The following is a 288,358-nucleotide window of genomic DNA, read 5'->3' on the forward strand; positions in this document are numbered from 1 at the left end:
GGCCAAGGTAAGAAAGGCTGAAAGACGACCACCACTGAACAAGACACACAAGCTGAAACGTCAAGACTGGGCCAAGAAATATCTCAAGACTGATTTTTCTAAGGTTTTATGGACTGATGAAATGAGAGTGAGTCTTGATGGGCCAGATGGATGGGCCCGTGGCTGCATTGGTAAAGGGCAGAGAGCTCCAGTCCGACTCAGACGCCAGCAAGGTGGAGGTGGAGTACTGGTTTGGGCTGGTATCATCAAAGATGAGCTTGTGGGGCCTTTTCGGGTTGAGGATGGAGTCAAGCTCAACTCCCAGTCCTACTGCCAGTTTCTGGAAGACACCTTCTTCAAGCAGTGGTACAGGAAGAAGTCTGCATCCTTCAAGAAAAACATGATTTTCATGCAGGACAATGCTCCATCACACGCGTCCAAGTACTCCACAGCGTGGCTGGCAAGAAAGGGTATAAAAGAAGAAAATCTAATGACATGGCCTCCTTGTTCACCTGATCTGAACCCCATTGAGAACCTGTGGTCCATCATCAAATGTGAGATTTACAAGGAGGGAAAACAGTACACCTCTCTGAACAGTGTCTGGGAGGCTGTGGTTTCTGCTGCACGCAATGTTGATGGTGAACAGATCAAAACACTGACAGAATCCATGGATGGCAGGCTTTTGAGTGTCCTTGCAAAGAAAGGTGGCTATATTGGTCACTGATTTGTTTTTGTTTTGTTTTTGAATGTCAGAAATGTATATTTGTGAATGTTGAGATGTTATATTGGTTTCACTGGTAAAAATAAATAATTGAAATGGGTATATATTTGTTTTTGTTAAGTTGCCTAATAATTATGCACAGTAAAAGTCACCTGCACACACAGATATCCCCCTAAAATAGCTAAAACTAAAAACAAACTAAGAACTACTTCCAAAAATATTCAGCTTTGATATTAATGAGTTTTTTGGGTTCATTGAGAACATGGTTGTTGTTCAATAATATAATTAATCCTCAAAAATACAACTTGCCTAATAATTCTGCACTCCCTGTATAGCTCCAGCATATTAACAACGCTGTCATGACAATCTAACAAAGTTAAAACCAGCGCTGTACCTCACATGGATCCAGAGCTCCTGCCATTCATTGCCCCAATTGCTCTCCTAGGTTTATTTAATGCTGGCAGCTCAGTGGGAAAGTCCTTTTTCAGAGGGTGTGTCCTTTCTATTTTAACATTTTCCCTGCAAGGGCTCATGCACACGACCTCAGTGCCCATGCTGCAGACCGCAAATAGTGGTCTGCAATGCATGGGCACCAGCCATGTGCACTCCGTATTGCGCTGCAGACCCATTCACTTGACATTGACTGCAAGATACAGCTAAAGATAGAACATGTTCTATCTTTTTGCGGTGTGGAGGCACGGACCCGAAAGCCCATGGAAGCTCTTTATAGTGCTTCCATGGGCTTCCGATCTGTGCCTGTTTCACAACATATAGATGAAGTCCTATCTTCGGTCGTATCTTTTGGATCGTGGACCCATTGAAGTCAATGGGTCCACATCCGCAGCACGGAGTGCAAACGGCCAAACTGTCACAGCTTCTAACAGTAGATACAGCTGGCGACAGTTGAAGGATGGAACTGAGCACGTACGACCACCTGAGTGAAGTGGACAGAAAAATAAGGAAAGGAATATTCAAATACATTTTATTGAATAACTCAGTGTCCATAGTAAATTTTTAATAACATGCAATTACTAAAGTATTCACATCCAGGTGCTGGTTTGAAAAATGTAGAATATTTTTTGTAGAATACTCTATTTAAGAGAATTCACATTACCAGCTCCCTGACTCTTTTATAATAAATATACCATTGGATGAATTATGTAATCCTTACAGTAAGCTTTTAATGCTCTTGTGTACATCACGGCCTGGTGCCTGATGGGCTGGTGATGTATCAAGGTAGTGTGTGTGCAGATGGACAACTTACTCCGTACTGCCTTTACTAGAAGTCTTCTCATCACAGAGTGGTATAGTAATAACATGGGCACATGCCCAACTGCAACTTCTCAAGTAGGAAGGATACCCAGTTTCATAATTTTGCCACTGTCCTACATGAGCGACTCAACATCCAAATGCCTATGTACTCTCATGGTACAGAGGGACCACTGCCATGTAATTCCCCACCAATCATGGCATTTGGAGACCTTTTATCCCATGGTTTTGGCAATATTTAAGAGTAATGATGGACAAACATCGGCTGGGACGCTTCGCGAACGCACGTTCGCGATCAAATGTTCGCGAACCGCGGATTCGCGGCAGGCCCCATTCACTTTAACGGCAGGCAAACCTGAAAAACCTTCAGGTCATTTTTGCAGCCACCAAATACTTACTAGAAGTGCACAAATAGTCCCACAACTTGGACAGTGACATGCCAGAGGGGGGTCAATGGCAAAAATTCCTCAAAACAATATGTATTTTAATCAGGGGCCTTTTTTATGCGTCTTAAATGGAAACTCTCAAAAATGTGCCCTGCTGGAGCCTAGAAAAGTTTTATTTTAGGCCACAGGAGTACAGGCCCCAAAAATGAGGCATTCACCTCACAGAAAAGAACAAGTGATTATGTGGCTGGAGGTATATTAGACGGTCAGTGGATAACAATTTTACTGTCGGCCAGTACAGGCCCCAAAAACTAGGCATTAACCTGACAGAAAAGAACAAGCGATTATGTGGCTGGAGGTACATTAGGCGGTCACTGAATAACAATTTTACTGTAGGCCAGTGGAGTACAGGCCCCAAAAATTAAGCATTCACCTGACAGAAAAGAACAAGTGATTATGTGGCTGAAGGTATATTAGACGGTCAGTGGATAACAATTTTACTGTAGGCCAGTGGAGTACAGGCCCCCAAAATTAGGCATTCACCTGACAGAAAAGGCATTTTATGCCGCTGTATATACATAAGACAAGGACCATTCTTTGTTTTGTGTGGTGGCGGATATGTGTGGGCTGGCATAAGGAAATTCAATTACACGTGGTCGTCACAGGTGTTGAATTCCTCCGAGATCCATGCCTCATTAATTTTTTGAAATGTGAAGTAATCCACACTGTCGTGAGCTAGGCGAGTGCACTTATAGGTTACGATCCCCCCCGCTGCGCTGAACGTCCTTTCGGACAGGACACTCAACGAGGGGCAAGCTAAGAGTTCCATGCACGCACGTGTGTCATTTTGCCTTGTTTCAGTACGCTCAGCAGATTGGCACTGTTGTCGCACACCACTTTACCAACTGTCAAATTGAGCGGGGTTAGCCACTGATTGGCTTGTGACCGCAGAGCTGAAAGCAGTGCAGGACCAGTGTGGCTCTTGGCTTCCAGGCACAACAGCCGCAGCACAGCATGACAATGTCTCACCTCGGACGTCGAATAGGTTCTGGGGAGCTTGGGGGTGCAGCGGAAGAGGCGGTAGCAGTGGAAAAGGAGGAATCAGCTGAGGAGGAGAGGAAGGATGGAGTAACACCAAATCCACATGGGTGCCACGGGTTACATACTTGACGGCCGTCAGAAGAATCACCCAGTGGGCAGTAAAAGTTATATACCTTCCCTGCCTGTGTTTGCTAGACCACGTGTCTGTGGTGAGATGTGTCTTGGCACCAACACTGTGTTCCAGAGATATATTCACTTGATGCTGAACGTGGCCATATAGGTCTGGGATGCCCTCCTGGGAGAAATATTTCCTTCCAGGGACTTTCCATTGCGGTGTGCAAATGGCCACAAATTTTCTAAAGGCCTCCGAGTCCACCAGTTTATATGGCAGTAGTTGGCAGGCTGGTAGTTCCGACAAGCCAGCGGTCAGCCGTTGGGCAAGAGGGTTTTCCGGCGCCATCAACTTTTGATGCTCGAACATTTGGGCCACGGAAGCCTGCCTTCTGCCAGATGAACGTGACGACAGCACAGTGGAAGGTGGAGTGGAGGACAAATGGGAGAAGAGAGGAGAAGGAGAAGAGGCAGGACGTGGAGCGCCGGGAGTGTGGCTTTGTGGGTTCTAACAGCGTTGCTCCCACTGGGCTCAGTGATGGGAGGCCAGGTGCTTTCTTAAGCTGGTCGTCCCTAGGTGAGTGTTGGGCTTACCGCGACTTATGCGTTGACAGCACAGGCTGCAGATGGCAACACTATTGTCAGCAGCTGACACGTTAAAAAAAGCCCACACTGCGGAGCCATGTGGAAGCGTCCTGGGAGCGCAAGATATTACCGTGGATGGCTCGCTCCAGATACATTTGCAGTCTGCTTTTTGCCTCCTGTGCACTGCGAGTTTTACCTGCTTCTCCTCCTTCTCCTCCCTATCTGCTGCTCCGTCTCTCCCTCTGAACTCCCCTCCTCTTCCTCTCTTGTGGGAACCCACGTGACGTCCATCGACACGTCATCATCGTCACCTTCACCACCACTGACATTAGAGTAGGCAGCAACAGTGGGGACCACCCTCCTTGGGCTGATCTGGGTACTGTCGTCAGACCGATGGGTGGCGGCCGTTGCTACCTCTTCTTCCTCATCCGATGCCAAGAATGGCTGCGCATCGGTAAGGTCTGGGAATGTTTAGAGAAAGTATAGGGATGGCACTCTAGTCATAGGTAATGCATGTAAAAGGGTATTTTATTGGTAATAACTGGCTGGTTTGTGCCGGCTATTGGCAAAAGGATAAAGTAATAAATAATAAATAATAATAAAAGTTGTCTAGATATATGGTGTAAAGCCTAGGTAAAAAATAGCGATCTCCTGGAAGTAAAAAATATAGACAATATAATATCAATGCACAATTTGTGGACTATATGACAACAATGCATAAAAAATGAAAAATAGATTGCTGGCATAGATCAATACGTGGCTAGTCTCTGTCGACCAATATGTGTATAATTGGTGACAGATCCCAGGCACACAATGACGTTCTCCTTGGAAGTAAAAGAATGTAGAACAATAAAATAACAATGTATATTATATGGTATCAATGCATACAATCAGGTGATGGTGGTAAAAAAAGGAATCAAATGATAATATAAAAGTCAGATGGTGATAAAATGTCAAGTAAACCTATCTGAGGTAGGTATAGGTATCAAGTTCGATGCTGTCATATAGGGAACAGATATATGTGAGATGGGGGCCCTCCTTTTTGAGGGAATTGGTATCCAATCTGAATTTGCCTCCTTTGTTTCAGATGGATGGGGTATTTCACCTCCGATTGATGGTTATATGTTGCAACAGTTATCCAACAGTAAAGTACTGCTGTTTGGTACGTTACCCTCCTGTAGATGGGACGTAGGTTGGTGAGCGGCTCCTGGCGGGCGGGTGGCGTCCACGTGTATTCTTCCCGCTCAGAATCTTTGTTCTTGCTTACGGAGCTGTATGCTCAGTCCGTCTGTTGATGTGGCTGTTCGTCACTTCCGGTGACGTAACCTGTGCTCGCTGGCTCTCCCGCTCAATTCACATCGGCGTTGCACGTGGTATCCGATGGCGGGAATATGAAGCTGCTGCTTTATTTCAAAGTTTAAGGGTGCTCCGGAGCTGTTAAGGATTAGGACCCTTTCAGTTTTTGCTAGCTTGGTATGGGTATGGCTACCTCAAATTACCCCATACGCGTTTCGGAGCTTCCTGCTCCTTCATCAGTGGGAATGATGAAGGAGCAGGAAGCTCCGAAACGCGTATGGGGTAATTTGAGGTAGCCATACCCATACCAAGCTAGCAAAAACTGAAAGGGTCCTAATCCTTAACAGCTCCGGAGCACCCTTAAACTTTGAAATAAAGCAGCAGCTTCATATTCCCGCCATCGGATACCACGTGCAACGCCGATGTGAATTGAGCGGGAGAGCCAGCGAGCACAGGTTACGTCACCGGAAGTGACGAACAGCCACATCAACAGACGGACTGAGCATACAGCTCCGTAAGCAAGAACAAACATTCTGAGCGGGAAGAATACACGTGGACGCCACCCGCCCGCCAGGAGCCGCTCACCAACCTACGTCCCATCTACAGGAGGGTAACGTACCAAACAGCAGTACTTTACTGTTGGATAACTGTTGCAACATATAACCATCAATCGGAGGTGAAATACCCCATCCATCTGAAACAAAGGAGGCAAATTCAGATTGGATACCAATTCCCTCAAAAAGGAGGGCCCCCATCTCACATATATCTGTTCCCTATATGACAGCATCGAACTTGATACCTATACCTACCTCAGATAGGTTTACTTGACATTTTATCACCATCTGACTTTTATATTATCATTTGATTCCTTTTTTTACCACCATCACCTGATTGTATGCATTGATACCATATAATATACATTGTTATTTTATTGTTCTACATTCTTTTACTTCCAAGGAGAACGTCATTGTGTGCCTGGGATCTGTCACCAATTATACACATATTGGTCGACAGAGACTAGCCACGTATTGATCTATGCCAGCAATCTATTTTTCATTTTTTATGCATTGTTGTCATATAGTCCACAAATTGTGCATTGATATTATATTGTCTATATTTTTTACTTCCAGGAGATCGCTATTTTTTACCTAGGCTTTACACCATATATCTAGACAACTTTTATTATTATTTATTATTTATTACTTTATCCTTTTGCCAATAGCCGGCACAAACCAGCCAGTTATTACCAATAAAATACCCTTTTACATGCATTACCTATGACTAGAGTGCCATCCCTATACTTTCTCTAAATACTCCTTTCACACAAGCGTTGGGTACGCTCTGTTTGGATAGAGCACCTTATTCCATTCCTTGGGTTTTAGTGAGCCGCCCTATATATTTATAAGGTCTGGGAATGGATGGGAAAATAATTCCTCTGACTCGAGTGGAGAAGCTATGGTGGTGGTGGTGGTGGTGTCTTTGGGGGTGCACACAGCAGAGAGTGAGGAGGGTGCAGATACAGAGGATAAGGAGGGTGCAGAAGTGGAAGGTTGAGTGAGCCACTCAGCCAACTCTGATGTGTCCTTTGACGTTATCACACGCACCTTCTCCAACTTCCCACAGGCTCCGGCCTGGTGCACCTACCCGACCCCTACCATCCCTGCGGAACGGCCTGCCTCTTCCTCTGCCGGTCATTTTCAAAATGACCCTGTGCCAAAGTCCCTAGAGAAGAGCAGTATTTGTGAAAGCAGGTATATAGCAGGTCAGTATTTGGTGGAAGCTGGTATATCAAACCCCTTAATCAGTATTTTGTGGAAGTAGGTATATCACACCCTTCAATCAGTATTTTGTGGAAACAGGTATATAGAACCCCTTAATCAGTATTTTGTGGAAGCAGATATATAGAACCCCTTAATCAATATTTGGTGGAAGCAGGTATATTGCACTGCTCAATCAGTATTTTGTGGAAGCGGGTATATCAAACCCCTTAATCAGTATTTTGTGGAAGCAGATATATAGAACCCCTTAATCAATATTTGGTGGAAGCAGGTATATCACACCCTTCAATCAGTATATTGTGGAAACAGGTATATAGAACCCCTTAATCAGTATTTTGTGGAAGCAGATATATAGAACCCCTTAATCAATATTTGGTGGAAGCAGGTATATTGCACCGCTCAATCAGTATTTTGTGGAAGCAGGTATATCAAACCCCTTAATCAGTATTTTGTGGAAGCAGATATATAGAACCCCTTAATCAATATTTGGTGGAAGCAGGTATATCGCACCCCTCAGTCTGTATTTTGTGGAAGCAGGTATATGAAACCTCTTAATCAGTATTTTGTGGAAGCAGGTATATCACACCCTTCAATCAGTATTTTGTGGAAACAGGTATATAGGACCCCTTAATCAATATTTTGTGCAAACAGGTATATCGCACCCCTCAATCAGTATTTTATGGAAGCAGGTATATAAAACCCCATAATCAGTATTTTGTGGAAGCAGTCATATCGCAGGCCTCAATCAATATTTGGTGGAAGCAGGTATATCTCACCCCTCAATCAGTATTTTGTGGAAGCAGGTATATAAAACCCCATAATCAGTATTTTGTGGAAGCAGTCATATCGCAGGCCTCAATCAATATTTGGTGGAAGCAGGTATATCTCACCCCTCAATCAGTATTTGGGAAGCCGGTATATTGCACCCCTCAATCAGTATTTTGTGGAAGGAGGTATATCGCAGGCCTCAATCAATATTTGGTGGAAGCAGGTATATCGCACCCCTCAATCAGTATTTGGGAAGCAGGTATATTGCACCCCTCAATCATTTTTTGGGGGGGCAACAGGTATATCTCACTCGTTGCAACTGCTGCACAATACAAATGCACTATATACTTTCAATGTTAGAAAGTATATTATAGGTATATCACACCCCTCAATCAGTTTTTTGGGGGGCAACAGGTATATCACACCAGTTACAATTAGTTATTCCAATAGCGTTTGTCCCTCTATATAGCAGCGGTATCGCAGCAGAACAGCACACAACTGCTGCACAATACAAATGCACTATAATATACTTTCTATGTTAGAAAGTATATTATAAGTATATCACATCCCTCAATATATCACACCTAACCATAGCATGTATATACCAGTCCTTAAAAGGACTTTTGTGGCCCTATTAGCTATGGTTTTTGTGTCCCTAACAGCCTGTCCCTGCTCCACACAGCAACCTCTCCCTACACTGGCATATCACAGAATGTAAAATGGCTGCCCGATCGGGTTCTGTTATAGGGTGGGGGTGTGTCCATTAGAGATATCCAGTTCTTGAACGAATCGTTCTTTTGAATCGATTCCTTTCACTGAACTGGAGGAGTCGATTCATCTGACTGAGCTGATCCGTTTGAAGCAGCTCAGCGTGAGGTAGCAGAGACTGAGTCTAGCAGGTAACATGATCCTAGAGTGAAGGATGGGCCCTCCCAACCCAGCCACCTGGTCTGCAACCATTTTAATTATATTAATTACCCCTCCCCTCCAGTCCTGAGTTTACCCCACCCCTGGAATGCTTCTTTTTTTTTTAACCCCTGAGCTTCGGTTCACTTGCTTGTCAGCCGACTCAGCAAGAGAATTGAAGATTTGATTAATGAATTGGTTCTTTGGAATGAACTGATTCAAATGAACCGATTCATTTAAAATATTCAACTTCCCATCACTAGTGTCCATGTGCTGAAACGTCTCAATTGGCTGTCCTGTCCCACCTGATGGATGTGTCATGGGTCAAAGTTCAGCGCAATGCAAAAGAATATGGTGTATGCGAACATTGCATGTTCTGCGAATCGCGAACGTGCAAAGTTCGCCGCGAAACGACCGCCGGACGAACCGCAAGGCCATCTCTATTTAAAGGGACACTGACAGGCCCGATAAACATATTTAGTTATTCCTATGCAGTCATAGGTCTATTAAAGTGTATTACAATCACATAAGTGTACCCCCTGTCCGCATTTTAAACGATGTAAAAACAACTGTATAATCATCTGTCAATCATCTTCCTTTATGCCCAAGGGGCGGTTTTTCCACATCTCTTTATGCCCAAGGGGCGTTTTTACGCCTACCTTCGTGCCCAGCCGCGCCTCAACTGTCGCTTCCTAGCGCCGCCCAGCTCATTATTATTCACTGGCTGAACGGCTTTTACAGTCCCCGATCCTCCCGAGCCGACGCAGGCATTGAATAAAGGACGCAGGTGCACTGCGAGTGAGGGTGCCGGGCAAGTTATCCGGCGCACGCGCAGAAGGTACAAGTGACTTCAATGCCAGGGTCTCCTGCTGCATTGAACTCACTTGTACCTTCTGCACATGCGCCGGATAACTTGCCCGGCACCCTCACTCACAGTGCGCCTGCATCCCTTATTCAATGCCTGCGTCTCCTGCTGCGCCTGCGTCGGCTCGGGAGGATCGGGGACTGTAAAAGCCGCCCAGCCGGTGAATAATACTGAGCTGGGCGGCGCTAGGAAGCGACAGTTGAGGCGCGGCTGGGCACAAAGGTAGGAGTAAAAACGCCCCTTGGGCATAAAGAGATGTGGAAAAACCGCCCCTTGGGCATAAAGGAAGGTGATTGACAGATGATTATAAAGTTGTTTTTACATTGTTTAAAATGCAGACAGGGGGTACACTTATATGATTATAATACACTTTAATAGACCTATGACTGCATAGGAATAACTAAATATGTTTATCGGGCCTGTCAGTGTCCCTTTAAGAGTCTGTGTGGACTTTAGGTCAACAAAGGATGCTAGGAGATTTTAGCCTTGAGGTCTGTATATCACGAATCAGCGGGTGTGAACCTACTGTGCCACGTGCCCTACCTCCTCTAAGTGCATTGTCTAAGTGAACCCCTCGATTCTTCACAATACCCCTGATAGTGGGGATAGACTTTCCCGAGGGATATACCAGGCCACTACCTCTTGAGGAGGATAGGTACACGAGGCAGCTGGTCCAGGCGGACCAGAAGGTACCTGAGAAATGTACCAAAAGTACAAGCGTAGTCAGGCAGGCAAAGTCATTACCAGGATGAGGCAGAGGCGTAGTCAGACAGGAAAAAGTTCAGAGCCGGTGGCACAGGTACAGGTCAGGCAATCCGGGTCGGCAACAGGAGAATTAAGGCAAGCAGGCAGGGATCAGACGGTTAGCAGAATCCAGAAATGAAGTACAAGTCAGGAACACACGTGAGTATCAGGATCTTTAGAAAACACAAGGACCTTGCCACTGAGGCATCTGGGAAGGGGACTAAGCCACTTATATATGCGCATGGGGGCTGGGATTGGTCAACAAGGTCACATGACCTAACCCATAAAACCCAGGAAGTGACGCGTGCCGGCCCTTAAGGAAGTGCTGCAAAAAACCAGCAGCATGCATGCTGTGGCCAGGGATGAGATGAAACTGTGGACCGGATCCTCAGAACCACAGCACCTACACAAACAGAGCCCAGAGCTGCAGCGGTGAATGGGAAGCTCTGGCCACAGATCACCACTGAGCACAGTGCCCGGGACCACGGTGGTAAGCAGGGGAACAGCGGCGCACAGCAGCCGCTGTTAGACTGTAGAATTGTGAATGCAGCTCTATAGTACAGACTATAACATAGGATCAATACAAGATAAGTATGTACAAAGTGACAACATTTTTGGGGGATTCTACATTGTGTCCAAAATTGGTCATACTGTTTAGCCGTCCACAGGTGGCGTCTTTTTATGCGTACTGTTATTAGATGCTTTGGATGAGTATTACACAGTACAGCTGGTATACTGACGGCCATCACTTTTATTATTGGAAAAAGAATGAGCATCGTTATTACTACTGGAATATCATTACATAATATTACTACTTGGACAGAGGCGTAACTTGAAGTATCTGTAACAGGGCGTCCACCTATCATATGCCGTTTATAACACTGTTGTCTACATGTCGCAGAGGAGCCTCTGAGCCCCTCAGATTTTGGGGCTTAGGTGTGACTGCTACCTTTGCACCCCCTTATAGATACTCCCTGTGTTTGGAATCTGTGACTCTGCATTTCAACTAAAGATGATAATATGAAATGTATCATATGAAAATATCATATGAAATAAAAATGCCCTCCACCACCTCAACCCAGTAGGGGGCAGTATTCTAGTACTTCATGCTGCTCTAATCTCATACAATCACGTTCATGTTTAGTAATGTAGTAAGGGGTTAATAGGAGACTAGGTGCATTGCGTAAGTGTTCACAGTCATACCAGACAGGATGCAGCATAATTTAAAACACATGTTCTAGACCCATGCTTGTACAGGAGAGCATGCCTCTATGGGTGCAGATGAACATTCGGGATTCCTTCATAGGAGTTACTCAAATCTATTAAATATACACTAAGATACATTTTTCACAGGTTTTCTTTGGATATACCTCAGTGTAGGAAAACCATGTTTTTAAACCCAGGGAACACTATTTTTGTATACACAGCAGCTGGTTCTGTTTTTGTGCTTTGTTTCTTGTGTTAGCCAGTAGGTATGTCTTTATTATCTGTTCATAGGTCATGGGTATGTCTAGTTTCAGAAACTGTTTTTTTTTTTTTTTTAAAAGACATTATGCATCGAGCCTTTGAACAGCCAGAGAGGAGTATGGGAGTGCTGGTGGCTCTGACTATAGCATGTGTCGTGGTTCCCCTTAGGCCTTTGCTCTCTAGGGTCAGTGCAGTAAAAATAGGGTGCACCCTTTCTTACCTTAGGGCACTCCTTGTTGTTGGGGCTCCTGTCTGATTTTAGTCTGGGGGGGGGGGGGGCTTGATGTTGGTGTTTTATGGGGGCCTGTAGTAGCGCAGTGGCCAGCGTATGGTGTGTAAGGATTCAGAAGACCAGAAGTAAAAGAGTAGATGTCTTTTTTTTTCTAAGTGCAAAATAGGAGTTGTAGTACATCCAACAATTATCTATATACAGTGCGAATCCTTTTTTTAGAGGTTGGCAAAGTAGAAAGTAATGGCGCTCTTGGTGTGCTATCTTGCTAAAATCTCTCTAGAATGTCTGGCTAGCAACTGTAATCTGGCAACTGTGGTTTTAGTGCCCACTGCAGGATACAGGTTTTAGAGGAACATCTGGCCAGGATGTTGTTAAGTGTGACGGGTGTCTTAACTGTAGTCCCTCACAAGTAGCAAAGTCTGGATAGCTATAGTAGAAGGTTACCTTACTGACTCCTATGATTAGCCAATGCAAATTCCAAGTTATTGTCTTTCTTTCCCTCTCTTGATGTTTCTTTAGAAGATGCAGTAACTCACAGAGATCTGTTTGTCTTTGGATCTTGAGGCCTGTGACGAATACCACACCTCGTGCCCGCTTGACGTCACCTACGTCGAGCTCACGAGACACTGTATGGTCACAGGTTACCAAAAACGTGATGTTACGCCCTCCAGAGGAGCAGGTACAGTTTACACATACACCTCCTGTCCACGCGGGCACAGAGAGGCAACAAGCTAAGAGAGCCTTTTCACTGGCACAGTGAAAACAGCGCTGTCTTAGCCTGGGTATCTGCCACCAGCTCTCGTTTGATATAAGCCCGGTCCGCTAACAGGGATATACAGGGTGAGAAAACAACCCGCGGTAGCTTATAACTAGGCCAAAACACGGACGTGGGGATTCGTGATCTAGATACAAGACAGCACAAGATTAAATTATATATTTAATCGCCGTAAGGGCACACTAGATATAACACAATATACACAGAGAATATACAGGGAGTGCAGAATTATTAGGCATTATGCATGCTGTCTTACTCCAAGCTGTATAGGCTCGAAAGCCTACTACCAATTAGGCATATTAGGTGATGTGCATCTCTGTAATGAGAAGGGGTGTGGTCTAATGACATCAACACCCTATATTAGGTGTGCATAATTATTAGGCAACTTCCTTTCCTTTGGCAAAATGGGTCAAAAGAAGGACTTGACAGGCTCAGAAAAGTCAAAAATAGTGAGATATCTTGCAGAGGGATGCAGCACTCTTAAAATTGCAAAGCTTCTGAAGCGTGATCATCGAACAATCAAGCGTTTCATTCAAAATAGTCAACAGGGTCGCAAGTAGCGTGTGGAAAAACCAAGGCGCAAAATAACTGCCCATGAACTGAGAAAAGTCAAGCGTGCAGCTGCCAAGATGCCACTTGCCACCAGTTTGGCCATATTTCAGAGCTGCAACATCACTGGAGTGCCCAAAAGCACAAGGTGTGCAATACTCAGAGACATGGCCAAGGTAAGAACGGCTGAAAGACGACCACCACTGAACAAGACACACAAGCTGAAACGTCAAGACTGGGCCAAGAAATATCTCAAGACTGATTTTTCTAAGGTTTTATGGACTGATGAAATAAGAGTGAGTCTTGATGGGCCAGATGGATGGGCCCGTGGCTGGATTGGTAAAGGGCAGAGAGCTCCAGTCCGACTCAGACGCCAGCAAGGTGGAGGGGGAGTACTGGTTTGGGCTGGTATCATCAAAGATGAGCTTGTGGGGCCTTTTCGGGTTGAGGATGGAGTCAAGCTCAACTCCCAGTCCTACTGCCAGTTTCTGGAAGACACCTTCTTCAAGCAGTGGTACAGGAAGAAGTCTGCATCCTTCAAGAAAAACATGATTTTCATGCAGGACAATGCTCCATCACACGCGTCCAAGTACTCCACAGCGTGGCTGGCAAGAAAGGGTATAAAAGAAGAAAATCTAATGACATGACCTCCTTGTTCACCTGATCTGAACCCCATTGAGAACCTGTGGTCCATCATCAAATGTGAGATTTACAAGGAGGGAAAACAGTACACCTCCATGAACAGTGTCTGGAAGGCTGTGGTTTCTGCTGCATGCAATGTTGATGGTGAACAGATGAAAACACTGACAGAATCCATGGATGGCAGGCTTTTGAGTGTCCTTGCAAAGAAAGGTGGCTATATTGGTCACTGATTTGTTTTTGTTTTGTTTTTGAATGTCAGAAATGTATATTTGTGAATGTTGAAATGTTATATTGGTTTCACTGGTAAAAATAAATAATTGAAATGGGTATATATTTGTTTTTTGTTAAGTTGCCTAATAATTATGCACAGTAATAGTCACCTGCACACACAGATATCCCCCTAAAATAGCTAAAACTAAAAACAAACTAAAAACTACTTCCAAAAATATTCAGCTTTGATATTAACCACCTCAGCCCCCAGTGCTTAAACACCCTGAAAGACCAGGCCACTTTTTACACTTCTGACCTACACTACTTTCACCGTTTATTGCTCGGTCATGCAACTTACCACCCAAATGAATTTTACCTCCTTTTCTTCTCACTAATAGAGCTTTCATTTGGTGGTATTTCATTGCTGCTGACATTTTTACTTTTTTTGTTATTAATCGAAATTTAACTATTTTTTTGCAAAAAAATGACATTTTTCACTTTCAGTTGTCAAATTTTGCAGAAAAAACGAGATCCATATATAAATTTTGCTCTAAATTTATTGTTCTACATGTCTTTGATAAAAAAAAAATGTTTGGGTAAAAAAAAAAAATGGTTTGGGTAAAAGTTATAGCGTTTACAAACTATGGTACAAAAATGTGAATTTCCGCTTTTTGAAGCAGCTCTGACTTTCTGAGCACCTGTCATGTTTCCTGAGGTTCTACAATGCCCAGACAGTACAAACACCTTACAAATGACCCCATTTCGGAAAGTACACACCCTAAGGTATTCGCTGATGGGCATAGTGAGTTCATAGAACTTTTTATTTTTTGTCACAAGTTAGCGGAAAATGATGATTTTTTTTTTTTCTTACAAAGTCTCATATTCCACTAACTTGTGACAAAAAATAAAAAGTTCTATGAACTCACTATGCCCATCACGAAATACCTTGGGGTCTCTTCTTTCCAAAATGGGGTCACTTGTGGGGTAGTTATACTGCCCTGGCATTCTAGGGGCCCAAATGTGTGGTAAGGAGTTTGAAATCAAATTCTGTAAAAAATGACGAGTGAAATCCGAAAGGTGCTATTTGGAATATGGGCCCCTTTGCCCACCTAGGCTGCAAAAAAGTGTCACACATCTGGTATCTCTGTATTCAGGAGAAGTTGAGGAATGTGTTTTGGGGTGTCTTTTTACATATACCCATGCTGGGTGAGATAAATATCTTGGTCAAATGCCAACTTTGTATAAAAAAATGGGAAAAGTTGTCTTTTGCCAAGATATTTCTCTCACCCAGCATGGGTATATGTAAAATGACACCCCAAAACACATTCCCCACCTTCTCCTGAGTACGGAGATACCAGATGTGTGACACTTTTTTGCAGCCTAGGTGGGCAAAGGGGCCCATATTCCAAAGAGCACCTTTCGGATTTCACTCGTCATTTTTTACAGAATTTGATTTCAAACTCCTTACCACACATTTGGGCCCCTAGAATGCCAGGGCAGTATAACTACCCCACAAGTGACCCCTCTGTAATGAGAAGGGGTGTGGTCTAATGACATCAACACCCTATATTAGGTGTGCATAATTATTAGGCAACTTCCTTTCCTTTGGCAAAATGGGTCAAAAGAAGGACTTGACAGGCTCAGAAAAGTCAAAAATAGTGAGATATCTTGCAGAGGGATGCAGCACTCTTAAAATTGCAAAGCTTCTGAAGCGTGATCATCGAACAATCAAGCGTTTCATTCAAAATAGTCAACAGGGTCGCAAGTAGCGTGTGGAAAAACCAAGGCGCAAAATAACTGCCCATGAACTGAGAAAAGTCAAGCGTGCAGCTGCCAAGATGCCACTTGCCACCAGTTTGGCCATATTTCAGAGCTGCAACATCACTGGAGTGCCCAAAAGCACAAGGTGTGCAATACTCAGAGACATGGCCAAGGTAAGAACGGCTGAAAGACGACCACCACTGAACAAGACACACAAGCTGAAACGTCAAGACTGGGCCAAGAAATATCTCAAGACTGATTTTTCTAAGGTTTTATGGACTGATGAAATAAGAGTGAGTCTTGATGGGCCAGATGGATGGGCCCGTGGCTGGATTGGTAAAGGGCAGAGAGCTCCAGTCCGACTCAGACGCCAGCAAGGTGGAGGGGGAGTACTGGTTTGGGCTGGTATCATCAAAGATGAGCTTGTGGGGCCTTTTCGGGTTGAGGATGGAGTCAAGCTCAACTCCCAGTCCTACTGCCAGTTTCTGGAAGACACCTTCTTCAAGCAGTGGTACAGGAAGAAGTCTGCATCCTTCAAGAAAAACATGATTTTCATGCAGGACAATGCTCCATCACACGCGTCCAAGTACTCCACAGCGTGGCTGGCAAGAAAGGGTATAAAAGAAGAAAATCTAATGACATGACCTCCTTGTTCACCTGATCTGAACCCCATTGAGAACCTGTGGTCCATCATCAAATGTGAGATTTACAAGGAGGGAAAACAGTACACCTCCATGAACAGTGTCTGGAAGGCTGTGGTTTCTGCTGCATGCAATGTTGATGGTGAACAGATGAAAACACTGACAGAATCCATGGATGGCAGGCTTTTGAGTGTCCTTGCAAAGAAAGGTGGCTATATTGGTCACTGATTTGTTTTTGTTTTGTTTTTGAATGTCAGAAATGTATATTTGTGAATGTTGAAATGTTATATTGGTTTCACTGGTAAAAATAAATAATTGAAATGGGTATATATTTGTTTTTTGTTAAGTTGCCTAATAATTATGCACAGTAATAGTCACCTGCACACACAGATATCCCCCTAAAATAGCTAAAACTAAAAACAAACTAAAAACTACTTCCAAAAATATTCAGCTTTGATATTAACCACCTCAGCCCCCAGTGCTTAAACACCCTGAAAGACCAGGCCACTTTTTACACTTCTGACCTACACTACTTTCACCGTTTATTGCTCGGTCATGCAACTTACCACCCAAATGAATTTTACCTCCTTTTCTTCTCACTAATAGAGCTTTCATTTGGTGGTATTTCATTGCTGCTGACATTTTTACTTTTTTTGTTATTAATCGAAATTTAACTATTTTTTTGCAAAAAAATGACATTTTTCACTTTCAGTTGTCAAATTTTGCAGAAAAAACGAGATCCATATATAAATTTTGCTCTAAATTTATTGTTCTACATGTCTTTGATAAAAAAAAAATGTTTGGGTAAAAAAAAAAAATGGTTTGGGTAAAAGTTATAGCGTTTACAAACTATGGTACAAAAATGTGAATTTCCGCTTTTTGAAGCAGCTCTGACTTTCTGAGCACCTGTCATGTTTCCTGAGGTTCTACAATGCCCAGACAGTACAAACACCTTACAAATGACCCCATTTCGGAAAGTACACACCCTAAGGTATTCGCTGATGGGCATAGTGAGTTCATAGAACTTTTTATTTTTTGTCACAAGTTAGCGGAAAATGATGATTTTTTTTTTTTCTTACAAAGTCTCATATTCCACTAACTTGTGACAAAAAATAAAAAGTTCTATGAACTCACTATGCCCATCACGAAATACCTTGGGGTCTCTTCTTTCCAAAATGGGGTCACTTGTGGGGTAGTTATACTGCCCTGGCATTCTAGGGGCCCAAATGTGTGGTAAGGAGTTTGAAATCAAATTCTGTAAAAAATGACGAGTGAAATCCGAAAGGTGCTATTTGGAATATGGGCCCCTTTGCCCACCTAGGCTGCAAAAAAGTGTCACACATCTGGTATCTCTGTATTCAGGAGAAGTTGAGGAATGTGTTTTGGGGTGTCTTTTTACATATACCCATGCTGGGTGAGATAAATATCTTGGTCAAATGCCAACTTTGTATAAAAAAATGGGAAAAGTTGTCTTTTGCCAAGATATTTCTCTCACCCAGCATGGGTATATGTAAAATGACACCCCAAAACACATTCCCCACCTTCTCCTGAGTACGGAGATACCAGATGTGTGACACTTTTTTGCAGCCTAGGTGGGCAAAGGGGCCCATATTCCAAAGAGCACCTTTCGGATTTCACTCGTCATTTTTTACAGAATTTGATTTCAAACTCCTTACCACACATTTGGGCCCCTAGAATGCCAGGGCAGTATAACTACCCCACAAGTGACCCCATTTTGGAAAGAAGACACCCCAAGGTATTCCGTGAGGGGCATGGCGAGTTCCTAGAATTTTTTATTTTTTGTCACAAGTTAGTGGAAAATGATGATTTTTTTTTTTTTTTTTTTTCATACAAAGTCTCATATTCCACTAACTTGTGACAAAAAATAAAAACTTCCATGAACTCACTATGCCCATCAGCGAATACCTTGGGGTCTCTTCTTTCCAAAATGGGGTCACTTGTGGGGTAGTTATACTGCCCTGGCATTCTAGGGGCCCAAATGTGTGGTAAGGAGTTTGAAATCAAATTCTGTAAAAAATGACCTGTGAAATCCGAAAGGTGCTCTTTGGAATATGGGCCCCTTTGCCCACCTAGGCTGCAAAAAAGTGTCACACATCTGGTATCTCTGTATTCAGGAGAAGTTGAGGAATGTGTTTTGGGGTGTCTTTTTACATATACCCATGCTGGGTGAGATAAATATCTTGGTCAAATGCCAACTTTGTATATAAAAAATGGGAAAAGTTGTCTTTTGCCAAGATATTTCTCTCACCCAGCATGGGTATATGTAAAATGACACCCCAAAACACATTCCCCACCTTCTCCTGAGTACGGAGATACCAGATGTGTGACACTTTTTTGCAGCCTAGGTGGGCAAAGGGGCCCATATTCCAAAGAGCACCTTTCGGATTTCACTCGTCATTTTTTACAGAATTTGATTTCAAACTCCTTACCACACATTTGGGCCCCTAGAATGCCAGGGCAGTATAACTACCCCACAAGTGACCCCATTTTGGAAAGAAGACACCCCAAGGTATTCCGTGAGGGGCATGGCGAGTTCCTAGAATTTTTTATTTTTTGTCACAAGTTAGTGGAAAATGATGATTTTTTTTTTTTTTTTTTTTCATACAAAGTCTCATATTCCACTAACTTGTGACAAAAAATAAAAACTTCCATGAACTCACTATGCCCATCAGCGAATACCTTGGGGTCTCTTCTTTCCAAAATGGGGTCACTTGTGGGGTAGTTATACTGCCCTGGCATTCTAGGGGCCCAAATGTGTGGTAAGGAGTTTGAAATCAAATTCAGTAAAAAATGACCTGTGAAATCCGAAAGGTGCTCTTTGGAATATGGGCCCCTTTGCCCACCTAGGCTGCAAAAAAGTGTCACACATCTGGTATCTCTGTATTCAGGAGAAGTTGAGGAATGTGTTTTGGGGTGTCTTTTTACATATACCCATGCTGGGTGAGATAAATATCTTGGTCAAATGCCAACTTTGTATATAAAAAATGGGAAAAGTTGTCTTTTGCCAAGATATTTCTCTCACCCAGCATGGGTATATGTAAAATGACACCCCGAAACACATTCCCCACCTTCTCCTGAGTACGGAGATACCAGATGTGTGACACTTTTTTGCAGCCTAGGTGGGCAAAGGGGCCCATATTCCAAAGAGCACCTTTCGGATTTCACTCGTCATTTTTTACAGAATTTGATTTCAAACTCCTTACCACACATTTGGGCCCCTAGAATGCCAGGGCAGTATAACTACCCCACAAGTGACCCCATTTTGGAAAGAAGACACCCCAAGGTATTCCGTGAGGGGCATGGCGAGTTCCTAGAATTTTTTATTTTTTGTCACAAGTTAGTGGAAAATGATGATTTTTTTTTTTTTTTTCATACAAAGTCTCATATTCCACTAACTTGACAAAAAATAAAAACTTCCATGAACTCACTATGCCCATCAGCGAATACCTTGGGGTCTCTTCTTTCCAAAATGGGGTCACTTGTGGGGTAGTTATACTGCCCTGGCATTCTAGGGGCCCAAATGTGTGGTAAGGAGTTTGAAATCAAATTCTGTAAAAAATGACCTGTGAAATCCGAAAGGTGCTCTTTGGAATATGGGCCCCTTTGCCCACCTAGGCTGCAAAAAAGTGTCACACATCTGGTATCTCTGTATTCAGGAGAAGTTGAGGAATGTGTTTTGGGGTGTCTTTTTACATATACCCATGCTGGGTGAGATAAATATCTTGGTCAAATGCCAACTTTGTATATAAAAAATGGGAAAAGTTGACTTTTGCCAAGATATTTCTCTCACCCAGCATGGGTATATGTAAAATGACACCCCAAAACACATTCCTCACCTTCTCCTGAGTACGGAGATACCAGATGTGTGACACTTTTTTGCAGCCTAGGTGGGCAAAGGGGCCCATATTCCAAAGAGCACCTTTCGGATTTCACAGGTCATTTTTTACAAAATTTGATTTCAAACTCCTTACCACACATTTGGGCCCCTAGAATGCCAGGGCAGTATAACTACCCCACAAGTGACCCCATTTTGGAAAGAAGAGACCCCAAGGTATTCGCTGATGGGCATAGTGAGTTCATGGAAGTTTTTATTTTTTGTCACAAGTTAGTGGAATATGAGACTTTGTATGAAAAAAAAATAAAAAATAAAAAAATCATCATTTTCCACTAACTTGTGACAAAAAATAAAAAATTCTAGGAACTCGCCATGCCCCTCACGGAATACCTTGGGGTATCTTCTTTCCAAAATGGGGTCACTTGTGGGGTAGTTATACTGCCCTGGCATTTTCCCAGGGGCCCTAATGTGTGGTAAGTAGGTTAATGACCTGTGAAATTCGAAACTTGCTCTTTGGAATGTGGGCCCCTTTGCCCACCTAGGCTGCAAAAAAGTGTCCCACGACCTGGGCCATGTCCCTTATTTGACGCTCTCCTCTTATTTTTCAAATTTAGGATCTTGCCCTAAATGGGTGTTTAATTAATAGTAGAATAGAACGACAGTATGTAAAGGGTGTTTCTCACACGGCATTTAAAATTCAGACTAGGCCTCAATTAAAGATTTCTTTGCCCAAAATCGCTGTATTTCAAATGCCTGAATCGAACCCCTGTATATAGAGGGTGTATCTCACAGGGCCTGAACCAGTGTAGGCCTAAATGTTATATTTCTTTGCCCAAAATGGCTGTATTTCAAATGGCTGTATTTCAAATGCCTGAATCAAACCCCTGTATGTAGAGGGTGTATCTCACACGGTCTGAACCAGTGTAGGCCTATATTAAATATTTCTTTACACAAAATGGCTATATTTCAAATGGCTGTATTTCAAATGCCTGAATCAAACCGCTGTATGTAGAGGGTGTATCTCACAGGCCTGAACCAGTGTAGGCCTGAATTAAATATTTCTTTGCACAAAATGGCTGTATTTCAAATGCCTGAATCAAACCCCTGTATGTAGAGGGTGTATCTCACAGGGCCTGAACCAATGTAGGCCTAAATTAAATATTTCTTTGCACAAAATGGCTGTATTTCAAATGGCTGAATTTTAAATGCCTGCACAGCAGCCAATCAACAAGCGTCATACTACTTGCCCTACTAATGGCATGGCTGTGATTGGCCAGAGCAGCATGTGACCCAGGCTCTATATAAGCTTGAGTCACATAGCGCTACACGTCACTCTGCTGTTACAAGTGTAGAGAGAGGATGCTGCTGGACTTGTGATTTCAGAGAGAGAATAGGAGAGAATCTAACTCAGCGATCTACAGACAAATAGTTTTGTGGGTGCAGGGCACTATCGTTGTACCCTGCCCTGAGCTCATTGACCAAAAAAATACTAATTTTTTGAATTCTGTTAGTTAGGTGGGTGGCAGCGGCGTCCATTTTATGCATGCTCAGTGCACCAGCACTGCATCTGAGCTTTTGGGACATTGCAAATCACAATTTTTTTGGGGCAAACTACAACATCTGGATTAGTCAGTGTGCAATTTAAGGTAGAAATACACCCATCATTTTCTGGGGTTTTAAAAGCACACAATTTTTTTTCAAAAAACAGTATTTTCCAGATCTGCAAGTGTTAAATTAAATTTTTATATATACAGCTTTCATATTCTGTTAGAAAAAAAAAGACTTTTTTGGCAATCTACAACATCTGGATTAGTCAGTGTGCAATTTAAGGTAGAAATACACCCATCATTTTCTGGGGTTTGAAAAACACACTTTTTTGACAAAAAACACTATTTTCAGGCCTTGCAGCATGAGCACGTGTGAAATTACAGGCTTATATAATGCTGTTTTTTTTAGATAAAAAAAGTGTGTTTTTAAAACCCTAGAAAATGAAAAAAGTGTTTTTTTGGTAACAGAATATGAAAGCTGTATATATTAATGAATGTAACACTTGCAGATCAGGAAAATACTGTTTTTTGGAAAACAAAATGTGTGTTTTTCAAACCCCAGGAAATGATGGGTGTATTTCTAGCTTAAATTGCACACTGACTAAGGCCTATTGCACACGACCGTATGGCTTTTTCAGTGTTTTGCGATCCGTTTTTCACGGATCCGTTGTTCCGTTTTTTGTTTCCGTTGTGTTTCCGTTTCTGTTCCGTTTTTCCGTTCCGTTTTTCCGTATGGCATATACAGTATACAGTAATTACATAGATAAAATTGGGCTGGGCATAACATTTTCAATAGATGGTTCAGCAAAAAACGGAACGGAAACGGAAGACATACGGATGCATTTCCGTATGTGTTCCGTTTTTTTGCGGACCCATTGACTTGAATGGAGCCACGGACTGTGATTTGCGGGCAATAATAGGACATGTTCTATGTTAAAACGGAACGGAAAAACGGAAATACGGAAACTGAATGCATACGGAGTACATTCCGTTTTTTTTGCGGACCCATTGAAATTAATGGTTCCGTATACGGACCGTATACGGAACGCAAAAAACGTCCAGTAAACGGGAAAAAAAAACGTCCGTGTGCAATAGGCCTAATCAAGATGTTGTAGTTTGCCCAAAAAAATGGTGATTTGCAATGTCCCAAAAGCTCAGATGCAGTGCTGGTGCACTGAGTTTGCATAAAATGGCCGCCGCCGCCACCCACCTAACTAACAGAATTATAAAAGTTTTGTTTTTTTTGGTCAATGAGCTCAGGGCAGGGTAAAACGATAGTGCCCTGCACCCACACAACTATTTCTCTGTAGATCGCTGAGAGAGATTCTCTCCTATTCTCTCCCTGAAATCACAAGTCCAGCAGCATCCTCTCTCTACACTTGTAACAGCAGAGTGACGTGCAGCGCTATGTGACTCAAGCTTATATAGAGACTGGGTCACATGCTGCTCTGGCCAATCACAGCCATGCCATTAGTAGGCATGGCTGTGATGGCTTCTAAGGTCAGACAGTTAACCGCTTGTTGATTGGCTGCTCTGCAGCCTTTCAAAAAGCACCAAGAAAGCGCCGAACACCGAACCCGAACTTTTACTGAAATGTTCGCGTTCGGGTCCGGGGTTCAAAAATCCTAAAGTTCGGGTTCGCTCAATCCTACTCATTATGTCATATTATTCTATCACTTTTTCCAAAGTCATCCCCAACTAGAATACACAATGTGCCTGCTGTTAGTGGGTAAGTCTATATGATTGGGCTAGAAAAGGGTCCCACTGTTAATGTATTATTAACCTAGAGCTGGTCCTGCTTCTCTCAATAGTGTACACCCCTGAGGTGCAGAACGATATCCTTTGTTATATACAAAAATAATTGCACCTAAAGGTACTTTCACACTAGCGTTTTTCTTTTCCGGTTTTGAGTTCCGTCCTAGGGGCTCAATACCGGAAAAAAACTGATCAGTTTTTTCCTAATGCATTCTGAATGGAGATAAATGCGTTCAGTATGCATCAGGATGTCTTCAGTTCAGTCACTGTACGGTTTTTGGATGGAGAAAATACCGCAGCATGCTGCAGTATTTTCTCCGTCCAAAATTCCGTAACACTTGCCGGAATGGGTATTATTTTACATTGAAATGCATTAATGCCGGATGCAGCCCTAAGTGTTCCAGAAAAACGGATCCGGTTTTGCGGTCTGCGCATGCACAGACCTTTAAAAATGTGAAAAAGATAAATACCGGATCCGTTTTTCCAGATGACAACCGGAGAGACGGATCCGGATCTGTCTACAAATGGTATCTGTTTGCATACAGATTGCCGGAATCCAGCGACGCTAGTATGAAAGTACCCTTAAACTGGAAATCACTCTCTTCTAGAACATAGAAACCCGCTATATCTAGCTGGATTCTAAGTATAGATTGACCTCTCCAGCTTCCCTGTTACTTTAGCAAAGTTTATTTTCATTTCTGCCTCGACTGTGAAATGTTGAGGAATTTGGCCATCAGTTTTGCGCAGACTGAATGTCTTTCTAAAGCTCTGTCTCAGCAAATACAGATTCCAAAAAAATGAAAACATTTGCAAAAAAATAAAATTTGCTGTTTTCCTTCCCTATCAATAGAAAGTGAAAGGATTTGGACATTTCGCATAAGATGTGTTTTTAGTGTTAGGCTACATTCACACGTCAGTATTTTTCTATAATCCGATTTTCTGTCCGTTTTTTGCGGATCCGTTGTTCCTGAAAATGTTTCCGTATGTCATCCGTATGTCATCCGTTTTTTGCGGATCCGCAAAAAACGGAAACATGTATAAATTTCAATAAGCAAATAAAGTTGTTTGGATTTCTTTAAAAAAAATAAAAATATTAAAATGTAATTTCCAGGAACGGATTCCGTATAAAACGGATGACATACGGAATGACATCCGTATGTCATCCGTTTTTTGCGGATCCATTGACTTTGTATTGTACCAGGATCCGATTTTTCAGGAAAAGAATAGGACATGTTTTATATTTAAACGGACATGCGGAACGGAACAACGGAAACGGACAGCACACATTGTGCTGTCCGTTTTTTTTCCAGGACCCATTGAAAATGAATGGGTCCAGATCTGGTCCAGATCTGTTCCAGAAAAAACAGATCAGGAAAGAAAAAACGGACGTGTGAATGGACCCTTAGAGTACATTATGTTATCAATGGGGAGATACTCTGCAGATTTTCTATTAGTTTTTTGGGGGTAAAAAATATGCAGACTATTACAGTAGCAACAAAGTAGATAAACAAATCTCATCCATACCCTGCGGAAAAAAATCCACCTAGAAATGATGTGGAAATTTTAAACCTGTTAATTTATGTCACAGATTTTCTCAGCGATTTCCACCCTTTGCAATGTATAGGGAGACATCTGTGGCAAATCTGATCCAAAATCTGCAAGTAAAACAAGCAAATTTTGCCAAAGATTTTTAAGCAAATTCCATGGTGAATCCATATTGGATATTTTTCCTTTACAAATTACATTCCATATGGACATAGCCTGAAAGTGGCCTTCTAAGCTGTAAAAAAAAAAAATATATATATAATGAAAAATTAAAAAGATGGGGAACCCCCATTCAGAACTTTCATCTGTTAGTCAGGAGGCAGGGGTCTCTAGCTCTGGATGACATGACTCTTCTGTGCATTACACAGATAGCCCATAGATTTCAGTGGAAACCTTAGTGCATCTTTAGGCCATGGATATTTAATACTTGCTTCCCCACAGATTACAGCTTGCTGGATTGCTAGAAGTCTGGCAGGACAATCTGTAATTAGTTTGCCATTGGGGAACGTTTCTAGCAAAATGAATTGTCCACAGTGAACAGCTCCTTTAAAGGGAATGTTTCATCAGAAAATAACCTTTTGCTTAAATCAAGTTTTTGTGTTAAAGGAGTTTCCCTATCTCAGACAATGGGGGTATATCGCTAAAATATGCCCCCATTGTCTGATAGGTGCGTCCGTGTCCCACCTCTGGGACCCATACCTACACTGAGAACGGAGCCCTGCAAGTGGTGGAATTAATTTCTATGGGGTCGCTGAAAATAGCTGACCGCTGGCTCAGCTATGATGAGACGAAAGTAAATAGACTGGGCTCTGATGGATGCAAATGGATCTGTAAGAAACAGGGGAAAATGGGGCAAAATGAAAAACGGATTGAGAAATTGAAGGAACTGTCAAGTTTGGCATAGGAAGCCTGATGATATGGGGTTCTGTTAGCGACCTAAGATTAATATCCTCCATAATTCGTACCTCTCACTCCCATCTTCAAGACCTTTTTCGAGCTGCACCTAATCTCTGGAATACTCTGCCCCGGAATATTAGGTTATTTCACTTCTCCACCTTCAAACGTGCCTTAAAAACACATCTTTTCAGGCAGGCTTATCAAGCTAACTAAAATGACTTTTCCCCAACTAAACCTCTCCCCCACCAACTCCTCTGGCCTGAACTCGATCCTCTAACATTCCCAAACTGGAAGCAGATCAGCCGCCTCCACTCCTTTCAAAGTTCAATTATGGCTCAAATCCTACTTATCACAATCAACTACCTTATGTGTCACCCCCAATTTCTCATAGATTGTAAGCTCTTGCGAGCAGGGCCCTGACTCCTAGTGTTTCAGTTGTATATTAGCCAGTTACTTTTGTTTTGTACATGAACCCTATGAATTTGTAAAGCGCTGTAGTGTGTGTGCCTCACCTGGCATTCTAACACTCTTTTGCACCTGGTGACCTCCATCACATGGTCTCATATGGGTGTGGCTCACAGTATGGCTTTGTTCACATTGCACCAGTATTCTTGCTGGGCGGTTGTGTGGAAGCTTGGCTGTGAGCTGGATTACATCACCCTCAGACCTTGTTCACACCATAGTTAGAGCAGTGGTTAGGACCGTCTGCCATGCTGAGTGACCGTGACGTGGTGCATGATGGGCTCCGATATTTTCCTGACTGGAATATATTGGCGAAAGTCTCAGCTTTTAATACCTGCATTTATGACTTCCCAGTATAGTCAGTAGCATATCTGTTTGGTGCATTCTCTCTCTGTGTTTCATATGATTATTTGCTACATTCTGTGTAGTTTGCTCTTGTGGTGCATGTGGACTGCGCCGACATCCTCCATTGTATGCATATTATGCTGGGGATAGTCGATTACTGCGGTCCACATGCGGTGGGGCTGCTCCCCCAATGAAAGACACGCCACAGTGTTAGGGGCTGAGCAGCTCCTCCAGAATTGCCACTATATTTCTGTGTTTCTGTCTTGTTTGATATGTAGTGTGTGTGCCTCACCTGGCATTCTAACACTCTTTTGCACCTGGTAACCTCCATCACATGGTCTCATATGGGTGTGGCTCACAGTATGGCTTTGTTCACATTGCACCAGTATTCTTGCTGGGCGGTTGTGTGGAAGCTTGGCTGTGAGCTGGATTACATCACCCTCAGACCTTGTTCACACCATAGTTAGAGCAGTGGTTAGGACCCTCTGCCATGCTGAGTGACCGTGACGTGGTGCATGATGGGCTCCGATATTTTCCTGACTGGAATATATTGGCGAAAGTCTCAGCTTTTAATACCTGCATTTATGACTTCCCAGTATAGTCAGTAGCATATCTGTTTGGTGCATTCTCTCTCTGTGTTTCATATGATATGGGGTTCTGTTAGCGACCTAAGATTAATATCCTCCATAATTCGTACCTCTCACTCCCATCTTCAAGACCTTTTTCGAGCTGCACCTAATCTCTGGAATACTCTGCCCCGGAATATTAGGTTATTTCACTTCTCCACCTTCAAACGTGCCTTAAAAACACATCTTTTCAGGCAGGCTTATCAAGCTGACTAAAATGACTTTTCCCCAACTAAACCTCTCCCCCACCAACTCCTCTGGCCTGAACTCGATCCTCTAACATTCCCAAACTGGAAGCAGATCAGCCGCCTCCACTCCTTTCAAAGTTCAATTATGGCTCAAATCCTACTTATCACAATCAACTACCTTATGTGTCACCCCCAATTCCTCATAGATTGTAAGCTCTTGCGAGCAGGGCCCGTCTCCTAGTGTTTCAGTTGTATATTAGCCAGTTACTTTTGTTTTGTACATGAACCCTATGAATTTGTAAAGCGCTGCGAAATATGGTGGCGCTATATAAATAAATATTATTATTATTATTATTTCACAGCCATGGACTACAGAACAATAGGCAAGCAGCTTGGTGAGAAGACAACAACTGTTGGAGCAATTATTAGAAAATGGAAGAAACACAAGATGACAATCATCCTTGGTCTAGGGCCTTATGCAAGATCTCGCCTCATGGGGTAAGGATGATTCTGAGAAAGGTCAGGAATCAGCCCAGAACTATACGGGAGGACCTGGTCAATGACAAGACAGCTGGGACAACAGTCTCAAAGATTACCATTAGTAACACACTATGCCATCATGGATTAAAATCCTGCAGGGCACACAAGGTCCCCCTGTTCACGCCAGCACATGTCCAGGCCCATTTGAAGTTCACCAATTACCATCTGCATGATCCAGGGAGGCATGGGAGAAGGTCATGCGATCAGATGAGACCAAAATAGAACTTTTTGGTATCAAATCCACTCGCCGTGTTTAGAAAAAGAGGAAGGATGAGTACAAATTCAAGAACACTGTCCCAACAGTAAAACATGGGGGTGGAAACATCATACTTTGGGAGTGCTTTTCTGCAAAGGGGACAGGACGCAGGGGCGTAACTACCATAGTGGCAGACCATGCAACTGCTATGGGGCCCAGGGCAAGAGGGGGCCCAATCTTAGTTGGGATTATCTCCTCTTCCACTGGAGGTAAAAGCTTGGTCAGGACTCTACCCTTTAAAAGAAGAACTTTTAGCAAAAGAGGCAGTGGAAAAATGGCCCAAGGGTCATTGAAAAGGGTTTAGGCAGAAACCCTACTGTCCTGTGTAGGGGGCCTGGTTTGATCCTTGATATGGGGCCCTTACTTCTCTGTGTACGCCACTGACAGGACGACTGCACAGTATTGAAGGTAGGATGGATGGGGCCATGTATCACAAGATTTTGGCCAAAAACCTCTTTCCCTCAGTAAGAGCAATGAAGATGGGTTGAGTCTTCCAGGATGACAATTACCCAAAACACACAGCTAGGGCAACTAAGGAGTTGTTCCGTAAGAAGAATTTCAAGGTCCTGGAGTGGCCTAGCCAGTCTCCAGACGTAAACTTAATCGAAAATCTTTGGAGGGAGCTCAAACTCAATGTAGCCCTGCGACAGCTCCATAACCTGAAAGATCTGGAGAAGATCTGTATGGAGGACAGAGTTGCCAACCGTCCAGAAATTTGGAAAAAAAAGTAGTTTTTTTTCCGTCCTGCATAACGGAAACCAGACGGATCCGTTATACTTGCCCATAGACTTCTATTCGGACGGAGCAAAACGGAATGCCTCTTAAAAGACTTCCTTTATAAACAGAAAGTATAATGGAATGGCATAACGCTAGTGCGAACTCACCCTAACTAATATTGTGGTCAACTAGGCACCCCAGTCCATGTCAGAATTGGTTGCAGCAGCACTCTTTCTGCTCCCATGCTTGATGTATACACCAATATCATATTAGAAAAGCATATGTTTAGAGATCAACAAAGTTTTGCTGAGTTTGAGATTTCCACTGCAATCAGACTTTTTACAAAATTTTAACATAGTCCATATTCAGATTAGTGGTCCTAGTATTATTTGCAGAGAGAGAAGGACATAAAGATGGTTCAACTCAGATTCCAAGCCAACCATGTGTCATTCCTAGGTCACCACTACACCCTTTCTCTCCCACATAAATAGAAACAGAATTTAGTTTTATACATCAGTAATTTTGGTAAATTCAGTTTGTAGACATTTCTAGACAGGCACAAAAATTTATAGTTTTATTGAAGAGAATAAAGGAAACATAAAAAAAAGGGCAATTTTTTTTTTAGAGCAGATAAAGTTAAAAACACAGCAAAACCAGTTTAACCTTGATGACCACAGTTTTTTACATGTTAATCTCATGACTTATTGAGAGGTTACACAATCAGAGGGGGATGAGCGGTCATCCAGCTGTTTGTATACCCAGAAGAGGAAGAAAATGTTCATGTGTGTTAATAGACCACTAATAGCAAAAAGCTTTTCAAGGCAAATCAGGGAGGTTAGAAATACATTTTCAGTGGTACAACAACTTCACCCACAATTGATTACTGGTTGAACTGGCCAATATGTTTAAAAGGGAGAGGCTTAAAGGAAATGTGTCACCAACATTTTTACCTGCCAGTAAAAATCAGATAGCGACACAACTCCTCCTTTTTCTAATCAGTTTTTATTTTTTATTACAGATTTTTTTCTATCTCTTGAACATCCTGCCTGACCTGATATTAACAGCACAACAGCAAAGCATTAAAAAAAAATGTTTTATGGCAGCCCCATGGGCCATAGACACAATGAATAGGACTGTAGCCTATTAACTTCTATGGGAGAGTTTTTTAGGCATGCTCTGTGCACTTTGATTGTAGTGCCAACTACTGTATAACAGTTCTACATTGTGATATAGATGTTACAAAAATATAATCTCAATTAATCTGGGTCTTCGTTTTTATGTAACATATGCAGCAGCCGACGGGGACTACTTGGGGTCCCTTTAAGATGTTATAAGAGTTTTTGTCGTGACGCCAGTTGCATTTCAGCAACAAGGCTTTTAGTGATATGGTGGTACCCAGGGGTAGAAATGCATGAGTGGTGTAAGGGTGGCCTAATGTCCCTTAAAGGTGTTACACTTGCCACAGTGCTCCTACCTGGATACACTGGAACCTCAAGCGTGGCCATCCGTTGCAGAAAAAGGGGTAGAAGGGGGATGATGAAATAATTTGAGTACAGATCTTGTGATGAACTTGAAAACAGCTTTACTTGAATAAACTTGTATCAGGCAACAATCTTCCAACTTTATCTTGATCACCAGCAAGCTTTGGCATGAATTCTGGCAGACAAACACACTTGGTCTGCTACATCTGTTACTCTCTAGCTCTGCTGTACTGACAGGATTAAATAAGAACTTTTCCTTTGCTGTATGCTGCAATTTAACTTTGTCATCTGGTCTGTCTCTGTCTTGCTTTATCCAGAGGAGCTTCTCCTCCTGGCTGCTGAGGCTCTTTGCTCTTTTCTTTTGTTCCAGCAGAGCTGGTGGTGCTCTGCTGGCCTAGGCAGGGCTCACCCAGCAGGGACGAGCTTCCTACTTCCTTCCCCGTAGAGGGGGTACTCTAGACTGAACACTAACTAAACTTCTCCCTAGAGGGAGAGAAGAGACTGGAAAGAACACCCCCTGTCCCCAAAATCAAAACATTTAAACAATAAAATAAATAATGGGCATCGCCACGTGTAAAAAGGCCCATACTATTAAAATATTAAAAAAAAGTATCCCATATCGTGAATGATGTAAAATGGCGTATTTGCCGTTTTTTCATCACTTTACCTCCAAAAAAATCATAAAGTGATCAAAAAGTCATACACACCCCACACATCTCCGTAGACATAACTTTTTTGTAGTTACGTGGGTCAGAATATGGCGATGAAAATTTATTTTTTCAAATGTTTTTAAATTTTTCAGTATTAAAACATAAGAAAAACTATACATGTGTGGTATTGCTGTAACCATACTGACCTAGAAAATGAAGAGCACAAGTCAGTTGTACTGCATAGTGAATTCCGTAAAAACAAAACCTGCTCAACTGTGACGGAATAGCTTTTTTTTTCAAATTCCACCTGATTTGGATTTTTTTTCCCCGCTTCCCAATACATTAATGCTGTATTACATGGTGGCATTAAAAAGTACAACTTGGCCTGCAAAAAAAAGCCCTCATACAGCTATGTGAACAGAAAAATAAATAAGTTAGGGTAAACCTAACATTTTTGTCTAGAAATGTTACTCCAGTTTTTCTGTCACCCCCACCTACTGGATGACTTTGTAACTTTTTTTTTAGTGAAACTAATTAACATAGCTAACCACAGCCACTTTTTCAAACTAGAGTGTGTGGTGTACAAATGCAAAAAGTCTAAAGATTTTTGTGCAAGTTGGGGCTGTATTTATGTTATGAGCTTGGTTCTGGTGCTGTATTCATGTTATGAGCTTGGTTCTGGTGCTGTATTCATGTTATGAGCGTGGTCCTGGTGCTGTATTCATGTTATGAGCTTGGTCCTGGTGCTGTATTCATGTTATGAGCTTGGTTCTGGTGCTGTATTCATGTTATGAGCTTGGTTCTGGGGCTAGATTTATGTTATGAGCTTGGTTCTGGGGCTGTATTCATGTTATGAGCTTGGTCCTAGTGCTGTGTTCATGTCATGAGCTTGGTCCTAGTGCTGTGTTCATGTCATGAGCTTGGTTCTGGTGCTGTATTCATGTTATGAGCTTGGTTCTGGTGCTGTATTCATGTTATGAGCTTGGTTCTGGTGCTGTATTTATGTTAAGAGCTTGGTTCTGGTGCTGTATTCATGTTATGAGCTTGTTCTGGTGCTGTATTTATGTTAAGAGCTTGGTTCTGGTGCTGTATACATGTTATGAGCGTGGTCCTGGTGCTGTATTCATGTTATGAGCTTGGTCCTGGTGCTGTATTCATGTTATGAGCTTGGTTCTGGTGCTGTATTCATGTTATGAGCTTGGTTCTGGTGCTGTATTCATGTTATGAGCTTGGTTCTGACGCTGTATTCATGTTATGAGCTTGGTTCTGGTGCTGTATTTATGTTAAGAGCTTGGTCCTGGTGCTGTATTCATGTTATGAGCTTGACTCTGGTGCTGTATTCATGTTATGAGCTTGGTCCTGGTGCTGTATTCATGTTATGAGCTTGGTCCTGGTACTGTATTTATGTTATGAGCTTGGTTCTGGTGCTGTATTCATGTTATGAGCTTGGTTCTGGTGCTGTATACATGTTATGAGCTTGGTCCTGGTGCTGTATTCATGTTATGAGCTTGGTTCTGACGCTGTATTCGTGTAATGAGCTTGGTCCTGGTACTGTATTTATGTTATGAACTTGACTCTGGTGCTGTATTCATGTTATGAGCTTGGTCCTGGTGCTGTATTCATGTTATGAGCTTGGTTCTGGTGCTGCATTTATGTTATGAGCTTGGTTCTGGTGCTGTATTCGTGTAATGAGCTTGGTCCTGGTACTGTATTTATGTTATGAACTTGACTCTGGGGCTAGATTTATGTTAAGAGCTTGGTTCTGGTGCTGTATTCATGTTATGAGCTTGGTTCTGGGGCTGTATTTATGTTATGAGCTTGGTTCTGGTGCTGTATTTATGTTAAGAGCTTGGTTCTGGTGCTGTATTCATGTTATGAGCTTGGTTCTGGTGCTGTATTCATGTTATGAGCTTGGTTCTGGTGCTGTATTCATGTTATGAGCTTGGTTCTGGTGCTGTATTTATGTTAAGAGCTTGGTTCTGGTGCTGTATTCATGTTATGAGCTTGGTTCTAGGGCTGTATTTATGTTAAGAGCTTGGTTCTGGTGCTGTATTCATGTTATGAGCTTGGTTCTGGTGCTGTATTCATGTTATGAGCTTGGTTCTGGTGCTGTATTTATGTTAAGAGCTTGGTTCTGGTGCTGTATTCATGTTATGAGCTTGGTTCTAGGGCTGTATTTATGTTAAGAGCTTGGTTCTGGTGCTGTATTCATGTTATGAGCTTGGTTCTAGGGCTGTATTTATGTTAAGAGCTTGGTTCTGGTGCTGTATTCATGTTATGAGCTTGGTTCTAGGGCTGTATTTATGTTAAGAGCTTGGTTCTGGGGCTAGATTTATGTTAAGAGCTTGTTTCTGGTGCTGTATTCATGTTATGAGCTTGGTTCTGGGGCTGTATTTATGTTATGAGCTTGGTTCTGGTGCTGTATTTATGTTAAGAGCTTGGTTCTGGTGCTGTATTCATGTTATGAGCTTGGTTCTGGTGCTGTATTCATGTTATGAGCTTGGTTCTGGTGCTGTATTCATGTTAAGAGCTTGGTTCTGGTGCTGTATTCATGTTATGAGCTTGGTTCTGGGGCTGTATTCATGTTATGAGCTTGGTTCTGGTGCTGTATTCATGTTATGAGCTTGGTCCTCGTGCTGTATTTATGTTATGAGCTTGGTTCTGGTGCTGTATACATGTTATGAGCGTGGTCCTGGTGCTGTATTCATGTTATGAGCTTGGTTCTGGTGCTGTATTTATGTTATGAGCTTGGTCCTGGTGCTGTATTCATGTTATCAGCGTGGTCCTGGTGCTGTATTCATGTTATGAGCTTGGTTCTGGTGCTGTATTCATGTTATGAGCTTGGTCCTGGTGCTGTATTCATGTTATGAGCGTGGTCCTGGTGCTGTATTTATGTTATGAGCTTGGTCCTGGTGCTGTATTCATGTTATGAGCTTGGTTCTGGTGCTGTATTCATGTTATGAGCTTGGTTCTGGTGCTGTATTCATGTTATGAGCTTGGTCCTGGTGCTGTATTCATGTTATAAGCTTGACTCTGGGGCTGGATTTATGTTATGAGCTTGGTCCTGGTGCTGTATTCATGTTATGAGCTTGGTTCTGGTGCTGTATACATGTTAGGAGCGTGGTCCTGGTGCTGTATTCATGTTATGAGCTTGGTCCTGGTGCTGTAATTATGTTATGAGCTTGGTTCTGGTGCTGTATTCATGTTAAGAGCTTGGTTCTGGTGCTGTATTCATGTTATGAGCTTGGTCCTGGTGCTGTATTTATGTTATGAGCTTGGTTCTGGTGCTGTATACATGTTATGAGCTTGGTCCTGGTGCTGTATTTATGTTATGAGCTTGGTTCTGGTGCTGTATACATGTTATGAGCGTGGTCCTGGTGCTGTATTCATGTTATGAGCTTGGTTCTGGTGCTGTATTCATGTTATGAGCTTGGTTCTGGTGCTGTATTCATGTTATGAGCTTGGTTTTGGTGCTGTATTCATGTTATGAGCTTGGTCCTGGTGCTGTATTTATGTTATGAGCTTGGTTCTGGTGCTGTATTCATGTTATGAGCTTGGTTCTGGTGCTGTATACATGTTATGAGCGTGGTCCTGGTGCTGTATTCATGTTATGAGCTTGGTTCTGGTGCTGTATTCATGTTATGAGCTTGGTTCTGGTGCTGTATTCATGTTATGAGCGTGGTCCTGGTGCTGTATTCATGTTATGAGCTTGGTTCTGGTGCTGTATTCATGTTATGAGCTTGGTCCTGGTGCTGTATTCATGTTATGAGCGTGGTCCTGGTGCTGTATTCATGTTATGAGCGTGGTCCTGGTGCTGTATTCATGTTATGAGCTTGGTCCTGGTGCTGTATTCATGTTATGAGCTTGGTTCTGGTGCTGTATTCATGTTATGAGCTTGGTTCTGGTTCTGTATTCATGTTATGAGCTTGGTCCTGGTGCTGTATTCATGTTATAAGCTTGACTCTGGGGCTGGATTTATGTTATGAGCTTGGTTCTTGAGCTGGGTTGATCATGATGACAGAAGCTCCTTAACAGGACACCATGTAGTCAGACATGGTATTGCAAGAATAGACATCAATTGTTTTAAAGAGACAGACACTGACAATTACAATACATTTATAATTTTATTGTGGTTGCAGTTTCATAATACATTGTTGAAAAAATATCCTAAGCAGCTGAAATGTTTTCACTTGCTTTGAAGACAATCATAGCCAATTTTGTGTAGGGATATTTACCCTTGAACATAACTGAGTGCATTTGCATCTTGTAAGTAAACATTTGAATTATTAAAAGCATACAATGTTTAAGCAAAGCAGTGGTTTTAATCTTTAGAACAACGAAACAGTGTGATTTTTATTTTATTTTTAAATCCAATATGATAATACTAATAAATGCCAGATTTAGGCAAGCGTGATGACCTCCATATTACAGGCACAGTGCCTGGGCCCCCCATAATTTTGCTGAACCAAAACCTATATCATCATGGAACCATATAGTAGTTTAAGTCTGGCTTGACACAAGCTGAGAGGGGAGGGGGGTGTTCCAAAAGTGAAAAAAAGGCTCTAAAATATGGTTGCATAAGTGCCTAAAAGCGCCAGAATATGGCCCAAAATTACACTTGGCATATTTAACTCACACTGTCTAAAAATGTCAAGATCTATCTCTTAGGCCTCATGCACATGCAAACAGCGGGTCCATAATATGCGGGCACCGGCCGTGTGCTCCCCGCATCACGGATGCGGACTCATTCACTTGAATGGGTCCGGAATCCAGAGCTGCGGTGTGGAACGGAGGCATGGAACCACTACGGAGTGCTTCCGTGGTGTTTCTGTCCGTGCCTCCTCACCGCCCAAAAAAAAACAGCTCTATTTTTTTGCGGTGCGGACGGATCACGGACCCATCCAAATTGAATGGGTCTCGATCCCCAATGCACGGAACGGCCGTGTGCATGAGGCCTTATACAGATGACACATATAGTAACTATATACATATAAAATGAAACCTGCCTGTCAGAAACTTTGGAACGGATTAATAGGCAAATGGAAAAAAATATATATATATATCTGCATAATATATATATTTAAATGAGTGTGGTGATCCCAGTGGCGGAATTCTCAAATTGTGCCGATTTTCTAATTTCTAAAAATATTTTAAAAAATTCAGTTTTTATAAATTAATTACAATTTTTTCTTTTTTTTCCTCCCAAATCTGAACTAATCTGTACTCTTTATACTCTTTTTTTTCCCCCAAGATGTTGTTGGCTGGCTTATTTTTTTTAATTTTTCTTCTACAGACTACTGAAATGAAGAAAAAAAAATAATCTAAAACTAACGTGAATTAACAAAAACTGTGATATTGGCTAGTATGTAAAAAATTCTAGATATAGTCTAGCACATATAAAAGCGTTCTGCATTTAATAGTGTTGTTAGATTAAAAGCTACCTGTGTATATAATGTGTATTTAAAAAAAAAAAAAAAAAACACAAGTTGAACAATTATAACACTATAAGGTCAACCATAAAAGTACCGCTGCTGGCTAATAGGAGCCAGAAATTTGGCAATACCTGTAACAGAATGAATAGGTTGATTTTTTTCTTTACGTAGTTAGCAACAGAAGAAAAAAAATATAAAAAACAGTATTTTTTTCTTTAATGGATGCTGGTCTTAATATAAAGAAAAAAAAGTAAACCGTGTTATACTGTAAAGTGCAGCGCGATTCTGCTGGTGCATAATCTCATTGAAAACTGCCCTTTTGCTGTCACTAAAATTTACGTAGCTATAATTGTATCAGTAGAAATCGGTTTGTTTCACAGCTGAGACTATCGAAGATCTTGTGCAAAGGCAGTGCTGTACTTCTGGAGAATTCACTGTGTTAAGGTGGGTATTAAATACAGTGCTAATATACATGGGTTTATTCGGCGTAATGAGAAACACATTTTTCTGTAAAGTAAACATAAATATAAAAATGACAATTTTAGCACTTTGTAACGGAGTTGGTCCGGTGGCTTGTAAAGTGCTTTTTATGGCTCCTTTTCGAATCGTAATCCTGCTGAAGAAAAGTAAGGCATTAAAAAAAAGGGCAGACTTGAGAAAAAGGTTGATTTGGCAAATATGATCTAAAATAGCAGTTTAAAGTGAATCCGCATCCCTTAGTATATCTTTATAGTAGCCAGAGATCTGTTTTTCTATGGCTCAGGCAAATTACTGGTTCTCACTGAAGAGATGCAGTTGGTGTATTTTCAGGCAATGCTCCATGGGAAAAATGTATGGAAATGAGCTCATGTCAGCCAAACTAGAAACTCCTCCAAGAGGGAGAGCAACCCAAGTGTTTCAGGGTTTTTGCCTCTCGTCGGTACAGAGTTGACTAAAGAACATACTTTAGATTTGTGATGGTAAACCTCTGGCACTCCAGCTGTGGTAAAACTACGACTCCCAAGATGTATACTTGCTTGGCTGTTCTCTATAGAAATGAATGGAGCATGCTGGGAGTCGTAGTTTTACCACAGCTGGAGTGCCAGAGGTTAGCCATCACTGCTTTAGATGCCCTACAGACTGTTTCTCATTGAATAGACAAGGTTCTAAAGAAACCAAGGTTTTTACAACTCATAGATTGTAAGCTCTTGGGAGCAGGGCCCTCAGTCCTCTTGTTTTAATTGTTGACCTACTATGTTATTTGTGACTCTGTTTGTACTTGAACCCCCTGATTGTGAAGCACTGCGGAATATGTTGGTGCTATATAAATAAAAAAGATTATTATTATTTTACAGCTGTAGTTCCTATGGAGCCCTGCAGGCGCCAGGGCTCCATAAGGACATAGAGAATCTGCAATGAATTGCAATGGTAATTTATTGCAATGTATTGTAAAAGCAATCTAACAATTGCTGGTTATAGCCACCTACAAAATAAAAAAATATATAAAAATTAAAATAACCCCCCTTTACCCATAATTAAATTAAATAAACAAAAAAAAAACATCATAGGCATCGCTGCATTCCAAAACAACCGAACTAGCCGTAATTTTTTTGTCGTGTCACCTCCCAAAAATATCGAATAAAAAATGATGAGTAAAAAGTCATAGCAATGAAAAAAAAAGTTTTTTTTTTCAGTGTTAGAACAAGAAAACCTATATTAATGGGGTGGGGTATCTTTGTATTCATTTCGACCCAGAGAATGAAGGTAACAGGTCAGTTTTTCTGCATAGAGAACGTCTTTAAAACAAAACCCATAAAACAATGGCAGAATACAGCTGTATGAACAGAAGAATAAAAAGTTATGGCTCTGGTATGGTAAGGATTAAAAAAATGGAAACAGCAAAAACGGAAAATCACAGGCTGCTAAAGGGGTAAAGTACTTGTCCAGGGTTAGAAAAACATTCCAGGAAAAGTGCCTATCCATAGGTATTGCAGCTCAGTATTATTGAAGTGAAGGGGACTAAGCTACAAAACCCCATTTAACCCATGGACAGGTGTGGCACTGTTTTAGGTCTACTTCTGTTTTTATCATGCAGGGTTCCAAATTGATAACATTTCTGGCTGTCTGCAGCCACCACTAGAGGGAGCTTTAATATACGGTTTATGTTTACACATATGAAATCAATCAATGCAGAATTACATAGTGCTAAAAACACTTCACATTGTAGACAGACTGCAAAAGAAGAGGAATTGTCTCTTACCATTAGTGTCAGACTTTTTCCCTCCAGTTGTCATCTGTTGATAAATATGGAGAACCAGTAAAAATGTGTTTTTCCCCAAATTCCCTACGTTGGATGATCATGACTTTATTGTATCATGCATTAAGAATAAACAATCTAATTTCCCTATTTCATATGCTAGGGCATTTTAATAGAAATATCAGATTGGCAGGGGTCCAACACCCTGCGAAGCATCTGGATGTGATAATGTGGGTGTGCATCTATCATTTTGTTTTTACAGCCAATGTTTTGTACTGACTTTTTTCATAAATTATGCATCTGTCTACTCCTCTCAGCTCTGTATCACAGACCTCCAATCCCCTGCATAGATGTAGGGGGAGATTTACTAATCAAAATGCACCAAAATTTGGGTGCAATTCTTTCCACCATTTATTAACTGTTTGGACACTCTTAGACACTTTTTGCAACTTGTCCAATGAGGAACATGGTTAGCAAAAAATGGAGGCATGCCTGTGGACAAGAGGCAAGACTGGCTTCAATGTGCCAAAATGTTGGGGCAATTTTGAAGTGAGCTAAGCCAACAAAGAGGTGTAATCTTAGACTAAACAGTCTATTCGTGCACCATATTTTTCATCCAGCATCAGCTACTGTGATAAACCTGGAACAGTTTAAGGCCGTCTGAGTTTACTTTTAGACAGTATTCATAAATGCGGGCGATAGAGATAAGTGCTAAAATTCTGGCTGCCCACAGCCACCACTAGAGGTTTTACTTTTACTGATCAATTTACTTTTACAGAGAAAAATCTGCAGGATTCTACCTCAACCAGGGTTTCCTGGTGCCAGAATAGGCCCAAAGGCCCCTCTGCCGCAGAAGAACACTAGAGCTATAAATGGCACATGATTGTTGGAGGCGTTTGTATTAGGACCAAGAAGCTTAAAGTTACACCCATGATGTCTAATGAATTGCAGTAGGATGTCCACCCCATTGCCAAAGCTATATTATGACAATCTGACTTTTGGTCCCCCCCCCCCCCCATTCCTCTAGACCAGTGGTTGCGAACCTATGGCACGGGTGCCAGAGGCGGCACTCAGAGGCCTCTCTGTGGGCACTTGCACCTTGGAAAAAGTCTATGGTGTACCAATATGCCTTAGACTTTTCCTGCCATTTTAAAGTGCAGGGCGAGCTATGGACAACACAAGTAGTGCACTGAATGTATTAAGGCTATTATAGCTAAATGATAAAGTACATGGAGGATATACTATATTGGACTGTAGTATTCAGGTTAAATTGTCGTGTTGGCACTTTGCGATAAATAAGTGGGTTTTGGGTTGCAATTTGGGCACTCTGCCTCTAAACGGTTTGCCATCACTGCTCTAGACCTATGTAGGATACATCCTGATGATCTCTACAGAGAGGAGTCATCAGAAACATAGTTAGGAAGATCTATGATATCTTCTAGAGTGATGTGATCTAGTGACTGTGAGACTGTGATGTGATCTATGACTGATCTAGTTTTCAGCTTTATACAAGCTTAAGACATCAGGTACCCATTAGATTTGTCTGGGTTCAGCTAAACTTGCAAGGCAGATACAGCGCCACTCCTGTATATCAACTATATTGCTTATCCAGGTACAGATGTACCGTACCTGCAAAGAACATATCCAGCAGTGGTCTACTTCAGCAATGAGGTGGAAGATGCAAAAGTGGGAAAACCCTTTAAATTGTCTTTGCACCTGATCATGCAGGGTACAGGAGTAACCAGCAATATACTTAACTACCACTTAAACTGGAAAATCCCTACTACTAAAATTCTGCTCTCACCTTGGTTGGTGACCCAGGTTTCTCTGTTTGCTGCTTTTCCCATATATTACGTTTGCCGGATACATCTCCAGGTCTCAAATCCTGAACATGAAAAATAAAAAAGTTATAAGGTGAAAACATTGTGTGCAAAGACTATAACCACATAAGCAGAAAGTCTAGAGAAAATGGAGGACCTTTAAAAGAGTTGTCTCATGCCTGTATTTAAATATAAGCTGGCTCAACAGTCAGCTAATCGCCATCTGTCTGGCTTCTCTAACCCGCGGCAGTCAGCTTATCGCCCTATGACATTTGTCTTACGATTTGGTGTAAGTAATAGTAAATCAAGAGGCCATCCCTTTCCACTAAACCCTGTTCACTTTCTGAAACACCCCAACCTTCATTAAAAGTAACACATTTTAGCTCCAACATAACGTATGTTAAAATCTGTGACTTTTTATGCCACAAAATTTGTGCAAATGAATTGATAAATCCCCCCCCCTGTTTTTTTTTTTTTTGTTTTTTTTTTTGGGGGGGGGGGGGGGGGGGGGGGGATCCGTCTACATTTTAATGACTGTAAGGACTGCTGGACCTGTTTCATTGCTTGCAGTTAGCTCATGTGTGGCCTGTCCTTTATTTTATTCCCCATGGATAAAGATGGAACCAGAAAGAACTGATATCTGCTCATGTCCATCAGAATGGGACACATTTATGCTAGCGCGTAGCTAGTGTAGATTTCATTTTATGGAGCATGGACAGCACAAGACGCAACAAATTTATTAAGACCCCTGCATCTCCTAATAAATTTGGTGGATCTTACTCCAACAGACTTTTTTTTTTACAAAGTCTGGTGTATGAAACACCAGTCTTTAGTAAATATGACCCAATGTTCATGTTAATGGAGAAATCTAGGGTTATAAATGTAAATCAAAAGATGGCTCTATGGCTATATTAGGCTGATCATAACTAGTCAATTGGTGCTTCCATCAAGTCCTATTGGTGTCCACCACTGGGACCACTGCAATGATCTAGTTGATTGAAGGTTCTACTGTAGTAACTGGCTACAGTTTGGTCTAAAGCTGGTCACAAACCAAGTGCTTCTACTACACACTTGGGTCAGTTGAATGTGCACATTTATGTCTATGGCAGCAAAAAGAACAAGCTGATGCCAAACCCATCTTGGAGGAAAACATTAGGCACTGGCAAGGTAGAGCGACTGTCTATTGTTCCTTTAAGAATAGATATCTAAAGGGCCTTTATTATGGGTTCATTGCCTCATTTAAAAGGCAACTTTCATTCACTCCAACAATTGTCCAGTGTAACATCTATTAACGAGCGACTGTTGACTTGCTATTGAGGATTGGCACTGTCATGGACAATTATCTGCCCATGCAAAAGGAACCTAAGGATGTCCCGATCCCCACATAAACTGTGCCATTAATGGTGAACAATATATTATCTATGGCCAGTTTAATACCTGGTTCTGTTTATGTGGGAAGAGAAGAGTCAAAATACAAATCAGGTTGATATTAGATTCCTCTACAGAACACTGATGATGACGATGATGCCATGTGACTACAATACCCACTCTTTCATACCAGAGTGAAACATTAATAATAATGAATTACTAATTTCTGCGCATTATTACCTTCTCAGCACAGTGAAAAGATCCAATAAGGAAAGAAGGAGGAAGAAGAATAAGGCATCAGAGAGGAGATCTCTTCAGGTGGGGGCAGATGGATAGACGAGTAAGGAAAGAAAATCAGCTGATCAAGAGCAAGAAAAAGAGGGTGTCAAAAAGGTAAACATAAAATAGCTGTATTATGAAGATCTACAAAGGAGACAGCTGCGCTTATAAAAGGTTGTCCAAATACATTCATTTTAAAAAAAGCTGATTAATTGAGCGGAAGAGAAGAAAAAAAACAAACATGAGTGTCAGTGTGAAACACCCTGGCACTTTTTTTTTGGACTGGCATGTCCCCTGATCCCTGCCATGTTCAAATGATAATGTTGAAATGAATACTGATGGTTCCCTGCCCTTTCATTCACTCTTTTAGACCACTTCAAGCCTGTGGCCTACAATATGCTGAGGCCTTGGTGCAGACAGCCTCATCATACCTGCCTGTGCCATGACTCTGACAGCGCAGGTCAGAGGCTGGGAGAAAAACATATTTCTACCCTGGGGAGCTATTACAATGTGGGAGACAGTGGCAATGTAGGGGTACTTTGCTGCGTTGGGCCTTGCTTATGGGGCACTATTATGGTGTTGGTATACAACAGATACATTTTTACTGTGTTGGGGTTTACTTAGGGTACAGTATTACTATGTGGGGCACTAACAAGGCAATTTTACTATGTAGTGGCTTACTATATAGTAAAATTGGGGGGCACTATTACTACATGTGGGCATGATCACTGTGTTGAGGGCATTAAAGGGAGACATCTACTATGTTGGGGAAACTAAGTGAGCACTTTTAGTATGTGAGAGGTACTGTGCTGTGTGAAAGGCACTATGGGGCACCTTTACTAGGATGGGGGCTTTAAGTGAGCATTTTTGCCAAGTAATACGCACATTTACTAAGTGGAGGCCAATATTAGGAACAGTAAAGGAGTATTATTTCTCTGAAGGGGGCACGTCAGGTACATTAGTGTGGGGTGAACTAGTAGCTCCTGGACCACTATCTGTTTGGTACCAGTTTTGGGTAACTATAGTTATGAAATCATTATTTCTGAAGTACAATATCTGAGAGCCTTTACTACATAGCAGGTACAGTATGATGTGGCACCTGGGACAGCAGAACATACAGGAAGATAGTAGTCTTATAGAAGCAGGAGAATGGGCAATTTTTTCCCCACTGTTGGGGCACTGATTCTTAAATGGGACATATCTGCAGTCAATGGAATGATTTTTTACTACAGAAAACGGTACTAGTTGTTGGGAATCTCGATTATGGGCATTGCAGCAGGCATATCTAACGGTGTAATCAGTGCTGCGATGTAGCCAGGAAATGTACATTTTTACCTGGAATTAAAAACATTTTTTGATGCTGAAATTCATAATAAGAATGCACACAGATTACCCATGCTTTAAAAAAAATTCTGCAGGCAGAAGGGTAAATCAAAATAACCAAATTGAAGAATCCCTGTATTTAAAAAAAAATAGTAACAAATTTCAGGACTTCCACCTGTCAAAGCCATTCTGGACTTTTTACTTTACTATTTCCTTTTGATAGTCCAGAATGTTCAGTAATCTGGAAACAATTTTTGTCCTGTGGTGATGGATTAATGAATCTTGCTTGATATGGATGCTTAATTTTACAAACAACAAATTACAAAGTAAAAAAATAAAGGTATTAATATTCTTTTATATTATTTTTTATGCATATATCAGAATCAATCATTAGGATCTTCATCCAAATTGTTGTTTTTCTTCTGAAAATAGTACTACATCTAGCCACGGGTTGTGTGTGGTATTATTGCAGCTCCATTCATTTCAGTGGACCCGAGCAGCAATACCAGACCAAACTGGTGGAAAGCAGCCATGTTTTGCTTACACATTTCTTCCCCTATTTGCATACCACGTGTCCATACAAGGAAATATCATAGTGCATTTGATGGCTGTAGACTCTAGGTCACACTGAACAGTAGCACTTACTGAAGGCTTTGAGGAAGGTGTTTTGCTGGTCTCTGGAGTTTTTGTAAGCCATTCATTAATACGGCTTGAGACACCCACTTTTATTCCTACTGTTTCCTGAATAAATAGGAGACCAAACAAAATTTTAGTAAAAGAAACTCAAAAGGTATAATTTTTTAAAAAAAACATCAGAAGTCAAACATAAAAAGCATTGCATTCTTTGGTGGTGACAAAAACTTTTGAGACTAAAGTGGATGACAAGGAGAAGGAACAAATGGACTCAATCAAATCATGCAAAACCTTGACCATGATATAAGTTTATGTTTTTCTGGTATGTTATGATACTGCTGGGGAATCAGAGATTATGAGAACATATGAGAACACCCAGGGAGGATACTTGGAAGAGTAAATAAAGGAAGCAGGCAGCCAGCTACTGACTAGCATAAAGACCCAAACAGCACTATCCTGTGACACCAAGAATAAAAATAGTCGTGTAATTGCTCCGACAATTGTATTAAAGTTATTGTCCAAATGGACAGCTGTCAATTGCTTTGTAGACCCCCAACAAGAACCTACTGGTTTTTAAAAATGTGCTCCAGGGCAAGGGAATTTTTATTTTATTTTTCTGCTCTCAACTCTGGCCAATAGTGGTAGGTTGCAAATGGAGTGGTCTGAGTCTATGCAATGGCATATTATGGCAGAGGCAACTCCTATAAATTAGCAACTGATTGAATGTGAAGGTAGGACTATGTCTAGGAATTTTGTGGTTATCATAGAACACCAATATATCTTGTGTCTGTCTGTAAGAGGCTTGAATGGAAATCCAACCACCTTTACAGATAGTACTGTATCCTTTAAGTTTGGCACTGTTACCACAGATTACCATTGTGACCCTGTTGTGGTGGTTACTCTATTCCTGCCTGAACAATTAAGCCAATATTTTATATTATGTTTGATATTCCTGTCTTGCATAAATGTATTGCACTGTAATTGTGTATGTTGAAAATATCACTTAGGTTTTGCTGCCACCTAGTGGCAAGTTGTATTGTTTCCAGGTAAGCCTCTGCAGAAGACACAGGAGTGCCTGAGACTGGGTGAGGAAGTAGCTGCAGATTCCTGTGTGTCGCTAGCTAGCAGTGGAGGTGAGCGACACTAGCCATAAAGGTGCACCATCTCTGGACCTAAACAGTACAAATACATAGATAAGCACCACAGAGGAGCTAAGGAGGGAAGAGAAGCCCCCTAGACTGTGCATGATCCTGAGAGCAGACAAGGCCTGTATAATAGTCAAGCCTGTGACAAATACCAGTCAACCTGCCGCCTGTAAGAAAACGTGTGAGATATTGTGTGCAATACTGTGTGTTTGGCCTGTCCTTGTCAATCAAAGCACTGGGAGGGGGGACAGCAGGTTGGCTGGCCACCAAAAAGAGCAGAGTCTGGGTGCAATGAGTGCAATAGTGATGCCCTTATTTGCATATTAGGATCAACAAACGAAAACAGCACTTTAATCAAGAGAACTACAGTTAAGCGACTGTAAGGCTATGTGTGCTTGGTGCCTGACTCAGGGCCAAAAAGATTTGGGGGGATATTTATCAAAACTAGTGTAAAGTAGAACTGGCTTAGTTTCCCATAGCAACCAATCAGATTCTGCCTTTCATTTCCCAAAGGAGCTGTGAAAAATTTAAGATGGAATCTGATTGGTAGGCCAGTTTTGCTTTACACCAGTTTTGATTAATATTCCCCATTTGTTTGTAAGGTCTGACCCCCACCCCCTTACATGTCTATTGTGTCATACAACAGTATCTGGTATTTGTTGGCTTAAGGCCCCTTTCGAATGCTTGTTAGCGACGATAATCTGCTGGTGTAATGAGCAAAACACTCATTCACTGGGCAATATAATTGTTTGTGCAGGCTCTAAATCATTGTTTCCTGGCAGCAGATCGTGCCGTGTAGACAGCCTCTGCTGAAGGCAAACAATGATTCTGTATGGGGGCGAGAGATGGCATTAGTGATCACTACTCCCCATACTGTGGAGGAGATCGCTGCATGTAAATATGGCGGTCTCCTTCACTGACGAGCAGGCGATTGCCGGGAAGGAACGCTTCCTTCTGGACAATCAGTCTGCTCCATCAAGCAGTGTAGGGGCCTTTGTTTTTTAATAGCATGTTGCCTAAGCTCGTCCCTACAGTCCAGGGATTGTACTCCAGCCTGTCCATGGCATCCTCTGCAGAAGACTTAGAAAGTACATTTTACTTTATCTTTTTGATCAGTGAAACAGGTAGATAACAAATCAGCTGTCATTTAACATTCTCTCTGCTGTTTCTGACACTTATCTGCTGTGATTTGCCTCATGGTGTTAGCATCCTCACAGGGGAGTCTGTACTTTGTAAGTAATGAGTTCAACTGTGGACTGGCCATAGACTCTGCTGGGGTGGTATAATGTGCTGCAATATGGTATTGCTGACCCGCCTACTTGTGCTGGACCCGTTTTCTATCAATTTGGACCAGACTACAAAATGGGGCCACTTTTAGTTCCCAGTCTGCCCCTGGGTCTGTGGGTCATCTTAACTCTTAGGACCCTGTGCAGCAAACCACCGCTGCTCAGCTGTCAGATAGTAGCAAACATAAAATAATAAAAATCGGTACAACGTATTTCATGCTAATAAGACGAGCTAAACTTACCTTGTTAGGCGACACTACTCCACTGGGTGATGAGAAAACATTTCCTTTCTCCCACATGCTCTTTATGTTCCGCACACCCTCAGTTACCAATGGAAGGTCGGCTGGGGCAGGTTTGGCTAGTTTAGTGCCTTTGTTGGTCTGCAAAATATAAAACATGTCCTAAAACACAATTAAATCTAAAGTGCTACATAACTGGTCAGGTCAAAAGAAGAATCAAGTCCACAGTCAACTTACTGTTGACCCAGATGAAGTCAAGGTTTAGTAAGACTGACCCTTCATGTGCCAGTCTTAAGGCGTGCGTGAGTACAGTGTGCCTAATTTATTAAGAAGGCCACTCCTCTTAATCAATTTGGTGCACCTTTGGTTGCTGTTATGCCAGAAATTGAAACCTGCTATACTTTGCGCCAATTTCTGATGTAAGTGATGGTCAATCTGTTGTTCTGTAGGAGGTCCAGACCCTTCCGTTAAATTTAAAGCTGCTCACTTTTTAGCTACTTTTGAAAAAGGGTGATAAGTGTGAATTTTAGTGCAGTTATGTTGAGTGCCATAATATGTGGCATTTCCTTACTATACATGTGGTGTAAAGCATTTTATAAACTACTACCGTATGGTTAAATGTATAATTTTCTAACAAGCTACGTGGAGGCTCAGGTCTTGTTAGGAATAGCAGCCTTGCATTGTGTGTAATGTGTTGGTCACAAAATAATGACAAAAACAAATCTGGGGGCAAAAAGGTCCCAACCACATTATCATCCCAGACTTACCCCAATCGCACTGGTGTATTGCTCAAGTCGGCTGTCAATCTTGGACACCACTGCTGGTTGTGAAGCTTTAACACTGAAAGAAACGAGTTGTTACATGCATTATAAATACAGTACTATGGGACCACTGTTATTTTATGTTCCCCAAAAGGGAAAAAAAAAAAAAGAGGGGAAAAATCCCCTGGTTTTGGCAAGTTGCTAAAAATTACAAGGAAAAAATTTATGAGAAAGCTGAATGACAAACAATATGGTCACCATTATTTTTCTCAAAGGGTTGACACCTACAATAAAGTGATACGGTTGTGAAGGCTGTACTGCTACATACTGTAATTGGCCAAACTAGACTCTGGGAGAACTTTCATGTCAGCCATATTGGTTGTCATCTAATTTGTCAGCCTGACAGATGATGACCACTTAACCCCTTAAAAAATCGGGCCAATATTAATTTTTTATTTTTACTCCCTATATTCCAAGAGCCATAACTTTTTAAATATTTCGTTCACGTAGCCATACGAGGGTTTTTTTTTTTCTACGGAAAAATATGTATTTTTAATGGCAGCATTATTGGAAAATGGGAAAAAAATTCTTTGTGGGGTAAAACTGAAAAAAAAAATAAAAAATAAAAAATAAAAAACAGATTTCGCTTCGTGCATAGCTTTTACAGGCAGCTTACCATGACAGGCCTGGGAACCTTCGGAAGGTCACAGGCTGTCATGGTAACTGATCAGAGCCCCGTTAATTCCCTGGCGGGAGGTTCCGATTGGAAGGCAGAGGGAGCCCCTTCCCTTTGCCTAACCTCACAGCTGCCGCGGCCAATAGCGGTTGCGGCATCTGAGGGGTTAAATGACCGGTTTCAGCGCCATTGCCGATCCCGGTAATTGTGGGCGTGTCCCTGATTTATTATACAGCCAGCAGCCGTCATGTTTGGAGCAGGCTTAGCGCAGTAGCCCGCTCCATACAACCACTTACACATTATCATGTACAGCGTTTTGCGTAAAGGGGTTAAAGAGGACCTTTCACTGGTGTACAAACTAAAAACTAACTACATCAGTGGGCAGAGCGGCCTGGCTATGAGCTGTGCGCTGCGATTGGCCAGCGCTGCAGCAAGGGACACGCCTCATACAAAAAATCAGTCCAGTACAACAGAGGGAGCGCAGACACCGGAGCCTATACCGGGCGAACGGAGCGGCGTCCAGACATACTAGTAAGTGCAGGGGGACCCCTGGGCGCTGCTCTGCCCACTGATATAGTTAGTTTTTAGTTTGTACACTAGTGAAAGGTCCTCTTTAAGAGCTATATTTCAGATATCTGAGACAGAATGGTTGCCATGGATACGCTCCAGCCTTTTTTTTATTATGTTGTCAGGCAGGAGGATCCTAACAACCACTCTGTCTGAGATTAACCCCTTCCCCCAGTATGAATTTTAGGACTTAGTGGCCAAGCAATTTTTCCATTTTTTGATTATCGCCTTCCAAAAGCTATAACTTTTTAAAGCAATTCTATGCTCTTTCTGAGCTTGTTAGCCGTGTGGGTGGTCTTATCAGTGACTGACAGCCTTCCCTGTATAAGCGCTCACGCACACGACCGTATGTATTTTTCAGTCCGCAAAACACTGATCTGAAAAAAATACGAATGACGTCCGTGTGCATTCTACATTTTGCAGAACAGCTGGCCCCTAATAGAACAGTAATATGCTTGTCTGTTATGCGGACAATAATAGGACATGTTCTATTTTTTTACGTTGCAGACGGATCACGGACCCATTTAAGTTGAATGGGTCTCGATCCGTCCCCGCCGCGCACAGATTTTGCCCGTGCATTTGGTCCCCAATGCACGGAACAGCCGCAAAACTGCCGTGTGCACGAGGCCTTACACTGCATTTTCACAGAGAAAAAGTCAAAAAGGCTTTGCCAAAACCTCATTTTCTATCATCTCTTGCTGCCATGTTAGGCTAGGGCTACACGATGACATGTGTCGCGCGACTTATTGGGCACAACTATACTGCAACATATGTCGCACGACAATTTTTATAATGATAGTCTATGGTGTCGCACTGCGACAGTCACAGAAAAATCCATCTTGGTCGCAGTGTGACACCATAGACTATTATAAAAATTGTCGCACGACATTGGTGCGACACATGTCGTCGTGTAGCCCTAGCCTTAATCCTTTAAAACAGCTTCAGCTGTTGTTACCATATATTGCTTATGAAGTTTGAAGTAAACTCCACTGTCAATTAAGACTTGGCCCGTAAACAGCAAATTTAAAATCCATCAATCTTTTTATCTCTCTCTATTATACTTTTCAGGTTTTTTATATTCCCACTTATGTCCAGCTTTAATTTATTGTGCAGAAAAGAAAAATGTGTTGCTACATGGAAACTGTCCACAAGCAGGCTAGCTGCTGTCGACACTTAATATTGTAGCTTTCTTTTATTCTTGCGTGGATACTCGGAAAAACTCAGCTTATTAACAGTCATTCAAATACCCTAATTAAAATATGAATTTCTAAGGGATAATGCACACAGCTGTCATTTTTGTCTGCATCAGATGTGCATTTTTTGCGGATCAGATGCGGACCTATTGATTTTAATGGGGCCACAAAAGATGCATCCGCACGTCCATTCTGCAGTCCCGCAAAAAAGATAGAACATGTCCTATTCTTGTCCGTTTTGCAGACAAGAATAGGAAATTTCTATTGAAGTGAAAAAGAAAATGACAGCATGCACACGGCCGGGATCCATGGAGCGAAGCATTATCAGTGGACGCCCCTCTAAAGGGAATCTGTCACCAGTGACCTCCCTATCAAACTGTTTGCATAGACACATACAGATGCAATCGAGCTCAACTTGACTGTTAACGCGTTAAGTAAAAAATGGCACAAAAAGGTTAATTAACTTTTCAATGTATTTCAAAGACCTTTGTCACAAGAAGGCATGAGATAACACTGTGACATGAGTTATCAGAGTCAATTTTAGTAGTAAATGTAAAATATAAGAAAAAGAACTGGATCGCAGATCCTCAATACTATGCTTTTATCTAACTGCTTCTCAGCGCAATTTACCTTACACCTACCCCTATGCTGCATGCTGTACATGAGGCAACCTTGTCGCGGTGAGTGGGCCTATGCTTTTAGATCAAATTGTATACTAATGCCTCATGTATAGCATGCAGCATAGTGGTAGGTATACGAGAAATTGCGCTGAGAAGCAGTTAGATAAAAGCATAGTATTGAGGATGTGCGATCCAGTTCTTTTTCTCATATTTAATACGTTTTGTATAATCTTTGTTCTTTCCCCCACTGGTATCAGCACTCCGCCCCATTCGGCCCAGGTGATTTTAATTAGCAGGAGTCTGCAAGTATAAATTCCTACCTCTCAGTTGGAGTTCCTGAGAGTATGTGATAAGGTGGGTTCCACACCTGCTCACATGGCGCAGTACTGCACAGCGGCTATTGTTGCTTTGGTGCTGTCCTGGTGGGTTGGTGGAGCCCAGTGCCAGGGTGGCTTTGCCAGACAGCGGGGGCGCTGTTTGGCTATTGGGTCCTGCTGCCTGCTGGGGCGGTGCTGCGGCGTCGGTGGTCGGCGTGCAGCGCTGCGCCAAATTTAGAGTAGGGTCCCATTCAAAGAGGCAACTTTGTCGCGGTGAGTGGGCCTATGCTTTTTTATCAAATTGTATACTAATGCCTCATGTACAGCATGCAGCATAGGGGTAGGTATACAGAAAATTGCGCTGAGAAGCAGTTAGATAAAAGCATAGTATTGAGGATGTGCGATCCAGTTCTGTTTCTTGTATTTTACATTTACTACTAAAATTGACTCTGATAACTCATGTCACAGTGTTTTCTCGTGCCTTCTTGTGACAAGGGTCTTTGAAATACATTGAAAAGTTAATTAACCTTTTTGTGCCATTTTTTACTTAACACGTTAACCGTCAAGTTTAGCTCGATTGCATCTGTATGTGTCTATGCAAACCGTTTGATAGGGAGGTCACTGGTGACAGATTCCCTTTAGGCCCCTTTCACACGGGCGAGTATTCCGCGCGGATGAGATGCGTGAGTTCAACGCATTGCACCAGCACTGAATCCTGACCCATTCATTTTTATTGGGCTGTTCACATGAGCGGTGATTTTCACGCATCACTTGTGCGTTGCGTGAAAATCGCAGCATGCTCTATATTGTGCGTTTTTCACATAACGCATGCCCCATAAAAATTTATGGGGTTGCGTGAAAATCGCAAGCATCCGCAAGCAAGTGCGGATGCGCTGCGATTTTCATGCACGGTTGCTAGGTGACGATCGGGATGGGGACCCGATCATTATTATTTCCCCTTATAACATGGTTATAAGGGAAAATAATAGCATTCTGAATACAGAATGCATAGTACAATAGCGCTGGAGGGGTTCAAATTTTTTTTTTGAACTCACCTTAATCCACTTGTTCGCGCACCCATGGGCATCTCTTCTGTCTTCATCTGTGAGCAATAGGACCTTTGATGACGTCACTACGTTCATCACATGATCCATCACTATGGTGATGGATCATGTGACGGACCATGTGATGAACGCAGTGACGTCATCAAAAGGTCCTATTGCCCACAGATGAAGACAGAAGAGAAGCCGGGCTGCGCGAACAAGTGGATTAAGGTGAGTTAAATTTTTTATTTTATTTTTTTAACCCCTCCAGCCCTATTGTACTATGCATTCTGTATTCAGAATGCTATTATTTTCCCTTATAACCATGTTATAAGGGGAAATAATATGATCTACACTACAACTAACCCAAACCTGAACTTCTGTAAAGAAGTTCGGGTCTGGGTACCACAGTCGGTTTTTTATCACGCGCATGCAAAACACATTGCACCTGAACATCGGAACGTAATTGCAGTTAAAACTGACTGCAATTGCGTTCCTACTCGCGCGGCTTTGCCGCAATGCACCGGGATGCATCCGGAACTAATCCAGACATGCCCGTGTGAAAGAGGCCTTAGAGGGGCGTCCACTGATTTGAAAAGGCATCATGTAATGCTTCGCTCCCGCTGTGGTGGTGCTGCAGATGATTGTGCAACCAAGCTCCTCTACAGGTTGCAACTGATTGCTGAGTGTCCAACCTCTTGCACACGGACATATTTTCTTTCCGTGTCCGCTCCTTTTTTATACTCTGTGTGCATTCCGTTTCCGTATTTCCGTTGTGCAAAAAAAAGTGATGTTAATTATGCTGAAAAGCAGTTAGATAAAAGCATAGTACCGAGGATGTGCGATCCAGTTCTTTTTCTTGTATTTTACATCAGAGTCAATTTTAGCTCGGCTACATCTATAGCTGTGACTCACCTGATTAAAATAATTTCTCTTGTTGCTCCCAAGCTCCCCTCCTTTAAGCAGCCAGCCTCTCCCTCACTGCTTTGATTGACAGGGCCAGGCAGTGACAAAGCAGCAAGGGAGGGGCTGGCCCCAGAGAGGAGCAGAGCTTGGGAGCAACAAGAGCAATGGTGACGCTGCATTGCACCAAAGGCCTAAAAACGGTTAGATAGGGAGGTCACTGGTTTGAGATTATTTAACCCCTTAAGGACCTGCGCCGTACACGTATGGCGCAGATGTCCGTGACTTAAGGACCAGCGGCGTACATGTACGCCGTTGTGATCGGGCGGGTGCAGGAGATGCGCTCGCCCGATCCGCGGCAGGGGTCCGGCAGTCACTGATAGCTGGACCCCTGCTGCATGCACCGGCATCGGTGAAATCATTGATGCCAGGCATTAACCCTTGATGTGCCGCGGTCATACATAAAATAAATTTTATGGCTTGTTTGGTGCTGTTCAGATACCGGTTAGAAAAGGGTTACCTCCCATACGACCTCAACACTATAGAACTCCAGGCGGCACCTGTTTTTATGGTAACAGAAGGTCGCCCTCTGGTGTTGAGTGTATAGAATGACAGGTAGAAAGGGATAAGGATTACTTTTGTGCACTCCAGGATTACTATGACTCTACAGATGTGGAGAGAGATCCTTCGGGATTTCAATAAGTTACAGTTATATTCATATATATGTACATATACAAAAAGGTGTTAATACTGTGCCTTTAAATGGTGTTGACACCAAGACTGCTAGAGAACTACATGGTAGTTGGCTCCGAAGCATGAGAACATGAAGGTAGGAACGTCACAGTTTTCACAAAGAACAACGGTTAGAAGGGTGTATGCTCAAGCAGTGTGAAGGTGCGACCACACAGAGCGGTCACATCGTGGCGGAGTACCATACGGGTGTATGAGCCACAATGGACTCCTATTAGGCTAATTAGGACCTCAATGTTTAGTCAGTCTCTATTGGTAATGGCCAGGACTATTACAGCAAGCCCTGTCCTGTACTCTTTTCCTCCAGGAGAAGGCTGCAAGTGTGATCCTGGACTATAAGAGAAGCAGGACTGACTAGAGGATAGCTGCAGATACCCCATTACAATTCCTGCACCACAAAGAACCACCATTGCCACCCCTAGATCATTTAGGGTTGCCACCTTTTCCAACAAAAAATACCAGCCAAGGTTACATGAATAAAACAGGGTAAGGTTTTGTGGGCATGGCTTAATATTTAGTGTTATTTGACACTAATGGTTTCATCATATTCTGAGTATTTTTTTTTTTTTTTAAACTAATATTTTTTAGATAAAATGCAGCCAGAAATGTGGGGGTTGGGGGGGGATAATTTTGGGTTGAGTACACAACCATGGTGACTTTTTTTTTTGTTCTATTCCATCAGAGGATCAGAAAAACTGATAAACACATCTGTTGAATAATGGATACCAACAAATTACCTCTAATTTCCATCCATCATTCATTGACTTTAATGTTAAAAGTAAAATGGAAAGTTCCTTTCCATCATGTTTCCATTATTTTGTATGTAAAAAAAAAAAAGGAAAAAGATATACACGGAACTGAGTAAATCTGAGTATAACTGATGCTAACATCACACCAATAAAATCAATGGTGATAATAGCGGAAGCATTTTTTCAGTCTTTCTATTCTTTAATGGAACAGAAAAACAGAAATTACTAGCGTGAATATAACCAAATTTTACATGCACAGAAGTCCATGTCAGGCTTGGTTCACATTGGCATTTTTATTATAGGAGTACAACAATGGAAATAATGGAAACAATGTTTCTATCAAATGACGGGAAGAAACACCACTTAACGGATCCCATTGACTATAATGGGATCTGGTTTCCCTTAGAAAACCTGCATTTTACCTCACCAAAAAGCACAGCCTTCTGCGTTATTCTGGCCCGTATATTTGAAGGAATTTGCAACAGAGGCTCCTGAAGAATCCTCTGTTGCAAATGTGAATGATCCCCCTCCCCTGAGATCATGTACAAATACTCAAGAACAGGACGATCTGTGTCTCTCCTCTTGTCCCTGTAGCCCGTCAGCATGTCTGCCCCTCTCCTCCTCCATGCTAGCCAGCTTCAACCTGGAATATCTCAGGCTATATAGAGCCTAGAGATATGAGCCAGATCTGCAGATATTACCTACAGATCTCACTAATGACCTCATTTCTAAGAGGCATATCTCAGGCTGTATGGTAGTTAGTACAGCGATCCTTATCTTAGATTCTTAGCTCTAAAACAAGACCGGGATCATATCTCTAGGTGCTATACTGAGATATATCTTGATCTTATATCTATATCGAGATATATCTTATATCTCGAAAATTGCTGACACTTCTATGTGCTGTTAAAAATAAAATAGCGACCCCAACTTTCTGCTGGTAGTACCGGCTAGGCCACTGGCTTACTGGCCAGATGGCAACCTGAATTACGTTGCATTTAGAGTTATGTTTCAGTTTAAGGTCTGCACCTCTCTACATGAGAAGACTGTTGTTCTTGACCTGGTCGACTTCTAATGTGTAACCTGCCTTACTGTTCAGTGAAGTTGGCTGTTACTTGCGGCACCTGACTTTTTGCACCATTTGCAATTGTGACTTGCCTACACCCACATTGAACTCAGCTTACAATACAACAATCGTCATCCATTTCCTCTGACTAGTTAACTTGAAGATAACATCACAAAGTAAAGATGGCTGCCTGGGCGTCTGGGAACTTTGAGGCCGGCTTTAATCATAGAACAAAGCCTTCATTTACAGCACTTGTCATTAATGAGTCTTCGCCTGAGAACAGAGTCATTTGTGTTAAGACTCAGGAAAAGCGGAAGAGAACTAAACTGCAGAAGACAATAAAGGTGCAGATTTAAGGCAGTCACCTCTGAAATTAGAGTGTGTGTATTGACGTCAGGGGCTGTTCAGCCGTGTCACGTAATGTGAGAGTTCGGGGTAACTCATTATTTGGCTTGTGTTGATAGTTTTCGGGATTTTAAGCGGAACTACTTTAAGTAATGTATAATGGAATTGCATCATGAGAAGTCATCTAACGCATACACGTACCCAGAGTTCAAACTCTCACTAAGACATATAGATGTCATAGCAGGGAGGTCCCACTCTATGAGTTGGAACAGAGAACCACTCTGTAAGAACATTCCCTGCTCCAGCAGACTCAAGCCTACAATGTATTACTGCCATGTAATACTACATTTCCCTTGCAGTATCTGCTGCTGGAGAAATGTCTGACTTGAGAAAGGATTCCTCAGCAAAATGAATGAATGAATGAATGAATGAATGAATGAGATGAATAACGGCTTGAGTATGCAAAGGGTTGTTGCTGGTAACACAGCCCTTTCAATGACCACTGTACAACTTGTGCCATAGTATGGCGCAAGTTGCACCATGTATGCTCATAACTTAATCCTTGAATACAATTTGTGCTGATTAATTTCCTAATATATCTTTACAGTGGTCAGAGCTCCTGGCTTTGAAGCTTACTATATACTGTGTATACGGTACATTCAGTATGCCATACTCTCCCCCTAGTGGTGGCTGGAGGAAGCCAGAATGTTATGTTTTAAATCAATGTCTGTGCAGGGGATTTGGTGCTTTGGGTCAAAAACTATTATTCCGACCATTGTAAAGAAATTAAGCACCACTGAATTTTTGACCTAAAGGTGGAACGATGGGAAATGTTAGTCATTCATTCTAAGCTGACTGTACAATTCTGATGACACGACCACAGTTTTGTTATAACCAGGATAAAGAAACCAGCCAAAAGGGGCCCCTCTGCTGAATAATGAATATTGCTGTGTAAAGTGAGCAGGTAATGTTGTCAGATGGATGGAGCATTTGTTATGGATTTTGGATTTCCACATTATGTATTGCATGATTCTATGAGCTTAAAACTGTTACACCTATATATTTTACAGTACAGCTACATAAGATAGAAAGATAGCTAGGATTTCCTTCATCCGGAGCATAGATTCCGTTCAATGCCTTAGCCTTGTATCTAAATACACTGGTAAAGGCTTGTTGGCACTCCAATGACTGCTAGCTTCTACGGCACTTGCCCCTTATGCCTTCTCCCCAGCATAACTCTCATCCTGTGAAGATACTTCATATGTGTTATGACATTGATACTCACCTTTTCTGGGACGACCTATGCAAAAATTCCGCCCGTTCCTCAATCTATAAAAAAAAAGTAATAGAAATTTAGTCTTAAACTAGTCATGAATGCCATTCTATATTCATATTTCCAATGGTGTATGGCTTGTGGACCTTAGAGGCAGCCCATGCACTGTCTGTGGGCCATGTGTAGAGAAAAGGGCCCAGTCCTGGTTATTCCAACTCCCTCCAACCAGTGCATCAACTAAACAAACAAAGAGGATTTGGCCCTAGCATAATGGAATGGCGGTGGAGGAGAGAAATAAACAACAGGTCCTTATGCCAAAACCTGGCACTATAATGGGTGCACATTTTGATGTCCACTTTGGGGCCTCTCTCCTCTAATAATCAAGGCTAATTTCATGCAATAAATGACAAAATACCCAAAAGTTGGCACAGCCATGCAAAAGAAGATATTACACGTAAAGAAGACTTTAGTGCAGCATTAACTTAGAATAAAATACGACTATCCTAAAGTTTACATAGACACCGAGCGCCCAAATAGGATGTATTAGAAAAATGTCACACATGATGTAGATTTCTAACTGCACCATTTCAACATTTACATCACTCACATTCATTAAATAAACCTCACTTCCTGAAACACTAAAGTCTGCTTCATATGTAATCCCGGGTAATAAAATGACTAGAAAATTAACTGAATGCCACATATTGGTCATTTGATTTGTTTGATCATTAATTCTTAGCATTTTACAAGTACTGTAGGTTTAAATCAAAGTGCAACGAGAAGAAAAAAATGATGCACCAATCATGCTTACTATGTGGCAGCAGGTTACTAAATCCACCATTATATTTCACACACAACACACATTGTTTCTTGAATGACATACACTGTATAAAATCACAACGGGGTGTAAAGAGTCTCCTTATGCTACTTTCACACTAGCGGCAGGACTGATCCGACAGGCTGTTCACCCTGTCGTATACGTCCTGCCGCTATTTCGCCGTGCTGCCACTCCATCCCCATTGACTATAATGGGGACGGGGGACGGGGGACGGAGCAACGGCGCAGCACGGCGAGAGGCCGCTGGACTAAAAGTACTGCATGTCTGACTTTTTAGTCCGGTGGCCTCTCACCGTGCACTGCCGTATTTCTCTTTCTTCCCTGCACTCAGTAACTTAGAAGTGCGGAGAATAGAGCTGCCAGTGCTCAGCGTTGGCACTACGTCATATAGGCAAGGAGACAGGCAGAGGGTACATATAGAGAGGCAGGGGCTGGGTTAGTAAGCTAAGAGGCAGGCTGGAAGCTTCTGCATGTTCCGCATAGTCTTTTCAGCGTTCAGACAGGCTCTTCTTACCTTTCTGTAATAAAGTATATTATAAAAATGTTTAACATCCCTGTCCATACACTATATCAGCAAAAAAAATAAAAATAAAAAATAAACCAAATGGCAGTTCCACTTTAGGGGATCAATCATAGAGGCTCAGCTTCATTAGTTAATTTATTTAGTTTGAGTATGAGTGATCTTCAATCAAAGGCTCTCCAGTTGTTGTGAAATAAACCCTCACACCTTGATGGGAGTTGTAGTTTCACAGCTGGAGTTCCAAAACAGGAGACCTGGGTCTAGTCATTCAGGTCTATCCCTATGGTTCCATAGTACATAGGTATTTTACCCAGAAGCAGCGTTGAAGTGGTTAACGGATGAGCTGGAATTTTCTTGGATTTTGTTATTTGCAGTGATTATGCAGCCAGATGACTCTCTAGTAAATTCTTCTGTTATATAGTAATTGTTAGCTAAATGCTAGGTAGGTAACCAGAAATTCTGGATATACTGGTAGATATCTGACACGTCCTGACTAGATAACCATGAATAAAGCTGGCACTAATTCCCCACTGCTCCTGTACAGACATTGCTTGAGTTCCTGCTGTCGTTTTCTTCCCACCTGCCTCAACAAACAGGAAATGCCTGGAAATGGTCGCACAACTAATCATTGGCCACAGTGATTGGCTGAGCTGGCATTTCCTGTGAGTCAGGACAGAACCAAGAATTAGAGACTAGTAAAAACTTGGTTTATCAGTGAGGTATCAGGTTTTTTCTTTATTTCGTTAACCCATTCTAAACCAGATGCCACCAATTTTTTTCCCCCAAGTGTCATAGGCACTGTTAGTGTTCTGAAATGTATTTCTGTGGACAAAAGGTGAATAAAAGGTTCCAGCATAGCCCGGTGGAGCAAAATATACAATCAGATATTCAAATACCCATAGTGGAGCTCTGCAGTTATACGTAGTCTTCACATATAGGCAGGCCACAGCCCTCACCAAATCGGCATAAATTTTTCTTGATTATAACCGAACGCTTAAAAATGGTTTTCCAAGATTTTTTTTTTACTGATGACCTTTCCTCAGAATAAGTAATCTGACCCCCCTCCCGATCAGCTGTTTGACAAAGCACCGGCACTCCTTTGAGTGCCATGGCCTTCTTGCAGCTTACCAAGCACAGTGCAAAGTATAGCAGCTGTGCTTGATATCACGCTCAGCCCCATTTACTTGAATGGGGCTGAGCTGCTCCTAGGCCATGTGACTGATGAATGCAACGTCACTGCCTATTTAAAACAGAGAGAAGGCCGCGGTGCTCACAGGAGTCATCAGTATAAAAATCTCGGAAGACCCCTTTAAGCAGAGGGATGCAGATAAAACTTCAGCCTAAGGTTGTTTCATGTAAGGTCATGCTTTGTTATGGGGTGGCCGACACTACCTCACCAAGGTTGTATATTCCTGAGCTAAGCTACAAAAACTACAATTTACAAGAAGACTAACAGGTGATTATCTATAAGAAGGGTTTATAATGGTTTGTACCTTAAAAGCTGAACCCTTTGGAGTAAAACATTTGAATGGTTTCTTCTCCTCTGATGACCCATCATCTGGAAGTTTCTGGCGTTTTTCTGCAGCCTCTGCTCGTCTCCTTTCTATTTCTTCCTTAAGTCTCTTCTTTTCTTCCTATGATGAAAGAACAAGAAATTGGAAAGCTGTTCAATGGTTATAAACAATAGAAGCAACCAACTCGTGGACAGAACACCATTTACCACATTTGAAGGACCATAAGTACCAGAATGTTATGCCAGTGGTCTTCAACCTGTGGCTCTCTAGCTACAAAACTACAACTGCCCCAAAAGGCCAACATGGTGCAGTCAACAGCTGCAGATTCCTGGGGGTTGTACAAGATTAGAAAAGCACAGCTGCATTCTCCCAAAAACACAGCCATGCAAGAATATGGCACTGACCCTTTAAATTGTAAAGGGAGGTGTTCTTCATAGTACAGAGAGAGCCCACTTATGGTGATTGATGCTGTCCTCTACAGGGAGTGCAGAATTATTAGGCAAATGAGTATTTTGACCACATCATCCTCTTTATGCATGTTGTCTTACTCCAAGCTGTATAGGCTCGAAAGCCTACTACCAATTAAGCATATTAGGTGATGTGCATCTCTGTAATGAGAAGGGGTGAGGTCTAATGACATGAACACCCTATATTAGGTGTGCATAATTATTAGGCAACTTCCTTTCCTTTGGCAAAATGGGTCAAAAGAAGGACTTGACAGGCTCAGAAAAGTCAAAAATAGTGAGATATCTTGCAGAGGGATGCAGCACTCTTAAAATTGCAAAGCTTCTGAAGCGTGATCATCGAACAATCAAGCGTTTCATTCAAAATAGTCAACAGGGTCGCAAGAAGCGTGTGGAAAAACCAAGGAGCAAAATAACTGCCCATGAACTGAGAAAAGTCAAGCGTGCAGCTGCCAAGATGCCACTTGCCACCAGTTTGGCCATATTTCAGAGCTGCAACATCACTGGAGTGCCCAAAAGCACAAGGTGTGCAATACTCAGAGACATGGCCAGAGTAAGAAAGGCTGAAAGACGACCACCACTGAACAAGACACACAAGCTGAAACGTCAAGACTGGGCCAAGAAATATCTCAAGACTGATTTTTCTAAGGTTTTATGGACTGATGAAATGAGAGTGAGTCTTGATGGGCCAGATGGATGGGCCCGTGGCTGGATTGGTAAAGGGCAGAGAGCTCCAGTCCGACTCAGACGCCAGCAAGGTGGAGGTGGAGTACTGGTTTGGGCTGGTATCATCAAAGATGAGCTTGTGGGGCCTTTTCAGGTTGAGGATGGAGTCAAGCTCAACTCCCAGTCCTACTGCCAGTTTCTGGAAGACACCTTCTTCAAGCAGTGGTACAGGAAGAAGTCTGCATCCTTCAAGAAAAACATGATTTTCATGCAGGACAATGCTCCATCACACGCGTCCAAGTACTCCACAGCGTGGCTGGCAAGAAAGGGTATAAAATAAGAAAATCTAATGACATGGCCTCCTTGTTCACCTGATCTGAACCTCATTGAGAACCTGTGGTCCATCATCAAATGTGAGATTTACAAGGAGGGAAAACAGTACACCTCTCTGAACAGTGTCTGGGAGGCTGTGGTTGCTGCTGCACGCAATGTTGATGGTGAACAGATCAAAACACTGACAGAATCCATGGATGGCAGGCTTTTGAGTATCCTTGCAAAGAAAGGTGGCTATATTGGTCACTGATTTGTTTTTGTTTTGTTTTTGAATGTCAGAAATGTATATTTGTGAATGTTGAGATGTTATATTGGTTTCATTGGTAAAAATAAATAATTGAAATGGGTATATATCTGTTTTTTGTTAAGTTGCCTAATAATTATGCACAGTAATAGTCACCTGCACACACAGATATCCCCCTAAAATAGCTAAAACTAAAAACAAACTAAAAACTACTTCCAAAAATATTCAGCTTTGATATTAATGAGTTTTTTGGGTTCATTGAGAACATGGTTGTTGTTCAATAATAAAATTAATCCTCAAAAATACAACTTGCCTAATAATTCTGCACTCCCTGTATTAAGTGTAAAGGGGACTGTGCGCCCTCAGTGAAAGACTGAAACCATTAAGCTGTTTATCCTCAGAGAGAGACTTTTTAGTTGCCCATAGTAACTGCCAAGTGTATAATACATGTATAACCATCAAGCTTTGTACCTTGTTTTGAATGTAACCACTAGGCTTTGTGCTTTCTATTAGAAAATTTTATAACAAGTGCAGCTAAAGTGTCCTCCTCATTGCTGTGCCATTTTGAATTGCCACCTGTGCCAATTATGTACAACACCTAAATGTCTTCCTCCGCTGACCATGGCAACCAAGAACCCTTCGAAGGGTCACTGAGTTTTCAGAAAACTTTTTATATGTCATATAGACATATCAAAACTTTTGATCAGTGGGCATCTGGGTGCTGAGACCACTCCCCAAATGCTAGAACAAAGAAGGAGAAGCGCTAGCATACTGTGATCTGTCCCCTTGCTGCAGGAGACAGAATTGAGATGTGCCCAAAGACTTTCTTCTGATTCTATTTTGCTTCCTGCAGCGAGGAGTGCGATATGCAAACACTGCTCTATCCTTGTTCTAATAATCGGTGGGAGTCTTAGCACTAAGATCCCTACCAATCAAAACTTTTGATATATGTTTCTAAAACTCAGTGACCCTTTAAGTTGCTACTAGTAATAACTGTATCATACCTCTTCCTTAGCCTTCCTCTCAGCTTCTTCCTGTTTCTTTCTTTGTTCTTCCTCTTCCATAATTTTTCTCCTTTCCTCACGTTTTTTCTTCAGCTCCTCCAGCTCCACGGCAGATTCTTGTTGCTTCTGTTTAAGCTTCTCAAACTCTCCGGTTTCTGACTCTCCCCTACGACGCTTGAGTTCATCTAGCTTCTTCCCAGTGTCCATCTGATCAGAACCTGGCTGTCCTTTCGCACCACTTAAACAGAAAAATAAAACAATCTTATTTTTCCAAAAACATTTTAACATGTTTACTATACCACTGATGTTAGAATAACTCATGCTAAATTGCTCAAATAGGGGGATTTGTGTCTTATGGAGTTTTCGCCCTCTGTTTGGGTCTATCTTGAATTTAAGACAGTAAAAACAAAAAAAATTGGTTGGCAGGGCAATGTAAGTTGAAAAAAATTACTAAATATCCTTTCATGGGAATAGATTGGCCCTTAAAAACTCATTGGATGTTTTCTATGAAGATGTTCATGAAAACCATAGCTGCTTTACAAATTCTGCTTTCCCAGGCCTTTTTTGGGTCAAAGATTAGAAGTTCATTCCAAGCTCTTTCAATTATAAATATGAAGTGTCAACCAGCAGCTGTGGAATCTGAATTAAAAAGGCTGCAAGCATCCAAATATAGGACAAGATCAAACAACTTAGCTTAGCGTGCATCAAATATGTGTGCTACACCAATGCTGGTTTCCTATGAGTTATGTAGTTTTTAGACTCGATGTTGAACTTGATAGACGAGAATCATGAGATCAATTTGGTTGTCATAGAACATACATAATACATAGATTTGAAGTCCCACCTTATGCCCAACACTATGTAATTTTTAGAACATAGTGTGCTGATTAATTTCTTAATACTGGCTGGTGGAAGGTGGTGGCATGGAGGATCAGGAAAGTGAGGTAGATAGCTAGATAACATTTAGAAAGTGGGGTAGAGGGAAGAATGCCAAGGAGGCTAGTCCTGATCTGACACACCCCAACAAGTTTGCATGGTTGGCAGATGAAGGGGATGTTCAGTTCAGGGATAGGACTGCTGCAGCAAAATACTTCCTCTGCTAGAGGAATGTCAGCTCCAGTAAGAAGGGGACCCGGAGAGCAGGGCAGGCCAGACAGATGCTGGTAGTGGAAGACTTGATCATTAGAGGTACAGATAGGGCTATCTGTCAAAAAGAACGGGATCGTCAAAAGATGTGTTGTCTTCTTGGTGCTTGAGTTCAACATATCGCGGATTTCCAAAATACTACCTGTACCACGAGCCACATCAGAGAGGCAGCAGGAGATTAAGCAGTGCCTCAAAAGCTGATAAGGAAGGAGGGATTTGGGTTCCTGGAGAACTGTGCTGACTTCTCTGTCGGCTAGAGGCTCTATCATAGAGATGGGCTGCACCTCAATGAGGAAGGTGCAGTTGTTTTGACGAAGATGGCTAGAGGTTTAGAGGAGTGTTTAAACTAGGGACTTGGGGGGAGGGTAATTACATTATAGGAGGGTAAGATAGTGCAGATATAGACCTGGAGTGAGGTAATGGGACTGGGGGGAATTGAAGAGAGGGACTAGAACAGTTCAGAAGAAAAGGTGTAGTGTAAAAAGCTTGACTAATAAAACTGGGGAACTGGAATTAGTGATGTGTGAGGAGGACATGACTGGATGATAGCTATGACTGGGGGGTTAAAGTACAGGATTGTCAAAACTGGAGAGGGGGAGGGGTTTGCCTTTATGTAAAGCTCACACTCGGTGAAGATGTAAGTGAGGGACATGCACATGTGGAGTCACTGTGGGTAGAGATACATGGAGGCAAAAACAATAATAAAGGTTTGTTACAAGCCACCTATTAGGACTCCCAAACATTACAAGGGACCAGTGTCCCCCATTTGAAAGGAGCAGTGGTCGACAATGTGCTGCCACTAACTTAGACTCTATGGCACTGAAGGAGATGGCTGAGTGCAGCACTTGGCTACCTCTGTCAACCCCATAGATCTGAATAGAGCAGCAGTGCTAAAGCCCAACTGCTGCTTTATTCCATTAGGTATCCCAAGGCCTCTGTTCTCGTGGTTTACAGGGGTCCCAGCTTTTAGACACTTATCACCCATTCTGTGGATAGGTGCCAAGTACTGCTTGTGGGAAAGGCCATCTTCAGTACTGTCCATGTACTGATCTTAATGGAAACACTTTCCCTCTTATCGTTCCTTGAGTCGAACACCAGGATAGTGAGGATACAGTAAACACGTATATGTGTCAATAGTTTATAGACTTTAGACTGACAATGGCAATTATAAGAGATACTTGCTACAGTATCTCTGGCTCCTCAGCTTATGCACTGGTTGTTTAACTGGTCATTGTATTCCAAGACTTGGCAAGTGCTACAAAAAATGCAGAAGAATGCTGTCAATCATAAACCATCTCCAAAAGGTGAAGGTCTCCTATTTCCCAATCTTTGAGCCCTGGAAATGTCAGAGCTCAAAGTCTAGGTTTGGCCAGGTTGCAAGAGCATGAGGAACCAGATGGTTGCACACAATCCGCCTAGATCCTCAGTAGAGACAACCATAAGGGCACCACACACAGAAAAGTTATTGTGACCAATTCTTTTGAGCAAAGGTCTCTAGGAAACAGATGAAAATTGTCCCTCTAGGGCTACTTACTGAGTAAAGTCAATGCTTGACCCTTTAAACAACATTTAAGTAATATGTGTAATACAGCCCTATAAAGAGAGACAGATGACAGGAAGACAGTCTGAACTAGGTCACCTTACACATAGTCTTAGGGGAGGAAGACATTTTAATAAAGCACTTCCATCATTTTGTTTTGCTTTAAACCTAACCATATCTCTACAAGTATGTCAACAGTTCTAGCTGTTGCTTCATCCCTGCTACAAGTCACTGGTTCTCCTGTACTGGTCTGCATCTTTATCTGCCTTTTCTCTCTACTATATTTATTAAAAATGACTGCTGCTGAGTCAAAATCCCATGTTGCTGCAGTTTTGCCTACAAGTCCCAGAATACTGCTGTCCTAAAGAGGAGAGTGTAAATGAGGGTGGACGTTTCCTCCATAATGTTGTTTCCATCCACTGATCCTCCTCCTGGAAGTTTGTATTCTCATCGTCCTGACAGGACCTTATGATGTCACTCGGTCATGTGACCTCTGTTTTCAGACTTCCAAACATCAAAACACTTGATTAATTGATCAAATTAATTTTGTTTAATTTCCTAATATAAAGGGGCCTATAGAAAAGCTAACATAGATCTGTGCATCTGCTGGTTGTTTCATTTTTCTGAGTGACTTGATCTGTTCATGTAACCATGTGATGTCAAAAGGCCTTTGCAGCTTAGTGATTGTAAGCATTCTATGCTGATGTGGAGATGCTTCGGATAAATAAAAGAGCTCCTCTCAATATCCGTCACCTGCCGTATTGCAACGGCCACTTGTTCTCTAGCATAGGCACGTTTAGATAATCTATGGGCAATGTTCTCAGCTTCAATCCTGAAACTCTTCACATCTGTGCAATTCCTTCTTGCACAAATTATCTCACCCCTTTGTATATTGGCTACATGTTTGGGGTGACAGGATGTAGCATGGAGAGTAGTAAAGCCAGCCAATGGCTTTCTATATGTGGACGTATGGATTTTAGTGGTGAGGGGATCCCCCCTCAGGCGCAAATCCAAAAAAAGAGATCTCCTGTGTGTCATGATGAAGACTAAAGGAGATGGTCTCCACACAGGAATCTATATAGCGGCCAAAGGCTTTACAACAAATGAAAACAAGGGATGACATTGTAATTAAGCAATCTGATAAAGGGGGCGGGTTGTTGCAATTGATAGTGGCCTATACAAGACCCAAATTGAGTCAATGCTAGAGAACAAGTGGCAGCTGCAATACGGCAGGTGACGGATATTGAGAGGAGTTCTCTTATTTATCCTAAGCAGGAAAATTTGCCTGATAGTGATGAGTCCCATGGTACAGATATGAATACCAAAAATAAAAACAAAAATAACAGAAATAAATTCAGCAATTTATTTGTCACGCAATACAGCATGGAGTTTATGCAAATTTGTCATATCATTAAAAAACATTTTCCTATCCTAGCCTATGATAAAGAGTGGAACGATATAGTCGCAGATGGGGTTAAATGTGCAGCTAGAAGGGCGCCCACTATTGCCAGTTATGTTAGTCCTAGTTTATACCAGAGAAGAAGAAAAATGCAGCCTGTATGGTTAACAACTAAGGGGAGTTACAGATGCGGACATCATAGATGCATCTGTTGCACTCATATGTCAGTCTTAACTACCTTTGTTTCAACCTCAAATGGCAAACTTTTCCATATGAAATCATATCTAAATTGTAACACTACTTATGCGGTTTGTTTAATTACATGTGGAAAATGCAAATTGCAATATGTGGGATGCACCACCAATGCCATCAAGACCAGGGTACGCAAACACATTTCCAATGTGCCCCATCATGGCAGCCGCAATGTATCTGCTGCTAGTCTGCACTTTGCTGTCTGCCATCGGACCTGGTCGTACAAGGCATTGAAAGGGTTATAATGCCCAAAAGAGGAGGAGACCACAGAAGGAAATTACTAAATTGAGAATCCTTCTGGATCTCTGAATTAAATACACGTCAACCAGAGGGTTTAAATAAACGTTTCGATTTAATTTTACAGCAATAGTTCATATGTGTAGAGTTCCTGCAGCCTCCCATATTTATGAATGATTCCTTTAAATAATTTATTTCAAGCTAATATAACTCAAGGATTTTTTTACTGATTGTATGGTTTTTTCGTTTTCTGTAGTGAAGGGTTGTTTAAGGTGTGGCGTCTTTTGAGGGTGTTTGCAATCATGTGACCACAATTAGTGAAGACAGGTGCAACCTTCCTTATAAATACCGCCTTTTTTATGTCTTACGGTGTCATGAGTAAGGGCTTGAATTGTCTTATGGTAGCCCGAAACGGGTAAACAAGACTTTTTGTAAACTGGATGTGTTTTTACCGCAAGCAAAAATAAAAGAATTCCTTTACTGAAGTGGAGCTGGATCTTTGAGCTTTTGGACTAAAGTTACCGCCTGGAAAGGGACTTATTACTGGCGCCTAAAACGCTCGTCTTAATAAATGACCCCCCAAAATGTAACTTTATTAGTAAAGGAGGTTTAATATCTATTTGAAATGCAAGTCTGAAAAAAAAAAAAACATGGGAGTGGTTCTTTAACAGGAGATGAGACATCTAAAGTATCTGAAACCAGATATGAAGTTGTTTGGTTAATGGAAAACACTTATTACCCAAACTTGTCTATATGCTTAAGCTTCTGTGGTGTTACTTCATGTAAACCTTCTCCATTTTGAGCTTTAGTCTTGCGTTCCCAGCTGGCCTTTAATTCTTCCTTTCCTCCCTTGTCTTTAATTGTTTTCTCATCCTTAACCTGGTCAGAAAAAAGTTTAGGAGACCAAGAAAACAACAAGTAAGTTTGGTGCAGAACATAGCATGAGCCCTGGCCACTAGAATAATGACTGCAAGCACGAGTTTCTTCAGTGACTTCATTCACATGGTTGCATTACTGCTCCAAACAGGTTCTGAGTTATATGAAGCCATAATACAGCACCCATACAAACCCATGGTCATACTGTACCTCTGATTCTAAACAGAGACATATGAAGAAAAATGTGTAAATGAGAGGCTATTATATGGTGCTATATGGAGGACATGGAGTGCAACACCATAAGAGACCAGTGGAGTCGTTAGTAACTGTGAACAGGGGCCCATGGGTCTCTTGGCACCACTGATCACCACTTTCAACCATTTGACAGGTCTACCAGTATCCCTGATAGGCACTCTGTGCTGCTTGCAGTCTTAGTGAACACTGTATAGACTTTACTATGGTTTTAGGAGGTTACTCAGAGTCTACTACATTGGGTTTAAATATTTATCACTTTATTGATTGTTTATTCTTTGCTAAGAGTGATCATTGATCATACATTGGTCAGCTTTAAACTGCTAGTATCATATTCAATGCAATTTCCTAAAAATCACTTATTAAAAGGGGCTGTCTAGTCTAGAACACCCAATGTCAAATACAGTGATCCCTCAATAAACAATGGCCTCAGGATCAACATACAATGGTCTTTCCTAGGCCATCGCAAGTTGAAACTAGACTCAACATACAGTGCCTCAAACTCAGATACAACCAATCAACATGACCATTTCTCAGGTAAAACACCTGTATTGGTTGTCTAGTAGTTCTTATTTACAGTACAGTTTGGTACTACATCTTCTGTACTGCTCTCTATCTGTGCCAAGATGGGCTGCTTCTTTGGATGCCAGCTCAAATTAGTTTTTATTTTTCTGGTACACTGTGTGCTCTACAGAGCCATGAAGAAGCTCCTGTCCTCATCATAGAAAGTGATTTACAGTTTCCAACAGCTTGTCCTTTATATGTCTTAGTTATCTGCTTATTTTTCCTAATTGATAATTTTCTCTCATCTTGGGATTATATTTTGGGGCTTTGGAACCAATTACTAGTTTTTCATAGAGTTAGAGACTCGAGATACAATGGTTTGAACATACAATGATCATCTAGGAACCAATTCATATTGTAACTTGAGGGAGTACTGTATTTTATTAGGGAATTCTGCAGTAACAAAAATCTATGTTCAGTGCCTTTGCCAATTAGCAAAGCAAAGAGAGGCTACAAAATGCACCTCTTGCTCTGGAGGACCCAGCACATCCGTGTGAAAACAGTTCTCACATCAGTTCTTTATTTTTCTTGTAGTGGCGCTGCAGGTTAACTGAACTGGTTATTTCACAGATTACAGATGATCGCTGGTGATCAGACTATTAGATGTAGCTAAAAGCAGAGTCTTATAGTCAGAACAGTATGTACTTACCATGCTATGCAGTATACTTGCACCACTTTGTGTTTGTAATAAAATGTAATGCAGCACAATTGGGCATTTTTATGGATTAACAAATTAGTTGGAGTTTTAAGAAAGATCAGTTGTTATAGTATGTATTCAGACAGCGTATTACTGAAAATGAGCTAGTATACTGTATTACAGAGAATACTGTTAAACATTTAACACAGGGAAAAGGTAAAAGTAGTCTTAAAAGTACAGTTAATACACAGTAACATCTGATAATCAAAGGGTCAGTAAACTAAAAGTACAAATATACACATTACTGTAAACTATTTAAATTGGTAAGGAGAAAGAAAATAATTGTATTTTCGTTACTCTCATATGTAATAAGGCAGCCATTTTTGACAACAGGACGTGCCACCATATTGATTGAGCATGAATAAAATAATAAGAATAGAAAATAAAAAATAAAAGTGGCCATATAGTTACCTCCTCTTTTTTGAAGCCAGGTCGACCTTTGTCATCTTTTTTAGCTTCAAATTTATTTTCTTTGTCTTCTCCCTTGCGTGATATTTCACAGATTTCAGAAAAGTCTATGAGATTACGAGCAGACAAGGTGCACTCTAGCATCTGCAGGCAATCTAGCGCTTGATAAAATGCCGGCGTGTTGAGTGTGGAATTCGGTTGTGTGCATGCCTGGACTTGAACCATACCACTGTTCATATGGGCGCTAATTTTATCTTTGTCCCGTAATAATGCAAAATGCTCATTCCAGGAAAGTATTGCTAGTGCCCATAGACACTAGATTGTTGCCAATTCCTGACCAAAAAAACTGTAGGATCAGTTAACAAAAAGTAATGTATATAGCGGGCCTTGGCAAGCCTAAAAGGTCTAGAAGATCTATAAGTGGACAATTTTACAAAGAAAAAACAATTCCCAGCAAACATTCTGGGGATGTGCAAGCTTGTCTTTACAGTTACTTAAAGGGGTATTCTAATTGTGAGAACTTATCCCCTATCCATCGGGGGATAAATGTTAGATTAGTGGGGGTCCTACTGTTGGGCCCCCCATGATCATGACAATGGGGGACCCACTACTCCTTAGATCAGGGTCACCCTTTCCCATCGGTGTTAGCATCCAACTTCATGCCTTTGGCACCAGGTGGGATCACATGGCCCTGACTGCATGAAGAGCAAGGAGCAAAACCTGGTTTTGACTTGGTGGTCTGGTGACCAAATTTTGTCCAGTTAAAAAGGTCCTTGGCTTTTTTCTGTATATGAAATAAATGTTGGATTTTTTTAAGGTATGGTTTTCACACTGAAACACCATGGAAGAGTTCTTATTGAAGCTTGTGATACACACCAAATGCTTGATGCAAGCGTGCCCAAACACCAAACGTGAGGCAAATCAAACCTGTAGCACTCAAAAAAATTCAGCTGAACGTCTCACAAACATGCTTTATGGTCCCTCAACTAACAGGGTGTAGATAGTGATTAGTTGTGCAGTATTAGCAGTGATAGTTGTAAGCAAGGTGTTTATATGCCAGTACAAGTCTGAGCTATCAGCAAGATGAAAGAAAGTGACAGCAAATGTTAAAGAACTGCAGGGTGTTAACAAGACCCCAAGTTATTGCTGCCATTCCATTTTTCAAAACACAGGTGCAAAATAAGTTTACAGTGGGCATAATGTACCTGCTTCCTGAGGAAGGCTGGCTGCATTTTGTCCTCCAGCTTCTTTCCTTTTACCTGTCTGTCGTCAGCTTTCACATCTTTTTTCTCTTCTCCTTTTAACTTCTCCTCTTTCTTTTTGGCTTCTAACCTACTCTTCTCTTCTGCTGCCCTTTTCTCCTCTGCTTTTTTCCTTTCCCTCTCCTCTGCAGCCTTCTTCTCCTCTGCAGCCTTCTTCTCCTCTGCAGCCTTCTTCTCCTCTGCTTTCCTCTTTTCAACTGCTTTTTTTTTTTCCTCTGCCTCTAGTCTTTTCCTTTCCTCCTCTGCCCTTCTCTGTTCTGCCTTTTGTCTTTCTTCTGCTGCCCTCCTTTCTTCTTCTTCTTGTTTTCTCTGTCGCTCTCTTTCCTCTGCTTCTAACTTCTCCCTTTCAAACTCCGCTTTTCTCTCTGCCTCAAGCCTTTCCCTTTCTGCTGCCTCCCGTCTTGCCTCTTCTTCAAGTCTGTCCCTTTCCTCAAGTTCTTTCCTTTCTGCTTCTATTCTTTCTCTCCATGCTTCCTCCTGTCTTGTTTCTGCCTCCAGCCTCTCTCTTTCTTCAGCAGCCCTTTTTTCTACTTCATCTCTTTCCCTCTCTGCTGTCTCTTGTATTGCTTCTTGCTCAAGTGTTTCCCTTTCCTCAGCTGATTCTCTAATTTCTTCTGCCTCTCTCTGCTCATGCTCCCTCTCACTGTCTCTTGTGATGATGGCTTCTATCCTCACCTCACCATGTTTCTCAACTGTAGACATCTCTACATTCTTAATTTGGAAAGTTACTTCTACCTGATTCTCCTCTATGTGAGGTTCCTCAGGTGCTTCTTCTTGTATATCCTGCTTGACCTCAACCTCTTCTGTTTCTACATGTTCTACTTCTTCCTCTTTTCTGTCATTAGTCTTGAAGGACTTGTCAACAGTTTCAGTCTCTTCAACTTCATGTTGGCCTGTATAAGATTCAGTATTGTGTTCTTTAGGCGAGGTATCATTTTCTTGGACTTCATTTTCTCCATTTCTACTACTTTTTGTGATAGAAATAGTTTCGTTGAGTGTAATAGATATGGTTGGGTCTAACTCTTTCTGCCGTTCCAAAGCTTCTTTTAGACGTTTCTGACGTCTCTCTTCTCTTTTGGCCAGTCTCTCCAGCAATGCACCTTCATCATCCACTGAAAGGTCAGTGTTTGTTATTGAAGAAGACTTGGTCTCGTCTCCTGTGATGCTGTAAAAATAAATTAAAAGTTTAGGTACAATAAATATATCTGACAGACCCCTACCTTACTAGCAGCATCCAGAGGTTGGTTGAACTAACAACTAATCTGGGTTTATAATACCCACACTATTTTAATATTTAGATTATACTATGCTTTCACTGAACCTTGAGCCATATTATATAAAATTAGTATTCCCATCTACAAGATATGCATCTATGCAAGCAAATCTATAGTTCTCCAGCATCCCATTCTGCTCTTGCAGAAAGATCTCTGTTTTTGTTAATGTTTTCTCATGAGTTTTACCATAAGATGGTGAAATATAATGGAGGAAAAACATCCTGCATATTTATGGGTAAACTAAATAATAGAAAAGAGGCTCCCCTCTCTCAAACTGGTCCATGATTATGCTGTTGAGGGCAAGAAGGACTAACGTTTGTTTGAATGACCCATTGGCCAATTCGTCACCCTCTTGTTTGCCAACAATGCAGTTCCCCTGGATGGAGGAGACCAGAACAGGTTGACCACCCAATAGCAAAGGAGATAGAATCTTCAAGGGCACACGGTTCATATAAGGTGATTCTGTGTATTCTCTGGGTGACAATCTACAGTATATGGCTGCAAATACAACCCAGATAGGAGTTTGAATATTGTACGGGAGTTTGTACATTGTTATTAGCTACTAATCTACTATGCTGCAGTACCACAACTGCTGCAGGAAACAGATAGACAAGTAAAACACAGCTAGTGGGTACCACACAACTATCCGCACCTATCGTTCCACTGACACCACCTCAGTAATAGGGTATCCTTGATACAGCTTAGCACAAAGAATCATTCATTACCTAGCTTTCCTTTCTGCTGTCCTCCAGATCCACGGCTTATTCCTCCCTTAATCTGCAGGGGTTTAAATCCAGGGTGCTATGACAGGTACTTATGTACCGACTGGTGGCTCAACTCCTTTTCCTATACCTGAAGCTCAAACTCCAAAGGAGGACTAAGTGACGTTACTATAGAGCTATGGATGCCTGCTAGAGCTGTGGAATGATACCCTATTACTGAGGTGGTGCCAGTGGAACGATACATGTGGATGGTTGCGCGATACCCTTATAGGAGTTTGTCATGCTACGTCGTCCTGAATAGTAATTTGCTATGTTATGCAGCAATAACTAAGAATGTGTCATTGCATAATAAGGTACTGTGGATTTGAGAACGGAATGACAACTCCTACTAACATTTGTTAAATAACCCAACACCAGCTACTAATCTAACTAATCCACCCAGTGAAATTTTTAGATGAGGCTGTTCTCTTCTGGATCTCATGCTTTGGCTGCACTCTGATTGCCCCACAATTTGGGCCTAATTGAGGATCACAAGGTCTTCTGGTCTGCCAGTCCAACCAAGAATGTGCCAATAATAATCTCTACCATGAAGTGCTGGATTTTTCTGTATAACTTTAGGTATGGGTCACAATATCATATTAAACCAGGAATGGATTGTACATTTGCACACTGTGTGATAGTCTATCGCTTGTGGGGAACTCATGGTTCTAAGCCAGTTAAAACACTCCCTAAAGGCGGTATTCCAAATATAGAAAATTCAGGCATATCGCTAAAATGTATCCTAAATAGCTGAAAAGGTGACGGTTCCACTGTTCTGATCTCTATCTTTTGAATAAAGGGTCCTGCATCCCTTGATGTGCTCTTGGGCTATGCATATCCCAGCTGCAAAGGGGTGAATGTGTGTAGGGGGAGGGTAAACACATGTGAAGCATTCTCCATTTTCTGTGGATTATCCATCATACTGCAGCCCAAGTTTATCATGGTTCTAGTCATATGTAAAAGGCCAATGACCTTTAATGTTGGTGTTTCAGACCACTCGGTTTACCTTTGAAAATTGAACTGCAAAATGTGCCCTCTATCATACAGTATATTAATGACATGAGGTGGGCAAAAAAATGCTGGTCAATAAAATAATTCCATTCATCAGCCTCAACAGGATCAACTCTCAAAACTGCACAGACTATTTGGTTTTCTGATTCAACAAGTTTAGTCATTCCCTATGTCTAACGGTACTTTCACACTTGCGGCAGAGGATTCTGGCAGGCATCCTCTGGACGCAAACAGATGCATTTGTGAGACGGATCCGGATGTGGTTCCGTCTCACAAATGCATTGCAATACCGGATCCGACTTTCCGGTTGTCATCTGGAAAAACGGATCCGGTATTTATTTTTTTCACAGATTTAATGGTCTGCGCACTAATCCGTTTTGCTGAAACACTTAGGGCCGGATCCGGCATTAATGCATTTCAATAGGAATTAATGCCAGATCCGGCATTCCGGCATGTGTTCAGGATTTTTGGCCAGAGAGAAAACTACAGCATGCTGTGGTATTTTCTCCGGCCAAAAAACGTAAGAGGGACTGAACTGAAGACATCCTGATGCATCCTGAATGGAATGCTCTCCATTCAGAATGCATTAAGATAAAACTGATCGGTTTTTTTCCGGTATGGAGCTCCTGTGACGGAACTCAACACCAGAAAAGAAAAACGCTAGTGTGAAAGTACCCTAATACAGTAGAGAACATAAGTGTGCTGGATTTACCTATTCTGAGTTCCATCATGCCCTTCTGTGTCATCCTTATTTAGCCGTTGCCGTTCTTGGCGAGCCCTTCGGCGTCTCTCTCTTGCAGCTTCTTCTTCATCATCGTCATTTCTCTCATAGGTTACTCTACAGCATAAACAAAGTGCAGGTTTAGAACATACAGATCATTTCTCAGGTATGCATTTTGCACAGTCAATGCATAATATTCTCTATAGGAACAAAACTATGTCCTGCAGAGCATTATGCTGGGAATACTAGTGGTGTCTGCAGATAAATGTGCAATAGAAATGAGTAAATATACTAAGAGATCGTACAGAGTGCATTTGAATTGAATTCTCACATTTGATGGTCAGCTGGAACATATAGTGACTTGTGCCAGTACAGAACTGTATTATGATCCTAGCTGCTACATGATCTGGACTGATTCAGACGGAATCTTCTGATGATAAATAATGGTCTCAAAAACATTTCATGTTCCCCTAGTAAGTGCACTTTAGTACATACCATTAGCCAATAAAGGTATTTAACCAATACTATAAAGATATTGGGGGCAATTTATCAAAACTGGTGTAAAAAACAAAATTAGCTTAGTTGCCCATAGCAACCAATCAGATTTCACCTTTCATTTTTCTGAGCTCCTTTGGAAAGAAAAGGTGGAATTTAATTGGTTGCTATGGGCAACTAAGCCAGTTTCCCTTCATACCAGTTTTAATAAATCACCCCAATCTCCCAGTGGGAATGTTTCCCTTTTACTGACCCCCAAAAACAGACAATAGAGGACAATTTATGAAAATCAGCACAATTAAAACACGGACTCTGCTCATAGCAACCAACCAGATGAACCTTTGAACTATGGAAAAACCAAGAACCCACTTGGTCATCAAAGGACAAACATTTCATAGGGTCAAAAAGTCAAAAACATCTCCAAACATCTCAGGTTCTTTTATTAGATGCATTTATACCGGTCAAACCAGCCACCAGTATTCTATAACTTAGGGTCAAAAGCTAATGATCATGCTCCCCTGTCATGAAGAATTACGGGAAAATAGGCTTTCACATGAAAAAAAGCAAAGAAAATAACTCATGCTCTGGATTATTTAGATTTTATTTTTTATCAAAAACCAAACCTGTTATCCATCTCTCGTCTCCATCCTCCTCATACCGGCAGTTCTCCAGAGCAAAGGATACAGTTTCCTAACTGAAGCCGTTTCCTTTTCTTTGGGCTGATACCTAATCTGTTGCATTAAAAATGTATGCAAGGCAATGTAAGCCATATAAAATACTGGAGGCCCTCCAGCCAAGTCACTTTCTTAGACAATTAATTGCTTTTTAACAAAAAAAGGAAACATTCTTGTGACCTGGGTCTTCTCTACCTAAGGCCTTTCCCAAGTCACTGAGCCAGAAATGAGCTAAAAAAAAAATCCTAGCAAGTCATGCAGGGTATTAACCTTTGCTTGTAAAACGTGGCGGTGGTGGTGGGGTGGGGTAATATGAAAGCGGTATTTTAGTTGCAGTAGGGGTTGTCTGATTTGGGAGAACCCATCTGCAAGTGTTCAATTTCCCAAGAGCGCCTCCACAGGGAAAAGGTAATAACAGGTCCTCTAGAGATGTTTTATGTAGCTGCTATCCAGTCTGGTTAATAGATGAGGGAGAGCCACTGTATATCAATCATAGACTGGCAGTCAAATAAAGCAATTGCATTGTTTCAATGATTCTCGCAGTCCTTATTCCTACTATCACCTCGTACTCTGGCTGCTGAAGCCACTCATCTGGTCATAGGATGTATAAATTGGTGCATGGCTCAATAAAAAAAGAAAGCTCTAATACGGCTACCATAACAAGATGAGCACATGTGTAGGCCTCACATGAGCAGAACATGTGGGGGTCAGAGTGTTGAGATTCTCACCGATCATTAAAATGAGATTGACACATTCACACAGAGCGCTGAAGACAGGCTCATAGACCTTCTAATGAAACATCTTTTTAAGCAGCAAGGAGAGACAGTGGATTTTGTACTTTATGTTGCTCTGTTATTTTGAACATTCTGTGTTGTATCACTTGATTCAAATTTGCCCCACCCCCAACAATGGACACCTTTATCATACAGGTGGCATGACCTCACCGGAGATAGAAATTGCTTCATGTTATTTTATTAAGGTGACTCACTAAGAGGACAGCGATTTCACACGAGAACTCAATGTTATAATTTACAAGACAAAAGAATGAAAGATCTATAGTATCTACAGCCAAAAATGTAAATGTTCTCATACTCTGGAACCCTTATGGTTAATAATCTGCAACTCTTCTAAAAGTCCTTATTGGAGGACTCCGCTTAGTCCGTATGTGGCAAGGGCGCTCCGCTTAGTCCGTATGTGGCAAGGGCGCTCCGCTTAGTCCGTATGTGGCAAGGGCGCTCCGCTTAGTCCGTATGTGGCAAGGGCGCTCCGCTTAGTCCGTATGTGGCAAGGGCGCTCCGCTTAGTCCATATGTGGCAAGGGCGCTCCGCTTAGCCCGTTTATGACAAGGGCGCTCCGCTTAGCCCGTTTATGACAAGGGAGCACTATCCTTTGTTGTTCCAGGGAGCTGCTGCGCTCACCGGATTTCTGGTGAACGCAGCCGGCTGCCTGCATCTCTCCAAGCACTGCGCCGGACATAGTACAGTGGCAGTGCCTGGTATTGCAGCTCGGTCTTATTCACTTCTATGGGGCTGAGCTGCAACTAGGCTATGTGACCAATGTACGATGACATCACATGACCTAGGAAGAGGCTGCGTAATTAAGAGATAACCCCATTAATCTGTTTATAGAAGCAATGCTGATACTGTTCATGGGGGAGTATTCTGCTCAGTCTTTTTATTGGGGGCACTCTGATGGCAATCTAAATGGAGGTACTTTAGCGGTTTCTATTTAGACAAGTTCTTCCTCATCTTTGCGGTTTAATTGATTCTTAAAGGTAGATCCTTCATATCAACATGATTTTTATGCCATGAATAACATATGGTAATGCAGCTCAGCCATGTTTACTTGAAAGATGCAATACCAGGCACAGCCCATGGACAAAAGGGGAACTGTTGCTAAAAAAAAAAACGAATCCTCCAACCGGTATCAATGATGGTTTAAGAGCAGAACAATCTGTTATGAAGAGAGAACATGACAGCTATGGCTGGGGAAATGTTAATTCAGATAACTTGGTATTGAGTGAAAAAAATAAAATAAAATAAAAGTCTACAACTACTTTACAAGCCCCGTAAAACAGTCATTACTCAATGGTGAGCCAGGCTGAGGCCATACCTCATCCTCATTAATCAACAGTTTAGTTTGCATTAAAGTCTCACACAGTTTTTTAGGGTTTTTTTTGCATCTCCAAAAGAGTTGAAATCTTTTCCCTTATTAGGACAATGTATGTGCAATAAAAAGCAATTCCCCCTAACAACCATTACCACGATGATGAGCATGTGTTTGGAAAGGAGAACTGTAGGTCATGAACAGACGGTTATCAGCCCCTCCACCCACCACCCCAAGTTGATTCACTCAATTGAAACAATATGTTTAGCTTTAGTGAAACATTGATAAAGGTTGGGGCCGCAGCAGTGACTTCTGGGATATTAAATTGTCCCAGCAGCAGTTTTTACACAGTGGTTTCATTCTGGACTATTCCAAGAACTACAGAGAGAGGAATTTTACAAAAAAAAGCCTGATTTGTTCTTTTTGGAGCTCCTGAGTGTAGGATAAGGTTTCGTTGCATGTACCTCAGCCTGAAGGTGCTTAAAGGGAGTGTTTTATTTTTTAAATCAAGGTTTTATGTTTTTTAAGAAATTTTGGTGATGTTTTAAAGTGCATTTGGAAAGTCTTCAAAACCTTTCATTTTGGACTCATGCACACGGCCGTTGTTTTGATCTGCATCCGAGCCGCCGTTTTGGCCGCAACCGTTCCGTGGCCCCGCAAAAAAAAAAAATACCATGTCCTATTCTTGTCCGCTCTTTGCGGACAAGAATAGGCATTTATATTGAAGGCTGTCCGTGCCGTTCCGCAAATTGCGGAACGCGCGCAGACGGCATACGTGTTTTGTGGACCGCAAAACACACCACGGTCATGTGCATGCGGCCTTTTTTTTACATTTTGTAGGTAGAAAAAAAATATATATCACGTTTTCCTGATCGTTCTGCACTCAATACATCATGATGAGGAAGTGATTGTGGTAAATCTTTGCTAATTTATTAAAAAGCAAAAAAAATAAAAAATCTTGCATACAGCCCCAATACTCAGTACTTCGTTGAAGCACCTTTGTCAGCCATTACAGCCTTCAGTCTTCTTGGGTATGATGCCACAAGGTTTGCACGCCTAGATTTGGGAATTTTCTGCCATTCTTCTTTGCAGAGCCTCTCCAGAGATGTTTGATTCAAGTCAGGGCTCTGGCTGGGCCACTCAAGGACATTCAAAGAGTTGTCCCTAAAGGCGTATTACATTTGCAGGTAATCAGTAAGATCATCCCTAACAAGCGTTCGTATAAACGTTCATTAGTGATGATCTGGCAGTGTAATGCTGCCGCGGATTACCCAATGAATGAGCCAACGCTTTTTCATCGGGTAATCGGAGTCGTTCAACATGTTTAAAAATAATCATTTGCCACCAGCAGATTGTGCCATGTAATCATCACTCTGCTGCCGCCAACAATGATTCGGTATGGGGACAAGCGATGGCATAACGATCACTCCTCCTCATGCTGTGTAGGCGATCGCTGCACGCCTCCCTCCGGACAATTGCCTGCTGAATCTGCAGGTGTAATAGGGCCTAAGCCACTGCTATATTGTCATGGCTGTATACTTAAGGAATGTGAACCTTTGGCCTAGGCCAGTGATGTCGAACCTTTTAGAGGCCGAGTGCCCAAACTGCAACCCAAAACCCACTTATTTATCGTAAAGTGCCAACACGGCAATTTAACCTGAATACTATAGTTCAATATAGTATATATTCCATGTACTTTATCATTTAGCTATAATAGCTACATTTAGTGCTCTGCCTGCGCTGTTCATAGTGCGCCCTGCGCTGATGAATGGCAGGAAAAGTCTAAGGCATATTGGTACACCATAGACTTTTTTCACAGTGCGGGTGCCCACAGAGAGGGCTCTGAGTGCCGCCTCTGGCACCCGTGCCATAGGTTCGCTATCACTGGCCTAGGCTGAGGTCCAGAGCACACTGGATCAGGTTTCCATTAAGATCTCTGTACGTTGCTCCATTCAGCTGTCCCTGGACCCTGACCAGTCACCCTGTCCCAGCTGCTGAAAAACACCCCCAAAGCGTAATGTTGGCATCACCATGATTCACTGTAGGGATGATATTGCAGGTGATGAGCAGTGCCTGGTTTCCTCCAAACATGATGCTTAGAACGGAGGCCAACAAGTTCAATCTTGGTTTCATCAAACCAGAGTATCTTGTTTCTCAGAGTCGTTTAAGTTTTTTTTTCCTTCAAACTTTCCTGTGTTCTCTAACTGAGGAGAGGCTTCTTTCTGGCCACTCTGCCATAAAGCAGAGATTGGTTGAATATAGACGTGATGGTTGACCTTCTGGAAGTTTCTCTCATCTACACACATGTTTTTTAGAGCTCAGCCAGACTAACCATTGAGTTCTTGGTCCCCACCCTCACCAAGGTCCTTCTTTCAGTATTACGTAGTTTAGTGAGGCTGCCAGCTCTCTGAAGAGTACTGGTTGTTTCAAACCTTTTCCATTTAAGAATTACGGAGGTCATTGTGCGTTTGGGAACTTTCTCCAGATCTGTGCCTCCACACAATCCTGTCTCTAAGCTGTACAGGCAGTTATTTCCTCCTCGTGGCTTGGTTTCTGCTTTGATATGCATTGTCATCTGTGAGACTTTATATAAACAGGGGTGTGTCTGTCCAAACAATGTGCAATCTACTGAATTTACCACATGTAGACTCCAATCAAGGGGTAGAAACATCTCAAAGATGATAAAGAGAAATGGAAAGCCTTCAGAACCAAATTTTAAGTGTCACAACAAAGGATCTGAATACTTATGACAATGAAAAATGAATTTTTTTTTATTTTTAATAAAACTTTTTTTTTTTTTTTTTTACTTTAAGCACAAGGCCGCAACATAACAAAATGTGAAAAAGTGAAAGTGCATGAAGACTTTCCGAGTTCACTGCATACAAAAAAATCATGACATCTTGTAGGATTTGCTCTGTTCACTAAGCCTTACAATAGATCAACACTTCCGGTTTTGTAGAGATCATTATTCAGTAGTCATTATATCATCACAGGCATTATTACAATGACAGGCAACACCTCTATTACAAAAGGTGGAAGCAGACAACACAGGATCCACCATTCATAATTTGTAATGGTTGCACCTCAACTTCTCGCCACTCCCTGCATTGAGACCTCTGAACAGGTCACAAAACATGGCCACAACACTATCCCATAAAAGAAAAGAAGTTATTCCTAGCACATCTCTGAACGCTGTAAATAAAAGCTCAGGCAAGATGGCTGCCCCATACTCGTGTACAGTAAATAGAATTAGAATATATCTACAATTAGAAAAAAAAAAAAAGCGATTATGAAAAAGAATGTGTATCACTATCCGATTTCAATCAGTAAGTAACATAGATACATTCCCTTTAAATAGGTATTCCCCTTGTAAGAAGTGATGGCACATCTCTAGGATATGCCATCACTGTGGGGGCTGTCCATCGGGACTCCGAGATTCTAAGGACCCTTTTACAAAGACTGATTAATAGGCAATTATCGGGAACAAACAGTTTATTCCCCATAATTGGTTATCATTGAGTGGAGGGGAGAACTGCATTTACATGCAGCAATAATCACTGATAGGACTAACTCCTTAACTTCAAAGCCCAGAATGAGAAAGGATATAAATGAGTAAATTACAAGTTAAACTGAATCTTTTCCCATAAAACTATATATTAATCTGCTCAGCTCCTCCTGCTCTATAACATGCCGCTGCAGCTCAGATACTATTTTCAATATGACAGGTTCCCTTTAACAATTGCTACAGCGATCACTGATCCCCATACAAATTCAGCGTTTGATAGCAGCAGATCCTGGTTTACACAGGGCAATGGTTTGCCCAAAAATTATGGTTTTATGTGCCGCATAAAAGATGCAATCACTTGATGAGCAAGCGTATCAGTCACAGGAGAAACATGCCTCAAGGGAGTGACACATCACTGCACGATCAGACTACATAAAAGAGTTTGTTTGTAGTCTGTAGCCATGGAAACAGTCACATGGAAACTGTATACACAAAATAGTCGTAGTTTAGAATTAAGACTACCTGCATCCATACACGTACATCCATAGGTGTGAATGGTCTTAGTAGCTTATTTTATAATGCCACCGATTTTACGGTTAAAGGGAATATGTCAACCACATTATTTTTTTTGCAGTTTTAAACCAGAAAGCGACGCAAATCTTTTTTTCTAATCCGTTTCCGATTTCAGTTGTTTTTAAATAAGAATTAAATTAAATAATAGGTCATTTTGTGATGACACATTCCCTTTAAATGACTGCAGAAAATAACTTCCCAACAGGAGCTGCAGATTAAAACAACACTCCTTATCCTTTAATGAGAAGATTAGTGAGTGACAGTCATGGAATAGTATGCGTGGTGCACGCTAGGTGGACACCAGCAGAGAGAAATTCCATCACCTATATATTATTATGTGCATTTTGTGATATCATCACTGTCATCGTGCACAGAAAACAGTAATTAAGATTCTTCTGTCATCTTGTAAGATTAAACCCACACCCACGGAGAGCCTCCAAGATGCTATGTCTGGCCAGAATCACTTTTTTTGTCAGGTAAAACTACATAAACGTGTTTGTATCTGTGTCTCCTGTCTGCATCTCATATTTTAAAGAACCCACGCTAAGACAATTTTCTTCGCTTTTAGAGGCGGTAATCCTAAAATCAGTACTTGGAAACGTTCTCTAATATAAGTGATGTACAATGAAGAAAGCGGGGCACATATCAAAAAATGAAACTGTACCCTATTATGATGATGAGTTTTGCTATCCAGGTCAGATGGGCCTGTGGTGTGTACCCCCCTCCATTCTCCTTGCATGACTGTCAGCCCCCCACCGCCATGCTTGTCCAGGATGCAATTCCTCTGTAGAAAGGAGTCCAGATGTTTGTCATACAGGACATGGAACCGATCAGGGCTTGCACCCTTTCTCTAAGTGGCCCATAGCAGCAGCATGGTCTACCTCTATGCTTTGCTCATATGTGGTTTTCAGATCTTAAGGGCAGGACTGACCAGTAATTTCTACAAAACCCACATTTGTCCAAAGAAATAGGCCAGATTTCCACATCAACATGCACGTTCACATGGAGCATGGGGACAAGTGTCTTTCTGACACCTCTCGTTATTGGGCAAAAAGTTATGGTCGAAAACCAGAGTATATTATTGAAATAGGTCAACAATGATGAATCCTCATTTTAGTATTAAAAAGCCTTCTTGGCTTGGCCAAGCATGGATGCTATTTCAATGACGGAGGAAGAGTTAAGGGGCTTGCTGATACCTTTGTCGTCTCTTATTACTTTGGTATACAGAAGGATGAGACAGAATTTTTTTATCCTGATATTGGGGGAGACTCATAGCATGGAATTGGAGATCCATCTAACGTCTATGACCATGAGATTAAATAAATGGGGCTTGTAGTAACTGCAATACAAGACACAGGCCATGGACAAGATTGGCGCTCTTCATATATACATCCCCTTAAAGTCTTGACATATTTTAACCCACCAGTGTATCTCTAAATTTCACATAGTCATGTAAGCAGCCGCAATGCAAGAACATCCAAACAACAGGCCCTTGTTCTGCCCCGGCACATTCTGTTTTAGCCACATGTTTATTTGCTATGACCCGGTGTCATCTCCTGACTTCCAACCATTTCAGATTAAATCGCCTGCAAATTACCCACAAGGTCTGGGAGAAACTGCTGCTTTCACCTGAAAGGGCTCACGTCCCAGCATGCACCATCCCTGAGATCTCCGCTGGGCTCAGAGTTGTGAAAATAAACACTTGCAACAAAAGGGCATTGTTTCCCTGCGCTGTGCGCCTCTCAGGACATTTCTGTTTTTCTTTTTGGCTGGAATATAGCTTTATGCCAGACTTCATTCTCACCTAAGTAACTTTGACAGATTGCTATGAGATCCCTTAAATACATAAAAAAAAATAATCAAAATAGATCCAAAGATTCTCTGTTAATTTATTTCTTAATATACTTTATAGCGGTCGGGGATACGTTTTTGTGATGCCAAATCTCCTGCATAGACACAGAGTTAAATAACCAAGTTCTGCCTGCCTCAAGACACCACTAGGAGGTTGTGGCACCAATAAATGCTATTTTAATATAATTTAGCTTGAAAAACTAGTAGCTTTTGTACGGTAATTTACTTTCTGTTACAAAAATGCTCCAGTTGTGAGATATTCTCATTACTTCGTTACAATGTAATCCCTACTGAGGAGGTTGCACGTGCTTGGTTCCATCCTTCAAAAGCCACATCTACTGTTAGAAGCCATGAGAAAGGACACAGCCTCAGGAGAATCTAGCAGAGAAATTGGAGAAATGAATGGAAAAATCTCTGGATCCATGCACAGGGCTGGCTCTAACTTTGTTAGAAAGAGATTGTCATGTACTATATGTTGTCTGATCTTCATTTTTACATCAATCATGGCATAACCCCCCTTAACTGTCTATATACATTGAATTTATGAAGAGCTGTGCGCCACAATGTCACAAGATGCATGCAAATTTTTGTGCAAGCCTAAGGGGTGCAACTGCCCTCTATCACTGTCACTGTATGGTATCTCTGCAGTATCCTCAGGGCAGGGGCATACATAGTAATCATGGGGCCCCATTAGCAAAACTCAGAATTGGACCACCCAAAGGGTTACAATGGCAGAACTGGAGCTAGTTCACACATGTCAGTTTCAGTAATGTATCAGCTATATAGCTGACACCAAAAGTTGATCACTGTGCTACACATCTACATAGCAGAGCAGGAAACTGTTAAAAAAAAAAAGAAAGTAGAACTGGCTTAGTTGCCCTTGGCAACCAATCAGATTCCTCCTTTCATTTTCCAAAGGAGCTCTCCAAAATAAAAGGTGGAATCTGATCGGTTGCTATGGGCAACTAAGCCAGTTCTACTATACGCGAGTTTGATAAATCGATATATCAATATACACTGCTCAAAAAAATAAAGGGAACACAAAAATAACACATCCTAGATCTGAATTAATTAAATATTCTTCTGAAATACTTTATTCTTTACATAGTTGAATGTGCTGACAACAAAATCACACAAAAAAAAATATGGAAATAAAAAATCTTAACCCATGGAGGTCTGGATTTGGAGTCACCCTCAAAATTAAAGTGGAAAAACACACTACAGGCTGATCCAACTTTGATGTAATGTCCTTAAAACAAGTCCAAATGAGGCTCAGTAGTGTGTGTGGCCTCCATGTGCCTGTATGACCTCCCTACAACGCCTGTGCATGCTCCTGATGAGGTGGCGGACGGTCTCCTGAGGGATCTCCTCCCAGACCTGGACTAAAGCATCTGCCAACTCCTGGACAGTCTGTGGTGAAACGTGACGTTGGTGGATAGAGCGAGACGTGATGTCCCAGATGTGCTCAATTGGATTCAGGTCTGGGGAACGGGCGGGCCAGTCCATAGCATCAATGCCTTCGTCTTGCAGGAACTGCTGACACACTCAAGCCACATGAGGTCTAGCATTGTCTTGCATTAGGAGGAACCCAGGGCCAACCGCACCAGCATATGGTCTCACAAGGGGTCTGAGGATCTCATCTCGGTACCTAATGGCAGTCAGGCTACCTCTGGCGAGCACATGGAGGGTTGTGCGGCCCTCCAAAGAAATGCCACCACACACCATTACTGACCCAATGCCAAACCGGTCATGCTGGAGGATGTTGCAGGCAGAAGAACGTTCTCCACGGCTTTTCCAGACTCTGTCATGTCTGTCACATGTGCTCAGTGTGAACCTGCTTTCATCTGTGAAGAGCACAGGGTGCCAGTGGCGAATTTGCCAATCTTGGTGTTTTCTGGCAAATGCCAAACGTCCTGCACGGTGTTGGGCTGTAAACACAACCCCCACCTGTGGACGTCGGGCCCTCATATCACCCTCATGGAGTCTGTTTCTGACCATTTGAGCAGACACATCCACATTTTGCAGGGCTCTGGCAGTGCTCCTCCTGTTCCTCCTTGCACAAAGGCGGAGGTAGCGGTCCTGCTGCTGGGTTGTTGCCCTCCTACGGCCTCCTCCACGTCTCCTGATGTACTGGCCTGTCTCCTGGTAGCGCCTCCATGCTCTGGACACTACGCTGACAGACACAGCAAACCTTCTTTCCACAGCTCACATTGATGTGCCATCCTGGATAAGCTGCACTACCTGAGCCACTTGTGTGGGTTGTAGACTCCGTCTCATGCTACCACTAGAGTGAAAGCACCGGCAGCATTCAAAAGTGACCAAAACATCAGCCAGGAAGCATAGGAACTGAGAGGTGGTCAGGTCACCACCTGCAGAACCACTCCTTTATTGGGGGTGTCTTGCTAATTGCCTATAATTTCCACCTGTTGTCTATCCCATTTGCACAACAACATGTGAAATTGATTGTCACTCAGTGTTGCTTCCTAAGTGGACAGTTTGATTTCACAGAAGTGTGATTGACTTGGAGTTACATTGTGTTGTTTAAGTGTTCCCTTTATTTTTTTGAGCAGTGTATATTGTAGGGATTTGCTCTGGTAGGCAGGGTAAGCGGAGGCAGTACAGAGGCAAGAACACGGTAGTAAAGCAAAAGTTCAGTGTTTATTCACACAAAAAGCAATAAAGCAAAAATAACAGTGTGCAGAGTCCTGGTGTTAATTCACACCACATAAAGTTCACAGCACAAACGTGTCACCTGGCGGACTGTTTTGTTCATGGCAATCCACAGCCGTCCACCGCAGGCTTTAGGGCGCCTGATTTTCAGCGTGCGGCTCTCCAGCACGCTACCAACTCCACTATGAAAATGCAGGGTAATCCACACACAGCTGTGACTGCTGGCTGGGTTTTTATTCCCAGCCCAAAACCTGGCCTGGAACGTGGGGAACAGCCACCCACCCTGCTCTTTGGCTGCTCCCAATAAGAACAGGCCCGGATCGGCTTTACAGCCACACTAAGTAAAAACACTGTGTCAGCCAGCCTAGCTACTGCTGACACACTAAACTACCGGTTCCTATCTTACCGAGGCCAGGAACCTCGGTGACACGTACCTTCCATCAATTACGGACCCCTGCGCCTTCCTACACTATATACAGTATATCTATAGATCTATATATATCTATTGTGGGGTTTCGCTCTGGTAGAAAGGGTAAACGGATGCAGTACAGAGGCAAAATACAAGTCCTTAACTCAAACTTCAGTGTTTATTCACACTTGCGGCAGTTGCACAAAACTTTGCAGTCTTTGGTGTTAATTCACACACAATGGAAAGTTCATATTGCACAAGTCACCTTGTTGGCAGCTCTACCTCCACTAGTCCACAGCAGGCTTTAGGGGGCCTATTCCCCATGCACATGGGTCTCAGCCCTCCAGTCTGGCACAAAACCTCAGATCCCAACACAGAGACTCAGCTGCTGAGCCCAGCTGCCCATTTAAGGACAGCCAGGTGCTGCCAAAACCCGGAATGGCACTTAAACTCCGGTCCGGTATTTGACCTCACCTGGCTGGAAACCAGCCCAGCCGCACATGCTGGGAGGAAAATACCTTCCCAGACAAAACTCCTCACTGTGTCATACTATGTATCTATAAAAAAAATATATATAGAAGATTCAGTCTCTGTCTCTTATTGCCCTATTAGAAATACGCTATTCGTAATAGGGCAATTAGGAGCAAAGACTGAATTCCCTGAATTTCAATCATGTGTCTGTGAGTGGTAGGAAGCGTATGGAGGCCGCTGTGTAGTCAGTAAGCAGTATATATATATATATATATATATATATATATATATATATTTACACACCTAGCCTCAGCCAGCAGACACAGCAGTCATCTATGATTATTGTAGTGAGATCACTGTCTGCTTGGTCTGTACGGGCTCAGTTTGGTCCCTGGAAGAGTTAATCCCTACCTCTGCAGGTCACTGGTCAGGAGGAGGTTAGAGCAGTGAAGCTCTGTTAAAGTTGCCGGGCCCCCTCTCAGCAATGACATCTGCTGCTGTAATGATGCTGGATACATCAGGCAGTGAAGCAGAAGAGTGAAAACTGGAGAACAGATCAGGTCATGGCCCTGAAAATTCAGCTGGTCAATAAGCAGAGCAGGGAACACAGCATCTCCCTGCTTATTGACCAGCTCGGTATCTTGGGCACATGGCAGCAGCTGCAGGGGCCAGGAGAAAAAGCTGTGCATTTAGGTCAGAAAGGGGGCGGGACCATTCAGCCTGGCCAGGCCCTTCACACTCACAGGCCTAATAGCAACTACCTAGTCTTCCTATATGGCAGGTAAGCCAGTTCCTCAGGGGAATACAATCTCTGAACAGAGGGCCCTTCTGATGTGATGAGAAACCTGAAGCCTTTTGCAGAGAAGTCAATAGCCACAATGTACATGTGTTACCTTTCTCTAAGCAATACTCTGCACTTGCCTTTATGTGGCTGATATATGTTCTGTTGCACCCAAAGGTTCTTTTCCTTAAAGGGGTTGTCCGAGTTATGAAAAAAAATAATATAGCACTGAAAATCTGATATATAACTGAGCTAAGCAAGTTTTATGCAAAAAAATAAAATATATTTCCTCATTTCCCTGGTTCTTTTCTGGCCCTTTGTTTACTTGCAATAAAAACAATCTCTGCCCCTCCCCCTGCTCTGCTAAGGGAGACTCAGCAGCATGTTGTATGTGTAGGACTACAAGTCCCAGCTGTACAATGACACTGCTAAGGGAGTGAATACAAGTGGTGCCCTGAGTGACATGTCTGCCTGCTGGGAGACTCTGCAGCATGTTGTATGTGTAGGACCACAAGTCCAAGCTGTATAATGACACTGCTAAGGGAGTGAATACAAGTGGTGCCCTGAGTGACATGTCTGCCTGCTGGGAGACTCTGCAGCATGTTGTATGTGTAGGACTACAAGTCCCAGCTGTATAATGACACTGCTAAGGGAGTGGATACAAGAGCTGCCCTGAGTGACATGTCTGAGTGCTGGGAGACTCTGCAGCATGTTGTATGTGTAGGACTACAAGTCCCAGCTGTATAATGACACTGCTAAGGGAGTGGATACAAGAGCTGTCCTGAGTGACATGTCTGCCTGCTGGGAGAATCAGCAGCATGTTGTATGTGTAGGACTACAAGTCCAAGCTGTATAATGACACTGCTAAGGGAGTGGATATAAGAGCTGCCCTGAGGGCTGGGAGAATCAACAGCAACTTGTAAGTGTAGAACTACAAGTCCCAGCTGTATAATGACACTGCTAATACACACAGGATCTTCCCCCTACCTTCTTGTGCAATGCTCTCTCTAGTCTGTCAGATCCAGTGCCCAGCATTGTCTCCTCACTGCCTGCAGAGCTGTGCAGCTGAAGGGGTTAAGAATCCTAGCAGAGAGTAGACGGCAGTGAAGGGGGGCGTGGCCAGCACAGTGACGTCTCGTTTACAGGCTTGTAAACTAACATTATCAGAGCAGGGAGAGAAGCTGACATCACTGATGTTTTAGCCATAATATATTTACATATATTATAATATATTATATATTCTAAATATATAATATATGTAAATATATTATGGCTAAAAACGTTAAATTAAATTTAGCCTCTATTTCTGAAAAGTTTCTGGCGGGATTCAAACTCACAACCTTCTACATTACAGCCCAGAATGTTAACCACCACACCATAGAGCTGCATGGCCAGTTACTAACAAGTAAATATTCCTATACAGCAGAAGTCTTTTTTTTTTTTTTTTTTTTAAGTAACTGGCCATGCAGCTCTATAGTGTAGATTTAAATACACTGGGTGTCCCCAAGCACTGACTCCATATATGGACATAGCTATATATGTTGTCAGAGCAGGGACTCCTAAGCCGAACTAGAGTCCCGACACCCTCCCCTCTTCAGAGCAGGGGGCGTCTGGTTCTCCCATTGACTTCCATTGTGCTCGGGTGCTCTGTAGAGCACCCGAGCATCGGGAAGTGTTCTACTCGAGCACTTTGGTGCTCGACCAACACTAATAATCACCCAAATTATAACAAACAAAGGCCTGAAATATCTCGCTTTGCTTAATGAGTCTATCTCATATGTTAGTTTCACCTTTTAAGTTGCATTACTTGTATCTGTATAGCAGAGCACTGTTGTCTGAGTTCATAAATGATAGAATTCTGTTTGAATGCAGCCACCACTAGGGGGAACATATGTACATATCTATTTATACAACTAGTATTGTACTCATTGGGACCTGTATTGATCTGCATGCAGTGAGGATTTTAGGATGCAGATGGAGATACATTTGTGTACATGTTCACCATTTAAAAAAAAAAAAATTATAGAAAAATTGAAAAAAATAAGTTACATAATAAAGTTTAAATTATTTAAAGGGTCGGTGATAATCACAGGTAACAAAGAGATTTGATGGAGAAAAAGATTTTTCCACTTGATCTAAGTGCAGAAAGTGAAAGAGATCCAATGCTTTGAACCTGAGCCCTTGTATTTAATTAATGGATTAGGTGCTCTGTAAAGTTTCCTCTAAATTCCAAAGTCTTATCTGGTGACCTCTAAACGCATACCAGTGTCAGAGGCCTGAAAGGCAACAAAAATAAATGAAAAATCACGGCCCAAAAATACGTCCTGAAAAAATATTAGAACAGGAATGATGAATATATTTCTATTTACTGGATGAGACATTTATTTTATTTTGTTTCTGGGAAAGCTGAGTGTTAAACTTTACCCCTACTTTCTCCCACCAGCAAACAATGATAAAAATGCCCGTCAAGGAAAGACATAAGTGAAAATGGGTATGGAACTCCCACTGTGCAGATGAGCAAAATTCTATGGTCATCACCATTTAACTAGGCATTGGAGGAACACCATTTTGATCCCGCAACAGGGCAACCCTGGGAACTTACAGCATCATAGGAATTGGGATTTGTGGAGGTGCAATAACTGCAGGCATATTACCTTCTGTAAAACCAGGGTTGTTCCAACATTAAAGGGGTTCTCGGGGCCCATACCTAAAATGGCACTTTCAAATAACCTGTGGACAGAGGACACATTGAGCAATGCTTAGCTTTCTTTTGCTCTGTCGATTCCGCAATCTTGGCTGAAATCACATGACCAGTGGTAAGCACTGCCAGATATGCCCTTCCCGCACCCACTGGGCAGTGACTGACAGTTTTGTCCTATGCAGAACACCAAAATAAACTATCAATCATTGTCTGGAGGGTCAGGGTAGTTTGCATATTATCGGATTCATCTCTGGCATTATACTGGTGCCCCCTGGTGTTCACTCTGTTCAGCAATGTTCAATTCCTCCTACTGAGCTGAAGGAGCAGGTCACACGTGCTCAGTTCCATCCAGCCGGACCTTCTTTTAGAAGGGCCGATTGAGGTTCTCTGTTGGGCCGATTGAGGTTCTCTGTTGGGATTTTCTTCTATGGACAGAACATCTTGTGCTGTGTAAGGAGACCCAAACAGTGGATAGAGAAATCACAGAAAGGAGGAGAGTCAGCAGAGAGAGCCCAATCATACAGCTCTGCTTGCATGCAGCTTTAATGCTCTCCTCTCCTGCTCAGCCTCTGTGTGGAAGCCCCAGGCTCGACCTCTTCTTCAGTTATCTAGAACTGGACTTTCCTGAAAAGTCTGGCTATGTGGGGCATTTGTAAAGCTTCTCCTAGTGATACAGTAGGATCTTCCTCTGCAATATGTGACAGGTAAAGAGTTGTTGGAGAAAAGACACACCCCACCTGGGAAAGGACACGCCCCAACTGACCCCCCCCCCCATCCCCCCAAGTTTCCAGCCTGAAGATAATCCAGTAGAGCAATGAATGGGTGGGCTCTGGATGTATGTGTGTTACAGGACTCGTTCTACCTTTGTTAGAAAGAGATTGTATTGTATTATATTTATGTATGTTAGATTTTAAAGGGGTATTCTAGCACATAAAAAAAATGCTTGCCCTGTGCCATTAACAGCGTATACTCACTTTTGTGCGCCACTTCCTGTTGACTTCTAGGAAAAGGCTGGCAATTCCGCTCAGCCAGTTACTAGCAGCAGCGATGACCCATATCAGCCAGTGATTGGCGGAGTGGCATTCCAAGCCATTTCCTGCCATGTCAAGAACAGGAGCTGGAAGTGGCGTGCAGTGGGGATCCAGGTACCATCGGAACACCAGCCGGTCAATGTGAGTATTAGCTGCTTTATTTATTTTATTATCATTTGCAGACCACTAGGCGGCAATTTTACTGTGCTGGAATACTTCTTTCATTTATATGTTAATCATGGGATTACCCATGTAAATATGAATGAACAATCTCATTAATATTTAAATGTATACAATTCAAGTTAAAGTCCTCTTTTGAGATTAAAAATGGGGGGAAAAAAAGTAACAGTAAGGCCCCTTGCAGACGAGCGTGTGCGGATTAGGTCCGGATGCGTTGCGAATGCGTTCAGTGAAAAATGCGCGATTTCGCAAGCAAGTTCATTCAGTTTTGCCTGCGATCGCGTTAAGTTGTTCAGTTTTTATAGCGCGGGTGCAATGCGATTTAATGCGTTTTGCGCGCACGTGATAAAAAACTGAAGGCATACAAACAACATCTCTTAGCAACCATCCGTGAAAAATGCATCGCATCCGCACTTGCTTGCAAATGCGATTTTCACGCAGCTCCATTCACTTCTATGGGGCCAGCGTTGCGTTAAAAATCGCGGAATATAGAACATGCTGCGATTTTCATGCAACGCACAAGTGATGCGTGAAAACCAACGCACATGTACACAACCCCATTTAAATGAATGGATTCCATGTGCGGGCGCAATGCGTTCGCGTCACGGATTGCACCCGAGCGGAATACTCGCTCGTGTGAAAGGGGCCTAAGAAAAACTGTAGGAAAACAAGAAAAAATAATTTTTTTCCCCCCAGAATAAATCTTTCTTAAAAAGGCTGTCCAACCTTTAGTAAGTGATGGCCTATTCTCAGGATAGGCCACAACTAGCTGATCGGCATGTGTTAGACATCCCACAGTCCCAGTGATCAGCTGTTCTGTGTAGCTCTGCTGCAGAAGTCGGAACACCATCAACATTGTAATGGAGGAAGATCATTACTACAGCACTGCTCCCATTGAAGTCAAGCTTCCTCCGCTACAATGTGACAGTGATGAGTAGCTCCTGTGGAGACTTCTGGCAATGGAACTACACAAAACGGCTGATTGGCTGGGGTCCGACAGCCCACACCCCAGCCAATCAGCTAGTTATGGCCTATCCTGAGAATAGACCATCACTTTCTAAAGACTAGACAATCCCTTTAAAGGGGTTATCCATTAATTAAATTAATATTTATCACCTGGTCATCAATATCAGATCGGCGGGAATCGAAAACCCGGGACCCTCGCCGATCAGCTGTTAGAAGAGGCCAGGCACTCCGTGAGCACCACGGCCTCTTCCTAGTCTATGTGATGTCACCATAAGTCAGTCACATGGCCTAAAGGCAGATTAGCCCTGTGGAAGTGAATGAGACTGAGCTGCAATACCAAGCACAGCCACTATACAACGTACAGCGCTGTGTTTGGAGAGATACCAGGAGCCAGCTGCGCTAACTACAGTTACGGGAGCATGGTGGCTCCCTGTAACAGCTGATCGGCGGGGGTGCCAGGACTCATAGCCCCACCAATGTGATAATAATCACCTATCCTGAGGATAGGTCATGATTATCATTTCACAGATAGCTCCTTTTACTCATCCCAAAATGCTAAAAATATCCTCATAACAACCAGCACAATAAAAGTATAGTATCACTAAATATAAATTGAGGCATTTTTCCCAAAATCAAAATGAATAAAAATATGAAAAAATAAAAATAAAAAAATATTGTGATTCCTAATAAAAAAATTTTTTAAAAAAATCATACAAAATGAAACATTAGTGCATTCTACATGTGCCATAGAGGGGCCTCAGACAGGTATAAAACCTACACTGTGTGCAGAATTATTAGGCAAATGAGTATTTTGACCACATCATCCTCTTTATGCATGTTGTCTTACTCCAAGCTGTATAGGCTCGAAAGCCTACTACCAATTAAGCATATTAGGTGATGTGCATCTCTGTAATGAGAAGGGGTGTGGTCTAATGACATCAACACCCTATATCAGGTGTGCATAATTATTAGGCAACTTCCTTTCCTTTGGCAAAATGGGTCAAAAGAAGGACTTGACAGGCTCAGAAAAGTCAAAAATAGTGAGATATCTTGCAGAGGGATGCAGCACTCTTAAAATTGCAAAGCTTCTGAAGCATGATCATCGAACAATCAAGCGTTTCATTCAAAATAGTCAACAGGGTCGCAAGAAGCGTGTGGAAAAACCAAGGCGCAAAATAACTGCCCATGAACTGAGAAAAGTCAAGCGTGCAGCTGCCAAGATGCCACTTGCCACCAGTTTGGCCATATTTCAGAGCTGCAACATCACTGGAGTGCCCAAAAGCACAAGGTGTGCAATACTCAGAGACATGGCCAAGGTAAGAAAGGCTGAAAGACGACCACCACTGAACAAGACACACAAGCTGAAACGTCAAGACTGGACCAAGAAATATCTCAAGACTGATTTTTCTAAGGTTTTATGGACTGATGAAATGAGAGTGAGTCTTGATGTGCCAGATGGATGGGCCCGTGGCTGGATTGGTAAAGGGCAGAGAGCTCCAGTCCGACTCAGACGCCAGCAAGGTGGAGGTGGAGTACTGGTTTGGGCTGGTATCATCAAAGATGAGCTTGTGGGGCCTTTTCGGGTTGAGGATGGAGTCAAGCTCAACTCCCAGTCCTACTGCCAGTTTCTGGAAGACACCTTCTTCAAGCAGTGGTACAGGAAGAAGTCTGCATCCTTCAAGAAAAACATGATTTTCATGCAGGACAATGCTCCATCGCATGCGTCCAAGTACTCCACAGCGTGGCTGGCAAGAAAGGGTATAAAAGAAGAAAATCTAATGACATGGCCTCCTTGTTCACCTGATCTGAACCCCATTGAGAACCTGTGGTCCATCATCAAATGTGAGATTTACAAGGAGGGAAAACAGTACACCTCTCTGAACAGTGTCTGGGAGGCTGTGGTTGCTGCTGCACGCAATGTTGATGGTGAACAGATCAAAACACTGACAGAATCCATGGATGGCAGGCTTTTGAGTGTCCTTGCAAAGAAAGGTGGCTATATTGGTCACTGATTTGTTTTTGTTTTGTTTTTGAATGTCAGAAATGTATATTTGTGAATGTTGAGATGTTATATTGGTTTCACTGGTAAAAATAAATAATTGAAATGGGTATATATTTGTTTTTTGTTAAGTTGCCTAATAATTATGCACAGTAATAGTCACCTGCACACACAGATATCCCCCTAAAATAGCTAAAACTAAAAACAAACTAAAAACTACTTCCAAAAATATTCAGCTTTGATATTAATGAGTTTTTTGGGTTCATTGAGAACATGGTTGTTGTTCAATAATAAAATTAATCCTCAAAAATACAACTTGCCTAATAATTCTGCACTCCCTGTATAAAAACATAATGTATAGAATGCAGGAGGGCCAAACTAGAAAACAATTCAGGTCCCCTATACCCCAATTGTCGGGGTCCTGAAAGGCTTCAAATTCCCACAGGGTTTATCGGTTACTTCATAGCGACAATGAAGCGGTTAACCTGTCATAAAAGATGCTGATCTGGGGTCATTCTACCGGGCAGCGCCCTATTATCCTATTATAATTAGATTACCAAAGTACACAGAACATTCAAGCTACATAAAATCTAAAGCCGAAAAAGCCAGGCATGAAAATCATTCTAACATATAATGGATGCATTCATTAACAAAAACTATTATAGAGTACAAGAAATGGGCATGTACGGTATGTACCGTGCGTGCAGTGTCTAGAGGTCTTGTTTCCTCAATGACAGCGCAAGAAATGAGTACATACACACCTGTATATACACAAAATCCATACCGGGTGTTTTTTTCAGGCATTTTTCCACCCCCTTCAATATAGGGGAAAAAAACGGCTTGAATAAAGCACCATTGAAACATGTTAACCCAAAAACAGCACCATGGTATGGCCAAAAACGCATGAGGTTGTTATGGCGCTTTTTAGCAGGACAAAACAGCAAAGCAAATTTCTGTGTGAAGCCTAAAGGTGGATTTTGGCGCTATTTCTGCCGCGGTTCTTTACTTTGAATGCCATGGACCCACTTGTGGCTTAGCTCTACTGCATGGAGCTAAACTACGAGTGGACAACTTTTCTCTTGGCGCGGTTTTCGCTTTAAACTGCTGGCTTGTGACCTGCAACTCTGCCTCTCATTGAAAACAATGGGAGGCAGACACCACGCGGCTGCTGCCAGAATTTTGGTGCAGAATTCTGACTGCAAATTCCGCCAAGTGAACGGGCCCCTAAGAAAGCATTTCCATTTAAGGTACAACTACACAGCGCGATCATGCCACAGTCACGTCATGACTGAGTACCACACAGTCGTACGCTGGGGCCATAGATGAACATTCTTTACCAATAATCGGCACGTTTAAAGGCGCTGATGATTACCCGATGAACGAGGCAGATCGTTCCATGTTATCAGCATCTTCTGCCGGCAAACAGTGTTTCCTGTATGGGGATGAGCAATGGCATTTGCGGTCACTCCTCGCCATACTGTGGAGGAAATCGCTGCATGTAAATGCAGCAGTCTCTTCCACTGACGAGCAGATCAGTGTGAAGAGGTCTTTAGTTGCTATGCCAACTGGTCCAATCAGACATCCACCATGTTCACAGACTGAGGGCTCATGCACATGACCGTATGTATTTTGCGGTCCTCAAAAAATACTAATGACGTCTGTGTGCATTCCGTATTTTGCTGAACGGAACAGCTGGCCCCTAATAGAACAGTACTATCCTTGTCCGTAATGCGGACAATAATAGGACATGTTCTATTTTTTTGCAAAACAGAAATCCGGACATACGGAAACGGAATGCACACGGAGTAACATCCGGGAAAAAAAAAAAACGGAACGGACACGTAAAGATAATATGTTCGTGTGCATGAGCCCTGATTATAATGTTTCATAGCAACTGTCCCAGCCCCCGCCCCTCAACTGGCACCATTTATAGCACTATAGTGTGTATATATATATATATATATCTCACACACACACACACACAATATATATCTTTTGTGTCAGTCTCACTCCCTGAGATCCCGTCCAGAGAGCTGAGATAGGAGAAGCTGATTGATGGAACTGATTTAGCAAGTCCCTGTGACAGGAAGATGCTATTTGGTCCCCTTGACCCTGCCAGGGCCTGAGTGAAGGAATAAAGATTCCATTAAATATATGAGAGAATCGCATAAATAACAGTTCCCTGACATGGTTGAGGAAGCCCATGTACCAGCATTCTATAAACAGAATACAGACTGCTATAACTGGTGTCTGTACTCTGCAACGTCTCTGGTTGATTGTGAAGGGAGAATGGGGGAAATTTATCAAAACTGGCTTAGTTGCCCACAGCAACCAATCAGATTCCACCTTTCATTTTCCAGAGCTCCTTTGGAAAATGAAAGGTGGAATCTGACTGGTTGCTATGGGCAACTAAGCCAGTTTTCCTTTACACCATTTTTGATAACTTTCCTCCATTATGCGAGTACCATTACATTAGGACATTGTCACTCAGGCAATTGCCTGGTCTAAAGATTAAAGCAACTCCTCACCAGAGTATCTATTTAAGACTCTTTATACCTTACAACAGTGATCTCTGACCTGTGGCTGTTATGCTGTTGCGAAACTACAACTCTCATCATTCCCTGCCTTTGTTCCTCAAGATTTGGTGAGCCACAAGTTGAAGACCAGTGTCTTAGACCGCAGAAGGCACATGGACCAATGGGCTCCATAAAGTACAATGAATACACATACACAACATAGATGTATGCCTACTAGAAGATCTGCTCTACGCATCGGGAATGTAAGGGTTAAAGCTATCCAAAAACAATGCACATCATGTACAGGACTAACTTGTACAAAAGCTGCAATGGAGGACGCCCTTCACACCTACCATCATCACGCCTGTGCATTGCAGGAAAGAGCAGCTTGTAAAACTACAACTCTCATCTTGCCGCCAGCGTTCTAGGTTGCCGTATTGAAGGCAAACTCCCCCTCTCAGTTTCTCTAAGTGACAGGGCTGATATTGTCAGAGGCTGCATTAGGGTAGCAGCTTTCAGGTAAGATAATGCACTAGGATTATCTGCAGTCCTATGTAAAAAAAAACATCTTAATGTATCTGAAAGCTCGTTCACATCCGAGGTGGCTTTGATATAGTTCCACACTGAGGTCCCAGACCTTTAACTCCCTTACAGGGAACATTCTCTCCTCCAGCTAGGAGATATTGAGTATCATGCTAATTGACAAACTCAGCTCTGCTATTACTAGGACCATGATAAATGCACTTAGGATACCTTTTACAAAAGCTACAGTGGAGAAGACTACAAGAGTAGAACCCATCAAGTCTATACATTACAGTAGAGGCTCCAGAGGTTGTGAAACTACAATTCCCAGCGTGCACAGCTGCTCAACTGTTCTCCAAACTCCCATAAGAGTGAATGGGGCATGCTGGAAATTGTAGTCTCCCAACAGCTGGAGCGCCGGCGGTTGCTGACCCCTGCATTTCAGGCAGCTTGTAGAACTACTACTCCCATCTTGCCACAAACTGCCTAGTATGCAAATAAAAAAAAATAAAAAAAAATCGACAAAAGCATAGATCTACTATCCTTTTCAGTACGGTCCATGCAGATGTAGCAGAGCTGACATTGTCATGGACTACAGGAGGGTAAAAGCTTTGAGATGTTTTTAGGCAGTCCTAGATAAAATACTAGATAAGATATACTATCCAGCTGTACTGTGCCTATTGACCAACTCAGCTCTGCTACATCTGTGCTAGCAAATAGGTGATCTAGCTTCCTAGTATGTTGCCAATGGCTTTTTACAAAATCTCTGAGCCGTAAAAAATGCACAGGTTGGGGCCAGAACAGAGGCAGAAAAGTTAATAACTCACTTGGAAAGGGCGGAGAGGCTGTGCCTGCTGCTGTTGGATCTGCTGATCATTTCTGCTTGTGGAAGTCAATGACTCTTTTCCAAATTCTCATTAAGAACAATGCAGGATGGGATGAGACAATGTCATATTCCTTCCAAGAGCTGCAACCCTGCAGGATGCTCAGCACACCTAGGCATTCTCCTTGCCCATCAGCCTATGACGACAGAGCCTGCCAAGCTTGACCCACCACTTTTCATCACATGATCTCATATACGAATGCTCCCCCCCCCCTCTTCTTGGTTACCGTAATCACTGTAGTAGAAGTTCTCTACTCTTTTGTCTTCTATTTTTCCTATATTCTCCCTCCCAATCCCACCACCCCCACCCCCCCTGATAATACAGGAATGTCTACGCTAAGCTTACGTCACCTGAGAAAAATTGCATTAAATATTTCCAGGTCTGTTATCTGGAAAGCAGAAACTCTGAAGTCTACATTCGAGGCGACTTCTCTACTGAACATCTTAAGCCAATTTAAATAGTTTACCTATAAGAGTCTGATCATTTATGTAAATGTTCCGGATTCTGCGCCGCTTGTTTGGCTTTGTGAGACCGGTGTGAGAGGTTGTTTTTTGGATGTTCTACATTGAACTGCTACATATAATGATAGTTCCTTACAGCCATTGTGAGTATAATATGGGGTACACACTCAACATTTTTGTATATATAAGCCATTAAAAGGGGTTCAATTTTGGAAACAGTTTTTTTTAGGGTCCATTCACACGACCGGAAGTGTTCTGCGGCCTGCATATTGCCGATCCACAAAACACGGGTACTGGCCAGACCTATGATAGAAATACCTATTCTTGGACGCGATTGCGGACAAGAATAGGACATGCTCTATCTTTTTTTGCAGTTTTCCCTTTGAAAAAAAAAAAACGGGTCTGCACCCTTTTCGCAAACTTGAGGACCCATAAATACAGTCGTGTGAATAAACACTAAGGGTCCATTCACACGTCCGTAGTGTATTGCGGATCCGCAATACACACGGCCGGCACCCCCATAGAAATGCCTATTCTTGTGCGCAATTGCGGACAAGAATAGGACATGTTCTATTATTTCTATGCGGACCGGAAGTTCGGGGCCGCGCTCCGGAAATGCAGATAGCACACTGTGTGCTGTCCGCATCCATTCCTGCCCCATAGAGAATGAATGGGTCCGCACCCATTCCGGATAATTGTGGAATGGGTGCGGACACATTCTACGGACTTAGTTGAAGGTTGCTTTACTATAAGTTGAATACAGGATGTCCTGCTGCTGGGACTCCCAGTGATCAGCTGTAGAAAGGAGAAGAAACCTCTGCAGAAAGTGCTCATTTTACCAGCGCTGCCCCGGCAGGAGACTTGAAGCATTACATGGTCAAATCAAAGTGCAGATGTTGTGGCAGTTGCAGAGAGAGCAGAGCCTCAAGGAGTAATGGCAACGCCCCCGTTGCTCCTAGAGGTTCATTTGCATATATTAAAACTTCATGTTACTCAGCAATGCGGGCACATATGAACATGGGACCAACACAGATGCCTTCAGCTGCCAGGTCAGTGACAGATGCCCTTCAAGTGCTGTAAGCAGGGCTGAGCTGCAGGACCAGAAACAAGAGTGGTGCTTTCTCCAGAAACAAAGCGGACCCTTTTGGCCACCTGCACATGTGCAGAAAAACCGCAGTGTAGTACAGTACCAGCAAAGTGTATGAGATTACACAAATCTCATTTACTCTTTGCCGATTTTTTCGGTGCGGAAATTGACCTGCCGTTTGGATTTCCCAAATCCGCAGCATGTCCCAAATCTGCAGCATGTCAATTGTGTTTGCAGTTTTAGCTGCACATTTGACCCCTTTCCAATGAAGGGTGAGATCTTTGGTAAAATCGCATCAAACTCTAAACCAAAAAACAATGTTAGAAATTGTGGATTTTGGAGCGGATAGGGGGCAGAAATGCACAGAAATCCATATGGAAATTTCTGTGGATCTTCTGCACATTAACCTGCACCCATGTGCAGGTACCCTTTTTCTAACTCTGGAAACCCCTCTAGGTCTAGCTCATATCAGTTTTTTTGGTGCTTATTTTGATAAGTGTCAAAATGGCTTCAAAACAACCTCCAATTGGTCTCAGTGCTATTTAGTAGCATTGTTGTTGTTTTTTCCACTGCTGTTTTCTCAGCTCCAGAAAAAAGAAGCAACATGCTATATATTGGGCCAGAATCTGAGTTGAATTTCCCATCGAAATCAATGGGAAGTGAAAAAAAATGCTAATCTAAAACAAAACTATGATAAACGCACATCAAAAATCAGCATGGAAACCGAGTCATTTAGATTTGTCCGAAGATGGGCTCAGAACCGAAAGAATTTCAAGGCAAAGAGGTATCTCGCAAGGAAAGAGAACTGTCTCGCTAGTGCCATCTTGTGGTAGTGGCTCCCTGTGAGTGAAATCCGACTTTTTAAAGGGGTTTTCTGAGACTTTTTAAAGGGAATCTGTCACTAGCAATTTACCAAAAAAATGTTTTCATGAATCCATGTTTAACAGAGTACCTTTTTTCCATCGGTCTTGTTCTTTTGATTGTCCGTCTTGTGATTTCTTCAAAAAATCGATTCTTATGATGTGTAAATGACGCTGTAAGGAGCCCAGAGGGGCGTTCTTCTTTCTCCACGGTTCCCAGGAACGCCCCTCTGAAGTGCCGTGCCCGCCTAAATTTGAAATCTAATAACGCCTCTAAGTTCATCTAAATCCCCTCCCAGAGGCGCGGCTAAGTGCTCAACAACGCCCCCTCCTCAGCGCCGCGCTCTGCGGCAAACACCCTGATCCTCCTCTCACCGGCATCCCAATCCCCGCGCAGGCGCAGTGCCGGCGATTTCCTGGGCTATGATAAGATGACTGTCGGCACTGCGCCTGCGCGGGGATTGGGATGCCGGCGAGAGGAGGATCGGGGTGTTTGCCGCAGAGCGCGGCGCTGAGGAGGGGGCGTTGTTGAGCACTTAGCCTCGCCTCTGGGAGGGGATTTAGATGAACTTGGAGGTGTTATTAGATTTCAAATTTAGGCGGGCACGGCACTTCAGAGGGGCGTTCCTGGGCACCGTGGAGAAAGAAGAACGCCCCTCTGGGCTCCTTACAGCGTCATTTACACATCATAAGAATCGATTTTTTGAAGAAATGACAAGACGGACAATCAAAAGAACAAGACCGATGGAAAAAAGGTACTCTGTTAAACATGGATTCATGAAAACATTTTTTGGGTAAATTGCTAGTGACAGATTCCCTTTAACTGATAACCTATCCCCTGCCAAATATATTAATCCATAGACAGCTGTCGGGGGGTGCTTACCCCTCATCAGTACAGAGTAGGATTGTAGCTGGCTGGATGCGATGCCTTGGTTGCAGCTTAGGTAGGGTATTGGCTGTCCTTAAAGGGACCAGTCCTGTATGGAAACTCACTGCCCCACTCAATCAGTCTCCATAAAGGGCTGTTTTTTTTTTTTACGGTCAGCAATTACCCTGCTTAAGCTGCATCCAAGGCATCACACTGAGCCAGCCAGAATCCTACTCTGTACTGATGAGGGGTAAGCACCCCGAAACAGCTGTCAACGGATGGATATTTGGCTTGGCTATTTTCCCTCGTTATATCCCAAGGTGCTGCTAGCAAGATGATTTTCTCTCCTTGGGAGATACCTCTCTGCATCTTGTGTTCCCATTGAGCATTGCCAATAAGTCTCCATACCATGGAGCACTACCAATAAATCTCCATACTGGGCTGGTCTCTTTAAGGAGATTCAGCAACCTGCCTAAGGCAAAGAGACCAAAGAAGGTTATCAAGCAGCAAAAACTCTTCATCAATGAAAATGTCATACAGTGGTCATGATAATGTGTTTAGCTGGTCATGCATATTTGACGATGTGTGTGGGGCCTCCTGACATCAGTTGGATTTCAGGTCCTTTTGTTCTCAGGGTAGATAACCCAGAGTAGTTAGAAGCTTACTCCCTTCTCTCTACTGAGGTGGTCGGGAGGAATAGCTGTCAGCTATGGCTTACCCTACTGTGAGCCAAGGGGTTTGGCCCAATCTTAATGGAGTCTATTGTTGCCTCTCTCGCAGTAATAATCACTGTACACATCAGATGCGCTGAAGTAAATAATCAATAATCAAACATATAGTTTCTCATGTAAGCCAGGAGCGGGAATATTTAACTGGCTACATTTCGGGGGGGGGGGGGGGGGGGGTGTTCTAAAAGGTTGTCGTGACCACTAATGGAGGCCAGCAGAAGCATAGAAGAATGTTCTAAATTCCCATAATAAACAAGCGGAGGCAGCTCCACCGCAGTAGTCAAACTTGTCATTCAAAAGGAAGTCTTGAAAGTACACAAAGGTCGGAGATTTGTATAGAGAACGATACAATGCGGTTATGCTCGGCTGAGTTGTTGTTACACTTGAAGATTTTCTATTGAAAGTCTGATACTTTTTTATTCAATTTGCAGTGATTAAAAACAAATGGAAGAATGTGAAGATGTGAAGACTATTGATTTAGTGAAGCACTTGTCTATGGAACGCGACTATACTGGGTAATAGATGCAATACCTCTGTGGTGCAGAGGAGACTTCCCAAAAACTTTTTTATTTCACAGATTTTTACCCCTGTTAGACGATATGGATTATATCTGTATTATTTATTCTTGTATTCTAACTAGAAGAACATACTGTAGTGCAACCTGCTGGCCTCCAGGGGGAGGGCATAGGGAGGAAGTGGAGAGGATGGGCGTGGTGGCGGTCGCAATGAGGGAGGTCATCGTCCTCACAGTGGCAAACCCTGCTCCAGTGCTCTCGCATTGTAGCAAAGAGGAGGGGAACAACCCTTCTTGCCGTCAGTGCACACTCTGGCCTTTGGGGTCTCCTTTCTGGTGATGTCTGGGGTTCCCTTTATGTTAGGTGAGCAGCAGGGTAGAATGCAGGAGAACAGGCAAGAAAAACCTTGATTGGGTAGGGAGACCAATGAGCAGACTGTTTGATTATAATAAGATAAAGTCCTTTACTGAACAAGATTATGGTGTTTACAGTACAAATGCTAGCAGTAAGCATAAGTATTTCAATAGAATAATCTATTTCCAAAATCTGTGTATAGGAGGTGGCTATGCAGTAGATTATACAGTAGATACTAGCAATCTTCCCAGTTAACCAAAGGCGTGCAATCACTCTTAATATTTCTCTGCAAACTGTGGGGTGCCATCTACATCAGATGGCCAGTCCATCTCAGTAGTGTGCCGGGCGCCAGGAGCAATATAACCCAAACCATGTGCAGTAAAGTCTAAAGCATAATGCATGCATTACCTTTACTGTCTTTGTCCAAACATAGCCTTTAAATGGCCTCAACCTCCTGCAAAAATGCAATGCTTCTTCTTTCCCTCAGAAGTTAGTTCCCAGCAGAGATGCCCGTCAGGCAGCTTTTACTTACAGGAAGTGTGTCTTCCTAGAGAAGGATTCTCTGTTGGCTTAGTTGGCAGCAGCACATACTCCAAACAGAAGACTCTAACCAGGGGAAATGGGTCCAGCACACTACCTGGCAACTATTAAGTACTGCCAGTTAATTTCCTACCCATATTCAGTCTTTTGGAATACACATTGCATAGCAAAGTTACATAAACCACTTGTATCAAGGATATTGCATTGTTACCTCTTTCAGTAAACAACCTTTAACAGGGAACCATTTGATAATTGGAACAGTGAACCATAGCATTAACCCTTTAGCAGTGAAACATAACACTTTTTCTTCAGCAGTGAACCATAGCATTAATTCTTTAACAGTGAACTAGTGGGTTACTGTAGGAGTGTGAGCATACAGAGTGTCTATTGATTTCCCTGTTGAAAGTGGTCTTGGGCAAAGCCTAACTAGGAACTATTAGCACAAGAGTAGGATTAATTCACAGATAATGGGTCGCACTACTGTATGGAAAAACCCGGATGGGTGCTCACAGCCCGCAGATTCACCCAATCTAACAAGCAAAAAATTATACAAAAGAAAAGGGCTGGGCACTCACTATATCTAGTAGCCGTGGTGCTTTATTAATTAAAATCAATTATTATAATATAATTAAAAACACATATTCTAACACACATTCATACACATCAATAATAATATCTAAAATATAAATATAATCACTGTAACACAATGGTAAAAGGACCTATTTGATATATATAAGAGTCAGATATGATCAGTAATAGTCCGCATATATGGATGACGAAAACAGTCCAAAACTATCCGAATGTTCAGTCCAATATCAGAAGTGTGCCATATACAAAAAGGACGGATGAAATAGTTGATCCGATATCCTGAGATCTTTTTCAGAGACGAATAGTCCTGAATTCAAATATTCGCACAGTTCAAAGTAACAGCGTTAATTTCCAAATGGATAATGTGTCAGTTGTATTATAGTCTACTCACATAATAAATGTACTTAGGCGGCTCAGATCAACAATCCGCGGCGTCCCGCGTAATAGTCAGGGTATGATCTCCGCTTGTACGTGTGAGCCACAACTTCACAATGGAATAGTCTTTGATAACTCCTAGTAGGTTTCACAGAGAGTTTTCAACAAGCTGTTTTTCAATTGAACAATCAAAGTTCCTCACTTACTGGCGCCAGTAGTATCTTTGTATTCCACAGCTCTGCAGATATGCGTTCCACCTTCAATTTATTTTCTCCAAGAAGGGGCGAAGCTGCAAAGGTTGGTGGTCCTTAGGTCCAGTCGGGGGGTCCAGGACCAGACGCGTTTCGGGGCTCTTAGTGGCCCCTTCCTCAGTGGTTGACCTCCCCTCCCTAATGTCTCTCCTTTTATAGAGGACTTCAGTAATTAATCCAACTGGGAAATGAGCCAAGTATTCCTCAAATTCTGAAATGGATCGGGTTCTCCTCAAAATCTGTGGTGGATCTCAATATTGGGATCTCTTCGAATGAATCAATATTAGATACACCAAAATATCCTCCATACTCCTTTCCATAATTTTCATTAGATATGTATAGATCTGGATTGTATATATCAAAGATACACCAAATATAAAGTAACCGCTTATGCGGTATTGATGCGTCTTTGTTGCATTTTTTTGTTGCATTTATATTCCAAACGATCCAGATTTCATAACTGTGTAGATCCCTCATATACATATCTATAAAAATATATAAATATCAAATAGGTCACCATCGTGTCAGGCTATGTTATATAGCCTTATTACAATAAGCTGGAGTAACTGCTTATGCGGTATTGATGCGTCTTTGTTGCATTTTTTTGTTGCATTTTTAATTATATTATAATAATTGATTTTAATTAATAAAGCACCACGGCTACTAGATATAGTGAGTGCCCAGCCCTTTTCTTTTGTATAATTATTAGCACAAGAGGTTGCTGATCTACTGAAGTCCACAAATGTATGTGCTATAGTTATAGATATAGCACCCCTATTGTCCTCTGCTATTTAACTATTTGTTGCCTATTTTAATCAGCATGTAAATTTAGTATAACAGAAAAAGGAACATATGCTGCTTGAAGGAAATCCAGAACAAAGGACTATTGAGGCCATTTTAACCTGTGACAATCAATAAGCTGAATGTTCCTTCCCAAAAATTTTTATTTATTCTCTGAAAACAGATACATTGAAAAACGGTTATCAATTCATTAATGAAGAACAGTAATTGGGAAGTAGTATTCAGCCAAGTTTAGCTGTTTTTCTTCACAACCTCTAGTAGCCGTCCTTCAGCCAAGAACAGAGCATACATATGTAAATGTGACAGAAGATCCCAAGCCAGTGTCTTGCAGACTTTTGCAGATCAAGCAGTAATAGAGGGTGTTATCTTAGGCTGGGGCATGGGTGTAACCATAGCCATAGCTCTTGCTATTGGACCCAGAGGTTGGGAGAGCCCAGTCAGGAGGAATAACAATATGGTGGCTTTTTGCTATAATGTGGGTTTTCTGATATATGGTGCTATTACCTTTAATTATAGGTACTTATGCTGATGTTTTAAATTTCTTACACTGGATGGTGGAGTCCCATCGTATTTTGCTATGGAGCCCTATGAATTATAGTTATGCCTATGACCTGGATACAATGTTGTATGGCAGTATGAGGGCCCATTGGATTATCCCTAAGACAACCTACCAGTGTCATAGCTAGTAAGAGGGGTTGGCAAGTCATGTTCATTAAATTCTGGGCGCTGGGAAGGGGCACAGTGGCAAATTTACCAAAATTTATTTCGGGTCCGATTTAGTAGAATTAGCAGTCAGATTCGATCCAAGTAAATTCAATTTTAATCAAAAATGCCCAGATTGTCTTGTAAAAGTAATTTATGATATTCTGAGGTCTCCTAGGACTATATCCAACCCCTTTCAAACTCTTTAAAACCAAGACAGCATTAGTAATGTCAGAGTGACAGTGACATATAGGACTATTGTTAAATGGATGTGAAGTGGCTTGTGAGGAGTTGAAGTGGAGAATGTGACTGGTAGTGGCTTCTGTAATCACAGTCTGTCACAGTGGTTGTCCTGTCAACTTTGCTCCCTAGGGCCAGTGCAGCATAAGGAAAGGGCACCCTTTCTTCCCTCAGGGGACAACTCTGATTCTGGGGCTCCTGCTTGATGGTAGTTGGGGTACTCTTGATGTTAGGCGTTTGGATGGGTGCAAGACAGGGAGTTTAGAATGCAATAGCCGGCGTATGGTGCAGGAGTCAGGAAACCAGGCCAGAGCTAGAATAAATGCTTTTCTTTACTATAGTGCAAAATAGGAGTAATAGAACATCCAACTATACAACTGTACATCTATAGCAAAACACTGTTACAGCTGTTCACAGTGCAATTCTTTCACAGATAACAGTTTATGGATGTCAGCAAGCTTGAGTATTATGGCCCTCCTTCCTCTCTAGCTTGCCAAAGTCTCTCTCAGTAGAATCTATGGCGGGCAATAGTACTCTGGCAGTAATGGCTGTAATGACCACTGTGGGATATAGGTCTTTTGATTGCACATCAAGCCAGGATGTGTCCAAGGGTGAATAGTGTCTTAACAGTATCCCTCCACTGCAGTATGGTTTGGTTAGCTGTAGTCGCAGATTACCCTACTGACTCCTATGCTTGGCTTTACAAATTCCAAGTTCTCCTTTTCTTTCTCTTTCTCTGTCTTTCTCTTTCTGTAGATCTTGCAGAGATCTTTTAGTCTCTGGAACTTGAGGTCCAAGAAGGAGTACATGGACTTTGTTTTATTCTCTTTTGAATTATCACTATACAGTCGTGGCCAAAAGTTTTGAGAATGACACAAATATTAGTTTTCACAAAGTTTGCTGCTAAACTGCTTTTAGATCTTTGTTTCAGTTGTTTCTGTGATGTAGTGAAATATAATTACACGCACTTTATACGTTTCAAAGGCTTTTATCGACAATTACATGACATTTATGCAAAGAGTCAGTATTTGCAGTGTTGGCCCTTCTTTTTCAGGACCTCTGCAATTCGACTGGGCATGCTCTCAATCAACTTCTGGGCCAATTCCTGACTGATAGCAACCCATTCTTTCATAATCACTTCTTGGAGTTTGTCAGAATTAGTGGGTTTTTGTTTGTCCACCAGCCTCTTGAGGATTGACCACAAGTTCTCAATGGGATTAAGATCTGGGGAGTTTCCAGGCCATGGACCCAAAATGTCAACGTTTTGGTCCCCGAGCCACTTAGTTAACACTTTTGCCTTATGGCACGGTGCTCAGTCGTGCTGGAAAATGCATTGTTCTTCACCAAACTGTTGTTGGATTGTTGGATTGTTGGAAGACGTTGCTGTTGGAGGGTGTTTTGGTACCATTCTTTATTCATGGCTGTGTTTTTGGGCAAAATTGTGAGTGAGAAGCAACCCCACACATGAATGGTCTCAGGATGCTTTACTGTTGGCATGACACAGGACTGATGGTAGCGCTCACCTTTTCTTCTCCGGACAAGCCTGTTTCCAGATGCCCCAAACAATCGGAAAGAGGCTTCATCGGAGAATATGACTTTGCCCCAGTCCTCAGCAGTCCATTCACCATACTTTCTGCAGAAGATCAATCTGTCCTTGATGTTTTTTTGGAGAGAAGTGGCTTCTTTGCTGGCCTTCTTGACACCAGGCTATCTTCCAAAAGTCTTCGCCTCACTGTGCGTGCATATGTGCTCACACCTGCCTGCTACCATTCCTGAGCAAGCTCTGCACTGGTGGCACTCCGATCCCGCAGCTGAATCCTTTTTAGGAGACGATACTGGCGCTTGCTGGACTTTCTTGGATGCCCTGAAGCCTTCTTAACAAGAATTGAATCTCTTTCCTTGAAGTTCTTGATGATCCTATAAATTGTTGACTGAGGTGGAATCTTAGTAGCCACAATATCCTTGCCTGTGAAGCCATTTTTATGCAACGCAATGATGGCTGCACGTGTTTCTTTGCAGGTCACCATGGTTAACAATGGAAGAACAATGATTTCAAGCATCACCCTCCTTTTAACATGTCAAGTCTGCCATTTTAACCCAATCAGCCTGACATAATGATCTCCAGCCTTGTGCTCGTCAACATTCTCACCTGAGTTAACAAGACTATTACTGAAATGATCTCAGCAGGTCCTTTAATGACAGCAATGAAAGGCAGTGGAAAGTTTTTTTTGGGATTAAGTTAATTTTCATGGCAAAGAAGGACTATGCAATTCATCTGATCACTCTTCATAACATTCTGGAGTATATGCAAATTGCTATTATAAAAACTTAAGCAGCAACTTTTCCAATTTCCAATATTTATGTAATTCTCAAAACTTTTGGCCACGACTGTACACTCCCCCAAAGGTTAGAGGGGATGGGACCAGTGCACAACTAACCTTTTGACAAGGGCAGAGTCAGGCTTTGTTAATCCTGGGTTGCCATCCATACACTATATGGTGGGTGTAATACAGAATATTAAATAATTTAACATATACATAAACATATACAGTCAGCTCAAAATATATTGGGACATCTACACAATTCTAAAATTTTTGGCTCTACACTCAACTAAAGAATTATTAGGAACACCATACTAATACGGTGTTGGACCCCCTTTTGCCTTCAGAACGGCCTTAATTCTACGTGGCATTGATTCAACAAGGTGCTGATAGCATTCTTTAAAAATTTTGGCCCATATTGATAGGATAGCATCTTGCAGTTGATGGAGATTTGAGGGATACACATCCAGGGCACGAAGCTCCCGTTCCACCACATCCCAAAAGATGCTCTATTGGGTTGAGATCTGGTGACTGTGGGGGCCATTTTCGTACAGTGAACTCATTGTCGTGTTCAAGAAACCAATTTGAAATTATTTGAGCTTTGTGACATGGTGCATTATCCTGCTGGAAGTAGCCATCAGAGGATGGATACATGTTCTCATTCTGTTTACGCCAAATTCGGACTCTACCATTCGAATGTCTCAACAGAAATCGAGACTCATCAGACCAGGCGACATTTTTCCAGTCTTCAACAGTCCAATTTTGGTGAGCTCGTGCAAATTGTAGCCTCTTTTTCCTATTTGTAGTGGAGATGAGTGGTACCCGGTGGGGTCTTCTGCTGTTGTAGCCCATCCGCCTCAAGGTTGTGCGTGTTGTGGCTTCACAAATGCTTTGCTGCATACCTCGGTTGTAACGAGTGGTTATTTCAGTCAATGTTGCTCTTCTATCAGCTTGAATCAGTCGGCCCATTCTCCTCTGACCTCTAGCATCCACAAGGCATTTTTGCCCACAGGACTGCCGCATACTGGATGTTTTTCCCTTTTCACACCATTCTTTGTAAACCCTAGAAATGGTTGTGCGTGAAAATCCCAGTAACTGAGCAGATTGTGAAATACTCAGACCGGCCTGTCGGGCACCAACAACCATGCCAAGCTCAAAATTGCTTAAATCGCCTTTCTTTCCTATTCTGACATTCAGTTTGGAGTTCAGGATATTGTCTTGACCAGGACCACACCCCTAAATGCATTGAAGCAACTGCCATGTGATTGGTTGACTAGATAATTGCATTAATGAGAAATAGAACAGGTGTTCCTAATAATTCTTTAGGTGAGTGTATACACCACCACAATGGATTTGAAATGAAACAAACAAGATGTGCTTTAACGGCAGACTGTTAGCTTTAATTTGAGGGTATTTACATCCAAATCAGGTGAACGGTGTAGGAATTACAACAGTTTGCATATGTGCCTCCCACTTATTAAGGAACCAAAAGTAATGGGACAGAATAATAATCATAAATCAAACTTTCACTTTTTAATACTTGGTTTCAAATCCTTTGCAGTCAATTAAAGCCTGAAGTCTGGAACGCAAAGACATCACCAGACGCTGGGTTTCATCCCTGGTGATGCTCTGCCAGGCCTCTACTGCAACTGTCTTCAGTTCCTGCTTGTTCTTGGGGCATTTTCCCTTCAGTTTTGTCTTCAGCAAGTGAAATGCATGCTCAATCGGATTCAGGTCAGGTGATTGACTTGGCCATTGCATAACATTTCACTTCTATCCCTTAAAAAACTCTTTGGTTGCTTTTGCAGTATGCTTTGGGTCATTGTCCATCTGCACTGTGAAGCGCCGTCCAATGAGTTCTGAAGCATTTGGCTGAATATGAGCAGATAATATTGCCTGAAACACTTCAGAATTCATCCAGCTGCTTTTGTCAGCAGTCACATCATCAATAAATACAAGAGAACCAGTTCCATTGGCAGCCATACATGCCCACGCCATGACACTACCACCACCATGCTTCACTGATGAGGTGGTATGCTTAGGATCATGAGCAGTTCCTTTCCTTCTCCATACTTTTCTCTTCCCATCACTCTGGTACAAGTTGATCTTGGTCTCACCTGTCCATAGGATGTTGTTCCAGAACTGTGAAGGCTTTTTTAGATGTCGTTTGGCAAACTCTAATCTTGCCTTCCTGTTTTTGAGGCTCACCAATGGTTTACATCTTGTGGTGAACCTTCTGTATTCACTCTGGTGAAGTCTTCTCTTGATTGTTGACTTTGACACACATACACCTACCTCCTGGAGAGTGTTCTTGATCTGGCCAACTGTTGTCAAGGGTGTTTTCTTCACCAGGGAAAGAATTCTTCGGTCATCCACCACAGTTGTTTTCCGTGGTCTTCCGGGTCTTTTGGTGTTGCTGAGCTCACCGGTGCGTTCCTTCTCTTTAAGAATGTTCCAAACAGTTGTTTTGGCCACGCCTAATGTTTTTGCTATCTCTCTGATGGGTTTGTTGTGTTTTTTCAGCCTAATGATGGCTTGCTTTACTGATAGTGACAGCTCTTTGGATCTCATCTTGAGAGTTGACAGAAACAGATTCCAAATGCAAATAGCACACTTGAAACGAATTCTGGACCTTTTATCTGCTCATTGTAATTGGGATAATGAGGGAAGAACACACACCTGGCCATGGAACAGCTGAGAAGCCAATTGTCCCATTACTTTTGGTTCCTTAACAAGTGGGAGGCACATATGCAAACTGTTGTAATTCCTACACCATTTACCTGATTTGGATGTAAATACCCTCAAATTAAAGCTGACAGTAGAGACAAAAATGTTAGAATTGTGTAGATGTCCCAATATTTATGGACCTGACTGTACATAACATCACTAGAGATGAGCGAATTTCTTAAAAGTTCGATTCAGCTGATTCGCCGAATATCGTAAAAAAAAAAAAAAAATCGCTTTGTGACGAATTACTTCGTCACGAAGCAAATTTTTTGTAAGTAGTGGGTGCAATGACAGGGAGCTGCGATAGCGCTGCCCCTGTCATTTTACCCCTCAGATGCCGCGTTCATACATGATCACGGCATCTGAGTGCAAAATTAACAATATAAAAAACATTCTAATAAACTTACCGCCTCCATTTGTTTGCGACGGGCCGGCCGCCGCCATCTTGCTTGAAGATCTCATCCGAAATACTGTGCAGCGCAAGATTACGTCATTTCTTGGTTTTTTATACTATTTCAGGTTAAATCGATTCGATGACACGAAGCATGAGGAAATTCGTCATCTAGGCGAATCAAATTTATCCTGAAATTCAGATCATATTCCACTTCATGGGATTCGATTCGCTCATCTCTAAACATCACCAAACATTTGCATATACAGGGGGTACTGGGGTACTACAGATGTTAACAAATGGTAAGAAACAGCCTGTTTGATAGAACACTGTCCTGTCAGATTTTTTTTTTAAACAGTCCAAAAAGTATCCTTTTTTGGTGGCAGATGTCTGCTTGGTTTTCTGAAACTGTGAAATCGTGTGGGCCATTTTAAGTGATTTATACTTGATGAATCACACAAGTTTTAGATTTGCCAAAATTAGAATCTTCCGGGGAATTCATAACAGTTTTCATTTGCGTAGAATATATTCACTCATCACTAGGCACCAAAAATCTACTCTGACTTGATCAGGTTACTAGATAGAGGTCAAATTTTTGCTTTGGATGAAGGAAGGCCTAGCTGAACACACAGATGTGGCAGTGTCAAATTTAACTGTTTGGTGCTGCATTGTTGGCGTACCATAACTCTTTCGGTTAACCCTTCAACGGCCAGTCATCAAAGGGTTTCTTAAAGTGGTCTGCATTAGTGACTCTCTGAAATCGTGTCAAGAAAGTATGTATCATATAGACAGCCAGTGTCCATGCAGTGAACTTGTATCTGACTTCACAGGTACCTGCATGGGGCTTCTCCATGGATAAAGAATGTGTGATTACCATAGGAAGATCACATAGTCAAGCTTTTGTTGCTAGATGGAATGGGTGAGCTGGTGTCAATCACCAGCAGGGGGCTCTCTTACCTCTTTGCACTGCCATGTGTCAGCCACATGTTTGTCCAAAAAATAGAGAATTGTGTTTTTGCAATGACATGTTTGTCAAAAAGTGGAGCATTGTGTTTTTGTAATGACAAAATAAAAAACAGTGATACAAGATGCAGGACAGATAAATAGGCCTCTAGCGAGGAGAAGGCATCTGACCATTGGATGCTGGACTCCATCCCCTGTCAGGGGATTCGTGTGAATACTTTATTATTCAAACTATAAAAATCTTGTGAACTGTGTGCTGGGGAGTAGTCGCAATATTTGTACTGTAACAGAATCAGAAACAGCTGCATATCTTCATAGTGGGCCAAGCACTGAGATAGCAAGAAGTAAATAAGTACAAGCTGGAAAATCAAAACTCCTGCTAATGAATATTTGAACTGACCAAGTATTAATAGGATACAAACCAGCATGAAAGCTGTGACACTATAGACTACGACATCACTCTGGCCTTTGGCATAATTTTGGTCTGTATACACAGGTGATCCATACAGTTTCAAGGGAGACCCTAAGGCAAGAACTCCATATGGTTGCATGTGAGTCATGATAAAATACTTGGATCAATGTTTCCCTGTAGAAGGATCACTTTGGAATCCTAGTTTTAATACCACCTAGGTCCTGTTAGTATCTTATTGGATATAGTTAGCATGTGCAATACGGTTTGCCTTTGGATCTATCCAACAGTAGGCCCTGCTATATTCATTGTAATGTCAGCATTGATGAGCTTGGGTATTTTGAGCCCACCAGATGATTTTCTTGAAGGTCTATCCCACATCTATACCAAAGAACATAAACAAGAGCATGTTCACTTTTAGCCCCTTAACGTAGATTATCTTCACACATCCAACTATAGGGGTATTCACAACTATGCTTAGGATCGGCCATTAAAGGGAGTCTGTCAGCAGTTTTGACCATGCAAAACTGCTGACTGAGATACATTGAGACCTTACACCTCTCTAGACACACCATAAGTGCTTTCTGTTTGTTACCCAGTGCAGAAGTGTCCCCAGCAGTAATGGTCCACAACTGCTCACCTCGGTGGTGAGTGATGGCTGTGACAGGCTCTAACATAGGAGGGGTTGTGGAGCACTTAGTGTACAGAGACCAGGGCACGTCATCGTTAGGGAACACCCAGAGGGCACTTGCAATAGCAGCCTGCATGGGTTTAAAACTTCGTCTTGGTGAGGCTGATAGTAAGAACATATACAAGGCTGAGTTTAAAGGTGTTATTCCATGATTATTGTAAAAAAAATGAAAGTCAGACATCAGATAGTACGTGACAAAAAGCTAGAACCAGCCCTGTACCTAACATGGAAAAACATATCTCCATTCCCCTGCCCCCAGTTCATTGCTCCAATTGGTCTGCTAAATGTATTTCAAACTGGCAGCTCGGGGAGGGTGTGGGGATTAAGAATTCCCTTTCTTAGGGGCATAGCCTTTTTTCTGCAGCTCTCCCTGTAACTGCCACAGCTTCTAACAGAAGACCTGGCTGGTCGCAGTTCAAGGATGGAACTGAGCATGTGTGTCCACCTCAGCAAGGTGGTTGGAGAAATAAACAAAAGAACAAACAGCAGGTGATGCTAAGCAGGTAGATTTTATTGATTAACTCAACAGCTATATAAAATTTTTGATTACATGCAATTACAAATAGTATTTAGATCCAGATGCTTTTTTTAACGAAATGTAGAATCTTTTTCATGCTACAACCCATTTAAGGAAGTCTGGGGTCTCTTAACTAATTTTGACATTAGTTTTGCAGAGTCATAATTGCTGACAGACTCCTATTCATAAGTGGGATTGAATAAAATTAGTTGCAGTACCAGGCAATACTGTCTGTACGGCAAGTTACTGTGCCTATTTAAATGATGAAGGAAACACAGCACTCTCGAGAACCTCAACACCTTCATTGTGCTGATAGGTGGGTGTCTCAGGGGTCAGATCCCCTCCAAACATAGATGTCTTATTTTATACATAGCTAATTAATGTCAAAGCCTGGAGAAACAATCTAAGTGATAAATTAGTCTTGCCTCCAGGGGGAGCTCACTGCATACATACTACTGAGGTCAATAAATGTGATATAAATACACATTCCACAACCTAACCCTAGTCTTTGTGGGAGACTTGACTGTTCCGCTGGGAGTCCAGAAGATCCCCCTCTTTCTTGGAAGACTCTGGGAGAGTAGGCAAGTATGGTTATTAATATTATATTTAGACAGATACATTTTAGTGACATTTTTTTGTGACAATTCACACTTTTTTTTTATTTGAAATTAAAAGCAGGCACTCACCAGCTGGTTAGTCTAATAAGTAGTAGCTTTATATATTGAGATAAAATTTACAATAAAATATACATAAAATTAACATATAATACACTGGGGATAATATGACATTAAGTATCCTACTTCAATATCCTGCCGGGTGAACAAATATCAAGCTCTGGGTCTATGAGTGTATATAATCAATTCATATAATCAAATCAACATCCTGTGTAAGATAAGGAACATACATGCATCCTTTGGTGAACAAAAAATCTGTGAAAAATAAAATCAAAATCCTGTGCAAAGTAGATAATACAAAAATAGTATGCTGGTGATATATTATAGGTAAATATAGTGATAAATAAGGTCGTGCATAGACCTAGTAGCAATTCCTCAGTTGAGGTATATATTGTTTCGGTTCAATGGCAGTTCCTCTATGCGTTTAGGCAGTAAGGCTTAGGTAAAGAATAGTCGGGTGTTAGAACTGGGGCGTCCCCCTAGTTCTTCAAACCCTCTTACCTTGCCTCTAGTTCAGGCTAAACCTTTGAAGGTGTCTCTCTCCTAAACGCTGGGGTCCTTGGTATAGGATCCAAATGTATAAAAGTTTTCCTCTCGTCGGTCTCAGCGTTCCACGAGAGTGCTTCCGTGCGTCTCAGCAATCAGGAAGTGATCTCTGCGTTCCACGAGGGTACTTCCGTGCGTCTCAACGATCAGGAAGTGATCTCTCCAATTCTCGTGGGCTCGCGTAGTCTCGCGATCAATTAGTCCAGCTAAATTTTCACTGGATTGTAGCTGCAGACTCAACGGTATTCTTCCAACTTTTTACAGAATAGGGTGGGTAAATACTCGCAGGAACCAGCCAGACGCGTTTCGAGGGTCCTCCCTCTTCCTCAGTGGCTTCCTCAGAGACTACGCGAGCCCACGAGAATTGGAGAGATCACTTCCTGATCGTTGAGACGCACGGAAGTACCCTCGTGGAACGCAGAGATCACTTCCTGATTGCTGAGACGCACGGAAGCACTCTCGTGGAACGCTGAGACCGACGAGAGGAAAACTTTTATACATTTGGATCCTATACCAAGGACCCCAGCGTTTAGGAGAGAGACACCTTCAAAGGTTTAGCCTGAACTAGAGGCAAGGTAAGAGGGTTTGAAGAACTAGGGGGACGCCCCAGTTCTAACACCCGACTATTCTTTACCTAAGCCTTACTGCCTAAACGCATAGAGGAACTGCCATTGAACCGAAACAATATATACCTCAACTGAGGAATTGCTACTAGGTCTATGCACGACCTTATTTATCACTATATTTACCTATAATATATCACCAGCATACTATTTTTGTATTATCTACTTTGCACAGGATTTTGATTTTATTTTTCACAGATTTTTTGTTCACCAAAGGATGCATGTATGTTCCTTATCTTACACAGGATGTTGATTTGATTATATGAATTGATTATATACACTCATAGACCCAGAGCTTGATATTTGTTCACCCGGCAGGATATTGAAGTAGGATACTTAATGTCATATTATCCCCAGTGTATTATATGTTAATTTTATGTATATTTTATTGTAAATTTTATCTCAATATATAAAGCTACTACTTATTAGACTAACCAGCTGGTGAGTGCCTGCTTTTAATTTCAAATAATTGCAACTCTCTATACCGGATGCATAGGTGATACATCCAAAAAGCAGAGCACCCTTACCGCATTGACAGATACGGGTGAGCCACAATATATACTTGTTTCAATTCACACTTTTACTTGAAGTTTTCTAAAGGACATGGCCCTCTATGGGGAGCACAGAATAATTTGGCCCCTGTTATTGTAAGCCATGTAGGAGCCTGAGATGGAGACAAAATAAAGCCTCCATTCATGACATACTTTGTGGTGACAGCTCGCTGAGATATTGAACTTCTATTCAAATAGCTCCACAAAATTCACAAAATACCCGCAGGATTGCCTAAAAGGGAAATGTGTATTTATTTTAACTTCACTCCAGATCTGGCAACTTCTGTGTGGATTTAAGGATATACTCCCATGAACATGGGTATAAAATGTACCAATATTCCTTTAGTCTGGCATCCAATGACCTGGGAAACATGATTGGTCTAAAGAATTTAATCAAAATTTACCGCCAGTAAGAATTAAAAACTTAAAGAGGACTTGTCACTTCTCCTGACATGTTTGTTTTAGTAACTACTTGCATTCCAATTCTGGAATAGATATACTGTAAGTTGAGCTGTTAATAATTGTGTATAGTTGCCAACTGGGTGTTACCGTTCCCTTTGTCAAAAAGGTGTGTCCCTGCAGAGTCTGCCACTGCTAGCACCTATTGGACAGTGTCAGATTGTGCAGGAAAATACCCCCAACTGGTAACATCCAGTTGTCAATATATTCATAAACTTCTATTAGGAATAATAGATGAATGACACAACATAAGAATAGATGCTTTAGAATTATATTTAATGTGCAGTATGCTTATCTACTAAAATACATGTCAGGAGTGAAGGTAAGTTCTCTCTAACTGCACCTAAATACTCATGTACAGTACATTTGTTGAACCTTTAACCCCTTAGGGACCCATGACGTACCGGTACGTCATCTATAGTTCCGATCACCGCCGTGCGGCGGGCGGTGATCGGAAGCCGGTGCCTGCTCCTCAGCTAAATGCGCGGGGGGGGGGGGGTCCCATGACCCCCCCCTCCCCCCGTGTCGGCGATCCGCAGGTCAATTCAAATTGCAAACCGCAGGTCAATTCAAATTGACTAAAGGTCAATTTCCGGTGAAGAGCCTGTGAGATCCAGCCCCCTGGATCTCACAGGCCGGAAGCTGTATGAATAATACACACAGTATTACTCATGCAGCCAATGCATTCCAATACAGAAGTAGACCCCCAAAAGTTGAAGTCCCAAAGTGGGACAAAAAATAAAGTGAAAAAAAAAGTTGAAAAAATAAAAGTTTTCCCCCCAAAAATTAAAAATTTCAAGTAAAAATAAACAAAAACGTAATTTTCCCCAAATAAAGTTTAAAAAAATTTGGTAAAAAATAGGGGGGGGGGGGGGAAAGTATACATATTAGGTATCGCCGCGTCCATATCCTATAAACATATCACATGACCTAACCCTTCAGATGAACACCGTAAAAAATAAAAACTGTGCTAAATAATCAACTTTTTTGTCACCTTACATCACAAAAAGTACAACAGCAAGCGATCAAAAAGGCGTTTGCCCACCAAAATTGTACCAATCTAACAGTCACCTCATCCCGCAAAAAATGAGCCCCTACCTGAGACAATCGCCCAAAAAATAAAAAAAAATATGGCTCAGAATATGGAGACACTAAAACATCATTTTTTTGGTTTTAAAAAAGCTGTTATTGTGTAAAACTTACATAAATAAAAAAAAAGTATACATATTTGGTATCGCTGCGTTCGTATTGACCGGATCTATAAAAATATCACATGACCTAACCCCTCAGATGAACACCGTAAAATTTTTTAAATAAAAACTGTGCTAAATAAACCATTTTTTGTCACCTTACATCACAAAAAGTGTAATAGCAAGCGATCAAAAAGTCATATGCACCCCAAAATAGTGCCAATAAAACCGTCATCTCATCCCGCAAAAAATGAGATGCTACCTAAGATAATCGCCCAAAAACTGAAAAAACTATGGCTCTCAGAATATGGAGACACTAAAACCTGATTTTCTTTTTGTTTCAAAAATTATATTATTGTGTAAAACTTAAATCAAAAAAAGTATACATATTAGGTATCGTCGCATCCGTGACAACCTGGTCTATAAAAATATCACATGATCTAACCTGTCAGATGAATGTTGTAAATAACAAAAAATAAAAATAGTGCCAAAACAGCTATTTCTTGTTATCTTGCCTCACAAAAAGTGTAATATAGAGCAACCAAATGTACCCTAAACTACTACCAACAATACTGCCACCCTATCCCATAGTTTCTAAAATGGGGCCACTTTTTTGGAGTTTCTACTCTAGGGGTGCATCAGGGGTGCTTCAAATGGGACATGGTGTCAAAAAAACAGTCCAGCAAAATCTGCCTTCCAAAAACCGTATGGCATTCCTTTCCTTCTGCGCCCTGCCGTGTGCCGGTACAGCTGTTTACGACCACATATGGGGTGTTTCTGTAAACTACAGAATCAGGGCCATAAATATTGAGTTTGGTTTGGCTGTTAACCCTTGCTTTGTAACTGGAAAAAAATTATTAAAATGGAAAATCTGCCAAAAAAGTGAAATTTTGAAATTGTATCTCTATTTTCCATTAAATCTTGTGGAACACCTAAAGGGTTAACAAAGTTTGTAAAATCTGTTTTGAATACCTTGAGGGGTTTAGTTTATAGAATAAGTTCATTTTTGGGTGGTTTCTATTATGTAAGCCTCGCAAAGTGACTTCAGACCTGAACTGGTCCCTAAAAATTGGGTTTTTGAAAATTTCTGAAAAATTTCAAGATTTGTTTCTAAACTTCTAAGCCTTGTAACATCCCCAGAAAATAAAATATCATTCCCAAAATGATACAAGTAGACATATGGGGAATGTAAAGTAATAACTATTTTTGGAGGTATTACTATGTATTATAGAAGTAGAGAAATTGAAACTTGGAAATTTGCAATTTGTTTAAAATTTTTGGTAAATTTGCAATTGTTTTATAAATAAAAATGATTTTTTTTTTACTTCATTTTACCAGTGTCATGAAGTACAATATGTGACGAAAAAACAATCTCAGAATGGCCTGGATAAGGTCAAAGCGTAAGCGTCAAAGTCCGTAAGGTGAAATAGGGCCGAGTCCTTAAGGGGTTAAAGGAAAAAAGTTTGGCAATATTTTAGGAGAGGCATCGGACCACAGAATGATGGACCCATAAGTGGTTTGGATCCGCATTCCTCCAAAATTTGACATTTCTAGAGCGGTTCTTGATTATAACAAATGTGCACATGTGGACAATACAGGAACAAAATGGATGTGTTTTGGAAAGACAACATGGCAATAGTGGAGGCAGTTAACTGTATTTCATGCTCCTGTCCTCATATTGGTCCACTACTCAGTAGCCTGGATAAGTTATTCACCTCTCCTTATGAGTGTGCACTCTTCCATATTGCCTTATAATGGTCATATTTGGAGCATCCCAAGTGGGAAAATTGGTGAGTGAGAGTAAATAGCACATGGGGAACTTGTCTAAGAAGGATGTGGTGATGGGTTGAAATTGTGTGAGTTTATTGTTGGCCAGGTCAAAACAGATTAGCTGGGTAAGGGTAAGTGTGTCTTATTTCACAGAATCAAGGAGTCAATGATTTGCCCAATAGCAGCAAACCAGGCCTTTATTGATATTAGACCCCCTCTCCAGTCAGATCCTTGGTTGGTGAAGCTGATGTATCACCACTTAAGAGGTTCAATTTTTTGTCAATGTTGAGAAAGAAGGTCCTAGAGGGGGTGGACCATGATCTTGGTTCCCACTCTTTCAAAGCGGAGCAGCCAACGCTTCCAGGTTTGGGTTCAATAGGGAAGTGATCAAGAAAGTGGGTTGTTATGAATCAAATAGGTACACATTATACACTTGTCCAGTCACCAGGGTGTGGCAACCATTGGAGATATTGAACTAGGGATCAGTTTTGGTGGCCTGCAGGATTGTTTGGTGGCAAATGTCGTGCCCATTCACAAGAAAGGTAGTAGGGAGGAATCGAGCAACTATAGACCAGTGAGTCTGACATCAATAGTAGGCAAATTAATGGAAACCCTATTAAAGGATAGGATTGTGGAACATCTAAAATCCCATGGATTGCAAGATGAAAAACAACATGGGTTTACTTTAGGGAGATCATGTCAAACAAATCTTATAGATTTTTTTGACTGGGTGACTAAAATAATAGACGGTGGAGGTGCAGTAGACATCGCATATCTAGATTTTAGTAAGGCTTTTGACACTGTCCCACATAGAAGACTTATCAATAAACTGCAGTCATTGAGCATGGGCTCCCATATTGTTGAGTGGATTAGGCAGTGGCTGAGTGACAGACAACAGAGGGTTGTAGTCAATGGAGAACATTCAAAACAAGGTCATGTTACCAGTGGGGTTCCACAGGGATCTGTACTGGGACCAATTTTGTTTAATATCTTCATAAGTGATATTGCAAAAGGCCTCGATGGTAAGGTTTGTCTTTTTGCTGATGACACAAAGATATGTAACAGGGTTGATGTTCCTGGAGGGAAACGCCAAATGGAAAAGGATTTAGGAAAACTAGAAGAATGGTCAGAACTCTGGCAACTGAAATTTAATGTGGATAAGTGCAAGATAATGCACCTGGGGCGTAAAAACCCAAGGGCAGAATATAGAATATTTGACACAGTCCTGACCTCAGTATCTGAGGAAAGGGATTTAGGAGTAATTGTTTCAGAAGACTTAAAGGTGGGAAGACAATGTAATAGAGCAGCACGAAATGCCAGCAGAATGCTTGGATGTATAGGGAGAGGTATAAGCAGTAGAAAGAGTGAAGTGCTTATGCCGCTGTACAGAACACTAGTGAGACCTCACTTGGAGTATTGTGCGCAGTACTGGAGGCCAAATCTCCAGAAGGATATAGATACTCTAGAGAGAGTTCAGAGAAGAGCTACTAAACTAGTACATGGATTGCAGGATAAAACTTACCAGGAAAGGTTAAAGCACCTTAATATGTATAGATTGGAAGAAAGAAGAGACAGAGGGGATGTGATAGAAACTTTTAAATACATAAAGGGAATCAACTCGGTAAAGGAGGAGAGCATATTTAAAAGAAGAAAAACTACCACAAGAGGACACAGTTTTAAATTAGAGGGGCAAAGGTTTAAAAGTAATATAAGGAAGTATTACTTTACTGAGAGAGTAGTGGATGCATGGAATAGCCTTCCTGCAGAAGTGGTAGCTGCAAATACAGTGAAGGGGTTTAAGCATGCATGGGATAGGCATAAGGCTATCCTTCATATAAGATAGGGCCAGGGACTATTCATAGGATTCAGATATATTGGGCAGACTAGATGGGCCAAATGGTTCTTATCTGCCGACACATTCTATGTTTCTATGGAGGACAAACAGCAAATATGTGGCTTAGTGGGCAAGCCTTTCTGTGTTTCAGGTGAAGAGCTGAAGTCTGAAAATGGCAAACACTGCTTGGCTTTCCAAGTGCCCAGGTAGTGCTTTCATGGTTTGACTTCTTCTTTTGTGAAACTAGCTGATCTACCCCACACAGTTTCTAGGGGCTCTTGACATTTCTTGCGTATAGAAGGAAAGATGTTAGGCAGGAGCCCCAGCTTATCTTCTAAAGCTCATGACGAAGGATGTAGTGCCAATAATTGGGCTGATGCCAGGAGTAGAAGTTATCTCATCAGAGATGGTGCCGCTGTCTATCTGCCAGGAAACCAGAGGGATTGGACAAGTTGAGTAAAAAGAACAAAAAAAAAAAAGGGACTCGTTTATAAGAAACAGGTGGCCATTCAGTGGCAGAACACTGATGGCATAAGGGATCTTGTGGCTGGCTTTTAGTGGGTTCATAGTCAGCTGTATTTTTTATTGGGCTGTCGCTTTTACTAGTTTTCTTGGTAATCATACTCTATGTAAGTTTTAGGGTATCAAAAAAAAAAAAAAAAAAAAATATCACACCTTGGTTGTCTCTGCCCAAATGAGTTTTTTTGTTGGCTTTAAAAATTATGATACTAGGGGGGAAAAAAAAACTCTGTCACTGCAGGGATCATGTTCTTCACACCTCTCCCTAATAATTCACAAATATAATGGAGCCACAGCCCATCAAACAGTCTCTTCTAACTTTGCCCTATTAAAATGAAAGGAGTGTACAGCTTGCAAGTCATTAAAGCTAATAAACAGCACAAAATTTCAGGTTCACACAAAAACCGCACCCCATTGATATACCAGTTTCAGCTTAAGCTGGCTGACAACCTATATTCATAACCTGTAAAACTGATACATAACTTATCGCCTAGTTCTTCAAAAGGCATGTACAGCAAAATTGTATAGCTACACTGCAAAATGTAAGTAGAGAATATACAGTCATGTGAAAAAATTAGGACACCCTTTGAAAGCATGTGGTTTTTTGTAACATTTTTAATAAATGGTTATTTCATCTCCGTTTCAACAATACAGAGAGATTAAAGTAATCCAACTAAACAAAGAAAACTGAAGAAAAGTCTTTTCAAGATCTTCTGTAAATGTCATTCTACAAAAATGCCTATTCTAACTGAGGAAAAAGATAGGACACCCTCACATGTATTCCCTCTTAAATTGGCTCAGATCTCACACAGGTATATCACACCAGGTGCACATAATTAGTAGATCGTTACTCTGCATGTTGAATGAGGCTTGCCCTATTTAAACCTCAGACATTTAGTTTGGTGTGCTCCTGACTGTTGAAGTGAGAGTGAGCACCATGGTGAGAGCAAAAGAGCTGTCAGAGGACTTCAGAAAAAAGATTGTAGCAGCCTATGAGTCTGGGAAGGGATTTAAAAAGATCTCAAAAGATTTTGAAATCAGCCATTCCACTGTCCGGAAGATAGTCTACAAGTGGAGGGCTTTCAAAACAACTGCCAACATGCCCAGGACTGGTCGCCCCAGCAAGTTCACCCCAAGAGCAGACCGCAAGATGCTAAAAGAGGTATCCAAAAACCCTAAAGTGTCATCTCGAGAACTACAGCAGGCTCTGGCTACTGTTGATGTAGAAGTACATGCCTCTACAATCAGAAAGAGACTGTACAAGTTTAACTTGCATGGGAGGTGTGCAAGGAGGAAACCTTTGCTTTCCAAGAGAAACATCGAGGCCAGACTGACATTTGCCAGCGATAAAGTTGACAAAGACCAGGACTTCTGGAATAATGTTCTTTGGACAGATGAGTCCAAAATTGAATTATTTGGACACAACAGCAGAGGACATGTTTGGCGTAAACCAAACACAGCATTCCAAGAAAAGAACCTCATACCAACTGTGAAGCATGGAGGTGGAAGTGTCATGGTTTGGGGCTGCTTTGCTGCAGCAGGACCTGGTCAGCTCACCATCATAGAATCCACGATGAATTCTACTGTGTATCAGAAGGTGCTTGAAGAACATGTGAGACCATCAGTTAGAAAATTAAAGCTGAAGCGGAACTGGACCATGCAACATGACAATGACCCAAAACATACTAGTAAATCAACCAAAGATTGGCTGAAAAAGAAGAAATGGAGAGTCCTGGAATGGCCAAGTCAAAGTCCAGATTTGAATCCCATTGAGATGCTGTGGGGTGACTTGAAAAGGGCTGTACGTGCAAGAAACCCCTCAAACATCTTACAGCTGAAAAAGTTCTGCATTGAGGAGTGGGGTAAAATTTCCTCAGACCGATGTCGAAGACTGGTAGATGGCTACAAGAACCGTCTCACTGCAGTTATTTCAGCCAAAGGAGGTAACACTCGCTATTAGGGGCAAGGGTGTTCTATCTTTTTCCTCAGTTAGAATAGGCATTTTTGTAGAATGACATTTACAGAAGATCTTGAAAAGACTTTTCTTCAGTTTTCTTTGTTTAGTTGGATTACTTTAATCTCTCTGTATTGTTGAAACGGAGATGAAATAACCATTTATTAAAAATGTTACAAAAAACCACATGCTTTCAAAGGGTGTCCTAATTTTTTTACATGACTGTATCTATTACTAGGCAATTTAGATATTTAAGAGTTTAGGAAAGGTGGGTGGGAGCCTATGTATTATAGATAATTCTTCTATTATAAGGTTTAATCAGATGACATCCCTCCCTAGAATTAGACTGGATAACACTTTTAAGGAGATAATCTTGCAGCCTCAAGCAGTTACATAATAAACTTGTAATGGACAACAAGTGTCATGAGAATCAGCATTTGCTTGTCTTCGTTATCACTATTCAGTTGTAAAGGGGAAAGCCATGTCTACACATGGGTTTTGTCTGGGAATTCACTGCAGCATTGGTCTCCAGCCAGGTTATAATGTCTAAAGACAGCGTGCTGATATATTTATTTCACAGGAGCAAAAGATGTTCAAAGGAGGGAAAATAATACGCCAAAAATCATGAGAAAAAATAAATTTTTAAAATCTATACTGATAACACCCGAGTTTGAAGGCTTTAGGCAAATTCAGGCACATTTTATGGAAATGTGAAAAAGTGGTGAAGACCTGGCACGAAATGTAAAATGTAAAGACCCCTTTACACTGGCTGATGCATATGCAAGGAATGAGGATGAACTGTTAATTTCCGCGTATTGTCTAATCGTTGAGCAGAAATGATAGCTGCATACATGGAGAAAAAATTGGTTAAGAAGATGGACAACCCCTTTAAGCCCACTCATCTGTAATGGGACCCCGTTCATAATTTATGGTGACCTCTCATATGGCAGAGAGGCCTTGAGGGTGACCTCAGGCACCAGAGTCCAGAGTCGATAGTCACCTCTGAACCTTCTATAAATGCACCACTAATTAAACATATGTGGTTCAGCTCCTAAGTGTAAATTTGACCACAGCATTTCTAACATCTACGTAGAGTTTGCATGTTCTTCTCCATAGAGACATAGCTATAGGGGGTGCAGAGTTAGCAGTTGCCTGGGGCCCAAAGTCCCTCCACTACATAAGAAGACGCTAGAATTTTACATATGAACATGTTATATATGCACATGTTTGTGTGAATTTCCTTCAAGTTTCTGACGTAAAGGGGTAATCCTATTGAAAGTATATTGCTAGGTTATGCCATCAATGTCAGATAGGTGTGGGTCCCACCTCTGGGACCCACTCCTATCTCCAGAATGAGGCCCCAAAGAGAATGGAGATCAGCCGTGAATGCGCGGCCACCCTCTATTCACAGCTATGGAAGTTCAAAAATAGCCAAGCACTGGCAATCCCATAGCGGTGAATGGGGAGGTAACCATACTTGCGTGGTGTGCTGTCCATTCACTGCTATGGTACTTGCAAAAATAGCCAAGTGTGATTGCTCGGCTATTTTAGGAACTCCCATTACGATGAATAGAAAGTATGCCTTGTCTGCATGGTGTGATTTCCTTCACTTCGTGACCCCATTCTGTATATCGAAGCAGGTCCCAGAGGTGGAACCTGCACCTATCTGACATTGATGGGCCAACCCTTTTAATGATAGCTTAGTTAATTTCTTTATTGGCACTATCATATGAGGCACAGAATTACGTTGTGAGATCTATAGGTTACCAGGACTGATGTGAGCATTACATTCTGTGTACAGATCTACAGAATATGTTGTCAGTATACTAAATAATACAACAATGGAATATAATTTTACTCGTCCTTAAAAATCTTAGACAAGCTTAAAATTTCCTAATTCCTATTTAAAAAAAAAAAAAAAATAATGAATTTTAACGTTTGCTGAGAAGTTAAAATTCCTGTAACTGCAAATCTGTGGATTTTTTTTGCTTCTTAACAATACATATGTTGTATATAGTTTGACGAACAGCTACAGTATTTAATACGTCCCCGAAGGTGGAAGTGAATTTACAAAAGCTCCCTCTGTCTGCAGCTGCATAAGAGTTTGGATCACTCGACAGAAAAATCAACAAATAAGAAATGCCAAGAACCGTTTTAAGTGGGATTTGTGGATTATAGATCAAGCTCGAAGGTCATTCTGCTATACGTGACGAGGACTGAAATATCTCCAAGGTGGCCGTCTAGGAGAAGAAGCATGAGGGAGCACTTTAGTTTCTCAGACAAATGATCTTGGCTACATCATGTTTCTATCAAGAGCAAATGTCTAGAATACTTTCTCCCACTGAACAATTCCAGTAGGGGTTTTCAGAAATGTAATACCTTCCCAGGCAATTCCTATTATATATTTTATGTGTTTTAATATATACACACAATGGGGGCTCAAGTAGAAAAGTGTTGATGAGACAAATACAGAATATTAGATGAAAAGAAAAACGTTGGCGAAAATGTGGGTCAAGTTTATGATTCCAAGTTCAAAAATGTTTTTGAAAAATGAGAGAGTGCTGCAAATATCCTATAGCCATGTTGAGGCACCCCTGTATAGATTCTAGGTTATAGCTACAGTATATAGGGGATGTATAGGTAGTTGCCAAATGCCCCTTAGCCACATAAGTAAACAATAGGCACCTAGTAGATCGGGTGCCCCAGGAACTTCAAGTTACACCTACAGTAGATAATTTTTTTTATAATTTCCACGTTTGAACTTCAATTTGGTAGAAGGAAATATATATATTTACAGTAATATTTCTAGTTGTCGGTTGTCACTGTACTTCCTACATGCATGTGAGGTTCTAGCCTTTATAGAGGGATAGAAATTTGAATGGAGTGCCAACCACATCCCAAATTCCAAGTCCATGATAACAAAAAATGTATTCTGAGCAAATAGAGAAGTTCTAACCCCTTCCCAAAGTCAACACGCTTGTCTTGTAGCCAGGAAATGCTGCAGAGCATTTCTTGCTGTGGAGGACCCCTCATCTTAGTACATTACGTGAACAGCCCATGGATTTGCAATGCTTTGTTTCACCTGTGGTGGCGCTGCAGAGAAAATGAACTAGCCCTAGTTCTAGCCCAAGGAGTGCATGTGAACAGCTTATTGTCGAGGTAACCCTCTATAGGGATATCTGCAGTGGCCTACATGTGATACCAGGATATCTAGCCCTGGGTTTACCAACTATTATTACATATAATGTGAAAAGGAAGCCAGAAATGCCCTTGCAAGGCAAAAGGCAAAGTTACTAGGGAAATGTTAAAGGGATTCTGTCACCAGGTTTGGGGCTATAGAGATACGGACATGCACGGCTAGATCGCCGCTAGCATGTCCGCAATATATGTGTCCTATAGGGCTGTGTGGTTTTAATTTCTTTAAAAAAGGATTTTATAGATATGTAAATGAGTGTTGAATGTGTCCAAGGGGCTGCACTAACCTTCCTTGTGCCCAGCCACGCCCGCCTGTGAAGGAGCCCAGCACCGCCTATGTCTCCTCCTTTCATCAACGATAGATAGCCGTAATCTCGCGATGCATGAGCTCGCGCATGCGCAGTTCTTTCCCTGAAGCCGATGCCAGCACAGGGAAGGAACACTATACCGGCACTGCGCATGCGCTAGCTCGCGCATCGCGAGATTACGGCTATCTATCGTTGATGAAAGGAGGAGACATAGGCGGTGCTGGGCTCCTTCACAGGCGGGCGTGGCTGGGCACAAAGAAGGTTAGTGCAGCCCCTTGGACACATTCAACACTCATTTACATATCTATAAAATCCTTTTTTAAAGAAATTAAAACCACACAGCCCTATAGGACACATATATTGCGGACATGCTAGCGGCGATCTAGCCGTGCATGTCCTTATCTCTATAGCCCCAAACCTGGTGACATAATCCCTTTAACAGAATCTTATTGAATTTCCAGTACAAAAAAATAAAAAATAAAAATCACTGTTAGTTGCCAACCCTGGGTCGAGAGCAGATTATTATTATTATTTCCTTTTTCTCTTTTTCATCATAATGACCTCCAATGCCAATTACAAATTTATGCACAATAGATGAAGAAAAAAAGTCAACACACAGGGTGGGATTTAGACCCTGTAGTATAGCAGGATGCTCCGCTGGCCCACAGTCTGCAAGGGCTAATGACTCACCAGATTGCCTGAAGTGTGGGCTGATCATACCACCTCATTAAATCACAGCTTCACTAAACCACAAGCTCAAAGACGCAACACAATGAAATATGCTAAGGAACAAAAAGATTGTTCTCTGCAAACCTCCTAACTGACTATTATATCTAACAAATAATATTAACACTGAATCAGGTAAAAGTTCAATAGTAGATTTAAAACAGAAGAATTTCACTCTCATTTAGCATAAGGATTGAGTGCAGCGTAACGTGATTGTCCTGGGCCGAAAGCAAAATTTGTGTCAGGTCCTTCCCTGCCATGTGTCTTTTATAGTACTGGTTGTAGCTGGCCAGCTAAGACCTGTCCTATTTTGCTAATATAGCTTGTATGTTTATGCAGCTGGACCTGCCAATAACCTTAACACAGTTCCTATGTTTATGTGTTAGAGACAAAAGCAGAGTTATTTACTGTGACATCATGTTTTGGATGTCATAACTTTTATATTTGGTGTTCACAGAAGCAGAAAAAGATAATATGCCTTTAAGATTCATTTTGTAATGTAAGGTAAGCTCAGTGACACAGCAGAAACAACAGAAAGCATAGTGTTAATCTGTTGTTGCTGGGCAGAAGTCTAGACCAATCACAGCCATCTTCTTACACAGCAAGAGTTTTCACCAATGACAGCTGGCCTCACAGACAGCCTGTCTGGGAATTCCCCTAGCAGGAGCTGCTAGAATCATTATTCACCAGAGACAGGAGCTGAAGAGACATTCACTCCACTGAGAGCTGTGTTTTTATGGAAGCAAAGAGGCCAAAATAGGTATTTACAGTTATGATGTGTTCCTATTGTTAATAGTGTGATTAGAGCCGTATACTGAAGTGGTTATATGTGTTTACTTGCAGTTCCATTAATTGCAAACTACAAATAGCATACAAATAGCAATCCATACAAATTGCATACAGATCAGTAGAACTATCGGTCAAATCTTAGATATACCTCTCAGAGAGATCATTAAGTGCTTAAATAACTTAAAGGGAGAGTACAGATACTGAAGAGAGAAATATATCCACCATTTTATGTTGAATGATAAAGATTGAACAGTTGAACCACCATCTTATGCATACCGCCATTTTGTGATATCTTTTCAACATGTGTTTTGTACATGGACTATCTGCTGTGGAGGTGGCAGTGTTATATATGAAGAAAAGTTGAAGTTTATAAAGAAGTTATTTGAAGTATTTGGTGTGCTCTTTAAACCTACTGTTTCCATAGAACGGCACTAGAGGAATTACAGAGTAATAGACAGTCTGGTTAGACTAAAAGTCAGGAGATATCAAAATTCTTCTAATGCCACAGTGCAAAAGGCACTTCATAGTGCTGCGCCTGCCACACTGGTGACTTTGGGCTTCCTCAGGCACCAGGTTCCCGGTCCAACTGCTACCTTTGCACCCACTATAGCTACACCCTAAGGATAGATTTCATACTCTTCTTTCAATGGGAAGGAACTTTTTTTGCACTCATTGTCATCCCCTGCTGAGTGATCCAAATGTAGCCACGATGGAGACTGCAGTGTCCAGGAATCCATACCCTGTTCTCCCAGTAGATGAGGAGGCCTTTATTTAGGTGTTATAGGGGTCTATACCACCCATGATTTGATCAGTCTAGGACATGTTTACCTTCATCAATCTCCCTTATCCCAACTCAAGCCCAGTTGGTGCTGGTGCGTGCCTTACGTCTGCATGGTGCTGACACCAGTCCTGCCTAACTTCATTAGTCTGTCATCACCTAGGCGGTAATTTGTGAGTTTAGCTGGCAACTGAGATATTTTACTAGCTAGTTAAAATGCAAGATATGAATGGTCCATGGCTAAAATGACTAGTTGCAAATGAATATACTGTATTACACAGAGTAGATATTTCATAATGTAGAGGAACAGTTCCTTTAAAAATAAATTATCTAACATAAAGGCGAATATAACTTAATAGGAGTATATAACCTTTTATATAACTTAAAGGAGTATTCCTATCTGGGACATTGATGGCATATCACTATCTCCAGAATGGGACCCCTGAAGTAAAGAAGAGCAGTCACTCTTGCTATAGGGGTTCTGGAAATTCTGGGATCGGCTATTTCCCATAGCGGTGAATGGAGAGGTGGCTGCGCTTGCGCAGTGTGCGTTACATTCACTGTACATGCTCGCTATTTTCAGAACTCCCATAGCGGTGAATGAAGAGCACGCCTAACATGCTTAGTGTGCTCACATTCACTTCAGGGTCCCTGTTTTCTAGATAGGGATGGATCCCTGATATGGAACTCACACTTATATGACAGACATGGCATATCCTAGTGATATGCCATCAATATCCCAGATGGGCCAAGCCCTTTAAAGGAGTTATCCTACAAAAGTATTCATAACCTATTCACAATATAAGTGATAGATATCAAATTGCTGGGATTTCAACCACCGGGACCCCTAGTGAAAACAAGGGGTCCACGAGTCCTCTCTCTGAATGAATCATTAGTGCACAGGTCCGTCCACCATTCCATTCACTTGATGCAGACAGCACAATGCCATTCAAATAAACAGATTTCCAGAACAAAGGAGATAAGATCTTGCATGTTCTTTATTGAATATTCCAAACGTACATACGGTGCAGTGAAAGAGGTCCCTCCATGTCCCTGGTCAGACCGACATGTTTTGAGCCAGCCGGTTCTTAGTCATGAATCATGATCCGTAAGCTGTATGGGTCTGGACACAAATATGGGACCCCACCTCCAATCAGGTGCATGGGGAAGGGAGAAGGGGGAAGGGAGAAGGGGGAAGTGGGAAACAGTGTGCAGGTGATCGGAGGCGGGGCCGCAAATGGAAACCAAGCCCAGGCAGCAACCTGCTCTAATCATAGTGAAATATGCAAGGTGAAAAAGCCAACACCAATAGATACAAAAAAGATTTTTAAATACAAGTTCTTTCACATATAAAATTATTCTAGGGTGTCATGCAGAAAAAATCTGCGCGTTCATATAAGTAAAGGTCATAAATAAGACTTGAACAAAAAAAAAAAAAGACTCAATTTTTTTTTGCGCAATCTGCATGAGATCCTAGATAATACCAGTTATAAAAACAGGAAAAAGGCAGCAAGGGGAATAACATACATAACATTATCCAAACAATAAAGGAAGCATTGTTTAGTAGAAAAAAAAACTGTATATACAAATCGGCAAGATGTTAAAAGAGAAAAGTTGTCTCTTTTTTTCTTTCTCTCTCTTTTATATATGGCATATAGGGAATGTAAATAAATAATTAAGTCAAAATAAGCCTAATAAAAATGCATTAACTCTTTTTTTAAGTTGAGCCCATAGGGAATTCTGGTATTAAAACGAAAAATCCAATCGGCCTCTCAGGAGGATTTTCTTTTTTATATTGCCTCCTCTAATGGGTATAGCAACCTTCTCAAAGGCAAATGCGTTCAGATAGTCAGTCTTAGGCCCCCTGCACACGAACGTGTGCACCCAGTGGTCGTGCTGCACAAACACAGTCCGTGGGGCAGCCGCAGCGGATCGCGGACCCATTCACTTTAATGGGCCCACGATCCAGCCATTCCGCAAAAAGATAGGACATGTTCTATCTTTTTGCAGAACGGACGTACGGGACGAAACCCCACAGAAGCACTCTGTAGTGCTTCCGTAGGGTTCCGTTCCGTGCTTCCGTTCCGCACCTCTGGATTTGCGGAATGCCCACAGAACAGCACCCGTGTATTGCAGATCCACAAATGCGGTCCGCAATACGGCAATGGGAAGCACACATTCGTGTGCAGGGGGCCTTACGGTCATGACACTGTATAAAAGTGTTGTGCGGCATTGGTGATATTAGTGCCTCGGGGGTTAGATATATAATGAAGATGTTCTCTGAACCTGGTTTTAAACTGTCTGCTGGTGCTGCCCACATACACCAGGTCACAAGTAGTGCACCTAATCATGTAGACAACACCAGCAGAGTTACAGTTAATATAGTTCTGAATCGCAAACTTCTCAGTATGTAGAGAATTTTCAAAGGATATTGTTTTAGTAACAAATCTTCAGGTCCGACATGGGTGACTTCCACATCTAAAAAAAACCCACTGATTTAGGCCAGGTGTTACTTGTAGATTGCCGTACACTGTTAAAAAACGAAGGAGACAATATTTTGCCCAGTGTCTGGGATCTTCTGCGCACTATACGACAGACTTTTCCGAGGATATCAAACAGAATATGGTCCTCAGAGTATGGGAAGACATTTTTGGATAGTCCGTTTGATCTCCACAAATTGATGACTGTAGGTGAGAACTAATGTAGGTGCATCATTTGCAAAAAGGGAACTCTGGTCCCCTTTGTCATTTGGACCTACAGTTACGTCCGAGGTTTGTTCGTTAGACACATTAATACCCCCAGCGATCAATTTGATGTTATTGGGTTTATTACGGAAAAAGTAAATCTACTCTGCTTTTATTGTTAGCAATATTAAATGCTCTGTTAAGCATCCAGTGAGAAAATCCTCTGTCACATAGGCGATCCCAAATAAGTGAGCATTCAGATTCAACGCAGCATCAGTGCTGCAATTGCGTCTTGCTCGGATAAACTCTCCGACGGGTATCGCCTTAATAGTGTGCATAGGATGATGACTGGAGGCCTGCAGGATTGTATTTCCTGACATTTGTGGTTTGAATGACCGAATTATGCTCCCTCGTTAGTGTAAGATCCAAGAAGGTAATGGTATTTCTGTCAAAATGACAGGTGAAACAAAGATTGTAAGGATTGTCATTAACGTACCCGACGAGGTCTGTTATGGCAGACACACCACCGCCCCAAATAAGGAGCAGGTCATCGATGTATCTGCCATACCAGACCACGCCAGGCATGAATGGATTGCCGCAGGAGAAAATATAGCGTTCCTCCCAATGCGCCATCACCAGGTTGGCTAGGGAGGGGGAGTACCTAGCCCCCATGGACACACTTCTAATCTGTAAAAAAAAAATTGGTTATCATTCTCATCAGTCTCCGTGCACTACTTTATGTATTTAGAGATGAGATTGGGTCAGAACCCCTGAAATCAAATATTTATCACCTATCCTGTGGATCGGTAATAAGTACTTTTCTGGGATAACCCTTTTAAAGGGAACCTGTTACCATAAAAATGCAAAGTAATCTGCAGGCAGCATGTTATAGAACAGAATGAGATGAGCAAGTTGATATATAGTTTTGTACTAAAAGATTCAGTAAAACTTACAGTATATGCCATTCACCTAAATTCCTACTCATTCTGGGCTTTGAAGTCCAGGAGGCGGTCCTATCAGTCATTGACAGCTGTGTATACACAGTCATAGAAAGATGGCTGTCAATCACTGACAGGACCTCCTCCTTGACCTCAAAGCCCAGAATGAGCAGGACCATAAATGAGTAAATCACAAGTTATACTGAATCTTTTCCCACAAAACTATATATCAATCGGCTCCGCTTTGACTCCCACCTATTTAATAATTATCCCCTATTCTCTGGATAGGAGATAAAGGGCTATTCTGGTTTTGGCAAGTTAAGGATAAAACAAAGTTGAGTAGTAAAAGTCATCTCTGCCAGGTGCATGAAGTAGGTGGAGTGACTATAGGGACCATCAGGCATAACTCCTTGGACATTTCAGGGCTGGTCATCCACTCAGTCTGGGGGAGTAGCTATAAGGGTGGTAATATTTACCCCGGTCCATTGTGCTTCAGGGACCCCTAAGGCCTCTCTGTCATGAAAGACACCATTTGGTGGGGGTGAAGGGGGTCTGTTACAGATTTTGCATGCATTGTGGTTCAGGAATTTTAAGTTACCCTACTGACCCCGCAGGCCACCTTAACTGATCAAGCTGAACATCATGTAATGAATTGAAATCCCACCTTCCTAAATTAAATAACTAAACACATACTGTATGAAGAGACCACCATAGGTTGTAATACATCAAGTGGATGTATAGCATATTATATTTAACCCTTTAATATGGCTTCTCATTTTGCATGTATAATATGATTCATAACTGATATAGCCCAACTTTCAAAGCTTTAACTTTCCTTTCTTAGGAGATGTTTGCCAATACTTGGCTACATATCCAGAAATGTTTCCTGTCAACAATATATCCAAGAAATAAAACGGGTCCACTGGGAACAATGATGTAATCAATATACAATTATAAATAGCGTCCGACTCCTAACTCGGTCTACATTCCTGACATGTCGTATTTGGCCCAATGTACAGAAGACACTGCAAATCATTATTTATGACCATTTTTGGAGATGCAACATGGCTGGTTATTTCATGGCATGGTAATTGAGCTGGCCAAGTATAACTGCTAGATATGGGTAACCTCCAATTCAAACATAATGAGCACTGTACTTGCAAATTTATTATGAGATTACCTTTCGACTTCCTGGCGCATTTCCTCACGTTTCTGTCTCCTGAGTTCTCTGCGACGTTCAAAGTCATCCATGGTGGCCACTGGAACTTCTGAGCTGAAATCTAAAACAACAGCAAAAACCACAGGTTAGACAAAACACTAATCTATCCTGGCACAGAACTAGGTGGCGCAGAACTAATTCTCTGTACTGCTTAATGTCAGATTTAGACAAATTATATATTATTACATGAACACCATGTATCACATATCCACAGTGTGGCTGTTAAATGTCAGACTTGGTATCTCTGGGGGCTCAACTGTGGGGCCCCCAAAGATACCAAGTACTGGGGTCTCCAAGTTGCCTGTCTGAACTGAGTTATAGTGTTCACGTTTGTCCGCCATTTCATTTACTTCTACTGACGTAGACAGTGCTCCGTCAGTAGATTGAGTGGTGGACTGACATGCGCACTTCATTTCACTCAGACAGGAGACTTGGAGATGCCCGTTCTTTGGATCGCTAAAAGTCAAACCACCTATGCTCACATAGGTGATAATTCTGTTTGTGAGATAACGCTTTTAAAAAGAGGACCTTAAGCAGATACAAGAAATCATTCCAACCACCCAACCCTAGCCCACACTAAAACATTGTTCTGTTTTTCCTCAGGCTGCTTCTAACATCCTTTTTAGATGAGAACAATCCCGCATGTGGCCCCATCTTTATTTCAGAGATGACTGTCTGCAGACAGGAGCTCTGGTTGCTACCTGTCCATTACGATCTTGTCTGTTCCTACCTTGCCAAGCATTAGATAGTAGCATTGATCGCGAATATTTTAATCACAAATTTTTATTGCGAATATCGGCACTTCAAGAATTCGCGAAGATGTAGAATATAGTGCTATATATTCGTAATCGCAAATATTCTAGATTTTGTTTTCATCAGTAACCTCCCTTCTTGATTGTGGGCCAATGAGAAGGCTGCAATGTATTTGTCTAAGCTTAGCAAGATCCCTAGCAACTAATAGGAAAGTTGCCTACCCCCTTACTATATAAGAACCTCCCCAGAAGCCATTTTCTGCTGTTTTTTGCAGTTCTGAGAGAGAGAGAGAGCAGTGACACTGCTGTGCTCTGTGCTTTTATCTGGATCCTATTCCTTATCCAATTACATTAGTTAGTTAGTTAGTTAGTTAGTTTGTTAGCTCATATATAATACAGATAGTGGGAGATGGTCAGTGTAGGTTAGATAGTAATATAGTGTAGCTGATAGGTTCTGCTGTCTAAACATACATGCTACAGACATAGTGCAGTGATGTCACAACAATACTTAGTGCTTCAATCAGTAATATCTACTAAGACCTTATAAAATGTGAAGTTGCATGTCATGCGCCAAAAATATGCGCATCATTTGCGCAATCGTGAAAATAATGACTGGAGATCATGAATTCTAGATCACTATTAGATAGATTGGTGTTACCAGATCATATCTACCAGAAGCTATAATTATATAGATAATTCCCAATAGTAAATAGCATGCTGGAGAACCATAGATGAAGGTTTAAGGTACAGGAGAGGCAGCTGTCTGTACTCTGTCCTGCAGTTTGTACTGTATGTCACGAGCAGAGCAAAAACTCCAGTCTCTTCAGGGAGAGGAAGAGTTGAAGGGGCAAAAAGCCCTAAATGATCTGCAGGAGGCAGCATGCAGAAGCAGAATACACAGGGCATTGCTAGATTGACACAATGGACCAGGGGCATTGAAAGAGCGAAGGTTTACAGATCACCAGGTGATATATGATGGTATAAAAAAATTCTTCAGGGGTTTTCCAATATCAATTAATTAAATTTACTAATTATTACTTTAATTATGAAAGCCTTACAGATGGTCCAGTTTCAGTCCTTGTCCCTTCAGTCATGTAGGAGGAGCTTCTGCTGAAAGCTGTGACCTTCGACATAGGCTTCTCTGGCCAGGAGCATCCTCCCTAACCTTGTGTGTCAGTGACATGTTTAAAGGGGCTGTTTGGCTCAATTAATTAGCTAAGCAAGCCTTCTTCTCTTCACAGCTGGTTCGAAGACAAAGAATTTCTACTCCTTTCTATTCCTCTGCTTGCATTTTGAGTGGATATGCACTTCTTTGCAGATTATAAGGCAGTGGTCAACACTCTGCCAGTCCATTGTCTCTCACATCTGCACACTATCAATCCCACAAATTGCAGCCCCATAAGATAAAAAGAAACTGCAGCTGCATCCCCTTCATCCCTCTCCTTTCTCTTACTCTACAAATTACTGAGCAGTGCCTAAGAAGTGTGAGCACTTTACAGAACCCCTTTGTCCTCAGATCAATTTATCATGGTCATATACAAAAAACAAAACAAAACATGAAGTAGTCAAATTAATATCCCCTGGAAATTCAGGTTTATGCTAAATACACGGTCCTAGGTCCTCTGAGCTGCATTTTTTGCGTTTGTGTGTATTATCTCTGGGTACTTTGATTTCCACCCCCATTCAAGAAGCACACTTGAGTTCTTCACTAATATATATATATATATATATATATATATATATATATATATATATTTCAGGGCATTTGCTGTTCCATTGAACTATATACTGTATATCTTGGTGGTCAATTGGTCATAATATCTGTTGATATTAGCATCTTTGTCCCCTCCTTGTGAATCCTGATGACATTACTACTGAGATTTGCACCTTTACATAGACTACCCAGGGCTATGATAATGTCGGTTAAATATATGCCAGTACAACATAGTTAAAAATGGTAAATCAAAAGTAAAATTCCCTTATGGAAATACAAATAGAATAATATTTAATAAATGCAAATAGAGCATTAACCTGGCTAGGAGTGATACTGGCAGACAATGTGAACTGGTGCTGGGTTCCAGAGGGGGCTGGGTTGTAGAGTGGGCAACAAGCCACTCAGTCTTGGTCAGGTTATTTAGATACTTGGCTAAGATGCAGTGCTGTGTAGTCAGAAAGACAATTTTCCAGCTCCAACTCCTCTGTATTTCCACAGTCTTACTCCGACCCCAGATCCAACCCCTTAAAAATGGCTCATGTATAAGTTTTAACTTTATTAAATAAATAGGGGCCTTAGATATAGATTAGATATATATTAGATATATATTTCAAATTTCTAACTCTTCCTAAAAACTAACGAAAGTAAAAATGCAAGAAGCTATGCATTTAATACATTATACAATATTAATAATATTTAATAATTTTATTCTAAGGATTGAGTTCGAATTGGTACTTTTCTATGGATTCTGACTCCACCCAAAACGGTCACAAACTAGGCTTGCCTAGATCAGAAACTAAATGTTCACCCCAGGTGAAAAAAAACTAGTTACAAGTGAAAATCCACCAATAAACAAAACAAATACAAAATGCTTTACCTAATAAATATCTCAAAACAGACATAAAAAACTGTAATTTAGTCTTCCCATACGTATACACAACCTGTATGTATTTAGTACCCCATATCCAGTACAATCAGTATGATAAAAATAATAGAGCAGATGATCTGTTTTTTATTGCAGGCACATCCCAAGTGTTTTAGGTTTCTTCTTGAAACTGGACAACCCCCTGAAGTCAGTTTTGCTTGAGTCTGCGTTGTTATTCCAATTTTTATGCCACGCCCTACTAGACAGAGATTGTGAAATTTTTTGTGACTTTTTGAAAAAATTTCATATACCCCCTCACCTGGATAACCACTCCCACTTTCCAAATCACTTTTCTAAAGTGGGGAGGGTGGCCTAAGATTTTAAAAAGTTGCAAATTCTTGCACAAAAACTGTGTGTACCAGCATTTGTGATTTTTTACAGCACAAAACCAGCATATAAGGCATATATAGATGTCTAATGCCAAATTTCATGTAGCCAAAGCTTTTTCTTTTTGCAGAAAAAAAAAAAAACAAGGCTCTTAACACTAGAAAGCTATGGCAATCCCCCGACCCCAAACTTCTGTGTTTGTCGTTAATGCTATATCCTTAAAAAGGTACGGTCACATGTTCGGGTTTCTTAATGCAATTTTGGAAGCCAAAATCTGGAGTGGTTCATAAAAGGATAGAAAGTATAAAGGACAGTACGAGGTGTCTTTTGGGGATTCAGTTCTGGTTTTGGCTTTCAAAGCTGCATCAAGAATCCTAAACATGTGGCCGTACTCGAAGAGGTTAATGGACTGCCAATAAAAAAAGTGGGTGCAAGATTGATAGAGTTATGCATGTGTATTGTGTAGGATCTGGATACTAACGCCTCCCCTACTGTTTCTTCTCTGTCCTTTCATCTATTTCTAAAGACAAAAACACAAAACTGAAATACTCCATACTCACGAGCTGTTGCTTTTCTTCTGTGATTTGTAATCCACCAGCTTTAATATAATGTCTTAGGTATCACTGAGCAGACACACTGTGTGCAGCACATCAAAGACGAGGCTTGTCTCCTCCACTCTGGAGATCATATTAAAGTACTACCAGAAAAGGGAAAGGCTTTGTGTCCGCACTGTGTTTAGCTAAACCGTCCTGTCAGTGCATAGTTTAACTTTCGGATACTGAATGCCAGATCAGCACCAAGAACTAGAGAGTTTCCTGTGAGGTTTTTGAGGCTGCCTCTCTGAACTTTGGGACAAAAATTCCACAATTAACCCCTTACATACACTTTCGCATTCCATGAAATTCCATGCACACATTGTTTAGAAGGCCCTCAGTCCTATGCGAACATGCAACGTGTAAGATTGTATATCATGCATAAAAACTCATTTGACAGAAGTGATGCAGAGCTTCTTATCATGTCCCCATTGGGGCTCACGATCTAAATAAATTCCATCTCGTTGACCTTACCCTTTTTTCAGGCATCTTCTCAAGTATAGTTTTACATGTAAAAATAAATCTAGCAACACCAAATAAACAATTGTGCAACAAAGGTGCAAGACTGAGGAAACCGGTTTAAAAAACATAAAAAAAATGACAGCAGTGCTAAAATTTCCAGGGAACAAAAATAAAGGGGGTCATTTATAAATTAGGCATATTCCAAGCACAAATGACGGCAAAACGGTTAGTTGCTCTGTTATATGCGACTTCGCCCCGCTAGCTTCAGGTCTAAAATTGTGGGCCGGAAAAGGGCGTGGAAAAAGGTCCAAATGTAAGACAAAAAAAGATGCTACACTACTGGCCGGGCAGGACAACTTCTCCAGGGCAAACTCTGCCAGTTGCGGCCACAAATCCAGTTTGGCTGCCCAGTAGTCCAGCAGATCTTCAATGGGGGGTCTAAGGGTGCTGGCCAAATATGCCACCACCTGCTGTTTCAGGTCCTGCTCCAGGTCTAGCTGCTGCTGGTGAGAAGTTTCTTCACTATGCGGGTGAAGATAGCTGCTCATCAGCGACTCTAGACTCAAGTTGCTGCTGATAGAGCTGACACTGCTTCTACCCCACCACCCTGCCACAGCAGCCATGGCAGAGGAACGTGAGCACAGAGCCCCCCCCATTCAGACCTGCGAGAGGATGGACGATGGCGCAGACAGGCAGCAGAAAACTGACTACATAGGATGTCTCTATAGTAGTTCAGTTTGTCCTCCCTCTCAGCGGGTGCAAAAAAGGCCTTTATTTTGGACCGGTAGCGAGGGTCCAAAAAGGTGGAGAGCCAGAAGTCATGCCTCTGCCGAATGGTGACAATTCGGCTGTCACTGCGCAAGCAAATGAGCATGCATCGGGCCATTTGTGCAGGTGACTCGGAGGGACTCCCTGCCTCCATCTCCACTGCATACTGCCACGGTGTGTCTGGGTCCTCTGCCTCATCTTCCTCATCGCCCTGTAGCTCCTCTTGCTGCTTCTGCTTCTCCTCTCCTGTCACCTGTGTTGAAAAACCACCCATTTCGCTACACAGTGGAGCAAAAACAATGTCCTCTTCCTCCTCCTCTAGTTCAGCCCCCACAGGGCTCATGTGGCCATGAGATCTAGGCGCCATATCTCCAGTCCTCTGACCAGCCAGATATATACCAGCATCTGTTCCAGGACATGAAGCAGTGGAATGATGTTGTTCATCCCCTAGCCCTGGTGACTGACAAATAATGTGGCCTCCTCAAAGGGCCTGAGCAAATGGCAGGTGTAACGCATGAGCTTCCACTGGCTGACCTCGAAGTTACACAGGGGAGCACTCCTGTCCACTTGGATCATCAAGAAATAGTTTATGGCCTTTCTCTGTTCGTATAGTCGGTCCAAAATCTGGAGGGTGGAATTCCAATGGGTGGAAACGTCGCCTATCAGCCTATGTTGGGGGATGCCGTTTTGCCTCTGTAGTTCAAGGAGGGTGTGCTTTGCAGTGTACAAGTGGCTGAAGTGCATGCAAAGTTTCCTGGCCATTTTTAGGATGTCTTGCAGATGGGTGGAAGACTTCAGGAACCGCTTGACAACCAGCTTGAACACGTGTGCCGTTGTCGGTCACCATGGTTCCGATTTTGAGTTGTTGCGGAGAAATCCAGGATTCAATTTCTGGATGAAGGACACGGAGCAGTTCCTCCCGTGTGACTCAGTTCGCCCAGGCAAATGAGGTGCAGAACAGCTTGACACCGCCGTGCCCTGCACATGTGGTATGCTGGAGGGGCACTGTGAATTGTCCCTGCAGTGGAGGCTGAGGACATGGTGGAGGATGAGGAGGCAGAGGCGGACATTGTCGCAGGATCAATGGCGTGAGAACGTGGAGTCGGAAGCGGCGTCACCTGGCCAAGTTGCTGATGTGGCTGTGCAGGAACCACATTGACCCAGTGGGCCGTAAAGGACATGTATTGTCCCTGACCGTAGTTACAGCTCCACATGTCAGCGCTGCTGTGCACTTTGGCAGACACCGACAGGCTCAAGGACTGGCCCAACTTCTGTGGAGCTGTGTGTGTAGGGCTGGTACTGCCTTTTTGGCAAAGAAATGACGGCTTGGGACTCTCCACCTTGGCTCGGCACCAGCCATCAGTTCTCTGAAAGGAGCAGAGTCCACCACTTGGAAAGGGAGGGACTGCAGCACCAGCAACTTGGCCAGGAGCACATTCAGCTTCTGTGCCGTTGAAGGAGTGCACGCATACTGTTGTCTCTTGGCAATCGCTTCGGTGATCGATTGCTGACAGAATGACTGATGAGGAGTAGGAGGAGGAGCAGGAGCATCAGGACCCGCATATGATGGGAAGGACAGACAGCTCCCTTTGGCTGAGGTGGTGGAGCCTTGACTGCCGGAAATCGGTTGCGTGCCTCTGGGTGATGCAGCGGTTGCTGCAGCAGGCTGAACCACCACATCGTAGCCACGGTTCTCCCAGGCCACTTTTTGGTGACGCTGCATATGTTGACGCAGGGCCGTGGTTCCAACATTGGCACCCTGGCCACGCTTCACCTTCTGCCCACAGATTCTACAAATGGCCATGTTCACCTCCTCCTGCGGCTTAACAAAAAACTGCCACACTGCCGAGTAGGTGATTTTACCCCCAACACTCTACATCAACTGACTGCTACCGCCGCTGCTTCCGTGGACCCCATGCACCACTACTTTCCAGGCAGGTAGGCTCCTGCGAAGCTTGTGGTCTACCCCATGCACGCTTGGCTCCCGACCTCCTACTCCCGGCCACGCTAGTGACTTACTGGCTCCACCGCTGCATCATGGGCAAGCTGACAAACTTTTCTCCCGATGATGATGAAGCCCCTAATTCACCCGGCTCCCAAGTGCGATCAGCTACATCATCATCATCATCGAGTACTGTCTGCACGTCACTGATCTCCTGACCCAGAGATCGTTGAGGAGGACCTTGACCGCTCGCAACACCAGCTCCCACGCCACCAGCTCCTCATCACTACTTTCCTGCCTACCAGAGGAAGCAGCGGATGTCTCCTCCACATCTTGGCTGGCCAGTAGTTGCTGACTGTCCTCTTGTAGCTCGCCCTCGCTGTATAGTGGAGCTGAGCCCACAGCATATAATACTTCTCTTGCTGAGGGAACAGAAAAGGACAGATGTAGGTTGAGGACAGGTGAGGGCACAGGGCCTGCTCCCGGGCCATGCCAACTAAGAGTTGTGTCTGACAAACCCACCGACTCTTGACTTTGGGTGTCTGATGTCACTTGGGACAAAGTGGATGGCCGAGTCAACCATTCAAGAACCGCTGGGTTGCTGGTCAGGACACGACCACTAGATGACACCGGGAGCTCAGACCTCTCGCTGCGACTCCTGCTGCCACTCCCCCTTACTCTGCTGCGACGTGTGCTTGTGGCAGAAACATTTAGGCCTCTGCCACTCCCCCTATGCAGGGCCTGGCACTTCTCGGTCTGACATACTGTTAGATCAAATAAATAAATAAATAAAAAGGAAATTAAAACACCCAAAAAAAAGTCAATAATTTTCTCACTTCACCACGCAATGGCTAATAAGCCCCAACGCCAAAATGGGCTTTAGAACATATAACTGCACCGCTGAAGGGCAAATAGGCCCTTATTTTTTTCCACTTAGTTTTGCCACAAAAGGCTTTAGAACATATAAACTACACTGCTGAACGGCAAATTTTTTTTTTTTGCCACTAATACATGCCAAAAAGGGCTGTAATTTTCTCACTTCACCACACAATGGCAAATACTTTTTCTTGTGCCACTAATGCACACAAAAAAGTGCGTTCGAACATATAACTGTTTTTGTCACTAATACACGCCAAAAAGGCCTGTAGAACATACAGTGCTTTGCAAAAGTATTCACACCCCTTGACTTTTTTTTTGTATTTTGGTGCCTCACAGCCTGAAATTAACATGGATTGTTTGTTTAATTTATTTTCTTTTAATTAAATTTTTTTCTTTTCATTGTGAAGCAAACATCAAATAGGACAAAATAACAGAAAAAGTCAATGTGCATATTCACCCCCCCAAAAGTCAATACTTTGTAGAGCCCCCTTTTGCGGCAATCACAGCTCCAAGTCGCTTTGGATAAGTCTCTATGAGCTTGCCACATCTTACAACTGGGATTTTTGCCCATTCCTCCTTGCAAAACTGCTCCAGCTCCTTCAAGTTGGATGGTTTGCGCTTGTGAACAGCAATCTTTAAGTCTGACCACAGATTTTCTATGGGATTGCCAAAAAGTCAAATTTTAGTCTCATCAGACCAGAACACCTTCCTCCATACATTTTGGGAGTCTCCCACATGCCTTTTCGCACACTCACAATGTGCCTTTTTGTTTTTATCTGAAAAAGTAATGGCCTTTCTTCTGGCAATAAAAGCCATCTCTATGGAGCGTACGGCTTATTGTACTCCTATGTACAGATAGCTCCAGTCTCTGCTGTGAAACTCGCAGCTCCTCCAGGGTTACCCTAGGTCTCTGTGCTGCCTCTCTGATTAATGTCCTCCTTGCCAGTCCGTGAGTTTTGGTGGGCGGCCGTCTCTTGGCAGGTTTCCTGTTGTGCCCATGGCTTTTGGTTATGATAGATTTGAATGGTGCTCCTGGGGATCATCAAAGATTTGGATATTTTTTTTTACTAACCCTGACTTGTACTTCTCAACAACATTGTCCTTACTTGTTTGGAGAGTTCCTTGGTCTTCATGGCAGTGTTTGGTTAGTGATGCCTCTTGCTTAGATGTTGCAGCCTTTGGGGCCTTTCAAAAAAGGTGTGTCTATGTCATGACAGATCATGTGACATATAGATTGCACACAGGTGGACATCATTTCACTAATTATGTGAGTTCTGAAGGTAATTGGTTGCATCAGAGCTTTTTATGGCTTCCTAACAAAAGGGGTTGAATACATATGCACATGCCAATTTTCTGTTTTCGATTACTAAACAATAGTTTTATTTATATATTTTTCTCATTTCACTTCAGCAACTTAGACTATTGTGTTCTGATCCATCACATAAAATTCAGATTAACAAAACATTGAACTTAAGGCTGTAATGTACCAAAATACAAAAAAAGTCAAGGGGGGTGAATACTTTTGCAAGGCACTGTATAACTGCTCTACTGAACGGCAAGTAGGCCCTTACTTTTTTCCACTTACACTCCACAAAAGGCTTTAGAACATATAACTGCACTGATGAACTGCAAATATATATATTTTTGCCACTAATACAAGCCAAAAAGGATGTCATTTTCTCACTTCACCACACAACGGCTAATGAGCCCTTTTTTCCCCCACTAATACAAGTTGAAAAATGCTTTAGAACATATAACTGCACCTCACAAGGGCAAATAAGCCGTAGAAATATTTCCTCGTAATAAACCCTGTTAATGCCTGTATCAAACAGCACTTGCACCCCAATAACAAGAACGGTTTGCTGGAATTACAGAGCTGAAAAATGGCAATTTGGGTCCCCAGTCAGTACAGCAAGGTGTAATAGGATTGTTCCTATTACCCAGGCTGTAACCTCCATTATTGAACCCTGTTCTGCTTCAATACTGTGGAATGATTCCTCCCTATCCTTTCCCTGAACTTCTATACAGCAAAATAAAAGTTTTAAAGTCTTTTTTACCACTATCCCTAGCGGCTGCTGACATCTCTCCTTGCACTAAGTACACTGGAAAATGGCTGAATCCAGGATGGCTGAGGCTATTTATATGGCAGTGACATCACAGGGCTGGCTGGCTACTAATTGGCTGCATGCCTCGCATTGTGGGTGATCCCTCGTTCCAAGAGTTCCTTGCTCTATGTCCAAACACGTGCAGCAGCCATTTTAGGAAAAATTGCAATTCGTTACCACGAAGCGTGAGGAAATTCAGTCAACTACACTTCGTCAACTACAATTCGCTCATCTCTAGATATGACCTCCCTTATGCCACTAGAGCACAATAGGATCTGGACCTGCTAGAAGATTGAGGCAATCTGATCCACCAGTTAGAGAATACTGCCCTGTATCAATGTCAGGAGAATTTCTGCCAGGTGTAATGATTGACTATCTCTTTAGTATTCTCCTGATCTTTTTTCTTTATGTGTCCATACATACATACATACATTTGGATATTTCATGTCTGAAGCTGTTAAGTCATTTCCTCACTTTAACTTCCATCTCTGTCATTTGTGCCAATAGGTTCTTACCTTTTTCTTCCTCTCCATCTATGGACATGGACAACTCATTTGGTTTTCAATATATCTATATTCTGCTTACAAACAAACCTAACTGACCACTTTGATATATCGTTTTCCTTACTATGTATTAGCCATTTCCTCTGTAATACCCTCTGCCTTCTCACTCTTACCCTGGTCAACACAGAACTTATCACTAACCTGAAATAACTAACGAGAATTAGCAAGCATTATTACAATAATAGTAACGCTGGGTTTAGACTCGGATAAACTTTGTTCAGCCACCAGCAATCCACACATAAAAAGACACATATTACAATTGGGCAATCGCGCATGTTTCTGTTCTGTGGAACTAACTTCTTCATGCCATGTCTGTTACAGCTATGAATAATCTCAAGAAGAAATGTCCTGTCTAAAACTAATCTTCTGAACAGTTACTCTTTAAAGAACATAGTTCCATGGCACACCCACTAGTTTTGCTGTGGTCCAGTCATCCCAAGGCTTTTAACCCAACTCCTCTTTTCATAAATTGTAGGAGAGAGAAGGTCTTCATAACCAATTCCTACTGGTTTTCGGTACTGCAATTTAGTGGTGGTTTACCTCTTCATGGACCCCATAGCACTCAAGACTCTGCCTCTAAGAACACATTTATAACATTTCAGTGCAATGGGGTTTAGGTGATAAAACAATCCTCTTTTCTCCATAGTCAAGTTCCGTTGTCTACAAAAGGATACCTGAGACATATGATAGATAAAATGTAAGCCCCCAGGACCTTCTGCAGCTGAAAGAGTTATAGAGAACAGTGATACCAGACTTTAGGGATCATCTGTGTTAAGGGGACATCAGTGGCTGGCAGTGTTATAGAGGCTTCTGTGACTGAACCTATGGCTGGTAGTGCTATGCGGTATTTATGTCTGGGGGCTTTTGTTGCTATCAGGATTGAAGGCATATCTGTGACTAGAAATATTGTAAACCTCCTTGTGTTTGGCAGTGTTATGGGCATATCTGTAGCTAGCAGTATTATGATGACATCTCTAGCTGGTTGTGTTATGGAGGCCTTTGTGGGTTGCACTGTTATAGGGGCTGCTGTGGCTATGTATTATTTGCTACTAGACACACCTCTGCAGCTAACATTTTTATAAGGTCTACTGTATTTGGCTATGTAATGGGGACATCTGTAGCTACCTGTCTGGCGGTGTCATTGGACAGATGTTGCTGGCAGTATTGAGGACACATCTGTGGCTAGTGTCCTGAGAAGATCTGTGCCTAGTTCTGTTGTAGGGGCTTCTGTTGTTGGCACTATTGAATCATAGAATCTGTGGCTAGAAGTATTATGCAAAGATGTGTAGCTGGCTGTGTTATGTGGGATTCTATGGCCGGCACAAAGTTTGGGCTGGCCCCAGATGCAGTTATTTGTGGGCCATACAAAAAGGGTCAGATAAACAATTTACTATATATTGTATTGCGATTGTCCTGCTACTTATCTTTTATAGTGGATCTAAGGGACACCCATTCATTAGTTATTCCAGCTCGAAAAATATAAAATAAAGGCTTATAATAGTTATTTTTCCTGAGGCTGTCCCGTAGCTCTGCAATTTCTGAAACTTTTTTACTTTTAGGGAAAAACAAGAACAATTTCACTTCAGATCATCTGGAAAAGTGAAGTAACTGAAACTTGAGCCGGGGCTTGCACAGAGTTATAGTCAACACAACAGGAAATACCCAAACTGAAGGTTACGACTGATAGCATGAACTGCAACATTATCCCTGACCCTAAAATATGTTGCCTTTTCTTCATTAACAAATTAGTCTCCTTGGTCGTTTTTTTTAATCCATGTGCATGGCTCTCTTAAAAGAACACTTCCATGAGAAAGGGTTATATTTTGTAAATTAATATTCACAGTAAGCACATTTTGGGGGGAATTTACGGCTTTTTTCATTTTGGCAGTACTATGCCACTGAAAATTAAATAAAATATATTGGGGGTCATTTACTGATCTGAAATACGCCTAAATTAGGCATATTTCAGGCGCAGATGGTGGTGCAAAGGTTAGTTGCGCCACAATCTGCAAATTTTCCCCACTCATGCCAAGTCTAAAAAAGTGGAGTGGACGGGGAAGGGGACGGGTTGGCAGGCCCGTCTCATTTACCATTTTCTACTCCTGTTTTAGGCTCAGAAGCTGTTTAGAACTACGTTTAAACTACGTTTAGAACTGGAGCTGGATGCACTGAAGTTATGGAGAGGCCTGTGCTGTAGTTTGGGTCCGCATCTGATCAGTATTTTTTGGTGGGTCGGATGCGGACCCGTTCACTTCAATGGGGCCGCAAAAGATGCAGACAGCACTCCACATCCGTTCAGTGCAGTCTGCAAAATTCTAGAACATGTCCTATTCTTGTCTGAATTATGGACAAGGATAGCCCTGTTCTATTAGGGGCCGGCTGTTCTGTTCGCAAAATGCAAAATGCAGAATGCACACGGTTGGTAGCCAACTGTCATGTGCATGAGCCCTTAGTTTCATTTTCTCACATTTTTCAAAACCTCTGCTTTTTGTTAGCGAGTATAAACATTCTTGTTTATATCCAGAGTGTAACAAGCCATCCAGATCATGTCCACCTTACATAGGAGAGTTCTAACACCATTTGACAAACCCTGCTGCTGTGCGATCTGGACATGAACAGAACATGGCTATGCCATATCATTATGATCAGTGGCGGTCTCTGTTGCTAATTTCCTTCAAATAAATAGGACATTATTGTAGATTCCTGCACCAAGGACACCTAGCAGGTGACTTTTAAAGTCACTTGTTAACTATCCTTAAATCAATAAATGTCTTAAAGGGATTCTGTCACCTCTTTTTACCCTATAGAGATGCGGACATGCACGGCTAGATCGCAGCTAGCATGTCTGCAATATACCTGTCCCATATCTCTGAGTGGTTTTATTGAGTGTAAAAAAAGATTTTATATATACGTAAATCAGCCTGGTAAGGAGCCCAAGGGGCTGTACTAACTGTTCTGGAGCCCAGCCACGCCCCCCTGTAAAGGAGCCCAGCACCGCCTGTACCCACGAATCTCCTCCTTGTTCGCAAAGTCAGATCGCCGTAATCCCTTTAATCTCTGTGCACATGTGTGTCTTGGTTTCTGTCAAAAATAAAAACGTTGCAGTGCTATATTCATCATAAAATGAACAGCGGGGGTGACGATTGGAACCACTGACTTATCATTGGGTTTCACTATGGAATCTGTTGTTTTGAATGGAAAATAATGCTGGATACAGTGCTCTTCTTCCTATCAAAAACGACTAAACCAATGTTGAAGGCTCCTGACAAATGAGGTGTGTACATACCCAAAAAGGATATTCCTATCATAGCACCTGAGGGATCCTCTGCCAAATAAGAATATACCAATATTATTAAAAGGGACCTAGTGGGTGGGGGAAGGAGGACTATTATAGATTTTGCAGTGTTGTGACATACATACTTTGTATAATTGTTCCCCATCCTTAAAAAAAAAAAATACTTCTCAACTATTGCATTCAATGACTACCTGTTATTTATGCCTCTTCCTATGTCACATATGATTAACAATATTAGGTTTCATGGGCACAGAGCCATTGCACTAAGCTACTTGAATGCCACATGTGTGGTCCTATTTGTTCTGTCGTATTTGCACATTTGTGGTTTAATATAACAAGAAATGGGTGGAGATAATAATCTTTAATTAACATGGATTACAAATAGAGTATTACTAACACAGTGGGAGCAAATACAACACTGTGGGAAGACAATACACAAAATTAAGCAATCTTTGTGTCGTCTCCCCTGTAGCAGTGCCATAGTGTACTTACAAGTACTCATTCCATTTGAGTGAATGGAGTGAGCACTTGTAATGACACTGAACTTCCGGGACAACAGGCAGTATACTAAAGAGGAAGTAGCACTCACGTGGAGTTCTGCCTTTTCTTCAAACAGCTGATCGGCAGGAGTGCCGGGTGTCGGACCCCTGCCAATTAGTTATTAATGACCTATCCTGAGAATAGGTCATCCATACAAACAGGCTGCACAAACGCTTTAAGACTGATATTGAACAAAAATCCCATGTACTAATATAAACAATATACCTTTTTCTTCATTGAGGCTATTCTGTTTCAATTTGAAATGCAAAGGGTAAAACATAAAAAAAAATGTTCCTTATATTCTGTCTAAATTGTTGTGAAAGTGTTTATTTAATCTCTCCTTCTTCCCGCCATGTATGTTTTAAAAAGTACTTGGATTTAAAAAAAATAATAATTGCATAATGGCTGTGCTTCTGTGCACAATCATAACAGTGAAGGAACAGGTGTTTTTTGGACTTCCCTAAAGTCTCTTTCAGCCATACTATTCCCTGGCTCAGCTGCAAAGCTAGATGCATTTCTCTCAGAAGCAATGAGTGTCTCCCTTCTGCCGGTACTGTGTGCCGTGACCTCACTTCCCTTACTTCCCACTATGTTTATTTTCTTCAAGGGGTCTACGAAAGCTGATAAGTAGGTATGAATCACACTTACAGAAAAGCAGAAAGCTCCTGTGATGTTCAGAATCTGTGTAGATGCAGTTTTTCTAAAAAAAATCTGCTTTAGGATCTCAAACCTAGCTCTGACCCCCCCCCCCCCCCCCCGACACACACACACTTCCTCTCAGCTGTCTTCAGAGTCTCTGTTACCAGGGATGGATCTTTTCTGACAACAGGCAGTGGACTGGACTGAGACCCCTAGTGATCATGACTTTACTTTTTTTTAAGGTGGATGCAGGCATATTTTTAAATGAAGTGAGTTAGAAGTGAGCTAGCCACATCATTCTCTATTTGATAAAATGAAATTGTTTGAAAGTACAGTGACCACCATTGAAAGTCAATGGAGGACAGATCCATTTTCTATTGTGCCACATTGGGTCAGTGAAAACAGATCCGTCCCCATTGACTTACATTGTGTGCCAGGACGGATCCGTTTGGCTCAGTTACATCAGACGGACAAAGCGGAATGGAGACTTTTCCATTCAGAATGCATTAAAAGGCAAACTGATCCGTTTTGACCGGCTGGGTTGTGAAAGAGCCCTGAACGGATCTCACAAGCGGAAAGTCAAAACGCGAGTGTGAAAGTAGACTAAGGCTGCTTTGTTGAGTAGAAACAGACCACTACTAATTTGACTGAAAATAATGCCAAGCTAAAAGAAACCACAACCCTTTACTTAAGCCTCACCCTTCCAACACACCAGCTGAAACACAGAGAGAACCAAGGTGTTCAAGGTCCCAACTTCTTCATCAAATTTCTACAAAAGTGCTCGTTCCTGAAGCATGCAGAAACCAAAGCAGAATGACAACTGTTCAAGATTTAGTTTTTTGTTCTTATTTTATCCTATTCATTTATGTTCCTTAAACACACACTGTTAAACAATCTAAAAAACCTCTAGACATCTTCTTTAAGACCAGATAGTTTACTATATTAAAATAACTGCTGAGCATTGGGGTGTAGCATGATGTTTTTAAAAGATAAGCAGAGATTAATAATAACTTTTAGGTTTTTGTTGCTTTTTGCAGCCCCCCTATAGGGAATGTCCGAAACAGAATGTTCTAATGTCAGTGTTAAATAGTCGTGTTATACATAAATAGATAGAGATCAAGGCTCAGGCGAACACTTAATTGGTTCCTGGCGTGTCATCCTGAAAGCTTCATGGCCTTGTTTTACAATGCCGTTACCTAAATCTATAACTTGTGTTCCAGGATACAGTACTGAAAAGTCCAAGTAATGCATTCACTGTATGATAAAGCCCATCCATTGTATATAGGTTAACAGGTAAGAATGTGTGGGGAATCAGATGCTTGAACCGTTTAGCCAGTGGGATACATAGAACAGAGGTTGTCCCATAGTGTATTTTAATATGGGCCCCTGTTATAGTGCTAGGATTTGCCATCCAGGACAGAAGGGTTTGGTTTGTTTCCTCCTTCACACCTTTCCTCTAAGCTTTGGGCCATAATGCAAACCTTTAAGAACTCTGTGTTCAACCCAACAGCTCTATGCACGCCTTAGACTTTCTGTGTGCAAGTCATCTACTCTGCATGAAGGATCATATCTTTTAAAAACATCTAAGAATGCATTGTCCTTCTAATTAGCTGCTACGACCGGAACACTTAGAACAATTTTTTTTTCAAAACTAAACAAAAAAAGTTGTTAATTTTGAAGTTGCTAATTCAGTGAAAGCTTCGTGCACTGCCGGGTAGGAAAATCTCATGGCGATATTTCCTATTTACTAGGAACCTTTGTGCAGGACCATGGGGGATGCTTACTGACAGGATATCCTGACCCCCATGATCATTGTTATGTTTTACAGATCCACGCTGGGAACTTCATTTAATTTCTTTTAGATTGCTATGATTTGGGGCAAAATTTAGTTTGAAGGGACAAAGTATGTGTAAGGGAGAAAGGGTGCAAATAGCAGCATTGCTATACTATGTTCAGAGAAAGCAGGAGATGCTACAAGTCAAAAACCCCTAGATCCTCCATGCTTTATAAGTGTATACTAATCTTAGGGGGGAGTCTGTTTGATGATCAATGGAACAGATAGTGGTTAAACTTTGCATGCAATAATCCTCTACATAAAGAATGTCAAACTCGTGGCCCTCCAGTTGTTGCAAAACTACAACGTACATGTTGTCCTGACAGCCTATAGCTGGAAGTTGTAGTTTTGCAACAGCTGGAGGACCACGAGTTGGAAATCCCTACTCTACATGGATCCACTTGAACTGTTTCATTGCACATTGTAGGGTTTAAATTGCGGGTAACCAAAGTGATGTCCTAGGACTGCATAGCTACTGCTATGAGATGATGCTAGCAAGTTAGAAAACTGCCCATTGACTTCTGTGAGAGAGTTTTGGGGGCACGCTCTGTGACATGTTCAATACTTACACTGTATGAAGGTTCTGGAGGCAGGAGGGTCTTCATTATCAGATATACTGTGAAGCTATGTTATCTGCCTCAATTTTTATCATAAAAGTGTTACCTTTCATTGTAAGCTTGCCATGGATTTAATCATCACGCCATTTTCTGACAATAGACTCCCATTAGGCACAGAAAACCCCTGATGTTGATCTATGTATGAAGGCTATGTAGTTAGTATTTTTTTGCGAGCATCACACAGGCCATACATTTTACTATATGACCAGGGCAACATCTACATGTAGTTTGCATGTTCTCCTGTTGGGTTGAATTTCCAATATGTACCGTAATCTCATTTCCTCTACAATATAAATAAAATAACTAACTTCCTATAAAATTGGCCTTTGTGTCTGTGGAACTGAGATATGGAATTTTCATGTCAGAAGCGAGCTGCACCGGGTGCATCCTCTGTCAGGGCTATGAAATAATGACTAATACATAAACCTTATGAAGTATACTAGAGAAAAATGAAAAGGGAGACCAAAAAAAAAAAATGACTATGCAAAACCAGTGCCAGTTTATTAGACTTTCAGTTCAGGATTAATAGATGCTGGATTAGGGATGTTTAACGTAATTAAATATCATTACCATATTATTACTTGTAACTTGAGGTTTACACTAAAGGAAAGAAAATATTTTTGTTTAAGAGGTTCAAAGGACAATAAAATGATTGTAGAATGTGCAATATTCATGTCAGATATTGAATTTTCATGTCAGAAGTGACTTGCACCGTATGCTTCCTCTGTCAGGGCTATAAAATAATGACTAAGCCTTCTGAAGTTTCCAGTCATCATTTTATTAGAGTATTGTGGACTGAACCAACCAAGAACGGTGGGTTTGGCCAATACTGTAATGTGTGTGGGGAGCTTCTTACCCTCCCCTGACAAATGTTGTGGGGGAAGAGAAGGATTGGCAAATTAAATAGTTTCGCCTGATCCTTTTGTGGATGTGGATGGGGAAGTCAGTAGAGAGTTGGGATAAATAGCTGTAGGCCAAAGATTTGTTCAGGCCGACAGCTATTGAATGTGTAAGGCCACCTTAAAGGAGGTTTTATTTTTATTGAGCTGCAGGAGGTCTAGATAAAGCAAGACTGCAACAGCATACATTACAGTTAGGGTGCTCCATGCAGCTACCCTGCCACTTCCTGATCTCTAGGGGAAGGGCTATCCTCTTTCACTTCTTGGACACTGTACTAGTCTGTTGACACATATATGTCCATTCAGGCAGACTACACACATTTGATAGCCACCTGCAGGACAGTAATTGGCCAATCTTCCGATACACATGCACGTGTTCTTATCAGGGAGAGGACAGTAAGCCACTGCTAGATACATCTAGTGGTTTGAGAACAAAAGGAGCTGGCATGTTGAAAGCTAATTTCCAATCTGCCATTGGTAGAGAGTTAGGAGGCCCCTATAGAAAGTACATGGCTGGTACTGCCAAAATTGTTTGAGTTTAGCGTAATGTGTGTGGCCAGCTTAAATGGCCACTTTAAATATAATAAGTATAGGACAGGGGTGATTGAGATACTGGCAGTCTACTAATAAACTTTTCAGAAGTTCTGTAGCAAATTGCCATCCCATGGGCCCTTTCACATCCATGTCCAGTCTCTAGACAACCCCACCACACCTATCCTGCCAATGACAGCATGATAGGTCTCCCATGTACCACCACTACAGGCTATAGCTACTAGAGATGGGTTGTTGATCCAGGGAGTATTTCTGATTGCCGGATCGCAGTCGGGAAGGAATTTATCCGTTTTTTTTGCCTTCCTCTGGATCAACTTGCAGGATAACAGGCTGAACTGGATGGACAGATGTCTTTTTTCAGCCTTATAAACTATGTTACTAAACATTTCTACCTCCCACTGAAAGGAACTGGTCTGTGCCAGCTTCTTTTCGCACTCAGGACCTACTGTGTCCAGAAGGTAATCAGGTGCAGTTCTCCATCAGCCACCATTTTTAAGACAGGAGCAACTTGGCTATCTGAAGAAAGGACTTGAATGGGAGAAGGGCCATAAAAGAAGTCACTGCAAAATGTCTGAAGAGTATATATAAAAAATAGTTTTACATGAAAAAAATTTTTTGTAAAACTTGTAATTTATTAATGTAAACCTCTGTTGTTTCTATGCTTAGCTGGCACGTGAGTCCTACTTACTGATTCACTTAGTTACACAGAGTTAGCTGTCAATCACCGAGTAGGATCGCCCACATGACTCCTAAGCATAGAAAGAGCAGAGGTTTAAATGAAGAAATTGCAAGTTTTACTGAATGATATATACTTTAATGGGAAGTCAATCTGCTCAGATCCTCTTGCCTGGAGATTGGATTGAATTTCATGGTGACGGCTCCTCTTTAAGGAGCAGACTGAAACATTTTACTTCCTAGTTCTGTGTCTGTGTAGGGGGAGAGGGGGGAGCAGCAAGTTAGAGCAAAAAAACAAACAAAAAAATCATAGTCAGTTACTGTCTGATACAGTCATGTCTCGGGGGAATTTCAGGAACTTTTCTTCAAGTTACAGTTATGTGACAGTTCCCTTTAAAAGGAGTCGTCCGGTAATAATAATTTTTTATCAAGTGCCCACAGCATACCCTCTGAAACAGAAGATTCATACTTACCAGCTCCACATCACCCGCTCCTCCAGACTGACTCTGCTGTTTCTATCTTCTGGCCATGCGCTGCTTACATCCAGCCATGGGCAAGGTCAAATGTATTATTCCAGCCTATGCCTAGTCCTGTGGCCACAAGGAGCACATCGCCACTGAAGCCAGTCATTGTAGTCACTGGCTGGAGTAGGTACATATGAGCATATCATGGCAGTCGGATGCAAACAGCATGGGGACTAGATGGAGACAGCGGGGGCAGCAAGGAGGTCTGGAGCAGCGTGGAGCAGGTAAATATGAAGTCTTATGTTTTTAGGGGGCATTCTGTAGAAAAACATATTACTAGAATACCCCTTTAACTATGAATTAATTTTAACTGCCCTAATTCTCATACAGTACTTACAACCTTTAAAAAAAAAAATCATCTGAAGACTTGTAATTAGGGATGAGCGAACCCGAACTGTATAGTTCGGGTTTGTACCGAATTTTGGGGTGTCCGTGACACGGACCCGAAGCATTTTCGTAAAAGTCCGGGTTCGGTGTTCGGCGCTTTCTTGGCGGCTTTTTGAAAGGCTGCAAAGCAGCCAGAGTCAAGCAAGCGTCACAACTTGCCCCAAAGAGGCCATCACAGCCTTGCCTACTATTTGGCATGGCTTTGATTGGCCAGTGCAGCATGTGACCCAGCCTCTATATAAGGCTTGGGTCACGTTGCGCTGCACGTCACTCTGCTGATTCAAGCATAGGGAGAGGTTGCAGCTGCGACGTATAGGGCGAGTTAGGCAGATAACTCCTCCAAAAGACGTCATTCTGTGATCGATCTGGCAGCTGTGGATCATTGAAGTGCTAAAATTGACGTGCTCACTTTTTGAGGCTGCCCAGAGCGTTTTTAGATCAGCTTTTTTTCTGGGGTATCGGCGGCCATTTTGTGATTTGTGGTGCGCCAGCACAAGCTAGTCACCAAGTGTATTTAAACCATCAATAGTGTGGTTATTTTGTTGCTATATCCTACATCAGCTGCAGGCTGAGCCTGTGTCACCCAAGTGCATTTAACCATCAACAGTGGTGGTACAGTGTCTGAGCCTCAGTTATGCAGCAGTCTCTTATGCTGTTTGAAGACTCTGCTGCCAGGGTTTCCCAAGGGCATCCACCTAGCCCTTCCCCAGGGTGGAAGAGATAGAATGCACTAACGCACAACCACTTATTTTTCTGATTATGAGGACATGTGAATACCACCTCAGCACGTCTCTGATGATGACGAAACACAGGTGCCAACTGCTGCGTCTTTCTGCAGTGTGCAGACTGAACAGGAGGTCAGGGATCAAGACTGGGTGGAAGACGATGCAGGGGACGATGAGGTCCTAGACCCCACATGGAATGAAGGTCGTGCCACTGACTTTCAGAGTTCGGAGGAAGAGGCAGTGGTGAGGACGCGAGCCAACAGCGTAGCAAAAGAGGGAGCAGTGGGCAAAATCAGAACAACCCGCCGCCAAGAGACTCCGCCTGCTACTGACCGCCCGCCATCTGGGACCGAGCACCCCAAAGGCAGCTTCAAGGAGTTCCCTGGCATGGCACTTCTTCAAACAATGTGGCTGACGACAAGACCCGAGTGGTTTGCACGCTGTGCCATCAGAGCCTGAAGCAAGGCATTAACGTTCTGAACCTAGCACAACCTGCATGACCAGGCACCTGCATGCAAAGCATGAACTGCAGTGGAGTAAACACCTTAAAAACAAGGAAGTCACTCAGGCTCCCCCTGCTACCTCTTCTGCTGCTGCCGCCGCCACCTGCCTCGGCCTCTTCCTCTGCCTCTGGAGGAACGTTGGCACCTGCCGCCCAGGCAAACATGGGATGTACCACCAACACCCTACCACCTGCGTCACCAAGCATCTCAACCATGTCACACGGCAGCGTTCAGCTCTCCATCTCACAAACATTTGAGAGAAAGCGTAAATCCCACCTAGCCACCCTCGATCCCTGGCCCTGAATGCCAGCATTTCTAAACTACTGGCCTATGAAATGCTGTCATTTAGGCTGGTGGACACACACAGCTTCAAACAGCTCATGTCACTTGCTGTCCCACAGTATGTTGTTCCCAGCCGCCACTACTTCTCCAAGAGAGCCGTGCCTTCCCTGCACAAACAAGTGTCCGATAAAATCAAGTGTGCACTGCGCAACGCCATCTGTGGCAAGGTCCACCTAACCACAGATACGTGGACCAGTAAGCACGGCCAGGGACGCTATATCTCCCTAACTGCACACTGGGTAAATGTAGTGGCAGCTGGGCCCCAGGCGGAGAGCTGTTTGGCGCACGTCCTTCCCGCCGCCAAGGATCGCAGGGGAACATTCTTTGCCTCCTGTCTCCTCCTCCTCCTACTCAGCTTCCTCCTCCTCTTCTTCCACCTGCTCATCCAGTCAGCCACACACCTTCACCACCAACTTCAGCACAGCCCGGGGTAAACGTCAGCAGGCCATTCTGAAAATCATATGTTTGGGGGACAGGCCCCACACCGCACAGGAGTTGTGGCGGGGTATAGAACAACAGACCGACTAGTGGTTGCTGCCGTGAGCCTCAAGCCCGGCCTGGTGGTGTGCGATAATGGCGAAATCTCGTTGCAGCTCTGGGACTAGCCGGTTTGACGCACATCCCTTGCCTGGCGCATGTGCTGAATTTGGTGGTGCAGAAGTTCATTCGTAACTACCCGACATGTCAGAGCTGCTGCATAAAGTGCAGGCCGTCTGTTCGCGCTTCCGGCGTTCACACCCTGCCGCTGCTCGCCTGTCTGCGCTACAGCGTAACTTCGGCCTTCCCGCTCACCGCCTCATATGTGACCGTGCCACCAGGTGGAAACTCCACCTTGCATATGCTGGACAGACTGTGCGAGCAGCAGTAGGCATAGTGGAGTTTCAGCTGCAGCACGCACGGGTCAGTCGCACTGCGGATCAGACACACTTCACCACCAATGCCTGGGCCTCCATGCGAGACCTGTGTGCCCTGTTGCGTTGTTTCGAGTACTCCACCAACATGGCCAGTGGCGATGACGCCGTTATCAGCGTTACAATACACTTCTAGTTCTCCTTGAGAAAACACTTGGGGGCGATGATGGAAGAGGAGGTGGCCCAGGAGGAAGGGGTCATTTTTAGCACTTTCAGCCAGTCTCTTGGAAGTGACTCAGAGGGAGGGTTTTTTGCAACACCAGAGGCCAGGTACAAATGTGGCCAGACAGGGCCCACTACTGGAGGACGAGGAGGACGAGGATGAGGAGGAGGTGGAGAGGGGATGAGGATGAAGCATGTTCACAGCGGGGTGGCACCCAAAGCACTCGGGCCCATCACTGGTGCGTGGCTGGGGGGAAACTCAGGACGATGACGATACCCTCCCACAGAGACAGTCTTGTCCTTACCTCTGGGCAGCCTGGCACACATGAGCGACTACATGCTGCAGTGCCTGCGCAACGACAGCAGAGTTGCCCACTTTTTAACGGTTGCGGACTACTGGGTTGCTACCCTGCTGGATCCCCGGTACAAAGACAATGTGCCCACCTTACTTCCTACACTGGAGCGTGATAGGAAGATGCCGAGTACAAGCGCACGTTGGTAACAGCGCTACTGAGAGCATTCCCAAATGTCACAGGGGGAACCAGTGGAAGCCCAAGGCGAAGGCAGAGGAGGAGCAAGAGGTCGCCAACGCAGCTGTGTCACGGCCAGCTCCTCTGAGGGCAGGGTTAGCATGGGCAGAGATGTGGAAAATGTTTTGTCAACACGCCACGCTAACTGCACCACCACCTGATACGGAACGTGTTACAGGAGGCAACATTTCACTAACATGGTGGAACAGTACCTGTGCACACCCCTCCACGTACTGACTGATGGTTCGGCCCCATTCAACTTCTGGGTCTCCAAATTGTCCACGTGGCCAGAGCTTTACAGACAAACGCAGCCGCCTGTCTACAGCCAATGTGGACAAGCTGACGTCATAAAATGAACCAGGCATGGGATCCCACAGGACCTGTCCATCCCTTGTGGCAGATTAGACATTAACTACCTCCCCTTAACAATATATTATTCTACTCCAGGGCACTTCCTCATTCAATACTATTTTTAATTTCATTTTACCATTATATTGCGGGGCAACCCAAAGTTGAATGAACCTCTCCTCTGCCTGGGTCTAAATGTGTGACAGTGGCCTGTTCCAGTGGTGGGTGACGTGAAGCCTGATTCTCTGCTATGACATGAAGACAGATTCTGTGCTGACATAAGGCCAGATTCTCTGTTACGGGACCTCTCTCTTCTGCCTGGGTGCCTGGGCCTAAATGTGTGACAGTGGCCTGTTCCAGTGGTGGGTGACGTGAAGCCTGATTCTCTGCTATGACATGAAGACAGATTCTGCGCTGACATAAGGCCAGATTCTCTGTTACGGGACCGCTCTCCTCTGTCTGGGTGCCGGGGCCTAAATATGTGACAGTGGCCTCTTCCAGTGGTGGGTGACATGAAGCCAGATTCTTTGCTATGGCATGAAGAGACTGATTCTCTGCTGATGTGAAGCCAGATTCTCTGCTATGGGACCTCTGTCCAATTGATATTGGGTCATTTTTATTTTTTTAATTTTTATTTTAATTCATTTCCCTATCCACATTTGTTTGCAGGGGATTTACCTACATGTTGCTGCCTTTTGCAGCCCTCTAGCTCTTTCCTGGGCTGTTTTACAGCCTTTTTAGTGCCCAAAAGTTCGGGTCCCCATTGACTTCAATGGGGTTCGGGTTCGGGACGAAGTTCGGTTCGGGTTCGGATCCCGAACCCGAACATTTCCGGGAAGTTCGGCCGAACTTCTCGAACCCGAACATCCAGGTGTTCGCTCAACTCTACTTGTAATGAATGCCACTCTAATTAAATACATGAGACATTTCCTCTAAGATCCCCAGTCTTGAGAAATTTTGCCTGTGAGAAGAATCTCTGCCTTTGTCTGTTTTATTTGAGCCATTTCGAGTGCCGGGAACCATGCCTCACCTCACGCCATTAAATGTTACAGTAAGATATTGATTGGCTGTCATCTCCAGCGCACTGTTTCTCACACAATTGTCTATTTATTTAATCTACAATGGAGATAATGTCTTAACTGGTGAAAAAAGAAAAAAATATATATTAAAAAATAACATTACTCCATCATTTTCATGACGTTAGGTCATTGTGCCAAATAGATTACAATCTTGGGCTTTTTTTGGATAAAATCCCTCGTCTACAATTATCTTCAGTATTGCTTTGGGGAATGTAATATGTTTGACAGGATTTGAGATTTTTTTCATGCTTTGCTGCATGTTGTGATGTACTTATAAACATAAGCAAATAAAGAAAAACTGGAGAAAAAAAAATTCCCCTTGGTTTACAGAACGCCAGCTGTTATACAGAAGGTTCATAATGGAACATGGCAAAAGCAGATAGACAACCCAGAGAAAACGTGGCGGTGTTAATGGGGCTGGTTTGAAACATTTTTGTCTTTTGCCTACCACGTCAGTTTCGTTTGAACATACCTACAGATATGGTAAAAGTTTTAATGGCAACAACATGTATTCAGGTCAAAAGGGAAAAACATTGTGTAAGCAAAGTGTAGATTAAAACCACATGTCGTGTAAGCTAAAGGGAAAAAGGGGCTTTTTTTGTACAACATAAGAACCTGGTTTTGAATGAAAGTTAAAAAAATATTTTCTTTTATAATTTTTCATATTTTTAAAGAATACAATGAAGAAAAATATTTTTGCCCACAAAAAAATTGCTTTTGAAAGGTCACTCTTAAAGGTCTTTTAATGCTATGTTATTAATAAACTTTAATTATAACTAACATTTGGGAATAAAAAAGTTTTTATATATTTAATGTACATTGTTTAACATTTTCAAAATTGTATAAAAAGTGTTTTAGGTTATGGTATTTTTTTATACTCCTATATTTTTTATATAGTATATTTTGAAAATGCCACCAAGCAGTTTACATTCATCAGCGTCTTCATTCAATTTTGCATCAAACTGCGCCTCTTTCCTGTACTGCGCCTGTGGCGGATACTGAAGCGCAAGGCATAGTGCAAGACTTTATGAGAAGTCAGGGCCTGGTGTGATCATGTTTACACTGCCTGGCCCTGCTAATCAAAGGGCAGAGGGTGTGGCAGTTGCAGAGCCTTTAGGTGTAATGACTACGCCCCTGTTGCTCGTAGAAGTCATTTACATATTTTAAAACTTTTTCTAAGCAATGCAGCCACATGAGAACATGGGACCAACACAGATGCCTTCAGCTGCCAAGCGCACATGCAACAGGTCAGCCAATTTCATAGGTACAAATCTGCTGACAGATGCCCTTTAATGTCACTATGTCTTCATTCAAATATCAGCACATAATTACCACAACTGATTAGGTAACAAATCTCCATTATCCAGATAAAGCATTGAGTTATCTTCTCAACCTTCAATAGAAAAAAAAAAATATAGATCCTATCTGATTGTTTAGAGACGTGATAGCATAAAGAAAAGTATTCCTCTCTAGGGTCACTGGAAAACTGTACATGGGGGAGACATGACAGAATCAGACAGTGACTGAATATGATTTTCCTTTTTGCTCTCTCTTTCTGCTCCTCCATTTCCCCTTCCCAGACACAGAACCAGGAAGTAAAACATTTACACTACTTCTAAAAGAGGACCTGTTACTGTGAAATTTAGTGTGATCTGCAGGCAGCATGTTATAGAGCAGAAAGAGTTGAGCAGGTTGATATATAGTTTTGCGGGAAAAGATTTATTTAAATCTCTGTTAGTTCCATTGTACTCAGGGCCATATTATCAGTGATTGATAGCATTCTCTGTGTAAGCGTGTATGTGGAGTGAGCTGTCAGTCACTGAAAAGATGACCGTGTACAACTGAGCTCAGAAAGAGCAGAGCTATAAATGTCTAAATTACAAGTTCTGCTGAATCTTTTCCCACAGAACTATTTAACAAGTTCATCAGCTTCACCTACTCTACAACATGCTGCCTGCAGATTGCACTGCATTTTCACGTTGAGGGGTTCTCTTTAAACGGGTTGTCCAGCCACTACATATTGATGACCTGTCCTGAGGATAGGTCATCAATATATGATCAGTGGGGGTCTGACTCCTGGGGCGATGCGCAGTGTAATCGTGAAGAGCTGATCATGAGGATGCTGGGTGTCAAACCTCCACCAATCAGATATTGATGACCTATCCTGAGGACAACCTTTAACCTTAAACAAATGCTTTTCGCTGAATATTACAGCCAGAGCTTTGATAATGGTAAGCTTTAGATGTTCTGTTCTAGCCAAGGCAATCCTAATCAGTGCACAAGTTACTGTGTAGACCTGTCTTTTATAAATTGTAGCAAGTAGTCTTTTCAAAAGTTGCATTCAAAGAGTTGAGTACAGATGACAAGAGGAAATTCCCAAAATCATAATGCGCTGCACCAATGTACTGTGAATTATGTTCTAGAATCTCCTTTTATCCAGTCATTGCAGAATGAACTATGCAAGTTATGTGCCCTTTTAGCCTTCCTGTAAATGAGCAGGAATCCAACAATGACAGTTCATTTATCTGGAGTCTGTGATAAAAGTCATTCCGGCTTTAAATCAAAGTTTAAAACATAAAATTTCTGTTGGGCCATAAAAAATGTAAATATCAAATATAAAATGAAACAAGCATTTCACTATTAAATATAAAAAATATTAAATCAACAACAACAACAAAAAAAGCTAAATATGTTCTATGTGGCAACCCAGTCTAATTCAAGCCCTGCTGTTGGCTCCCACAGTTGAAACTCCTGTAGGGTATCATGCCCACTTACCACTCATGCAGTATAGATATCAACAGCATTTTTAAATCTAAAGATGGATTTAGACGGTGCAATAATCAGCCAGATTATTGGAAACGAACGCTCATTCCCGACAATCTGCCCATGTAAGCGTGCCGCAGATCACCCAATGATGCAGACACCTAAATTATAATTTCTGGGCAGCAGATTGTGCATTCTAAACAGCAATCTGCTGCCCAGAAACAATGCAGCTGTATGAGGACGAGCGATTACAATAATGATAAATACTGTGGAGGTGATCGCTGCATGTAAATGAGGTGGTCTCCTTCACTGAGTGAGCAGCCGACTGTGGGGAAGTAACGCTTCCTTCTCAACAATCAGCTTCTCATTGCCCTGTCTAAATGCACCTGTAGGGTCCATTCACCCTGACAATTTCTCAGAACAGGTGTGGACCCATTCATTTCAACGGGGCTGCAAAAGTAGTTCCATTCTGCAGCTCCGCGAAAATATAGAACATGTCATATTCTTGTCCACAGTCTCGGACAAGAATAGGCATTTTGTATATAGTGCGGCCATGTGCGGTCTGCAACATGCAGAACGCACACGGGTAGTATCCGTGTTTGGGGATCTGCAATTTGCATACCGCAAAACACTTATGGTCATGTGAATTCACACTTAATCTGTTTTTATTTATTTTTTATGTTGTTTTTTGATAAGTTGATTCCATACAAAAAAAATTGTGGGTCATTCCAATCTTAATTTGAAAAGTTTTATGGCTTTTCAAAATCATATTTAGCAACTCAAAAGGTAAAAAAAATATATAACTTTAGACACACTTACATGTGTTACTGAAGATAGGGGGTCACTGGGCCAAGTCCTATTTATCAGACGAAGCAACTGCTTAGCAGGCAGACATAAAGAAGTTGTGTTTTTTAGCACTGTAAAAGAACATAGGTAAAAGTTTGGTTATTTGTGGTAGTATTAAAAAGCAAATGTAAAATAAATTCACACTGTTTTTGCCTACTGCCCCTATTTGGACCTATGTGTATCTATAGTTACATACTATAGATAATGCAAAAAACTTACTTTTATAATATGCAAATTACCTGTCTACCAGCAAGTAGGGCGGCTACTTGCTGGTAGCAGCCGCAAAAACCCGCCCCCTCCTCTTGTTGATTGACAGGGCCAGCAGCGATCTCCTCCTCCGGCTGGCCCTGTCTGCATTTCAAAAATCGCGCGCCTGTCTTGATTCGGCGCAGGTGCACTGAGGGAGTGCTGAGGAGGCGAGCCTCCTTCTCTCAGAGCGCCTGCGCCGAATCAACACAGGCGCGCGATTTTTGAAATGCAGACAGGGCCAGCCGGAGGAGGAGATCGCTGCTGGCCCTGTCAATCAACAAGAGGAGGGGGCGGTTTTTTGCGGCTGCTACCAGCAAGTAGCCGTCCTACTTGCTGGTAGACAGGTAATTTGCATACTATAAAAGTAAGTTTTTTGCATTATCTACTGAACGAAAATGATTAATAGCATAATGTATAGATATATCGCATTATAGGGATTATAAGTACCCCCCCCAAAAAAAAAAAAAAAAAAAAAAAAAAAAAAAAAGAGTTTAGTGGGGTGACAGAAGCCCTTTAAAACAAAACAAAAAACATCTGTACCTGAAACTAGTGTTTGTGTGGAGCTCAGTTTGTCAATTCACCAAGTGTGGTGCCAAATTTTGAAGACACATCAGCATTGTTACATCTGTACATAAGTGTATATTAAATATTCATTAGTGTCAGTGCTATTTAATAGGGTCCTCAGGAGAGTCATACTGCATCCTGCAATTTGTGATCTTTAAGAAAATGGGCACCGCAAAAAAAAAAAAGCCTAAACAATCCCATTTATCAGAAGACTAAACACGCCATATTTTACTTGTACGTATGCCAGCTCTTGTTTTGCTTCTAAGGAACTATTATCACATTGTCCGCCTCAGCCAAAATCAACAAATTAGGGACATTTTTGAGACCTTAAGGCTTATTAAACCATGAAAAGGAAGCTAAGTATACATTAAGGGCCATTTTGACATGCTACGAAAAGCTCTCACAGAGGAGTACACCACTCAAGATCCAGAATGTGAAATGTGAGTAATTAAATACTTTAATACTGAACATTACAATGCATTCTAATCCCTTAAAGGGACTGTCTAGTTTAGAACTGTTTTTATATACCATTTTAGGGAATTTTTAGCTATTAGAAGAGGCTCCTCTGTTCAAGGTCCCTGATTCCTGACAATAAACTAATCAGAAGGTCTTCCACTGCTTGAACCCTCAGAAAACAGCTCTCTGTAGGAACCTGGACTTAACCGTTTAATTCTCCTGTAGCACCACAACATGATAAATGAAGTATTACACAGTACCTATTGATATTATACACTCTGGATAATTCTGGCTAAGGTTTTGAATGGGGTAGCCTCTTTTTTTTTAAACTCAGATAGAACTCAATAACAGGGTATTTGAAACAGGGTTTTGTAAGCTAGAGAACTCCTTAAATCAACATGTGACCCATCCCGTAATAACCTCATGTAGGACTATATCAGCAAACAGACATCTGTGGAATAAGGCCTGCTAGATTAAGCAGACAGATCATTAGGACATTCTTAGGTCAAGGCCACATCTTGTATCGCCAGATTCTAGGGTCAAATAAGAGTGTAGTACAAGAAATTGGGCATATAGGGGGATGATAAAGTTCTGGATTTCAAAGTTATTATTGAGATTTTATAACACATTGGGAGAGCTTTATGAGAGAGTAAGGTTCTTTATGAGATCGCAACTTTCCATCGGTCTATGACTAACGTACTGTAAGTAAATTACAAAAATCATTAGAACTGTGGCCAATCAGATCATATAAAGCAGAAGTTTTACAAACAAGGCAACCAAAAACAGGATCAAACAGATAACTGCTTTAGCATACACTGCCGCTCTTACAGGAGATAAATCCAGTAACAAACACTGGCTAGACAAGTTCCTGGGTGCTCTATCACCCATGAAAGTTGCATGCTCAGACGCGATATAGCTCTTTGTTTTTACACATCTTGCCTTCATGCCTGAATGATTGTTTATGGGCATTCATATCTTTGCATGTGAAGGCTGGCCGTGATCATTGGCTTTGTTTCATTTTTCACAAAAGAAACCACCACAACTGAAACAAGGACCATGACAGTGTGAGGCGGGGAAACAGCTCTCCTTGTCTGAACACTGTTTGTGTGATCAAATTAAATGTTCTGGACTGACATTCTGCTGTTTGGCCACAAGATGCCGCTGTTTCCTAAACACAGCTACAGACTGCAGATATATCGCTATATTCATGAGAGAGGTGGGGTTTACACAGAGTCTGGAGAGAAGAGAAGGAGAGAGCAGCCATCTTAGAGGGAGGTGAAACTAAGGCTGTGTGAGCAGAGAATCTGACGGCATCCAGGTGCGAGAGCCTCCCTCAGTGACCAGAGCTGCAGCTAAGTGAAGCCGATCGTGTCCAAGATCCCGATTCTGTCCAGAGGAAGGAGGATTACTGCCAGGAACACTGATGAGAGCAGAGGAACAAAGCAACATACACTGCGGTACCGCATGCTTGTTGGAGAGACATTTGTTCTGTTCAGAGTCACCAGCGGATGCAAAGCAGACCCAGGTTGGTAAGATCGTGAACGCACCTCATCACCGTGTTGGCGCCTAGAGACTGAGACCAGGCCTGTAGTAAGTTAGTTAGTTAGGGTTTCTGTTTGTGTCAGGTCACAAGTGTTACTACTGTTCATTTCAAGGACTCCATAACTTAAAGTGACATGACATTTCACATTGGAGAGCTGATCAAATTCTCACAGACTCAAACCAGGCTGGCATTTTCTTGCTCAGGGGGAATACTCAGGCACGTGCTACAGGACCAGTTATGGGCGGGGGAATACTGTAGAACTTGGAAAGATTTTAAGCTGTTGTGCTGCACTTCAGGATAGCCCGTAACACACACCCATACAGTGGTTCTTGTTTTTAGAGTAATAACAGGTAAGGTGTGGCAGTTTAATTGTGCCTGCCAGTAGGTAAATTACTGCACTTTCCTCCATCTATCGGAGGGCGCCATGCTGTGCTGCACAAGGGTCTCAGCCTTCGGGCTGGGTGTATGTAAATTTATTGTATGCTCCCAGTATTTGTGGTTCTGTTTATTGCCACATTTAAGTAAAATTCTGTTTTGGCAAAAGCTGGTATTGGGGTTGCTTTCCTCGTTCGTGACTTCACTGTATCCTGGGGGGCCCACCCCGGTACACGGATTACAACAGTGCATGACACAAGATATGCAACCTTTGAAATACAACAGGTTAAATATTTTAGAAATTTGTCCTGCAATAATTGGAAGAACATTAACCTTGATTCTGTCAAACAGTACTCCAATCAGCAGATTAGGCAGCCATACCTTTAAAAAGTTCCAAATTAGGTGGTGTAATATTAATTCTAGAACCAATCTCTTATCATTCTGGTAGGCAGGCGCAGGTTGATCATAGACTCTACAGGGAAATTTCCGGGTTGGCCGATGCCCCAGGGGGACACCCAAGCCCTCCTCTCTGCCGCTGACGGGTATATAATAAGCTCTCAACAGTAATTAACACTGAGATTCAGGTACTCATGTACCCAGCCAGAGACCGCACATGCCCTCCTGAATTCAACTGCTGTGGTCCACACCTCACCCCTTAAGCCCCCTGCTCCTTAGACAACTGGAGAAGGAGGACCGAAGATGGTAGCTATTGATGGCCACCACAGAGGGCCAGCTTTTGGGACAGTATATTGTGCTACACTGTGTTATGTGGTTCTGCTGGGATAGAATTTTACACTATGGTATTGATGAGCCAGCCTACTTGTGTTGCCCACTCCTTCTGTTAATTTGGACTCACAAAATGGGGTAACTTTTAGTTTTTCTTTTTTATTCCAGGGCCACTATAAGTTTCCAGTCCGCCTCTGCTGGTTGGTCTCCAGTTTCAGGGGTTTAACATAATAAATCTGCTATCTCCACTAGTTAGACATATAAAAAATACTATAAAAAGATTTATTTGAATCTTAACTCATCCCAAAATCCATTTTATATCCCTGGAAGGAAGAAGCGTTATTAGGAGCGGTTTCTAGTTATTGACAAAATGGAATACCTGGTGGTCACTAATGATTTTCTTTCTAGAACAGAGTAGTTGCTCTGTTTATATTGGTGGAAAAAAACTGACTGTATCATGAGCCCCAGTTAATCTGGGAAAGGGCCCACTAATCTTGGACCAGCTATGGAAAATTATTCTGACGGATTTGTCTTTCAAACCATACGATATAGATCATACTAATTTTTTACAAAGTCAGCTCGAAATTGGGTTTTCTTATGCCAGAGTTCTGGGAACCAAGAGTCTGGACCAACCGGAATATCTGGTAGTACTGTACTGGGCCAGTCAGTCAGACAGTAACCTTCGTTCAGCAACGTATCAACGGCATCTCAGCCATGTGACCAGGGGCGGACTGGCCATAGACCCTACAGGAAAACTTCCCAGTGGGCCAATATTCATGAGGCCGCCAGGTATGAAACAATCTAATGTTCAAAGCATTAGTTAATGCTAGGAGCATCAGTTACTTAGGTACCTGGCTGGTGGCTGCAGGTGAGGTCAGCTGTATCACCATCCATAGAACAGTGATACAGTTGAATACTGCAGTGGAGATGGCAGTGTTTTGTCCTACACTGTGGTATTTGGTCCTGCTGGGACAGTATTTTGTGCTGCACTGTGGTATTGCTGGCTACCTGCCAACTTCTGTTGTCCCTGTCTAATTGTGTTGGCCCTGTCTACTTGTGTTGATTCATCTTTTGTCAATTTGGACCCGCCTACAGCATGGGGCCATGTTTAAGTTAGTTTTCCAGGGCCACTTTAAGTTCCTAGTCAGTCCCTGCACGTGACCGATGTACAGTGATGTGACTGGCCTAGAAAGAGGCCTAGGCGCTCAATGGAGCGCCGCAACCTCTTTGAACAGCTTGTCGGCGGGGGTCCCGGGAGTCAGCCCCCTACCAATGTGAGGTTGGTGACCTATCCTGAGGATAAGCCATCAATGTCAATTTCCCAGATAAACCCTTTTACTCCGCAAAATGACTGCCTGGACTTGATTTCTCTTTTTTAATGCCAAGTTGCAATGAAAACATCTGTTAAATTTATTGGTATCATTTTCTGGCAAACAATACAATCTCTTTCACAACAATATATTTTATAAACTTAAAATTAAATTAAAATCTTATTTGATTCTAGCTTTGGCAAATATAAATCAATTTTGAGGCTGCGATATTGATCCTTCTTTACTACTTGTTAAGAATATTTATTTGGGTGGTTCTAGTATAAAGACTTACTGGCGGGCCAAAATTGCCTAAAAAATTATATAGTAATGTATAGTAATAAAATCCATAGAAACTATTGGATAAAAAGGCCAAAAATCATTTATTCTAGAAAGTCCTACATAATGCTCTATAAAAAAATAAAAAAAAAAAGTGTATTATTGATGCCATACCCTTGATCCATTGAAACATTTTACTATATGCCCACACCCAAACAGTAATGTTTGTCACACCCCTGCTTTCTAAAGCCATACGCATACTTCATTAAACTATAAAAGTCGTCACCATCCACAGAAATTAGGCTAGGTTTTAGGAGAGAAAGGAGAGAAGACATCTTCAGGGCATTACGGGTCTTACTAGTTTTTGTTATCTTGTCATTGTAATAGAAACGCTATGGGGGAATTTATCAAAGACTGGCACTATCGCCTGCGCTGCCGGAGAACGTACTTCATTTATGACAAGGTGCAGGTCTAGTCATAAATTAGGTGCATCCTCCAGCAGTCGATGCGCCTAGACTGAAATCTTCGGCAACTCTTTGCCATACATTTCAGTCATCTTTTACGCCAGCCTTTTTTTATGAAGCTGGCACCACCCCCTCCTAATACTCGTCATGTCCACTCGTGTAGCAAACATCAGGTTCCCAAATTTTTTATGCCAGAAAAATGACGTAGGGGTAATGATAAATACACCCCTCTATCTTTTTTAATGGGACAACAGATATAGCAAAATATTTTCAATTGTATTTCTTGTACAGGAATTTAGTCGCCTGCTTGAGGTTTATTTGGTATAACTCCCTAATCATGACTTCTACTGTAGTGATTTCCCACCCAGGAACTAGAGAAGCCTGGCATTGGGCATGAGGGTGCCAGCAAGATACTTTGCCTTGACTACAGGGCTAGGGCATCCAACTCTGAAATCTTTCAGGGAATGCTGGGGGTTATAGTATTGCAATGGTGGTAGATTCACAGGCTGCATATCATCCAATGGAGAATGCCACAGGATCTGTGTGAGAGAAACACTGTATATTTATCTATGAAAATGGAGGCATATGGAGGTACAGTTAGACTCCATAGACATCTGTGAGTGCTGTATTACAGCTACGTACAGCTCGGAGATTATACAAAGGCATACTACAGTCATGTGTTTAAAGTCTCAAAATAAGGGTTTCTTAACATGTTCAATAGCAGTGCTCTGAGTCACAACATACAACATGAAGAAGGTCACCGTCAAGGGGCCAAGTTCTGGGCGGCTTCATTGTCAGCCATGTAATTGGAGGATCGAGGCTGTTTCTAGCTAGGCTTCATAACACACACATTATATATATATATATATATATATATATATATATTATATATATATATATATATATTTATTTATTTTAATTTATTATTATAATTTTTTTTTTCCCCAGAATTCTGGCTTATAGCCACATGGCAATGAAATGGATCCTAGCTAGGCCTTAACCATTCAAGTAACAAGATATCATTGCATTTTTCAGTTTGACCATTTAGTATATAGTCACTGTAGAGCAATGTTTCTCAACCGGGGTTCTCAGGAACTCCGGGCTTCCTTTAGCTCTGATCAAGAGCTCTCCAGAACACAGAAAAACAAGACCCGTCACTTTTAGGGAAGGTAAACTGATCCCAGCCTAATGAAAGTTGCCTTACAAAGCCGTAACATATATAAGCCAAATTATAGCAAAGTATGAGAATGATAGAAACCCTGCATGAAGCATTGAAGGAGGAATGCATTTTTTTGGTTCTCCATTCTTGTCTATGGCAGTGTCTGGTATTGCAGCTGAGCTCCATTCACTTGAGTGGGGCCAAGGTGCACTTCGGGTACACACGTGTGATGGCCATTTTTTTTTACCTGTTGTCACACGGCCATTTTAGGAACCATTTCCATCTATGGGGTTATTCACAGGGACATTTTTTAATGGCCACTGAATAATAGATGTCCAAAAATAGGAAATGTCCTTTGACTGTTTTGATGGCCAGATGGATCCTATCGAAATCAATGGGCACTTTTTAACAGCCATTAAAAATGGGTACACTTTGAAAAGAAACCATGGTTAAACTATAAACCTGACGTTCCCAGAAATACCGGGGGTGGGCAAAAGGGGGACATTATATAGCCTGAGGGCACACCAGTGGTGCATTATAGATACTGAGGACTCTAGGGAAGGGCATTATAACTACAGAAGACACTATTATATATTTATACTTGAGGCACTACTGAGGGTCATTATTTATACTGGGGGCATCAATGTATACTGAGGGCACAGTGGGAGAAATAATATATACTGAGGGCACTGTGTGAGGAGCATTAATATATACTGAGGGCACTGCAGTGATTGTGGTTAAAAACAAACAATAATATTCATCCATTTTTAACGGCCATTAAAACCAGATGCAAAACACATGGCAAAAAGGCGTTAAAACAGATAGATGGCCAGGAAAAGGATACACACATGGATGCAAAATGACCATGAAAAACTGACAGTTTATCCATTTTTAACACCCGCCATGTGAATGTACCCTTAGAAAAGGCAAATTATCATACCGTAATTTAAAGAGGCAAATTTCCATTCTTGAGCCATAAACACAAAAGGTTGTACTGCTCACCTTTTGCTTTTAGTAACACAGTGCATCATCAGTAAAATTAACAGCAAGCTGGACTCGGTTTAATGTTCATGTTTGTGTTGTCAGTTATATTATTTTTAAAAAAAGGTTTAAAATTTATAATGAAAGTTTGGAATGTACGTGAGTGTTATAGGATTGAATGCCCCGTGGTGTCTGTCCAATCTCACTAGACCATAGCTTTGAGTATAAGGCAATATTCTTTCCAAAGTATTATTCTAAAAAAAATAAAAAGCATTAAATTTTACAGTGGAGGAGTCAACTAGTTCACATGATCTTTTTTTTTAAAGTCCTTTTTGTTACGTTTTTGCAAATGTTAATTTACTACATATTTTGTTATTTTTAATTATTTTTATAATTATTTTTATAATTATTATATTATAGTATATATTTTTTAATTTCCTTAAATGGTTTAACAATTACATGATTTATTTCTTAACGAGCCAAAAAAAATATTTTCTGTACAGAAATATGCATTGATGTTTTCTTAATATTTTTCTTCTCAGTTCAGTCTGTTCCGTTTAAGAATTATGATCTTTTTAATATTGTCCCATATTTTATGTTTTTGTGAATGTTGATTTACTATATTTTTATTCATTGTTAATTATTTTTTTTCTTTAATTGGTCTAACAATCATGATTTAGTTTTTTAAACATCCGATTCCTAATAAATCTGTTCTGTACAGAAATATGTATTGATGTTTTCTTGCACACACTGTTTTGCTTTTCCTTAGTTCAGTCTGGTCTCCACTTTAAGAAGCTCATTGTTTTTTGAAGGGTATATATAATGAATAATGATTTTGCTAGTTTTTAGCAAGGGTTATCCAAGGACACTCATAACCCAGAACATGGGCGTAGCTATAAGGGGTGCAGAGTTAGCATTGACACATGGTCTCTGATGTTTGAGAGAGCACAGAAGCCCCTCTGCCACAAAAGAAAATACCTGCATTATAAATGGTACATAATAGGTGGGAAGTCTTGCTAGAGGATTTGCACCAGAGCTTCTAATTACTTATCTGTTCATGATGATCCACGATGGTGGAGCAGTTCAAGGATGGATAAGCACAAGTCATTATGCTGATTTTCAAAGTATAATCCACTAAACTGGTTTGGTTTGAATTGAACTATGATCTGCTCTCTAAGGAATGCAAAGTCAAAAATTTATGTGCAAAAAATATTAAACGTGCTTGAAAATCAAACTAAATAAAATAAATAATAAAAGTTGAACTCATATAGGGACAATTCACAGTGCGTTTTTTGGTGCTGATTTTGAAGCGTTTCTGTCTCAAAATCAGCTCCAAAAATGCCTCAAAACAGCTTCCCATTTATTTCAATGGGAAGCAGTACTTTTTTATTTTATAACACATGTAAAAAAGAAGCATGGAAAAAAGAAGCAAGCATGCTCTATCTTGGGGCAGAATCAGGCATCATTGAAATGAATGAGAATCATAAAAAAACAGCTCCATGTAAGTCCATGCATTTTCAGTGTGTTTTTTGGGGCAGATCTGTGTCACAAACCTCAAGCTGAAAATGCAGCTTTGTACTGAAGTGAACAGCCATTTTTTTTTAATAAAGACATAAAAAAAGAGCATCAAAAATCCTACAAACATGCAGTTCCCATGCAGATTTTTTAACCATGTGTTTCAAAATCAGTCATGTAAACTGGCCCATAGAATACCAGTTCATAATAGCATGGCAAATATCAAACTGGACCCCCATTATGGCACATCACCATCCACCCACTTTCTATGACCTTTGGGCAGACTTGGACTTGCACCCCCAGGACAACAGGTTAATCCCCTGGAGGGTCTTTGAGCAAGGTGGGCCCCTAGTCCCCCACCCCTGCACAAGTGGGAAATGATAAAGTAGACTGACTGTACTATATATAGATAGGCAGCATACAGCTTCTCAACCAGCCCATGTTCATATAAAAAAGAAAAGAATAATCAAAAGAAAAAAGGCGGTGAGAAGGAGGAGGGAAATCGGAATGTGGAAAAAGGAGGGAGGGGGTGGGAGTGTCTACCAATATTGAGAGATTGCATGGCAAGAAGGCCAAAATGATATTATTGGGACTAGAGAAACCTCTGAACTTTCTCAATGGTTCATATACAGAGACAAACTTGTGATGTGTTTGTGATTCCCAGTGGGCTATCTGTTCCAGATTATATAACTGGTCCCCCCTATTGATCCAATAGGAGATGGATTTTTGTTTCCAATGAGTTGAGGTCAAGGATCTCTTTGTAGCTGGCAATATCCGGCACAAGATTCTGACACTTAGCATGCCCTTAATTTCGATCACAATTCCAAAAAGGCATATTTTTGGTGAGGGAGAAAGTCTTATGGCACATATTTTTAAGAGGTCTCTCAGATGGTCAACCAAGAAATAGCTATGCCAGGGCATTGCCATCAAATATCGTAGTAGGATATCAATTCCATTTTACATCTCCAGTACAAGGGACTGACAGTGGGTAAAAAAGAATGAAGTTTCAAGGGAGTGTAATGCCACCATGTTACAACTAATAAACATTCTCTTGCAGCTTTACCCACCCATGAAACCTACCTCATCATAGATAATAAAAGTGATATTTCTGTTTTAGAGAACTTCACCTCCATGTCTCTTTCCTATATGGATATAAAGCCGAATTCTAAAGTGGCCATATTTTGGATTAGTACATTATGTAAAACCAAAATTCCATTTGTGAGCACTTTTTTCAATTAATGTCTCAAAGGTAGCGACATTTGAGAGGATATTGTGCGCCCTAGTATATTAGTCTTAAGTTCCTCCATAGTGGGGATATCTTTCTTCGGACACAGGTCAAATATTGAAGACTGTAGTTTTGTCACTCCACTTGGTAAAGTAGCTCTAAAGGCTTGAGAGGAATTAAACTGTACATTTCGAATTTGTAGCAAAGATGACTAGTTATGAATTACAAGTGGTTTAAATTTGAGGACATGCCAAACTTTTAGAGTATGCCTAGTTATGGTGTTGTTGGCAATTGTAAAAAGATAAGGGTCAACTCTGTCTATAAATAATAGCACTCTGGGAGGGACCTGGCCATTAAGTTTTTGACCTGAATATCCAAACTACCTTGTGATGGGCAAAGCCATTTCAGACATCTAACACACTGGAAGTCCCAGGCCATCACTACTGGCATGTTTGGTCAAATATTTATGAGACAATCTAGATCTTATTTTTTTTAACCTTAAAGAATCTTGGGGTAAGATAATATAACCAAAACATACGTAGGATCAAATAAGCATTTTTGTATAAGTGGCATTAGTTTGCTATATTGGATAATTGGATGTAATACAATATACTAAGATAATGAACCCCGTAAACAAAAACTTTTAACAAAAGACTCCATCTTAGAACATGTCACATACAATGTAATGTTGAGTAGCGCTAGGCTCACACCATGTTTTGTGTATACTAAAGAGTATATTTTGCAAGCCTGAATAATAGTTACACAGTTAGGTTAAATGACTGACAATGGAGTGGAAATTAACTGTTGTCCTGTTTCCAATGACATACCAGAATAATTTAGAATTAAGACCATACAAAACATTTGGAAAGTTTTCAGACCTTGTACTTTTTTTATGTTGTGGCCTTGTGCTAAAATATGCACAAAATTCTAGTTTTTCCCCATTATTCTGGATACAATACCCCATAATGAGAAACTGAGTGTTCAAAATCTTTGCTAATTTATTGAAAAGGAAAAACCAAAATATTGCATACATTTTGACATAAGTATTCAGACCCTTTACTCAGAACATAGTTGGAGCACCTTTGGCAGCGAATACAGCCTCCAGTCTCCTCGGGTATAATGCCACAAGCTTTCCAAACCATGTCAGGGCATTTTCAGTATTATAGGGGCGAGCATGATCGTTCCGAACATTAGTTCCGCTCGAGCACTGCTATGCTCGCACATCGCGGTGTTTCAAGCTCGATGCACGAGTCAGTGCATTTAAATCTAATTTATCCACTATTTCTGAAAGTTTCTGGTGGGATTCAAACTCACAACCTTCTACATTCCAGCCAAGAATGTTAACCACTACACTATAGAGCTGCATGGCCAGTTACTTAAAAAAAAAAAACAAAAAAAAAAACAGACTTCTGCTGTTACTAGTAGTAAGTATTCCTATATAGCAGAAGTCTTATATATATATATATATATATATATATATTATTTTTTTTTGCAACTGGCCATGCAGCTCTATAGTGTAGTGGTAAACATCCTGGGCTGTAATATAGAAGGTTGTGAGTTTGAATCCTGTCAGAAACCTTTTCAATAGAGGCTAAATGAGAAATTATAATTATATATATATATAAATATGATATATAATATATATATATATATAAATATATATATATACACACACACACAGTACAGACCAAAAGTTTGGACACACCATCTCATTCAAAGAGTTTTCTTTATTTCATGACTATGAAAATTGAAGATTCACACTGAAGGCATCAAAACTATGAATTACACATGTGGAATTATATTCATAACAAACAAGTGTGAAACAACTGAAAATATGTCATAATCCTAGGTTCTTCAAAGTAGCCCACCTTTTGCTTGATTACTGCTTTGCCACTCTTGGCATTCTCTTGATGAGCTTCAAGAGGAAGACCCCTGAAATGGTTTTCACTTCACAGATGTGCCCTGTCAGGTTTAATAAGTGGGATTTCTTGCTTATAAATGGGGTTGGGACCATCAGTGCGTTGAGGAGAAGTCAGGTGGATACACTAGCTGATAGTCCTACTGAATAGACTGTTAGAATTTGTATTATGGCAAGAAAAAAGCAGCTAAGTAAAGAAAAACGAGTGGCCATCATTACTTTAAGAAATAAAGGTCTGTCAGCCGAAAAATTGGGTAAACGTTGAAAGTAAGGGATTATTTGACCATGAAGGAGAGTGAAGGGGGTGCTGCGCCAGATGACCTGGCCTCCACAGTCACCGGACCTGAACCCAATCGAGATGGTTTGGGGTGAGCTGGACCGCAGAGAGAAGGCAAAAAAGGCAAACAAGTGCTAAGCATCTCTGGGAACTCCTTCAAGACTGTTGGAAGACCATTTCAGGGGACTACCTCTTGAAGCTCATCAAGAGAATGCCAATAGTGTGCAAAGCAGTAATCAAAAGCAAAAGGTGCTACTTTGAAGAACCTAGAAATATGACAATTTTCAGTTGTTTCACACTTGTTTGTTATGTATATAATTCCACATGTGTTAATTCATAGTTTTGATGCCTTCATAGTCATGAAAATAAAGAAAACTCTTTGAATGAGAAGGTGTGTCCAAACTTTTGGTCTGTATTGTGTGTGTGTGTATATATATATATATATATATATATATATATATATATATATATATATTTATTATCATGCTTCTGATATATATGAATGCATATGTGGGAAACTACTACTGATGTTTTAGCCATAATATATTTACATATATTATAATATATTCTAAATATATAATATATGTAAATATATTATAGCTAAAAAGATATATGTTTAAATTAAATTTAGCCTCCATTTCTGAAAAGTTTCTGACGGGATTCGAACTCACAACCTTCTACATTACAGCCCAGAATGTTAACTACACTATAGAGCTGCATGGCCAGTTACTTAAAAATAAAATAAAAAATGAGACTTCTGCTGTTACTAGTAGTAAGTATTCCTATACAGCAAAAGTTTTATATATATAGAAATAAAAATTGTATTAATTATATATATATATATATATAACTTTTGCTGTATAGGAATACTTACTACTAGTAACAGCAGAAGTCTCATTTTTATTTATTTTTTAAGTAAATGGCCATGCAGCTCTATAGTATAGTGGTTAAGATTCTTGGCTGTAGTGTAGAAGGTTGCGACTTTGAATCCCACCAGAAACTTTTCAGAAAGAGCTAAATTAGATTTAAATACATTGGGTGTCCCCAAGCACTGACTCCATATATGGACATAGCTACATATGGAGTCAGAGTAGGGATTCCTAAGCCGAACTAGAGTCCTGACACCCTCTTCATAGCAGGGGGTGCCTGGTTTAATGCTCGGTTTCTCCCATTGACTTCCATTGTGCTCGGGTGCTCTGTAGAGCACCCAAGCATCGGGAAGTGTTCTACTCGAGCACCAGAGCACACGAGCATGTTGGTGCTCGACCAACACCAACAATTTTCAGGTCTCTTCAGAGATATTCGAATGGATACAAGTAAAGGCTCTGTGTTGTTGTGGCTGTGTACTTAGGGTTATTGTCTTGTTGGAAGGGGAACCTTAGTAACAGTCTGAGGTCCAGAGCATTCTGGATTTGGTTTTCATTAGGAAAATATCTACACTTTGCTCCATTCAGCTTTCCCTCAACCCTGACCAGTTTCCCTGTCCCAGCTGCTGAAAAACACTGCCATCCTGCTGCCACCACCACACTTCACTGTAGGGATGTTATTGGGCAGGTGATGAACAGTGCCTGCTTTCCGCCAGACACTGACTGTTAGAATTTAGGCCAAAAAGTTCAATCTCGGTTTTATCAGACCATAGAATCTTGGACCACAGGACCTCTGGAGCTCAGCCAAAGTGACTATTGGGTTGCTGGTCACCTTTCTTACTAAGACCCTTCTACTCCGATTACTTAGTTTGTTGTGGTGGCCAGTCCTTGGAAGACTCCTGGTTATTCCAAACTTCTTCCATTAGAGAATTATGGAGACTACTGTGCTTTTGGGAACTTTCAGTGCAGCAGAATTTTTTCTGCCCTTCTTCAGATTTGTGCCTTCTGACAATCCTCTCTCTAAGCTCCACAGGCAGTTCTTTCCTCCTCATGGTTTGGTTTTTGCTCTGATATGCCTTGTCAGTTGTGAGGCCTTCTTTTAAATACATTTAACTCAAAATCTAAAATTCTGTGTTTACTTTGTCATTATGGATGGGGTATTAATTGTAGATTGATGTGGGAAATCTTTTTTTTTTTTTTCTATTTTAGCACAGGGCTGCAATATAACAAAATGTGAAAAACGTGAAAGGGCCTGAGGACTTTGCAAATGCATTGTACATAAATGAAAAAACGAATGCAATATAGTATCTAAAGAATGAAAATGTAAAGATTGTCTTAAGGAGATTGAGCATGAAATGTTAAAACTACAATTGCATAAAGTTTTAGTTCAGACATTCTCCATCATGATCTACACTACCAGCCTGATTACCTGGCTCTGTGCCCAATGTCCTGAATAATTATGAATTTATGGACATATGACGACATCTCATTTTTTGGCAAAACATCATAAAAGATAAGCAGCACTTCTGATTCATCTGTGGGCAGGTCACTGTGTATTTATATCTGTCTTACAGGTTTGGAGAATGTTTTTTATTGGAAACTGAAGCCTGGACATTTACAAAGCTGAAATGTATAAGGCCAGGTTCACTGATTTCCTGGCTCCTGTCCCAATGGCCTAATATGGCAAAGTGTTTTACGCCAAACCTAACAACCTTCCATTGAGTTGTGTGCCACGGGCATCTGTTTAGAATATGTTTAAATTAAAATGTCAAGTATACTCTAACTGTACTTTCATTTGTAACACAATGCAGGCCCCCACCCACCTCCACACCATTCAGACCAAGTCTTGCATAAATAAAAGTTTCAGATTTTTTTAATGCTGTCTGACAGTTAATTTTAGAGAACAGACGTAAATCCTAGACACAAATTACCATGTCTTAAAGGGAGTCTGTCAGCAGTTTAGCCCATGCAAAACTACTGTCAGGGGCTGGGGAGAGCAATTCAAGCATACCTTTTCTAGAGCTTTTCTCATCAGGAATAGTGTGAATAAGAAATTGTATTCTACTAAACTTTGTTCCTGCAACAGTATCATACCCTCAGCAATAAGTTACTACTGTAGCATCCAACCAGGAGACCACTATAGCTGTCACTCAGACTAACGGGAAGGGACTGTGAAGCAGTTTGATGCAGAGAACACTTTACAGTGAAGACCATCCTCCCTGAGAGATCTGTAGTTGACAGAATAAAACTCTCTTATTCTCATTACTCCTGATAACAAAAGTCTTACAAAAGAAATGTTTGTACTGCTGTCCTCTGCCTCCTTTAGTGCCTCTCCTTAACACATAATCATGTTCATGTGCGAGATTAGCATTAAAGGGTTGTATGGAGAGCGCTCAAATGCTGAACTTGCTTCATATATTGCAGGTGCCAGCTGTATAATACAGAAGGTACCCGCTGGAAGTGACTGGGATTAGCGTAATTGTAATAAAACCTCTAAGATGCCACTGTCAATAGCATTCTCGGCATCTGTGATGTTAGACAGAGGAGGCGGCTCCCTTTAATCCTCCCCCACAGCGAAATCACAGGACTTCAATCAGTTGCCATGATGCCTAGAGCTTGTGAAGGTTCCAAGCTCTTTCATTGGCTACCTGCCTGAAAAGCCTGCCTACATTATGGCCTGACAGGCAGCATACTATTCTTATTGCAGTCTGTGGAACAAGTGACAGAAGATCGCATGTTCAAGTTCCCTTGCAATAAATTGCAGTGTAAAAAGTAAAAAAAAAAGAAGTTTTTAAACCACTTGCCATCTGGGCCATTTGCCCCCTTCCTGACCAGGCCAAATTTTGCAAAAACTGACATATCACACTTTATGTGGTAATAACTTTGGAACGCCTTTACTTATCCAAGTTATTCAGAGATTGTTTTCTCGTGACACATTGTACTTCATGATAGTCATAAATTTGAGTCAAAATATTTCACCTTTATTTAAGGAAAAAATCCCAAATTTTACCCAAAAATTTTCAAAAATTCACAATTTTTCTAATTTTCAATTTCTCTGCTTTTAAAACAGAAGTGAAACTCATAAAATATTTATTATTTAACATTCCCCATATGTCTACTTTATGTTGCATCATTTTGGAAATGTCATTTTATTTTTTTAGGACGTTAGAAGGCTTAGAAGTTTAGAAGCAATTCTTCAAATTTTAAGAAAATTGCCAAAACCCACTTTTTAAGGACCAGTCAGGTATGAAGTTACTTTATGGGGCCTACATAGTGGATACCCCCATAAATGACCACCATTGTAGAAACTACAACCCCTCAAGGTATTCAAAACAGATTTTACAAACTTTGTTAACCCTTTAGGCGTTCACAAGAATTAAAGGTAAAATGGAGATCAAATTTTAATTTCACTTTTTTGGCAGATTTTCCATTTTAATCAATTTTTTTCTTTAACACATCGATGGTTAACAGCCAAGCAAAACTCAATATTTATTACCCAGATTCTGCGGTTTACAGAAACACCCCACATGTGGTCATAAACTGCTGTATGGGCACACGGCAGGGCGCAGAAGAAAAGGAACTCCACATGGTTTTTAGATGCCATGTCCCATTTGAAGCCCCCTGATGCACCCTTACAGTAGAAACTCCCAAGAAGTGATCCCATTTTGGAAACTAGGGGATAAGGTGCCAGTTTTATTAGTACTATTTTTGGGTACATATGATTTTTTGATCATTCATTATAACACTTTATGGGGCAAGGTGACCAAAAAATTGGTTGTTTTAGCACAGTTTCTATTTATTTATTTTTACAGCGTTCACCTGAGGGGTTCAGTCAAGTGACATTTTTATAGAGCAGATTGTTACGGACGTGGCGATACCTAATATGTATACTTTGTCTCATTTATTAAAGTTTTACACAATAATAGCATTTTTGAAACAAAAAAATTATGTTTTAATGTGTCCATGTTCTGAGAGCTATAGTTTTTTTTATTTTTTGAGAGATTTTCTTATGTAGGGGCTCATTTTTTGCGGGATGAGGTGACGGTTTTATTGGTACTATTTTGTGGGACATACGTGTTTTTGATCACTTGGTGTTGCACCTTTTGTGATGCAAGGTGACAAAAATTGCTTGTTTTGACACAGTTTTTTTTATTTTTTTTACGGTGTTCACCCGAGGGGTTAGGTCATGTGATATTTTTATAGAGCTGGTTTTTACGGACGCGGCAATACCTAATATGTATACTTTTTTTTATTTTTTTCACTTTAACACAATAATAGCATTTTTGAAACCAAAAAAATTATGTTTTAGTGTCTCCATGTTCTAAGAGCTATAGTTTTTTTATTTTTTGAGAGATTTTCTTATGTAGGGGCTCATTTTTTGCGGGATGAGGTGACGGTTTTATTGGTACTATTTTGACATACGTGTTTTTGATCACTTGGTGTTGCACCTTTTGTGATGCAAGGTGACAAAAATTACTTGTTTTGACACAGTTTTTTTTTTTTTTTTACGGTGTTCACCCGAGGGGTTAGGTCATGTGATATTTTTATAGTGCTGGTTTTTACGGATGCGGCAATACCAAATATGTCTATTTTATTTTTTCTATTTTTTTTTTTTTTTTTATTCCTTACTTGGGAACTTTTTTTTTTTTTTACATGTGAAACTTTTTTATTTTTTCAACCCTTTATTTTTTTTATTTTATGTTACACTTTTCGTCCCCCATAAGGTCATACAATGATTTCTCCTGTAACTGGGGCTGACATAATAGCCCCAGTTGCAGGACAAATGCACCCCTAGAGAGGCTGTACAGCAGCAATCCAGCGCTGTACAGCCTCAGAGCAGGGCTGATCGAGGTCTCTGAGAGACCTCACACAGCTCCTGCACACTCCGGTCACATGACCGCCGGGCCGGAACAGGAAGCGCATAGCGCTTCCTTCTCTGCAGACACAGCGCTCGGTGAGCGCTGTGTCTGCAGCGATCGTGAAGGCAGGGACACCTGGGCACTGTCCCTGCCTTGTCTTAGGGTTGCCCTGCTGTCACTGACAGCGGGCAACCCGATCAGCAGCTGCACGATTAGCGTGCAGCTGCTATTTCTGAAAGGACGTTCTAAAACGTGCGTTCAGAAATAGACGTCCACCCATAGGACGTTTATATCCTATGGGCGGACGTAAAGCGGTTAAGAAAATAATAATAAATTAAAAATTAAAAAAAACACTAAAATATAAAAAACTTCAAATCACCCACTTTCTGAACTATTAAAATATCAAAGTACATGTACGTCCCAGCTGGACGTGACTTAAGGACCAGGGACGTACATGTACAGCAGGCTAATCGGGCGGGTGCAGGAGCTGCGCCCGCTTGATCAGTGGCACGGACCCGGCAGTTACTGACAGCCAGGTCCGTGCTGCATACGCCGGCATTGGTGAAGACACCGATACCGGCGTATTAACCCCTTGTATGCCGCGGTAAAAGCTGACCGCGGCATGCAGAGGGTTTGCGGAGGGTACAGGTGCATCTCCATCGGGTCCCCGTGAAAAACAGACATATTGGGTATTACCGCGTCCGTAATGACCGGCTCTATAAAAATATCACATGATCCTCCCCCTGACCTGAACGCCGTTAGAAAAAAATTAAAATAAAAACTGTGCTAAAACAACCATTTTTGTCACTTGCATCACAAAAGTGCAACACCAAGCTATCAAAAAGGCTTATGCCCTCCAAATAGTACCAATTAAACGGTCACCTCATCCCACAAAAATTAGCTCCTACAAAAACAATCTAGGCAAAAATAAAAATTAATATGGCTCAAAATATGGAGACACTAAAACATGATTCTTTTGTTTCAAAAAAGCTGTTATTGTGTGAAACTTCAATAAATTAAAAAAGGTATACATATTAGGTATCTCTGCGTCCGTAATAACCTGCTGCATAAAAATATCACATTACCTAACCGTCAGGTGAACACTGTAAAAAAAGAAAAGAAAAACGGATGTAAAAAAAAAAACAGCCATTTTTTGGCACCTTACAACACAAAAAGTGTCATACCTAGCGATCAAAAAGTCATATGCACCCTAAAATAGTACCAATCAAACCGTCATCTCATACCGAAAAAAATTAGCCCATACATAAGACAGTTGCCCAAAAAAAAAAAAAAAAAAAAAAAGGCTTTCAGAATATGGAGACACTAAAAAATATATTTTTTTCAAAAATGCTTTATTATGTAAAACAAACAAATAACCCAAAAAAGTAGCCATACTGTATTTGGTATTGTCGCGTCTGTAACAACCTGCTCTATAAAAATTACACATGATCTAACCTGCCAGGTGAACACTGTAAAAAACAAAAAATAAAACGATCCCAAACAGCTGTTTTTTTGTTACCCTGTCTCGCAAAAAGTGTAATACAGAGCAACCAAAAAAATCACATGGACCCTAAAATAGTAGCAGCAAAACTGCTACCTTATCTCGTAGTTTCCAAAATGGTGTCACATTTTTGGAGTTTCTACTCTAGGGGTGCATCAGGGGGGTCTTCAAATGTGACATGGCAACTTAAAATTATTCCAGTGAAATCTGCCATCCAAAAAGCATATGGCGTTCCTTTGCTTCTATGCCCATACAGTAGTTTACAACCACATATGGGGTGTTTCTGTAAACTACAGAATCAGGGCAATAAATATTGAGTTTTGTTTGTCTGTTAACCCTTGCTTTGTTAGCGGAAAAAAAATGGATTAAAATAGATAATCTGCCAAAAAAGTGAAATTTTGAAATTTCATCTACATTTTCCTTTAATTCTTGTGGAACACCTAAAGGGTTAGCAAAGTTTATCAAATCAGTTTTGAATACCTTGAGGGGTGTAGTTTCTAAAATGGGCCCATTTATTGGTGGTTTCTATTATGTAAGCCCCATAAAGTAACTTCTGACCTGAACTAATACGTAAAAATTAGATTTTGGAAATGTTCTTAAAAATTTTAAGATTTGCTTCTAAACTTCTAAGCCTTTTAGTTTTTATTAATTTACTTGGCCAAATTAATTGATTCTGAATCTGATTCTAACGTCCGAAAAAAAGAAAATGTCATTTACAAAATGATCCAAACATTAAGTAGACATATGGGAAATGTAAAGTAATAACTATTTTAGAAGGTATCACTATCTGTTTTAAAAGCAGAAATACTGCAATTTTGAAAATTGCTAATTTTTCAATTTTTTTGTAAATTTTGTATTTTTTATAAATAAAAATGAAATATTTTGACTCAAATTTACCACTGTCAAGAAGTACAATATGTGACGAGAAAACAATCTCAGAATGGCTTGGAGAAGTAAAAGTGTTTTAAAATTAATCACCACATAAAGTGACATGTCAGATATGCAAAAAATGGCCTGGTCCTTAAGGAGAAAAATGGCCTGTTAAAGAGGATTGGTCACCACAAAATGCAATGTAATCTGCAGGCAGCATCTTATAGAACAGGAGATGCTGAGTAAATTGATACGGATTTTTGTTGGAAAAACTTCAGCAAAACCCACAATTTATACATTAATATCTCTGCCTTTTTCCACTTCCTGTGAATGCGTCGCGGTACAGGAGGGAGGTGTTATCAGTGACTGACAAGTATCTCTTATACACATTTATGCACTCAATGCTTCAAACACTGATAACACGTCATCCTGTACTGATCGTTGTTCAGAGGAAGTGAAAAAAGCAGAGACACTGTATAATTGTAAAGGTTTTCCTGAATCTTTTCCCACAAAAATATACAGTATCTCACAAAAGTGAGTACACCCCTCAAATTTTTGTAAATATTTTATTATATATTTTCATGGGACACTGAATATCTGACACTTTGATACAATGTAAAGTAGTCAGTGTACAGCTTGTATAACAAACAGCCATTAATGTCTAAACCGCTGGCAACAAAAGTGAGTACACCCCTAAGGGAAAATTGCCAAATTGTGCCCAATTAGCCATTTTCTCACCCTGGTGTCAAGTGACTCGTTATTATTACAAGGTTTCAGGTGTGAATGGGAAGCAGGTGTGTTAAATTTGGTGTTATCGCTAAGATATTAGTAAAATATTTACAAAAATGTGAGGGATGTACAGTCAGATACTGTATATCTATATAATCAGCTCCTGTTGCTCTATAACATGCCTGCAGATTACATTGCATTTTGTGGTGACAGGTCCTCTTTAAGGGATTAAGGTTATGAATAGAAGCTGAATTCTAAGGCAGACAGAGCCAGGTTCAGATTCTTCCCCTCAATATACATTTACATTGCATTAATAATAAATATATATTACCAATTACTGATCTTTAGAAAATGTAACATGATTGACCAAATTACCATAATACTGAATACAAGTTGAATACATTGATACAATGGTAAAAAGTACAAGATCAAACACAGTTGTAGACATAGAAGAGAGGGTGTTTCTTTGAAAGCTCCAAATGGGCCCCTCATTTTGGTGCTGGGATTTGCCAACGAGATCATGACCCTACTGAACCCACTCCAAGTGTCCTCTTGTAGACCTTCTGGTCGGCCTGTATAATATGTAAACCCAATTCACATACGGCTATGTGAATAGGTGCTGCTATAAAAAGCACTTTACCACGACATTTAAACCATTGCTTGAGGTCTACTGAGACATAAGACAGCATGCTATAGTAGCAGCATAATTTTTATTTTATTTTTTTATCATTAGATGGTTACGGTCGCGAGCCAGTTGGTTGGTCCCCACAGAGTTCAGCTACAGTCAAGCTGGGTAGGTGGCTCATCTGCTGCTCTGGTAGCCTCTTGTTCTACATAAATTTTCTTTGTATGCCTCATGTGCTTGTGCTGTCCTCTGGCTCCCCTTCAAGTCTCTAGCAGCTTCTCCTCATTCCTGGAAGGTGAGGTCAAGCAGTTTGAGGAGAGCAAGTACATAGGAGGAACTGCAGGAGAGAGCTGGGCTATTGCATATTTGGTAGGATCTCCTCCACCCTGCGACTAGAATGTGAGGCAGAGCAGCTTGGGGTGAACAAGAAGATTAGAGGATCCTCAGCAGAGAGTTAGAGGACAGGACAGACATGTGCAACATGCAAAGGACACTTGGGTAGATCAATATTTCTAAGCTAAAAATGTCAGATGTACTGTATATGTGATACAGATAAGCTACTACAGCTTCTGGTCTACAATATGAGGGATGAACTACACATCGCTGTATACTACAGATGCTGTGGTATACTGCACTGAATATTTCTGTGGTATCTCAAAACTGAACAAATGAGAAATACAGATCATGGACAGTTTTCTGGATATCTTGCTTATTATATTAAAAAGTACTGCCAACAAAGACAAGATACATTTTAAGTTTGACTCTTTTAGAGATCATACATACAGGCAGTTTAAAGATCCCTATAATGGTCCACATAAAATACTCTTATACTTTTCCTGTTTTTGATCACATGCCATAGTATACTCAAAGTTGAGATCACTGTAAAACTATAGAATCCTTATACTGTAGATAACGCTGCTCCAGAAGAAAAAAAAAAAAAACTGTCTTATCTCATACCATCTATAAGGGGCTACCTTATACATCAATGCCCAAACTTTTAAAAAGCCTTGAAACAGATCTTGGGTCTGGCTGATGACCCTGCCAGGTTTTAAAGGGTTGGACATGGTAGCAACCAATGAAGACAGTTTTCTTCCTTCTGGAGGACAGTTCTCAAGTATGACAGTACAGAATAATCTCACACAAAACAAGTTTTTAGCTACCCACCTAACTTTTGTATATTTTCTCGACCATTTCACCATAAACAGCTCTGCCGTTCTTTCCAATCCTGACTCAACAGCTTTAATTTATTACCATACAGAAAACATGTCAGATGATCCACCAATGAGGAGGACTCTTACTGTTGAAATATGTTGTTGTTTCTGGATTTATGACTCCATGATGTGTAATGTAGCACACACTTCCCATGCAAATGTACCATACCAGTGTCACGCTTCGGTGTGGGACGGAAACACCACACAGAGCATAGGAGGGAAGAGGGGGAACAGGGAATCAGGCCTGAGGACTAGAGAAAGAAAATGGACACCTCCTAGTAAAAACCCTAACCAAAATCCTGACTGACTACCAGTATGAACAGACCCCAAAGGTAGGCGCGTTCAGATGCAGGAATACCTAGAGTCCTATCAAGCCCTATAGGACCCTGGTACTAATGGCAGGGATGAGACTACCTGTTCCTTCAAAGGGAAGGATGAACAGGAGTCTCCTTCAGGCCTAATACAAACAATAGGGAAATGCAACACACAGAACCCAAACAAAATACAAAAGGGAATGGAAAGACTTAACTTCAAAGGCTCAATGGAAGCACCAGGAACTCAGCCGAGATCCAACCACAATCTATCCAAAGGTCCAAACAGAAGCTATAAACCGCACAGCATTGTGGGAGAAGCAACTATAAATAGTGAAGGTTAAATGACCCTAATAGCCACACCTGGGGAAAGAAGGTGTGGCAAGCACCAGAAACAACACAGACGTCATTTGATCCAAACGGAAAACATGTCAGATCAAACCACGTGTTGCCAGTCTCACCGATCTCCTGCCACCTGTCGCGGGAACGTCCGTGACAACCAGAAGTGCAATTGAGAGGAACATTTCAAATATCTTTACATACAAATCATACTCAACCTGGAAACCTGAGAGCTGAAACATCTTCATAATTTGCTTACAACCATAAATATATACCGTAGATTTCCCAACCAACATGGTGGCTACTGTGGTCAAAAGAAATTGTTATGACCCATGAAGTTCCCTTTTCAGGATAGCTATATGTGTGTGTGTGGGATGGGGGTCACTTCTAAGTACTGCTTTGAATGGCTTATAGAGTTGCACACTGCAGGGTAAACAAAACCAAGACAATAAGTACTCTATTCGATAGCTAATGCCTGAATCCTTAATATAATTGTTCAGCGCTTATAGCTCAGTTTTTTTTTTATCTGATTCTGACCTCCAAACCCCAATAAATAGACTTAATGTGAACTGACTCCAAAGACATACTTATAGGGACCTTAGATTGTGAGCCCCATTGGGGACAGTTGGATGATAATGTATATTTAAAGCGCTGTGGAATATAGTAGCGCTATATAAAATGCATAAATAAATAAAATAAACTGATAAAATTCAGGCTTCCAGCAGCCACCACTAGAGGGAGTTTACGAACTTACTGCGCACTTTTTTTTTTTTTTTTTTTACTTATTACTCCTAAGTTCTGACTAATGGTGGCTGCAGTGGTGCACCAACCACTATAAAGACATATTATGCATGCATGCATGCAACATTTCATTGTTGCATCCTTTAGGAAGGAGAGCACAGCTGGCACTGCCTTTTTCAAGACAACACAATATTGGTCACTGACTATTCCCCTTTAGTGACACACCACTCCCCCTCGATAAATGTTTGGAAGCCTCAGTTAATGTGCTTAAAGGTCACTTTAAGAAATTAAGTAGCAAAGAATTTTGGGTCTATATAGAAAACCAAACGTTGACGAAAAAAGTTAAACTGTAATGAAGTGTAAAGCAAGATTTATTTGTCAGTTTTGATATACAATTCCAACCGTTGTCCCATATTCCACTCTTACATAGGATATCACAAACCCAGTCATGTGTATACGGCTTACATTTTTATTGCTCCGTAATAACAAATGAAATAAATGAGAACAATGTTGTAGTTTACAGACACTCAATTAAGCACATATTTAGGATTCCATAGGTTTACTGTAAGAGTAAGGATTGGGTCAGGGTGAAATTCCAGCCAGTAGCTGAAAAAGAATTAGTGATATTGAGATAAAGTCTCCCTGTAAACGCCAACAGGTATCAAATAGCACAGAATGGAATGTACGAATATTGGAGAGTACAAGGTACAATGACATGGTGTTCCTTCATTGAAGGATTTTAATATTTTGATTACTTTTTTGGGGGTAAAATGCAATACAAAGGGGAACTACACCTAAAATAATATGACAATGATACGGTATGCTGTAGAAATCCCCAAGCAGTTGCAAAGGGATAGACGCATATTCCATGGTTTGGATATTGGTGGTGACTGACCTCATTAGCCTCGACTGATATATTATAATATTGGGATAACAAAGTAAATTACTTAAAGTGGTTGTAGTTTACAAAGTCCATTTTTGAATACCGAGTTAAGTGATTGAGAGGGTGATCGCACCATTCTGAAAGATCACCTATTCTCATTCTGGAGGACTAAAAGAGACCATTGATTTCAATGAGAACTGTGTAATTTTTTATTTCCCCTGTGGTGGTGCTGCAGGGAAATTGAAGACTTCCAGACAGTCAACCAGAGTTTACAACAGATTGCTGGAGGTTTCAGCCACAAAACACTATGGGCTGAAACCTGTTAAACGGAATGTGTCTTCAGAAAATCACCTATTTTTAAATACATTTTTTATGTTAACATTTTTTAGAATTGTTGGTAATCAATCATTTTCCTTGTCCCTATCTATATTTAAGAAATAATCCTAAAATCATGCTTCACACTGATCACTTGGCCTAAAACGTGTCTTTGAGAGCAGCCACATGAGCCACAGACACAATAGACTGTAGGGGACCTCACTGACTTCGGCTATATGCACACGACATGCTTTCTCTGCGTCCGTTCAGCTTTTTTTGGCTGATTGGATGGTTACCCATGCATTTCTATGGAGCCGTTAAAATTGCGGTGTAGTCAACCATTTCTTTTCCGTGTCCGCTGTCCGTGTTTCCCGCCCGCAAAAAAAGTATTGCATGTCCTATTCTTGTCCGCAATAAACGTTTTGCGGACCCATTGAAGTTAATGGGTCTGCAAAAAAATGCGGATGACCAACGAAAGCCATCCATATGTCATCCGCATCCGTTTTTTTTTTGCGGATGGTTGCTGGGAAACCTGCATATATTAAATTTCAAGAATTACAGCCTTCATTTTTTTTTGCGGACTGAAAAAAAAAAAAAAAAAACTGAAGACACACGGAAACACAACCTACAAAATTTGCAGACAAACGGAACGGATCAAGGATCCAGCCAACCAGGGGTGGGCTCCTGTTCTCTAATGGCCCCGAAAGAACCAGGTGGACGGCCTCTATGGTGTTTTTTTTTTTTTTATTCAAATGTTGTTGTATTTTTTTTTTATCTTTATATAATTTGCAACTCATGGGAAATATGCCTTAAATAGGTCAAATATGTAAGTATTGAATATACTGGCACAATTGCCATCTATAGCTGCCAGTTATTTGGGTGGAGTTACGCAAATAAAATGACTCAATGATTGAAACATACAATGAAGTATGTCTTGGGAACAAACTTGTTACATGGCTGGATATTGGTTTTAGGTTTTTTCAGTGTACTGAATAAATTAAAGTTTACCAGTATACCTGCAGAAGCTCCATTATACAGTACAGAATCTGTGATTGGTGCTGGAATTTGATTTCTAATATCATATATGTGTATCCATATTTTTTTGTATGGCATATGTCCTCCCCCAACTTCTCCCATTTTACTGCTGCTCAGAAGCTAGCCCTGCCTAATATAATGGCTGGAAGCAGCAGGCTGTCTTCTAGCAACTATTGTGCAATACCCCATCCTTGTATTGTGCAATAAACTGTAAGAATTCCAAGTTCAAACCCTTGCTAAAAATCCATAATGTTACCCAATCCTGGTAAAGCAAGAGCAACAAGCATGGCTGACTTTTCATCTAATTTTCATATAAGTCTTCCCATCTCCTGAATGTCTGACTAGTTATTCAATGATAGGTCCTCTATTTACATTTATAAATCTTCTGCCATCCAGCTTTCCCAGATGCAGAAATATAACAAATAAGTGTATGTGCCTAGAGCAATCATATTGAACCTGCGGGCAGCTCATATTGGCCATTAGTGTTGAGCGTGAATATTCAAATTACGTTTATATCGAATATCGCAACTTCGAGAATTCGCAAATATTTCTAATATAGTGCTATATAGAATATTCGTCATTTTTTGACATCTGAAAACATGGGAGGAATCATGACTTTAGATGGCAAAAACTACGAATATTCTAAAAAACAAATATATAGCACTATATCGAATATATTAGTTTTATAGAATATTCATTTATTTTTATTTTTTTCAATTTGTACAGTTGTTCCACTTCAGCATACTCCTCCCCGACAAGCGTCCCCGTCACCATGGGAACGCCTGGGGGTTAGAATATACCATCGGATCTGAGTTTTCAGGATCTCAGTGAGATTGTGAAAACTCATATCCGATGGTATATTCTAACCCCCAGGCGTTCCCATGATGACGGGGACGCTTGTCGGGGAGGAGTATGCCGAAGTGGAACAACTGTACAGATTTAAAAAAAATTAAAAAAGACGAATATACTAAAAAACGAATATATTCGATATAGTGCTATATATACGTTTTTTAGAATATTCGTAATATTCTAAAACAAGAATATATAGCAATATAGCAAATATAAAAAAAAAACGAATGGAGAAATTTAGCTAATATAGTGCTATAATCTTCTTTGTCTAATAGTTGTAATAGTTCAGATTGAAAAAAAAAGAAAAAAAGAAAAGATTATAGCACTATATTAGCTAAATTGCTCTATTTGCTATATATTCTTGTTTTATTATATTACGAATATTCTGAAAAACTAATATCGCACTATATTAGCTATATTGCTCTATATACCGGTATTTGTTTTTTAGAATATTTGTCATTTTTTTCCATCTGAAGTCATGATTCCTGATGGACTTCAGATGGAACAAAATTACGAATATTCTAAAAAAATTTATATATAGCACTAAATTCTATAGTCCTATATATTCGTTTTTGACCCATGCCTTTATTGATCGCGTAATATTTGCATATTATGCGATCATTACCATGCCGATTTTTCAAGAACAAAATTAAATAAAAAGTAGAATAGAACGAATATTTGAATTTGCGAATATTCTACGAAATATTCGCGAAATATAACGAATTCGAATATGACCCCTACCGCTCATCACTATTGGCCATGCTGCTGCATATCATCATATGAAAAATTTGTTCATTGAACACGTAATTTAATAATTGATATCTAGAATTATGGCCTGTTCAATGCAGAGGAACAGGCGGTGTCCAGTATAATCCCCATTCCTGGAATACCTGAGTAATTAGTAAGTGCGGTATTATATAAGAACGCATGTTCATAACCCTGAGAATTTAGGGATAATGTGGGAATCATGTTACATATTAAGTATATGGTGCAAAGCTTTTTGAATGACATCCAGGACTTAAGCATATAAAAGCTTCCAGCTTCTTAAGTACAGTCCTAAGAATTATATCCAGCCTATAACAAGATAAGTCATTATGTGCAGCTTCCACACATACATCTTGAGTATACTATTGAAAATTACATTAGGCATTATAAAGACTTCCCAAGACTCCCAACTGTCCCAGATACAGTGGACCAGTCCTGGATTCAGTGGCTGTGCCACGGCCCCTAAACACCTGAGGTATGTGCCCCATTTCAACTTTCCCTGTGTCCTGAGGATGCAGAGACAGTTGAATCCCCTGCTCCATCATTCAGAGGGCAGTGTTCTGCCCAACAGCAGTCATGATGTGGTGACCTCATCGCACCTGCTGGACTGAAAAATAGAATGCACAGGCTGGAGGATGATGGGTGCTCAACTCAGCAGGCGCAATGACATCACTTCATCAAGTCTGCTTCTGGGGAGAGCAGGATGAGCTCCATTTCCTGGGGGAATGGGCTAGGTGAGTGTTATCTATTTTATTCTGTACAGGCTTCACTTTGTAACAGGGCATTCTGCTGTGTGTGGGGGCACTAAGGGGGCATACCTACTATGGGAGGTACTTAGTATAACTACTGTGTGGGCATTAAAGTGGCATAGCTACTACTTGGGGGGTAGTAAGAGGGTATAACTACTGTGTGGGGCACTAAGGGGCATAGCTAGTGCGTGGGGTACTAAGGGAACATTACTACTGTGTTGGATACAAAGGGGGCATAAATACTGTGTTGGGGTACTAACAGTTTAACTACTGTGTGGGGCACTGAAGGGGCATAGCAACTGTGTGGGGCATTAAGGGATATAACTAGTGTGTGAAGGAACAAAGAGGGTATAACTACTGTTTGGGGCACTAAGGGGCATAGCTAGTATGTGGGGTATTAAGGGGGCATTACTACTGTGTTGGGCACAAAGGGGACATAAATACTGTGTTGGGGTACTAAGTGTATAACTACTATGTGGGGCACTAAGGGGGCATTGCTACTGTGTGGGGCACTAAGGAGGGGGAATAAACTACTTTGTGGGGCACTAAGAGGGTATAAATACTGTGTGGGTCACTAAGGGGGCATAACTACTGTGTGGGGCACTAAAAATTTAGGGTACAAAGAACTGGGTGGGATTTTCCGCATATAGATAGGTATTGGTTTGAGTTAGTGGTGTAGTTTAGGGTCAAAAAAACTTGCCACAGCACATGTAGTCTTCTTTGACCTTTTAAAATGTTGAGAGGTATGTATAAAGGAAAAGTTGCCCTCTGTGGCTCTCTATATGTATATATATCATAACAGTCCTGAGAATTACATCCAGCATAAAAAGCAAGAAATTGCGAGAAATTATACTTTGTAGCTTCCTATACTTAAGTATATGCTATATCTAGCATATAAAGCAAGATAAGTTGTACTATGGAGCTTCCTTTACATGCACCATGAGTAACATCATAATAGATATAGTTCTTCAAAACCATCATATTGTACAAGGAAAGTCCCGCTGGTGTTGAAAATCTCCTGAACACCATATCTGCCAAGGGTTCTTCCAGCCCTGGGTGAACCACATGTTTCCTAATTGTTATCTAAACCTTGTTAGTTTGGATTTAACAGCATAAGACAAGACATCTGGTTGATGGACCCGACCAATTGTTGTTCAAATTAAAAAATAACTTGTTTCCTCAGCCGAGCGACTAGATCCAATTAAAAGGTTCCCTAAGACATAAGCCCAGTGTACAAGGAAAAGCATTCCTCCGAGGTTTGTCATGCATTCTTGGACTTCTGCCGGCGGCTAGAAGGCTGCATCTCTGCTTCTGATTAGGTAATTGCAATCAGTTGACATGATGAGAGATGAAATTCAAGAAGAGATAATGGAGATGTGTGAAGTAAAAAAAATTGTCTATAATCTATAAATAACCAGTAGGTGGCGACGAACATGAAAAGTTTAACATATATAACAATCTATTCTGCTAAAATAGGGGTTACTATCATTTAGATGAGGCAAAATACTACTCTGTCAACACAGAAAGAATTTAAGGCATACTTTCAGATTTTGGTGAAAAAAAAAAAAAAAGTCATATTATATGAAACGATAAAAATTTTGTTATTTGGGCAGGTTATGGTTGTAGAGTAATTGATGACAGTTTACAGTGCTGTTATTAGGGCAATGTGTGTTAGTATTATTCAGTAATTATACTGCGCTTTTATTTGGGTTGTGTATGGAAGTTTTACCCAGGCACTTTTAGGTGTTGTCATGTTGAGGCGCTGTTTGATTACTATGGCACTATTTGAGTAGTACGGTATATGATGCTATTTTTTGGGCTCTGTATGATGGTGTATGTAGTCACCGTATGGCAAGGTGGTATTATTTGGGGACTTTGCGGTTATATATTCAGTTACTGCATGACATTTTCATTTTGGCAGTGTATTTTTTTGTAATTTATTTGGTCATTGTAGTAAATGTGAAAGGAGGGGGCACACCAATAAATACAAGTAATCTAAAGAGTAAGGATGTGCATGTATAGGGTGGTTCTTGTGACTCTTCCTTGGGTCTGGCTTGTTTTATTTGGTCATTGTATGGTAGTGTTGATTGTCCTGAGGATAAGTCATCAGTATTTATGTATCAGAAACCCCCTTTAACATGGTGTGGTTATACAGTTATCCCCTTTTACCTGTACACTGGAGGAAGCCCCTCACAATGTTTGTCGCAGTGGCTCCCATAGACAGTGATCTGGCTAAAATAAAATATATGCGAAGCCCTTATACCGGCGTCTGGGGTATCCCTTACCCTTTAGGAGATTTTTACGTTATATGTCCCTCTTACAGAGCAAGTAGTCGTGACGCCAGTTGCATTGAAGCAACGAGGACATGGAGTCCCCTTTGTAGATGGTAGTGTTGGTACCCAGGTGTAGGATTGCCAGAGTGGCCTACAGTCTCTCTGAAGGTGTTGTATGCACGTGTCACGGTGCTCCTACATGGATATCCTTGGATCCCAGATGTGGTTGGACAAAGCAGTGCAAAAAGGGATGAATAACTTGGATGATGAAGGAATAATTGAGAGTCCAGACTTGTAGTAATGTAATTAACAGCTTTACTTGAATAAACGGTAATCCAAACAATTTCCAGACTTTATCTTGGTCATCAGCAGGTCTTGGCATGTAGTTCTGGCAGGCAAACACGCTCAGCTTTGCTACATCTGTACTCTCTCAGCTCTGCTGGCTGGCTTAAATAGGAACCCTTCCTCTTCTGCTGGAACTGTATCCTAGCTGTCTGTCTCTTACTTTAATCCTAGGAACTTCTTCCTGGCTTCAAGCTCACTTAGCTTTTAGGCAGTGCAAGCCCAGAATGGGACATGCAACCATGTAGAAGTCACAGGCAAGGCCTGCAGGCCCAGCAGAGCAGACAGAGCTCTGCTGGCCGACACACAGCCTTCCCCTGGGAAGGGGTAAGCTAGACCGACTCCTTACTAACTCATCCCTCTCTAGGGAAGGCTGGAATGGACAGAAGGCTCCATCCCAGAGACACTAGCTCTGCACAGATTGCCTCAACCAGGCACATTACACTTGAACATTAATTCTCAAGGAAATACAAATACACATATTGCAGGACATCATATTAGATGTACAAAAGGACACATGATTCACAAATAAAGATAGTGGGGGCCCCACAAAAGAGGTGGTAATGCCACTCTGGGGTATTACATATATATTAGGGGGGGGGGAAACAGATGAAATGTTTTACAAGTGCATACTGCACATTACCAAGGGGGATCTTTTGAGGAGCTAAGAAAGGCTTCCATTATGACAAATATAGGATCCACTTGACAATTTTTCTAATAACTTTCAGTTCATGAGGAAGTTAAGTTAATAGTAAGTTATTGTATTTTTGTATCTAGATGACTATGTCTTGCCATACACTTAAGAACACTTTTTCAGTCGATATTACTCCCATTTTCCCTACACAAATGGTTGATTCGACTGAGCATGTATGTGTTCTCAAAAGGAGAATTGAGGGAAGCCTCTGCCAGACATATCTCGTTGTCTTCCCGAGAACAAAAGGATTGAAAAATTCAACATGTCTGATCCTTCTCTCTCCCCCCCTAACATCTGCCATCGGGGAAGAGAGTCGTAAGCCCCCCATGGAAAATTTTGGCATGTTCAGTTGACAAACATCTTATGTTGTATGGCCATCTTTAGACTTTGCCAGGGCTGGAAAAGGAGATCTTTTTTTTCCAGAAAAAGTGCCACTCTTGTCCTTAGTCTGTGTTTAGCATTGCAGCTTAACCGCAATTACTTAAATGGGGATGGGCTGCAGTACCAGACACAACCCATGGACAACTGTGGTGCCCTTCAAGGAAAAAGAGCAGATCCCCATTTTTTTATATTCCAAGAGATTTGCTGTCCTTTTCCTGTTCCTATAAAGCAAAATTTCAGCAGCATGAAGCATCTATCTGTCATTTTCCTAAATGGGACCGGTCATCTGGTTTGGGGGCCACTAAAATACCAGCATGCTGGTATTAAGATTCCCATACCTGCCCATAGCAAACCTATTCGAGCCCGCAAAAGAAAGTAAACGAAATTCAAACTTAGTAGGAGAAGAGTCCAGGACTCTTCTCCAGTGGTATCGGGAGCATTTGCACTGGGTGGATGGAGCCAAGGACGGTATACCTTGCTTCACTGCACATCAAGCAAATGTGTCTGTCGCAAATGTGTCTGTCGCTAGGAGAAGAGGAGTCCTGGACTCTTCGGACCATGAGTTTGCATTTTATAAACTTTTTTTAGGGGGAGGGGGCACAGAAGGGTTTGCTATGGGCATTTTTGGGTTCCTAAATCCTAGCTGTATAACAGCAAGCTGATGGTTTAGTGTCCTTTAACAAGGTGACAGATTCCCTTTAATCCTGAAGCACCTTGTTATGATACTGGTTTATAATATCCCAGTTCAGCACTTCCCGCTCTGTTGCTTATCAAATAGTAGAATGCATTCTTTACTTTTCTAGGTAATGGTAATGACACAACATAATTCTATAACAGGCTGATGTTTTATAGTTTATTTTCCAGTCAATTATCCAAAAATAATACCTCTTGTTTATTCAAATAAAGACTGGGATAACGTGGAATGTTGAATGTAAGAAGGAAAAAAAATTCAAAATATTTTATCAGAATAGAAAGTACTTGCCAAAAACTTCAAGCCAGGCATTTGATATCTCAACCAAAATAAAATGACTGGATTTAGACTGTTGGAACTGGTAGGCACAACACATTTGGCTTCTTTTTAAAAAAAGACCCCTAAGCACTTCTGACATGTCTTTTTTTTAGTAAACACCCTTATGAAATAATAATTTGTGTATGACACCTTGAGCTCTTCAAGGACTCATATTTTTTCTCTCTTGTCTCTAAGTTTTTTAACATAATTTTATCTTTCTTACATTCTCTCTCTCCCAAAAAAATTGCCCAAATCAAATCACCCAAAATTCAAAAGCAAATCAAATTACCGGTAGTTTAGAGTCAATTCACTCATCTCTACTGAGCAGGACCAGCAACAGGGCAGTACTGCCGTCACAGGCCTAGTCCTATGTGACATGGTCAGCATCATTAGTGTTCAGTAGAGTAGATACTAATAAAGCTATGTAACACTTATCCCCTCCCCCAATCGATATGGATTGGGGGAGGGGGTACTGGAGCTACTGAGAATGCAGTTCCTCTGGAGATAGGAGTTCTCAAGCACCTTGGACCACAAAGTGAACCACAGCAGATGAGTTGCCTCCATGGTTTGTACTGCTTTGTCATCATTTTCAGTGTGATTGTCCAGTTTCTTGTCAATTTCTACGGCCACTTGATTTTGCTCATTCTTTCACATATAAGCATTACATGGAAATATCCACCTCTTGGTTGACCCTTCTCAAAGCCATAGGCCTACTGTGTGTAATAATCATTTCGGCCTCTATAGGAATAAAAGCTTGTGTTTCTTAATCCCATTTCTGCTTCCTACTAGATATTTTTAACATGTCCTGTGGTTGATCTTTGACTACTCATTATTGCATCTTGATTCTTGACATAAATTGGCTGAGCACTTGATGAAAATCAAGCAGCATTATTGAATTCCAGTGAAAATCCATTTTGCTGCATATTGCAGATTCTTTCTAAATTACATTCTTCAAGTAAATGTGGTCTTTATGAGAAATCCTTAATTACACAGGGCAACCAGTTCCAATGATAGCTGAATTCTAGAAATGCTTTGTGTTGTCAGATTAAGCTTAATGCTATAAAATGTGATGAACATACTTTTACCCATAGCAAACAAACATGATAGTTTGGCGTGCATCAGTGCCCCCATTATATTACCTACCATAGTCATGGCTTCCAAAATATTGCCAGTGACACTGAGTGCCCCAATAACATCTCTAGCCACAGTTATTGGCAGCCATATTCAGTGCTCTCATGTATTCACCCCAGCGCTAGTTTTTTTTAAATTTGTTCTCCTGAGCAGAACCATGGAAATAACAGAAGTGCTGGGTATGGCACATTCCTGAAACCAATGGTGCAGAAAAGATCCCATTGACTATAATAGGGTCTATTCGGGTGTCTGCTTTTTGGTGGAACCTGTGGCTGAGGGCCTGAACAGAGCCTCCAACGCACATGTGAACATGGCCTAATGTTGCCAGCCACAGTAAGTGCCCACATATTACCTGCCATAGTCAAGGCTCCTATAATATTGCCAGCCACATTCAGTGCCCACATATTAACGACCATAGTGAAAGCTCCCATAATATTGCTAGTCACAGTCAGTGCTTCTATAATATTACCAATCACAGTCACTGCTCCTATAATATTGCCTATCACAGTCACTGCTCCCATAATATTTCCAGCCATAGTCAGTGCACCAATAACACTGCCAGTCATAGTCAATGCTCCCATAGTATTGCCAGCCACAGTCAACTCTCCCCTATAACATTACCAGACACAATGGGCACTCCAATGATATTGCCAGCCACAATGTTGCCATAATACTGCCACCGACAATAAGAGGATAACTGAAGAACTTGTAGTTATTAAGGATACTAGGGGAAAAGTCTATTTAATAAACCCTGATATCCTTGGACATTAGCATAAGAACAAAAGAAGTAGTAGACAAGGCGGCAGCAATGCTCCTCTACCCTTACAAAAAAAAAAAAAAAAAAGGAGTTGGTGGTCTTCTACAAGAATGTCTTAAATGTAACATTTATACATTCATAATAACAGGACTGGAAGGGGCCTCGGGATCTAAAAATGTTTGATATTAGAAGTATAACATTTCATGGAAGCCCAGAAGTGCTTTACATTAGACTGATGTTGATGGAAGGCTGGTCCACTGCCTGCAGAAACTGTTTACACAGTAAGAAAACACTCTAAGCCTCTGCTGCCATCTAAGGAACACTGCCCAATTTTGGAAAGTAAGAGCCTGTACAATACTTTATACATATGTCTTAAGCTGAAAATTCAGGTGCGTCTGCAGGAAGCAGAGATTTGATGTGTGGAGGTATTTGGTGGGTCATCACATTGTACAGATACTGTCCATGCGTCTGCCTGTGACATTGTTTCCAAGGAAAGAATATACTAATCTGGCTGCGTTAGAAAAGGCCTCATTCAGATGGTTGATCGGAAACTCATCCATGTTCTGGACGATAAACATGGATAACTTTCCAATCGTCCATCTGAAAGACACCTTAAAGAAGAAATCCACTTTTGTTAGGAGAGCCGCAAATGACAAATAAACCTGACGATGCTCCATTACTGGGACCCTTGGTGATCAGCAATGATCTAAAGGGGAACCTGGCAGCAATTGTATAATTTCCCTGCAATGCCCCCCACAATGCAAATAAACCACTACATAGTGCGCATTGACATGTGCATTACACAGATGAGCCATGTCCCTCGTAGACACTCTCTGCTTCGGCTAATCTAGAAGGTACCTAAATGAGGAAGCCCCCATCTATCATCTCAGAAATCCTTAATAAAGTATTTAAAGGGGGAAGGGGAAAGCATTGTGGCAGCAGTTATATATTACCAGTCCTCATGTCGTGGCATTGTTAATCGGATTTTTCAAAAAAATAGATTTAGACAGAGAATCTCTTTAGCATGATCTTTGGTAGCATGAAAAATCAACATCAATAGTGAATAGTTCCCTTGTAATGCACACTTCATTACAATCCAGACCCTGTTCATTTTTATATAGAGCTGTAAAACTTTTTTTTTCATGTCGCCTTATGGCAAATGCCTGTGGAGCAAGAGAGTCAAGTAAGGTAATTTAAAAAAAAAAAAAATTGTATAAATAAGTAATTTACGCCCCATACAGAATGTTCCTGCAGCACTCATATCGCACCTGTACAAACGCACAGAAAACATCTGGTTCATAAATCTGTCCTCTCACATTCTCCAGAGAGTGCCATTAATGTACAGTACAAATACTTGGGAACAGGATAAAGCAATTTTGGACTTGCAGCCCTCCAGTAAACTCCCATTAGCTGTCTGCTGCTCAATTACTCACCTGAGGTTATTGACCTGAGGGGGGAGGAGCAGCAATTAAAATCCAAGATGTCATAATGACATGGGCTCTAATGGCAATTTACATTTGATGGCTTTGATTAAGTCAACAGTATGTGCACTTCATGTCAAAAACGTCCCATTACACAATCCTGTCATAACTAAAAGGTGCGACTGTATGGGTGTAATTTGGAAATGTATCAAAAAGTTAATTAGTCTGGTTTGAAAAATAAAGTAAAAATATAATTATCCAATTAAAAAGTAGAGAAATAATTCTGGTAATCTATACTATGTGGTATATAGAATTCCTTTAATCCTGTTAATTCAGACTAGAGGCTGTTCCACAGGTGATCATCACTTTCAACTATATACAGCTGAAAACCACTCACCCCTTTCCTCAGTGTGACCAATAGGATAGGATCATTAGTGTTGGATATGGGTCCCTTGGGCACCACAGAAAATAATTTTTAGGGCCCATCCTCCATCCATACAGAACATTTACTGTATGTAATGCCCTCGAGCAAGGGTACTTTGGAGCATGGACATTTGTGGATATTTGCCCATATTGAAAAGTCATCAACTCACTACTTGATTGCACTTTAAAGGGTTAACTTGCACTGTGATTTATATAGTTGTTTACACTCCCTGTTTATATTGTTGAACTGCATTTTATGTCTATTTTAATATACTGTATCCTGCTCATTTGCACCGTTATTGCACTATATCTGCACTGTGGAAAATGTTAATACACAGTTAGAAAATGCTTAGAGACTTTGTATCTATGCGCTGAGAAGTTAGAAATCTTTCACAGTTACTATAAGGGACTATGCAAAGTTTTAGAGGGAGTCTGGATTAGACCTTTTTTCTACATCTGAAATTGCAATATTGTTTCAGTTAAGTCTATGCTTCTCCAATCCACCCCTCCAACTAGAAGGTTCTAGTCTAGTTAGAAACTGTATAAAAGTGGAGCAGTCAAAGTCCCTAGTTGTCTGCAGATAGGGACCAGTGTTTACTAGAAGAGAGAGTACACGAGTGACCAGAAGAAGACACTGATACAGGGATATTCTACCACAGATTCTGGCTAACCAGCCCTTTGACCTGAGGGCCAGCCAGATGACTGAGCCACAGACCCTGGGCCACCAGCCCTTTGGTCAGGGTACTACCAGCTTTCTGCGAGAAAGAGAGCTCATATTGTTTTGCACTTGAGTTCCTCCAGCAAAGACACCGGTTAACTGCAAACCCTGACTCTCTGGACTTATTTCCTATTGGAGTGTACCACGCCTTACCATCCTCTCCGGAGAGCAGCAACACATGGTGACACCTCAATGGTGTCCGGGGTATCTAGTGTTGCATCGGGGCCGACCCAAACCTGGATAGTCCATGTACAAGTCTGTTTGTAATTGCATCATAATTCATAACCTTTGTTCTTATCAATGCACATGCAAGACATCGTGAAGAAAATCTAATAGATTATTAGTTAATTATGAAACAGGTGGCTCCAAAGTCACTTCCAAATGGAGCTACGTTCTACTGGACCTTTGGGACACACTATATAATTGAGTTAGAGCCTGAGCCCACTGTAGTCCTCTGGTAATGGATTCTGTAGTTCCTTGGAGGGCTAGTGAGCAATTCAATATAGACTAAAAACTTCACTCTTGTTTTTGGCACAGACCTGCAATCTTTTTATACTAGAAGTATGAAGTATTCCTCCGATTTACACCGTTAGCAGCATATTGTATCGTCAATGGTGTTCCCAGGGGATTTCTTTCCACCCAAGTCCCCAGAACCGTAATGTTTTAGTTAGAATATTAAAGTTCATTTCTACCCTCAATCCATATAAATCCTTGAAGTGTGGCCACATTTTTGACAATATGTAATTTCAGCTTCTATAGAGGCCGCCACCCAGATGAGCTGAATTACTGAGAAGCAAGTCTGCCTGTTTATGAAACAATATGGATGCATGGCATGTATTATTGTGCAAGTGTTATGAGCAACAGGGATCTCTTGCCTGTTGGTAACTGTGAGGCATTGTTATGCACCTGAATCTGGTTCTGTTATCAACATGCTTGGTCTGGTGTTTGCTGGGAGGGGCCTATGTCATTTTATGCCTTTAAATACTTTTACTTTCTGTGCCTCTTTGCTAGGTATAGCAAATGCTATGTGCAGGTTTTTCCAGAGTCTTAAATCCTAGTCCACTGACCTGGTTTGGATGCATCCTAGGATCTTCATGGTCTTATTCTTGTTGGTGTCCCATTTGTGTTTGTTGGGTTCAGCTGTCTGCTTGTGGTTTGGGTTTTGAATTTCTTATTGTATTATTGGACTTCATCCAATAGTTCAGGGTCAGTTTTTGCTAAGCATTATTCCTCTCACCTACATTCTTCAATCTTCACCTGTACACCATTGCTGTCTGCAGCATGTTCCATTGCCAGACTCCATCTTGCTCATTTTTTGCATCCACATTCAGTTTCCGGTCATCTATCAGTGACTTTATTATTCAGTATTTGTTCTCTGTCAATCTGATACTGTATGTGCGTCATATTTTCTTGCGATCATCCGGTTCATACACAATTCTGCTCTACTCTAGTCCTGGGTGTACCTGAATACCAAGAGGCATTGGTTAGGCGTTGGGAAATCTGTGTGACTACCAATGTTGAAGTGGTAACTGTGGCCATAGTTGCAGCCATCTAGCTTTCAGTGAACAGATGAATACAATCTGACAGAAAAAAAATAATGACTCAAGGGCTTGTATTTACTGGTGATTTTTTTTGTCCTTAAAAAGAGAACCTGTCACCACAAAATGCTATTTAATCTGAAAAGCGCCACGTTATAGAGCAGGAGAAGCCGAGCAGATTCATAGATGGGAACAGATTCAGTAAAACCTATATTTTATACATTTATATCTCCGCTTTTTTGCAGCCCTGTGAATACCTATTGGTAGAGGGAGGATACAGTGGCCTTATCATCAGTGCTGGTTTATCCAAGGATAGCGAAGGAAGAGGACGTGTCCTAAACTTGCTGGGAGTAGCCACATTGGCAAATTTAAGACTCTGATGGTCACTTTGGATAGAAGTTGGGGGACCAGATGTCAGGAGCTGAGGCAACATAATTTAGGCAGAAGTCACCGGGTATGATGACAAACTGTGTTTGGGGCTGGAGCAGTGTCGGACTGGGGTACCTAGGGCCCACCAGTGTAACTGATTCTGAGGGCCCACCTTAGGTCTCCTGCACACTTTTTTTTTTTTTCCGTATCCGTACCATTTTTTTTTGTGGCCTGTATGTGAAACTATTCACTTCAATGGGGCTGCAAAAAACGGAAATTACTCCATGTGCATTCAGTGTCTATATGTCCGCATGGCCATTACGCAAAATTATAGAACATGTCCTATTATTGTCGGCATTACAGACAAGGACAGGACTGTTCTATTAGAGGCCGGATGTTCTGTTCCGCATAATGTGGAATGCACACACCCAGTATCCATGTTTTGCAGATCCGCAATTTGCAGACTGCAAAACATCCAACGGTCGTGTTCATGAGCACTTACAGTGATAAAGATGAAGTACGGCCACCACTGCTAGACATTCACAGCAAAATGCACAAACAGGTGGCAGAATTTAAGCTACGTTTAGACTTGCAGTAACAGGGTCCAGCAGGATGTTCCGGAGGGGGAACAGCCTGCCTCATCCGTGCCAACGCTAGCCCACCGTGCCGCCAAAAGTCTGCCGTAGTTGTTATCTGGCGGCATGGTAAATGGGGCTGGAGCGGACCTCCGGCGGAACGGTGGCCTAGCGTAAGCACGGATCTGGCAGGCTGTTCTCCACTGGAACTACCGCAAGTGTGAAAGTAGCCTTACACATATATGGGTATCCTGCTCTTAAGTCAGTCAGAAACAAGACACGTGCAGTTCCTTTCACACATAGGAAACATGCAATGCACGCACCAAGACATTTTTGCCTAACCCTATTAAGTGTAGCACAGGAGCTGCCTCACTTCAACAAATGGCATTTATTATGTAGAGAAAGTTAATACAAGGCACTTACTAATGTATTCTGATTCTCCATATTGGATCTTTCCTATCACATTACATTGCTCGTATCCATGGTTACGACCACCCTGCAATCCAGCAGTGGTGGCCGTACTTGCATCCTATAGGTAAAGGTGTTGGCCTATGCGCACTTCCAGCCTTTCCCTATAGTGTGTAAGCACGGCCACCGCTGCTGGATTGCAGGGTGGTCGTAACCACAGGTAAGGCTACTTTCACACTAGCGTTCGGGTGTCCGCTCGTGCGCACCGTTTGAAGGGGCTCACGAGCGGCCCCGAACGCATCCGTCTGGCCCCAATGCATTCTCAGTGGAGGCGGATCCACTGAGAATGCATCCGCCTGCCAGCGTTCAGCCTCCGCTCCGCTCAGTGAGCGGACACCTGAACGCTGCTTGCAGCGTTCGGGTGTCCGCCTGGCCGTGCGGAGGCGAGCGGATCCGTCCAGACTTACAATGTAAGTCAATGGGGACGGATCCGCTTGAAGATGACACAATATGGCTCAATCTTCAAGCGGATCCGTTCCCCATTGACTTTCAATGGAAAGTCCGAACGGATCCGCTCAGACAACTTTCACACTTAGAAAATTTTCTAAGTTTTAATGCAGACGCATCCGTTCTGAACGGATGCGAACGTCTGCATTATCGGAGCGGATCCGTCTGATGAAACATCAGACGGATCCGCTCCGAACGCTAGTGTGAAAGTAGCCTAAGAGGTGCGGTGTATAATGTGATGGAAAGGAAGGAATATGGATAATAACAATACATTAGTAAGTGCCTTGTATTAACTTTCTCTACATGATAAATGCCATTTACTGAAGTGAGACAACCCCTTTAACCATACATGTCTGGCATGAAATCTATCAAATCTTAACCTCCTCAGATTGCACATAATCTACAGTATATTTAAAAGGGTTGTCCTACCATAATGAACTATCACCTATCTACAGGATAGGTGATAAATATCAGATTGCTGGGGGTCTGACTGCTGGAACACCCACTGATCATGAAAAAAGGGGTCCTGAGACATTCAATTAGATTACCGCCAGTCTATGTACACAAGGGTCTTAAAGTGGTTCTCTCACTTCAGTAAGTGGCATTTATCATGTAGAGAAAGTTAATACAACCAACTTACTAAAATATTGTTATTATCCATATTGCTTCCTTTGCTGGCTGGATTCATTTTCCCATCACATTATATACCGCTCATTTCCATGGTTACAGACCACCCTGCAATCCAGCAGTGGTGGCCGTGCTTGCACACTATAGGAAAAAGTGTCAGCCTCTCTGGTGGCCGGGACCATGGGAGCACACATAGGCTGGTGCTTTATCCTATAGTGTGCAAGCATGCAAGCATGACCACCACTGATGGATTGCAGGGTGGTCGTAACCATGGAAACGAGCAGTGTATAATATGATGGAAAAATTAATCCAGCCTGCCAAGGAAGCAATATGGATAATACCAATATATTAGTAAGTGGCTTGTATTAACTTTCTCTACATGATAAATCTGACTTACTGAAGTGAGACAACCCCTTTAAGGCCTCTTTCACACTTGCGTTGTTGGGATCCGGCATGCACTTCCGTTGCCGGAGGTGCCTGCCGGATCCGTAACAACGCAAGTGTACTGAAAGCATTTGAAGACGGAACCGTCTTCCAAATGCTTTCAGTGTTACTATGGCACCCAGGACGCTATTAAAGTCCTGGTTGCCATAGTAGGAGCGGGGAGCGGGGGAGCAGTATACTTACAGTCCGTGCGGCTCCCCGGGCGCTCCAGAATGACGTCAGAGCGCCCCATGCGCATGGATGACGTGATCCATGTGATCACGTGATCCATGCGCTTGGGGCGCCCTGACGTCACTCTGGAGCGCCCGGGGAGCCGCACGGACGGTAAGTATGCTGCTCCCCTGCTCCCCGCTACACTTACCATGGCTGTCAGGACTTTAGCGTCCCGGCAGCCATGGTAACTATTCAGAAAAAGCTAAACGTCGGGTCCGGCAATGCGCCGAAACGACGTTTAGCTTAAGGCCGGATCCGGATCAATGCCTTTCAATGGGCATTGATCCCGGATCCGGCCTTGCGGCAAGTCTTCAGGATTTTTGGCCGGAGCAAAAAGCGCAGCATGCTGCGGTATTTTCTCCGGCCAAAAAACGTTCCGTACCGGAACTGAAGACATCCTGATGCATCCTGAACGGATTACTCTCCATTCAGAATGCATTAGGATAATCCTGATCAGTATTCTTCCGGCATAGAGTCCCGACGACGGAACTCTATGCCGGAAGACAATAACGCAAGTGTGAAAGAGCCCTAAGACCACGTTCCCTTAATCATGGGGGTCCCAGCAGTCAGACCCCCACCAATCAGACACTTATCACCTGTCGTATCATAGCTGTTTCACCTTTTCACATTCCCTATCCTTAAAGGTTTTCTTTGGGTGTAAATGCGTGGGGGTCTGAACGCTGGAGCCCGACTGATCCCCCTTCTTGACTGAGTGTCTGGATGGAGAGGCAGGGCATATGCTCCACCTTTCTCTATACGGTCGCCGGAGATGGCGGAGTACAGCGCTGGCTAATTCCAGTGGACCCAAAGAGAATGAATGGAGCAGCAGGGCATATGTGTGGCCTGTCACACCATAAAAAGGGGGAACAGGACCCATTCCTGGGATCAGTGGGGGTTGTAGAATTGGACCCCACTATTTATATAGTTATGTCATATGGTGTGGAGAGGATAACTTGAAAACCTGCACAACCCATTTAAATCCTCCACCACCAGTATCTCTACATGGCAGCAGTGATGCCTGTAAATACGGAATATCATCACTGCCACCATGTAAACCATACGTGTCAGTACTGGAGAATGTGACGCACTGTGCAGAATTTTTAGGGCACAAGTCCAACCCCCTTTGCAGGTCACAACCTTTAACAAAGCCCAAGCAAAGGTGCCAGAGGAGCAACGTGAGCAAATGGCACAAAAGGAAGGTCATAACTGAAGCAGAGACATTAGGGTCACCTGAGGCAGGATAGTAGTGTGGATCCTGGAGCAGGGGTAACCGGAGAAGAGGCAATATTAGCGGTGCATTTAGAGTGGGGCTATCTGGAGCACTAATGAGGGTGCACCTAAAGCAGAGGCATTAGGGTCACCTGAGGCAGGGTAATAGTGGGGATCCTGGAGCAGCTGCAGGGGTATTAGGGGGCAATTGGAGAAGATTCAATATTAGGGGTGCTTTTAGAGTGGGGGCATCTGGAGCTGGGGCACTTATGGGGGTGCACCTAAAGCAGAGGCATTGGGGGGGACCTAGGGCAGAGTTCCCCCAATGCCACTCTGAACTCTGCAGAGAGCAGCACACATTCATAGATCTGTCTCTGCTATAAACATTTCCCCCTTACAGTCTGCTACAGCTCACTACTGTCACACACCTGAGAAATCAGCCCAGCACCCGCAGAGGAGTCCTTCTCTCCAGCAGCCACAGTTTTCTGACAGCAGGGAGGGCAGGAGGACGTAGACACCTTCTCTCCTCCTTCACAGCCAGCAGCCCCAGAAGTCTACAAGATACTGCGGGGCCTCCTGTACAATGTACACCAGTAGGAGGCTGCATCACATCGCAATACTGCCACCTAGTGGTTACAATAATTATCTCTCCTGAGAAAGGAGAAATAATTACTCCTCCATTTTATCTCGGGCACAGGAAACTGGGGGCCCACCGAGGAATCCCCCGCCTCCCCGGTGGGCCAGTCCGAGCCTGGGCTGGAGGGTCGCTCTAAGTAAGACAACTTCAATAAATTATATTGAGCTTATTTTAGATAAAGATGTATAAATATATTGTAAATCAGGTTCTCTGAGAGACCCAATACAGAAGACTATTGTTTCCTGTCTGGCAAAGTTACAGCTTCATATCTGTCATAATTATTGTTTGTCTGGAAGCTTTCTTAAGACTTCAAATGGTATACTACATAAAGTACTCTCTGGGGATGATAATTAATTGATTTTCCATTTTAGAAAGATGAAGCAAGACATGGAAAATGCTGCTGAGGAGGACAATTCCAATATACAGAGGAGGACAGAAGGTAGCGCATCACCATGAAGAGAACGGAATCCAAAGTCATCTGCTGATTGATAATGACAAAGTGTAAACTACAGTATTTTCTATGAAGTTCCAAAAAATAACACAGAACCTGTGTATCACTTGAAATTGTGTCTGATTTTTATTTTTACTGATTTGGTAAACTATATTATTAGGAAGGAGACATTGTCATTTATCCCGTCTTAAAAGGCAGAGGAGACAGTTGTTACCTCCTTCATTCCCATTATTACCCCCACCATTCCTGTTTTGCAAATGCCAATTGAATTCCAACAGATTACTTGTTACTACTTTGCACATACTTAAAATGTGACAACCAAGTATGTCTAATAGATTACATAAAATTTCCTACTGAAGTTTCTTACAACATATGGAACTAATCTGAAAAGATTAAAGATTGTTTGCGCTAAACGTAAAATATAATACAAAAATATTCTAAACTACTAGTGGTTTACTGAAGCCAAATATGCTCTGGCCCTTACAAGGAGCGTTATTTGATACAACGGGGTGGAATGACTGAGTTAGCTAGGACTTTGTACTGGTAAGCTGCTGCTATCTTTCAAACTCAATAGGCCATAATTTATTTCCGTGACACTGTAAAGGACCTCTTCCCTATTAGGCAAACACATGCAGATTTTCCTCATATGGCAAGCAATATTGCAAATGGTTTTCCAAAGATTTAATCTCCTTAGACATATCGCCAAATCAAAAACATATGACATTTGGACTATGTTAAAAAAAAAGAAATTCAGCTTTTAGCTCTAAAAACCTTTAGAAACGCTATGGGGGCAGAGATATCACTACACGCTCAACTGATATACAGCGTATGTCAATATGACTTCACAGTTTGAACATTAGTCTCTACTGAAGATGGTGCCCCCTATGGCATGATCACCCAAGGCTAGTGCCATATTTCCAGGCTTGGAACTGAAACCTCCAATTTTTGTTTTGGTACAGTGTTCTAAGGCCCACCAAGGATATTAAGCCCTAAAACACACAGGACTACCAGAGATATTAACCCCTAAAAACAAAGGGATATTAACATCTTATCAGGTCATTTTAAGTTATATTTTGTCAGTGTATGGTACTGTTAATTTGACACTGTATGCCATGTTAGTTTAAATAAGAACTACCGTAGATAGTGCTCATATTTTAGTGTTGTATTTTGGTATTATTTAAACACTGTATGGTGGCATTGTAATTTAGACATTGTATGGAACTGTTAATTAGGAGCGGTATAGCATTGTTATTTAGGTGACCATAGGACACTTTTCTTTGGCCAGCATACAGCACTGTTAATTAGCCTTCATACTGCTGGTAATTAGTTGCTCTATGATATGACTATTTGTTACCTTTATGGAATTAGTATTTGGCCAATACAGTTTACAAAATATAGTAGAGGGGGTATTAGCAGAAGATCCCACACAGGTCATCATCCAGCCTAAGGTCATTACCACCACTATTACTTGTTGCAACTGAACATGTCCACATACCAAGTTAGGTGGAAAACACATAGTATGGCAGCTCTGAGCCTCTGTCTCAGGTAAGTCAATTTTGTAAAACAGCTAGATGCAGAAGGAGGTCGTCCCCACCAGGCACAGTAAACCCTGCCCCTTAGCAAGAGATCCATCCTATCAGTAGAAACAACAGTGAACATGTGCAAATCGGTTTGAGAAGCAGTCAGTTCTAGATCTGATCCGAAAAGATTAAAGATTGTTTGAGCTGAATGTTCCTTGAAAAAGTTTCTTAGGGATCAGCAGTTCGTTGATCCGAAGCGAACAAACGGGGCATTGAACCAATGATGAATAAACTGAAGACACACTTTGAAAATAAAATATTAGGAGTAACCTATTCCTATTAAAATATTTTGCATAAAAAAAATTCTGGGCTGTACTTGGTTTCCTAAGTTCAGTGCAGAGGAACTAGAGCACCTCCTAGATCCTGTGCCCAGAGAACGTGTTTCCTGCTCTCACGAAGATTACTCAAACTGCTGATTTAATCAAGGGAGTTCCCCGTATGAAACGTGAGTTCATATTGTAAACAGGAGCTAATGTACCGGCAGTGAAAGCGCAATTGTCTTACTGAACAGCGAATGCAAAACACTCACATTTAAAGGACTTCTCCACCTAGAATACAGTCTGCTTCGTATCACAGTGACATATTTAGGACTTGTCACAGACATTAGCACCAAGCTGTCCCCAATGGGGCTCACAATTTATTTTATGCACTTATATAGCGCTACTATATTCCGTGGCGCTTTACAGACATTAGCATCCAACTGTCCCCAATGGGGCTCGCAATCTAAGGTCCCTATTAGTATGTCTTTGGAGTGTGGGAGGAAACCTGAGTACCTGTAGGAAACCCACGCAAACACAGGGAGAACATATAAACTCCAGGCATATTTTTATGTTTTTATTTATTTGAGTGTATTGCTAAGAAATCTGCTTAAACATAAACCTGAATAGCACGACAGTGAAGGATCTGAGCAAAAGACTGGGATGACTAGTTTGTGGCTTGGCTCGGAATGTGGACACCAGGATGAATAATATCTCCACTATTTAATGAATGGAGAGTGTGACTTTGTCCTTATATGGAAGAGATTTCTAGTAACTAAGTAGCAAATAAACACTGGAATTTGTTAGAGCTTTTTCCTTCACACTTAAAAAATAGTTGTGATTACTTGGCTTTTATGTTAATCGATGGGCACACACACTATTTTTCTCCTGTGCTACATTCATCGGCTGTTAAAAAAAAATAAAAAATAGTTAAACTGTGGTTTTTTTTGCAGTTGTTTTTTTTATGGAAGACTTTTTGAAAAACAGCCATTAAAAATGGCCCCGTTAAAGCAGCTTGGCACTTTCTGGCTACTTTGACCAATGTGTAAGATGAGTTTAACACTTACTAATATAGCCTTTGTTGATTTACTGTGTCGTTTGATATATTTTATAAATCATGTCCCCTTGTTGGGGAAATCTTCTGTGCTGTCCACACAGATGTCCTGACGACCATTAGATGGCCTTCTCCACTCAAATTCACCAAATCTGCTATCTGTACTTGCAATGTTGAGAGCTTAGTGTAGGTGTAGTTGCAGTGTCCCACTTAGTGATCTGCGTCGGCACTTTAAACTGTGTTATTTGACATTGTAATGTAATGTCTGCACCCTGTATATCCCAATAACAGGCTTGTAGGGTGTTATTCCAACCCTTCACCCCTAGGTGGTGCTGTCATCACTTAGCTAGAACAGGAAATAGGAAGAAGTTAGTCAGTTGGAGTGTATGGGCTCATGCACACGACAGTATTTTGCGTTCAGTATACTGGACGTTTTTTGAGTTCAGTATGCGGTACATATACTGAACCATTCATTTCAATGGTTTAGCAAAAAATACTGAAGTGTCTCCGTGTGCATTCCGTTTCAGTATTTCCATATTTCCGTACCGTGAAAAGATAGAACATGTCCTAATCTTGTCTACAAATCACGGTGCTTGGCTCCATTCAAGTCGATGGGTCCGCAAAAAAAACAGAACACATACGGAAATGCATCCCTATGTCTTCCATATCCGTTTCGTTTTTGCTGAACCATCTATTGAAAATGTTATGCCCAGCCCAATTTTTTCTATGTAATTACTGTATACTGTATATGGCATACGGAAAAACGGAAAGGAAACGGAAACACAACGGAAACAAAAAAAGGAACAACAGATCCATAAAAAACGGACCGCAAAACACTGAAAAAGCCATACTGTCGTGTGCATGAGCCCTATGTCTAAGAGGAGTCAGGAGAGGAGCAGTACAGCCCTACTCCATCATGTAGCTGCCATGTTAGCCCCTTGGCTCTGGCCAGGTCAAAGGAGCACGAAGCCTACGTTTGAATATAGGGAAAGTCTAGTGAAGGTAAGAGCTACCTTAGCCTGTGGACTTCACAAGCACCAGTGACCGGGAGAAGCCTAAAAACGCCTGGACACAACCGGAAGATTATTACGCAGAATTATTATTTTCACTAAATGCCTTCTGGGACATAGTGAACATCCTGCATCAAATAATGTAGCAGAGAGTTTACCTGCCACGAGGGAGAACATTCTTATTGGATTGCTCAAGAAAAAGTAAGGAAAGCATCATATTCAGTACCTGGATGCTAGAACATAGACAGATATAGAGAGAAGGAAACTCCTTAAAGTACAATTGCTAAGCTTGTTATAGGATTACAGTGGATATCATTGGGCTTATGAACTTTGCCATCTAAATGAACTGTATTGACTACCTGGAGACAAGTGATTCAAGTAAAGGTTCAACAGTTTTACACAGTTGTTTGTACACAAGTTGTTTGTACAACTGACTCCTCATCTTTTGCATCACCAATCTTTGCACCTAACGGTGCTGGTGTCATGAACAACACAGGGGCCCAGCCACCAAAGCACCTTAAATACCCATTACCATCAAGGGCACCTCAACTACCATCTGGCTGGTTTTCCCTGCAATAGAGAGTGCCCTGGAGGATTTAGTGCGGTCTTCCCCTTCATTGCACGCCGACCAAGGGAGGCTCTGCTAACCGTGAGTACCAACTACTACTACCCCCATCGGCCCACTGCGCCTCACATGTTTCCCCTGCGGTCCGGTTCGCTGCATAGTGTATTTTAATGGAGGAGACTGAGTGATTTGCCTGGTCACATGACCCTCCATCAGCAGCCATCTTATGGACAGGACCTCTGTGTGGACAGCACAAAAGACTTGGCAAACAAGAGAGAATACCTTATGAAATACACAAAATATCAACAAAGGCTACTGTATATCAGTAAGTTCCATATAGTCACCTTCAAACACATTGAACAGTAGCCAGAAAGTGGCCAGCCCCTTTAACCTGTATGAGTACTGTTGGGCCATGAAAACGGACAAAGCAGGACATGTCCTAGTTTTTAATGGCCAGTTTTCACAGTCATGTAAATAAGGCCTTAGGCTATACTACGTTTTCTTATATACAATTAGAACATATTATATTTAAAGCTTAGTAAAAACACAGTGGCCAACATGGAAAAAGGTGACCCCATAGTACACCTATATGGTACAGAGTTTTTCCATCACAGACAAAATTGCCCAATGTTGTGCCCAGTCTATAAATCTCTAGAAAATTCTCTGTCTTTGTGTCTACTAACAATCAAAGAGCGGAGTCTTGCACAGGTCAATCCACCCTGGACTCGGGATTAACCACTGCTGGGCCCCTTCTCCTAAAGGGCCCTTAATCAGACATGTTTTTAAACTCTGATCCTATCTCCATTGTAGAAACTGCAAAGTAGTGCCAGATACCAATGACACCTGTTGGACCCCAATTGACTTATAATGTGGTTTGTTTGTCCAATCTTGTCGTGTTTTTTTGTTTTGTTTTTGCGAGCAGCACTATTTCCCAATTTTTTGTGAGGAAATCTTCAACAGATGGTCCAAACAAAGCCTAAAGCTGGCCATACACATTTTGGCTGACTGTCGTTTTAAAAACTAGTGCAAATGATCATTCGCTATAGTGGCCAATGGCAGAATGCCGAAAATGTATTTGACAACACTCAAAGTTTTTGCCCATTGTCAACCAAAACTGAGTGATTATAGCATGATCAGCTGAATTTGGCCAATCATTTGCCATTGTACTCAGTTTTTTAAAAATGGTTTTCTTGGCCAGCCAATGTAGTCTGGCATGTTGCTCCCACAAATGACTGATCATCCACTATGCAGCCAATGACTGTTCCAAGTGTACGGTCAGCTCAGCAATTGAAATTGATACATATTCCATGGTATCCAAGATGACTACAATAAAACCACATCTCGTTCAACCAAACTGTCTACTGGAATATCTGCCCTTGTTGCCTACAGCAACCAATCAGCATTTTCCTGTCAGGAGCTTAAGAGGGTGTGAAATCACCCCAAGGGTGGTTTCTTAGTTGATGCATCTTTATTTTACAGTAAATGCTATGTCTGAAAACCACCTATAGGTTTGCTTGGCCATTGGGACTCATTCATCAAAACTGCCCAAGGGTTTTCACATCTCGTTCTGCCTTATACATTGGGGCATACTGTATGCTACGGATATACAGACTATAGTATGGCCACTATTGTATCCAGCACATACAGTATAGCATCATTTATGCTGCACAGTTTGAATATATTAGCTCTATGGAGGGTTTGTTTTATAGTTTTCCTTTTATAAATCAGACCTATTAGGTTAATATTCCACTTTAGTCACATTTACTTCCAGCAAACCTGCCTTCTAACAATAATTAAGTGGCAATTAACCCCTGAAATAAGAAACTATAATAATAAAGGGAAGATAATCCTTCTCATCAGCTTTCTAATATCTTACTTCATCATGAGCCGTCAGCATTCCACAATGTTCCTCAAGCATCTGGAATACCCTAAGGCAACTGACATTCCTCAAATATCTTAGGAATGGACCTGACTGGCTCCAAAGCCCCTAAATCGTCTACCCATTAACCAGGGAGTCTTCCACCTTTAACCTAAACAGTTCAAAACCTTCTGTAGCAAGTGTATATCAAGAGGTTGTCTGAGATGTAGACAATTGTATGCCCTATGTTCCGAGTACAATGCTGTGAAAACACCTGGAGCATAAACTGCCAGAAGGGTATCTTTTTATCATCCATCTGGCTGGAATACATTGAATTCCCTTTTTTTATCATTGTATAGAAAAGTTTTTCAATGCAGAGGCATCACACACAAAAAAATAAAATAAAAAATAATTATATATATATATATATATATATATATATATATATATATATATATATATATATATATATAGAGTACAGACCAAAAGTTTGGACACACCTTCTCATTCAAAGAGTTTTCTTTATTTTAATGACTATGAAGGCATCAAAACTATGAATTAACACATGTGGAATTATATACATAACAAACAAGTGTGAAACAACAGAAAATATGTTATATTCTAGGTTCTTCAAAGTAGCCACCTTTTGCTTTGATTACTGCTTTGCACACTCTTGCCATTCTCTTGATGAGCTTCAAGAGGTAGACTTTGGTCTGTACTCTATATACCAGCCAACATATGCCACAGTATTCCTATTAGAGGGACATCCATCTGAACCTTCCACCAATGATAGACTTTGTGAAAGCCTCCTGACCTCATGCTAGCTAGGTGTTTAATAGGCCTTGATGACATTACCTCCATGGTAACATAATCCATACTTGATGAACTTCCCCTAAACTTCTAGGAGGCTCCGTTAAATATTAGAAAACTTCCACAGTTCCAGAAGAGTTGGGAAATCTTCCATACACTTTTACTATATGTGGCACGGAAATTCTGCATTATTAGTTGCAGCCCCAATGTCCAAAGTAACTGGAGGGAGCATTGGGTGCCACTCAAAAGGGAGCAGGGCCTGAAAAAGGGGGCATGGCACTTGGGAAATCTTCCATGCACTGTAACTGTATGGGGCACTGTGATTCTGGATCACTCAATAGAGAGCGAGGCCTGAAAAAAAGGGGCGTGGCATTGGAAGAAAAAAAAAAAAAAAAAACTTAGGGCTGCAATCTCACACTTCCCAGACGCCAACCTTCAGAAGTATGACTTTGTCCAATTGCTGCAGGTCACTGTGATCGAGTGGCACAAGAGTTCTAATGAATGCTCAAGGAAAAATTCTTGGTTCTAGCAAACTTGGCATGTCACAGTGGCACACAAAATCACAACACTGGTTATAATGTATGCCCTGCTCATTTATTTCTAAAACATGATCACACCCTGCAGTATTTGATTTACAATTATTAGTGTACGTCTGCATTCATTACACCCCAAAATGAATACAGACCTGGACCAAACCCCTAACCAAATATAAAACCCAATCCCGATCCCTTAAACTAATACACACACCATAGCAAGCCAATTAAAGTAGACTTTTGACCATACCCTTTAAATTAAAACAGGCTATAGACCAGGCTCCCTAAACACAGTCCCCAAACTGGATCCTTTAAACGAATACGTTCTTGATACCACACCCCTAAGCAATTATAGGCCCAAAACCAGACCCCATAAACTAATACAGACCCCAGACCATGTATTAAACCATTTATAAAATCTGCAACATAGGCCCATAAGTTACTCTCACCAGTGATTTCCTCCCCCCCCCCTAAATTTAACCCAGCCTTTTGTCTTTATCTGGGCAAACACTGTATATTTCCATTGATGAGTTACACATCTATAAAAGATGGCAGCCATATTGGTCGTTTATGGTTATCCGTGATATTTCTTTCAGGGAAAGCTGGGAGGTGACAACCAATATGGCCTGCGTTGAAATTTCCGTTGTGCTTGCCAGAAGAGGAAAACTCTAGAGGGAAATAAAAATTTCAAGGGATATGTTTTTATGATTGATGGATACATGCTGTACTTTAGCTGACTATTATTAGTCTTAAATATCCACTCCATTATTTTAGGGCAAACATGGCTGGTCTCAGACATAGCTCAGTGCCAGGCTCCAGTACAAAAAAATTACAGTATATTAAGTAACAAATTAATATTGCGTTTGGCATAAGTAGTAGAACAGGCAACAGCACTAGTCTGGAGGACAGGGGTACAGCTATAGGGGATGCAGAGGTACCTGTTGCATCCCTTCCCCAAACACATAAGTATCTCATGGTAGGTATGTGCTCCGTTACAGCTTTTGCATTGGGTTTAGCAACTTATACCAAGCATCGAGTTACCCCTCTCATCAGTGGCCTCTTTTGTATTGTGCCCAAAACCTTGCATTTGGTGTGTCTAGTGTCAACCTCAGGAAGAAAAATGTTCAGAAGTCTCCAAATAGTACCATTGGAACCATAGTCAGCCTCATGGCTGGAGTGTGAGTTGAGGTTTCTGAGGGAGAACCTGTAACAGGGCCCTACAACCCTCACAGCATCTATAATACAGCAGTTTCAGGGTACATTTGGAGGGGATACCACACCAAATATCAACTCAGCCCTTTATTATGGTGCTGGCATTTGCTACCCAGGTCATAAGGGTTGCTGTTCATTTCCATGACTCTTGGGTCAATACTCCACCCCTGATTTGCCAACAATACAGCCTCTATAGAGATGGGAGTCCTGCACAGGTTCTCACCACCCAATAGCAAAGGGGATTGGAACAACCACATCTGGTCTCCACACTCTCTAAGGGTCTCTAGGGTAGAAGCTGCTGTGGTACATGACCCTGGCAGTTCTCCTTTATGGCAGAGAGGGCCTGGGTATAACCACAGTGGTGTACACAGAGAAGTAAGGGCCCCATATCAAGGATCAAACCAGGCCTTTAGTATAATAACCTTACGCATGTGATTTTCATAATGGCCTCCTTCTCTCCTGACTCTTGTTCGTGTTTATCGCTCATTGTCAGGGGTTATAGCCACCTTCTGCGATTCTGCATCGGTGGCCGCGCTTATTCAGTGTCTTTCATTCCTTGGTCTGGACTGTGGTGGCCAGGACCACAGAAGCAAGCATATTCAAGAATGCGTGGCATCTCCCCTCCCGGCCACTTCTCTGCTGCTCCATAGAAATCAACTGAACAAGGTTCTGGGCATCCTGGAGAAACCACTCGTACCATGTCTGGTTGTGAAGACCCTGTAGAAGTCCTGCACTGGCAACACTGATAATACAAACAGCTAGTAGCTGCATCGGAAGCATGCTCGTGCAGACAAATGGCGTGATGACATCAACTTAGCGTCGCTTAATTGTACTATCAAATTTGTTGGTAACCACCCCCAGGGGACTCAGGAAGCAGGGTACTGCGGTGGAGGAAGGTTAGTGAACAGCACAGATGGGACAACCTCGTTAAGTTAAAAAAAATAAAAAATTGTGGTTGCTATGGGCAACAACACCAAGTTTTTGTCTATTTTGTTAAAGTAGGGTGTATTATTAAATGTATAAATATTGTTGTGGGGCTGCTGGACACAAAAATATTAAAGGGAAATGGATGCACACTTCAATTACAGCATATTCATGGTCCCATGTGATTTTTCTTGGCCATCTAGCATGGGAGGAACACCCACTGCGTGGGTGCTAAGACACCCCATAGCATAGTGCCAGTATATACTCTCCAGTGCTCTTGAGCATAAAGATTTAGTCCCAAAACAGTGACCCCCACACAGCAGGAAAGGGGTGTGGTTCTTCACATATGTCTCATCCGAAAACACGGGATGAATCCATAGGGATTTCTCTTGGCATCCTGTGGATACAGCCCATGCATGTAAACAGACATCCCTCCCCCAATCCCCTTCCCCTCCTTTTCGGCTGTAGAATCCCTAAAATCTATCTGTAAGTTAGAGTTCTTTCATATATTGTTGGAGACGTCCTTTAAGAAATTCCTATTCTTTTACTTGAACACAGCAAAACCAATCAATACATACGCTTGTTATTCATCTATAAGTATAAGGACAGTTGCCCTTTAAGGCTCAATACAGTATATTATTATTAGTATAATAGTAACTAAGGCATATGTAAAAATATACAGTACTGGAGTCCAGACAAAGGTTATCAGATAATCAATGTTTTCTAAGCAGGATTGTGTTTCTGTAGGAATTCCTGCCCACAAACACTATCTCCCTCAACCATCAAGTCTGCTGCTGGGCCAGAACTGTCTCAGCATGTCTCTCGTTTCCTTTATTCCTGGAATAACTGCATGACATAAGGATGGTGATGTTCCTATAGTAGGACCCACCCAGTTCAATGGCTTTTATGCAAACTTCATCTACAGATGTAGCAGAGCTGAATTTGTCTTGGAATAAAATAACAGTAGGTTACTTGCAGTCCTATGTGAAACTATTGCAATTCTGTATCTTGGACTTCATGCACACAGCCGGATTTGGATGCACAAACCACGCATCTGCAAAATAAAGATGCCTTCCATGTGCATGCCAGATTTTTCTCATTCCCATCAATTTTAAAGGGCAATACGGACAAGAACAGGTCTTGTTCTACATATTGCCACATAGCTGTACAAAAACCGCATAAAAATGAATGGGTCAGTCTACTATCCGCAAAAAAGTGGGAAGCACACGCACGCAAAATATGGTCTTGTACATGAAGTTTAAGAATTTCGCTCTGCAGTGTCGCTGAACACACAGATTCAGATTGCAAAAATGCACAGTGCAGATGCTGTAGCCTTCATGTGATCAGATCTATTGTTCCCTGTTATCAGCTGCTTTGGGCTAGGAGAGGCTGAGGGTAGGAACATCCAATAGGATAAGTAACAGGAAGTCTAGAACGAGCCCTTCCCACCCCCCATATAACCAGTTCTGGGAACCTCCAGAAACATTCACATACATCAGCTGCTTCTCTTGCTCCAATTTTAGAAGCTGATCTATATGGCGTACTGTTCCTTTAAAAAAATGCTAGTGCTGCATTAAGTCCCATCATTTTAAAGCAGAGGTTGCCCAGTTTGGAACCCGCTATAATCATTTGTGGGTAACCAGTAACCACAAGGTATATGCTCGTTTTTTCCTGCAACGTAGCATTAAGTAGCCACCATTGAAATCAATGGGAAGCAATCAGTCCTCGGGAGCTGAAAGCCTTGTATGCTATAGCTACTGGCTGAGACAGATCAAAGGTGCGCCCCCCCCATCTTTTACCTGCACAGGACATTTAACAAAGGGGACACGCCCCCCCCCCCCAAATCTATAGGAAGAGTAAATCAATTAAGAATATCAAATGAAGTATTATAATACTAAATACATCAAATAAGATATTATTACGGGTGCAAACAATCCGTTCATCCCTATGAAATACAGAGGCAGCAATCTTTAACTTGACAACACAGTGAACTGACACTTAAACACCATGGACGGTAAAGATAAAGTTTGCAGCAATTGCATATTTACTGTGTGAAGTTAACCATTGTACATCTGTAACATCAATCTATACAAATGCAAAAAGACAATAAAGAAGTCTATAATATATATCATGCAGGGAAATTTCCAACTGCTCCAGGTCTGCAGTAGAAACAATGTACGGTTCCCTTACCTTTCTGATGAAAAGTTTGCAGCTGGAAGGAAGTCACTGGCTGCTTTGCAAAGAGGCTCAGCTTAAAACACAGCTCTACTGAATTAAACTTGCAGACTTTCTCTAAGCCCCTCCCCCTCAGGAAAAAAAAAGAAAAGAAAAAAAGTCAACGCTAGATGAATCCTTATTCCTTATGTTTACCATTGGCAGCCAGTAAAAGCCATTGTCCTCCTCAGCATATTCTAATAGCCGGCCAATGGGGTCTCTCCCAGCGAAGAAAAGGTGGGCTTAGCCCTGGCTAGAAAAATGCTTGTCATTCCCCAAGCATGCTCAGAGACAGGGCTCATCAGAAAAACCCAAATTCATGCAGTCTGCCAATTTCAGTAACATATCCTTTTTTGGTTATGCTTTCAGGGCCTCTGTAAGAAAATCCTCTGACAGAGAAGATCATAAGAAACCGTAATCTTACAAAGAAAAAGAAAAATAGGATGTCTTGTGGAATGCAGCTGCATAAAAATAATCAGCTGCAACAAAGAGAACTGCGGTGTAGCAGAGCGGAGTTTGTCATCCGTCGAAACTCTTCTGTTGTTTTGGACGTTTTTTTTTACACTGAGTTATCACGAAAGCAGAGATAACCTCGAAGAGTTAAATGACAAATTCAGCTCTGCTACATGATGGAAAAAGGAGAAAGGGGGGGGGGGTTAATTTGTTTTAAATCAAAACCACATGTTCGCTGGGAAAGCGGCTTGAATGAATCTGGAACAATTGAATGAGAGGCTTTGAAAGACTTGTCTGCCTTCAAGGGTTGCCTGAAAAAAGGCAGCATTGTAATGTCATAGCGTTGGCCACTGGCCCGATAGGTGTGTGTTTTAGGAACTGCTGTCCTACTTACTGTAGGTTCCCAGAAATGTATGTACAAGACCTAACATATAACATGTATATACAAATCAGATGTTAAGGACTTACATGACATGAGTTTATGCGATCTGGGGAGGTCGGGATAAAGCCTAATCCTCTTACTGAAGGACTGGGTAATGTAGGGAGAGGTCTTCACCATTGTTATGTCATACCCATTAATAGGGCGGTGCTTAAAGGGGATGTCTGGTTTAGGAATCCTGTTTGCAGGGAGTTTGGGAATCCTATTTATGTTAGGCTACTTTCACACTCGCGTTTTGGCTGTTTGTGAGATCCGTCATAGGATCTCACAAGCGGTCCAAAACGGATCAGTTTTGCCCTAATGCATTCTGAATAGAAAAGGATCCGCTCAGAATACATCAGTTCAGCCTCCATTCCGCTTTGGAGACGGACACTAAAACGCTGGTTGCAGCGTTTTGGTGTCCGTCTGATGAAACTGAGTCAAACGGATCCGTTCTGACACACAATGTAAGTCAATGGGGACGGATCCGTTTTCTATGACACAATAGAAAACGGATCCGTCCTAGACTGACTTTCAATGGTGTTCAAGACGGATCCGTTTTGGCTATGTTAAAGATAATACAAACTGATCCGTTCTGAACGGGTACAGACAGTTGTATTATCTGAACAGATCCGTCCATGATGGATCCGCACCAAACTCGAGTGTGAAAGTAGCCTTATTAGTCTAGGAAGGAATAAAATAAAACCCTTAAAGCAGTTTTCTGCTATTACTATAGTGTTTAACAGATAGGCTCATGTAGTTGCTTAAGGGTCCATTCACACGCCCGTATTTGTTTTGCGGATCCGCAAAACACGGACACTAGCATTTTGCGGACCACACATCGCCGACACTCTCATAGAAAATGCCTCTTCTTGTCCGCAATTGCGGACAAGAATAGGTCATGTTCTATTTTTTGGCGGAACAGAAGTTCGGATCCGCAAATGCGGATGCAGACAGCACATTCTGGCCCCATTGAAAATGAATGGGTTCGCACCTGTTCCGCAAAATTGAGGAACGGATGCGGACCCATTTTGCGGACGTGTGAATGGACCCTAACTTATGTTCATCTTCCCCATGTCCTTTTTTTTCCATTTGAACTCTCCTGACCTGTTTTAACCATTTAAGGGCTGTTTCACACGAGCAGATGCCGTGCGTGACATCCGCTCCGTGAACGACAGCCAAGTCCCGATGCAGACTGCAGAAGCACGGAGCATTAACATGACTGATAACGCTCCGTTCCTCTCTGTGATCTCTTTACTACGAAATCACAGTGAGATAAAGTTGTCAATGTGATTTCATAGTAAAGAGGTCACAGAGAGGAACGGAGCATTATCAGTCATGTTAATGCTCCGTGCCTCTGCAGTCTGCATCGGGTCTTGGCTGTCATTCACGGAGCGGATGTCACGCACGGCATCTGCTCGTGTGAAACAGCCCTAACAAATCTGAGTATTTTTTTACAGCCCTAACAAATCTGAGTATTTTTTTCCATTCTGTATGTAGCACTTCTTGTTGCTGTATCCAACCAAACCCATGATGCACTTCTCCTTTGGCCTCATGCACACGACCGTTGTGTGTTTTGCGGTCCGCAAATTGAGGATTCGCAAAATGCAGATGGCGTCCATGTGCGTTTCGCCATTTGCGGAATGGCACGGACAGCCATTGATATAACTGCCTATTCTTGTCCGCAAAACGGTTATATTTTTTTGGCGGACCACGGAACGAAGCGGAGTGCTGTCCGCATCTTTTGCAGCCCCATTGAAGTGAATGGGTCCGCATCCAAGCCGCAAAAGCTGCGGCTCGCATGCGGACCAAAACAATGGTCGTGTGCATGAGGTCTTTCTCTGCCAAATCTCCAGCACTGCCCCTAACAATGTCCAGCTAGTTTATATCTCCTCCTACCAGCTAGTTAGATAGACTCTCCCCTATCACTGCCCCTAAGGGTCCATTCACACATCCATAACGTGTTTTGCAGATGCGCAAAACACGGACACGGCAATGTGCGTTTTCCGCATTTCGCGGACCACACATCGCCGGCACTAATAGAATATGCCTATTCTTGTCCACAATAGTGCAGGTCCGCAGTTCTGTATCCGGGCAGCACATCGTGCTGCCCCATAGAAATGAATGAGTTGGCAATTCCGTTTGAATGGGGCCTAACAACAGCAAGCTAGTTTATAGCTCCTCCCACCAGCTAGTTACATAGCCACTCCCCTATCACTACCCCTAACACCCAGCTAGTTTATAGCTCCTCCCACCAGCTAGTTACATAGACACTCCTCCTCTATCACTTCACTTAACAATGCCAAGCTAGTCTATAGCTTCTTTCACCCAGCTAGTTACGTGGACACTCCCCTATCACTGCCCCTAACAATACAAAGCCAGTTTATATCTCTCTACCACCCAGTTAGTTACAACACTCTTCCCCTATCCCTGCCCCTAACAGTGCCAAGCTAGTTTATAGCTCTCTATCACCCAGCTAGTTACATAGCAACTTCTCCCCTATCACTGCCCCTAACAACACCCAGCTAGTTTATAGCTCCTCCCACCCAGCTAGTTATATAGCCACTCCCCTATCACTGCCCCTAACACCCAGCTAGTTTATAGCTCCTCCCACCAGCTAGTTACATAGCAACTTCTCCCCTATCACTGCCCCTAACAACACCCAGCTAGTTTATAGCTCCTCCCACCCAGCTAGTTACATAGCCACTCCCCTATCACTGCCCCTAACACCCAGCTAGTTTATAGCTCCTCCCACCCAGCTAGTTACATAGCCACTCCCCTATCACTGCCCCTAACACCCAGCTAGTTTATAGCTCCTCCCACCAGCTAGTTATATAGTCACTCCTCCCCTAACACTGCCCATAATAACACCCAGCTAGTTTATAGCTCCTCCCACCAGCTAGTTACATAGCCACTCCTCCCCTGTCACTGCGCCTCCTAACAATGTCCAGCTAGTTACACCCAGCTTGTTACATAGACTCTCCCCTATCACTGCTCCTAACACCCAGCTAGTTTATAGCTCCTCCCACCAGCTAGTTATATAGTCACTCCTCCCCTAACACTGCCCATAATAACACCCAGCTAGTTTATAGCTCCTCCAACCCAGCTAGTTACATAGACACTCCTCCCCTATCACTGCGCCTAACAATGTCCAGCTAGTTACACCCAGCTAGTTTATAGCTCCTCCCACCAGCTAGTTACATAGACACTCCCCTATCACTGCCCCTAACACCCAGCTAGTTTATAGCTCCTCCCACCAGCTAGTTATATAGTCACTCCTCCCCTAACACTGCCCCTAACACCCAGCTGGTTTATAGCTCCTCCCACCAGCTAGTTATATAGTCAGTCCTCCCCTAACACTGCCCATAATAACACCCAGCTAGTTTATAGCTCCTCCCACCCAGCTAGTTACATAAACACTCCCCTATCACTGCCCCTAACAACACCCAGCTAGTTTATAGCTCCTCCCACCAGCTAGTTATATAGTCACTCCTCCTCTAACACTAGAGACTTTCTGTAAAAAAAACTATTCTAACTACATTTTTCATTCTGGCATCCCGTTCCCTCTGCATAGAAACGCTTAACTGACTACACTTTACAGTTAAAAACAATTGCTAAAAGGGGTTTTCCAAGACTTTTATCCTGATGACCCATACCTTTGTTAGGGCGTAAGTATCTGATAGGTGGGGGTCAGGCACCCAGGACCCCCACCGATCAGCTGTTTGAAAATGCACTGGCGCTCACAGTAGCACCCTGACCTTCTCTCAGCTCATCAAGTACAGAGCTGTACATTGTAGAGCGGTTGTACTTGCTATCGCAGCTCAGCCCCATCACTTCTTTGGAACTGAACTGCGCCTAGACCATGTGAACGTTGAACATTGCGTCTAGGGACGTAACTACCATATATCGGCAGACCATGCAACTGAGGCCCAGGGCAAGAGGGGGCCCAGTCTTAGTTGGGATCATCTCCTCTTCTACTGGTCAGGACTCTACCCTCTAAAGAAACAACTTGTAACAAATGAGGCAGTGGAAAAAATGGCCCAGTGGTCATTGAAAGGGGTTTAGGTGGAAACCCTTCTGACCTGGGTGGGGGCCCTGGTTAGATTCGTGCTATGGGGCCCTTACTTCTCTACATACGCCACTGGTTGCGTCACTGGCCTAGTAAAAGCTGTGAGAAGGCGTGGTGCTACTGTGAGCACTAGTGCCTTCTCAAACAGCTGATTAACAGGGGTCTCGGGTCCAGGGGAGGGCTGGCAGCCTTAGTCCTGGGGGGCAAATCCAATCAAGTGGCCCATTTTTAGCCCCGCCCATTATTAAAAGCCCCTCCTACATATCATAGGCTACTCCTAACACACACTGTACAGCTGGCATTCTATAGCTGAGGCCTGTCTACACATCATACACATCATACGGAGAGGGGAGGGTCTGTCCTGGCTGCACTGCCTGCTTATACAACAAGCTACAGCCAGGAAGCTCCTCCGCTCTCCTCCCTCCCCAGATCCTGCTCAGGGCTTGTGGTTCCCCCCCCATCTGCCACCCGCCTGTTACCTGGTGCCCCCTTTCGTCGTCCTCACCCAGCTCTGAATCCTCCTTCTGCAAATGGCAAGAGGAGGAGCATCTCCTCTCCTACATAGCGCCCCATACCTCTTACATCCAGTGATGTCACCTTTGATGTAGACGTTCTCTTTCCTCATCTTCTCCATTCAGACCAGACCGCCATGATGATTTTTCTGCCATCTCCCGTCTCTGCAGAGATTGAGAAACAGACATTAGTTTCCCACATTTCCATCATCTTCACATCTTCTGAACACCCTTTTTCTGCCACCCCCAATACTATACTGCAGAAACAGCCCCCCTGGAAATACTACTACCACACAGATAGTGCCCCCAATACTGTACCCGCTATGCCCCCAATACTATACTGCAGAAACAGTACCCCTGGGAATACTACTACCACACAGATAGTGCCCCCTTAAACAATTATGCGATGCAGGCCTCTTCCGGCCTGTGTCCCTGCTGTGTGCTGCCCGGCTCAGGCGGCGCAATGATAATGACGTCATTGCGCTGCCTGAGCCGGCCTGTGATAGACTGCAGGCATTAGTGCCTGCGGCCTATCAGAAGAACAGGGGAGGGACACGCCTCTCCCTCCCCTGCCCCACAGCACACAGCACGGCCGCAATTACATCCAGGACTGCGCCGCCTGTGGTGATCGGCGGTGCGGCCCTGAAGAATAAAAAATAAAAAAAAATTTTTTTAAAGACGGGCGGCCCAGCGGACTTTTATTTAGGGCGGCCTGGGGGACAATTGCCTCCCTGCCCCCCGGCCCAGCCCGCCCCTGCGGGTGTCGGACCCCCACGATCAGATACTGATGACCTATCCAGAGGATAGGCCATCAGTATAAAAGTCTCTGAAAAAACCTTTAAAGGGTGCTATTTTGGCCTTCCATCAAGTGGCTGGAAGCCTATGGATACTCTTGGCTATATGACAGGAGCTCCTCTGGCACATATCGCAAACTTACATAGAAACGCTGTGTGAACATGACCCTAATACACACCTGATGTGTTACAGTGAATTACTCTGGAATCCAGGCCGTCACAGTGGATTGACTAAACTGGATACAAAACTCTAGAAGAGAGAAGTTTGAGACGTCAAGGTTCAGATTCACTGACAGCAAGCAGAGATCTTGAAAATAGTCATAATTTGAAACAGAAGTATTATAGAAAGCTGCCGAATCTTTCTATATACAGTCACTAAGACCTATTAACTGACAACTGGAAGACCTTTTAGGACTTTGGATGAATTCTGCCACTAGTTTCTCTTTATGTAATAAATCAAAATCCATCTTCCAGCAGATAACGCAGTGAATGTGTTGTATACAGAGGAGGTGTTGATATAGTAAAATAGCAGATATGAGTCAGTGCAAGGAGTGACATAATTCTCATATGCTGCTGCTTTTCATAGCACAAGTTCTTATATGGAGTAGTGCAGATGGTGACTTTTTTCAAATTTATATATCTCAGCATTAGAGATGAGCGTCATAATACAAGTCTATGGCCTGCATAACGGATCCGTCCTCGGAAGCGTGAACTAATTTCATAACATGAAATTCGCTCATCTCTAGTCAGCATCCTCCATTATGTAGCTAGAAAGGTTTAAAGGGGTTGTGCAAGAATGACCTGTAAAGGGAAGCTTTCCTGCCTCTAGGCCTGGCTCCCCAAAATGCTCTTCGCGGAAAACATCTGATTTGACATCGCCTGTAACCAATCACTGGCCGCGGTGATGATCATTAGAGATGGCCGTGCGGTTCACCCGGCAGTCGTTTCGCGGTGAATGATGTCCGCCGGCGCCATATTCTTTGCATTGTTCAGAACTTTGACCCATGACCCATCCATCAGATGGGACAGGACAGCCAATTGAGACGTTTCAGCACATGGACACACCCCCTACCTTATAAATAAACCCAATCTGGCCGCCATTAAACATTCAGTCTTTTGCCAGTATAGGGAGAGGTTGCTGTGTAGAGCAGGGACAGACTGTTAGAGAATCTAGAGACATCAAACGCTAGCTAATAGGGCCACAAAAGTCCTTTTAAGAACTGGTATAAGTGTTCTATCGATAGGTGCGACATACTGAGGGGTGTAATATACTTATAATATACTTTCTAACATAGAAAGTATATTATAGTGCATTTGTATTGTGCAGCAGTTGTGTGCGGTTCTGCTGAGATACCGCAGCTATACAGAGGGACAAACGACATTGGAACAACTAATTGCAACTGATGTGCTATACCAGTTGCCCACAAAAAAATCTGATTGAGGCAGGGGTGTAATATGCCTATAATATAATTTCTATATAGTACATTTGTATAGTGCAGCATTTGTGTGCGGTTCTGCTGAGATACCACAGCTATACAGAAGGACAAACATCATTGGAACAACTAATTGCAACTGGTGTGATATACCAGTTGCCCCCCAAAAAAATCGGATTGAAGCAGGGGTGCGATATACAGAGAATATAATTTCTATATAGTGCATTTGTATTGTGCAGCATTTGTGTGCTGTTCTGCTGAGATACTGAAGCTATACAGAGGGACAAACGCCATTGGAACAACTAATTGCAACTTATGTGATAAACCAGTCGCCCCAAAAAAAACTGATTAAAGGGTTCTATATACTTGCTTCCACAAATTCTGCTCTTCTATAGGGACTTTGGCACAGGGTCATTTTGAAAATGACAGGCAGAGGAAGAGGCAGGCCGTTCTGCAGGGGTGGTAGGGGTCGGGCAGTTGAACCAGGCCGGAGCCTAAGTGGGAAGTTGGAGAAAGTGCATGCGATTATGTCAAAGGACGCACCAGAGTTGGTTGAGTCGCTCACTCAGCCTTCCGCTTATGCACCCACCTCACTCTCTACTGTGTGCACCCCCAAAGACACCACCATCACCACCACCATAGCCCCTCCACTTGAGTCAGAGGAATTATTTTCCCATCAATTTCCAGACCTTACCGATGTGCAGCCATTCTTGGCATTGGATGAGGAAGAGGAGGTAGCAATGGCTGCCACCCAGATCAGCCCACCAGACCACCTGACGACAGTACCCAGATCAGCCCAAGGACGGTGGTCCCCGCTGTTGCTGCCTACTTCGAGATCTCTAATGTCAGTGTTGGGGAAGGTGACGATGATGACGTGTCGATGGACGTCACATGGGTGCCCACAAGAGAGGAAGAGGAGGGGAGTTCAGAGGGAGAGATGGAGCAGCAGATAGGGAGGAGAAGGAGGAGAAGCAGGCAGAACTCACAGTGCACTGGAGGCAAAAGCCATCCACCATGCACGGTCACATCTTGCGCTCCCAGGACGCCAGAACATGGCTCCGCAGTGTGGGCTTTTTTTAAACGTGTCAGCTGCTGATAATAGTGTTGCCATCTGCAGCCTGTGCTGTCAACGCATATGTCACGGTAAGCCCAACACTCACCTAGGGACGACCATCTTAAGAAGGCACCTGGCCTCCCATCACCAAGCCCAGTGGGAGCAACGCCGTCAGAACCCACAAAGCCACACTCCTAGTGCTCCACATCCTGCCTCTTCTCCTTCTCCTCTTTCCTCCCATTTGTCCTCCACTCCACCTTTCACCGTGCCATTGTCGCCTTCATCTGGCAGAAGGCAGGCTTCCGTGGCCCAAATGTTCGAGCGTAAAAAAAAAATTATGACACTGTATAATCCTCTTGCCCAACGGCTGACCACTGGCTTGGCGGAACTGCTAGCCCGCCAACTACTGCCATATAAATTGGTGGACTCTGAGGTCTTTAGAAAATTTGTGGTCATTGGCACACCGCATTGGAAGGTCCCCGGAAGGAAATATTTCTCCCAGAAGGGCATCCCTGAACTATATGGCCACGTTCAGCGGCAAGTTAATATATCTCTGGCACACAGTGTCTGTGCCAAGATACATATGACCACAGACATGTGGTCTAGCAAACACAGTCAGTGAAGTTTCATAACTTTTACTACCCACTGGGTGAACCTTCTGATGGCCGTCAAGCATGTAACCCATGGCACCCGTGTGGATTTGGTGTTACCGCCACAGATTGCATGCAGGCCTGCCTCTTCTTCTCCTCCTCCTACTCCATCCTCCATCTCCTCCTTAGCTGACTCCTCCATGGCTACTGCCTCTTCCGCTGCACCCCCCGAGCTCCCCAGAACCTATTAGACGTGCCAGGTGAGATGTTGCCATGCTGTGCTACGGCTGTTGTGCCTGGAAGCCAAGAGCCACATCGGTCCTGCACTCCTTTCAGCTGTGCTGTCACAGGCCGATCAGTGGCTAACCACGCTCAATTTGACAGTTGGTAAAGTGGTGTGCGACAATGGTGCCAGTCTGCTGAGCGTGCTGAAACAGGGCAAAATGACACACGTGCCATGCATGGCACACGTCCTGAACTTAGTCGTGCAGCGATTCGTTGCCAAATACCCTGGGGTCCAGGACGTCTTGTTGCAGACCAGGAAAATCTCTGGCCATTTTAAAAGCTCTTACACGGCCATGGCTCACATTGCTGACGTTCAGCGACAATACCATTTGCCCGTCAGATGTCTGATTTGTGACTTCCCGACCCGCTGGAACTCCACTTTGTATATGCTTGATAGGCTGCTCCAGCAGAAATGTGCCGTTAACGACTACCTGTACGAACTCTGCGGCAGGATAGGATCTGGGGAGCTTGTTTTTTTTCACTACGCCAGTGGCTGCTCATGAGTGATGCATGCAGACTTCTGCGGCTATTTGCTGAGATCACCAGACTGGTCAGTCGCAGCCATGGCGCCATCAGTGACATTGTACCTTACGCCTTCTTTCTGGAGCATGCATTGCATCGTGTCATTGATCAAGGAGGAGGAGCAGGAGCAGGAAGATGAGGAAGTTGCAATGCTGGATAAATTCCAAGGGGGAGCTACTCCATCTGAGACAAGTCAGCAGGAGTCTGAAGAGGAGTCAGTCAGAGGAGGATGGGGCCTGGGGGGAGGAGGAGGAGACGGAGCAAGAAGAGCAGGCTTTAAACTTTTCTGGGATCCCTGGTGTTTTCCGTGGGTGGGGGGAGGAGACCAAAGACGACATTCTCCTGGGCGATGAGCAGGAGCCAGGCCGCTTCACTGCTTCCAATTTAGTGCAAATGGGGGCCCTCATGCTCCAGTGTTTGAAGAGGTACCCCCATATAAAAAAAGCATAAAGGTCAAGGTCCTGTACTGGGTGGCAACGTACTTATACCCCCGGTATGAACACAAAATGGCGGACATGTTACCAGCATCACAGAGGGCTGTCAGAATGCAGCATTTCCAGGCCTTGCTGTGAGAGATGCTGCATTCTGCTGTTGCGGGCGCTGGCAGAGGAATTTCCACCCACATAGAAACTGTTTCGAGTACCAATCCTACCGCGCCTGCAAAAAGACAGCGGTTTGCCATGGAACTCTTGGCTTGCCCCTCGTTGAGTGTCCTGTCCGAAAGGACATTCAGCGCAGCATAGGGAATCATGACCGATAAGCGCACTCGCCTAGCTCAAGACAGTGTGGACTACCTCACATTTCTAAAAATGAATGAGGCATGGATCTCTGAGGAATTCAACACCTATGACGTCCACGTTTAATTGAATTTCCTCATGACAGCCCACAAATATCCGCCACCACCCAGAACAAATAATGGTCCCTGTCTTAGGTAAATACAGCGGCATAAAAGGCCTTTTATGTCTGGTGAATGCCTAATGTTTGGGACCTTGGAGGAATTAAACACCTGTGACGACTAATATCATTTGGGGTTTTTTCAAGAGGGGGATTTAGTTAGCCATGTTTTTAATCCAATTTTATATTTTTTGGTCTTTTAAATATATGTATTTGACATGTATTTGTACTGGCTTGCAGTAAAATTGATATCCAGTGACCATCTACTATACCTGCAGCCACATAATTACTTGTTCTTTTCTGTCCGGTGAATGCCTAATGTTTGGGGTCTGTACTACACTGGCCTGCAATAAAATTGATATTGAATGGCCATCTAATATACCTCCAGCCACATAATCACTTGATCATTTATGTACGATGAATGCATATTTTTTGTGTGGCCTGTAATCTAACTGGCCAACAGTAAAATTGTTATACGGTGACCTCCTAATTTACCTCCAGCCACATTATCAATTGTGCTTTTCTGTACGGTGAATAAATCATTTTTGGGGCCTGTAGTCCACTGGCCTGCTGTAAAATTGATATCCATTGACCGACTAATATACCTCCGGCCACATAATCACTTGATCTTTTATGTACGGTGAATGCATATTTTTTGTGGGGCCTGTAATCTAACTGGCCAACAGTAAAATTGTTATATGGTGACCGCCTAATGTACCTCCAGCCACATTATCAATTGTTCTTTTCTGTCTGGTGAATGAATAATTTTTGGGGCCTGTAGTCCACTGGCCTGCAGTAAAATTGATATCCATTGACCGACTAATATACCTCCGGCCACATAATTACTTGATCTTTTATGTACAGTGAATGCATAATTTTTGGGGCCTGTAATCTAACTGGCCAACAGTAAAATTGTTATACGGTGACCGCCTAATGTACCTCCATCCACATTATCAATTGTTCTTTTCTGTCCGGTGAATGCCTAATGTTTGGGGCCTGTAATACACTGGCCTGCAGTAAAATTGATATTGAATGACCTTCTAATATACTTCAAGCCACATAATTACTTGTTCTTTTCTGTCCGGTGAATGCCTAATGTTTGGGACCTCGAAGGAATTTAACACCTGTGACGACACGTGTTATCGAATTTCAACTATTATCATTTGGGGGTTTTTCAAGAGGGGGGATTTCGTTAGCCATGTTTTTAATTTAATTTCATATTTTTTGTTCTTTTAAACATATGTATTTGACATCTATTTGTACTGGCCTGCAGTAAAATTTGTATCATTTATGTACGGTGAATGCATAATTTTTGGGTCTGTAATCTAACTGGCCAACAGTAAAATTTTTATACGGTGACCGCCTAATGTACCTACAGCCACATTATCAATTGTTCTTTTCTGTACGGTGAATGAATAATTTTTGGGGGCTGTAGTCCACTGGCCTGCAGTAAAATTGATATCTAATGACCATCTAATATACCTCCAGCCACAACATACTGTAATTGTTCTTTTCTGGCCGGTGAATGCTTAATGTTTGGGGCATGTAGTCCACTGGCCTGCAGTAAAATTAATATCCAATGACCATCTAATATACCTCCAGCCACATAATTACTTGTTCTTTTCTGTCTGGTAAATGCCTAATGTTTGGGGCCTGTTCTCCAGTGGCCTACATTAAAATTTGTATCCATTGACCGCATAATGTACCTCGAGCCACATAATCACAATTTCTTTTATGTCAGGTGAATGCCTAACTTTTAAGGACCGTACTCCCGTGGCCTAATATAAAAAATTTCTAGGCTCCAGCAGGGCACATTTCTGAGAATTTACCTTTAAGACGCATAAAAATGGCCCCTGATTAAAATAAATATTTTTTGGGGAAATTTTGCCATTGATCCCCCCCTGTTATGTCACTGCCCATGTTGTGGGACGATTTGTGCACTTCTTGTAAGTATTTGGTGGCTGCAATAATGACTGCCATTAAAGTGAATGGGACCCACCGAAAAACTTGAGGTTCGCGAACATTTGATCGCGTTCGCGAGATCGTGTTCGGGGATCGTCCCAGCCGATGTTCGTCCATCATTGGTGATCATCTCCCCTTACGTCATGACAAATAGACACATGATGCAAGGGGATCCAGCCAGTGATTAGATGTGATGATTTCACACCAGATGCTGACATAAAGGGAGCCCAGCAGATGTTGACATTGAAGAGAAGAAGCAGGGAGCCAGCGCTGGGAAACAGGTAAGTAAGTTTCCCTTTACAAGTCCAGCCAAGGTGGGGGTTTGCCAAATCAGCAATGCCAATCAGTAGTCTATCGTAAACCCAATGTCTATCATATCTTAATTTGCTATTAGGCTGAAGGACTTCTACTGGTGCAGGTCATGTAGTTTCATTATTACATTGATGCTTTCCTCTGGAGGTTATAGAACACCATGGGCCACTGAAGTTTTCATTCTGCCCTACCTCACATAGTGGTTTATGAGAAAAGCAGAGCTCTTATCTGAGTGGAGGACCTTCCCAACAGTTAAATTTGGTGCTTCACTAATGATGTACACACCATAGGGTCAGCCATGTGGCTACTATCTATCCCATCGAGACAGATAGGTTTGGTCCCATCCCCTCTGCAACTGGGTGCCGAGAACCTGGGAAAGACTCTTCCAAAGGCACTGCCATGTTAGCCCACAAAAAGGAGGATAAGAAGGGCTAACAAGCACCAGGCCCTTCTAACCTGTTTGTCATTATCAAGGGGGAAGTCATTTTAATGCCTGCAATGAAACACCCCTGGGCTTCACCAAACTGAATCCTAATTCCATGAACCTTCAAAGGGAATGTGTCATCAGAAAATGACCTATCATTTAAATCATGCCTTTACCTTAACATATTTTTAAAAATGTATTTTTATGTTAATGTATTTTTAAAGAATTTTTGGTGGTTATTTTTAGTTTTCCATTTCAATATCTATATTTATTTAAAAAAAATCCTAAAATCCTGCAGTTTCTGCACTGGCCACTAAGTCTAATAATAGGTGCCACTTCTTGGTCTGTATAGACCACTGTACTGCAGTTATCTACTTACCATTACAGGTAGGATTAGGATGACAGATGTCAACTATTTATAGATAACACAGGATCCACCATTCTCAATAGGTGATTTTCAAATCTTATCTACTCCCTCCTGACCTCTGCACAGGTCACGGAGCATGCTTAGAAAACTTTCCCATAGAATCAATGAGTTACCTCCTGTCCATTGTGTCTATGGCCCATGGTGGCTGTTGTAAAGCAATCTCTAAATGCTGGAATCTGTCACCAGTGACCTCTCTATCAAACTGTCAGCATAGACATATAGCTATGGCTCACCTGATTAAAACAATGTTTGTTTTTTTTCTTGATCTGTTGCTGTGTTCTTGAGTTATGATTCCTTTTCGTAACATGCAAATTAGACTTTTGGTGCAATGAGAGCATCACCATTACTCTTGCTGCACCAAACCACCACTCCTTTATGTGGCCAGCCCCTCCCTGGCTACTTGATTGATAGGCAGTGGAAGAGCATCGAGGGAGGTGCTGACTATAGAAAGGAGTGGAGTTTGGGTGCAATTAAAGCAATGGTGACATCCTCATTGCACCAAAAGCCTAATTTACATGTTAAGAACAGTGATGAGCGGCAGGGGCAATATTTGAATTCGCGAAATTTCGCGAATATTTGGGTGAATATTCATCATAAATTCGAGAATTCGTGATCTCCAGTCATTATATTCTTGATTGCTAAAATCGGCAATCAGAAAATTGGGAATAAAAATTTGTGATACGAAAATTGGCGATCAACACTACTCCTAAAGTCAAAGATATTGCAGCCTTCTCAAGCAAGACCTAATGTGGAGACATGGAAGTAGCATTGATCATTTTCTTAGGTAGCTAGGAACATCTGATGGTAACTAGAGTTGAGCGAACCCGAACTGTAAACTTCGGGTTCGTACCGAACTTTAGGGTTTTCGGCACCCGGACCCGAACATTTACGTAAAAGTTTGGGTTCGGTGTTCGGCGATTTTTATGCCGCTTTTTGAAAGGCTGCAAAGCAGCCAATCAACAAGCGTCATACTACTTGCCCCAAAAGGCCATCACAGCCATGCTTACTATTGGCATGGCTGCAGCATGTGACCCAGCCTCTATTTAAGCTGGAGTCACGTAGCGCCGCCCGTCACTCTGCTCGGATTAGTGTAGGGAGAGGCTGCAGCTGCTGTGAGGGAGAGATCAGGGAGAAATCTTATCAAGAACTGTTTTTTGTACTCAGCGATCTACAGCAAATGTGTTTTGTGGGTGCAGTGCACAATTTTTTTAAGCCTGCCCTGAGCCAACTACTACTGAAAACAAACTTTTTTTCTTCAGTTAGTCAATATCAATACATAATCGGCAGCCATTTTATGCAACGATAGTGCACCAGCACAGGATATCTGCATGTCTGCAAGTCCAGCAATACAGATTTTTGCTTACTGGTGTTAAAAAAATACATCTGTTAAGTATAGTGCACATCTGGGATTACACGTGCATAAGTGATTGTCACATTTAGGCCAGAAATACGGCTTTGGCATACTGGGGTGAAAAAAGTCTCTGATATACTGCACATCTGGGATTACACGTGCATAAGTGATTGTCACATTTAGGCCAGAAATACGGCTTTGGGATACTGGGGTGAAAAAAGCTTCTTATATACTGCACATCTGGGATTACACGTGCATAAGTGAGTGTCACATTTAGGCCAGAAATACATCTTTTTGATTACTGGGGTGAAAAAAAACTCTAATATACTGCACATCTGGGATAAAACGTGCATAAGTGACTGTCACATTTAGGCCAGAAATACGGCTTTTTGGTTACTGCGGTGAAAAAACCCTCTAATATACTGCACATCTGGGATTAGACGTGCATAAGTGACTGTCACATTTAGGCCAGAAATACGGATTTTTGGTTACTGGGGTGAAAAAACCCTCTGTCAATTGGGTGGCCGACAGTGGATCCAGCACGTTCACATTATCTCCCACCCAGTCTTCTGCAGAAAGCGCACAGGTGGCGCATGAAACCCATGCCCATCAGTCTGTCACATCACCCCCGTGCATATCGGGGAACCTGTCTGAGCCTCAAGTCATGCAGCAGTCTCTTATGCTGTTTGAAGACTCAGCTGGCAGGGTTTCCCAAGGGCATCCACCTAGCCCTTCCCCAGGGGTGGAAGAGATAGAATGCACTAACGCACAACCACTTATGATTCCTGATGAGGACATGGGAATACCACCTCAGCACGTCTCTGATGATGACGAAACACAGGTGCCAACTGCTGCGTCTTTCTGCAGTGTGCAGACCGAAAAGGAGGTCAGGGAGGAAGATTGGGTGGAAGACGATGCAGGGGACGAGTAGGTCCTAGACCCCACATGGAATGAAGGTCGTGCCACTGACTTTCAGAGTTCGGAGGAAGAGGCAGTGGTGAGACCGAGCCAACAGCGTAGCAAAAGCGGGAGCAGGGTGCAAAAGCAGAGCAGCCGTCGCCAAAACAGTTCGCTTGCTACTAGCCACAGTGACCAGGGACCGAGCACACCAAAGGCAGCTTCAAGGAGTTCCCTGGCATAGCACTTCTTCACACAATGTGCTGACAACAAGACCCGAGTGGTTTGCACGCTGTGCCATCAGAGCCTGAAGCGAGGCATTAACGTTCTGAACCTTAGCACAACCTGCATGACCAGGCATCTACATGCGAGACACGGGCTGCAGTGGAGCAAGTACCTTCAAAACCAAGAAAGGGCTCAGGCCCCTCCTGCTCCCTCTTCTGCTGCTGCCTTGGCCTCTTCCTCCATCTCTGGAGGAATCTTGGCACCTGCCGCCCATCAAACAGAGGATGTGCCACCAACAACACCACCTCCGTCACCAAGCATCTCCACCATGTCACACGGAAGCGTTCAGCTCTCCATCTCACAAACCTTTGAGAGAAAGCGTAAATTCCCACCTAGCCACCTTCGATCCCTGGCCCTGAATGCCAGCATTTCTAAACGGCTGGCCTTTGAAATGCTGTCATTCAGGCTGGTGGAGACGGACAGCTTCAAACAGCTCATGTCGCTTGCTGTCCCACAGTACCTCGTTCCCAGCCGCCACTACTTCTCCAGGAGAGCCATGCCCTCCCTGCACAACCAAGTATCGGATAAAATCAAGTGTGCACTGCGCAACGCCATCTGTGGCAAGGTCCACCTAACCACAGATACGTGGACCAGTAAGCACGGCCAGGGACGCTATATCTCCCTAACTGCACACTGGGTAAATGTAGTGGCGGCTGGGCCACAGGCGGAGAGCTGTTTGGCGCTTGTCCTTCCGCCGCCAAGGATCGCAGGGCATCATTCTTTGCCTCCTGTTGCCTCCTCTTCCTACTCGGCTTCCTCCTCCTCTTCTACCACCTCCTCATCCGGTCAGTGACAGACCTTCACCACCAACTTCAGCACAGCCAGGGGTAAACGTCAGCAGGCCATTCTGAAACTCATATGTTTGGGGGACAGGCCCCACACCGCGCAGCAGTTGTGGCGGGGTATAGAACAACAGACCGACGAGTGGTTGCTGCCAGTGAGCCTCAAGCCTGGCCTGGTGGTGTGCGATAATGGTCGAAATCTCGTTGCAGCTCTGGGACTAGCCGGTTTGACGCACATCCCTTGCCTGGCGCATGTGCTGAATTTGGTGGTGCAGAAATTCATTCACAACTACCCCGACATGTCAGAGCTGCTGCGTAAAGTGCGGGCCGTCTGTTCGCACTTTCGGCGTTCTCATCCTGCCGCCGCTCGGCTGTCTGCTCTACAGCGTAACTTCGGCCTTTCCGCTCACCGCCTCATATGCGACGTGCCCACCAGGTGGAAATCCACCTTGCACATGCTGGAGAGACTGTGCGAGCAGCAGAAGGCCATAGTGGAGTTTCAGCTGCAGCACGCACGGGTGAGTCGCACTGCGGAACAGCACCACTTCACCACCAATGACTGGGCCTCCATGCGAGACCTGTGTGCCCTGTTGCGCTGTTTCGAGTACTCCACCAACATGGCCAGTGGCGATGATGCCGTTATCAGCGTTACAATACCACTTCTATGTCTCCTTGAGAAAACACTTAGGGCGATAATGGAAGAGGATGTGGCCCAGGACGAGGAGGAGGAAGAGGGGTCATCTCTAACACTTTCAGGCCAGTCTTTTAGAAGTGGCTCAGAAAGAGGATTTTTGCAACAGCAGAGGCCAGGTACAAATGTGGCCAGCCAGGGCCCACTACTGGAGGACCATGAGGAGGATGGGGATGAAGCATGTTCACAGCGGGGCGGCATCCAACGCAGCTCGGGCCCATCACTGGTGCGTGGCTGGGGGGATACAGAGGACACAGACGATATGCCTCCCACAGAGGACAGTTTGTCCTTACCTCTGGGCAGCCTGGCACACATGAGCGACTACATGCTGCAGTGCCTGCGCAATGACTGCAGAGTTGCCCACATTTTAACGTGTGCTGACTACTGGGTGGCCACCCTGCTGGATCCCCGTTACAAAGGCAATGTGCCGTCCTTAATTCCCTCACTGGAGCGTGATCGGAAGATGCGCGACTACAGGCGCACGCTGGTAGACGCACTCCTGAGAGCATTCCCGACGAGGGCCGGACTGGGACAAAAAATAGGCCCGGGCATTTTTGACTAAGCAGCCCAATCACATGACCCGCAAAAGGCCCCACCCCCTTGCAGTCTAGTGGCGGAGCCAAAACCGGAAGCACAATTGAGAGGCAGGGCCAGCCACCAGTAAGATAGGAAGGCTTCAGCCAACACACAAGCTTCTTTGGGGGTCCCCAGGTGACATTAGGGGTCTTAGTACGATCCGGCCACCGAATCCGGCAGAAAATGCAAGGAATTGACTGGACACAAAGCACAGCATACAGCGGGTTATGTCCCGCTGATTCTCTGCATTTTTCCCAGATTGTGGCCGGATCTCTGCCGTACCCCATTATAGTTAATGGGGCTGGAGGGCATTCTGTCTGCATCCAGCAGTGCCGGATCCAGTGAATTCTCAGCTGGAACAGCCTGCCAGGATCACTAACGCAGATGTGAAAGTAGCCTCATACAGCGCCCCATACCTCTTATATCCAGTGACGTCTCCTCTGATGTAGATGTTCTCTTTCTTCATCTTCTCCATTCAGACCAGACCACCGTCATAATTTCTTTCAGCCATCTCACGTCTCTGCAGAGTTTGACAGACATCTTAGTTTCCTACTTTTCCATCATCCTCCAATTAACATCCCATCATGCACCCCCAATACTGAGAAGCTGTGCTCCCCAAAACTATACTGCAAAAAGAACTGTGCTAAGCTGATGCTGTGCCAGGATGCCCCCAAAGTAATGGTGCTCCCAAAGTCCCAACAATAGTAATTATTTCTTTGCCAGAGTGCATTTAGTAGTAATAGTGCTCCTACAGTGCCCCCAACAGTAATTGTGTCCCACAAGTAATAATGCTCCCATAGTCCCCCAGTTGTAATAAAGCCCACCATAATGCCCCGATAGTAATAATTCTCTTTATAATGTGTGACAGTAGAACCCCCCCCCCCCTTATAATGTGCACCAGTACAAAAAATGCCCCGTTGTGTGGCAGTAAAAAAAGAATTACCTCCTCTTAGTGCCCCCAGTAGAACCAATGTCCCCAGAGTGCCCTCATGTGTTCCAATGACTTGTACTGTGTGCCACTACAAAAAACACTTAGTGCCACCAGTTGAGCTTAGGTGCCCATAGTGACCTTATAATTTGTGCCAGTATAAAATACTCCTATATAGTCCCCACAGAAGATGCCCCCATAGTGCCCTCCATAATGTGGCACTATAAAATGCCCATATAGACTGCCCCACATAGATACCCCCATAATGCTCTTTTCCTCCCTTCCCCATAGTGGCATCAAAATGGGTGCCAGTATTAAATGCCCCTATATAATGCCCTCATAGTGCTCTTGTCCCCCACTTCTCCATGGTGCCCACCTATAATGCGTGCCAGTATATAGGGCCCCCAGTAGATGCCCCCATAGTGCTCCTTCCCCTCTTCTCCATAGTGCCCCCCATAATGTGCCAGTATATAGGGCCCCCATAGTGCTTCCCCTCTTCTCCATAGTGCCCCCGTATTGTGCCAGTATATAGGCCCCCCATATTGTGCCTGTATATATGGCCCCATAGTGCTTCCCCTCTTCTCCATTGTGCCGACCCCCCCATATTGTGCCAGTATATAGGGCCCCATAGTGCTTCCCCTCTTCTGCATAGTGTCCCCCCCATATTGTGCCAGTATATAGGGCCCCATAGTGCCCCCCCATATTGTGCCAGTATATAGGGCCCCATAGTGCTTCCCCTCTTCTCCATAGTGCCCCCCATGTTGTGCCAGTATATAGGGCCCCCTAGTGCTTCCCCTCTTCTCCATAGTGCCGACCCCCCCATATTGTGCCAGTATATAGGGCCCCATAGTGCCCCCCCATATTGTGCCAGTATATAGGGCCCCATAGTGCCCCCCCATGTTGTGCCAGTATATAGGGCCCCATAGTGCTTCCCCTCTTCTCCATAGTGCCCCCCCATATTGTGCCAGTATATAGGCCCCCCATATTGTGCCAGTATATATGGCCCCATAGTGCTTCCCCTCTTCTCCATTGTTCCAACTGCCCCATATGGTGCCAGTATATAGGGCCCCATAGTGCCCCCCCATATTGTGCCAGTATATAGGGCCCCTTAGTGCTTCCCCTCTTCTCCATAGTGCCCCCCCATGTTGTGCCAGTATATAGGGTCCCATAGTGCTTCCCCTCTTCTCCATAGTGCCCCCCCATGTTGTGCCAGTATATAGGCCCCCCCATATTGTGCCAGTATATATGGCCCCATAGTGCTTTCCCTCTTCTCCATAGTGCCGACCCCCCCATATTGTGCCAGTATATAGGGCCCCATAGTGCTTCCCCTCTTCTGCATAGTGTCCCCCCCATATTGTGCCAGTATAAATGGCCCCATAGTGCTTCCCCTCTTCTCCATAGTGCCGACCCCCCCCTATATTGTGCCAGTATATAGGGCCCCCACCCCCCTTCTTGCCACAGTATAGTATAAAATTAAATAATAAAAACAATAAACTAATAAATATACTTACCTCCATGCTGCTGTCAGCGATGCGATGCAGGCCTCTTCCGGCCTGTGTCCCGCGGTGTACAGCTCGGGCGGCGCGCGCGATGACATCATCGCTCCGCCTGCACCGGCCTCTGATAGGCTACAGGCCTAGTGCCTGTAGCCTATCAGAGGAATGGGCAAGGGAGACGCCTCTCCCCTGCTCCATTCATCTGTATCGCTGTCCTGAGGACGGCGATACAGATGAATATGGAGATCAGCGCTTCAACAATGGAAGCGCTCATCTCCACTCCTGCCCGGCTGCTGCCTATGGCCAGTCCGGCCCTGTTCCCGACTGACGCCGGGGAACAAGTGGAAGCACAAGGCGAAGGCAGGGGAGGAGGAAGAGGTCGCCAACGCAGCTGTGTCAGCGCCAGCACCTCAGAAGGCAGGGTTAGCATGGCCGACATGTGGAAAAGCTTTGTCACCTCGCCGCAACAACCGGCACCAACTGCTGATATGCAGCGTGTTAGCAGGAGGCAGCATTTGAACAACATGGTGGAACAGTACCTGTGCACACACCTACACGTACTGACTGATGGTTCTGCCCCATTCAACTTCTGGGTCTCCAAATTGTCCACATGGCCAGAGGTTGCCCTGTATGCCTTGGAGGTGCTGGCCTGCCCTGCAACAAGTGTACCGTCTCAACGTGTATTTAGCACGGTAGGAGGCGTCATCACAGACAAGCGCAGCCGCCTGTCCACAGCCAACATGGACAAGCTCACGTTCATTAAAATGAACCAGGCTTGGATCCCACAAGACTTGTCTGTACCTTGTGCAGAATAGACATTTACACCACCATCAGACATACATTCTTGTACTCAAGTCAAGTGCAATGATTCTTTGTTTTCTTTCTTTTTATTTGTCCCAATATTATGGGGGCTACCTACCCCAATAAAAAAAAAAAAAAAAAACATTGTTGGCTACCTCCTCCTCCTCCATTGCTGCCTCCACCTACAACACCACATTCACCGCCTCCTCAACCTCCGACTCCATATCCACCTTCTTCTCTGAGTTGCAGGTTAATAATTTGTAATTTTTAGTTATTTTATTTCATTTTAAGTTATTTCCCTATCCACATTTGTTTGCAGAGCAGTTGCCATGCTCTTAAGCACATTTTACTGCCTTTTACATCCCTCTAGCCTTTTCAAGGACTATTTCAGAGCCATTTTAATGCAAAAAAAGTGCCCAATTTAGTGCCCAAAATTGAAAAAATTCTAATTTTCAATTGTCGGGTAACATTTTACAATTTTTGGCGTATACAAACCCCTGCTGTGCCTGGGTGACAGGGGCCTAAATCTCTCAAAATACTCTGTTCTATTGCTGGGTGACATGAACCCCCTTTTGCCGTGAATGAACCCCTGCTGTGCCTGTGTGACAGGGGCCTAAATCTCTCAAAATCCTCTGTTCTATTGCTGGGTGACAAGAACCCACTTTTGCCGTGAATTAACCCCTGCTGTGCCTGGGTGACATGGACCTAAATCTCTCAAAATCCTCTGTTCTATTGCTGGGTGACATGAATCCCCTTTTTCCGTGAATGAACCCCTGCTGTGCCTGGGTGACAGGGGCCTAAATCTCTCAAAATCCTCAGTTCTATTGCTGGGTGACATTGCAGTGCGCCAGTCCTGCAGGGTGAGCGAATATGAGGTCACAGGGGTAGTTAACAAACCGAGGGTTGCTCTTGGTACTCACAGTTTTTATTTACCCTGGGCAGGCATACAGCAGTGATGGAGAGGCTGGCACATGAATCCTCTGGGGCACTCTCTGTGTATAGGGACCCGGCCAGGTGGTAGGCGAGGTGCCCTGGGTGTTGGAAGTTTAATGTGCCGGTGGCAAGATCCCTTATAGTTCCTGACGCCAGTGCCGGTAATGGTGGCACACCGATTTGTTGTAGGAATAATTGAGGTACACAAAGTTGCAGTGAACCAGAACTTCTTTTTACTGAACAGTTCAACTATTTACAGGTTTCAGTTAGTTCCACATGCACAATGTTGGTCACAGGCAGGCTTCACATAAATGGCAGGCAAAGTCTTTGCAAGATAACTCAGAGGGAATAACACTTACAGATCAGGCTGTATTTTCCTCAGATCCTGGCTGGCTTTCTCCAAGGCCCGTATGCCCTATAGCTGGCTATATCCTTGGATAGGGAAACCTTCCTCTGGTGTAAATCCTCTTGCTGTAAATATGCTTCTACCTTTCAGCTTTCTACTTAGCTGGGTAAAAGTGGCTCTGCACTGTACTTTTCAAGGTGCTAGATATCTTCAGGAGGCAACTTCTTCTCCTGGGTTAACTTCTGAGCTTTGCTTACTCAGGAACCTCAGGCAGGCTAGTGTAGTGTACGGGAACTGTAATGCCTGTCACTACAGAAGGGTCACTTGTTGTGCTGTCGTTTCCCCTTATTTATGGCGAGGTTGGTATGAGTCATCTTCATAATGTAATGCTATGTACTTCCCTGTTACTGTGAAATTTGCATGTGCAGGCCTGCTAGGGGTGTTATTCCAGCTCTTAGTCACAAGAGGGAGCTAGGGAGCCCTAGTTTATATAAGGCCCAATCAGGGAAGGGAAAGGCAGTCTAAGGTTGATAGTCTAGTCTAACCAGAGATTAGACAATGTCAGAGTCAAGTCCAGGCCTGAAGCCTGCAGACTAGGAGAGGGTAATGCAGTCCCTGTAACCGGGTTCCAGATCCAAGGAGAAGGTTCCCCTCCTGAATTCATATACGCAGAAGCAGGAACACTGAAGTTTCTAGAGCCTGAGGAAACTGAGAGAGAGACGGAGGCAAGTCAAGAAAAGCAAGAGGTACTCAAGACAACAGAGGAGGTACTTGATAGAGATAAAACCAAGGATATACGCCAGAGCTAGGGCATTGGACCTTGGAGAAGAGTTTCTATGTTCCAGGATCAGTCAGGAATAGAGTGCAAGCTGCCTGTACTGCAAGTCCTGTGTTTAACACTCTAAAGTCACCTTGCTATATATATATATATTGCCTGCATCAACTGTATTGAAAATCAGTCTTCAAAGGAACTGCGCTTCCGTCAATGTCCCTAAATGATGACTACTAAAGTTTGAATTCTGTTTTAACCACCTCCGGACCGCTGTATGCACAGACGCGTCCTGGAGGTGGTTGATTCATTCCTCCTGGACGCGCCGGCGCGTCCTCTCGCGAAACGCGAGATTTCCTGTGAACGCGCGCACACAGGCGCGCGCGCTCACAGGAACGGAAGGTAAGAGAGTTGATCTCCAGCCTGCCAGCGGCGATCGTTCGCTGGCAGGCTGGAGATGTGTTTTTTTTAACCCCTAACAGGTATATTAGACGCTGTTTTGATAACAGCGTCTAATATACCTGCTACCTGGTCCTCTGGTGGTCCCCTTTGTTTGGATCGACCACCAGAGGACACAGGTAGCTCAGTAAAGTAGCACCAAGCACCACTACACTACACTACACCCCCCCCCCGTCACTTATTAACCCCTTATTAGCCCCTGATCACCCCATATAGACTCCCTGATCAACCCCCTGTCATTGATTACCCCCCTGTCATTGATCACCCCCCTGTCATTGATCACCCCCCTGTAAAGCTCCATTCAGACGTCCGCATGATTTTTACGGATCCACTGATAGATGGATCGGATCCGCAAAACGCATCCGGACGTCTGAATGAAGCCTTACAGGGGCATGATCAATGACTGTGGAGATCACCCCATATAGACTCCCTGATCACCCCCCTGTAAAGCTCCATTCAGATGTCCGCATGATTTTTACGGATGCACTGATAGATGGATCGGATCCGCAAAACGCATCCGGACGTCTGAATGAAGCCTTACAGGGGCATGATCAATGACTGTGGTGATCACCCCATATAGACTCCCTGATCACCCCCCTGTCATTGATTACACCCCTGTCATTGATCAACCCCCTGTAAAGCTCCATTCAGATGTCCGCATGATTTTTACGGATGCACTGATAGATGGATCGGATCCGCAAAACGCATCCGGACGTCTGAATGAAGCCTTACAGGGGCATGATCAATGACTGTGGTTATCACCCCATATAGACTCCCTGATCACCCCCCTGTCATTGATTACACCCCTGTCATTGATCAACCCCCTGTAAAGCTCCATTCAGATGTCCGCATGATTTTTACGGATGCACTGATAGATGGATCGGATCCGCAAAACGCATCCGGACGTCTGAATGAAGCCTTACAGGGGCATGATCAATGACTGTGGTTATCACCCCATATAGACTCCCTGATCACCCCCCTGTCATTGATTACACCCCTGTCATTGATCAACCCCCTGTAAAGCTCCATTCAAATGTCTGCATGATTTTTACGGATGCACTGATAGATGGATCGGATCCGCAAAACGCATCCGGACGTCTGAATGAAGCCTTACAGGGGCGTGATCAATGACTGTGGTGATCACCCCATATAGACTCCCTGATCACCCCCCTGTCATTGATCACCCCCCTGTAAAGCTCCATTCAGATGTCCGCATGATTTTTACGGATGCACTGATAGATGGATCGGATCCGCAAAACGCATACGGACGTCTGAATGAAGCCTTACAGGGGCATGATCAATGACTGTGGTTATCACCCCATATAGACTCCCTGATCACCCCCCTGTCATTGATTACACCCCTGTCATTGATCAACCCCCTGTAAAGCTCCATTCAAATGTCCGCATGATTTTTACCGATCCACTGATAGATGGATCGGATCCGCAAAACGCATCCGGACGTCTGAATGAAGCCTTACACGGGCGTGATCAATGACTGTGGTTATCACCCCATATAGACTCCCTGATCACCCCCCTGTCATTGATTACCCCCCTGTAAAGCTCCATTTAGATGTCCGCATGATTTTTACGGATGCACTGATAGATGGATCGGATCCGCAAAACGCATCCGGACGTCTGAATGAAGCCTTACAGGGGCATGATCAATGACTGTGGTTATCACCCCATATAGACTCCCTGATCACCCCCCTGTCATTGATCACCCCCCTGTCATTGATCACCCCCCCTGTCATTGATCACCCCCCCTGTCATTGATCACCCCTCTGTAAGGCTCCATTCAGACATTTTTTTGGCCCAAGTTAGCGGAATTATTATTTTTTTTTCTTACAAAGTCTCATATTCCACTAACTTGTGTCAAAAAATAAAATCTCACATGAACTCACCATACCCCTCACGGAATCCAAATGCGTAAAATTTTTTAGACATTTATATTCCAGACTTCTTCTCACGCTTTAGGGCCCCTAGAATGCCAGGGCAGTATAAATACCCCACATGTGACCCCATTTCGGAAAGAAGACACCCCCAGGTATTCCGTGAGGGGCATATTGAGTCCATGAAAGATTGAAATTTTTGTCCCAAGTTAGCGGAACGGGAGACTTTGTGAGAAAAAAATTAAAAATATCAATTTCCGCTAACTTGTGCCAAAAGAAGTTGGGGAATGTGTTTTGAGGTGTCATTTTACATATACCCTTGCTGGGTGAGAGAAATATCTTGGTCAAATGCCAACTTTGTATAAAAAAATGGGAAAAGTTGTCTTTTGTCAAGATATTTCTCTCACCCAGCAAGGGTATATGTAAAATGACACCCCAAAACACATTCCCCAACTTCTCCTGAATACGGCGATACCACATGTGTGACACTTTTTTGCAGCCTAGGTGGGCAAAGGGGCCCATATTCCAAAGAGCACCTTTAGGATTTCACAGGTCATTTACCTACTTACCAAACATTTGGGCCCCTGGAAAATGCCAGGGCAGTATAACTACCCCACAAGTGACCCCATTTTGGAAAGAAGACACCCCAAGGTATTCCGTGAGGGGCATGGCGAGTTCCTAGAATTTTTTATTTTTTGTCACAAGTTAGTGGAAAATGCTGCTTTTTTTTTTTTTTTTCATACAAAGTCTCATATTCCACTAACTTGTGACAAAAAATAAAAACTTCCATAAACTCACTATGCCCATCAGCGAATACCTTGGGGTCTCTTCTTTCCAAAATGGGGTCACTTGTGGGGTAGTTATACTGCCCTGGCATTCTAGGGGCCCAAATGTGTGGTAAGGAGTTTGAAATCAAATTCTGTAAAAAATGACCTGTGAAATCCGAAAGGTGCTCTTTGGAATGTGGGCCCCTTTGCCCACCTAGGCTGCAAAAAAGTGTCACACATCTGGTATCTCCGTACTCAGGAGAAGTTGGGGAATGTGTTTTGGGGTGTCATTTTACATATACCCATGCTGGGTGAGAGAAATATCTTGGCAAAAGACAACTTTTCCCATTTTTTTTATACAAAGTTGGCATTTGACCAAGATATTTATCTCACCCAGCATGGGTATATGTAAAAAGACACCCCAAAACACATTCCTCAACTTCTCCTGAGTACGGAGATACCAGATGTGTGACACTTTTTTGCAGCCTAGGTGGGCAAAGGGGCCCATATTCCAAAGAGCACCTTTCGGATTTCACAGGTCATTTTTTAGAGAATTTGATTTCAAACTCCTTACCACACATTTGGGCCCCTAGAATGCCAGGGCAGTATAACTACCCCACAAGTGACCCCATTTTGGAAAGAAGAGACCCCAAGGTATTCGCTGATGGGCATAGTGAGTTCATGGAAGTTTTTATTTTTTGTCACAAGTTAGTGGAATATGAGACTTTGTATGAAAAAAAAAATAAAAAAAAAAATCATCATTTTCCACTAACTTGTGACAAAAAATAAAAAATTCTAGGAACTTGCCATGCCCCTCACGGAATACCTTGGGGTGTCTTCTTTCCAAAATGGGGTCACTTGTGGGGTAGTTATACTGCCCTGGCATTCTAGGGGCCCAAATGTGTGGTAAGGAGTTTGAAATCAAATTCTGTAAAAAATGACCTGTGAAATCCGAAAGGTGCTCTTTGGAATATGGGCCCCTTTGCCCACCTAGGCTGCAAAAAAGTGTCACACATCTGGTATCTCCGTACTCAGGAGAAGTTGGGGAATGTGTTTTGGGGTGTCATTTTACATATACCCATGCTGGGTGAGAGAAATATCTTGTCAAAAGACAATTTTTCCCATTTTTTTATACAAAGTTGGCATTTGACCAAGATATTTCTCTCACCCAGCATGGGTATATATAAAATGACACCCCAAAACACATTCCCCACCTTCTCCTGAGTACGGAGATACCAGATGTGTGACACTTTTTTGCAGCCTAGGTGGGCAAAGGGGCCCATATTCCAAAGAGCACCTTTCGGATTTCACAGGTCATTTTTTACAGAATTTGATTTCAAACTCCTTACCACACATTTGGGCCCCTAGAATGCCAGGGCAGTATAACCACCCCACAAGTGACCCCATTTTGGAAAGAAGAGACCCCAAGGTATTTCGTGATGGGCATAGTGAGTTCATAGAAGTTTTTATTTTTTGTCACAAGTTAGTGGAATATGAGACTTTGTAAGAAAAGAAAAAAAAAAAGAAAAAATCATCATTTTCCGCCAACTTGTGACAAAAAATAAAAAGTTCTATGAACTCACTATGCCCATCAGCGAATACCTTAGGGTGTGTACTTTCCGAAATGGGGTCATTTGTGGGGTGTTTGTACTGTCTGGGCATTGTAGAACCTCAGGAAACATGACAGGTGCTCAGAAAGTCAGAGCTGCTTCAAAAAGCGGAAATTCACATTTTTGTACCATAGTTTGTAAACGCTATAACTTTTACCCAAAGCATTTTTTTTTTACCCAAACATTTTTTTTTTATCAAAGACATGTAGAACAATAAATTTAGAGCAAAATTTATATATGGATCTCGTTTTTTTTGCAAAATTTTACAACTGAAAGTGAAAAATGTCATTTTTTTGCAAAAAAAATCGTTAAATTTCGATTAATAACAAAAAAAGTAAAAATGTCAGCAGCAATGAAATACCACCAAATGAAAGCTCTATTAGTGAGAAGAAAAGGAGGTAAAATTCATTTGGGTGGTAAGTTGCATGACCGAGCAATAAACGGTGAAAGTAGTGTAGGTCAGAAGTGTAAAAAGTGGCCTGGTCTTTCAGGGTGTTTAAGCACTGGGGGCTGAGGTGGTTAACATCACGTGGTTCCTCAGTTATTCCTGCTATCAGCAAACGGCGTGCCACCGTTTAATTGGCACTGGCGTCACGAACATTTCTCATCATCACCTGCCCTTGCAGAGAGTCAGCCGTCTCAGGTTAGTGTCTATTGCACTACAACACCCAGGAACATTTCTAAACCTAACTTTAGTACGCTGCACCTCTCTTTTGGCGTCACGAACAGGATACGCACGCTTTCTAGTGCAAGAAGCGTGAACTTTGTGCCTTATACAGTTGCCCTGTGACCAAAGTGACAAATTGCCTGTTTTATTAAAGTGGACTTTGTGGACTGAAAAACATACCCAAAGTGTCCCTAAAACTTCAAAAAAGCGCTGTGCAGTGTTGCGCTATCAAGAGGAAAGAAATCGCCACACCGGAGTGTGGTTTTATGGACTTTTTATCATCCTGCTTGCTGTCAGTGAATAGACAGCGGATTTTGCTAAAGATGGCCGCTGAGCTTGCTGAATTTACTGCTGCGTCATCTTAATTCCGAAATTGCGGGAAAAGTTGGCGCCTTTTTGATGAAAAAGCGGGAAAGGGTTCGAGGTCAGGCGCCATAGCCTGTCTGGACATTTGCATGTCTGCCAGCATGGACTCCGCCTTCCGTATACTGGAATACTTGGGGGGCGGCCTCCCAGTGCAATGGGAGGATCTGGCTGATCTTATTGGCGCCACCCTGTCGCTCTCCAGAGAAGGATCGAGCATGTTGGAGAGTGAGGACTGCTCTGCTACTATGTCTGCGCCTGAGCTATTGAAGACGGATGTCGTTGGTGTCGAGCCAGAGGAGGCTCCACCGGCCTACTCTCCGGGACCGGAGAGACCCGCCTGCCCGCCACTGGGGAAAGAACCGGAGCTCCATTATGGCTATTGGAGAGACTTCTTTCAGCCCTCTTTCAAGTGGTCCTCATTGATGGCAGAAATCCGGGAGGCCGCTATAAAGAGGAACACAAAAACTAAAATTTACTATGAGGAATTAACCAAGACTATTCACGAGCGTCACACCAGTACCCAACCCCGCCTGGAAAGGAGAAAGGGGTTGGTGGTGTCCTTTGACAAAACCCGTGGCTACGGGTTTATACAAGACTACCTAACTGGCAGAGACTTATACGTCAACAGGAGATCTGTTAAGAGAGACTACCTCCCTTCGTATCAGCATAGCCTCCGCGAGGGAGAGGAGGTGGAGTTCACCCCTGCCGAGAGCCTGAGAGGCCCATATGCGACTGCTGTGACCCGTCCCAAGCGAGAACCTGAGGACTGGGAGGCAGAAGAAGACTACTCTGGCTGCGAGCGGGAACCTGAACGCTCTCCAGAACAGGCCCACCACGCCTTCCAGGAGCGAGGCTCCTTCATTGGGCCTAATGTCTTCTGGCAGCCAACCGTGTTGGAAAAATGGGTGAGCCCCTATCCTTCCCCCGAGCTGCCTCGTCGGGAGAAGACAATCCAGGACTTGGAAAATCTCAAGGGACTCCGTGTTACCCTGGAGAATATCCGTAAGGGAAAGAGACCCGATGTGCCACCGGAGCCTGACGCGGCCGCGTCCGACGCATCGTTGACTGTACCTGCGCCGGCGACGCCAGCAGAGGACAACGATTCCGACACGGAAAGCATCGGTGACCAGATTGTCCGGCTGGAGGAAAAGTTGCGGGAGCTGCGCAATATTGCCACCGCCAGGATCCAGACGCCGCCTAAGAGGGACGAGGTAAGGGTGCCTGTCACCACCCGTAAACCACCTTCTACTAATGTTGCTCCGTCCAGGTCCCAAAGAAGACCCCCTATTGCTGTGAATTGCTGCACAGAGCCCACCGGACCGCTTGCGGCGGCGGTACCAAGTCCACTACAGCCTACAGTAGTTATGCCGGGACCGGTACGGTCCACAAGAGTGTTTACCCCTAGGCCTATGGGGCCAATACCTATTAGGGGTCCCTTCACTTTGCAGCTGCCCCCTAACACTGTAATGTGGGCACATCCTCCTGCAGAGGACTACTACAGGCCGTATTTGCCAGCAGAGCCACGTGATTATGACATGCCACTGTGAATCAGCCTGCTAGGCCTTTGATTTATTTTGCTAAAGAATGATGTTGAAAGCTTAACCCTTCCAGGACAGGAGTCCTATGTTTCTTGGTCGTTTGTTGCTGCTGCCAGTTTATCCACGGCTCAGTGGTAGGTGTTAACCACTGAAGTATTAAAGTCAACGAAGCCAAGTTTGTTTCCAGGACCTCCTGCCTGCTTTTGCTATCCCACGCCAAGTTGTGCCTGTTCCTTTGTTGCACCTCTTACCCTTAACCCCCTTTTCAGGTTGATCAGGGGTATTACAGCACTTGTTTTATATTGTGCAACTTGATATTAAGGAACTGTGCCCGGAGATAGACTCAAAAGAACCTGAGCCTCTGAGATTCTTACTCTTTTTTAAAGGAAATGTGCCCAGAGATGGACTCCACCGCATGAGAGCCTCTGTGATTTATAGGAAAGTAACCTGGGTACGGACTCATATTTGTTCTTTGAGCCTCCAAGAACTTTTATACTGTTTTACCGTTTCTTGCTGTTCTATTAAGAACAATTTGCACATATGGACTATCCTGGTATTAATGTCACGCTGTGCCAGGTCAGCGCCCCAGTTCCATTCACTATCCTGAGAGAAGAGAACGACGCCCCTTGTCACCACCCTTCACCTTTGCCAATTGGACCTGATATGAATGTAAATGCAGATGAATTACATATATGTATGCCTGCATGTCTCTTTTTCTATTTCAGGTGAAAATTCCAGTTGGGCGGGCCCTGATGGAGTACGAGGTCGTACTCAGCTTAAAGCAGCGGGGTATGTAGTGTACGGGAACTGTAATGCCCGTCACTACAGAAGGGTCACTTGTTGTGCTGTCGTTTCCCCTTATTTATGGGGAGGTTGGTATGAGTCATCTTCATAATGTAATGCTATGTACTTCCCTGTTACTGTGAAATTTGCATGTGCAGGCCTGCTAGGGGTGTTATTCCAGCTCTTAGTCACAAGAGGGAGCTAGGGAGCCCTAGTTTATATAAGGCCCAGTCAGGGAAGGGAAAGGCAGTCTAAGGTTGATAGTCTAGTCTAACCAGAGATTAGACAATGTCAGAGTCAAGTCCAGGCCTGAAGCCTGCAGACTAGGAGAGGGTAATGCAGTCCCTGTAACCGGGTTCCAGATCCAAGGAGAAGGTTCCCCTCCTGAATTCATATACGCAGAAGCAGGAACACTGAAGTTTCTAGAGCCTGAGGAAACTGAGAGAGAGACAGAGGCAAGTCAAGAAAAGCAAGAGGTACTCAAGACAACAGAGGAGGTACTTGATAGAGATAAAACCAAGGATATACGCCAGAGCTAGGGCATTGGACCTTGGAGAAGAGTTTCTATGTTCCAGGATCAGTCAGGAATAGAGTGCAAGCTGCCTGTACTGCAAGTCCTGTGTTTAACACTCTAAAGTCACCTTGCTATATATATATATATATATATATATATATATATTGCCTGCATCAACTGTATTGAAAATCAACTGTCTTCAAAGGAACTGCGCTTCCGTCAATGTCCCTAAATGATGACTACTAAAGTTTGAATTCTGTTTTAACATCACGTGGTTCCTCAGTTATTCCTGCTATCAGCAAACGGCGTGCCACCGTTTAATTGGCACTGGCGTCACGAACATTTCTCATCATCACCTGCCCTTGCAGAGAGTCAGCCGTCTCAGGTTAGTGTCTATTGCACTACAACACCCAGGAACATTTCTAAACCTAACTTGAGTACGCTGCACTAGACTGGGCTACTTAGCCTCCTGGACTGTACTGAACTACTCTTTCCTGTCTGGGCCTAACTATATATATTAGGGGGTTCCCTAGCTCCCTCTACAGCTTAGGAGGAGAAACTTCACCCCTAGCAGGCCTGGTACAGGAGATAATCATGAAACTATACATTACAATGCAATATAAAATACAATAGCAATTTCCCCCAGGAGGTGGGGCAACATGACCCTTAGTAGTGCCCACCCTTACGTAGTGGGACACTACAACATGAACCCCCTTTTGCCGTGAATGAACCCCCTTTTGCCGTGAATAAACCCCTATTGTGCCTGGGTGACAAGGGCCTAAATCTCTCAAAATCCTCTGTTCTATTGCTGGGTGACAAGAACCCACTTTTGCCGTGAATAAACCCCTTCTGTGCCTGGGTGACATGGGCCTAAATCTCTTAAAATCCTCTGTTCTTTGGCTGGGTGACAAGATCCCCATTTTTGCCGTGAATGAACCCCTGCTGTGCCTGGGTGACATGGGCAGGGCTGGGACAAGGTCCACCACCAACAGAGGCTGAGCTGCCCAAGTGGGCCCCCCACCCGCCATTTAGATATGTATGTTTGTTATTAATCATCATCCAGATCCCCCTCCCCTAAACAGTGCCATCCACAGATCCCCCTCCCCTAAATGGTGCCATCCACAGATCCCCCTCCCCTAAACGGTGCCATCCACAGATCCCCCTCCCCTAAATGGTGCCATCCACAGATCCCCCTCCCCTAAACAGTGCCATCCACAGATCCCCCCTCCCCTAAACAGTGCCATCCACAGATCCCCCTCCCCTAAACAGTGCCATCCACAGATCCCCCTCCCCTAAACAGTGCCATCCACAGACCCCCCTCCCCTAAACAGTGCCATCCACAGATCCCCCTCCCCTAAACAGTGACATCCACAGATCCCCCTCCCCTAAACAGTAACAGCCACAGATCCCCCTCCTCGACGCTCAGAGGAGTACATTTATAAACTAATCAGTAACTTTAATCATTGCTAATCTCTTAACTTGGATACCTTACTCTGTCTTAGCTCTGGTAACAGCAGTAAGTGCGGGCGGGCGGCGCTCACTCACTGACGTCACGCGCCTGCACTGCCTAGTAGGAGGAGCAGGCGCGTGAAGTCAGTGAGTGAGCGCCGCCCCCCGCACTGCTTGCTATTACCGGAGCTAAGACAGAGTAAGGTATCCAAATAATCCAAGTAAAGAGATCAGCAATGAGCAATAATTAAAGTTAAAGTTACTGATTAGTTTATAAATGTACTCCTGTGAGCGGCGTGGCCCTGTATATTCTAACCCCCAGGCAAGCGTCCCTGTCACCATGGGAACGCCTGTCGGTTAGAATATACCATCGGATTTGAGTTTTCACGATCTCACTGAGAGCGTGAAAACTCTGATGGTATATTCTAACCCCCAGGCAAGCGTCCCTGTCACCATGGGAACGCCTGGGGGTTAGAATATACCATCGGATCTTCTGACTCAGTGGCCTGCCTGCCGCCCTGAGGCTGGAGCCTCCCCAGCCTCTGTGTCGGCCCGGCCCTGGACATGGGCCTCGTTCTCTCAAAATCCTCTGTTCTATTGCTGGGTGACATGAACACCCTTTTGCCGTGAATGAACCCCTGCTGTGCCTGGGTGACAGGGGCCTAAATCTCTCAAAATACTCTGTTCTATTGCTGGGTGACATGAACCCCCTTTTGCCGTGAATGAACCCCTGCTGTGCCTGGGTGACAGGGGCCTAAATCTCTCAAAATCCTCTGTTCTATTGCTGGGTGACATGAACCCCCTTTTGCCGTGAATGAACCCCTGCTCTGCATTGCTGACAGGGAACTAAATTTAGTGAAAACATCTGTTACTGATCGGAAGATGCGCGACTACAAGCGCACGCTGCTGATGGCATTCCCACCTGACAGCGGGGACACAGTGGAAGCACAAGGCGAAGGCAGAGGAGGAGGAAGAGGTCGCCAACGCAGCTGGGGCACCGCCAGCACCTGAGAAGGGCATGGCCAAAATGTGGAAAAGCTTTGTCAGCCTTGGAGGTGCTGACCTGCCCTGCAGCCAGTGTATAGTGTGAACGTGTGTTTAGCACAGCAGAGAGCATTATCACAGGCCAGAGCCAATGTGGACAAGCTTACGTTTATTAAAATGAAGCAGGCATGGATCCCACAGGACTTGTCCGTACCTTGTGCAGAATAGACATTTATACCAGCCTCAACCATCCATTCTTGTACTCAAGTGCACTTATTCTTTATTTTATTTTGTTATATGTCCCAATATTTTGGGGGATACCCCAATTTAAAAATAAAAAATAACACAAATCAGTGTTGGCTACATATTCCTCCTACACCGCCGCTTCCACCTACACTGCCACGTCAACCTACACCGCCACATCCACCCATCCACCGCCTCCTCTACCTCCTACTCCTAGATCCAGATTGTTATTTAAAATTTTTCTGTATTTTATGTTATTTTAAGTCATTTCCCTTTCCACATTTGTTTGCAGAACAGTTGCCATGCTCTTAAGCACATTTTGATGCCTTTTGCAGCCCTCTAGCCCTTTCCAGGACTATTTTAGAGCCATTTTAGTGCCCAAAAGTTCGGGTCTCCATTGACTTCAATAGGGTTCGGGTTCAGGGTCAAGTTCGGGTCAAGTTCGGGTCCCGAACCCGAACTTTATTTTCAAGTTCGGCCGAACTCGTCGAACCCGAACATCCAGGTGTCCGCTCAACTCTAATGGTACCCCAGTGCTCCACCTGGAATCTTTATACCCTAGGATAGATAGATGGATATACAGGAAACCCCTGTAGCTTATTATCTTTATGTCTACAACAAGGAAATCACACACACATTTTTACGGTTGGTTAAGTGCCATAACAAACAATTTTATACATTCCTTAAAAATCTGTCTGGGATTACTGGTTCAAAAAGAAAACGGACATCAAAATGTGCAATTCTATTTTTGAAGAAAACATTGAATAAAGGTTGGGTTACTGTGTTTGTTGAAAAGAACAAACTATAATGTTGCTTATGATAAGAACCCAAAGAAAGGAGGATCTAGTTTTCAAAAAGGCCTAGTTTTTATATAGCAGTGATCATTTTTGGAAATTTTGGAGGTGGGGGATTCTAAACTTTAACTGTTCCTCTAGAGGCAGCAATAGGCGATAGGATTAAACTCTCAAATTTAGACCTTAACCTAAATGTGCCTCCCACACTGATCACGAAGTGGAGCTGTAGAAGAGCAGATCTCGGAAATTTCATTGAATAATTTCTCTGTTTTGTACAGATTTATTAGATATGTGTTATGATAGAGGCTTTTGTGCACTAGCAGGTTCCATGAGGAGGAAGGCAGACTCCATGAGGAGGAAGGCAGGCTCCATGAAGAGTAAGACAGGCTCCTCGGGGAGGAAGGCAGACACCTTGGGGAGGAAGGCAGGCTCCATGAGGAGGAAGACAGGCTCCTCGGGGAGAAAGGCTGGCTCCATGAAGAGCAAGACAGGCTCCTCGGGGAGAAAGGCAGGCTCCATGAGGAGGAAGAATGCAAGCAGCTTCCACTGGCTGGACACTTCAAACAATGCTTGATCATCCTATCATCCAAGACCAGCAATGACTATTCAAATATTTGTGATACAATGCAGGTCCAAAAAATTGGATACAGTTGGTACAGCAGACTGATATCATTCCTGAGACACTGGGTTCTATTGCAGCTCCAGTTGTCTTATATCACTGTGTAGACCATAATTGGTCAAACATGCATGTTGGTGTTAATGAAGGTGGAGATGGAGTTATTATTAAATCCTAAGCTCCTCCATCACTACTTATTTTGTGTGGCAAACAGTAGAAAATGAGCAGAAAGACCCTTTCAAAGAGTCTATTTTAATAAAAGGTTTTAACAGTAAAAGTTGGCATATCCTATGAAGAATTTGTCTTCCAGATACTACTTTTCTTCCTGAACAGGGGGAAGAACAATAGAACATTGATCAAGAAAATCCACATGCCCCAATGAAGAAAACACTTATGGCACTCACCATAAATCATCTTCCTTTTATATCTTCACTTAAAAGCCAACAGGGTAGTAGGACGCGGGGTGCCCAGGTAACAGCTGTTGCGCTCAAATCAGCGCTTCCTCGAAGCCTGCTTAATTACCTTGCCGCGTATCAGTTTAAAATACCTATGCGCACCCCACGTCATAGGTCAGTGCCGTAACAACATTATAAATAACACAATGCAATGCTTTCTTATTAAAGGAACACACTTAGATAATTTTTATTGTTAAAACCCATGGCTCTGGCTTGTATAATTAACCAAGCTTCTTTTTGTAGTAATGCTTTAGGACAATCTCCTCCCATGACTAAGGGTTTTTCTTTCAAAACACCTCCAAACCGCAACACATTAGAATTTCCAGCATGGACCTCATTCTCATTTTCGGTTAGTCATATGGCTCCATGGCCTATGGTGATTGAACGATAAAGTTCACTGAATCTTTCATATAGGTTGCGGATAGTCTTGCCTATATACAATCTATTACAAGGACAATAGATAACATATACCATAAAGTTGAGACAATTTATAAAGTTTTTTACTACCCAATTCACTCCACCTATGGAAAGATTCCTTGAACCGCAATTAAATTGTGAATATGAACAATAGCCACATTTAAAGTTGCCCTTTGGTACTATAAACTGACTTCTAAGGCTACTTTCACACTGGCGTTTTGGCTTTCCGTTTGTGAGATCCGTTCAGGGCTTGCCCTAATGCCCTAATGCATTCTGAATGGAAAAGGATCTGCTCAGAATGCATCAGTTTGCCTGCATTCTTCCGTCTGACGAAACTGAGCCAAACGGATCCATTCTGATACACAATGTAAGTCAATGGGGATGGATCTGTTTTCTATGACACAATCTGGCACAATAGAAAACGGATCTGTCCTCCATTGACTTTCCATGGTGTTCAAGACGGATCCTTCTTGGCTATGTTAAAGGGTTTCTGTCACCCCATTAAACCGTTTTTTTTTTTTTTCTTTACTAATAATCCCTATAGTGCGATCTCATGATACATAAGCAAATTAATCATTTTGGTTCAGTAGAATTTGCTAAAAATCGATTTTTAAAATATGCTAATTACCTTGCTACCAGCAAGTAGGGCGGCTACTTGCTGGTAGAAGCCGCATCCTCCGATGGTAATGACGCCCCCTCGGCATGCTGATTGACAGGGCCAGGGAAGGGAATCGTTCTCTGCTGGCGCAGTTAGAATTTGAAATCTCGCGCCTGCGCCGTACCTGTCTTCAATCGGCGCTGGCGCACTGAGAGGCGGCCGCTCGCTCGACCGCTCCATCCTCAATGCGCCTGCGTCGATGACGTCATCAAGTACACCCGGAAGATATTTATTATTAATAATCGTTGGTGGTATAGTGTTAATAACTGTCATTTTTATAAAATTATTTATTCCCATTTCGTTGGTGGTTTTTGTGGCAGCATGCTTATTATGTACATACTTACCTGATTCGAGCATCCAGCGACGTCACCAGACTCTCCGCCTCCTTCCAGCGATGCCGGCGTCTTCTCTTCCGGGTGTACTTGATGACGTCATCGACGCAGGCGCATTGAGGATGGAGCGGTCGAGCGAGCGGACGCCTCTCAGTGCGCCTGCGCCGATTGAAGACAGGTACGGCGCAGGCGCGAGATTTCAAATTCTAACAGCGCCAGCAGAGAACGATTCCCTTCCCTGGCCCTGTCAATCAGCATGCCGAGGGGGCGTCATTACCATCGGAGGATGCGGCTGCTACCAGCAAGTAGCCGCCCTACTTGCTGGTAGCAAGGTAATTAGCATATTTTAAAAATCGATTTTTAGCAAATTCTACTGAACCAAAATGATTAATTTGCTTATGTATCATGAGATCGCACTATAGGGATTATTAGTAAAGAAAAAAAAAAAAAACGGTTTAATGGGGTGACAGAAACCCTTTAAATACTTATAAAATCTATCCCGCCCATAAGAAGTTTCCTCATTTGAGTCCTATAAGTATTCTGTGTTTCTATACAACTTTTTAATAAACAAAGTATAGGCTAATTAATTTCCAAAGAACTGTCCATCAATGAAAGAACTGTCCATCAATCAAAGAACTGTTCTTCAAGGCCAGAGAAAGAAGGTATTGTTTTGTGCTATCACTTCACAAGTTCGCAGCCAGCGAGTCTACACCTGACAATAGAAAATTATAGAGTGAGAACAAGTACTGAATATCATTCTTGACTGCAATGCTTTCCAGCTGGGTCTCAGTCGGCCAATTTATACATCTGAGCTCCATGGACATGCCAAGACACTTGTTTATATGCAGGAAAGTTAATTGATTGATTGCAGGTTAATTAAGGAAATCCTGCAAATCTGGCGCACTAGTGCCCTATGAGGATAGAGCTGGATAAATCCTAAAATGAGTAAACAGAACAAGATTATCTCCCTGCTTGCTCCTTCTAGAATAGGTTTGTCCTTGGCAGCACAATCTCCACGCCTCACATTACATTGTTGGGAGTTAATGTAGGTTGTGTAGGTGAAATATAGACAATGAGTCTATGATATTCGTCTCTCTGATAGTTGTTCAATTCCGGCCTGGGGTTACCTTAGGACTCAGTAATTATGATGTATGCATACAAATTCAAAAATGTAGGCCATAGACAGAAAATAATTGTCTGACGAAGCATTAGGAGGGTTCTTGACCGTTCCTATGCATGTTAGATTGTTAATGGATCCATAAAACCCTACTGAAGTAGCACATAGCTATTAAGCTTGTCAATTCTTTTTCAGCTAGCAAGAGTAGCCCAAAGAGTATATTCTTCTGTTGTTGGTGCTGATATCCAATTATTATGTATATGTTTTTGTGCATTTGACTCGTTAGCGCTATGTGTTTTATACTTTACATTTCATTATGTTACTGTTAAGTGATGGCACTTGCCTTAGGCAGCAAGTAAAGCTGTGCGACTGGTAAGGCAATGTCCTGTGGAAAGGCTTGCCATTCCACATGAGGTCCTGTCTCTTTCTGGGACCATTTAGAATGTGTGGGAATATAAGCATTGCACCACAGCATTTGATAGGAGGAACTGTAGGCATAATATATATAGGATACTTTGGCGCCAAGAAGCTGGTTTGGTGTGTACCTGAGGATATGCACATCCTCTATGTCCAGCAAATAGTCTCTAGGGTAACTCAGTTTCCAGAGTCAACAGAGGTTGGAATTGAGAAAAAGTAGAGAACATAGGATATGCTGCTATTCAAGGCCTGAGGGATGACTGTTCTTATTTCGTGGTGGTAGTGAGTTGTCACAGTGAAGCTTGACTGCAGATGAGAAGTCACAGGGTACAGAACAGGGCAAAAGCAGTCTGACACAGGAGCACGGAGTAGAGAGAGACTGTGTGATGGTAGCAAAGTTCTACCTTATGGGAGCACTATTGATCGGAAGCAGTTGGATGCAATCATCCCTCCAGGTCTGCATGGCAGATGCCACAAGTGTACAGCCACATGGTGAGGACTGTCATTTTACTGGTCAGAGGGAGTTTAACTGGTTCACAGAGTATTCCATTACTGTTACTGTTGTGGTTGAGAAGACTTTTTTCCTAACTTTTGGCCAGTTTTCTGGTAAACGTTTTGCGCAAATGGAATTTCTCCGCTGTCTTCACCACTTTCCCGAAAAGAATTAGGGCAGAGAGGGTTTCCAGGGCAGCAGTACCACCACACTGTGGCCGCTGGTGAATGATAAACCAAGCCCTGCGTCCCTACATAGTTGTGTAGCTAACAAGTTTGAACCTCTATGTGATTGTAACTGACAAGTGTTGTGCTTCATGATTGAGTCTTGTGTCTCTTCTGAAAATAAAGACGCTTGTTCACCAACATATTTGTGTGACATCCCCCCCCACTTCTGCCATCTTACACTGGGAAAGCACCAGCATGAGTACTTGACTAATCTAACAAACTTCACAATGCTTTTTTGTACCCCATTTTGGTGGGGCAGGTTATTGTGGTCCATACAGGTGAGCAAGGCAGCTAAAGTAGAATGCCACACAATACTTCCTTTACCAGTAGCATAATTATCAGGCAGGGCCATCTTCAGTTCAGGGGTCTTTGGCTGGCAGTAGGCCTTTTTTGTATCCAACACTCCCCTTAACAAGCTTCAGGTATGCGCAGATTGCTATGGGTTCCTAAACCCTTTTTCTGGCGCTGACGTCAACCCAGTACAAAGGTCTGCAGAGGGAACATTTAATTATGTATTTGGCCAGGCTGCAGTAAATGTGGTGTGGCACCTATCTTCAGGACCAAGACCACTGTTTGGGGACCCATAACCAAACATCTCAACCTTTTCTTGGAACTGGCAAACCCTTGTTACCGAATACATTTAGTTTTGGGAGAACTAATTCAAAATCAAAACTGGGGTCTTACTTTTTGTCTAGAGACTGGCTTTATATATTTTGTGGGTGGACAATGAGAATGCAGAAATGTGCAAATTTTGTGATCAATGATCCAAATGACTGAGTGATTCTGTCATGCTCTTCAAAATGACTGGCCAAAATGCCATAAGTCTACTGACTAGTGTCTAAAAAATTAAAATTATAAATGATACATATTTTGATGTATGGTTAGGTGGATTCCAAAAAATTTTGTACTTCAAAACATTCTCAACCTCAAAGTGATGGAACATTTATAACCAATTATATGAAAATGTGGTTTTGTCCTGCAGTGGAAGAAACAGACTTCAGTCTGAATAAGGCAAGAGCTGATGTCATACCGATATTTCTGCCAGTCAATTAATTGGCCAAATCTAGTGATTCTGTCGGCAGTTACTTTTTTTGTTTTGTCTGCAAATTCCACCTTCACTGTGTTCCTAATTGTTCTTAGTGAAAATATTTTCCATGATCACTGATATAGTAAAAATATAAGATCATATATAATATAATTTGTTTTACATGACATCACTTCCATCACAAATCCCAAACATTAAAGGGCGAGTCTATTCCTCATTTTAGGATTGTGTGTGGAGCCATACAAATTCTGTCTTTTTGCACCCATAAGTGCTAGTACACATGGCCAAATAATGGTGGGAGGAGCAAATGCCCATAAGCCTCAGCTAACTAGACTCCATATCACCCGGTCCCCTCCAACAATGTCCAGTTATTTTCTGCTCTTTTGAGTATTATGAGTCCAGTGGGCGGTCCTACCCAGTGATTTACAGCTACCTCTATATTTGTAGCCACAAAGGGAAGGCTGCCAATCACTGGGTAGCACTGCCCACTGGACTCATAAGTTTGAGCAGGAATTTCAATTAATAAATTACTAGTTCTACTAAATATTTTCCCAGAAAACTATACATCAATCTCTTCAGTTTCTCTGGCTCTATGCCATGCTGCCCTCAGCTCAATCTGCATGTTCAACTTGACAGTTTTGTTACTTCTGACCACTGGTCACCAAGCAAATTTTCCAGTAACACTCCATATGTAATTAAACAGCAATGGTAGGGGTCAAAGGTCAGAGTGGACAGCAAACCTGCCTTCTCATGTCCAATGACCCCAGGGCACATCCAGCTGCATTGGATGAGTGTTGACAAACCTCCAGCTCTGACCTTTATTGTTGAGGAGTGCAAGGGTCAAATATTCCTAGCCCTAAGCCATGTAAATCCAAGGACATCTGTAAATAATAATGCAACAATTCATAATTTATGCAAATAGCTTTGTTATCCACTGAAATTCAAGTCATATAAGCAAGCCAGAGCACTACTATGGGAGAATGGTCAGAGGCTTCCCCAAAACTCTTATTCTAAAATCCTGAATAGTTTTTACTCTGGACCTCATCTTCTTATGTTGTAGTTGTAGGAATGTTGACCATCTTGGTGGGGGATTGTAACAATTAGGAATTCCCTCTCTTAGGCTACTTTCACATCTGCGTTTTTGCTGGATCCGGCAAGGATCAGCAAAAACGCTTCCGTTATGATAATACAACTGGCTGCATCCGTTCTGAACAGATCTGGTTGTATTATCTCTAGTAAATGACCATAATGCATCCGGCACTAAACCCATTGTAAGTAAATGGGCGCCGGATTTGATTTCTTTTGTGTCCAAGAAAACGGATCTTGCACCATTGACTTACATTGTGTTTCATGGCGGCTCTGTCTTGATCGGTATCCCATGACACACACACAAACGCTGCTTACAGCTTTTTTGTGTGCAGCATGGTAACAAAACGGAACGGAATGCATTCTGGAGCACTCCGTTCCCTTCAGTTCAGTTTTGTCCCCATTGACAATGAATAGGGACAAAACTGAAGTAATTTCCTCCAGTTTTGAGATCCTATGTCATAGGATCTGAATACCGGAAAGGAAAACACAGATGTGAAAGTAGCCTTAGTTACATCTGTTTCTGGGAAAGCTGAGTGAAAAAGCTACGCAATATGGTCACCATTACACAGGGACTATCAACTGTCTTTTCTAGCATCTAAAATAGCAAATCTCTCTAAGTATGCAAGCAGGGCGTAGACATAGAAGGTGCTGATATAGCAGTCACATCTGGGCCTTGGAGTCTAAAGGGCCCCAAAGACACCAGTAATGGTAGGTGGCAGAGTATTGCTAGATATTTTGCTTGGGGACCCATGAGCTTCAAGTTACCTTTCTGCATACATGACTGCATAAATAGATAGATATGACAGTACAGTCTAAAAAAGCTGGTTGAAGTCTAGTGGCAGCCATGTCGGTTGTTCAAGAGCTTTCATGACAACAGTTATAGCCAAGAATGTTTAAGGTGGAATTCTCTTTCAACTGTAATTTTTTGGAACTCTTGATGGACTGTGTAGACTCACTCTATTAATGTCTATGGGAGATACAGAAACAGTGAGTGAACTTAGTTATGGTCAACTTCCTGCTGTGACTAGCGGGGCCCAGATGTCCATAATCTTGTATTCTACATTCAGGGATACTGCATCATTCAGACTAGCAGCAATCAGACGTTTTCACTAGGCCATAAATCCCCCTCATGTGCCATGATGACAAACTTGTCTAAGATGCTTTAAGCAACACAGTAGATTTTAATCAAACTAGTATAAAGTAGAACTGGCTTAGTTGCCCATAGCAACCAATGAGATTCCACCTTTCATTTTCCAAAGGAGCTGTGATAAAAATGAAAAGTGGAATCTGATTGGTTGCTATGGGCAAATAAGCCAGTTCTACTTTACACCAGTTTGATAAATGTCCCCCAGTGTGTGCTACTTTCCAACTGAATAGCACCCCATGCTCCAATTCAGGTCTCCTATCACCAGTGTGCATTTTTTTTTTGGCTTGTGGCCCAATCCACGGCGCTACTAAATAACCTGCTGTTATTAGCCTTATACTGTTATAGGATATGCAGATGTGCAGATGTAATAGAGGGAGGTGCCTTGCACAACCTTCCTATTCAGTAACTAGAGCCGAGAACCATAGAAAAGAGTGTTCCAGCGCTATTCATTTTTGATAATGCTGTATAGACTTTAAGGGTCTGTAGCTATGCGTGCCCTATATGTGATGTTTATATAGAATGGGATAAGATATGGAGGTTTGTGTTCTTTACTACAGTGAGTGAGCAACTTAGGCTACTTTCACACTTGCGTTTTTGCGTTGCAAGCGTGAAAGTAGCCTTAGAAGGAATGTTCGGTTCAGCCCATACAGTACATTACTCTGCTAATAGTTCTATGAATCTAGAGTACTTCTGGAGACACAGAGGCCACAGGTGAGGGACTCCTGAAGAAACTAACAGGAGGTTTCCTACCGCAAACAATTAAAGGTTTTACAGGGTGAGGCAAAAGTCTGGACACACCCTTTTAACTGGTGTAATTTGTAGAAAATTAACTACCAATATGTGAAAGTTTTAATTGGGAGGGAGGCGACATTATTTGGTTGAGAAAACTTTTTCGGCCATGATTTTCAAATCCGCCATACTGAATTCAGCTCAGGTTTTTCCAATGGGAAGGGGATAGGGATGAGCGGAGCCGTGGATGTTCGGGTTCGCGGGGTTCGGCCGAACTTCGGGTCAAAAGTTTGGATTCGGGACCTGAACTTGACCCAAACTCGAACCCGAACCCCATTGAAGTCAATGGGGACCCGAACTTTGGTGCATTAAAATGGCTGTAAAATAGTCGTAGTAAGGGCTAGAGGGCTGCAAAAAGAAGAAGAAGATTGCCCTGCAAACAAATGTGGATAGGGAAATTACTTAAAATAACATAAAATATAAAAAATAAAAATAAAAATAATCTTGAACTAGGAAGCGGAGGTCAAAGGAGTAGGAGGTTAAGGAGGCGGTGGACGTGGCGGTGTAAGTGGAAGCGGTGGTGGAGGAGGAGGATGTAGCCAACACTGTTCTTGTTGTTTTAAAAAAAATTTTTTTCCTTTATTCATTTTTTTATTACATTTTTAATAAATTTGGGAAGGCCCCAAAACATTGAGAAATGGAAAAGAGAATGCAATGAGAAAGTGCGCTGGAGTATAACAATGGCTGGGTGCGGCCGGTATACTTGTCTACTCAGCACAAGGTACGGACAAGTCCTGTGGGATCCATGCCTGGTTCATTTTAATGAATGTGAGCTCGCCACGTTGGCTGAGGACAGGCGGCTGCGCTTGTCTGTACTCACCTCCCATGCCGTGCTAAACACACTTTTGGACAATACACTGGCCGCAGAGCTGGCCAGCACCTCCAAGGCGTAAAGGGCAAGCTCAGGCCAGGTGCCCAATTTGGAGACCCAGAAGTTGAATGGGGCAGACTCATCAGTCAGAACGTGTTGCCTCCTGCTAAGACGTTCCATATCAGCTGGTGGTGCTGGTTGCTGTGGCTTGCTGACAAAGCTTTTCCACATTTTGGCCATGCTAACCCTCCCTTCTGAGGTGCTGGCGGTGCTCCAGCTGCATTGGCGACTTCCTGCTCCTCCTCCTCTGCCTTCGCCTTGTTCTTCCACTGAGCCCCCGCTGTCAGGTGGGAATGCTATCAGCAGCACGTCTACCAGTGTGCGCTTGTACTCGCGCATCTTACGATCAGACTCCAGTGACGGAATTAAGGACGGCATGTTGTCCTTGTAGCAGGGATCCAGCATGGTGGCCACCCAGTAATCAGCACTGGTTAGAATGTGGGCAACTCGGCGGTCGTTGCGCCGGCACTGCAGCATGTAGTCGCTCATGTGTGCCAGGCTGCCCAGAGGCAACGAAAAGCTGTCCTCTTTGGGAGGTGTATTGTTTGTGTCCTCTGTATCCCCCAGCCACACTCCAGTGATGCCCATGAACTGCTTTGGGTGCCACCCTGCTGTAAACACAGTTCCTCATCATCATCATCATCATCCTCCTCCAGACCTGTGTCCTGGCTGGACAGTTGTGTACCTGGCCTCTGTTGGTGCAGGAACCCACCCTCCGAGCCACTTGTGAATGACTGACCTGATAAACGTGAAAATTATCCCTCTTCCTCCTCCTCTTCCTCCTGTGCCACATCCTCATTCATCATCGCCCAAAGCGTTTTTTCAAAGAGACATAGAAGTGGGATAGTTGGCGTCATCGGCACTGGCCATGTTGGTGGAGTACTCAAAACAGTGCAACATAGCACACACACCCCGCATGGAGGCCCACTCGGTGGTGAAATGGTGCTGTTCCGCAGAGCGACTCACCAGTGCGTGCTGCAGCTGAAACTCCACCATCGCTTGCTGCTGCTCGCACAGTCTCTCTAGCATGTGCAAAGTGGAGTTCCACCTTGTGGGTACGTCGCATATGAGGCGGTGAACGGGAGGTCCGAAGTTATGCTGCAGCCCAGACAGGCAAGCAGCAGCAGGGTGAGAACGCCGAAAGCGCACACAGACGGCCCGCACTTTCTGCAGCAGTTCTGACAGATCGGAGTAATTTTTCAGGAATCTCTGGGATGTGCGTCAAACAGGCTAGGCCCATTATCGCACACCACCAGGCTGGGCTTGAGGCTTAGCGGCACCAACCACTCATCGGTCTGTTGTTCCATGCCCGTCCACAGCTCCTGCGCAGTGTGAGGATTTTCCCCCAAACAGATTAATTTCAGAACAGCCTGCTGTCATTTTCCCCAGTCATGCTGAAGTTGTTGTTGCAGGTGTTGCGCTAGCGGATGAGGAGGCAGCAGGAGGCAATGAGAAATGTCCTGCAATCCTCGGTGGTGGTAGGACATGCGCCAAACTGCTATCCGCCTCAGGCCCAGCCGCCACTGCATTTACCCATTGTGCAGTTAGGGAGATATAACGTCCATGCCCATGCTTACTGGTCCACGTATCGGTGGTTATGTGGACCTTGCCACAGATGACATTGCGCAGTGCGCACCTGATGTTGTCCACCACTCAGTTGAACAGGGCAGGGATGGCTCGCCTGGAAAAGTAGTGGTGGCTGGGAACACGTACTGTAAGGTTTTTAAAAGTTTCCGTCTCCACCAGACGGAATGACAGCATTTCAAACGCCAGGAATTTTGAAATGCTGGCCTTCAGGGCCAGGGATTGCGGGTGGTTAGGGGGGTACTTCCTCTTTCTCTCCAATGTTTGGGGGATGGACAGCTGAACGCTTCCATGGGACAGTGTGGAGATGCTTGGTGACAGTGGTGGAGGTGGTGGTGTTGCTGCCACATCCTCTGTTTGCGGGGTGGCAGGTGCCACTGTCACTCTAGAGGGGGAGGAAGAGGCCGGGACCGCAGCAGGAGAGGGAGCAGGAGGAGCCTCTGATCTTTCGTGTTTCTTGAAGTGTCTACTTCACTGCAGCTCGTGCTTTGCGGTTAGATGCCGGATCATGCAGGTGGTGCTCAGGTTGAGAACATTTATGCAAACCACTCGCGTCTTGTCGTCTGCACATTCTCTGAAGAACTGCCACGCCAGGGAACTCCTTGGAGATGGCTTTGGTGTGCTCAGTCCCTGGGTGCGGTGTGCAGTAGCAAGCATACTGGCTAGGGGCTGGCCACTCTGCTTTTGCACCCTGCTCCATCTTTTGCTGTGCAGCTGGCGCTGTGTGACCACCACCTCTTCCTCCGAACTGCACACGTCACTCGCATGACCTTGATTCCATGTGGGGTCTAGGACCTCATCATCCGCCACATCATCTTCCACCCACTCTTCACCCATGCCTTCCTTGCTGGTCGGCACACTGCAGACAGCCACAGCAGTTGGCACCTGTGTTTCGTCATCATCATCAGAGACGTGCTGCGGTGGTCCCCCCATGTCCACATCCTGAAACATAAGTATTTGGGCATCAGTGCACTCAATCTCTTCCACTTCTGGGGCAGGGCTAGGTGGATGGCCCACAGAAACCCCACCAGCAGAGTAATCAAAAAGCATAAGAGGCTGCTGCATGACTTGGGGCTCAGACCGCTTGGCTGATTTGCAAGGGGGTGAGGCGAAAGACAGATGCCCATGGGCTCCAGGTGCCAACTCTGTGCTTTCAGCAGGGGACAGGGTGGGAGACAATGTGAAGGAACTGGAGGCACTGTCAGCCATCCAATCCACTACTGCCTCTATTTGTTCTGGCCTCACCACTCGTACACCAGTATTCAGGCCTACAAAATGACGCTGAACGTCCTGTCGCCTACGTGCACCTGAGGAAGGTGTTTTATTTGCAGTTCGGGTTCGTTCAACACTAGAAGGGGGTCATGTGATATATAATTCTTGCCTAGAATTTACAGAGACCCACTAAAAGTGTAAGTTTTGGCCTAGCTTTACCTGTTATCTTTACTGGTTTAGGAGTTAAAGGGGTTTATCTGGGATTTTAATATTGATGATCTGTCCTTAGCGAAGTTCTTAAAAATTTGCTGAATCGCCAAATTTCACAAAAAAATGTGCTTACTGATCAATTACTTTGTCGCAAAGCACATTTCTTTGCAAGTAATGGACACAATGACGGGGAACAGCAATTGCACCGCCCCCGTCATTGAACCCCTCAGATGCCGCGTTCATCACTGATCGCGGCATCTGATGTAAAAAAAAAATTAATGCTCACTTTATCGGTTTGAGCACAAAGAGGCCGCTGCGACCATCTTGCTTGAAGATCCCACGCAAAACTTGCGTGGTGCTGAGATCATCCCACTGGGTGGCGTGGTAACATCATATGTCACCAAGCACGAGGTTTCATACGTGATCTTCAAGCATGATGGCCGCGGCGGTCTCAGTATGCTCAAATGGATGAGGTGACTATATTTTTTTTAATTTTTACCGCCATTTCAGCGAAAATTGATTGGTTAACACAAAGTATGAGGAAATCTGGCTTTGCCGTGATTTGCGTCCCCATCCCCCCCACCCGGAAAAAAATGTCTGGATACCAGTGCCTTAGGCAATCTACTTTGAAGGGGTTGTCCAGGAATAATTACTTTTTATCTAAAGTTCGCGGCCTGCCTCTGTAAACAGAAGATTCTTACTTAATGGGGTTGTGTCACTTCAGCAAGGAGCATTTATCCTGTAGAGGAAGTTAATACAAGGCACTTACTAATGTATTGTCGTTACCCACATTGCTTCCTTTGCTGGCTAGGTACATTTTTCCATCACTTTATACGCTGCTCGTTTCCATGGTTTACGACTACCCTGCAATCCATCACTGGCGCTCGTGCTTGCAAACTATAGGAAAAAATGCCGGCCTCTCTGGTGGTTGGGACTGTGGGAGCGCACATAGGCTGGTGCTTTTTTATAGTATGCAAGCACGGGCACCACTGATGGATTGCAGGGTGGTCATAACGATGGAAACTAGCAATGTATATGAAAAAATTAATCCAGCCAGCAAAGGAAGCAATATGGGTAATGACAATACATTAGTAAGTGCCTTGTATTAACTTTCTCTACAGAATAAATGCTATTTGCTGAAGTGAGATAACCCCTTTAATAAAATAAGCATTAGATAAAAAGTAATTATTCGGCCGTAGTTGCTCTCTTCTCTACTGATCCCCTATACAGTTGCATAGATCATATGTATATCCACCCTCAAAAAGTCATATTCGTGCTATAATTTGCAACTTTTGACACTTTTCAAAATTGGTCAGAAAAGTAGGTGGGGATCAGTAGGAGGGGCATGAACCCCCACAGTACGACTGACATAACTATTGTTCACTATAATTTACACCAGAAACAGGCTAAAATCTGGAGTAGATTTCATTTTCTGGTACGTAGGCTGCAAGACGATGTGCCAAATTTATGAAGAGGCCTATACTGATGGACTTTTCACTAAGACTGGCATATGAAACGTGAATCAGCCCAATTATATGCATCTGAAATGAAGGCAGTGGACACTGTGGATATTTCAGTATACCTATATAAATGTGTTCCCTTTGGAAAGTTTAGCCCCATTTTCTACTTCATATACAGACTCTTACTTTTTGTAAAGGTACAGCCACACGGTTTCCTGATGCAGGTTTGGAAGCCAAATTGAGAAGTGGGTTATTAAAGTAGGGAAAGCATTAAAGGGGTTATCCAAGACTATAAAATGCCCCCCCATGTGCCGGGCCTCCCACGTTGGATATACTTACCTGGCTCCCTGCGCCGCTCCTGGTCCCCGCACCGCCGCTACAACTTCTCCCCGTGTGCAGATGAAAACATCCGGTGTCGGGGGGGGGGGGGGGGGGCAGCCAATGGCAGGTGGTGACGGGGACGAGCCTCCCTAGTGTCACACGCGATGCTAGGGAGGCTCGTCCCCTGTCTCCGCATGCAATTGGCTGCTCCCCCCGACACCAGATGTTTTCATCAGCGCACGGGGAGAACCTAAAACGGCGGTGGGGGGACCAGGAGCGGCGCGGGGAGTGGGGTAAGTATATTCAATGTGAGGGGCCCGGCATATGGGGGAGCATTTTATAGTCTTGGATGACCCCTTTAAGGGTATATACTGTATACAATTTCTACAGTTTTTTTAATTCACTCCTGGTTTCGGCTTCGAAAACTGCATCAGGAAACCCAACCGTGTGGCCTTACCCTAATTGTCATGAAGGAAAATAAGATATGTCTATGACACATTGAGATTTCTTCAGGAAAAGTTCAGAGGGTCCCTAGATACTACCAAGCATTCTTGCTGTCTCTGAGGCTTGTCACTTAATGAAAAAAGTCCTTGTATCGGGGGCTTTTCATGATGCCTGCAAGATGAACATCGCAGCTAGAGCTGACGTGCTGACCTTTAAATACTTGCCAAGCCTTTGCTTGGATCAACAGTTCGCCGTTGTCACCCCAGACACTCGTCCTGTGCAAAGAATCGAGCAATGAAGCTTCTTCTTTTGTAACGATCTGATGATTCACTCGATTTTTTTGGCTTGGACGGTCATTTGACGCCAAATGTGAGGCCATAGGGGACATAAAGCCTGTTGTTTCAGAATTGAAAACACAGAGTGCGGTAATGTGTGTACAGTGAAAGCAATGCGGGAGAAGAGGGATAAAAGAAAACAGGTCTCGGCTTCATGTGTCTGTGTATGACAACAACACAGGGTGGGAGGAAAGATTTCTGTTCATGAGGAACCTAAAAAAAAAAAAAGATTTCATTGCCTCATATTACCAGTACCAGGCCAAGAAACTGTAAAAGAAAAAACTATCTTTTTTGCCCATAGCAACCAATCAGAGCTTATCTTTCATTTGTTATACTGCTCTGGTAAAATGAAAGCAGTGATGTTATTGGTTTCTATGGGCAAAAAAGAAGGTTTTTCTTTTAGAAAGCTTAGATACATCTGTCCCTATGTGTAGTCAACTCAGGATCTGTCACCATCACAATACTGAATGGTTAGTGGGGTCTGTGGTAGCCATGAACATTAAAGGGGTTGTCCCATGAAAAATATTCTACAGTTTTAAAACCAGCACCTGGATCTGAATACTTTTGTAATTACATGTAATTAAAAATTTTGTATAGCCACTGAGTTATTCAATAAAATGTATCTGTATAGCTCCACCTGCTTCTTTTTCTTATTTCTTTGTCCTGCTCACTGAGGTGGCCGCACATGCTCAGTTTCATCCTTCAACTGCCTCCTGAGCTGTGATAGGGAGAGCATGGACACGCCCCCTGAGCTGCAGCAGAATAGACACTCCCCCTGAGCTGTCAGCTTGATATAAATCTAACAGAACAATGACTGAGGAGATCTCTGGATCCATGTGAGGTACAGGGCTGGTTCTAGCTTTGTTAGAAAGAGATTGCCATGATGTATTCATTTTTTACAGTAATCATGGGATAACCCCTGTAGACAAAGTTAATACAGGGCACTTACTAATGTACTGTGATTGGCCATATTGCCTCCTTTGCTGGCTTGATTCATTTTTCCATCACATTTGTTAGAAAGAGGTTGTCATGTACTTTATGGTGTCTGATTTTCATTTTTTACATTAATCATGGGATAACCTCTTTAAACCACATGAACATTAACCTAAAAATATGACCTGTGCCAGAAGAAAAATGTCTTTGTCTCCAAGGCATACCTCTTATAGTAACATATCTATAACACATATCTGTCTCCATGTTAACAGAATACAAATCCCGTGCACCCTTTGCAATGCAGAGAGTGAAATTTGTGGTAAATCCACCTTGTGTGGACCTTTCATGAGGTCTCTACTGGTGGTGATCCTCTTAAAACTGTCTATAGAAATTAGTTTGTTGTCAGCAGATCCCACAATTATCAAAGAGCTTGAATCCAATGCTCACTGGCACCACAGACCACTCCAGCAGGATTGGAATTTTTTGGTCTTTCTTGTCATATTTTATGGACCAAGCCAAGCGAATATTCATGTTAGTGAGGTATCAGAGATGTTAATGCCAGTAAAGCAATTTTTGACCTATGACTATAGTTAGTTTTAGATATCACTGAGAGGGAATTCCTCTGCTTCGTCCAACCTCCAGTACAATACTAAAGTATTGCTTTCTTGGACTATACACAATAGTGACACCTTAGTAGCTTCATGGTTCTTCTTGAGATATTTGTACTTACTTGAGAATCCTTATACAGTAAAGGCCAATTGTCTTCAAAGGAAGGGCAGCTAATTTTAGAAGCCTAATGTCTGGCAGCGTCTCACTTCTTCTTTGCCGTTCCAATAACTTGCTTTTGCTATTGTTTCCTAGCAGGTTTGACACCTTTAATGTATATAGAGTCTACTGTATAACAATGCTTCATAATATGGAAAATGTCACTGGGTGGGCCTAGTAGTAGGTCTCTGTCACATAATGAGAAGTTCCTTGCAGAAGCACAGCCATGTGCTTTGTGTATACTTCTGTCTTCTAGTCTAGTCACATCTAGAGCTATATTCAAAATCCTGTCATTTGCTTCATAGTTCTCATAGACTGAACACTTACACCATTCTAAGTGTCTCATGGAGTACTGTAAGGGACTGTAGCTTGGGACTGTGGAGCGTAGCGAGCGTCTCCAAAGCCCTATGCAGTAGTCTGATCATCATACAAAGGAGAAGGGGCACCAAGTTCTTCTATCACAGGTGGTAAAATTTATGATGATGTCAGAGGATGGCCCATTAGTTTTTGCTATGCAGCTCCATTTCACATATATACACTGCGTGCAGAATTATTAGGCAAATGAGTATTTTGACCACATCATCCTCTTTATGCATGTTGTCTTACTCCAAGCTGTATAGGCTCAAAAGCCTACTACCAATTAAGCATATTAGGTGATGTGCATTTCTGTAATGAGAAGGGGTGTGGTCTAATGACATCAACACCCTATATCAGGTGTGCATAATTATTAGGCAACTTCCTTTCCTTTGGCAAAATGGGTCAAAAGAAGGACTTGACAGGCTCAGAAAAGTCAAAAATAATGAGATATCTTGCAGAGGGATGCAGCACTCTTAAAATTGCAAATCTTCTGAAGCGTGATCATCGAACAATCAAGCGTTTCATTCAAAATAGTCAACAGGGTCGCAAGAAGCGTGTGGAAAAACCAAGGCGCAAAATAACTGCCCATGAACTGAGAAAAGTCAAGCGTGCAGCTGCCAAGATGCCACTTGCCACCAGTTTGGCCATATTTCAGAGCTGCAACATCACTGGAGTGGCCAAAAGCACAAGGTGTGCAATACTCAGAGACATGGCCAAGGTAAGAAAGGCTGACACACAAGCTGAAACGTCAAGACTGGGCCAAGAAATATCTCAAGACTGATTTTTCTAAGGTTTTATGGACTGATGAAATGAGAGTGAGTCTTGATGGGCCAGATGGATGGGCCCGTGGCTGGATTGGTAAAGGGCAGAGAGCTCCAGTCCGACTCAGATGCCAGCAAGGTGGAGGTGGAGTACTGGTTTGGGCTGGTATCATCAAAGATGAGCTTGTGGGGCCTTTTCGGGTTGAGGATGGAGTCAAGCTCAACTCCCAGTCCTACTACCAGTTTCTGGAAGACACCTACCAAGCAGTGGTACAGGAAGAAGTCTGCATCCTTCAAGAAAACATAATTTTCATGCAGGACAATGCTCCATCACACGCGTCCAAGTACTCCACAGCGTGGCTGGCAAAAAAGGGTATAAAAGAAGAAAATCTAATGACATGGCCTCCTTGTTCACCTGATCTGAACCCCATTGAGAACCTGTGGTCCATCATCAAATGTGAGATTTACAAGGAGGGAAAACAGTACACCTCTCTGAACAGTGTCTGGGAGGCTGTGGTTGCTGCTGCACGCAATGTTGATGGTGAACAGATCAAAACACTGACAGAATCCATGGATGGCAGGCTTTTGAGTGTCCTTGCAAAGAAAGGTGGCTATATTGGTCACTGATTTGTTTTTGTTTTGTTTTTGAATGTCAGAAATGTATATTTGTGAATGTTGAGATGTTATATTGGTTTCACTGGTAAAAATAAATAATTATAATGGGTATTTATTAGTTTTTTGTTAAGTTGCCTAATAATTATGCACAGTAATAGTCACAAGCACACACAGATATCCCCCTAAAATAGCTAAAACTAAAAACAAACTAAAAACTACTTCCAAAAATATTCAGCTTTGATATTAATGAGTTTTTTGGGTTCATTGAGAACATGGTTGTTGTTCAATAATAAAATTAATCCTCAAAAATACAACTTGCTTAATAATTCTGCACTCCCTGTATATACCCCTGTGCACCACATTTATAGAAGTTTAGCTAAGCAGATAAAGGTTTGCTTGTCTATACCGTGCCAAGTAGCAGCAGGCAGAATTTTGAATACAGCTCTGAATGTTACTGTATCAAGCACAATATAATGGAATTGAAACATATTTAGAATGGAGAGTAAGATAGTATAGTTTATAAAAAAAAATGTTGGATGTGCAGTACTCCATAAGGGTTAATGCAAAGAGTTAATTACTGTCATGTCATCATTCAGTTAAATGTTGTGATTTGTTGTGTTTATGCACCTAATAGCATTGCATGGACAATCAATGGGTAATATCTTGGCTCACTGTGTTAGGTTGCCAGGAGATGGACCTGGCTCTACCCCCTGGTTACACTACTTTCACACCAGCGTTTTTGCTAGATCCATCATGGATCAGCAAAAGCACTTCTGTCATAATAATACAACCGTCTGCATCCGTTCTAAATGGATCCGGTTGTATTATCTTTAAAATAGCCATGACGGATCCGTCTCTAAAACCAATGGTAGACGGATCTGTTTTCTTTTGTGTCCAAGAAAACGGATCCGCCACCATCGACTTACATTGTGAGTCATGATGGATCCATCTTGCTCTGCACCACATTGCGGACAGAAAAACTCTGCTTGCAGCGTTATTCTGTCCGCGATGGGGACGCAACCAAACGGAACGGAATGCATTCTGGTGCACTCCATTTCATTCAGTTCAGTTTTGTCCTCATTGACAATGAATGGGGACAAAATGGAAGCGTTTTCAACCGCTATTGAGATCCTATGACGGATGCCTAGATGCCTTGCATCTAGACAAACAGCTAACATCAACCCAACTACGACCAGGCAGCAGCACCAATACCGGGGAAGAAAGGGTGCCCCATCCATTCACTGCATGACAGCGGGGAGCACCAGAGGGAGGACTTCCACTGTGAACTGTGAGCACTACTGCTCCTCTGAGGGCTACAACCATTCCCTTCCTCCGCTTCCCTTTCTGATCTCGCTGCAGATGGACAAATGGAAAAACTACCTTGAATTTGGATATGACTGGAGTTCACTCACTCTATGACACACACAGGAAGCTTCTATACCGAATGCTGTTTGATGGGGCCATGTTCGTATGTACCTATGTCCATGTGGCTAACTAGCATTTTTTTCACCAGTGAATTTATGTCTCTCTTAATAACAAAACTATTTTTTCATGACCCCAGAAAGCAGAGAATCATCTCTCCATGTCACAGGTGGTATAGGGACAGCAACAGCAGCTCTACAGTATGAGGACAAACAACTTCTTATATCTTGGATTCCTAAAACCCTTGATTTTTTTTATAATCCAGTCATATAACATACCTATTCGTAGTATTCATAAAGCTCCGCCTAGTGGTGGCTATCATTTAAAGGGATTGCCCGAGAATTTTATATTGATGGCCTATTCTGAGGATAGGTCATTAATATCTGATCAGCGAGGGTCTGACTCCCGGCACCCTCACCTATCAGCTGTTTGAAGAGGCCGGGGTGCTCCTGTGAACATTGTAGCCTTTTCCTAGGCCAGTGATTTATCGGTCTCGTGACCTAGGCGCAGCTCAGTACCATTCAAGTGAATGGGGCTGAGCTGCAGTACCAAGCACAGCTTCTATCCAATGGATGGTGCTGTGCTCAGTAAGCTGCGATGAGCCCCGCGGCCTCCTCAAATAGTTGATCCGGGTAAGGGCAGACTGGCCATAGACTGTAGAAGCAATTTTCCCAGCAGGCCAATGCCCATATGGCCGCCAGAGCCCTCCTCACTGCCGCTGGCGGCTTACATACTACTAGGGGAACTATAGGGGTCATTATTAGAGGAAGTCCAGGCAGCATGCTGACTGTAGGGCTGACTTGGTGTTGTGCCCCATATCTCACCTCCTAAGACCCCTGTTCCATATCCATATTAGAGATAATTGGAGGATGAGGAGGAGGACAGAACGTGGCAGCTATTGATGGCCACCACAGAGAGACAAGCTTCTAGGCATGTATTTTGTGCTGCACTGTGGTAATACAGACCCAGCCAACTTGTATTGTCCCCATCTAGTTGTGTTAACCCACCTTCTGTAAATTTGGATCCACCTACAACATTGGGGCCACTTTTAGCTTTTTTCCCAGTCCGCCCCTGGCTCCGGGCATCGGACCCCTGCCTATCTGATATTGATGACTTATCTTGTGGATAGGCCATCCATATTAAACTTCTGAAAAACACCTTTAAAGTTTTTTTCCAGATGTCAAAATCCCAAACCTCTCAACTGTGTTTGTTTATTTTACCCATTTTCCATTTTTTCCATTTCTACCTCCTTCCCCATTCTAGGAAGCTTCCACTGTTTAACCTCATTGCTTTCTGGTGTGGAGCATTTCTATACTGTCGTTGTAGCCTGAGGCTGAGGACTACCATTCCTAACATACAACATACCGGGAGTATTCTGCAGGGCAAACCCTTCCTTCATCTTAATAGGCTTGTAGCCACACCCACAGAGCATGCACACATCTACAAAATGGCTTCTGCGCATGTGCTGGGTGTTTGACCCACACATTTTCATTGCAGCCAGTATATTGCCCAGCTCCCTGTATGTTAGGGTACTGCTGACGTCTTGTATATTGGGGGAGTTGAATGCAATAGCTAACCATGGGACCAATATATGTGATGTCAGTGGGAGAGGAACTATGCACTTGACATGCAACAGAAATTAGGAATATCGCCAGAATAAGGACGACATTTGTCGCGCGACAGATAGGGCACAACTACACTGCAACATTTGTAGCACAACATTTTGTTGCACCAATGTTGTGCGACAATTTTTATAATGGCAGTCTACGGTGTTGCACTGCAACATGCTGCGACTGCGATGCAACAGTCGCAGAAAAAGCCACCTCGAATGGATTTTCTGCTACTGTTGCGTCGCAGTCGCAGCATGTTGCATGTTGCAGTGCGACACCATAGACTGCCATTATAAAAATTGTCACGCGACATTAGTGCAACAAAATGTCACGCGACAAATGTCGTCGTGTAGACGTAGCCTAAGGCTACTTTCACATATGCGTTTTGCATTCCGGTTTTGAGATCAGGCAAAGGATTGTGTTCAGTCTGTGAACCTTAACAAACTGGAAACGGAATGAAGATCAATGTAAGACAATGGTGCTGGATCCAGTGCCAGATTTCGGTGACCAAAAAAAAAACGGATCTGGCAGCCATGAGGTTTGTTCAGTTTCTATTTAATACAACCGGATCCAGACGAAAACGTATGCATCCAGATGTATTAAATGAAACGGATCCTGTGCTGGATCTCAAAACCTGAATAAAAAACACTGATGTGAAGGCAGACTAAGCCATGCAAGTCCATGGCAAATGTAATGTTTTATGCATGGTTAGAACGCCGGTGGGGAATAAACCCTTTCTTGGGACGCTGTCCCCTTGCACAAGCCTTAATTATACTCACCCCCATCCTCCACTGTCCACCGTGCAATGCATGATGCGGAGTCCTCTCTATGCATCACATTTCTGGGAGAGGGGGTGGGTATAGATCAACATCGGGTGTACTATTTATGCTTAGTGTAGTTAACAGGGGTTGTTCGAGGTGACAGAATCCCTTTAACTCTATATTTATATAGGATATTTCAAGGTCAATAAGAGAAAAAAAGAAGCTGGGACCACCATAAATATATGTTATGAAATTAATCAACACTGAATTTTGGATCTATTTAAACAAAATTGTGTTCTAGGGTGGACGTGCACTTTAAGCAAATATGTATTGGATAGAAGAATATTTCACTTTTACTAAATGATTGACAGGAAAAGGAAACCCTTGTATGAAGTCAGAATAGAGACGATTACCCATCCAAATGTAAGGGAAGTCATCACAGCCCACAGGAAAAGCAAGCCTTCCGCAGAGAGCAAATATGAATGTCCATGTCATCCGACGTTTCTGCTGAGCTAGCAGAAAGGAAATATTAGTCTAATTAAAACCTATAATTGTAATTCCAAAAAGCTGGATAGCAACTTTCTAAAATTAGAAATAGAGAAATTAGAGGACGATTGCTTTATTGCTTTAGTTTAGACATACTGTATACATTTGCTCCCACAGTACATTTAAAAGCACTCCTATTCGAGATTGGCCTACACCACTCATCATGTTCCTCCTGGACTTCCTGATTCATGAACAGAATGCCAGCACTGAAGTTAGACTGACATGTTTATAGGAAAGTAGAAGAGATATGCTGCAAGGCTCGGAGGAGCGGAGCAGAGGATGGGAGTAGTAGTGGGTCTGGCTGTAATACTTATTCACAGTGGCATAGTGCAGAATGGGAGTTGTAGCAAATCCAACAGTATCAAAACACAGTTCCAAATAATTCACAGTGCAAGTCTTCCCAGATAGTAATGTATGGATTTGTGCAAGGATGGGAGTTGTAGTACTCTTTTGCTCTCTATCTTTCGCTGCAGAATCTAAGAAAGGCAATATTACCCTTGCAAAGGGGGCTGTAATTCCCAGCTGAGGGGTACAGAGTCAAAATACGACTGGCCAGGTCATGTCCAAGTGTGAAGGGTGTTTTAGCAATGTCCCCCTCACTGCAGTAAAGTCTCTATCAGCCATAAACAGCAAAATACCTTACTGACTGACTCCAATGCCCAGCCATGCAGATTTTGGACCTTCTTGGTTCTCTCTTTCCCTCTCTCTGACTGGAGTACTGTAAAAATGGTCATGTCTTTCTCTTGAGTAGATAATCCTCAGGGAAGGTGATGCTCTGGAACATCAGCCTAGTCCTGTGAGGAGTAGAGCACTTGTCACCATTCTCCCTTCCTCCTCTAACTCTAGACTAAACTGAGCTAGGGGTGGAACTAAGTCAGGATTGTTAACCCTGACTAATCTATACAAAAGCTATACTGGGTATATTACAAGGTATAAACATATAAAATAACATTCAACAACATTAAATAGCAAGGACAGTTTGCAAGTTCAATGGTCTGGGGTACTGCACATATCATGATGGAATGTAACCCAACATGTCAAGGTCTTTTTCACACATCTATGTCCATTTTGCAGAGGCAAAATCTCAGAACATTTTGCATCTGCAAAGATCTGCATCCAGGACACGACATGTGGTTCATCTGTTTTTATTTTAATTTTATTTTTTGCTTTCTATTTTAATTACAGCACTTTTCTATGCAATGATTCTGTAAAAGATGGACCTCACACAGATGGCACATGTGTGCGCTATCTGTGGTTTTCATTTACCCATTGGATAGAATGGGCACACTACAAATATAGTTTTAAATGGGTCTGTGTGCTGTCCGTAGATAACATGGACAGCACTCGGACATGTATCACTGACATTCATAATACCTCATATGCCATTCAGGGCTTGTATAAGAGTGACATCAACTTTCCTTTGGCCTTGCCTTCATAGCAAACTGCAGAATTGTGAATACAGCTATGGAGAAGGAAGGTGAATATCTCAGCATTATAAGAATATAGGAAATGTTACTTTCAGTGACGTTCCCTCAAGCATGCACCAAGGAGATTTTAATAGTTCAGGATTATAAATTCTTCTATGGCTCCCCAGTATATTGTAGGTCTGTGCTGGAAACTAATGTTATATTTAGGACTGACAACAGCAAATGACAAACCTGGGCAGATGCCAGGGCACACATGGACTACTCTAGTCAAGCCAAGGGTGGGGTAGAAAAGAGGGCCCTGTGTAAATCTACTACTCTAAAGACCACATATGCTTGGAGCCAACCCTGGCTGGATAATTACATTTTCTGGTTTATCAAATGCTGGATAAAATGAATTTTATAGTATTTATAAAATTACTTAACATAGCTCTATTTAAATTTGTCCTAACTTGGTTAGAATAGAAAATGTTCTCGTAAAAACCTCCAGAAAAATGCTGCGCAGTGAGTCAGAGTGTAGAGACTGAATTCACAGACCACATCAAGGATTCCTTGTCTGGAAGAGAACAGTCTCCCAGATAACATATGGAGCCAGGATACCATAATAAATTGTAAGACTAGACATTTCTATTGTTCCCTTTTGTAATGTAATGTACTTCAGAACTGAACCGTGTAAAATTCTGTAACATAACTGATAATCTGGAATATTTTATAATCTGGCAGTGTCCTGTGGAATTGTACTGTATAAGCATATGTGCAGTAATATGTGGAGAACACATTCATATCACGGCTTATCCCCTCTAGGGTCACTATCTAATTTTTCTCATCCAAACATGCTAAGGCCAATTTAATTGGAATCCAATTAACCTAAGTATGATTTTGGAGTGCGGATGGAAAGAGGAGAACCTATAAGAAACTCCAGGGAGATCATAACTTCTCCACGCTGAGATGTCCGTGATCGAATTACATTCATACAGAGCATTGTATGGTTTAAGCTCTGGTAAGCTGTTTATCAACAAGCTGTCAAAAAATTCCAATAGCAGAACTGTGAACGCAGCTCTGGACTATACTATTGGATTCCTATCTAAAGTGCTTTGAAAAAGTATTCACCCCCTAGGTGTTTTTCCGGGAATTAAAATGGATTTTAATTTTGTTGTCATACAAAGAAGCTGAAAAAATAATCTAAATTGCTACAGCAGAATAAAAAATATCTTATTTTTAAAACTGAAAGGTTATGAGTGCAGGTGAAACTTGAAAAATTAGAATATCGTGCAAAGTTCATTTATTTCAGTAATCCAATTTAAAAGGTGAAACTAATATATGAGATAGACTCATTACATGCAAAGCGAGATATTTCAAGCCTTTATTTGTTATAATTTGGATGATTATGGCTTATAGCTTATGAAACCCCAAAGTCACAATTTTGAGGTACCCTTTGCTCAGGAGATATGGATTAATTAGCTGACTAGAGTGTGACACTTTGAGCCTAGAATATTGAATCTTTTCACAAAATTCTAATTTTAAGCTGCATTAATGCAATTCCTTTTAATTTGCGTTACTAAAATAAATGGACTTTTGCACGATATTCTAATTTTTCGAGTTTCACCTGTATGTACTTACCACCTTTACTATAAAACCCCAAAAAAGATCTGGTCCCACCAATTGAAGTCACATAATTAGTTGAATAAGGTTCCCTCTCCTGCTCTGAGAAGCCACTGAGTTTGCAAAATCTACTAATCAAGTAACATGAAGACCGAGGAGGTCTTCAAACAGGTCAGAGACAATGTCATGGATAGTTAAAGAAGAACTCCCGCAAAAATTTTTATTCTCTGACCTGTTAGAAAGGTGCATGATGTAATCTGTAGTGAATGTAATCTTCTCATCGGTAACTGTATTTGTGAGTTATAACCTCCCTTCTGTTTCTCAGCTGTGTCATGCGACCAACTCTCTGATCTCCCACTGACACAGGACAGGAAGTCAGTTACATCTCTATTCATTCCTATGAGACTGAGAGTGAGGCTTCTATAGAAATACATAGAGAAACGGACTTCCTGTCCACACATAAAATGCTGTGTTATTTGGAGAGTCTGATTTATGGTCACATGACACAGCTGAGAAACAGAAGGGAGGGGATAGCTCAGAAATACAGACACTGGTAAGAATATTACATTCACTACAGATTACATCATGTACCTTTCTAGCAGGTCAGAAAATTATATTTTTTGCAGGTGTTCTTCTTTAAGGGATGGTTTGTAAAAACATATCCCCTGGAGCATCATTAACTTCATGATAAAGTAGAAGGAACACCTGTTTTAGGTGTAGAAAACTAAATCTAGCTAGCAAGGGAGCTAGAGTAGATATAGGTTGGTGGTGGATGCACCTAAGTTGTGTAGAAGTCGGCTCCTCTACATAACATAGGTGCATTATGCGCCAACGCAGGGGTATTAACCCCGGTGTCTAAAACACTGGACTTAATAAATGACCCCATGTGTCTCTACTGTTAAAATTATTGACTATTGATTAATATCTTACAAGGGCACCACAGGACATCTTCTTGCAACAGTTCTCGTGATCTGAGATAAAACAAAGGTCAAGTCATTAACGCTAGAAATAGATAACATTAAAAATGTAATAACCGAATTGTCTGAATTTGTGACTTCATTATCTCTGTGGACTGAGGCAGTTGGTGCATGAAATTCTTCAAGAAGTCAGATTTTTCATTAGCTTCCTTCACTTACTAAGTTTTGTAAAAAAAAAAAAAAACACTAGTAGAAATGGCTGAAATCCTGTTTTCTTCTACAATCTAGCATAGCTGGAACTATCTAGTCAGACCTCATTCTCTTACAAGGAGGTGAATGCTGATGCACATTAAAGTTCTCTCTTTTCTTGTCTTAATTATTGTTTATGTCACAGTAAAAAAAATAATTGGCACCTTCAAAGTGCTAGGCATCTGTAGATCAAGTGATATAAACCAACAACAATTCATTTTAATTCCAGGTTGTAATGTAACAAAACAAGAAAAAGACAAAAGGGTGTGAATAATTTCGCAAGGCACTGTATGGCAAGAAAAGACGAACATTATCATCATGTTGCTCCCACTCAGGAGCACTGCATCTCTTAAAGCTTTGTGCTCCCAAACGATGTGTCCTGTGTGATACCAGATGCCCAGGGTACCTAAGTAGGAAGAATATTTAACCTATTCCGGACACAGTAGTTTTCACCTTACTGACACAGCCTAATTTTTCATATCTGACTTCACTTTATGTGGAAATTACTTTGGAATGCTTTTACTTATCCAACTGAATCTGAGACAGTTTTTTTTTTTGTAACATGGTACTTCATATTAGTGGTAAAGCTGGGTTGATTCGTTTTACCTTTATTCATTAAAAAAATATATATATATCCCCCCCTCCCAAAAAAAAGTTGAAAATTAGCAATTTTTTGCATTTCTCTGCTTTTTTAAAACAGAAAAGGATACCTCACAAAATATTTATTAATTAACATTCACCATGTGTCTACTTAATTTTGACATCATTTTGTAAATGTCATTTTATTTAGGACAGTAGAACGCTTATAACTCATAACTTTTTTTTATTAACCATTTAGGTGTTTCACAGGAATTAAAGCAAAATAAAGGTGAAATTTTAAAATTCAATGTTTGTTTTTGCAGATTTTCCTTTTTAATCCATAATTTCCTGTAACATCCACCAGGGCTGTATTTGTACTTTAGGTCCAGCAGGGGGGCAGCTC

General features: G+C 42.5%; 1 protein-coding gene and 1 long non-coding RNA gene across 7 annotated transcripts; one reads left to right on the forward strand and one right to left on the reverse strand.

Moving 5' to 3' along the window:
• Positions 1-37,217: 37,217 nt before the first annotated feature.
• CALD1 (caldesmon 1) lies at positions 37,218-224,226 on the reverse strand. Of its 6 annotated transcripts, none has more exons than XM_040439193.1 (16): positions 224,085-224,224; positions 166,252-166,349; positions 137,039-137,138; positions 75,589-75,714; positions 71,774-72,995; positions 70,572-70,643; positions 68,511-68,650; positions 63,198-63,435; positions 60,466-60,606; positions 57,628-57,671; positions 48,120-48,192; positions 47,356-47,493; positions 44,695-44,790; positions 41,064-41,144; positions 39,263-39,296; positions 37,218-37,636 (listed from the first exon to the last, which is right to left on the reverse strand). In XM_040439193.1, the coding sequence occupies exons 3-16, from the start codon at positions 137,107-137,109 to the stop codon at positions 37,611-37,613; spliced, it is 2,502 nt and encodes an 833-aa protein (XP_040295127.1). In that variant the 5' UTR covers positions 137,110-137,138; positions 166,252-166,349; positions 224,085-224,224; the 3' UTR covers positions 37,218-37,610. The 6 variants fall into 6 exon arrangements, with proteins under 6 accessions (XP_040295127.1, XP_040295124.1, XP_040295126.1 ...); XM_040439190.1 differs by having other exon boundaries at positions 37,218-37,639; XM_040439192.1 differs by lacking the exon at positions 166,252-166,349 and having other exon boundaries at positions 37,218-37,639; positions 224,085-224,226.
• On the forward strand, positions 41,593-91,812 carry LOC121007142. Its single transcript, XR_005780392.1, has 3 exons — positions 41,593-42,840; positions 45,707-45,815; positions 91,576-91,812. It is a non-coding gene; the product is annotated as an uncharacterized LOC121007142 (long non-coding RNA).
• Positions 224,227-288,358: the final 64,132 nt, after the last annotated feature.

This window comes from Bufo bufo, chromosome 1 (assembly GCF_905171765.1).
Source record: "Bufo bufo chromosome 1, aBufBuf1.1, whole genome shotgun sequence".
NCBI classification, from domain to species: domain Eukaryota; kingdom Metazoa; phylum Chordata; class Amphibia; order Anura; family Bufonidae; genus Bufo; species Bufo bufo.

Coding starts and splice junctions, on each gene's coding strand:
- CALD1 (XM_040439192.1), bottom strand. CDS start 137,109: ATGGATGACTTTGAACGTCGCAGAGAACTCAGGAGACAGAAACGTGAG. Junction 57,672..60,465: donor CAAAGGGTTCAGCTTTTAAG/GTACAAACCATT, acceptor TTTTTTTTATAG/ATTGAGGAACGGGCGGAATT. Junction 41,145..44,694: donor CACCTTCCTCAAAGCCTTCA/GTAAGTGCTACT, acceptor TTTCATGTTCAG/GATTTGAGACCTGGAGATGT.